Source organism: Chlamydotis macqueenii, chromosome 5 (genome assembly GCF_036417535.1).
Source record: "Chlamydotis macqueenii isolate bChlMac1 chromosome 5, bChlMac1.mat, whole genome shotgun sequence".
NCBI classification, from domain to species: domain Eukaryota; kingdom Metazoa; phylum Chordata; class Aves; order Otidiformes; family Otididae; genus Chlamydotis; species Chlamydotis macqueenii.
Window position 1 is genome coordinate 53,436,667 of NC_141560.1, and position 223,353 is coordinate 53,660,019.

General features: G+C 49.3%; 8 protein-coding genes and 1 non-coding gene across 22 annotated transcripts; 3 read left to right on the forward strand and 6 right to left on the reverse strand.

Moving 5' to 3' along the window:
• Positions 1-1,526: 1,526 nt before the first annotated feature.
• Positions 1,527-27,446, reverse strand: PNPLA2 (patatin like domain 2, triacylglycerol lipase). Its single transcript, XM_086748436.1, has 9 exons — positions 27,099-27,446; positions 11,211-11,443; positions 10,959-11,024; positions 6,928-7,137; positions 5,964-6,024; positions 4,865-5,032; positions 4,319-4,451; positions 3,465-3,587; positions 1,527-2,612 (listed from the first exon to the last, which is right to left on the reverse strand). The coding sequence occupies exons 1-9, from the start codon at positions 27,283-27,285 to the stop codon at positions 2,348-2,350; spliced, it is 1,446 nt and encodes a 481-aa protein (XP_086604562.1). The 5' UTR covers positions 27,286-27,446; the 3' UTR covers positions 1,527-2,347.
• Positions 27,447-32,608: 5,162 nt separating this feature from the next.
• RPLP2 (ribosomal protein lateral stalk subunit P2) lies at positions 32,609-38,168 on the reverse strand. Its single transcript, XM_086749175.1, has 5 exons — positions 38,039-38,168; positions 37,339-37,462; positions 35,259-35,307; positions 33,479-33,577; positions 32,609-33,065 (listed from the first exon to the last, which is right to left on the reverse strand). Exons 2-5 carry the CDS (start codon positions 37,459-37,461, stop codon positions 32,989-32,991), a joined length of 348 nt encoding a protein of 115 aa, XP_086605301.1. The 5' UTR covers position 37,462; positions 38,039-38,168; the 3' UTR covers positions 32,609-32,988.
• On the reverse strand, positions 34,978-35,110 carry LOC147600584 (small nucleolar RNA SNORA52). The gene has a single exon (XR_015258850.1). It is a non-coding gene; the product is annotated as a small nucleolar RNA SNORA52 (small nucleolar RNA).
• Positions 38,169-40,626: 2,458 nt separating the features above from the next.
• PIDD1 (p53-induced death domain protein 1) lies at positions 40,627-61,626 on the forward strand. Its single transcript, XM_086749171.1, has 16 exons — positions 40,627-40,723; positions 42,475-42,846; positions 44,537-44,950; positions 45,662-45,865; positions 46,731-46,785; positions 46,982-47,183; positions 47,851-47,979; positions 48,284-48,463; positions 49,086-49,233; positions 50,255-50,390; positions 50,622-50,772; positions 52,287-52,410; positions 53,630-53,748; positions 55,642-55,749; positions 56,676-56,881; positions 57,620-61,626. The coding sequence occupies exons 2-16, from the start codon at positions 42,582-42,584 to the stop codon at positions 57,855-57,857; spliced, it is 2,679 nt and encodes an 892-aa protein (XP_086605297.1). The 5' UTR covers positions 40,627-40,723; positions 42,475-42,581; the 3' UTR covers positions 57,858-61,626.
• An 8,081-nt stretch (positions 61,627-69,707) lies between these two features.
• On the forward strand, positions 69,708-124,231 carry SLC25A22 (solute carrier family 25 member 22). 2 transcript variants are annotated; one of them, XM_086749814.1, is made up of 10 exons: positions 69,708-69,789; positions 92,817-92,932; positions 97,075-97,200; positions 101,793-101,848; positions 107,499-107,589; positions 117,474-117,592; positions 119,174-119,345; positions 120,123-120,277; positions 121,158-121,233; positions 122,100-124,231. In XM_086749814.1, the coding sequence occupies exons 2-10, from the start codon at positions 92,913-92,915 to the stop codon at positions 122,251-122,253; spliced, it is 969 nt and encodes a 322-aa protein (XP_086605940.1). In that variant the 5' UTR covers positions 69,708-69,789; positions 92,817-92,912; the 3' UTR covers positions 122,254-124,231. The 2 variants fall into 2 exon arrangements, with proteins under 2 accessions (XP_086605940.1, XP_086605941.1); XM_086749815.1 differs by lacking the exon at positions 69,708-69,789 and adding an exon at positions 79,169-79,184.
• Positions 124,232-127,409: 3,178 nt separating this feature from the next.
• IRF7 (interferon regulatory factor 7) lies at positions 127,410-131,537 on the forward strand. Its single transcript, XM_086749191.1, has 11 exons — positions 127,410-127,447; positions 127,547-127,709; positions 128,253-128,415; positions 128,507-128,589; positions 128,760-128,805; positions 128,911-129,033; positions 129,122-129,280; positions 129,423-129,542; positions 129,705-130,085; positions 130,250-130,368; positions 131,120-131,537. Exons 1-11 carry the CDS (start codon positions 127,425-127,427, stop codon positions 131,264-131,266), a joined length of 1,527 nt encoding a protein of 508 aa, XP_086605317.1. The 5' UTR covers positions 127,410-127,424; the 3' UTR covers positions 131,267-131,537.
• A 110-nt stretch (positions 131,538-131,647) lies between these two features.
• On the reverse strand, positions 131,648-138,610 carry LOC104482355 (malignant fibrous histiocytoma-amplified sequence 1 homolog). 5 transcript variants are annotated; one of them, XM_086749189.1, is made up of 10 exons: positions 137,614-138,610; positions 136,706-136,997; positions 136,087-136,273; positions 134,901-135,091; positions 134,313-134,800; positions 133,541-133,698; positions 132,866-133,025; positions 132,337-132,407; positions 132,125-132,231; positions 131,648-131,905 (listed from the first exon to the last, which is right to left on the reverse strand). In XM_086749189.1, the coding sequence occupies exons 1-10, from the start codon at positions 138,501-138,503 to the stop codon at positions 131,888-131,890; spliced, it is 2,562 nt and encodes an 853-aa protein (XP_086605315.1). In that variant the 5' UTR covers positions 138,504-138,610; the 3' UTR covers positions 131,648-131,887. The 5 variants fall into 5 exon arrangements, 4 of the variants coding, with proteins under 4 accessions (XP_086605315.1, XP_010122122.2, XP_086605314.1 ...); XM_010123820.2 differs by lacking the exon at positions 131,648-131,905 and having other exon boundaries at positions 132,044-132,231; XR_015258706.1 differs by lacking the exon at positions 131,648-131,905 and having other exon boundaries at positions 132,126-132,231; positions 132,866-132,975.
• Positions 138,611-141,636: 3,026 nt separating this feature from the next.
• PHRF1 (PHD and ring finger domains 1) lies at positions 141,637-173,814 on the reverse strand. Of its 6 annotated transcripts, none has more exons than XM_086747906.1 (18): positions 173,656-173,814; positions 166,482-166,596; positions 166,031-166,150; positions 164,299-164,531; positions 163,222-163,305; positions 162,086-162,207; positions 158,092-158,189; positions 157,361-157,527; positions 154,847-154,976; positions 154,397-154,536; positions 153,379-153,566; positions 152,457-152,576; positions 150,335-150,489; positions 146,697-149,489; positions 145,922-145,998; positions 145,043-145,303; positions 143,828-143,956; positions 141,637-142,609 (listed from the first exon to the last, which is right to left on the reverse strand). In XM_086747906.1, the coding sequence occupies exons 2-18, from the start codon at positions 166,570-166,572 to the stop codon at positions 142,475-142,477; spliced, it is 5,043 nt and encodes a 1,680-aa protein (XP_086604032.1). In that variant the 5' UTR covers positions 166,573-166,596; positions 173,656-173,814; the 3' UTR covers positions 141,637-142,474. The 6 variants fall into 6 exon arrangements, with proteins under 6 accessions (XP_086604032.1, XP_086604033.1, XP_086604030.1 ...); XM_086747907.1 differs by having other exon boundaries at positions 154,409-154,536; positions 157,361-157,533; XM_086747904.1 differs by having other exon boundaries at positions 157,361-157,533.
• A 10,514-nt stretch (positions 173,815-184,328) lies between these two features.
• RASSF7 (Ras association domain family member 7) lies at positions 184,329-216,852 on the reverse strand. 4 transcript variants are annotated; one of them, XM_086749054.1, is made up of 6 exons: positions 216,737-216,852; positions 188,144-188,297; positions 187,019-187,923; positions 185,912-186,080; positions 185,127-185,237; positions 184,329-184,431 (listed from the first exon to the last, which is right to left on the reverse strand). In XM_086749054.1, the coding sequence occupies exons 2-6, from the start codon at positions 188,244-188,246 to the stop codon at positions 184,400-184,402; spliced, it is 1,320 nt and encodes a 439-aa protein (XP_086605180.1). In that variant the 5' UTR covers positions 188,247-188,297; positions 216,737-216,852; the 3' UTR covers positions 184,329-184,399. The 4 variants fall into 4 exon arrangements, with proteins under 4 accessions (XP_086605180.1, XP_086605183.1, XP_086605181.1 ...); XM_086749057.1 differs by lacking the exon at positions 216,737-216,852 and adding an exon at positions 200,175-200,306; XM_086749055.1 differs by lacking the exon at positions 216,737-216,852 and adding an exon at positions 189,963-190,025.
• Between the last annotated feature and the right edge of the window lie 6,501 nt (positions 216,853-223,353).

The following is a 223,353-nucleotide window of genomic DNA, read 5'->3' on the forward strand; positions in this document are numbered from 1 at the left end:
CCCAAAGCACTGGAAGAAAAGAAACCACACACCAAATCACAAACAGCTTTTCTCAATTCCAATTTTCATCAAATTCACCCTGCTCCCACTGACAGTAGCTTGTTGGTTCACTTTGGTAGGAGTGCTTAGAGTGCTTTTTCCACAGGCTTTAGACAATCACAAGATTGACCTGGTTTATATCCAACACTCCTATTCTGGTTTCAGAATCCTCCGATTTTTTCCTCTTCCTATAGCAGCTTCCCTGTTCCCTAATTGCTTTAACTATGTGAAGCTTAAGACTAAGTCTGACTGTGTAAGTGCAGGCCTGCTCTATTAGCTACGCAGGCCCTTGTGTTACATAGGTAGGTTACGTCCAGGAAGAGCAGTGGGGTGATACTCTAAGTCACAACTTCAAATTTGCACTGGTGTGTCTCAGACAGTTGGTTAGCACACCACAGCTGCCCAGTCTATTGCCTCCCAGCTTCCAATGGTCACTGCAGGAAAGTCCTGATGCTTATCACAGTCTCCACCACAAACACTCAGACCCACGCCCAGGGCACAATTGTGCTGGTAGGAAACAGCACCCACCACCTCACCCACGCTGCTCCTGCAGATACGATCAGGCAGATTCACTGCCTTCTCCAGCTATTAGTAGAACTTCTGGGGTTATTTTCCCTTTCTATATCAAAAGGTGCAAAAGAGTCTATTATAAATCACTATCTACGTATAGGCTATGTAATCAGCTTCACATACCCTGTCCTGCTCCCCAGCAAAGACAGCGTATGTTTGCTTTGGCCAGTTGCATACTGTTTGTGCTAGGAGAGGTAGAAGATGCCTCATGCAGCTAGACACGCTGCAGAAAAAGATACCAGGAGCTGGTTTTGTGACATAGTGCGAGGACTTAAGCTTAAGTACATGCAATCCCCACAGGAAGCCATGTCTCACCCTGTAACGAGCAGAGTTCATATTTCTGCACAGCAAGTCACAACCAGACCACCTCTGAGAAGGAAGTACTCTGAAAGGCAGAGTCCTGCCCTGCTACAGACCCACTAGCTGTGGTCTTTTAAGGGACGAGACAAAAGTAGCCAGTTCCAAGCAGGCTGCATGTGCATGAACGCTGCTGATGTCACTTCCACTTCTCATGCTTCCGCTATTGCCAGCCACAGGGCTGCACCTGTCAGCCACAATGACAGACAGGCAAGCTCTGAGGCTGGTATAGCTGCAAGCCTACATCCTTCTCACTCCAGAGCTTCAATGTCCAAACTCTTGGAACAAAAGGTAGAGCCAAGCCCCAGTTTGACAGGAGATCCCTTCTGAATCACTCACCTGGAATTTTCTTCAGTTGTACAGTCCCTTAAGGAGCAAAGCCTGACCCCTGTCAGAGGCAGCCCCTTCCTCAGTACTTGCTGTGACACTCCACCACAAGCCACTCAAAAATAACATACCCTGCACAATCTCACCTTCCTACAAGCACTTCTTCACATTGCTTCAGCTGCTAAGCTGATCCCAAGATAGTCAGTCTGAGCTTTTCCAGCGCAACAGGCCTCAAATTCAACATGTTTCCCTGGAAAAAAATCTGAATTCTTTAAGATAACCTCAATGACTGACTTAACCCTCAGAGTTCAAGACGCAACAGTTCCATAAGGACAAAAAAAAAAAAAAAAAAAAAAAAAAATCAAAAGAGAGACCATAACATGAATCTGGGTAAATACAAAACTTCCCTACATTTCTGCAGTCCCAGTGCAGTCTGCAGCAGGGCCAGCTGTGGCTTCCAGTGGGGATGCAGTCAAGGGACAGAAGAAAGGACGTGGCTTCAGCAAAGAAGAAAGTTAAGAGGAGATTTGGAAACTGTGAGAAAAATCAGTTTGGCAAGAGGCTACTTCATCTTTCAGTAGCACAAAGAGCTAAGGGACATCAGATGATTTAAGAAAAAAAAAAAAAAAAAACAACAAAAAAAAAAAACCAAGACTCATGCTCCGAAAAACAAGGGAAGCTAAAACCTCTATGAACTTGAGAGCATCATCTATGTCCTGATTATTTGGCGGTAAAAAGCCAACAGCAATTCAAAGTGCATTATTTGGGAGAGCCCAGCTGGGTCAGTATCAGCCTGGCCACAGGCAATGGCCAGGCCTCAACATAAGTCTAGAGCAAAGTATCAGCCCACGTGTCTCTTCAAACACAGAGCTCCCTTGCCTGGCCCAGCAAGCAACAAATGGCTACAGTGAATTCCACCAGTCTCCATCCCGGGGAAATCCCCTTTGCAGCATATTGAGGAGCACAGGGCAGCCTGCCGCTGAGGGATGAGACTGGTTCCACCCTACTGTCCGCTCCCCTTCCCACCCACCCTCATCCCCTCACGGCAGCAGGCTCAGAAGAGTGGCAGGCACTCTTTTGCACAGTCTAGAGATGGAAGCTTTATCTGGAACCCTTCCCGAGGGAAGAGGGAGGCCTGCATGTCCACGTTGATGCAGAGTAAGCCCAGCATGAGCTGGCGCTGGTACTCCTCCCACTTCATCATGACATCAGACAGGGAGCGGTTGCTTCTCATCCACATAGGCAGTGCTTCACCACAAGCTGATGCAGAAGAAATTTGCAAGCTCTGGGGCCCTCCAAGCTCGAGGTGATAGTAAAGTCTGAAAGGCAAACACACACAAAGAATCAGTATACGGGAAGACTTGAGCAAATCACCAGCCCAGAGCTCCAGAACCATAGAGCTATTTTGTTCTACCACTGACCGCAGGATCTGAGTCAGAAGTCTGTGCCTGTGACCGTTTTCCCCTTCACATCTCTTGATTATTCAGACCACGACCTCTTGTGGTTAAGAATCACCCCCCTGTACTAGGATCCAAATCACAGCTAGGACCCTCTGCCTACTCCTGTAATATAGTTTCCTATGCTCATCCAAGCAATAGTCTTGCCTCAGCCTCAAGCCATAGCCTGCTGCAGGGAGCTCACTTCAGAAGCACAGGCACACATGCAGACTAAGGCACTCAATCTCATTTGCAAACCCTCTGGTGTTTCCTGGCCGCCCTAGTGCCTCCTCACCCTAAACCAGGCCTAGATCTCAAGGCAAAGAAGGTCATTTAAAACACAGGTAACTATTAGACAGAACTTTTAGGGGACGCTGTGCCAGCAAAAGCCACACAGACAAGCACCTTTGTCTTCTACAGGGAGCATGGGATAAGCTAGCATATTGTTTTAATTAAACCTACATCTTCTGCCCTATTGCTATAGTAACAGCTTAATTACAGGATCTGCCCTGTAATGGGAAGAAGGAAGGAGACCATGTGCTGAGTCTATCCGACAGTTAAGGAATACGGGAGACCATGGACCAGATTTGCATTTTAGGTTAGGCAGTAAATCCTTCTGATCAATTTGTACCTTACTTGCTCTGCTCCAATGGAGTAGAGTCTGTAGAAGTCAAAGGTGAAAGGGAAAATGGAAGGCTCCTCCAGAACAGTGCTGTGGAGGAAAGCAACCCTTACCTGGCTGAAAGATGGCTGCCCAGTTTCTTCTTGGCTTTCTTCACAAGATAGCTGCAGATTTCAGTCATCTGCTCCCTCATCCATCTAATATCTTCAGGGATATCTGGGAGCCATTCCAGCAACCTGGGAAGAGACAGGAGCCAACCATTAGTTGGGCCACACAAAGGACAGGATGGAAAGAACGCCAGTTTTGCCTCCTATCAATGGTTACTCATTATTTTTAGTGACAAATGCATTTAAAAGCCATTTAACACTACCCTTCATAGAATTAAGGGGGAGAAGCTGTGAAGGATGACAATGACCCAGGAACTTATTCTTTACATTTTCTGTCTGCATTTTCCATATTTTTCATTCGTTTTCAGATTTGGAAAGTGTTTTTCCCCTGAGCCTTTCTATCACAAACTATCTCTTTCCAGAAACTTTTTGTAGGGTACTTCATACTAAAATCAAGTCTGACAGATCTGTCTTCCCAGCCACGGAAGTGTAGAACTGGAATTGGCTGGGACTACTCTACCCCTGACTCCAGAGGGGAACCACCTTTTGTGTGGTTCCTGCTTTCATCCCTGCACTCCCAGTTCAGAAGTCCCTTTCCCGGTTCTAAAATTTCTCACCATTTTCTAGAGCAAGTTACAGCACACAACCATCTTCCTTCAAGCTGGAAGTATTGGCTGTAGCTGAATGACATATGAAGGTAAGAAAAGTTTGGTTTATTTTTCCACGTCTGGTAAGTGACAAGAACTCTCTGGCTCTGCATAGTTAGAGAGGATTCTCTATCCATTCATGCTTCACCAGCTACATCAAACACTTTGCTGCAGTGGGAAGAAAACTACTGAGGGAACCAGCTGAAGGCCTACCTGACAGTGAAGGAAATCGCAGACTCCAGAGGCAGCATATAGGGGACCATCATTGCCGTGGCCACACGTATAGGCAGCATGTTGGTAATACCAGTCAATAAACTTCTTCTTTCAGCACAAGCCTCCAGAAGAGCTGAAGACAAGAGAATATGGCTGAATATACTTGAGAAGTCACCCAGCCTGAGGTCTCCCTTCTCCACCTTCCACTTCTTAAGGAAGTCTTGCTCAGGGTAGTAATTCTTTGAGCACAGCTGAAAACTGCAGCTTTTAGCTTTATCAGCATCCCAAAGGAGGGAGCAACAAGATCTCCTCCTCTCCGTGCCATGCAGAACACTGTCAAATGAGCCACCCTCTCCCAATTCAGCCTCCATAGGGCAAGCCACAACTTTATTTAAGAGGCCGCAACTCCATCTAACCATCAACAGCTGCCAGTTCAATCCCTGGGTATGGCCAAACCCAGCCACAAGCAACACCCACATCCCAGTCCTCTCAAGCGGACCAGGCAGCACAGGAAGATTTCCTGGGCTCTCTCCCTTTGGATCATACCTTGGTTCAGTCTGGGAGGCAAGTGTTCGAAGATGTGCTCTTCAACAACAGCAAGAGCAGTATTGTCCTCTGCTTGGTCCTCAGCTTCTGTTTCTTCCTCTTTCTTCTCTCCTGGAGGGGCTTCTATGGCAAGGAGAGAACGGGCAGGACTTGGACGATGAAGGAGACCTGAGAAGAGAAGCCATACCGTAAGGATGGTATAAAATAGCTGCCCTGCCTTGCCTTCAGAGTGTTAGCCCACATTCACCCTAACCCCTCCTCAGACAGACAGACATCATACCCAGTCTCTAGCTTACATCTATTGTAATGCTTACCACAATTAGTTAGAAACCTTGCTGCTTTAAGATCATCCTCTCTTTCCCTACCAGAAAGTCTAACTTTTCCACTTTAAGTACTGGAGGGTGCTGTTTGGCAGGGTTTTGTTGCTGTAATCTGCCAGTCACCAATCTTGCAAGATTTTCCTCCTGCAGCTTAATCCACAAACACAGCTGCATGACTGCTCTGATCCCAGTAAGGTATGCACCACAGAGAAAACAAATGTGCTTGATCTGCTGTAAATTGAGACTAGGTGGCATCAAACACACACTCAACCTGCTACAACAGTTGGAGGCAAGAAAGTCCAGCACTCGCAGGTAGAAGAGAGAGAAACAGTAGCGTCACACTGCCAGGTGCTGGGGGTTGCCAAGGCATGCTTGCAACCTGCACTGCTCTGCCACAGTAGACATACTCTAGCTGCACATAAAAAGGAGCAGGGAATCTGCAGAAGGTCCAAGCACCACTGGTGCCCAACAACTGTGTTGGTGTAGCACTGAGCACATACTAAGCAGCTTCAATACTCCATTGTGCCAGAAACACTGCTCTGGTATCAGAGTGGTTAGAGTCCTTCTGCATTGCACTGCAAAGGTGTCCACTCCAGCCCTGTGTCCTAAAGTGCTAGAATAGACTTATTAATGGAAATTCCACATTTCAATATCTGATGCACAGCTCAATCCTGCCCTTTCACCTTTCATATGCACCACTGACAATCCACAAAGCCAAGCCACCAAGCCTGGCACAGAAGAGGCAAGTCAATGCACCCTAGAAACACTCAAGGCCTTACCATTCTTCTTCAAAAAGTGCAGTGCATCCCGGTAGCCCTGCTTGCACATATCCCGCAGCACCTGTGGGGAGAGGATGGCAAGAACAAGTTATTTGGAGATTGTCTGGCTGAGCAGAGCCAACACCCACCTCAATGCTGGCTTCAGGGGAATTCTCCTGACTCCTGAGCTACCCCAAGGACAAGTCTCATCCTTGCCAGCTCTCTTCAGGCTTTGTGCAGGGATGGGAGGTATAACATGAATACATTTGATATGGGAATCACAGGATGATTCAGATTGGAAGAGATCAATTGCGGCCACCTCACTGCGCCATCTAGAGCTGCTGTGGGCGGCCTTCTGCAAGTCACTCTGACAAGCAGCCCAGAATACTCCTCAGCAGATGCCAGGAAGGACCACTGCGTTTGCAGATAAAGCCAGCTAAGACTAGAGAATGGGCAGGAAAATCCTGCCCAAGTATTCCAGGACACAAATGCATGCTTATTATGCCCAAATGCCAGGGCATCTGAGGCTGCATTTGCTGAGCAGCATGCAAAGCTGTTTGCAGTGCCACCTGCTCTGCTGGCACTTTCTATGAGACAGTCATTGACTTCAGGCTGGCAGCTCCATCCTGACCTTAAAACACTCAAAAGCATATTGGTTCTGATGGCCCATCCGTCCTTGTTTACAGGTGAGCCTGACTTCCTGGCAAACACTACCCTAGACAGAGTAATATGGGAATACTTTCCAAGCAACTGCTACCACTTAAATTCCAGATCTCCAAGCAGCAAAAGAAAACCAAGTCACCTATACAACCTTGTGCAGATGGTCAAGGTTTGCCAAGTCACTGGCTTGATAATGTCAAGGTTAAAAAACAGACAAACAAGAGATACAAAACTAACAGAGTCTGGAATCTTTTTCTGCTGAAGTGCACAGTGTGGCCAGTGCCTATCTACTGTCGTCACATTCTGGTGCTGCCAGGAAACTCACCTGTGGCTCCGGAGGAAACAGAGCCTTTGAGAGGCGGTAGAGGTTGCGAAGGTTGAACTGGATGCTTGTATTGGTGACTCTCAGCTCATGCATGTTTGTGGAACTGTCCCGTGGACAGATATCGCTCTCTCCTGAGAATGGAGACACCGTGATTGTGTTCTTCAGCTCATATCGTGGCAAGTTGTCAGAAATCCCTCCATCAACATATCTCTGAAATCAAGACAAATTAAGCACTCTTCATTCTTGTAACTGATAGAGCGTTTTTTTGTTGTTGTTGTTGGGTTTTTGGGGTTTTTTTTGTTTGTTTTTTTTTTTTTTTTTTTTTACTCTATGTTCTTGCTCATATTTGTGCCGACAACTTGGGAAGAAAATGGAGTACATTCACCAGCACTGGAGGAGTCAAAACCAGTGATAGCACACCTGTGTTGACTATAATCTCCTTTTGCTAGATGCCTTTCTTCCTATTGTTGAGCGTGTGAGTCACAAGTGTTCACTGAGAAAGGCATATTCACTTGTGTGACTGTTGACTTGCATCTCCTATGGGGTTTGACTGCTGTCCAATTAAATAATGACACACCAACAGCCACCTGCAGTGCAAATTAGCACTGATCTAAGCTGTCACACTGTGACATTGTGCCATTTTTCACTTGTGTTTAAAAAGAGTAAGCTCAGACACCAGTCCCCACTTGCAGAAGATTTGTTAACTAAGTGAAAAAACAGCCAATTTGTTGCTAGCAGGCTTATCAAACAGCAATCCCAACACATGCATACACATTTGGAATCTACTTGCTGTGGTGTGATAACAGAGTACAAGGGACTTGGGTTTTGTTCCTAACAGGCACCTTCTTATCAGAGGATGTTCTGTACCTATGTACCATAAACACATTTGCGTTACCCTTGCAGGAAGGGCAACCCCAGCAGCATGTACTCAAAGCATTCATACAAGGAGCTGAGCAAGACAATCTCTATCACAGGCCTTTGGCAGAGCAAGCAACATGCAGAAGATAAAAGGAAGGGGTGTTGGTCAAGCCGAAAAAGCAGGAAGTTTGAGATCTTTGCAAAGCAACAAGTCAAACTCTTGGTGAACCTTTGTTACAGAAGAGTCCTGCTGATTTTATATCAGGGTTGATCCTGCCATTTGCTGCCTGGAACCCTTCCCTTTGGATGGACTGAAAAGCAAGTCATCCTACAGGTGCTACACAGCCTCATAAGCAGCAGCTGAAACATCTTTCAGCTTTCTGCTGGGTGAGGAGCTGAGCTAGTAGAGGCTCAACCCAGGGAGAGCACGGAAATTCTGATCGCAAGAGAAGGTGCTCCATTCTACATCATACTTTGCCTCGTCTCACAGGAAGACCGACCACCAACATCGGTCTTTGCTACACAATGCCTACAAAAATGCCAGCTGCTTTGCCTAGAAGATGATTTGCACTTTGTTCTCTCTTGGTCTGGATAGCAGACAGGCAGAGATCTCTTCAAGCAGCTCCTCTGAGCGTGGGAAACAGTTCATAGGCTCTCAGGCTAAAAGCAATCAAATTCAGCTATAGGAATCCAGCTCCCACCAAGGCAACAGGGTCAGGGTGGACTGCACAGCAGGTTTCTTGGGGGCAAACTAAACCTCAGGGCTACCTCTGCATACAGCCTACAGGTTCACAGGAGATGGCTTGCAATTACAGTTGTGGACTACAGCAGCACTAACTCATAGCACAGGGCATTTTATCCTCATGTCGGGCCTTGTTCACCAAACGCAGTGTCAAGACAGACAGAGACTTCTGCACCACCTGGGTTTGGGCAGTGAAGAAAGTGGAAGGATGGAATAGATTAAACTCCAGGAAAAGAACACCCTGTTGGAAACAGGAACACTCAGGTTGCTTACAGGATGCCTTCTAGAAAGGAGGTGCCAAAAATCAATTGAAGCTTTGCCCCTTTTTAAAGCAAGCATGAATTCTCCCTAAGCCAAAAGCAACCATAGCAAACTGCCATTGTCATCATCTGCCCAAAGCTGCTCCACTGAAAGCCAGACTAGGCGCAGCTAGAGCTGCAGAGATCTGGCTGGCTCCTTCTGCAAGGATGAGATCATGACAGGCTGAGTGGGAAGAGGACAGAGCAAAGCAAGCAGCACCCACTTTACATAAAAAAGATGGAGGCAAAGTGTTTTGGCTACTTAACTGAGACAACACTAGTTTTGCGGTAAGGATGCAGAAACATACGTTTCCCTGAGGGTGGCAGCATGAGTGCACGGATGCCATTAAAAAGAAGGCTTAAATATGATAAGGCTAGCAGGCAGAGCCTGCTCACTGCATGGAAATCTAGGAATACACGTGCAGACCCCACTCTCTGGTCCACCATTCCCCAATCGGCAATGCCAATTACCATTCCTTACTCGAGATCAGCTGCCACTTCTTTGGATTTGCCTGAACCTCCAGCAACCCAAGGCTAACCACTCTCCAGCCTCCTGCAAAGCCCCTAACAGCACAGAGCCACAGGCTGGAGCCCCCAGCTGCTCTCACGAGCAGCAGCAGCTTTTGGGAATGGTTCATGGACTGGGGTAATTTCTGGGATGCCCAGTTCTATTCCCTTATCACGTCCTCCCGTACACTGGGCCCCTCACTTACATGAACTGACAATTAGCTTTTTGACCCTTGTCAGGGGTTCATCTCACCCACGTGCTAGAGTTCACAGCCAGAGTGTGTGTTGACAGGTCAGTTATTGACCCTTCCATTTCTTGGTATTTGAGAATTAACCTCTCCCCTCACCAGCCCACCCTTCAGAGACAAAGAGCCATGATTTTCTAGGGAAGAGGTAGGAATTAAATTTCCTCATCTCATATATTCCCTCTCCACCTTTCCCCATGAGGAATCTTGACATGAGAAGTCATCTCTCAGTGTGCCAGGGCAGCTGCACATTCCAGAAACCCTTATGTGGTATGCAGTTTTGGAATGTTGAGATTTTGCCTGATCCACACTGACCTCAACTAGCCCCAAAGAGGTGTCAGGCAAGAGCCACTGCTATGCTCCCACCAGCTGCAGGACAAAACCCCTGACTGCCATTGCTGAGCAAGTGCCAAACCATTACTGATTCTGTCACTTCTGTGAAGCGCTGGACACTGGACGTTTCTTCTAGGTCATTTCCCTGCCCAACATGCTTGCACAAGACAAAACTAGCCAAGTTATATATTATGCAGGAGCAAAAAGTGACCTCACTTTAGGACACAAGTAGCAGCAAGAGCAGATTTGATGCTGTGCTCTGACAGACTGAGACATCTTGATCAGGTCACATACGGGAAACCAGGGCATACATACATTAATACAGTTCTCCTTCTCTCTTTTGACTATTTACTTTGCAAACAAACTGCCTTTTAACTGCATTAACTTATGTAGCACAAGGGCAGTCCAAGCTAAACTGAGGCATGACTGCAATATTCAGAGATACTCCAGCTCTCCACAGCTTTCCAATGTTTTCATTTCTAACATGCAAACACAGAAGGGAGAAATTGCTCTGGACAGCCTTGGACAGGATGTTAAAGAAAGCTCTAGCAGGCAGCAGAAATTATTCTAAGAGGAATGACAGGAAGAACTCCATGGAAGAGAGGTCCGGTATCAGCACCCCTAGTTAAAACCCTGCAGAAAGTGTCAGGTACATGGGAGAGGCAGTACCTCAGAGACTCATTATTTCTATCCTGGACCCAAGTTCTCTCCACATACAGAAGACTGGATCCTCAGTGATGGAGGCCATTGTACCAAGCAGCCAGGAGAACCATCTGCTAAGTCAGCCAGCACCTACCCAGATTGCTGTATCTTACTGCCATGTTAAATCCTCTAGTCTCCGGGACATTTATAGCCAATTGCAGGCAGCAGTTGAAAGAAGGCACATCCACTGTTGGAAGTTGTTTATTTGGGGATTTCTCATACCTCTTCAGGCTAATTGCTGCCAGCAGACAGGCAGCACAACTGCCAAAATGGAGTACCAGCATTTCCACCTTCTGATTGATTAGTACATGATTTAATGAAGGAGTATCTTAGAGTCTAACTTACCACTCCACGCAAGGTTGGAGGTATCAGCCCACAGTAGACAGGGATAAAGGTGCTGCAGACACAGGCCTGAAGGAGAAAGAGATCCAGAATGTAAGAAGCAGATCAAAGCTTACTGAAACTATTACTTTTCTCAGAACAGCACACCAGCACGTGCTGACAACTATACTCCAGCACTAAGTACATTTTGAGACCAATGTGAAACAAAACTGCATGCAGTTCCTGCCTAGCCCTCTGCAGTAAGTTTCCAGTCACCTGGATCAGCTCCTCCTTGGAATTGAAGTCTGACAGTATCACATTTTCTCCATCAGAGACCCGCGTCAGGGAAATACCCAAACGTCCTGCTGCAACTTCATGCCCATTCTCTGGCACGGTCTTGGACAGGCAGATCCGAATGATCTTCACCAAGTTGAAAGATGGGTGGAGTGGGCCCAAGAACCTCTTCCGGGCTTCTTTTGACACTCGAATAATGCTGGCGCCAGCCTCACCTGCAACAAAAGAGAAAGAAAAATGCACCATGAAATCCTAGCAAAACCAGTCTTCTCCTTTACAAGATAAGGCACAGAGAGGCCTCATTCACAGCTTTACTCAGAGGTTTCTCCCCACTGGCTGATACATAACTAAAGACAAGAGGCTATTATGGGTAGTGTTAAGGAAGTCATGGAAGTTTGCTGTATTAGCCCTCACACTCCCCCATCACAAAGAGCTACCTTCATCTTACATATGTTTTATGAAGTCAAGGAAGATCACATACATCTGGCTAAGACCTCAAACTTTTTCTTAGATCCTGTTTCACTGGCCAATGCAGGGCTGGTGAAAACACAGACTAACAAAGAAAACAAGGGAGATGCTTTAACAGCTTTGAGCTTATGGCTAAATTCACTTCAAAAAAAAAAAAAATCTTCCACTAAAACTTCTCTGGTAAGTATCTTCTTTCTTCTGACACGAAGGAAAAAAAAAGTCATCTGCCTGTAAGCAAAAATGCCAGTAAAAGGGAATGGCAGTGCTTTCCAGCTAATGGAAACGCTGGAAATGAATTACGTTCTGCTGTGAACGTCAGCAAGATCTCAGGAGAGTAAGACAGACACTATGCTCCATTAGGGGGTCAGTGACTTAGTGCCACCTGCAGAGTTTTTGGTTTCCCATCCCTTCTGTATCCGATTCCCTAGCACTAAGTTAGGCCCTGATGGCAAGCAGGACTCATGAAGGCATGCTGCTTTAGCCTTTCACACAGTGACCCAGCTGGGTTTGGAGGAGAGGAGACGTGCCATCTGCACAAAAGGGTAGGCGTCTGCTAAGGCCATAACCTCACAGTCACAGGGAGCCCCATCTGGCAAAAACAGAGCTCTCCAGTGGGAAAGGAGGAATGGGAGAAAACAAAATAAAAACATCAATCCAAGCCAAACCCTCACCACCCAGCATGCTGCCCTTTGGACACACTGACTGCTGCTTCCACATGCATCTCCTAGCCACAGTGAGATACAAGACAACAGTTCCTCTAAGTACCATGCACTCCCAGGGGAATCGGGAATGTACACATGAGAAGAAAGTGAGGGGAAAAATTAAGAGAAGCCAGGAGAAGAGAGATAGAGATGTGCTTTCACAAATTAAAGACTTCTCTCCAATCAAACTGAAGTTCAGTTCCTGGAGCAAGCAAGATGAAAGGCTATCAGTTCAAGCCAATTGGAAATCCCTCTGTTTTGCACTCCCACCCAGTCCTGCAATTGCAGAAAGGACGCAGCAGAACCCAAGGTAGACCCAGGTTAATAAATACAATGGAGATAAGAGCAACACCACCTTCAATGTTATGTTGACACATCCCACTCTTTTGCAATACACGTGTGCCAGCAACATGTTTTCCACCAACAGAGCCTGGGAATGCAATTCTGTGTTTAGGAAACCCATTAACACCAGTAGCTTAAGCACACACAGAGATGGACCCTTGAACATGACCAGAAACTCTGGGGTCAGGATTTTAGGCACTGTGAGGTAGCAACTTAACAGAAAATCCAAGTTGCCCCCTCAGAAGCAATTTTTAGCACTATAATCCCAGTCTTTTGCTCTGTCCTAGAGCAATGTTTAGCAGCCTAATTCTGATCTTACTTACTCAATTAGCAGTAAGCCACTGAGCCCAGCCTGTTCCAGATAGCAGACACATGGTTCAAACATCCTTCCCAACGCGAAGGAAGCCAGCCTCACAGAATTTACATTTTATCAGCAGCACCATGACATTAGTACTTGTAACAGTCCCTAAGATGCCTTCACGTCTGACAAGGGGAGGAAAGACACACAAAGAAATGGCAATAGAGCCAAAAACCCAATGAATCCCAGCACAGTACCATGGTCACGCAACCCCAGGAAACTCCACTTGGTGCACTGCAGGGAGTTGCTGGCTTAGCTGAAAAACCCAGTGGAAGGGTCGGTGATGAGGGCACAGCTGGGGGGAGACACCCTGTGTGCAAAGGCCATGCTGAGGGCACTGGAGTGGGAGTCAGAGGGGGGTGTCACCCAAGAGATAGTGCTTTGGGAACAGTGCTTTCAAGACTTGGCACCTCAGTGTGCAGAAAGATTTGACAGGAATACTGAAAGTAACTGCAATTAAGTTGAGCTTATGACTGTTTGAGCTAAAACATGTGCTGGAAGCTGCTTAAGAAAAATAAAATAGCAAAGTCCCAACTACACCAGGAAACACACTGTCTCAGCATTTGAGGGGAAACTTCAGTTGCTGCTGCCTCTATCACCATTTCACAGCCAAGTGGGGTTGGGGGACAGAAGAGAACAGAGAATAAAATAAGAATTATTGCTATTATTTGTTATTTGAATACTTTCTGGGTGTTTGTTGGTTTGTTTTTCGGTTGGGTTTTTTTTTTGTGGGTTTTTTTTTTAATACATGTGTGCATACATACACACACACAGGAGCTTCTGAGGCATTTCAGTTTAAGGGCAGCCGTGATTCTGTTGGACTTGCTGGCTCACTTGCACCAAAGCTGAGTGCAGAACGGCTCTCTGGGAAGAGATGGGCACAGGGTGATCCGCAGCACCACCAGCTTTCCTGGAAACAAGGCTAGCTGAGGGTTCGGCCAAAGGAGGCAAGTTTACATAGCTAGATTCATGACAGGTGACAATCCCTCCTGGAAATACATTTGAGAAGAGAGAAGAGGCAAGAGTGTTTTAATCCTGTTGCTACCAGAAGTGCTGTTCTAGGAAAACCAGCTCAAATTCCACTCGAAGCCTGCCAGAGGGAGCAGCAGAATGAGAGGTGGAGTCCTGCAGGAGTCAGCCATAAGCTGTCAGTTATCACCAGGACTAGTCCAGTGCCAATTACAGTCCACAGAAAAGTTTCACATGGTTTTTGATGAAGCTGGCGATTCAGGACACAGGGTCACGTGAAAAAGCTAAGTTAAGTTACTCTTCTCTTATTGAGGGGCAGAGACAATCCTTAATACTTGGTATTGCTTGCTATGAAAACCTTTAATTCTTTCCCCACCAACCAATTCATTCAACACTTCTCCCTATATAGATTTACTAAGACAATATTCTTCTAAAAATTTTATTAATATGTGGAATAATCCATTTCCCTTAGAAAAGCTATACTCCTCTTCTTCTCTGCCCCTGCCACTGCCCGAGTGGGTGTTGTTATCTATGAGCCCAAGTAATGCAGGGTCATTGTCCTTAACTGAATTTCACTTGCGATGACACAAAGGAGCGTCAGACCATTGTGTCCTAAACACCCCAACGTGTTCCTCGCCACACAAGGGAGGCCACCTCCTGCGATCTTTCTGCAGCAGCTGCAAGTGGCAAGTTACTGTTGCCCATGGGAAGAGACCCCAAGGCAGTTGCTAGTTCGCTTTTCATTTTTAAGCAAGTCAAGTCAACTTCACATTAACTTACTGACACAGCAAGGTCGTTCCCTTAAAGAGCTGGCTTTGACCCCTACTAGTCACACTCAACTCCAAAATAGCCCAGTATCTACATCTCTACTGCCTTGTGTCTCCTAAACCACCCTCTCTCTAAGCCGAAAAGCATTCAAGCAGCACATGCTATTTATAACTGTATACAAACACCTCCAGCCACACCAGCTTGCTGCTACTTTGCCTCTGGAAAAGGACAAGATCAATCACCTAAAACTGGTGTTAGCCAGGCTGCTGGGAAGACCTTTAACCACAGCTAAGAGCTCCAAGATGAAAAAGAAAGGCTACTTCGAGCCTGTGCAATGTATAAGGATGAGGACCATCGCAAAGGTTGAACACCTCATGGCAGGAGGGGTGATGAGTGGGGAAGAAAGGCCTCTTCAGACCCACATCTTCAGCGGCAGGGCTTTTGCACCAAGGGTACTGTGATGCTCACCTGTCGATGTTAAAACCATATTGGTATCCATTTGCCAACCAGCAAAAGGACAGTTGACCCATAAAGTACTTCAACTGGAAAAAAAGAAGCCTAAGACACAAAAATAGGAGCAGAGCAGGCTGAAGAGGGACAGGAGCATTCTGGATATTCCACCCAGCAGCTCCTGTGACTGCAGCTCACCCATGACACCACAGCTCCCTCTGGAAGAGCTCCACATCAGCACAAAGATCAACCTCTGTGCCAGGGACATTCCTGCTCCCTGGCTAGTGCAGCAGTAAACAAGATGCAACCTTAAAGGAAAAGGCTCTCCAACAGGGATGGAGAACAGAGGATGATGGATGTAGTGACAGCTTCTCCTGCCCCTGCTAGTGGGAGGCACGGGCAGGGAGGTCACACTCTAGATTGTGGATGCCTTACCACACCTGGACTACGGGCAGGGAACTGCGCAGGTCCTCGCTAAACCTGCTTCTCATTCAACACCAACAAGAATTCAAATGGACTCCTTCCCACACACATCAGCAACACAGGAGGCACTGATCCTCTCTCCTCAGTCCCATAACCCAGCTGAGGCTCCAGACTGGCCAGACACACCAACACCAAAAGCTTTGAGAGGAAGCCAGCTAGCAGCACGAAGTTCATGTGCTTTTGACATTCCTCCAGCACCTTGAGAGCCCAACAACTTCTTAATCTGGGATGGCAAGATCAAGCTATTTGACTGCATGATTTTCAGGACAGGACCCAGCTCCCGTGTACTGTAACCAGGGACCTCATTCTGGAGCTGCTTAAGTTCTGCTTAGCTGTTTGAGTGATGTTTTTGTGATACTCAGCACAGATGCTCCCTGCAAGAGTCCCCAGCTAAATCTTCACACTGCTTTCAACTCAGATGGCTGCTGAGCATCGCTGGAGTTCTCCTGTTTCTCACTGGTAGATCCCAGTCCAGATCTCAGTTTAGGAACAGGATGAATCAGAAGGAATTTACTAGCATGATCTCCCTCAAGGTCAATTTAGCTTGGTTGCCTGTCCCTTGCTGCTTCAGCTGTGCCTGTACCTCATCCATAGAAGAGCTAAAAGCAAGTCTCTAATGAGGAGCACGGGTTTCAGAACACTTGTCCTGTGCTCTTTGGGGGCACAAATCCCCAAGCTGCTCCAGCTCAGCGTGCACAGCTCCTGCACCTGACTCTTCTCTGAGCACAGAGAGTAAGCAACGCACATGCTTTTCCTGCTTGGTCTCTTGCAGGAGTTCATACAGTCCTAATTATAACACAGTCCTGTCACCAGCCCAAAACCATAAAGCTGTAAACAAGAGGCACCAAAACAAGTTTGCAAGCTGACATCTTGGAAATAATTAACAGCGAACTGTATTGGATGTTTCCTCACAGGTAGTTCAGACCACCAGAAAGTGCCTGTTTGATCACCCCAAGGAGCAGTGCATAGCAATGTGACAGTGACCCAAGGACAACTCCAATTCTTGTGGGCAGCAACCTCAGTTTGTGAAAGATCCCACTGCTTAACTGAGCTTCTGTTCCTCTCCTCACACTCACACTGAAGCAACCTGGTTTCCACTCATTGTCCCAAGAGAGTAAGAACCAGACGAACCTTCAGCCAAGCTAAGCTGAACAAAGGCCAGCTTCTTCTGAACGGGAACCTGACCCAAGGTGTTCTCCAATGCTCTATCAGCGAGGCCAGATGGATGTCAAAGTGGGGCCCAAAGACAAATACATGCCAGCAGAAAATAAAGTGTGAGCAATGTCTTACAATCTGCTCTTATAAAGACACTTTCAGGTTACAGGTGTACCCCACAGCTGGTCACAGTTCTTTAATTTCAGTGCAAAATTCTGGACAGATGCCTAGAGACACTGGATGTGAAAAGGACATCTATCCCTCACTTGCCAGGAGTTGTATAACTCCCAGTATTTCACACAAAGAAAAAACACTCATTTGTAAACATTTGAGGCTGGGGATGGCAGTTAGCAGCTGAGACTTTAAAGGCAAGAATTCTTTTCACATCCATGCACATCTTCCTGTGAGACTGTAGTATTGAGAAACACCATGTACCAGAACAAGCTGTTTTTCTGGTACTTCCCTAATTGTTGTTGTTCTGAGGTATATTTATTTTATTTGTATTTATTTTAAGGTTTTCACTTAAACCTTCTCTCCGACTACTTTGCCATCAGATAAGAAACAGCTCAGTTGACTTGGCTCCAGATAAGAGATACAGGAAGGAGGCTTTTTTTTTTTTGGTGAAACATAGGTAGCAAATGTAACTTCCCCACAACACACATCCACTCAGTCTGCAGACAGCCCTACTGCTTGACCAGCTGTTCCCTGGGGCAGGGAACCCTTTCCATCAGAGGCTCTGTGCTAGGATTTAATCCCAGAGCTCAACAAGCAAATGATTTTGCAAAGGAAATTCCTTGGAAAGCCTGGCCACTGGCTGTAAATAATGGTCTTTCTCCTCCTTTGCCCAGGAGTGAGGGGCACTGACACACACCCTATCAGAGTAACTCCTAGGGATCCCCATCCGACCACGGTAAGCAATGCCTATTCTGACCTCACAGGTGGGGCAGGTGGAAACACCAACAGGAAGAGAGAGCTTTTCAAGTACGGCCAGCTCTGGCAGCCAGAGGCAGATGCTGAAGGAAGGACTCAGCCCACAACACTTTCTGGCTCAGACTCTCAGCGCTCTGCATTGCAAAGTCTAGACACAAACAGTGCCAAGACACAGCCTGCAGCAGGAGGGCTAAGTAAATCCAGATCACCTGCAACTGCTTCAGAGCCAGAAGCCTCCCTCTTATTAACATGTTTGTCCCCAAGATGTTTGCTTCTCTATTTCAAGTAAAATTTGGGAGAAATGCAAAAGCTGTTGGTCACTTTATCTCTTTAAATAAAGCCAAACCAAAAGAAGCCATTTTTCCCCTTTGAGGGGGGAGGGGAAAAAAAAAAAAAAAAAAAAAAAAAGGTTATTCTGTGTGCTCTGGACACCAGTTAATAGATGAACCAGAATTTGTCACGTCCTGGATGTGGGGAGCACAAAGAGATCTGCTTTTAATATGTGTAAGAGGGGAAAAAAAACTTGGACAGAGCAGCTCATCAGGCAGCCCACGGTGATTGTTGCCTGCCTGTCTACCCACTGGACCAAAGCAAGCCAAAGCACAGACACACAATTCATACCTCATCTCACCTTAAGGCAGGCTGCTCTGCTTTTGTTCAGAAGCAACAAGGCTTTGGGAGAACAGGCACAAGAGCTGCCAGGCTTGGTTACGTCTCTAAGCTAAACCTCTGCACCAGACTTCACATCGTGTTGGCACACCAAGCCTCACCACGCGGCTGACGTTCTGCAAGCTGAGGCCCGCGTTGTTTCTGTGGCCAGAATGTGAGCATTTATTTCTGCAACACAAATCAGAAAACAGCACAGCTTCTGCTGCAGAACAATCAATAAGATGACCAAGAGGCAGCTCAGTTCAGGCAGACAGCCAGGACCATTCTCTGTCACAACCACAACTGCAATCCCCTCTAGCCTAATCTTTCTCCACTGTAATTCCCTAATACCAGGCTTAATGCTGCATTTCTGTTCGTTGCGTTAGAGAGAAATTAAATGGTACAACAGCCCATGAAAAGGAAAGTTGCTCAGGATCCCAGACAAGCTGTACTGAAAGCCATGTCCTGTCCTCATCCATCCATCGATCCCTGTAAGTGCTATAGTGCAACTGAAATTGCATGGGGTGATGAGAAAAGGGGATTCACAATGTAAGAGGTGCAGCACAGATCCCTGCTGCTCACTCTGAGCCAGAGCAATGCTGGGTTTGGGGTAATTATCTTAAAAGCAAGTACTCTGCAGGAGAAAGCTCATGGAGGGGAGAAACAGACAAAAAGCATGTTGCAATAATGCAAAATTGCCTTTCTCCTCTGCCCTGCACAGAGGCAGAAGTGGAACCACAGCCAACTCTTGCTTTATTAATCCAAGTGAAAACCACTAACACAAAGCCTCCAGTGGCTGTTATTCTGAACAGGAACTGGTGCAGAAGGATCAAGTCTCACCCACGCACACAGTGTTACACACACACTTCATGCTCACTGTTTGCAGGACAGCACCACACACCTAGAGAAAAGGCGCACAGTTTCCACTTCACAGTGGAGGTATCACTAGAGATAAGAAAGGAAAAAGGAAAGATCAGTGCCACAGGACAGCAGATACCTTTGTCAGGCACCTGCACCACAGATCCATGAAGACAAGAAGTGGAGTAAGCAGTGACCATTTCTGTTTCCAGAATGTGAAGAAATAGCTGCCACTGCAGCATCGCTTCAGCTTTATTGCACACCAGCCATTACCCTCAGCTGGCTCATCAACACCAAAGCAGGGCCCACACACAGCTTTTGGTGGCTTTCAGTCTCACCCCTGCTGAATGCTCTCGTGCATTCACTTGCAGGTGGTGATTGTTTTGTGCTCAGAGAGACATGGCGGGCTCTGTCACACAGAAGAGAGCAGCCTGTCTCCTCTCTCCCCATCCTTTCCCACTGTACACTTGTGTGGCTGCCAGAGCCCTGGCACAGAATGAAAGGAATAGCCCTGAAGTCCTCTGCTGGCCCTCAGCCTGCATCGTGCCCAGCTCCCTCGTGCTTTCACCGCGAGCCAACTGCTCCAATCCATGCCAAGCACCTCCCCGTGCACCTGCAAGCACGCTGCCTTGTGCGCCCGCTTTGCCCTTCCATCTCACACAGGCACGTTGTGTGTCATCTTACGCCCCTGAACTCTACCCCACTAGCCACGGCATGAGCAGACCAGGCTTCAGCAAGGAAGTGAGAATGAAAAGCTTCATTCCAAAGTAGTCCTCAGAAGAGAGACACGGGTATTTTGTTCTAGAAGGAATCTCATTCTGATGAAACAGTTTATTTGTGAAGCACCTTCAAGCAGACCACGAGGCATTCCTTGGGAGCCATGACAAGAATATCCAGAGACTGATGTTACCTTTCTTCCTCAGACGTCAGCAGTGGTCTCCCAACCACAGCATCAAGATGACTCTGGTCCTTAAAACAACCACATGAGCAGGACAGGAGCTACTCCCAGAGGGTTGTACAGACCCTTGCAAGGGAAGGGCCTTTGCTCAACCCTTCCTGCATGGCTGAGCAGCAGAGAAGCAAGGAGAGTAGCAAGATGGATGTTGCTACATCAACCTGAAGCTTACACACACGGAATTAACTCTTCTGTGTGCAGAAGTATGGCTAGTACTTAAATAGTTAGTTTATTCCCATAAAATTTTTTTGCTGGTCCCACTAGATAAGAACACTGGCCTAGACAAATTGATATGACTCCCTCTGTGCTGACAGCCTACTCTGAAACACGGCTCCAACTTTCTCCATGCATGGCATAACTATGGCAGCCTGAATCCACACCCTGCTTCCTGATACACTAGAAGAACTTTCTCACCAGGCCCAGCCCTGAACCAGCAGTGTTCAATGAATCCGGCAAGAGCAGCTCTTGAAATTAACATAGGTAAAGGGCTTCCCAATTCATTTACACCCTCAGATGCCACCTCCTCTACTTCCAGATGCTAAACTAGATAATCCACAGGAGTGGCAGCACAGAGACACCACCAGAGCCTCCAATGCAAAACCAGTACTCAATCCTTTAAATCCTAGTCCAAAAGGCTTCCAAAACCAGTATCCATCTGAAGAGACTGCTGTGTATTAAGAGGAAGAGGAAGGTTTATTCTCAGAAGAAACACTCCAGGCACAGCATAGCCAAAAGCCTGGGAAACAGCTTCATGAAGCTTGCTGAATCCAGAGGACTTGTCAGACAGAAGCCACCAACATAGATTTGGCGCTTACCTGTACCAGAAAGCACCACAGTTTCAGGTCTGGGCAATCACCAAAAGACAGCACAAAGTTCTAGTAAAACTATCAGCTTCCACACTTGACGTATCCCAAGCACCAGGAACAAAGTACAGACCATGTACCTGGATCGGCCACTGCTGGGATTGCACAGAGTTTGGGTTGTTCTGAGCCTTTCATCTGGAGAGAGTATCATTCTCCAGGAAGACTGCGGGCAGCTCTCCCAGACACGCTGTATCATAGATCAGCCCAACCTCAGGACCAGGACCAGGCCCATCACAAGCAGCAAGCGCAGCAGAGTTGAAAATTCTCTCCACCCGAGCCAGTAAACATTTCATCCCTGCTTCATGGAGGGCACAGAGGCAAACGTAGAGAACCCCAGAGTGAGCAGGGGGTTAGCATCAGAGTACAGTCACTCCCAAGCCCACCAGGCTGGAAGGCAGCACAGCCCCTCTGACAGACAGGAAACAAACACCATCCGCGACTGGGCACGCAGGCAGAGCTGCTGTAAGCCACGACGGCAGCAGGAGTTGGGAACCGAAAGACAGAGTGAGGAATCTGAGGAATGTTTTTGATTTATCAGGATTAAAGTCAATTTCCAAATGTAATCATAACTGGATACAGGACCCAAAAGAATACTTGACAGCTTCTCATATTTTATAGAGAGGTCTTGCAGGTACCTTGAAAAGTCTGTCCTTTGGGAGATAAGAGGTAGAAAGAAGTGGAACAGGCTGGATATGCTATAAGTTCAAGAAAGGTACTGAAATTATGGGTCTGAAGAGTGACCACGCAAAGACCACTTGTGCTGCTGCCACTGACACTGCACAGCTGCTGCTGCTGACAGGGAACAAGACTGGGCATCGAGCCGCTCTCCACATCTACTCTCTGTGTGGGTGATAAAAGAATAAACACATAATTTGCGATGACTGTTTTTCACTAAAAGCAGCTGCTTGGCTTCCCTTGCACCTACCCAACAAGAACACCTTTCCTCATGGAAACTTCCTTATTAAAGCCAGGCAGACAGCAGGAACAACAGGAACAAGTTCCTTCCCTCCCAGCAAAAGGTGCTGCAGGGCTCTCTGTCTGCTTGGCTGCCAACTTACTCACCCAGACATCCAAGCCCGCAGCCCTGTGACTGCTGACGGCACTGATCCAGGCACAGCAGCTTCTCCACCGAGCCAGTGAACATTTGTCAGTATGTGAGCACAGAACATAGTCCCACTGCCTCTATTTTCCACCAGAGAAAGCAGCTTTACCACTTCTAGGGAGCACGAGAAGATTCCTCGTACATTAGAACCACATCCCTATGCGTGTACAGAAGGGTGCCCCTCCCTCCATTGACTGGGCTGGGGGATGCCCAGCTTGACAAATTTTTCCCCAAGTAGGGCATTTGCAGGAGGTACAAAAGACAATCTCCTGTGCAGAGAGGGACTCGAGTTTTGAGAGGCTCTGCACACTACGAAGCTTTCTTTCATGTACCTGAGGAGATCTATAGATCTCTTCACGCAGCCACACAAGCCAGCATCACATATACTTCCCCTAGGATAAGCTACACAATTCATGCCTTGGCCAGCATAAACTGGCATTGCTCTGAGGATCCCATAGAGATCCCAAGCTGATTTATTTCCCTCTCTCAGTCTGGGATTTGGTGTTAGACTCCACACACACACATAGAAAAACACAGAGAAAATAACCTCTGTGATCAGTCCTTAAGCCTTTGCATGCACATAATCAGATTTCAGGAGCACATCATTTAGGATGCTGCTATCGTTCATTATCTCAAAAGGTAAAAGAGGGTTGGGTTGGGTTTTTTTTTCCCCTTCCTGCTACTCATTGGAAAAAGTCTCTACAGTTCAGCAGCATACTTTCTGGTGGTCACGTGGTGACAGTTGACAAGCAAACCTGAACATCAGATAACCTTTACTTCATCTCAGGTTGAGCCTAGGACAAAGTCCCGGCTAAGATATTTCTTTTAGAAAAAAAAAAAAAAAAAAGTCCTGTAAACAACCCAGGAAAAGCTCTCTAAAGTACACCCAAAAAAACATTGCTTAATCTAACAGATACATGGCGTCCTTTCTCTATTCATAGTACTAGAAGCATCCCCTCAGCTTGCTTTATCGTTTTCTGCTGACATAGTCATGCTTTAGAACAGCTAACTCCCACAGACAGGGGCTTGACAGCCAGCAGAATCCACCTCTTCTCCCCCAAAAAAAGAAGCAATTCAGCAGTTCCAACCCACCCTCAGATGAGAGGTGTACAGGACAATACACACAGACAATAGAGATGCTGTTGGTTAACTATGAGTCACAAGCACAGTTCAGGGCCTTAGCTTCAGCTCAAAACCAGCTTTTCAGTGATTACAGATTCACATCGCATCATTCAACCAGGCTGCTATGCTTCCCAAGCAGGCACACCAAATCCCATACAGCTCACCACAGTGAAACGATTCAAGACTCTTAAAAAAGAAAAAAGGAAAAAAAAAAAGTATATATACACACACACATATATCTCCCCTACTCTGTATTAAAGTTCTAATAATCTGACACCGGCTGCATTTTAGCATTAGTTGTGACTGGAGGAGGACAGTCTCATCACATCACGTGAGCCAGTTTTACTCATCCAGACCCAATGACTTAAGGATTTATTCAGACAGGTAAGCAGCATCCTCAGAGCTCCAGGCTTAGAGTTTATGAAAACCCACAGGATTTGTGGTACACGTAAGGAGGAGACTGCAACGTCAGCACAAAAGGACTTTTCACTTGCTTGGTATATAAAGGTGCATTTCCTGCTGTGCTGGACTCTAACAGACCCAAGAGAAGAGACAGGCATGACAGAATGCCACTTCCCAGAAAACCCTCTGGACAAGAAGTGATTCATGCTACAACACTGCAGTATGCACAATTAAGTAACTTGTCAGCGTGCAAGACTTTGCCCGATGCACCTTGATAGCCACACAGATTACTCTAGGGGAAAACCAGCAATGCTTTTTCATGCCAGTGAACAGAAGAACCTCAAAACTGGAGAGCGCACTTCAAATGCAGGACAATACCACTGTTGTAGCTGTGCAGAATAAATCCAAGATCCCTACAACTTAATGGTAAAGTGCTTAACTAGAGCTAGGCGAGGTCATATCAGACCATAAATACCTCCTGGCCACTTATTTAGAAATAAGGTCCTCTGCCTAGCTAACACACACATCCAATGTTGTTTTATTTATGTTTTATTCTTAAATGCACCTTTGAAGTCCACAGTGCACTCTCAAGGCTGCAGATCATTTGGTCAGGGCTTTCAGCTCAGTGTTGCCCACAGTGAAGCCTTATTGCCATATACAAATGATGACAGTGTGGTTCTAATTCAGGGAGAAGGAAGAATCAGCTCAGAGGCAAGCTGAACAGATGCAAAGAACAGAAGGAAAAAGCTGAAAGAGAAACTACTAAGTGGGATCTTACACTCTGAAGACCAGGAAAATGTCTGTTCTCTCTGATCAGGGTCTCACAGGATCAAAATCAAAGAAAAACCCCAAAGGAAGAGGTTTTTCCACCCTCCCCAGGAAGTATGTGTCTTTGCACAGTAGAGTCTCATTGAGTTTAGAACCAAGTATGGGTGCATGAAGACACTGGCCTTATCTACACACAGCCAAGTAAGCAAACCTGCAAAATTCCCCTCTGCTTGCCATCCAACAAGACATGCTATTTAGCATTCCATTTTGATGGACAGGGCAAAAGACAGTGCAGAGTAGCAGCTGCCATAAGCTTCAAAGCCCATGGGCTATGACACCTACTCTCAGGCAGAAACCAGCTGCATGGCAAACGCAGATACTCAGGATCCTACAAGCACCTGTACCAGGATGATCTGCTCTCCTAGTACAGGCTGCAGCTGTACCTTCTGCTTCTAACTCCTGGACCTCAGCCTGGAATCTGCACTCTCAGGAGGGTTTATGACAGGGACAAAGTGCAGTGATATCATGCCGCAACCAGGCACCTCCTTTGCTTTTACTTTCAGAAGTCAGCTCTGTTGCCTTAGCCCTGCTCTCTACCCAAGATATACACCAGCCACACAGGCAGAGTCAAAAGAAAATTACCCCAGAGCAGTCAAACTTAAGACAGAATCTGATCCAAGCCTTGGCTGGCTTTAAACACATCTGTTTGCCTTCTTTCAGGAGGGAGGTGAACGCTGCCTAGAAGGCAGCCCCTAACTCAGTCCTCTTTACCCTTACACCTTGAGGTACAAGGTCCTCCCCTTGTACTTCAGAGGGAGTTGGACAATCTACTCTAATTTTGATTCACAGAAAGCTTCCTACTAGGCTGGGTAACTCCCTGACAGCAACACCTAGCACATCATGGATGCTTTGGACATAAGAAGAGCAAAAACAGTAACAGCATCTGAGCAAGGCAAAGGATTTGGGCACTACTGCCAGCCTGTCTCAGGTTCGTGCCACATCTGAATGGCACAAGGTCCTCCCAGTTAGGGAACTAACTGGGCAGCCACCTCTTCAGTAGAAGCAACAGCAAGCAAAATAAACAGATCTCTGGCAGCTATCAGCAAATGGATCCCTGCGGGAGAAGGGATGAGAGAAGGCCTATTCCCTTGCCCATGAGAAAAGCTTGCACCACAGCATGACTACACCTTTGAGATCCCAGACTGGGGTTTGAACAGCTGATAAGAGCTTCCCATCAAGCTCCAGAAGCAACAGTTACACTTCACTGGGCATTTCTGTAAACAGAATGCTAACGAGGGGGAAACTTCAAAACCTAACTACACAGAAAAAGCTAACTTTTGCTACACAAAGGCTACATCTCAAAGTTCTACCTGTCCCAAAAGAACAGTGTGTGCTGTGGAAAGGCACCTGTGATCAAGGTGAGAGGAGTTCAAGCAGTAAACAGCTCTGGTTTCACTTGGCTCTAGGAGACTGATACACCTGATTCTCTCATACCACATTCCCCATTTCATGTTTAAGATACTTTTCTGCATATGTTATTCTCAAAATAAAAGAAAAGCTTCCAAGTACAGACTAGAGCAAGCGTTTGTTGATTTCCTCCCCCATATACAAACAGCTGAACTACCCAGGCAGCAGCTTTTGAAAGCCCCAAGCAAACAAAAAGCCAGGAGGCAGCACACACCATTCTCTTCAGCTGTTCACCAGATGTGCCCTAAGCAGGGACAGACTACGCCGTGTGCCTGCCTCAGAGATAACTTTTTAAGGTTTCTTCTGTAACTTGAAAACAGAGAGAACAGCTAGCCAAACTGGAGATCTAGCTCTTACAGAGGGCAAGGAAATTCCCCAGTGCCCTACACCCCAGCAGTAACACTCCTGAAGAAGATGCTAAGAAAGAACAAAGAGATTTACAAGCTACTCAGAGATGCTGTTCAACTCTAATCCGTACACGCCCCGTGCTGCGCGATGTCTCCATCTCCAGCCGCTTCACCTCCTGTTCACAGCCACTAAGAGCGGGTGCCCAGGTGAGAGGCTGGCTCCTCTCCTCACCCACAGCCCCACCAGACCTACGTTCCAGCCAGCCAAACCCAAGAACCGAGCCCCCGCAAGCCCATATTACTATGGAGGGGGTCAAAACCAGGACCCTTGTGCTGATGTCGTACCATCAAGGGGCCTTCCCCTCCACAGGCAGCTGCTCCACGGGGTGCAGCGGCACCCCAGCCGCCCAGGTGCCCATTTTGGACGCGGGCTTCACCACCTTACAGGGCTGAGGTGCCTCTGAGAACCCCACCAAACCTCAATTTGAAGCCCTCGGCCACCTGCAAGGGACCAGGGGGCAAAAGCTGAGGTAAAGGCCTCACAAACAAAGCACCGCACGCACTGAGGAAGGACGAGGAGGAAAGTGGAGGGCTACTTCCACCACCCCCACCCCCCCCCCCCCGCACCTCGATGCTCTTGTAATTGAAAATAATAATAATAATAATAAGGAAAAGCAGGCTGGAAGGAGCGCCCGGCTGCCGGCCCGCGCTTACCCAGGCAGGCGCCGCTGACGAGGGCGGTGGCGGTGAGCGCCCCGGCTGAGGCGCCGTAGACCTTCCTGGCGTTGGCGACGAGGAAGGGGGCATGTTCCTGCAGGCAGCTGGCTACTCCGACGTGGTAGACCCCCAGGAAGCCGCAGCCGGCGAAGGAGATATTCCAAGGGGAGTCCAGGGGGAACATGGAGGCAGCGGAAGGGGTGGGGGGAGGAAGGAGAAGAAGCAGCAGCCGCGACGAAGAGGGGAAGCCGCGGGGCTCCGCTCACATCACACCGCCCCTGAGCGGGCGGGTGGGAAGAGGAGAGGCGGAAGGCGCCGCTGCTGCAGGAATAAACCCCTCAGGACAGCGGACTCGCTCCTGGATTAGCGGCGGCGGCCGCCGAGTTTATATCAGGCGGCCCGGCCCTCGGGCCCGCCCCCGGCCTGCGGAGGGGCGGTGGCATGGCCGCCGCCCCTCAGCCCGGCCCCTCCGCGGGCCCCGGCGTTGGGCGGGAAGACGCCGGCCCCTCCTTCCAACCCTTCCCCCGGTGAACCCCCTTCTCTCAGCCCAGGGAGGCCAGGCCTCGTGGGTATTGGGGTTATTCACCAGCGACTGAGCCGTGGCAGCCGTACCAGCGCCGGCCTGAAATGTCAGAGGACAAGCCCGTTGCTTTTTAGGGGAGAAAGGAGAGGATTTCGGCTTCTCGCAGCACCCCAAACCTTGTTGTGTACCCCAGGCAACAACCTGCCTTCCCCCTACAAAATGTGCCGGTTCTTAGAGGCCTCTGCTCCAAGTTCTTGGGAATTTCCTGCAAATACAGTCGTTTGTTTTACCGGACACCAACAAGAAACACAAAAAAAAAAGCTAAGGAGCCAGAGGGAGGTAAAGCTCAGCACAGCTACACCAGAGAAAAGCAACCCCTCTCTCTCTTTTACAGCTTTCTCTGGCTCTAAACTCAGCAAAACACACACAGTTGCTTACCTTTGCTAACCTTCTTTTAGCAGTTTTCTCTACATGCCTCTAAGCTCACCGAAACACTTTACCTTTGGTCAGGGCAACTGCGATTTTCAGCAGCACTTCTGCACGAGCAAGCCCACGGTGTTATCAGCTTCCCACAAAGCAGCACAAGATGGGAGGCCAGCGTCATTAGGAGATCAAAAGAGATTTCAGAAGCTGGAAAGATCCCCACAGACTGTAGTCATTCAGACAATTAGATATGTGTAAAAGTTTACAGGGACATCAAAAAGATCAGCACAAGAGAAACAGCTGCTCAACTCAAAGCAAAGAAGCAGAATCAGCAGGAGGGAGGTTGGGGGTACAAAACAAAAAGCATTACTAATTTTTTAATAGTCAACATGGTACAAAAGCACTTTCTACTTAAGTTTAAAAAGTAATTTAAAAAAAAGACTTAACTAATATTGGCATAAATCTATTTGCCTTAGTTTTCTTATAACTGGTCAGAAGTTTCTCATTTGAGACACTTACTCCTGTCCTTCACAGTGGTCAGACGAAGCAAAGCTAGACCTCCCCCCCTCAGGAATTGCACCAATTATGTTAGAGGAGCTCATCCAAGTAGCCCCTCTCCTGTTCCTTCTCCTCCAAATGTCCTTTCAAAGGCTACAAGGGAGGCTTGTACCCCTCCCCTTAGCAGGACCATCCGGGCTGTAAGAACAGCTGCCTACTGCCTCACAGTCAGCTGACTGAAGCAACCAAACTCAGCAGGTCACCCATGTAGAAATCCAGAACCTGAGCTGAAGTTAGGCCCCATACTCCAGCTTCTACAGACAGAGTGCTTTTTCATTAAACATTTGTGCTTTCCTTCCGTCAGGCAGGCAGGAGTCCAGCCTTACCTTTCTTCCAGGTCTTACCCTGCAGCCCACCACCTCCCCTAGCTGCCACGAAGTACCCTTGATACATATTAGCTCCATCCTGGAGCACCTGAAGAATTAACCCCACTAATCTCAAGTCCCCTGTTTATGCCCTATACCCACCCTTCTTTTTCTTCCTCTCGTACCTCTACTTGCTTTTGTCATTTCCTTGCTCCCTTGTGTCTGGCGTGGTTGCACAACCATTGCCAGCCCTCTTCTCCATCTGGAGAGGTGAGCATTGGCACACCTGAGCCTTAACCCTCTTTAAGACCAAACAACCTTAACACCCTTGGCCCTTAACGCCAAAACAATCATAGTGCTTTCACCCAGTGCTTCTGGTGACAAGGAAAGGTATTTCCATGTAGCCAAACCCAAAGAAAACATTGTCTTGCATTTTCCAGAGCAAGGACTGTGCTACAGAAGGACTAGTCAATGGGCTGTGAGTTTAGCAGAAGTCTGTCAAAGCAGAGTGCCGAACCTTGTTAGCACATACCTCCCTAAGACTTGTAACTACAAGAACAGCTTTGTTCTTGAGCCAGCGCCGCTTCCTCTTTTTTCTCAGTGTTTCACAGACCTTAACATTCCTTCTATGATTGGAAAACAGAAATAACAATGCTGTGACAAAGCTGGGGTTAGTTTCAATTGATTTCCCCACTGCAGTCTCATCCTGAGTTGTTTACATCGCTCTGCCTTGGCCCTCCAGGTTACCTATCTGCGGAGGTTAATGCTGCGCTGTTGAAACAAGGTAAGGAAATAAACCATGGGAACAGTAATCTCTTACGGACTGCTGCCTGGGTACTGGCACTAGCAGTCTGCCAAACAACTGTGTTTTTCTCCAACACAAATAATCCCTCTGAACTAATCTTTTTCTCCTCACTAAGAAAGTACTGCCGTAATCCTGCAATTGCTCATAATCCTGCAATAACCTGGGCAAGCAAGATTTACATGGCAGCTTTTCATGTGAATTAAACTCCTATCAGAATACTGCAGGTTCACTTGTGCCCTCACACGTTATGACGCCACCGAGAAAGCTGCTCCTGAAATCCCTTTTTGTTGCATTTGTTTTCCAGTCTGATGAATGGTGAGCAGTTAGTACATATGAGATAGTAACGTACAAGCCAACAATCCATTGTTTTTTCAGGTAAGACCTTGGTTGTTGGCAGCCAACATGAATTAATTTTAAAGGGAGGCTGAGAGGCGGTCTGTTACACTGTTGTCTTCGGCGTGTTACTTTCATAGTCGCCTGTACTCAGCAAGATTGGGCCACTGGTCATGGAGCGCAGCCTGAGTTCTGTTAGCATTGTTGGAAAGCCTGACTTTGATATATCAGACAATTCCATGGGAAGCCCTTGGACTTGCTTCAGAGGTGCATCTCCTGAGCCAACGGAGCAGTCCCCTTATCCTTCTCTCTTGGGACTGAATTATCCTTCTAGGAAAGCTACTGCAGATACCTATCTCTGCCCCACGTAAGTCAAACCCACGGAGTTCAGCAGGGCTACCTGCACGTAGCAGCTTGCAAAACTGGGCCTTAGTAGCAAGAGTGAAACCACTTAATTTGACAGTGGCCCCAGGGAGACATTGCTTATTACTTTCCAGTGGCGTCCAGGACATTCTCCCTGCTTTCCAAGTAGCGAAGATGTCACGTCACTCTCTCTGCCCCATGGTGTTTGTACAGAATTATTTTCAGTCAGAGCTGGTTTGAGATGGCGCAGCATTTGTATCCCAGTGAGGAAAGCTCACGTTTCAACACCAAGCCTATGACTAAATCACTCTCCCTCTACCATAAATTTAGGAACGATCGGTTCCCAGTGTAACCTCCAGGCAAAAGGCTATCCTTTCCCTTCCTTTTAGTGCCTTTGAGCCTTTTAAATGAAGTAATCAGGAAAAATCTTTTATAGCTAAAATTCATTCTGCAACGGTACAGACTGGGCCACCACTCCAAGTGTTTGCAGGCACTAGTTTTCTCTGAGAGCATCACGGAATATGATGCATCCACCCCAGTGCTACCCTTGCCTTTGGAAATTATTGCCAAGTCTGAAAAGGCATCAGTGACATTTGACAATTCAGAACAGTGTCCGTAGAGCAGGAATCTCAACTCCTTCATAGTTGAAGCTCACCAAGACCAGCAGAACAGAGTGATGAACTACATCCAGAGCACCAAACAAATCTGCAACAGACTTCCAGGCACACCACTGCTCAGGTACAAAGCCATCAGGTGGCTACGGCCTTGTAAATAGGTATGGGGGGAAAAAAGCTTAAAATGCTTTGATTTTGCATTCAGAAGAAATGTTAACTGTCCAGAGGCTTTAGCAAATTCTGCAAAATGTGTGTGAAATCTTGGATTAGACTTGTACCCTGGACTTCACAATACCTACAAGGTTGCTAATTAAAATACACTGCCTCTCTGTGGCAGTGTAACAGTGCTTTCTCCAAGAGCTGCCCCCAAAAGTTTATTCTCTAAACAGTTTACCAAATGGGCTCTCCTTCTCTTCCTCAAAGCAGATTAAGTGACAGTAGTTTTCATCAAAAAGATGCACTTTCAGGAAGCAATTTAAAGGAGATAAGCAGACACCTAGCACAAGATCAGGTCCATAACTCAAGGTTTAACAGGTCATAGGGAAAAGAAGTTAATCTAGATGTAGCTGTAGTCCTCTTGGGTGTGTTCTTCCCTTCATCACAGTAGCCAGGCAGCTGGCACCACAGGTTTGTCTCATCACACAGGCATGGGCACAGCCAAACTCATGGAATAGCTCAGCGCCACTAATACAAATTCCTTTGTGCGTGGAAAAAACCCTGCTGAGTGGTGTGACAGGGCAGTTCCCTCCTGTGAAAACACTGGCTTTACTCTTATAGCGGCCAAGCAATATTTCAGGGTGGAGGCGGCAGGTTACCTCTCAGAAAAACCACATCCAATAACCACCCTTTTTCAGTGATCTGAGACAGACAAATCAGCAAGGAAAGAAGCAAGACATACACCTGCACCCCTTCCAGTGCCAAACCAGAGCCATTACAAGTCTGAAAGAGAATGAGAGCAAGCACGAGCAGTTTTTGTTACTGCCACAAAGATCATCACACTAGGACTTAAGAAACAAAGTAGATGAAAGGTATTGGCATCGTTACCTCCATAACTCACTCTTGTGGCAGGCACAAAAAAGTAGCAAGGGTTAGTTGCTGAAATCACAACCATTTTGAGGTCTGAGAATCTGACTTTCAACTGCTGTTTTCCTTGGCTGCTATGAAGTAATGGGCGTTTTCTCTCAGTACACCACAGGGAGATAAAAAGTTTTTCCTACTTGGATTTCACCCATCTCTCCTCTCAGAGGTACTTGCCATGCTTTGTCCAATGACTCATAACCAACATAGCAGTATCAACTAGTGCTTTTTTTTTTCCCCAAAACAACTGTTAAAAAAGCTTCACAGTACAGACTGGTCCAGGACACCTCTTTTTGACACTACCTGTTGAGACTTGGCATGGGAAGATCATCACATGTGCTACTTGTACACACTTACTTACGGTGACAGCCAAAGACCGCTGTAGAAGTCAGTGGACATTGCCTGCCAGAACTGTCTCCTAAAACACACTTTATAAAAGCAAAATTTTGCTGTCAGACCTGCAATCCATTCAGTTTCATATATTTTGGAATTGATTAAACAGATCCTGAAAAATTAAGTCCTTTTATTGCTGAATAGGACTCTTTCTTGAGTGACTGCAATGGCAAAGTAGTACGGAGAAGGTGAGCTTAAGTTAACATCAGGCAGATTCAGCTTCCACACACTTTTTAAGAAAAAGGAGTCTCAAAACAAGCGTCCAGGTTTACACAAGCTTAGCCATTTCTTAAGTACTTTAAGAGAGCTGAGTCTCATGGCTTGTCATAAAATTGATATACATGTTTCAGACAGAGACAAAAATCAAAACTTTGTCACAGCTCTTTGAAGAACAGCTGTCTGAACCCAATAGCACTTGTATGGTTATAATAACATACTAAAAAAACCCCACATTTAAAACAAAGAATTTTAATAATTTCTCTATAACAAATAATTAATCAAATAGGCCGAATCCCATGTCATCATCAGATTCTTCAGATTCCTCCTTCTTCTCTTCTTTCTTCTCCTCAGCTGAAGGGAAAAAAAAAAAAAAAGACGAAGCCCATGGTCAATATTTACATTTTTTGCACCACAGGTTTGAAAGATACACATTTTGGTGTTCTCAGCTTCCATATTATTGGTATTTCACCCTCGATGGTTCATCTCATTCTCTTTCAATAGCCAAATACAAACACCGAGGGGGGACAAAGACACCACTACTGAAGGGATGTGCTTTGCACAGCGAGGTCTGTTTGATTCTCGGTTCTAAGCCAGACCAGTTTTAAGGTGGATAAATAGCAAACACTTCTGATTGCCCAAGAGAAAAGTAACTGTTCAGTTTGCACTTCAATCACACAGTGAAGTGCCAAAGTGGAAAAGCCTTGACATTTCGAGTCCATTTTTAAGGAGCTGCCCTGTAACAATGCCTCTCCACCCATACTCACCAGCAGCAGGCGCAGCAGCTGCAGCAGGAGCCGCAGAGCCCCCTCCAGCAGAGACTGCCACTGCTCCTCCGGCTGGCATGCTGGCAAGTTTTCCGTTACCTGAGTGGGACGGAAGAGAAAGTATTTAAATTCTTATCTCCAAGCACAGAGGTAGGGTGAAAAGGAAGAGAAATGAGAGTGCAGAAGAAACAGATACTGTGTCTCATGGACTGAAACTGTCACTATTAGCTGAAAGGAATAACAGGCTGCACCCATGATAGGAAAGTTTAAACTATTATGTGAAAAAAAACCTCAAGAGTTTAAGATTCACAAAGGCTTATCCTGAGAACACTGACAGCACATTATTAGTAAGTTTTCTTCTGTACACAAAGTCCCCTATTTTTTTTTATTCTACAACTGTCATACAACAATAATGGCAAACACACCCAATTTTACACATACAGAAAAACTGTGTGTTTTCTGAATACAGCATCATAGCCCAGAAATTGTTTGTTGATTTCAATATACCTCAAAAATAACGTATGAGCAGCACTGGCTTCCCCCCCCACCCGTTTTTGAAGGGTATACAGAACTGCGAGGGCATGACTGGATCACAGGAGTGGAGGAGGTGGGAGAAGAGATGTATTTACGGCAAAGAGTACGGCATTTTAAACAAATTCTCCAGCACCTTATGAACCCTACTGCATGTCCTTAGAGATCAGCAAACTGACTTCTGATTTATGCTCGTCTTTGGAAAGTTAGCTAGTTCTCTGGCATCTGCCTTTCACATACCAAGGCTCCCTTGACATTCAGAGGGCGCGTACACAGTATGTTTGCCTGTATTCCAAATTCTGGGAATCAGTTTCCAAATAATTGTTAGTTCAAGCTCCAATAAACTAGCCAAGTAAACAAACATGTTTCATATTCATGTCAATATGTTCTAGGAAACTATTTAAAGAAGAAGTATTACAGAAAAAGATAGCGTGTGTTCTAAGCTCATGCATAATGGCTCTCTTAGGTCTTCAGCACAGACAGAAATGTCCAGTTACTGCTCGTAACAGCAAGGCCAGGCAAAGTCCTGGCAACCTTTAAACAGATATATGCCTAAGAGTTCCCCTGTGCCTAAGTACTTGCAAAAACCCAGAAATTAATCAGAAATCTTTGCACTACTTCAGTTCTGCATTATTTCAGCCCTATGACCCAGTCAGTTAATGTTAAAAGTTACTGTTTTGGTAAAAGCCAGCAGGTAAGAGCAGAAACTTCTACAGAAGTCAGCACTCAAGAGTCCTATCTTAGAGAAAATGAAATGCCAGACTTCGGGAGCTCTAGAAGAGATGTGTACTGAAAAGGCGTGTAATAATCACAGAGCGTGTAACTGTACCCTTAATGTGAATTGACACTCACTTACATTTAACGGTCTGTTCTTCCTGGTTTACATAATTGATGCGTACAAGTGCATAAACGCAAAGAAAAAAAATCTCTCAGAGAACTTGAACAACAGCTAATTCCTCCTATGATCAACATGTCCAGAAAACTACGTCATGAGCAGACCACCAGGAAGCTCACGCATGCTTAAGTTTTCCAGTTTAATGTGGTCCACAAGCGAAACCCAGCAGGTACAGCCACCAGCCCGCAGGGAATTAGAATGGACCTGGATTTCAGTAATTTCAGCGCGGAGCTCCTCAACTGCAATGCTAAACTGATGAATAATACAGGGAGTTGTCAGCAGTTTTACACTCTCAAGTCTACGTTACCAAAATAGTAGAGGCAATTATCTCTGACACTCAGAGACTGCACTTACCCTGAGCAATTACATCCTCGATGTTTTTTCCATTCAGCTCACTAATAACCTGTGTAAATTAAGTTTAGAGTGTTAATAGTTTCAAAACAGCATGAGCATAAGCTACATTTAAAGAAGTGCTGATTAATCATCACGTGCAATGCCTCCATCCTGCTGCTCACACAGCCCAAATATTCCTTATTTCTCAGTGGAAGGAGTAGGACATTGAAATGAAAACTTCAGTTAAGTCTTTCATACTTTTCTGTGAAAGCTTCTGCATGAAATCTGTTGGAATAAATTCATAATGAATCCAAGGACCTTGCAAAAGAAGGATACACAGATGTTGTGGAGCCAATTAGAAAACCCCACAAACGGTCTGTTACTCACTGAGGGACTGTTAACACATCTTGCTTAATACCCACTGGGAGGTTCTGAAGAACTGGGCCCTAGACCAAAAAACACAGGGTCCTGTTCCTAGCGCTACCAAATGTTACAGCCAAGCTGGCCATTGTATCCTTGCACTAGAACAGAGTGTCCCAATTTCAATTCTACTACCATTGTTGTATAACCAACAATGAGGAAAGCAAAACATAAAGCAAAAAATTGCTAAAGCAAGCAAGTGCTTAAAAAAGAAAAAAAAGAGAGAGAGAGAGAGAGAGAGAATGTCACAGACCTCTCTCTGGCAAGGCCCTGCTAGTGCTGAACACTGCAGAGCAGACAAAGCCAAAAGACTTTAAACCAAGAGCTTTTCAACAGGCATCTCCTGCTTATACAGACTGCACCTCCTGCAATCTGTGAAATGCCATGCCTGCATGCTTGCTTCATCTGGGAGGAAGGTGTTTGACTTCACTAGATTTACACTGGTGTAAGATACAGCCAGTGTAAATAGAAAAAAATTAATTAGTCATGACCAAAACAAATTCCAGAGAAGCTTTCTGGATACTGGAGGATCAGAGAAATCAATTTATGAAAGTATATGCAAATAAACCCTCACTGAAATTTTTCACAATGAGGTTGGTGAAGCACTGGAACAGGTTGCCCAGAGAGGTGGTGGATGCCCCATCCCTGGAAACATTCAAGACCAGGTTGGACGGGGCTCTGAGCAACCTGATCTGGTTGGAGATGTCCCTGCTCCTTGCAGGGGGGTTGGACTAGGCAACCTTTAAAGGTCCCTTCCAACCCAAACCATTCTATGATTCTATGAAATGTAAAGAAGCGAAAGCCGAAAGACCTGGCATTTAAACAGGAGCACTGCGAGTTCAAACCAACATCCCAAACCATGACAAGGATGGTTGGCTCAGTGCACCTATTGTTTGATTGGGCCTAGTCTCTACTGTTTCCAAGTGAGGAAGTGACTTGTTTTTCCTCCACCTCTCTGGAAACACTGTGCATGCAAGTATGGGACAGGCAATAAGACCATTTTTTGTGGTTTTTTTTTTTCCCGTGGCCATTTATTTTTAAGCCCACAAGACTGAAAGTCTATTATATCACAAGAAACATTCTAATTAAGATACTCTCTTAAAAAGTCTGTTCTTCAACACAACCATTGCATCACTAATTTCAAAAATCTTCCTACATATTATTATTTAATACCTTTAATGTCTGTGTTATAATTTGCCTTTGTTTCTTAGTCAAAGAACAAATGCTTCTTTGTACTACACTAAGTAAGAATTTATTAGTGAATATCAGGCCTTAAAAAGTGTTAGCTTTGGCTCAGGATTGACCAAAAGACAAAATTAAACATTAAGTGCAAATTATACACTATGTCAGAACAGAACTTGTTTTCAATACATACTTGATCTGTAGCCACCATCCCCTTGGAAGTTATTAGATCGAACGTCATAAATTATCAACAACTGACCAAGCTCTTTGTGGAGGACAGGTGTTAAGAAAGGCAGATTTCTACAAAAACGTTGTAGAAATTGTTTTGATTGGTTAAGCAGTATTTTAGAAATCACACATGTAATGATCAGGGAACGTCTGAAGAAAACAAGACTAGATCGACAGCATGGCAACTAAAGAAACACTGAAGCCAAGGAAACAACTCCAACGTCTGATGCTGACTGGGACATGACCATCTGCAATTAAGAGGCAATGCCACCTTATTCATGCGTTCATCATCTGTCTCAATGCCGACGCTGTCGAGGATCTTTTTCAAGTCCTTTGATGTGGGAGACTCATTGCCACCGAGGACTGCTAGAAGATAAGCTGCAATGTAACGCATTCTGGAAAAGAAGAGAATTGGCTGTTCAGTGCTAGTGACAAAGCTATGCGTTCAGAAAAAGTTTATATCTTCACTGGGGGAAGCAAAATTCACTCTCCCGGCTACAACTGTTTTGCTCTGCTTCTAACAGAAAAACCACGACGGTGTACCGGTCTCCTGTTAGCACGGGACCCCGCACAAAGCTGTCTGTGAAACACTGCAAAGCCGCCGCGGCTCCCACCCTGCCCCAGGCTCCGGGCCCTGCTATCCGAAGGCCCGCGCAGCTGCCCCGGCCTAACTCTGCTGGAACCGCACACCTCTCCCGAAGAAAGGCCGCACAGCAGACTCCCCAACACCTCTTCGTCCTCTGGACGACATCCACGCCCCAGCTCCCCGTGGCGCTCGCCTAAGCCTGTCCCGTCCCTCCGCAGGCCCTGGCCCTGGCCCAGGCCTAGGCCGGGCGAGCACATGGCCGCCATTTCACCCCCCCGCCCGACGTGGTCTCGCCCAAGCCCTGCTGGCGGCCGCGGGCAGGAGAGAGCGCGCCGGGAGCGACCATTCCCGCGGGGGAGGGGGGAAAGGACCGCCGCGCGCTTACTTGGGCGGAGGCGGCGGCACCGGAGACAGGCCTGGGACGTGCGCTCCCGACGGCGGCCCAGCGGCGAAAGGGAAGGGGCGGTGCTTCGGCAACGCCTTCTTCCCGTTACCCCTCAACAACGCGCGCTGCCATTGGGCCAGGCTGACGGGGAGCGGGCAGGCCAATGGGGAGCTGCGGACTTTGCCGCTGCCGCACGGACGGCCGCCGCCCAGACGGTGGCGCATGCGCAGAGCGGGGCTGTCAGCCGCGTCGGGGCGGGGATGTCGGCCGGTGACGCCTCAGCACAAGGCCGCGGCAGCTGATTTTCTGGCTTCAGGGTTTTTTTTTTTCCCCAAACTGGGGTCGGTGTGCCCTGGCGGGACGCGCAGGCCCCTCCACTGAGGACAAGCTCTCACGGGAGGGAGGGAGCGGCCCGTCCTGCTGCGGGGAGGCCGGGAGTCAGAAACCCCGCGGCACGGTCTGGCCGTGGGCTACAGGAGTTACCGCCCGCGCTTGGTTTGCTTGATTTCCTCCTGGATTAAGGAAATGAATAAATGTGAAAAGTTAACATTGTGCCAAAATCTCCTGGACCCAAATAAACCGGGACCGCTGCGGCAGGAGCGCTGTGGGAGGCTTTGGCCATCCCTGCCTTGCTGCCCCAGAGGCTCCCCAGAAACCCCCCGTGCGGGTCAGAGCGCTCCCCGCTTCTCTGGTAACTCGGGTGCTACCAGGGAACAACCCAGTTCCCGGTTTTCTAACTGAGCAGGTGCTTCAGAGAGGCAGGCAGTGGTTAGCGCTTACTCCCCTTTTGTGGTTTTGTTAGTGAAGGGGGGCCTAAGATGGTAGCTTCTGTAGGAAACTGCTGGAAGTCGCTCCCCTTTGTTCAGTGGACTCGGCCGGGCCTAGGGCGGACCCGCTGCTGGCCAAGGCCGAGCTAATTGGTAGCAGAATGTCCCGTGATAACGCCTCTGCGATAATGTATTTAAGAAGGGGAAAACAAAAAAAAAGAGAGAAGAGAAGATGTGAAGCAGCTGAGCGGGGGGCAGAGAGGGGGAGTTGCGAGCCTTGTGGGCCTTGCAGGCCTCACCCTCTGGCCTCCCGCCGGGCAGCCGACTGGGCCCGACTCAGTCCGGCCTGGCTGCAAGAAGTGGAGAGGAGATGAGAAGTGAATAAGATGTAAAAAGGATCCTGAAAGACATCTACCAGCCTGTTGTGAGGAACGGCTGCAGATGCCAAGGTCAGTTCAGAAGGAGGGGGAGGAGTAATGCAGCTCCTGGCCAAGATTCCCCTGCAGCCTGTGGTGAAGACCATGGTGAAGCAGGTTGTCCCCCTGCAGCCCATGGAGGTCCACGGAGGAGCAGAGATCCACTTGGAGCCCGTGGAGGACCCCACACCGGGGGAGGTGGATGCCTGAAGGCAGCTGTGGCCCGTGGAGGGCCCGCTGGGACAGCTGTTCTAGAGGGACTGCACCCTGTGGAAGAGATGACCCACGCCGGAGCAGTTCCACAAAGGACTGTGGCCCGTGGGAGGGACCCCACGCTGGAGCAGGGGAGGAATGTGAGGAGTTCTTCCCCCGACTATGAAGCAGCGGCATAAAACAACATATGATGAACTGACTGCAACCCCCATTCCCTCTTCCCCCCCGTGCCGCTCGGGGCAGGGGGGGAAGGTAGTAGAGATAATGTTAAGCTTGGGAAGAGGGAGGGGTGGAGGGAGGTTATCTTGTTCTCTGTCTCATTATCCTGCTGTTTGTAGTAATAAATGAATAGTTTTCCCCAAGTCGAGTCTGTTTTGCCCGTGACGGTAACTTTAAGGATTTCTCCCTGTCCTTATCTCAAACCTCGAGCAGATTTTCTTATATCATCTCCCCCTATTCTCTCGGAGGGTGGGGGGAGTGAGAGAGAGACTGCGTAGTCTGGTCCTGATTGGGGCTGAACTACGACATCCCCATGGGAAGATAAATTTCCCCCAGGGCCCCGTGCAGCTGGCATTCAGCGCTGAGCGAGGGACGCTTCTCCCTGGGCATTAGCAGAGCGGCACTGCCACGCCACGCCATTGAGGCACCGGTCGGAAACTTGCTGTTACGGAGGAACCCGGCTTTGCCCCTCTGAGCGAAACGAAGAGCAGCCCAAACGCCGTGGGACCAGGCCAGCGCAGGGTGTTTGACCAGACGGCCTCCCTCGCTGCGAGACGGCCGGCTGCAGGCGCGCGCCCTCCCGGAGCCCACGGCGCGGCGAAGGCCCAGCCGTGGCTCGGGGAGGCGCGAGGGCTGGCTCTGCAGCACCCAGCCCTGCGCCCCTCCGGGCCCGCAGCCCCAGCTCCTGCCACGCTTCTCCCCCTGGAATCGCAGCGGAGGCACGCAGCAGCAGCAGCTGCCCCTGCCTCCCGTTCCGTGAAGGCTGAGCTCATGTTTGAGCCCAGGGGAGCCGCATGGGGACGGGCTGGGGTGCCGAGGCCGTGGCAGTGTAAGGAAAAAAAAAAAATCTCATTTGGTGACATTTTAGTGACAGCGGGACGCCTAGGCCCGGCTCCCGGAGCCGCCTGCCCCTTGTCCCGCTGCAGCTGGCACCTCCTCCGCCTCGTCCCGCCCCGGCAGCGCAGCCCGGCTGCAAACTTTGCAGGAAGTGCCTGAGCCGAGCCGAGCCGGGCCGGGCCCAGCGCTTTCGGGACCCCGGCTGTGTGTGCCAGGGACCGGGTGCGGAGGGGGTGAGACACGCGCGGCCGTGCGCAGCGGGTCCTGCCGGGGTGGGGGGGTCCCGGGGGCTAAGCCTCGGCTCAGGGGCCCTGTGCAGCGCGGGGTGACGGGGCCTGGGGCTGCCGGAGCTGGCGGCTGGGCAGGAGCGGGGGTGTGCGCGCTTGCGTGTGCACACGTGTGTGCGCGCACGCCTGTCCCTGTGCGCGGGGAGCCCGCCCGTGTCCAGCGCGCACACGTGGGGCTGCGGTTGTGGTGTCGGAGCCGCCCCGGCCTGGCCGGTTCAGAGCTGCCCTCTGGTTCCTTCACCGTCAACAGGTTTACCCCAGACTGTAGCGGGTGGGCTGTTCGCTTATGCGTATCTATGAGAGCTGCGTACGTGCTGTGTGCAGCCTTTTGGTAAGAAATGCTCACCTTGTACTACAGCAGTAGCTTCCATTTACCCGTTCTCCCTGTTCTTATGTGTCCGTTAGGTTTCTGCTCTTCCAGGGAGTGTGACACCCGCCCCCAGACTGTGCCTTGGGGACACCGGTGCTGCCGTGTCCCACAGGTTAACGGTGGAAAGCACTGCTCCTCGGGGCATCAGCTTGCTTCTGCTGGCCTTGGGCGTTAAAGCTGTTTTTTGTAGTTCTGCATCGCTCACTGAAAAGAAACTTCTATTCACGACCCATGGCAGGGTTTAAAAAGAACTCCTCATATTCACACCGTCAGCATAGCTTAACTGCCAAGCTCAGGAGGAGTTGCAAAAGAGAAAGGAAGTGGAAAGAGCAGGTGACGGGGGACTTAGGAGTATGTGACTACTGGTATGAAAACAAGCGTGGTGCCTCTGCTCATCTTTGCACTACCAGTGTGCCATAGTGATAGTGTCTGATTTTGAAAGTCCTAGGTGGATGAAGGCTTCTTCACTAAGAAGGCAGAGGAATAATTAATAATAATTAAATAATAAATAATAATTAAATAATTAATAATTAAATAATAACAATAAAATAATAATTAATTTGTTCAAATTTAATACCTCTACTCCTTTAGGTTTAAATCCTTCTTAGCATGCACTGTGTGATATCTACTTTCCCCCTTTCTCTTTATTTGTGGAGGATGCTGTGAGGGGAGGAAACAGGGACTAGCTGGTAACTAGCTGGCTATGGCTTTGTGCCTGGTTTGCTGAGTTAGAGCATCCCTGCGGAGGGAAATCTGCAAGAGCCCCAGTCCCACTGTGCTGTCCAGTGCTTCTGTGCCACGGACATGCTTTTTCTAACCCCCTCCCTGGCTCTGCCACATTTGCTCTGCTGCCATTTGCCCATTTTCGTCTATGCTCACTTTTATCCTGTTGGCACCAGGTTTCACAACCAGGTTCGATGAGGACCCATCATAGCCTGTAAGCATCCTCTGGGCTCTGCTCCTGGCTCTGCTCTTGCTGCCCTGGTTTCCCCCTCCACTTGTGAAGCTTCCCACTAAGGACTTTGAAATCTGCGTAAGGCATAGACATTTACATTTATGTCTTTTAAAGTTAATATTGCTGTTTATTCTGATGGTGGGTAGTTGCTCCATTCCCTGCCAAGGTGTCAGCTGGGAAAACTCAGAGGTTTTCCCTAGGAGGAGAAGCTTCCATGGCATCTGTCACCCTGCATTTCTATGCTCTCTGCCCACAGAGCTTTCAGTAACACACGAGTAATCCCTCCTGCCCGCTTGCTGTGATTATAAACTGTTTCCAGCCACCCTGGGCTGGGGCAGGTGGCTTTCATTGTGCACTTGTGTTCTCTTTCAGAGCCATCTTTCCTCCTCCTCCTTGTCCCTGCTGCCTCGTGGTGCTGCTGGTGCCTGCCTGCCTGGCAAGTCAGAGCATGTCCGGACCCCGTGGACGAGACACAGAAGATGGCAGAGCTGCTGGGGCTTGGGGACGAGTGCGAGGAGGGGGCTTCGGGGGCTCCTGCACTTGCTGGCTCCTGCCTTGCAGACAACAGGCTGAACCTGGATGTTTATCCTGACTGCTGCCGCCGGTTCCTCCAGCTGTTTGAGGGGCGACGGGGAGAGGTGGTCCAGGTGGAGTTCCTCCGGCTCAGCAGCAATGATCGCCTCCTTGGCGTCACACTGGACATCCTTCCTCATATGAAGCACCTGAAATCCCTGGTGCTCAAAGGTAAATTCCTGGGCCTATCGCCATCTAACTCTTCTAGGCTCAGCTTTTTTTTTTTTAATCATTCTCTCTACATCTGCAGAACAAACTGCCCTTGGATTTGTTTTTCTCTAGTACCCCTTACTACAGGTTTGGCTCTTAGCCTTGCTCAGAGCCGCATGCAGATTTCAACAAGATACAGCTTTTAGACTCTTATTTCGTTCCTATGTTTCCACAGCTGCCTGGGGACCAGTTTTTGGAGTCTGGTTGAGTTGATGCTGCAAATTGTCTTTAGCCGTTTTCTAGAAGAGCATTTTTTTGCACAGTTATGCAAGGAGAGAGGGATTGAAAGGTGCTGGATGTTTTGGTAAATGTTCGACCCATCTTTCCTTTTTGGGAGTATAATGAGCTGTCTTTGCTGTGTTTCCACCTGAATCTATCCTAGCTTAATCCTTGCTTAGTGTCTGTGAGTGTAGGTTTAGCAGAGTTCAAGACAGACCAGAAAAGGCTGGTCAGCATTTTATAAAAAGTACGGCTTAGGGCGTGCATGTAATTTGGTAAGCTGTGATAACTGTTAGACCTATATATATTAGATCATTCTTTGACTTTCTCATCTCTTTATTGTGGGAGGATCTCAGTTCAAATGGTATAATTTCTTTATTAGACTGAATCATTTGCTCTTTGGGAGGTGGAATTTTAAAAATAAATGAGAGAAAAAAGGGGAAATTGGTGACCAGAATTTAGGGATTCTAGTTGAAAATTGAAAAAGTTGAGGTTTGTTTCTGTATCTGCCACAGATTTCTCATGTGAATAATTTAATTTATCTTTTCTCTCTGTAGTAAGGTGAGATAACTACAAGACTTTTTATCAGGCTTGTTTTGTGAGTTGTACACACACCCTGAGCATCCTGAAGTGCGATAAAAAGGTTACTAAGATTTGCTTATGTACAAAGTGCAATGTGTCTGTTAGTTTCATTGTTCTAATTTTTTACCATTATACGGCGTAAAAAATGTTTAGTGCCCTCTGCTGTTTGTGTATACAAATAGACAACAGTGGAGGGAGACTAGGAAACAATGAAGAAATGGAGAGTTTTGGAAGTTTCCTTTTGTTTGCGTGACTTATTTTCCATGGGTGCAGCCCTTCTTGAGTTTGAGTGTCACAGGGTGGGGTGGGGGACTTGTATCCTTCCCTCTCTGCGCTGTCTGGCCTACACAAGACTGAATTACCTGATTTTTTTTCCCCACATTTCCAATGCTTTTCTCGCATCTACTCTCCAGTTCTTGCAAGGGCAGATCTCAGTCCTGAGGGCTGTTTGACGCTCAACAGGACAGGCAAAGCCTGGAGGGTGAGGAATGTCTCCTTAGTCCATAAAGTGTTGTGTGTTGTCTGCTGGTGCTGGTGGGAAAGGAGACTGGAAGGCTTGGAGGGGCACGGGCCACCCTGCTGAAGGGTGGTAGATGGGTGGAGTGGCCTGGCTCTTTTTGAGTTTTGACTCCCGATATGTTTAGCTGTGGCACCTCTTGATTTCATAACAGGTCTTCACCATTATACCCCTTTCACTGATCAGAAAACTGAGGCAAGGAGCAGAAAACCCACTTTGCTATGAGTACTTTCTAATGAGTGCTGCTCGTTGTGATCTTCTGAGTCTCTGCTAAGGAGTCTCACGTGAGGCTGTAGCGTATTGACCTCTTCCTCCACTTCCCTTCACACCCAGGTGGCCATGTCAGGGATGAGTTTGGTGCTTGTCAGCATGGCTCCCTGACAAGCTTGCCACCAGACATTGGGAACCTGAGGTGTCTCACCCACCTGGATCTCAGCTTCAACAGCCTCTCCACCTTGCCCAGTGGCATCCTCCACCTTCCCAGCCTCCGCGTGCTCCTGGTGAGCCACAACAGCCTGGTGGCACTCCCTAAGGACTTTGGGTCTCTGAGCAAGCTGACTTTCTTCTCTGCTATGAAAAATCAGCTGAAAGACTTACCTCAGAGCATTGGGGAGCTGGCACTGCTGCAGGACCTGGATTTCTCGGAAAATGCTTTGGAATGCCTCCCTGAAGAAATTGGGAATCTGCACAACTGCACAGAGCTGGATCTCTCTGGGAATCGCTTATCGAGCATCCCAGACTCTTTAGGTAAGTATTTTGTGGGGGAAAAGAGGGACATGGGCTTGCTGAGCCTTTGGTGCAGTCTAGGACCCCTGAGGCCCCTTGGTCTCTGTCCCTAGAGGTGTTAGCACAAACCATCTGTTACTTTACAGCCAAATGGAAGAGATATCCAGAAGAAATGTGCTTAGTCCAATGAGTCCCTTTGAGCATTAATGACTCTCTGGACCATGCTTTCTGCTTCTGTGGATCAGCAAGGCTGCTAAGATTTCAGTACAACTTACAGTAGCCGAGGATCTGACTTGTCTGGTTTTGGGTAGCACCCAGGATTGGAAACAGAAGAGCTGGGGTTTAATGTGTTGCAAATCTGGGCTTGAAATTGTACTGTCTGGTGTGGACCGGACCACGGAACTGGGCTCTGACTTCTGCTGTCCAGCTTCCTGGCTCTTGGGTCCTGTATTACTTTGTAACTGGGGTTGTCATTGATGCTGTTCTGGAAGCATCGTACATCCATACTCGTAGCTGGGTGCTGAAAAGCAGAGGACAGAGGAGGCTGTGTTGCCTCTCAGCTAATTCCCTGGAACCCTTTATTTTGTCAGCTAAACAGATACTGGGCTCTTGTGCTTTTCCTTTATTGTCTGTGCATGTACATGTGATGAGGAGGGCGGTGGGGGGGTTACAGCTGATATGCAATGCAATTAACAGCATGGATAGGGGGTCACTTCTTGTTCTAACCTGCAGCCAATTTGAAGTCTCTGCGGCGGCTACATCTCCACAGCAATCTCCTGGTGACGGTCCCTGCCTCGCTTGCCAGCCTGCCCAACTTGTCCAGACTTGATCTGCAGAACAATTGCCTCCGTGCTGTGCCCCCCGAGATCCAGACCTTGCCGTTCGTGTGCCTCCGAGGCAATCCCTTAGGAGAAACTGAGCCGTCCCCGCAGGCTGGTAATTGCAAGGCTTCTGCTGCTGTGGGTTCTGCCCAGCTGTTCCCTCACTCAGCCCTGCATGGCGTGGATGGGTTTGGATTAGACTAGCAGGGGGGAATCAGATCCGTATTTATTTGTTTGGAATAGTTATTGGGTTGTAAGGATAGAGACAGTACGAGTTCTGTTTTGACGAGCCCAAGCCTGGTCTGAAAGGCTCAGTGGTCCCTGGAATTGGGTTTGCTGGGAAAGGTTTTATAGTGGAAGTGAAAATGGGATTCACAGGAAATGGATCAGGAGAGGCCTCTAAAGAGGTCCAGCCTTTTTAGCAGAGGTAAGCACCAGTTCTTGGACTTGCTGCATCAGTCCTAAGGCTGTGGTGGCTCATGCTAGAAGCACAGAGAGCAATAGAAGTTCGTTCTGCTGTGCAGTTACCTCCTGCTTTCCTATGGTTCCCAGGCTGCAGAGGAGCAGCTTTTTGTCCAAGATGAGGGTGATGAATGAGCAGGAATCTGAGCAGGGTTTCCCAATGGTGCTCACATTCACAAGAGCAAGCGCTGATTCCCAGAGGTGGACCCAGGCAATCAGACATGGCCCTGAGAGCTGCAGGGGTGGTAGATTGAAATATTTTCTAATTCCCCCTGTTTCTGAGTTTTCCTGGAGGAGAGTCAGCATTTACAGTGTGTATTGGGACCCCTAGGCCTCTTCCCGTCCTCCTGCCACTACTTGACCTGAAGCCTGCTGCAGTGTGAGCAGGGTTCTCTTAGTGACTTCTGCCAGATTAGGATTAAGCCAAAACTGAAAAACAAATTCAGCCTTTCTTGTCTAACACTGATTTAAATAACCTCTGTCTTCTCCTCCTACCCAAACCCTTTTTATTGCTGCAGATGAATCCAGTGGGGGAGAGCTACAAAGACTCTTTCTTGCATCAGGAGAGGACAGGTAAGCCTCTGTTATTAAGAACTTATATTACAGTGGTATAACGAAGTCCTAGACAAGATTGGTGCCTGGTGGGTATTGCATGTGTGGATAGGAGTTTACGGCCTCAGCAGGCCAGTCGAGAGCAAGGTAGGAGATTCTTCTGTTGATCTTTGGAGTCACTGCATGGTGTCATACATTCATGCATTTCTTCTGGAAGCTTTACTGTCACCTCTGAAGGCTGCAAAGTGGTCCTGGCCTGTGGCATCCGTTTCTACTTTCCACCGGGGGCTGCCTCCGACCCTCTACGTATCTACTTCCGAAGCCTTGCACCGAACCCTCAGTGGGTAAAGCTAAGACACCACGATGTCCTGCTAAGTAGAGTCCTGGAGCTGCAGCCTCATGGAGTGAAATTTCAGCAGGTGAGGAAACATCCAGGCTACCACCTGATCAATCTGCCTCTGCAGTAGCTCGGCAGAGTCTTCGGAGAGAGTCTTCTGGGACTTTTGAGACAGCTCCTATCACTGCTGCTTTTAAGCAGCTGCAGGACTGTGTTTCAAAGAAGCCCCACTGCAAAGACTCAGGACACAGCCAGCTTCTCTGGCACTGTGCTGGTGTTGCTCCTTTGCCTTCCCCACTGCTCCTGCTTGAGCTGAGCTATAACCTACTTCACTCACAACCCTCCTCCTGTGCCAGAGGATAAGTGCTTTCCAGCATTTGGCCTTAGCCTGCAAGGAAAATGGTTTGCATCCTTCCCTAAAAGTCTGGTTGTGTGTTTTTCATTCAAGCTGGTGAGTACTTACACCACCAGCCCCGTCACGGCTGACAGCAACTCACTGCAGAAGTTGCTTTGCCCTTTCTGCCCACAAGCTGATCAACTTTTCCTGCTGTCACACTGCATGGTGGACCTGACATCTCCTGTCACCTCCCTGGAGGTTGCAGGACAGAGCAGGTTCCTGTCTCCTCCACTCCCTGCATACAGGCTGTGCCTCTCCCTCCCCCTTGTTGTCTGCACAGGAAGCCACAGAGCAGAGCTAGGCTTGGTTTTACCCTTTCTATTGGTGTCTCACGGGAATGTTTTTTTGCCAGGAGGTGCAGATCTGGATGCCATATGCCTCCCCTCAAACCCTTCACGAGCGTGAGGTGGTGGTTCGAACCTTCAGTGGGCAGAGCTGGAGTGATCTGAAAACAAGAGTGGAGCAGAAGAGAAAATCAAAGGTAAGCAGATTGGAATGACCAGTGACACACATAATTCCTGTTCCCTTCTTTGGTTTTGCCAAGAGCAAGCCAATTTGAAAGATCTTATGAGCTGTGTTTTGACCACCTGCTATAAATGTAGTGGATTTCAGCTCCAGGTTTCCTCCCTCTTGGAGACGCGTCTCCTGAAGGTGATGAGTTGCAGCCTGCTGTGCTTCACCTCTGCTCTAGTGCTTTCATCTGTTACTGGCACTTATTTTCCTGCCTTTTTTGTATTATGTTATATGCTTATACGTTTTCTCTTCTTCCCTGTCTTCTGTTGCAGAAGCATGTTGCTCAGTGTAGTGTCCTTCACTTCTCTTGGTTCCTCGTTGTGTCTCGACTTGTGCAAAATGAATGCAAAGTGCCAACAGAGGGGACATTGCTCTTTTCCAGTGTGGATCCAAACATCAAAGTGACCTTTCCGCCCGGAGTCACTGAAGAGACTCGGAGCGTCAAGCTGCAGGTATGCATGCTTTACAGAACAAGCTTTGGTAAGCCCTAGTGCAGCTGTTGTCCGCAGGGAGCCGCAGGTGAGATGTTCACCCTAGGGTAATTTGTGTCTGACATGGATGCTTCATGGGCTGACCCGTCTCAGATCACCTTCTGTCTTAGCTTCCCTGCCTGCAAAATGGGCTGTGCTCCAAGCTGCCCTGTGTGGGAAAGGGATCTCCTGCCAGCGCTCCCTCCAGCAGATCAGCAGGTAGCTGCTGTGAAGGGAACACAAGGAGATTTTGCCTCTTGTTCCCCTGCAAAACATACTGAGCCTGGTAGAACAGCTCAGTGAGTGAGATTGGGCAGGGATTACTTGTGTGGATCTAATTCTAAAGCCACCCCAACAAAACTAATTGTTCTGTAGAGTTGCTAGATAGTGCTAAATACTATTGTAGTACCTTGGTCTGTCCCAGTTTGCCAAGTTGACACCAGTATTAGAGCAGACTTCAGCCAAAGTTCACTGTGCTTCCATTTCTCACCAGACCCTGAACCAAGAGCAGCATTCGCCTGCTGGGTGCTGGGGGAACCGAGTGAGCAATGTGGGAATTTGGGTACCTGACTGCTCCACTCACCATGCTGTCTTCCACATCCAGGTGCTGCCCATCTCTGCAGAAGAGATAGAGGAAATCACGGCTGATGTGGGGTGCAGAGCTAGTCCCCTACTCTGCCTCTCCCAGGACTCCCTAGTGGATTTTCTCAGGCCAGTGAGAATTCAGCTGCCCCTCCCACCTGGGGTCACAGGTCAGTTTATTCCCAAAATTGGCAAAGAGAAATGTCATATGTGGAAAACCGTGAATGGCAAGCTGGGAATTTTGTTTGCCTATCCTATTAATAACAAAGCTTGCTGCTTTTCCTGCAGGAACAGCAAGGTGTATCTGCTGAGTGAGTGGTAGTGCAGGGTGGTGGGAACTGAAGGTATTTCAGGTCCAGCAGACCAGCACTGGCCTTCACAGACCAGCGGCACAAGCTGGGAGAATGGCCTTGGCAAATGGATTTCTCTGCTGAACTGCATGTGTATTTAGACTGCTAGGTTGGTGTGGTATGACGGGTTGGAGAGGCAGTCCTGCGAGATGAGGAGATGCTTTGTAAAAGGGCTTTGATTCATGGTTGGAATAGCTTGAAGCAGGTAATGAAGAAGCTGCCTCCAGGGATCTGCCTTCTCTCTTACTTCCTTGCTCATGAATCAGGCGCTGAGCCACCACAGTTAAAAGTGTGTGATCATACACTAAGCCATCTCCCGCTCTGAATACTGCTATAAACAGCCTCCACCTTGCCAGGGATTCCTCTGTTTGCGTGCTCAGTACCCTGTGTCTCCTATTTTCTTTGACCTTTCCTGGCTTTCTTGTGAAGACTTAAAATCTTTTTGGGTGGAGCTTGGCCTTCATAGTAACGCTACCTGGTATTTGTAAGTCTGAAGTGCATCAGGACTGAAAAATCTGTGCGATGTACATCTAGAAGAGATAGAACTTAATTAATAACCCTAGATATTGGTGATGGAAATTTTCTAATAAATCTGTTGGTGGAAATCAGCACATTATCAGTTTTAAGTCTGCATAATCTGCCACAATATCCTGGAAGCATGGTGGTAGCCTCATCCTTTTATTGCTGCTCTTCTTTGACCAAAGTTCAGTCCTGGATGCTGAAGAGAAGGCCATGAGTCTTAATTTGGTGCTTTTAAAAAGTGAGTTGTCAAAAACTGTGGCTGGGTTTGTAAAGCCTTGAATAAAGGCTGCTGCATATATCATCTCTTGATCATCTTCAGGGCTAAATTTGGATCGGTCAAGGCTGCATCTTCTCCATGGCGACCTGGAGGGCCAAACTTGGGATGACATTACCAGTCAGGTGGTGCTGGAATTCACCCATCTTTATGCAGTGTTTGAAGTCACCCACTTCTCCTGGTAAGTGCAGGATTAGTCCTGAGGAAAAGATAGGATATTCCTCTGCCTTGCTTTTCCCACACTCTGACCAGGGGTCATGCCATGAACCCTACTTGTTCCCCTTTCCCTTTGCAAGTCAGGCCCAGCTTAGCACTTTGTCTCTACCTGTCATTTTTTACAGTCTTGTGGGTGTGACACTGGCTTCTCTTCCTAGGCATGATCCTCCCTTTTTTTAAATCTCTTGTCTCCCAGGTACTGGCTGTGGTACACCACCAAGACCTACATTGGAGGCATTGCCAAGAAAGTCTATGAGCGGCTGCGTATGTACCAGGTGAACTTCATTGCTCTGCAGAGGAAGAAGGACCCTGAGCAAGTTCTGCTACAGTGTGTCCCCAAGCACAAGGTCTGATCTGGGTTGTGTTGCCTTGTTCCTGGGCTTCCTGGGCCTCCCTTTGTAGGATGTAAGGGCAGCAGTGCACCAAATGGTCCTGTTCGCTGCCTCAGGGTCATGACTGTCACCACACTGTTTTGGTAGTGTGATAGTGGCTCACTGAGGGCTGGGGGAAGAAGGAAAACTCATTCTGTGGCAGCAGTGGATGCCATGCAGTGATTTCTTCCCCTGTGAAACTTAAGGACTCGGCTGCTGAAATCAGTTGAGGTGCAGTAACTGGCCATGTGTGTGCTGTTAGCATCCAGCAAACAGGAGGCAAAACATGTTGGCTTAAACTTCAGTCAGAGATATTAAAGTTAACACGTCACTTGTCTGACCTGGGCTAGTAGTGTAGGCAGAAGCAGTGCCTTGGTTTCAGCTGGAGTGGTTAGAAATGGTACTCTTCCCGATGTTCCTTGCTGTTTACAGTTCAAGCAGTGGAACAGAACATATGAGCCCTCCTTAATCCGCTTAATCTGCAACATCAGGTTAGTTTATGCTGTTAGTTTGAGCTGATCTGGCTGACTGTGTACGTAAGGAGATGGGAAGTGCTCACACATTCTCTTCTGCTGCCTCTGCCCTATGGGTATCAGCCCTCAGCAGTGTTGCTTTGGTTATCAAAGTAAGCGCGCGTCTAGCTCTGTTTCTAGAGCGTGTACCTCGACAGACAGTGCAGCTCAATGAGGTGAGGGTTATTTTGTCAGACTGCCAGAGCTGGGCTGCACATCCAACTCTCTGCATAATCCTCTTGTCTGGTTGCTCCTTCTTTTCTTTATTTGTTCTCCTGTGGGCATAAACATCTGTAAGGATTCTTTATCTCTTGGGTTCTGGGCTAAAATTGTTTCCAGCAGAGGCAGCAATGCCACTCACAGTAAGACTGGGGTTCAGAGGTGTCTGTATTCCTGCCAGGGCTGGTTGTGGGATGAGAGAGAAGGTTTACCGTTACAAGTAGAAAGAAAAATAGACACCTTGGCTCTAAGCTGACTCTTGTGCTGCCTCTGAGACCCCAGGTCTGACAGTGTGATCACAGGCTGCAAAGCCAAAATGAGCTTCCTCGTGTCTTCAGCTGTGTGCTATTGTGACATGTGGCCTTTTGCAGAGAAAATGTCTTTTAATGGAATGCTGTGAGGGGGATAAGGTAGCAAGTAAATCCCTCCCTGTCTTTGAAGGTTACTGACCTGTTAAAAAGACATTGCTGAAAATGCCTTTTTAATGACAGCTCTGGGATGGCCTATCTTTGTTAGTCCACAGAGGCTTTTCTGCTTTTTACTTGAGAAGAGAAATAGGGAAGCCACAAAACTCAAGAGTGCCAGTTCCTTGTCTGTAGTGCATGTACCTGGGATAGGAGGGGGTGAGTGTTTGTTCATTTGTTTACATCTTTTCCATGTTGAAGGTGAGTAAGAGAGCATCATGGGTGTAGGGACATGGGTCAGGAGACAGACATGCTTCAGACTAAATACGGGGTCTTGTGTTGTCATTCTTGTCAGGTTGACCCAGTGCTGAAGAAGCTGCAGGACCGCTATAGAGGACCTGAGCCATCCGACATGGTGGAGATGTTTGAGGGAGAGCAATTTTTTGCAGCTTTTGAGCGAGGCATCAGCATCGATATGGGTATAGTAGTACTGGGCTTCTTTCTGCTCCTACCTCTTATGTTTCTCTGGCCCTAGGCATATTTCTGCTGGGGGCTGTACTCCTCCATGGCATTCCTTTCTGTCTCCAGCTCGCCCACTACTCGCAGCAGCCAGCCCATCGACAAGGAACTTGTCACATTCTCTGGTCACCCAACTTTTGTGTCTGCTTTTCCCTATGAAAGTGCTGTTTGCAGGCATTAATTTCCACTCATGCTGTTGTAGCCTGCAGAGGGCAATAGCCAAGCATGTTTATTTTATGACTGATCTACTTCTGCAGCCAGCTATGCCTTTTTCCTGGCATCTTGGACACCACACTGGAATGCCCATGGTGATCTAATTAATGTTGCCCATTTCTGAGAGAACACATACATTTTTTTTGGAGAAGGTATTTCTGAAATAATACAGAGCAAAGAATTGTTCCCAATGGAGCCATTAGAAGAAAAGGAGAGAGGGAGCAGAATCAAAATTCAACATGATGTTTTATGCCTCAGTGTGTGCCTCAGTGTATGCCTCAGTGTGTGCCTCAGTGTGTCTGGACCTGTAGACACATGGCTGTAGACAAATGGCTGCAGAATGAGCCATTTTCTGCAAAACCTGAACATACAGCTCAGTTTCATTGGTGTAAATTAAGTGCAACTCTGTAAAGAATAATAAAGTGCACTGGTTTTTCAGTAGAGTTCCTGAGGCCAGAGTCTATCTGTCCTGATTTAGGCTAGATTCTAGATAATTATATACCTGAATGTTAGAGCTGATCATATTTTTTCCATATAGCTCTATTCCTGTTGCTGCATCCACTGCAGAAATGGTGAAGAGATAGGTGACCTATTTTTGTGCATTACAGGTTGCTATTGCAGCTGATTCTGCTCTCCAAGGGGTAGAGTGGGCCAAGGATGGGAGGGAAGTGCCAAAGATGGACTCAACTCTATCTTAATGTCTTGCCCTGCCTTGCCTTCTGTTCTTGAGCTTGATCTCCACCTTGTGGCCATTCTTTTTCACCTGTACGACCTGCATTCTCCACAGCCAGTGTTTTCCGCTTTCCCGAGTCACCCAGCGACGAATGGGAGGTTACAATTCTTTCAGGCATGAGTCGAAGGTGTAGATAGTAGCATAGAGGCTTCTAGTGGATGATGGTTTGTTGGTCAGGCTTGAAAATGCATGCTTTTTTGCACAAGTTGAGTGTTTGCTGCTTCTCTGCACAGATCGCCCCGACTGTGTGGATGGACGTCTCTCGTTTATTTTTTACTCCCACTTAAAGAACATGAAGGAAATCTATGTGACCTCACCTGTAGACCGGAAAGGCCAAGCTGTAAAAGGCCAGGTGAGCAACCGGTTACACTGACTTGCTTCCTCCTTCATCATCATCATTGCTTTTACAATGCTCCTCATAATTTCTGAGTGCTAGGCATGACTCTTTTCCTCCCTTCTTTCCCTTGGCTTTGCATTTCACTGACTAAACCCTGAATAAACAGAGTAGTCTGGAAGGATCACTCATCACTTAGCTCTCTGATTTACATTCTTGCCATTAACTCTTGGGGTGTTGGCGGTGAGTCCAGCCTTTAAGGCTCCTCCCAGTTGCACCTAATTGGGATGCCATATTTATGGACTGAGGATAGGTGACAAATGCTGAATTCATTCTTTCCCAGACCGAAAAGACATGGTGCAAACAGACTGTTTGCCAAGCCACTGGCCATCATATTTGATAAATCATGGCGGTCTGGTGAGGTCCCCGATGACTGGAAGAGAGGGAACATAACCCCAATTTTTAAAAAGGGGAATAAGGAAGACCCGGGTAACTACAGGCCGGTCAGCCTCACCTCTGTGCCTGGCAAGGTCCTGGAGCAGATTCTCCTGGAAACCATGCTAAGGCACATGAGGAGCAAGGAGGTGGTTGGTGACAGCCAACATGGCTTCACCAAGGACAGATCGTGCTTGACCAATTTGGTGGCCTTCTATGATGGGGTGACAGCATCGGTGGACAAGGGATGAGCAACTGACATCATCTACCTGGACTTGTGCAAAGCTTTTGACACTGTCCTGCATGACATCCTTCTCTCTAAACTAGAGAGACATGGGTTTGATGGACAGACCACTCGGTGGATAAGGAGTTGGCTGGATGGCCGCACTCAGAGAGTGGTGGTTAACAGCTCAATGTCCATGTGGAGACCAGTGGTGTCCCTCAGGGGTCCGTGCTGGGCCCAGCCCTGTTCAACATCTTTGTCGGCAACATGGACAGTGGGATAGAGTGCACCCTCAGCAAGTTCGCCGATGACACCAAGTTGTGTGGTGCCGTTGACACGCTGGAAGGGAGGGATGCCATCCAGAGGGACCTTGACAGGCTGGAGAGGTGGGCTCGTGCCAACCTCATGAAGTTCAATCAGGCCAAGTGCAAGGTCCTGCACCTGGGTCATGGCAATTCCAGGCACAAATACAGGCTGGGCGGGGAATGGATTGAGAGCAGCCCTGAGGAGAAGGACTTGGGAGTGCTGGTGGACGAGAAGCTCAACATGAGCAGGCAATGCGCCCTTGCAGCCCAGAAGGCCAACCGCATCCTGGGCTGCATCAAGAGAAGCGTGGCCAGCAGGTTGAGGGAGGTGATTCTCCCCCTCTACTCTGCCCTGGTGAGACCCCACCTGGAGTACTGTGTCCAGTTCTGGAGCCCACAACACAAGAGGGACATGGACCAGTTGGAGAAGGTCCAGAGGAGGGCCACAAAGATGATAAAAGGGCTGGAGCACCTTTCCTATGAGGACAGGCTGAGAGAGTTGGGGCTGTTCAGCCTGGAGAAGAGGAGGCTCCGGGGAGACCTGACAGTGGTCTTCCAGTACCTCAAGGGGGCCTACAAGAAAGATGGGGAGAGGCTGTTCAGTAGGGCCTGTTGCGATAGGACAAGGAGTAATGGTTTTAAAATAGAGGGGGGTAGATTTAGATTGGATATTAGGAAAAAATTTTTTACAATGCGAGTTATAGAACACTGGAACAGGTTGCCCAGAGAGGTGGTGGATGCCCCATCCCTGGAAACGTTCAAGGCCAGGCTGGATGAGGCTCTGAGCAACCTGATCTGGTTGGGGATGTCCCTGCTCCTTGCAGGGGTGTTGGACTAGATGACCTTTGAAGGTCCCTTCCAACCCTAACCATTCTATGATTCTATGATTCTATGACTTGGCCACTGTGCTTGAATCTGACCCTCACTGCATGCTTTCTGTTTGCAAAGGTCTCTTTCTACCGAGGGGCAGTTCCTGAGAGCATCCCTGAAGATGCCAGCAGGAGGAGGAAAGGACCAGACTCCCTCTGGCTCGCTACTCTACCCATCAAACTGCCTGTGAGTTCTTTTTTCTTCTACAGAAAAATTAATCTAGTTGGGGTAAGAGCATGGCCTTCCCGCTCAGCTAATTTCGTTTTCCTCCATGAGAACGGATGCAATGAATGACAGCCAGAAATGGCTGCCCAACCATGTCATGGTGGAGATTTCCCACTCCCCATGAGCTCTTCTGAAAAGAGTAACATGAATAGCTGGGAGTGGTCTCCATCTCCTGCTCACCTTGCCCGTCAAGCACAGGATTGTTGGATGGGTGGTCAGAGAGGGCGGATCCTTTGAATGAATGAGGGAGAACAGGAGGAAGCTCACTGTAATCAAGGGAAGTGTCTGTCTTGTTTATATATTTCTTAGTCACACAGCTCACACAGCAGGAAAAAAATGAGGCAGTTAAGCTAGATTTGAATACAGATGTTGAGTATAAGTATTCTTGTGCGAGCCACTGGCCTTCAAAGGCTAGGGTGAGAAATGCAAGTTTTGCCTATGGAATTTAATTGATTTTTGAGAAGCTTGAAACAATAAATATGTTTGTAGGCTGAATGCTTCTGTTCAGATCATGTGCCATGATCTCACATCCTTTTCTGACGCATGCAACCTCAACTACAAATCTAGGCTAAGTGCTCTCTTACCGCTGAGGCAAATATGCTTTGGGGAGATGGCTCATTGAAAAATGCTCTGTAAAGACAAGAAAGGAAATTTCCAGTGTGAGCTATCACTGTGAACACTATGATTTAATATTTTTCAGAGGCAGTGGTCATTACCAGTGTGAGTGCTCCTTGCTTCTTACAGCCTGACTCTTCAGCCCCAAGATCTTCCTTCCTCCTCAGTAGGAGGAAGGATATTTCAGTGTGGAAACTGCATGGCCAGACGCTCCCCTCCACAAAACCAATTTGTTTAGCATGTTCTCTCTCTCTCTCTTCTCTGTGACACAGCGATTGAAGCCCCGCTGGGGTGAGAACCCCAGTCCCCTGAATAGCTTCTCCTTCCCTCCCCTGAACCTGGGCAACGCTGAGACTGGCTACCTGACGCAGGCAAACCTGCTGAGCATTGCCAGGCGCATGGGAGCTGACTGGCAGACCATCGGCCTGAACCTGGGTTTGACCTATCAGCAGATCGAGCGCATAGGATACAATAACCGGTAAGATAGGGCACAGTGGTCAACAGTGATGCATTATGTCTGTCCGTCTGTCTATCTATCTGTCTATCTGCAGTGTAACAGTATAAATTAATGCTTGGCTGGTTGAAAGTTTTCCCACTGGAATTGTTTCACTGGACAAAAGATGGGTTGGCTAATGGTTCTACTCAAAACATTACCTTTTTATGGAAAACTGATTATTTTCTCTTGCCGTTATAAAACAAAGCCTTATGTTTGAAAAACAAAATTGGGAAATAACAAACCTGATGAGCTTTGTAGTTCAGATGAGTCGCATTCCTGTTTTGTTCTGTGATCTGGATTCCTGGCCAGACTCCATCTCTGACGATGAGCAGTGGTCTATGGCATTAATTGTGAATATCATCTTTATTCAAAAAGAGCTTGTGGTATGTCATGGGACATGCAGTCTGACCACAAAGCTTGAGCAGGAGGAGAGAATGAGACTTGTTATGACCAAATGGCTGTTCCTGTGGGGAATTTACATTGAAAAGCAGAATGCTTTACTTTGATATTTCCATTAGGAAAAATAATTCTAGAGAGATTTTAGTGCAGGAACTGCAACTCCTGTACGATGGGTGGGGAAAAGGCAGGCCTACTGAGTGCTTTGTGTGTCTGGATGGCTTCTTTGGGGCTCCAGTCAGGAACTAGCACTCAAGTAACGCCTCTTTGGGTTGGCAGTCAGGAGAGTGTGTTGGTTACTTCTGTGCTTTCCCCTTTCCTCAGAGAGGACCTTGATAAGCAGATCCTGGACATGCTTTTCTCATGGGCTCAGCAAAACTCGGAGGATCCTGACTGTGTGAGCAAGTTGATTACAGCCGTGAAAGAGAGTGGCCGCCAGGACATCGCTGATGAGGTCGAAACCATCATTGAGCTGGGACGGCAGAAATACAGGGAGTCCATCCGCCGGGTTGGCTTGGAGCAGGAGAGCAGCACTGAGGACTCTGCAATAGCTATGACATAGCACCTAGCAGAAGAGCTGGGTTTCTTATGGAGTTCCTCTGTGTGCCTGGAGTGACAGTGTCTTGGGGCTGCTGCCGTCTCAGGGGCCAGTGTCTTTCCGAGGAGTTGAATGTTGATTTGTGAGCTCTCTTGGGTCTGTACTTCACATGCTACTTCTGCCAATCCCAGGCAGTTTAGACTGCATTTATGAGGCTTTTCTGTACTTCCACTTTTTAACCTTGAGCTTTAGATTTCAGAAACATGGAGAAATTCAGAGACTGAAGTGTCTGTCAGTTAAGTAGTGGCTAAAGTAGCCTTTAATGCATTAATACTCATGCTACGTATATTTATTTATAACTTATTCCTGAAAGTGTGTTCTGCTGGAAAACACTGGGTGTGAGCATTTGGGTCTGTTTGTGCTCCAGTGCTTTGTGGGAAAGTTGAGGTGCAGCCCTGTTATGAAGGCCTGTGGTGCGGTGGAGACAGTTCAGCTATTTCTGTTAATGATGTGTTTTGCTCACATGAAAATGTGAACTGTATTCCCCAGGAAAATGTTTTCTGTTTTGTACCAAATCTCTTCCAGTTCCCTCATGCCCCAAACAAAACCTAAGTATTTGGGGGGAAAAGAGAAGCAGCTAATTTCTAGCAAAATTGCTCTTGTTCTAAACGTTATTTTGGAACATTGTGCTTAGGCTGCTGCACCTGCCAGGCTTTTTAGGTGAGACCTAGGTGCTGCTGGTCTTTGACAGGGTTCCAGTTTTATTTTACAAATAAGTAAAAACCCATAACCCTGCTGTTCTGGGAGAGCCTCTAATTTAAATGAAAGTAAAATTTCCTTTGCGGTTTCAAAGGGATATTCCTTATATCCTCCCAGTGGAATATGCCCGTGTAGTCATGAAGGTGTGACCCCTCGTGAAGTTTGGTGAAAAGCATCACTTAAATTTGCATTTAAAAAACTGGTCTGACCAGCTATGACATAGGCACTGTTGTGGCACTGGCATGAATTGTGCTGAGCTAACCTCCCAGTTTAGCAGTCGGAACACCTATAAAAGTGGAAGGCTTTATTACTGAGGTGCCCTTCTCTTCCTGTTCTCCATCTCCTAATGGGCCTCAACTAATGACCCACTAATGACTGTGGGAAATTTCATGCAAGCTTTTTGAAAGACTACTGTCATCTCTGTAAATTCAAGTCTTTCAAGACACATTTGGATTCAGCATATCCCACTCTCTAAGCAATGCTTAAAGGGCTGTTCTCAGTCTGAAAAACAGAAATCTATAAAAATGCCAAGTTGCAACACCCAAGTCAACCTGCAGCTGCAGGTCTGAGAAATCCTGGTGCTTTCTTCCCCCTGTGAAGAATCATTGGTGGTTTTGCTGATGCTGTGTTTCAGACCTGCTTTCAGTACTCTTAAAAGAGAGGCACAAAATTGTTCTGTTGGGGTTTTGTTTTTTTTGTTTGTTTGTTTGTTTTTGGTGGGTTTTTTTTTTGTTTTTTTTTAAGGCCATTCTAACGTCTCAGGCCACAGAATGATTAGAGTCCAGTCCAGAGCACTGAACAAGCACTTGCAGACTTCAGTTGTCTCCTTGGGCCTGATTCCTGAGGCTGTACTGCCCTTCCAGTCTCATGCTGGGTTCAAGTCAGCAGTTCTTTTTTGAATGTATGTTTTCTCTGGTAGTCTGTGTTGTATGTTCTTGTCTGTAATTTTGATGTATACCAACAAGGTATTTGTTCTTTCCTCCAGTTTTGGAGAGATGCATTTGGGCATATTGCTCTCACTGGGAATAAAATAAGCACTTAACTGTTTCACAGCATGATCTGCTAGTCCATAAAGGCCTCGAGGTGTTAGGCAGAGCAAGGTCCCTTTAAACCTGCTGGCAGAAAGACACAGATGAGCTTGGCCATGCTGCAAAAAAATTGGAATGAGAGCTCTTGTTTGGGTACTGCTGGCTGCAAAGCGCAGGACAGACTGTGGCTGAGTTAATGATATCCCTGTGGCCTGGTGTGATGGCTTAGCCCTGGTCACCACACAGTTTCTTGCTCTCCCTCCCCCTCCCCAGCAGGATGGGGGAGAGAATTGGGAAGAAAGGAAAACTCATGGGTTGAGATGAAGACAGTTTACTAGAATAGCAAAGGAAAATGACAATAACAGAGTATAAGAATACCAAAATACACAAAATGAACAATGCATGATTTCTCACCACCTGATGTCCCAATGACCGATACAGCCCGTCCCGAGCAGCGATCACAGAAACAAAACCGAACAGCAAGCAAAGGAGCAAAAGGGAGCCAGCAAGGTAGAGGGAACGATGCCAGTGAGCAAGCAAAAGAGACAAGGTGGAAAAATGAATGCCCTCCCCATGGGCAACCCCCACTTATTTATGGCATGGAATATCCTCTTTGGCCAGTTTGGGTCAGTTATTCTGGCTGTCTTTCTCCCAGCTTCCTGCATCTGCACATTAGTGAGACTTGGAAAGCTTGGTCTCATTAGCAACAACTCATATCATCAGGGTGTTTATCAACATTCTTCATATATGAAATCCAAAACGCACCAGCTACTGAGAGGAAAATTAACTCCATCCCTACCAAAATCAGGACACTTGGCTTTGCTGCAGTGGGGCTAAGCTGGGAAACACAACATTGCAGGCATGGGTTGACTAGCTGACTGTATGACTAGGGCTTAGGTAGAGCCAGTCAGGAGAGCAACAAGATTCATCTAGAGGGCACGATGTGTAGGCTTAGCCAGCCTCCGGTGAAGGTGCAGGAGGCTTTTGGCTAGGCAAAGCTAGGCTAAGAAAGTCTACAGGTAGCATAAGGTAGCTTCTACAGCTACAATGGGATGAAGCTAGGCTGCACTTAGCTTTCCGTTTGTGATGGCCAGGCAACAGCTGAGTTAGGGAATGCTGAAATAAGGGTTGGGCAGGCTCAACTCTGTAGAGGGCTCATCCAGGCATTGGCAGCTCTTCCAGATAACAGACCGATGAGGCTAGGAGAGAGGAAGGTTAGTACTAGGCGTTTAGGTTACTCTAAGTATGGGCTACAACCAGGCCAGGTGACAGGAGATACCAAATCTTAGACAGTATCATCAGTAGAACAGCGCTTCAGGATTTGGGCCGATAACTTAAGGAAAGTTAAGTAACTACCCCAAACAAGTATTGTTATCCCCAGTCTTACACTGCCGAGTGGCAGCCACTGGGCTGGACGCCTCGCTGGCATCTGGTTTTCTCCTTGCAGTGACACTGAAGCAAGCACCCAGCTGAGGATATGGAGGTGCTGGTGGGAAATCAGAGCAACCGTCCAACTGCTCTTTCCTTCAGCTGACTTGGCAGCAAATATTTGACCTGGATGAGAGTCAACAGAAAGCATGTTATTTTCAGGTGTGTTATCTTTATTAATAATCTCTTTGAGGCACAGTAACTCCTTCGTAAGCCTGTAGTTGCTATGGCCAGGAAAGGCTTATTGCAGTTGCAGTAGATGGTTGAAGCAGCAAAAAAAAAAAACAAAACCAAAAAACCCAACGTGGCATTTATCTTCTGAATCAAAAGATTGCTTTCCTTTCTGGCTTCTTTCATGAATTCATCACATACTGGAGAAGTCTCCTTCCTTTTCCAGCTATCTGGCTTTTCCTGGTGCCTATTAGTGCCTCACAGTGTCCTACTGATGATCTGGCAGATTTTGTGGTTTTTACTGTGTGTGATCCTGATGCATCCCAAATTCCCCCAAATAAATTTCAACCCTGAAAAGCATTCCTACAAAATAAAAATTTAAAAATAAAGGGATCAACTGTTTGGGAGTGGGACTATTTTTTCTCCTCCTTTTTTGACTGTAACATTTGTACCTCTTTAACTCTCATAATTAAACCCTTTACTAGTTCGTAAACTTGCAGATCTCCAACAGAATGACCAAGTGGCCCTGGGAGGTAAACAGTGTGTTTCCTACATACCACCCTCCGCTTCCAAGTTCTGCTAACCACGACAGTCCTCTAGCTGCTAGGAGACAGATTCAGGTAAGGTACTTCCAGCCCCTGCAGAGATTAATAAAAGAAATTGTTGAGAAATGAAAGCCCAGACAAAGCTCACATCAGTTTATTAATTCTATTAAAAAAAACCCCACAAGGCAAAGCCTGACTATGTCCTGAAGGGGGTTAAACTGTTTACACAGTCCCAGCAGTAAAATGCTGTATAATTTCCAGTAAAAGACCTGAAGGAGATACGAAGGTGGGAGGGAGCCGACTGGGGCTGTGTTCAGTTTGTCTGTTTACTATGGCCAGACAACAGCACTGTAAAATTCAGCACATCCATAGGATTGCTGTGATAAGGGAAAGGAGATACCTGTGGTGCGTTGAGGACTGAATGGTTCAGCCATGAACCTACCAAGCTTGACACAAAACTGAGGGAGCATTAGAAGACACCCTGCCAATTGATGAGATTTCCTGCTGTTTGGTACCCTACAGTGTCCATGCTCGACAGTGCCATGCTGATGATGCTTTTAAAAGGGAAAGGAAATCTGATGGTCCTTAAATCCACTGTTTTCCCTCCAAAGGAGGATCATGGTGTCTTTTCAGCCTTTACAGCCAAGAGCAGCTTTCACTGGGAAAGGTGTGGGGCTGGTTTTCAGATACTGGTGCATCAGAGCCCCAGCCCAGGGCTGCCTCAAAGTGAGCCCACCATGCTTATCAGTTGTATGTTAAAATTAAGAAAACAGCCTTTGCTATAATTGTGTGTCCATTTCCTGAACTCTGCAGAAATAAACTGTATGTTCTTAAAGCACTATTTTTCTGTAAATCTGTGTGGCCTGAAAATCCACAGGAAGAGTTTGATGCTTGTTCTACTTCTCAGCTACCTTCAAGGAACTCAGTGACTGGGAAGTGTAGAAACCAGGCAGGCACCATGACAATGGAAAATTTAGCCTCTACTTTTCCTGGCTCACAGTAGGTTTGTAGGTTAAACTCACGTAGAAGGTTTTGGGAGGCTGGGGCTAAGATCCTTCTGCTTGATTTACTCATTGAACACCAGTGCAGTTCTTGTCTTTTCCAGATAGGAGATAGTGGAACTGGGAAGTGTGCAAGAGGCAGGAAGGATGCTCAGACACGAGTACTACAGGGTACTTTTAATTCGTTTTACAGCAGAGTATTACAGCTCCTGGGAAAGGATGAGGATTGTGAATAAATGGTTGTCATCCACTGTTTCTCAGCTAGGTGGCACCAAATGAAATAATCCAACATCACCTGCAAATAAGCAAAAGAAGGTAATTTTTTCCCTACTGTGCATAATTCTAACCCTGACTCATTGCTATGAGATGTTTGAGGCCAAAATATAAACTGTGCTCAGAAAGTAATTGATTAAATCGGTGGGAAAAAGATCCTCTAAAAAGGAAATGAATGGAAAGCTGAATGCATTCTGACACAAAAGGAGCGAGAGATTGGGGCTGCCTTTCTCAGGCAGGAGATGAGTAAAACAGCAGCAACACAGTATGTGGAGAAACAGAGCAGGCAGAGAAGGCAGATCAGACATCTCTACTTGCTCTCTCTAGAAAGGCAAGATGGTTGCAAGTCTTGCCTCTGCTGAAGCTGCCCTGTGGATAAGGGGAGACCTTGGCTTGCGTAGGTCAGAGGCAGCTGTTGCCTGGACCCCTCCTAGGAGTCATGTGGCTCCTAGATTGAGAATTTCAATGGTGACCCATAACAAACCGGGCAGCACTGCCCAAAGGGACAGACGGGATTTCTGCCCTGGACACGTTAAGCTTGAAAACCTCTGCTCTGCCTTGTTTTCACTACGCCTCAGCAGAGAGCTGCAGCTGGAGGTATCTCTGGGCACCTCCTGGCTGGGCACGCAAAGTCCCAGGCTCTGGGTCACTGCTCCCATGTCACCAGGTGGGGCCACATCTCTGGGCAGGCCCTGTGTGGCCATCAGATGCTGTGTTGCAGGAGGCCACCAGGGAACACAGGTCAGTCCAGTCACAGGGGATACGGGACAGCCCCAAATGTCACAGAGAAGTTGGGCAGGTCTGATTTAGCTAACGGGACATGAGAGCTTGAGGGATGCTGTCTGCAGATGTTAGTGAGTGACTTGGGAAAACAGCAAGCTAATATTCCTCATCTTTTAGTTGCTCAGGCTGCCGTAAGTTTCCAAGCTTTCACCACTCAGCTTTTCACCACTCAGCCCTCTGCTTGAACCAGCAAGGGTAAACTTTGGTATTTCTAATAAAAACACAAATAGCTTGAGAATTTTTTTGAGGTTTCTTCCTTCCTAATACAGAAAACCTTTTTTTCCTGATAAAAAAGGTACAAGGGAGCTTCAGGTCCACCCATGGGATGGCTCGAAGGCAGCACCAAGAACTCAAAGCTTTGTATATGAACGGGAGGTGGCAATATACAGTGATCTGAATAATCCCAGATGCGTCCCAGCTATGCCAGTTCTGCCAGTTCGCTGCCACGGGCCAGACCTGGTCTTCTGGAGGTGTTTAACATCACCAGGTTTAGAATCAGCAAATCTGTGTGTCCAGGAGAAAGTGGGGCTGCAGCCCCTATGGAGACATCCATCTCTCCCCACCGTGTGAAAAAGGGACCTGGCTGATGAACCTGGGTGGTTAGGCTTCAGCTTTGTTGGGCTGATGAAGAGAAGCTTTAGACAACAGTGAGAAGTAGGACAGGAGAGCTGGCTGAGGGAGGGGGTAACAGGATAGCTGGGGGAGGACATGAGCTTAGGTATGAATCTTCACCTTACTGCTTCAGCCCAGGTCTTGGAGGATTTCACTCCCTCTGAAAGCAGCAACGGCTTGGGACAAATGTTTTTAGAATCATAGAATGGTTAGGGTTGGAAGGACCTTCAAAGGTCATCTAGTCCAACCCCCCTGCAAGGAGCAGGGACATCCCCAACTAGATCAGGTTGCTCAGAGCCTCATCCAGCCTGGCCTTGAACGTTGCCAGGGATGGGGCTTCCACCACCTCTCTGGGCAACCTGTTCCAGTGTTCTATAACTCGCATTGTGAAAATTTTTTTCCTAATATCCAATCTAAATCTACCCCCTACTATTTTAAAACCATTACTCCTTGTCTTATTGCAACAGACCCTACTAAGCAGCCTCTCCCCATCTTTCTTGTAGGCCCCCTTGAGGTACTGGAAGACCACTGTCAGGTCTCCCCGGAGCCTCTTCTTCTCCAGGCTGAACAGCCCCAACTCTCTCAGCCTGTCCTCATAGGAAAGGTGCTCCAGCCCTTTTATCATCTTTGTGGCCCTCCTCTGGACCTTCTCCAACTGGTCCATGTCCTTCTTGTGTTGTGGGCTCCAGAACTGGACACAGTACTCCAGGTGGGGTCTCACCAGGGCAGAGTAGAGGGAGAATCACCTCCCTCGACCTGCTGGCCACGCTTCTCTTGATGCAGCCCAGGATGCGGTTGGCCTTCTGGGCCGCAAGGGCGCATTTGGTTTTCTTCCCTCCAGGTTGGAGAAAAAGGAAATCCTTGTGATTCTTAGCTTCTCCCCAAGGCCAGAGCTGAGAACAAGCACGGATTGTGACACTGGTTGTAGCTGCTCCCTCCCAAGGCTCTGGCTCCTGGGGCCTGGCACATCCTTCATGTGCTGCAGGAGCATCAGGCTGAGTGACAACTCCAGCCAGCCTTTCATCCTGGTGCATTGAAAGGAGCAGGAAAATAGTGTCTTCTCCTCAAAAATCCCTTTGCAACAGATAATTTGGTTGCAGCCTGTGCAGGGAAAAGAAGATCCTGCTGCTTAAACAGGCTATTTTGTGACAACTGCTGTGCATCAGCAATGGTTGGAGGGCAGAGGCAGTCACAAATGGATCCATCAACTTTGTGGGGTCCCAAAATAACATGGCCCTGAAGGAGCTGGTGGCAGCTTTTCGGGAGGCAGCAAGCCCAGGAAGCCGTGACTCTCTCCATGGGTCAGGTGGTTTCATTTTCACCCACGGCAGGATGGCAGTGTCCTCGGTGTCCACTTCACCCTCCAGTATGGCAGCATGGAGCCAAGCCACCTTTCTGCCCTCGAGAAACGGTAAAGAGGGTTAATGCAGTCGCGGATATCCCTCAGGCTGCAGATTTCCCTGGCGCTGGAAGGACAAATCAATGAACAAGCTGTGGAGAGTGGAGAACACTGTAAAATCCTAGAGCAAACGGTGCTATTTGGCATTGCTTGGCCACATACCCCAGAGAAAGAGAGTGATTCTCCCCATCCTGCAATGCCCTGTAAGTCCAATGCCACCTCTGCAAGGGAACAGATGTAGATGGTGGGACGTTGTGGGGCATTTTCTCCCTGGGATGAGGGGGTAAGCCCTGCCGAAAAGCTGCTGTGGCAATAGGTAGCTGCAGCTGCGGGCTCCCTGCCAGCAGCTGTGCCCGGAGTGGGATCTGGAGGTCGATCTCACAGCCAAGACAGTGCCATTTGTCGGCACTCAATAAACAAAAGTGCCTTGCTCTTTTATCCGGGAGATAAGCGCGCAGGGCATGAGCTTGCTTTCCCTTGCGCCCTCTGTGCTGAGCGTGGGAGCCTGCGTCAGCCACCAAAGGAGCCAGGGCACTGCTGCCGTGGGACACGCTGCAGACAGATGCATAGGAACGAGGGCTGCTGGGTGTCAGGCAGCCCTGAGGCCGGAGCCCCACGGGTGCTAGGCATGGCGAGATGCTGGTGCTTACTGGAGGTCGCCAGCCCTGCGGGGCATGTTGCAGGAGCTGGGCCATTTTGCAAGCCAGCTCATGATGCCTTACCCGTTAGCACTCAAGGGTCAGCCCTGTGGCTCTAAAAGCCACTTACAAAGGGAAGAAAATTCTACTTATATGCCTGTTTTGTCTTCTTAATGATCAATGATGGAAGCCTGAAAGTTTTTTCCTTGTTTTTTTTCCAGAGACTAACATTGCCAAGCCTTGATTTCTCTGCTTTTGCTGAAGAAAAGTGGCTGGAGAGTTTGCTGGTGGAAATTGAGGAACACTTGTGTGCCTGGAGCATCAGGGACTTTCCTCCCACTATTTGTTAGGCGTTTTAACCAAATAGCTACTAAGAAGATGTCTGCAGCTTCCTTCTGAGGAGTGATGGCCAGAGGGGACAGACAGACCATGTATGCTGGTTCACCTGTGTGGTCTGGCAGCCTTGAGGTCTCAGATACAACAGAGCCAGACTTGGGGTACAGCTGTCCCCTTCCCACACCCCCTTCACTCCCCTGCTGCATCCACATCCGCTCTCACTTCTGTAATGTCAAGGGTCTGCACAGAAAATAAAATCAGACTTGCTGGGTCAGTGGTTTTTGGGTGATTCCTGGTATCGAAGCTGATGGCTAGCTGTGAATCTGTTCTTTTTATTCATACTGTTTGGCTGTACTCTCAGCAGTCAGATGCTGGATGCCTCCCCTATCACTTCTGTGCTGTTACCTTTGGCAACCCGTCCTGCGGTCCCAGTGGTGGACGAGATTGATTTTTCCAGAAAACAATGTTGACTGGTGCTAATTACATGTTACTGCTTCTTCAACCTATATCAGTTAAATCATCTACCACCGCTCTGATAATCACATCCATGATGGCCACTGAGCCAAGGGAGCAGTGACCAAGCTCGTCCAATTTGGCTTTTTTAAGCATTGGTTTAATACCCACACTCATCAGGTGCCTGGGGATTTCACTGGCCCTCCACGATTTATTAAAACAGAAAGCAATGCCAATGGGGAAGGAAGTTGAAAAATGCGACCTCGTGAAAGCCCCTTTCTTTGCCAGCGGACTGAACTTGATCCATGTCCTTGGTAGGGCTAAACCAGCCCACGGCCTCTCTGGCAGCCGGGCTGGAAGCAGCACAGGATGTTGAGACTGATGCAGGGGGAGCTTTGTGACAAGCCGAACACAAACCTGGTATAATGCTCCCATGTGTGCCATGATGGTGACAGTGTTGCCTTGTACAGGAAGTCTTGAGCTCTGCTCTTCACCTTGTATGAGCCACAGACATTGCTGCTTTTGAAGCTCCACTTTGTACCAAATGGTTTTAAACCTCTCTTGTGTCTGTCAGAAGAAAAAAATTGTCTGTGAGCAGAGGAAACCTTGACAACCTGGCACTCGCTGAATGTGAGCCTTCTTCCTGTGTTTTTTTATCCCCTCTCTTAAAGGCTGCCAGAAGAAACAGGTCCTTTGCTCCATGCAGGTTACAAAGCGCAGTTGTTTTTATGCAGCAGAACCAAAAATAAAAATGGGTGACTGAAGTCCTCTTAAAACTCAGCGCAAAGCCGGACAGCATTAACCTCTTCTTTGCCAGGGGATGGTACTGTCCTACCAGTACATCTATAAGATGGCATGTGATGATAAATAGTAAAATCTATCCCCCTCAATCGATGCCAAATTCAGTTTGGCTTTTGTCAGAGTTGGTATGCCACAGTGAAACATACCAAATCCTCTGCAAAACAGGGCAGAGCGGAGACCTACAACCACCAAGGACGGGAGTGAGAAAGAGTTCCGCAGCTGGGGAGTGGGAAGGGGTGATCGCAGCTCCCCTGCACTCTGTTCCCCAAACTGAGGGAGCCTCATGTCAGTGCCTGCCAGCACTTTCCCAAGGACACAGTGGAGACAATGCTGAGGGGTTGAATAGACTGTGCCAGCGGGTCCCTGCCCACAGTATTTGCATTTTGCTCCTGTGATGGATGCCCATCTGATACACACCCAAAAAATGGTCATGGTGCACAACCCTCCTTCCTTGGTCTGGCACTGCCTTTCTGGAGTGAGCTTTGTCACCTCCTGTGCTGTATCTTCTCATGCTTTGTGCAGCCCAGGTTGAAAAGTGCACAAGCTGCTCCCTTTTTCACTTACATCCAACTCATCAGCATTGGCTTCTGCTGCTTCGCCAACCTCTGGTTTACATCCTCTTCTCCCCTTGGGTTACAGGTCCCTGACTGTGATAACAAGCTCCTCTCGTTTTCAGGTGCGTGCACAACTCTGATGTTTCTGGGCTGTTCATCACCACTCCATATAATTGTCGCTTCTCCCCTGTGCACAGCGTCCTCATTAGCCTGACACACTCCACCATCCTTGCGGCTGCTTTTCACCGATCATCTCCGATTCATTGCACAGGCTGCCTGCTCGTGCTTTGCTGGCTCCTTCGGTGCAGAGCTGGTAGCCCCATGCTGCATCTGTTAGGGCATTGTGCCCGGTGCACGTGAGGGGTGAGGGATGCTCTTACGGATGTATTCCCCCGGATCTTTCCCTCATACCTCGGTGGTGTCACACCTGCAGGCGCCATCCCAAGAGGCACAGAGATCTGGCTGGCTACTGCCGTCCTCCCCACCCTCTTGCTTAGTTTCCAAAGCTCACTGAAACGGTCCCGTTGATGTTTCTGTGCGAGGACTCAGGCCCTGTTAACACTCTTGAAACCACGATGGAGCCTATTAAACCCAAAAGCAATACCTGCCCGTAGCCTAGAGGCTCTCCAGCTGGGCAGCGGGTGGCACTGCGTGGTGACCCCACCGACCACAAGCGGCTTGGTCTTTATATTTTGAAGGGAATGACAGATTTATTATTTTCCCCGCCGTTTTCGCTAGTCCCGTTGTTCCACCCGTGTGCCGTCTCGCCGGGTGGCTGCAAGATGGCTGACGGGGGCAGACGGGGTGAAGGAGAGCGCGCCTGGCCCTGCGGCTGGGCGAGAGGGGTCTGCTGCCGGCGGGGAGAGCAGGGCTAGGGGCACGGCAGGACACCCTCACTCACGACGCCGTGGTTCCCGTCGCCCGGGGACGCTGCGCCCCCGGGAGAGCCCGGCCCGGGGGAGGCCGCGGCGAGCCCGGCCCGCCCGCCCGGGCCCGCGTTGCTATGGCGACGCGGCGGCCGCCCCGGCGGGGCGGGCCCGGCGGCGGCTTTTCCTGCGCCGAGCGCGGCCAGGAGGGGCACAGCTGAGCCGAGCCGGGCGGCGCCGCGCTGAGAGGTTCCGCACCCCGCGCCGCACCGGCCTCCGGCCCCGGCGGGAACCCGCCGCCTCGAACCGGTAAGTGCGGGCGCGGCCCCTCCCCAGCCCTCGGGAGGTGTCGGCGGGGGTCCCGGTGCCTTTCCTGCCGCCAGGCTGCGGCTCGCCTCCTCCGGCCTGGCCCCTGCTGCGCCGGCCCCTCCGTCTCTCGCCCCGGCCCCTCGCCTCAGCCGTGTGCCGGGCCCCCTTCCCGGGGGGCCGGCCCCTCGCCCCGGGGGCTGCGAGTTGCCCTGGTCTCCCACTCCCCCCCCCGCCACCCCGGGGCTTATAACCCCTCTGTCCTCCCCCGCTCCCCTCACCCTGGGCAGTGCCGGTCACCCCACACCGCTTCCCTCATCCCGGGGGGCGGGGGTCCCTCTGCCCCAATTTGGGGCCAGAGGCGCGGGTGCCCGTGTGTCGAGCCCGGGGGGAGATCGCCCCGTGGGTGCCGGGGTTGCACTTGCCGGGCGCTGGGGGCGGCGTGGCCCCCGCCCGCCCCGGGGACATCGCGGGTGACACGTGTGCGGTTCCAGCCGTGCCCGTTAGTGCCCCGGAGCTGCCGCTTTGTGTCCCGAGAGCCGTGTGCACGTTTCTCCGGGGCTTCTGGGGTGATTGGTAGGATGGTAGCCTCTGGCTGTCCCGGTGGCAGGGCAGGGTCCTGCACCTAAGCCCCCTTGAGCTCCTCCCAGGCTCTGCTAAGCCAGATCTGCGCCTCTCTGAGGTAGGTCAAGGTGACTGTACTCGTCCTCCCGTGGATGGGGAACGTGGAAATGTTCTGTGGGATGGGCTGTGGGATTTCCTCACGATCACCTTGGGAATTGGACCCCAAGCATCTTCTCCTCTCTCTCTGCGTCCTTCAGAGCTGCTGGGCTCCTGCTGGGCAAGGGCACAGTTGTGGAAATCGGATTTTCCAGTGCCCCGGGCCTCGCTCCTGCAAGGACTTCTCAACTTTTAGTTTCTACACCTCACCAGGCTGTCAGAGTAACAAATGTCAGAGCAGCATGCCAGATATATTTATTTGACCTAATTTCTTTTAGATCTTTTACATATTAGGTGTTTACAGTTAAAGACTGGGTGTTTTTACCATAGCACGTTCATCTTCAAGAGGATCTGACCTGTGGTGGTGTGGCTGCTGCCGTTGGGGTTGTATCTGCAGTGATTTTGATCACTGCAAGTCACTGTGGCTTTGCCTCTCAAGAACTCGCTTCTTGGCAATAGCAAACAAAAGACAATTGAACTAAGAGTCGTACTCGGCTGATAACCATGTGTCATGTGGGGCTCAGATGGCAGTTGTCTTCTTATCCTCAGCTTGTGTTTTGCTTTCCAGGCTGTTACAAATAAAGGTATAGATGAGATCTAATAGGAGTTACTCTAACCTCCTCACCAGAAAATAAACACCAATATTTAATGAGGATTTACCCTTTGAATGTCTTGCCTGTAGGATTTTTAACTGTGTGCTACTCCTTCTTATCATTCACACAAGTACAATTTTTCTCCTGGTGCTGCGCCCCTGGGCTCATTTTTTCAGTGAGTGCCCATCATAGTAAAGAGGGTTATGTTTTGAGGGCAATGGTGATCAGTGGCAGAGATGGATAGCCAAGTTGGAACAGGGAGTAAATCTGTGTCGTAAATTGGAGCCCAGCACTGCTCTGAAGGAAAGTCCACAGTCATCTTTGATGCCCAGCAATCTTGTTAATGTCTTACTAAGATGCCAGGGCCCTAGAAGATCCTTCTGCTGACATTTTAAGAAGGGGTAGTGTGCTGTATTAAGTTACTAGGAGGTAGAAATCACTGACAGCCTGTCAGGGCTACTTGCTCCCCTTTTCCTGCCAAGATGTAAATGAGTGGACAAGACGGGGAAATATCTACTTGGCTGGCCAAGGTGACAGCAGCACAGAGACGTGGAAGCAGCCCTCCTGCTTGCTTGTGCGTCATGTTTTGTGTTGTAGGTCTCTAGCAGGGCAAAGGTGTGGTGGAGAGAAGGGACTGAGATGTAGTGGCTGGGGTTTGGTGTGCCTCAAAGCCTGGGAGCTGTGAGGATTTGGAGCTGTGCTCTGGTGAGGGTGTTAAAAATGGGGAAAGTCTCGCTTAGGAGCTGTAAGCATTTCGTGTGCTTATACAGTTGTTCCTGTGTAACTGTTCTCATGCTGAGAAATGTAAAATAGTAGGAGGGAGAGATTTTCTGGAGTAGGGCAGCAGCATTTTTAGGTGGGAAAATGTTGTGCTGTGTTTAGCTAGGGTAAAACATATCAAAATCCAGCATCCCTGACCAGCGGCCCAGTTTTGCAGGTTTTCCTTAGAACAGCTGTTCTGTACAGGCTGAAGCCTGATCTGGGAACAGCCTTATTGCAGGGTATGTGGTGGCCATGCAGTGGTGTGAAAATAGTTTATTATCCCTGTCACTCTGGGTTTTATCTGAATAATCTGCAGCCAGGAGGCTGTAAGAGGAGTGACTGATGAGTTGCTCCTTCTGCCTTGGCAAGGAGCACCTAGGTGTGGTGTAGGGCTGCGTTGTCTCTGTCTCCGGTCCTCCAAAGGGCTAGGCTTTGGGTTTGCTGCTGGGCTGGGACTTACTTGTTTTACTGATGTTGGCAAACATCTGGATTCTCTTTCACCCCACGGTGGAAATAAAACGTTCTTGAAGGGCAATTGACAAATTCACAGTAGCACCTGGAAGGTGATATGTCCTTGTGAAATTTGGGAGGTGAAAGGCTTGTATAACAAGAAGAAAAGTTTTGCAGCACTGAACGTAGCTGCAGAGGGACTTGTGTCCCTTGGTGCCATCTTGCAGCACGTCTGGCTTGTTGCAGCGCGATGCTTTCTTATGTCACTTGATCTCTGGATGCACTTGGGAGCAGGGAACTGCAAATGTTTTGCACTGCCAGCTTTCCTGTGCCAGCAAGATGCCCTGCGCGGGATGTGTCTCTTAATGGGCTGCTTCTATCTGCCTGAAGTCATACTGTGCTGCCAGAATGACATAAAAGAGCTTTGAATGAAGCTTCAAGGGGGAAGGAAAAGGGGTGGGAAAATGGAGAATATTTTTGTTTGATTGGTAGGAGATCCTGTGCTGGGGAGATGAAGTGTAATCAAACTGGATTTGGAATGGCTGGGACAAAGGAATTTCCTTGTGATCCTGACTGCTGCAGTTCATGTGTATTATGGGAGGATGCTAATGTCCAGTGAAGGGAGTTTCTGCATTTTCTTTGCATTTCAGCCTTTTCTAGGCTGTTTCAGAACAGAGAGGCATTTCTCCTAAGCTTGCCGCCTTCTTGGCTTTTTCAGAGTGTTTTTTTTCTCTGTTTGTTTTTGTTTGTTTGTTTATTTAATTTTGTTTTTCTTCAGGATGAAGTTTCTACACAGCCGCTGGTAGGTCAGCGGCGTCCCAGAGCTGTGCACCTTGGCCCTTGACTGGAGTAAGTTGATGTAGCTCTGGCAGAGACAGTGGAGCAAATTTGGTTTGCATCAGCTGAGGTTGGGCCATCATGTGGGAGCCCTCAAGCTACAGGAAGAGCCTGGGCACACAGCCTCTTTCGCCTATCACTTACAAGTTTGTTAATGTCCTGTTAGGCTTCCAGTTGGACACACTTATCTCCCAGCTGCCGGTGCTCCTCTGTTTAAATCTGCAATATTGTGTAAGGACAAATGCCTGCGCTGCTCCTGCAGCAGTGCAGGACGGGGAAGGATCTGCCTGGTCACAGCGTCCTGCCTTCTGCTACTGCCTAAGGTCTGGATATTATTCTTTTACATCTGCGTATGCATTCACCTAAATCCTCAGCTGTGTTTTCAGGAAATGCGAAAGCCTGCTTTGATGCTCATGTTTGCACATTCAGGCTTTCCTAGAAGTACCCAAACGTCTGCAGTACCAGAAAGTTAGGAGAGTTGGAATTACCAATCACTTATCATGGCAAAAGAGCTGTGTATGTGAGCTATGAGCTATGTGAGCTAGTTTTCATTTTTCACTCGTGAACGTATTGTACACACTGCATATGTTTCATTGTGGATTTCTCATAAATGGCTGCATGAACTCTAGCCTTGCCGTGAAGGCTGGTTGCCTTGTCTGTCCGCAGCGAGACAGCAGGATGTGACTGCAAGCACCTTCTCTCCTCTCCTCTGCTGAAGAGGTGCCTGAGGTCTAACAAGACAGTGTGTTTCAGCTTTCCTGGTGCTGTGATTTGATGAAGCCTTCCTTCTGTAAGGCTGAGTCCTCTGGCCTGTACCTGATTGGAGCGGGGACCGTCATTTGGCCGTATCCAGCTAACAGCACGGTGGGTTGCTAGAGGTAATGCTGTGTTGCTCTGGTTAATCCTAACAGCAGATAGATAATTCTTTCCTATTCTCTTCTGTTTGCCTTCCAGCGCAAAGATAGCAGGAAGGAGGAGGTGGATTCAGCAAAACTGGGTGTTGCTTTAACCTTGTAGTATTGATTGCCGGGTAGTTCCAGTTGTTGTGAAGATAACGTAACAGGAGGTACAAAAGCTTTAGAAAACAAGGCAGAACCCCAGGCAAACCCAATGAAAAGACCTTGTCTCTCTGGGTGGTTTGGATTTCTGTCTGGCAGTTTCCTCTTGCCCATCTGCAAATATAAAAGCTTTGAATACTTGCTGTCTTAGGAGGGCTGCCCACATGGAGATTATTTGCTTAGGGAAGGGAAAGGCACTCAGGCAGCAATGGTTGTTCCGTGGCAGGAGAAATGTGATGGGATACTGTTTATTTAATTTGTGGAGTCTCTGTTGATCTTGATTTAATGCAGCCTGTGCTGAGCTGCTCACAGGAATGCAGTCTTATGTTTATTTTGTTAAGCCTTTCCATAACTGGTTCTTGTTCTCACTTTGGTGGTGCTGTTGTGGGTGGGTGGCTACACCTTGTCAAGCCTCCCTGTGCCCTGCTCCTTCCCTTGGTGCTGATGCTGGTGTGCTGCTTATCAGGAGAGCTGTCTGGATTTTTTTTTTTTTTATTTCCTGGGTCTGCAGCATTTATCCAGAGGCCAGGAGGAGAGAGGTTGATCTTGATCCATCTGGGTTTCCCAGAATGGCCTGAATTTGAGCAGCTGGAGGTGACTGAAGTCCCATCAAAGACTGTGCCTGCCCTGCCTGGAGTTTGGCTCCATAGTTGGGGCTCATGCTCTCGTTTTAAAGGCTGTCCCAGCTATGAGGACAGTGGGGAGAGGGAAGGAGAAGGAAAACTTCCCCTCTTACACAGGACAGCAGTGCTGCTGCACGGAGTGACTGTCTTGGAGGAGGCCTTTGGGGTGTGAGGAAGCATGTGTTTTTCTTTTTTAAGTAGAGCACAAAGATACGGGACTTTCAGCAAGACTTGTTTTAGTAGGAGAGATGCTGCGTGGGTGAGCTTTTGGTTTGGCTCAAGCCAGAAGCTAGTCCAGTAGCCGTAATCCTTCATTTCTGAAAATTCAGCCGCAGCTTCCAGTGAATCCTTTTTGCTTGGACAAGGAGGGCTGTGCTGTGTGATGCGAAAGCTTCTTGTCAGGGCGAGCTCTGGCTTTGCGCGGAAAAACACGTGGAGGTGGCAGCATGTGGTGTGCTTAGTCTGGACCAGCGCATCTGTCATTTCTTTTGCTGCCAAGTACTGTGTCCTTGTTACTGCAGTGTCTGACCCCTCTAATGGGTGTGCTGCCTGCGCACCTTGGTAGAGGGGACAAGGGCAGTTCCCTGTTGCCTGCCAGGCAGAGTGGGATGGAAACACCTTCTCCAAGGCCACGTGCAGACTGGGAGCTTGTTTGATGCCCTGTTTGGTGCTGTGCTCTTTAGTCTGTGACAGCTAGGGATTTATAAAAAAGAAGAAAGAAGGAAGCATGTTTTAGGGACAGAGTATGTCAGGGGCTAACTGTCAGTTTGGGTACTACTTTCTCCTTTGCCACAGATTCAGAGCACGACCTTAGATAAGCAGTAAAATGTCTGTCTCTGACCCTGTCCCCTACAATCAAATAGGAACAGCAGCACTTCCAGGGTTTTACCACTTGTATACAATAGCAATGGCAGCTGCTGCAGAAGGTACCATCTAATGTAGTAAATGGTCTCTCTTTCTAGGTGTTTCGTTTTCCTTTTTCATTTTCTGTTGGCTTTCTCAAGGATGGAGTCGCTTCCTTTTCCATGCCCTGGGTAAACTGAGCTCTTCTCTGTAAGGCAGCCAGAAGCACTTGTTGGTTCATCTCATCCCTTGGGAGCAGCTGCTGGTTTTTTTGGGGTTTGTTTTGGTTTTTTTTTTTCTTTTAAGAAACTTATGGTGAAGGTTTATTGGTGCCCCACTCTGGTTCTTCAAAGCTAATGGAGACCTTGAAGGAAATAGCTTGGATACTGAAGCGACAAGTGCTACAGAAATGCCAGACGCTGTATAAACAACTAAACTCAGCCCTCGGCCCTTCCTGAAGGAAGGATGATTTGCAGAAATACTTCAACAGATGGTCTGAGTTTGGCTTTGGAAAGAGGGGAAGAAATGCCAGGCTGCTGCTGAGCCGTGTGTGGGCGCGTGCCCCTGTGCGCTGTGCCATGTGCCACCTGCCAGCACGCTCCCGGGGAGGCTGAGCGAGCGGCTCCCGCAGCCTCTACGTGCTCAGGAGGCATCTGCGCGCTGCTGACTCAGCCCCTGTGGCTCTGCCAGGTCGCTGGTGCGGAGCAAGCTCCCGTTTTCCCTGCGGTGAGGTTCGGCTGTGCCCGCTGGCTGGGCTGTTCTGGTGGAGGTGAGCTGTGGCCAGTTTGCAGAGGCACAAGGTCAGCTCGTGGGAGAGAGGGCGTGGAGGTGCCGTGTTAGGAAATCACGTTCTCCTTCTCCTGCAAGAGCAGTAACCTCATCAGGGGAGAGGTGAGGCTGTCCACAGCAGCCAGCTCTAGCATAGTTCATCAGGGTCCCCAACCGTGACATGTAAACCCTCTCCCATCCCATGTCCTGCCAGGCTACCAGCAAGTTTGTCATCTCATGTGATCTTGTGTGGGCTCTGCCACAGGGCAGGTGGGTTCCCCCATCAGTAGCCACAGCCGGCTCCAATGGGGATTGGGAGTTGGAGCCCAGAAGTCCTTGTCAGAGGACCTCTGGAGCAGAGCAGTGCATCTGGTTCCCGTGCTGCCAAACCGTTGTTAAGTCTCCCAACGCAACGCTCGCTGGCGTGACAATGCTATTTGCTGTTCCTGCCACGCACTCTTTGGCAAGACAGTATTGGTTGGTAGAACAGGGCTGTGAGGTGTGTTTCAGAGGTGACTTTTTTTTGGGGGGGGGGGAACTTTCTGAAAACAAGTCTAATTCTTAGGCAATGCAAGATGAATTGCTTTAGTGGGGATGCTTAATGTGCTGGGTAAATTCCTGTGGATACATCTGGCAGGTAGCAGCATTGCATTGTGCATGCGTGGCAGCCAGGTAAGACATTTAATGTCCAGAGAATGCCTTTCCAAGTTCAACTTATTTCACTTTTTTCCCCTCACTCTTTCCTTTCTTGTGTTCATCTCCTTCTGCTCTGTTCAAGTGAGCAGGACTGCATGTGCTTTCATTTGCCTGTAGCCTCCTAAATCTATTATCTTCCTGTTGGGAATGCCTTGCCTGCCTTGCAGCCTGCTGATTCACAGCACGCTGGGTGAGCAGGGAGCTGGGGGATGGATCATGCCGCAGACTCCCGAGCCGTCAGGCGGTGGTTGCACTCCTGTTGACAATTCCTCTGCTTGTCACGGAGCACGTATGAGTTTCCCTGGAGGAGCTGCTAACCTCCTCAGGAGCAACATGACCCGTGTGGGGCCACTGATGCACGTTTAGCAAGGAACCATTTTGCTCTGATCTGAACAACTTTGGTGTAAGCGAACAGCTGAAGTGGGAGGAGAGAAACTCTGGTGCAGAAGCAGAGCAGGTACGTTCATGTGTCCCCACAAAGGGACTGGCAGCAGCAGTGTCCTGTATCACCGTTCCTGTGGCTGAGAGGCAGGGAATATTGATTAACATGACATTTAACTGGCTTTTCTTCTAGTATACTGGGAGCATTAGACAAAATCTGCCTTCAGCGATGGGTAAGCTCCCTTCCTCGGAAAGATCTCTACATGCTGTTGCAAAGTATTTTGGGAGGCTGGGAGACATCCTTTTGTTATCCTGTCAGCTCTCTGTGTCTGGTCTCTTCTACAAGAGGCTTCTGAAATAGTCTTGGCTCTAGTGAGGGGCTGAGCTTGCAGCCTGTACGCAGATGTTTGCTTGCTTACGTGGTGACTCATGCTCCATGCTTTTCTGTCACCTTGCCTTAGGTGGAGCCCAGCTCCTAATTCCAGAGAATGCCAAAGTAGGGTTCTTTCAGACCCTGGGATCCTGTTTTTAGTGTTGACGCCCACGTTAGCAGCTAGCTCTCTCGAAGCACTGTGGCTTTGCTATGGGGGCAGGGTGTAGGGTTTGCTGGATGTGTTGCTGCTCCAGCCTGGCTCGTGCAGTCCCTCTTCAGGACTCCAAGTAACAGCTATCAGTTGGTGTATAGCCCCACAGGGCTGTGGGGTTCTAGGTCTTTTAAATCATTTTGTTCAGGGCCCAGAAGCCCTTATCTCCCAGGCTTTGCTGGAGGGATTTTTGTTCTACTTTATTCTTCAGGGCTTTTTTTGTTTTGGTTTGGTTTTTTTGTTGTTTTGTTTTGTTTACCCCAGTCCCCCAACAGTCAGGCTGCTTCTCACTCCTGCTTCTCTCTTTTTGTGCCAGCACAAGTGTTTGTGTGTTCACAGGTACACATTGGCTTGGGAATAGGCCTGGTCTGAAATGAGTTCCTCTAGTTGCTGGGGGAAGGAAGAGCTCCTTCCTTTTTGGCAGTAGCCTGAAGTTAGGCTGATTTACTGGTTGAGTAGCCACAGCCTCTGCTGGGAAAGGGAATCACGTGGCTTAAGAGAGATGCACTTTGCAGGGGCTAAAAATCCCTAGTATGGTTTCCTTTGTGAAAATATTTGTATCTTCTCTGACAACTTGCTGTCAAGACCGTACCAAGCCTCTACCAGTGCCTCTCTGTGCAGGACAAACAGTGTTGTGATACCATTCTGCAGCCCTGGGTCTCGCCTGGTGCCTGACTGTAGATTCCCTCTTTGAGGGGAAGAGTCAGCATCACATCTTTAAAACGCCCTGCAGTTCGCTTGGCACAGTTCTTGCAGCCGGAGGAGGGCTGTTGCTTTTCAGGCCTCCTGGGGCCAGATGTACAGAATATAGAAAGAAGTGGGAACAGAGGAGGAAAAAAAAAATCTCTGCGCCTTTGCTGTGCTCTGGCACAGTCCCCTAGTGTTCACAGGAACCAGCGCTGCTGCAGAAAGCCCTCGCTGAGCACGTGTCCTTGGAGATGCAAAGAAATGCGACCGACTTCCTCTCCTCTTCCTCTTCCTCTCCCTCGCTTGCATGCCAGGAGGTGGTGGCAGCGCCTGGCAGACACCCTGAGTGTGAGCACAGCTGATGCTGAAGAAGGCTCCTTGACCGGGGTGGCAGAGGTGGGGGATCTGGTTACCCTTGGGCTGGACAGACCGGAGGCTCCTCTCTGAGCCTGTCTGAACCTTGCTGGGATTGTGCATCTCTTTCCTGCTGTCCTTTTGCTTCTCCCTGCTGCAGTCTGTGCCTTCCCTTTCCTGTTTCTGAGGGGTCTGTTCCTATTTTGATATGGGAGGTGCACGCAGTCCTGCCTGCCTGCCCCTGTTGCCAGATAGATTTAGGCAGCTGGTCAGGATTTGCCTAACTTGGTTGAGCTCACGCTGCAGCCTCCGTCCAGCTGAGCCATCCTTGGTTGACTTCAGGAACTGTGGAGGAGACAGGTCCACGCTCTTCGGGAACCATGGAGGTGACAGGTCCACATGACGAGTGGCACGTGGCAGGATGCTGGGTGACTTGCAGCCTCCCGGTGCTGCTCCGTGGCTGGAGGCTATCGGTGCAACGTGGTCCCTGCAGGAAGGGGGCTGCCTGCAGGGTGCCAGGCTCAGGATCCCAAAGCAGCAGGATGTCATTCCAAGGCTTGCGATGTGCTCAGGGCCACAGAGGTAGGAAGGGACAAGCTGGCTGGCCCTTTGGAGAGGGGATCCTGTGTCTATGGTTGCACCAAGGGCTGGGTGAACAAGCAAGGTTTGTGGCACGTGAACCAGCCAGCCGGGCTGAGCGAGCTGTAGGGTGCAAGCCGCAGCGCTCCTGTGCTTCTCCTCCGAAAGCCGTGTCAAGGCAAGTACTTTCTGCTCTTGCACAGCTATTATGAAAGAGCCTGGGTTTGCTGCGCCCTTCTCTCCCTTTGCCCTCAGGGCACGCTGGGCTTGTTTGAATTAATGTAATTAGCACATGCCTTATTAGCTCACTAAGGCACAAAGAACTCATGTATATTTGTAGCCAGGTTAAGCAGCCTCTATTAATTTAATAACCGTGTCCTCCTCAGTGCACAGCAACAGTTAATCGCTGGTGGTGACTCAGTATCAGCCAGTACGGAGGGAATTTGGGCAAGGTGCATATGTGTGCGGTTCTCTTTTATTGTCTTGTATTTTTATTCATGAGCAGAGCTGTGAAGGGAATTAGCAGCAGGCGCAGTAGATGGAAGAAAGCTTTCAGTGCAGGTTTGCTAAGCAGCCAGCCCTGGCTATTTCCTATGCTCTATGCTGTCTGTAGAAAAGAATCTGTAGAATGAATCAGCGTGATATGACACAGACTGGGGGGCGGAAATACGCAGAAATAAACTTTAGCAACCCGTGCTTGAACTCTGCTCAGGTTATGAACTAGGTACTGATAGTAATTTTGCTTCGTTGCCTACCCTGTTTCCCCTTGGTGAATCCCGGGGCAGAGAACATGGCTAGTGTATTCCGGTGCTGCTCGTAACTGAGACTGTGAAAGGGCAAGGTTCTTGTGAAAGGATAAAAAATAGTTGCAAGCAATTTCATTCTCTGCAGTGCTATGGTCCTCGGTCCCTTTTGCTGATCTGGGTCTTGCCATGCACAGAGCTTAGCTAGGTCCCGTGGGATGCTGTCAGGATGCTTGCCACCAGGTTTGTGGTTGTTTTTGTTTGGTTTGATTTTTTTCAGAAGATGCAGGTTATGGGGGTGAATGCCAGTTTGTGCTTTACTACCCTGGAATGATGCAGCCTGCGAGTCCAGGATGGTGGCATGTGTCTCTGTTCCTGTAGTCCTGCACATGGGATAGTAAGGCCCTGCACCGCTTCTAAAACTAGCGAGTTAAGCATTTTTGGTGCTCTTTTCAGCCAAGATCACTACATGTTCAAAAGAGACTTCCTGCATTTCTTCTGTTCTTCCCCTTCCTGCAATAATCACAGGTCATGCTCTTTGCAGTGAGCATGAGCTGGAAGGAGGATCAGGAAGAGTGGTGCTGGAAAGCAGCTGATGTGCTTGCACAGTTTTGGTGAAGTTTCCTGCAAGTAGCTGTTGGAGTGAGATGCAGGTATCCTGCCTGTGCCCCCTCCCTCTTTTCACTTTTCTCATTTGCTGTTTCTCCTCCTTGCCAAGTAAGCTTGGGCTGTCAAGGCCTGAACTGTTCCCAATCATCATGAGCTTGTGCAGGAGCATCATTGAGAAGATGAGGCTGTTACAGGCAGACGGGCAAGGAAACCCCATGAAATTGGACAGAAGTGTGTATGTGTTTGTAATAATGTGCCCTCTCATTGCAGCTGGCGGGGGACCAAGTCCCCAGGCTCCAGCAGAGATGATGAGTTCTTCTGGCTTGCGTCTCCTGTGAACCTGCCTCTCCTGGGAGGCATGGTAGGAAAATAAAAGTCTCTGTGAGATCTCCGTGGAGTAACAGGGGATGCACACAAGTCTATCTGCAGCAGGTTGGAGCAGATTAATTTGTTTCTCCTTCCTTAGAGCTTGTTCCTGGGGTGGCCCAATGCTTAGATACAGGTACTGCAAGTGGTTAGTGGGATGAGGAGCTGCGATGGTATATGTTGGACTGGTGGTACGGAGGTACCCATATGCAGCTCCTAATGGGTGCATATGGTTGCTGGAGTACCTCAGATGCGGGCCAGAAGTGATGGTTTGGTTTTTTTATATATATATTTTTTTTTGTTTTCTCTGTTTCAGAGGCAGGAAGGGACACTGCTTGGCTTGGTGGGTAGGAGGCTTTCTGTGCAGGATCAGAGCAGCCTGCTGGCTCAGAGCTGTGGGCTGCTTGGCACACACTGAGACAGTGGGTGTTTTCCAGGACAGCTCTTTTAGCCAGTAAGGATTCCACGCCCCCCTATTCTCTCTGTCTTTTCACTGGCTTGGATGAGTTTGGAGAAGGAAGGAGCAGCCTCAACATGGTGGAGTTTGACCCAGCGGCTTAGCTGGTCTTCCCTCACGCTGCACTGTAGGAGCAGCCGTGTGTCAGAGCAGGCTCAGGAGGCCCCTTGCTGGCTGCTGGGCTGGAAGGGATGGAGCTTATTTTATAGCCCTGGAGTAGCTGAAGTTGAGGCTATTTCTGGCATGGATCTTACTGAACATCTGCCTGAAGGAACACAGTGTAGGGGAAACAAATCTGGATTTGTGGATTGTTTTTCTTTCTTCTCAAGAGAAGAAGAGTTTGTATTTTCTCCCCCTCTCAAGGATAAAAAAGCCTCTTCTAGGGCTGCATGCAGTGTCCTGAGAAAAACCATCTTGTAACATGGCGGTTGGTCCTTGACACAGCTGCTGCCAAGCAGTCCGACTCCTGGGCCATCATCAGGGTCCTGGAGGCCTTGAATTGCATCACGTCCACTCTGCGTGCCCCATTCTGGCCCCAAGGTAGGACCGCCATCTCTCAGCAGAGGGTCCGCAGCCAGCACGGCGCTGACCTGCACTGTCAGTCCTTCCCTTCTACAACCTCGGGTTTAGCTGCAGCAAGCCGGCACTGTCCCAGGAGTTCACACTTCAAGGCTTCTAACAGGAACAGCTCTGCGGGTGTTCTGGTGTTGCTCTGATGAGGTACTGCCACAGTTTGGCCCCGAAATATGCTTATTCCTCCCAGCAGGACTACTGACACCCCTTTCTTTCAGAGGAAATCAGTCTGCTGAGAGCCAGGAGCCCTGATTTTGTTGCTGGTGGGCACTGAATGGTCCCTTTCATTCCCCAGGACCTCAGCTCAGTGCTCTGCTTCATTCCTACTAAGTGAGCTAGATCCAACTTTCGCTTTCCCTTGGGCTTCTTGGTTGGTTGTTTTTAATTACTGCTTTGTACTTGGTGATTATTTTAAATTGGGAGAGGGAACCTTTTTTCTACTCTGCTGGTCTCTTGGCAGAGCACCCGAGTGAGGGATTTGCACCATTTACTTTCTCAGTGGTAAGTCCTTCCAGATCAAAGGATTGGTCTGTCTGTCACCGACAGTTGTCTCTGCCTTTTCTTGACCACCACAGACCATTGAAGAGGAAATGCTGTGTATAAGTTCTTGTTTGTTTTCCCAGATCTGTCTCCCATCTGCCAGACTCTTAACTTCTCAGCAAATCTGTCCTCTTTCTCCAGCTAATGCTGCATGTCTCTGAAGCTGTAATTTCCTAAAAACTGGTATGGAAAACTGATCCAGAGGAAGGAGGCTTTAAAAATAGTTAGAATCACACCAGTTCAATGTGTGACTACATGATTTCTCAAGTGATGCTTGGAAAGGGGCATCACTGGCAATGAGCACCCACTTCTTATGTCATCCAAAGATGTCCAAGCTGCAAACTTGCTTGTACACCAGTGTGATCATGTACAAGCAATTTTACTATCTGTCGGTTAGCTTGGGCTTCCACTGTTGACTCTTCAGCTGTGAAGTAGTGTAGGCCGTTATAAACTTAATTTAAATAATCATTTTCTCTAGAAGTTGCCATGTATATTGTTCATTTGTGTTTGCATGTGGATTAGTTGTCCTGTAGCTGCTTTTTACAGGTCACTTTTAATTGGTGCAGGGACTTGCAGGTCTCAACAGACCAAAGGCTGGAGCCTACCACTATTTTCAAGCAAAATGCTGGGCATTAATTTCTGCTGTGGCAGTGCTCTGACCTTGTATCACCACATCACTCAATGTTTTATGATGAGAGATGCACGGAAAGGATTTTTGGCCCTCTTGCTCCTGTGCCTCCTGGTCCATGTTTCTGTAGCCATGGAGAGCCAAGACTGAGTTTATCTTTGAGCATAAGTAGTTGTCCATAATTTAGAGGCTTGTTACTTCTGTTTTAAGTGCTTAGAGGAATGAAAGGGGAGCAGGGCTGCAGCATGCTTGGTGTGGCATTTCTGTGGAGCAGAGGAGCCAGGTCCCTTGAGACTCCACCACTAGACTCAGTTGCCATTTTGAGAACTTGGAGAGGAGGCAGATTGAGATGGGAAGAGCGCCAAGAGTTCCCATGGGTTTCCTTTACTCCCCTCAGTCTTGGCAGGGGTGCTGTGAGCACCTTTAATCCTGCTGTCTCCCTCTCCTGTGAGGGAAGGCACTGGAGTTATTGGCTTATGAGAGTGTTTTAGCATGTTGCCCTCCTAGGGAGCAGGACTCTGCTACGTGTTCGCAGTGACACGACTGCATGCTCGTTTGTCCTGCGGAAACCTTCCCTCCGGTTCCTTCAGCTTGGCAGCCCTGATGTCTTGGACAGCAAGACTTGCCATGTGAGTCCTGAGTGAGTCACTTCTAACGGCTGTCCTCACTCATCCTGTCAGCTGCAAAAGCTGCTCTTGCTGTGCTGCAGTGCTGATACCCAAGCCCAACTTGAAGAGGAGTGTCAACTTTCCAGCTCTTGATCCAGAGCAGTTTCCCAAGACATGTGTTGTAGTTCAGCCCCGATCGGGACCAGACTACGCAGTCTCTCTCTCACTCCCCCCACCTTCTGAGAGAACAGGGAGAGAAAATATAAGGAAAAACGCCTCGAGGTTTGAGATAAGGACAGGGAGAAATCCTTAAAGTTACCGTCACGGGTAAAACAGACTCGACTTGGGGAAAACTATTCATTTATTACTACAAACAACAGGATAATGAGACAGAGAACAAGATAACCTCCCTCCACCCCTCCCTCTTCCCAAGCTTAACATTATCTCTACTACCTTCCCCCCCTGCCCCGAATGGCACAGGGGGGAAGAAGGAATGGGGGTTGCAGTCAGTTCATCATACGTTGTTTTACGCCGCTGCTTCATGGTTGGGGGAAAAACTCCTCACATTCCTCCCCTGCTCTGTTGTGGGGTCCCACCCATACGCCACAGTCCTTCGTGGAACTGCTCTGGCGTGGGTCATCTCTTCCACGGAGTTCAGTCCCTCCAGAACAGCTGTCCCAGCGGGCCCTCCACGAGCTACAGCCGCCTTCAGGCATCCACCTCCCCCGGTGTGGGGTCCTTCACGGGCTCCAAGTGGATCTCTGCTCCTCCGTGGACCTCCGTGGGCTGCAGGGGGACAACCTGCTCCACCATGGTCATAACCACAGGCTGCAGGGGAATCTTGGCCAGGAGCCGCATTACTCCTCCCCCTCCTTCTGAACTGACCTTGGCGTCTGCAGCCGTTCCTCACAACAGGCTGGTAGGTGTCTCTCAGGATCTTTTTTACATCTTATTCACTTCTCATCTCCTCTCCACTTCTTACAGCCGGGCTGGACCAAGTCGGGCCCAGTCGGCTGCCCGGTGGGAGGCCAAAGGGTGAGGCCTGCAAGGCCCATGAGGCCTGCGCCTCCCCCTCTGCGCCTCTGCCCCCGCTCAGCTTCTTCACATCTTCTCTCCTCTCTTTTTTTTTTCCTGTTTTCCCCTTCTTGAATACATTATCGCAGAGGCGTTATCACGGGACGTTCTGCTACGAATCGGCTCGGCCTTGGCCAGCAGCGGGTCTGCCCTAGGCCCGGCTGAGTCCACTGAACAAAGGGGAGCGACTTCTAGCAGTTTCCTACAGAAGCTACCACCTTAGGCCCCCCTTCACTAGCAAAACCACGACAACATGCAAGTCAAAAGGTGTATTTAGCGTTTGTTCCAGATTGGCACGTGCCTGCTCCAAGTCTTTCTGTCTGACTTGAATGCCAATGCCTTGGCATTGAGCAGTTGCCCTTTGCAAACCTTTCTGCCTGGCTGAAGTGGGATGTGCTCTCAACTGGAGTGTGATCTGGTGTGAGTACCTATGAACTGAACTTCATTTCCTGAGCTGTCATGGAGTAGAGCTGAGGGATAGGAGACTCGTCTGGGAGAGAGATCATGTTGTTGCAAGGAGAGCACTCCATGGGACTCCCCCCTGTTAAGCAATAGAGGAAACAGCTTCTGCGCTAATCTAAGCAAGTTGCTGGTTATTTGGCCTGGAGAAACTCTCTAGGTTGGGAAGGCACTTTTCTTGCTGCTCACAGTGCCTTTTGGAGGCCTTTCTCCAAGTCTTAGCTCTCACAGAGGTAACAGAAGATGCTTGTTGTCTTGACTTATTGCTTAAGGTTTCTCAGCAAAGCAGGCAAAGTTGTATGACTCTCTACTGGGAGTAGGGGGCCAGCATGTCACTTCCAGCAGGATGGAGAGCCCACGAGAGAGGTGAGCGTGGGAAAACTGGGTGTGTTCCTCCTGTTCCTTCTGCCTGGAGGCGAGAGGATTCCCACCTCCTTCCCTGCTCTTTTATCCCCTTCTTTTCCAGTAATACTTGCTGCTTTGCTCACACTGATCCTTGCTTTGCAGTCAGTGGTTAGGTTGGCTTTTCCCAGTGTGGCCAAGGCCAAGCAGACAGAGGGACTGTTGCTAGGTGCAGTAAAGTGTCTGATGTTTTTGGTAACTCTTTTGCTTTGCATTGAGGTGGCCTCCGTGACTGAGGCCAGCAGGCAAATATCAGGGGGGAGAGAGAGAGAGAGAGTATTCTGCAATATCAGACATACAGGACATTGCTGTAGTCCCAGGGACTTGCAGAATTGTCCCCTGTGACACCACCACCATGCCCTTGTTTTGGCTCCTCTCCTGTCACAACGTTACAGGTAACTACACTGGTCTGGATGGGTTAAGGATGTGGTGGGGAAATGCCTCTGCTAAGGTGTGGACTATTTTTGTTCATGGCTCATTTTTTCCTAAGCTGGAATGTTGTCATGGGAGCAGGGTGTTCCTCAGACAGCTAGTTGTGTTTGGAAATCCTGTCTGAAGGTAAAGAGCAAGTTGGTGATGGAGTTGGAATGAGAGCTCAGGAGCCTTGCTGCTATTCAGGAGTTTTGGTCCTCTTTTTCGCCTCTGTGGACATCCAGGTAAATCTATACTGCCACCACCTGTGCTGGCAAAGTTGAAGACCTCTATAGCATGCCCTCAGTCTGGGGACTGTCCTGCACCACCGCAGAAATTGCCTATTTCTTTGTGGCATGAAGGAGATGTTTTGAGGTGTTCTTCTATCATCACAAGGTCTCATAGCATGGAGAAGTTCTGGCTTCCCAGACTGAGCCCAGTTTGCAAGGAGTGTGGAGGCCAGATGTGGGGGCAAAGCTTGCCTGCTGTTTTGCAAGGGTGCCAGTGTGACTGTTCTCACTGGGAATGTGCTCTGGCATTTTTGGCATTTCGGTGCTGGGAGACACCCATCCCAAGCAGCCACTGGGAGGGAAGCAGCAGAAGGCAGAGGTATGTTGTGGAGGACAGAAGGGGCTGCAGGATCTGAGGGCTCTTGCGAGGGGCTGTTGGGGAGGAGGAACGAGCGCCCTGTGTGCTGGGGCTCAGCATCCCCGCCATCTTGCAAGCTGAGTGGGCACTGTGCCACTGAGCCTGTCCCCTCAGAGGTATGAGCAGCCAATGGTGCAGGCAAGTGGCCTGGCACCTCCCCGCTGGGACTTTGGCCCTTTTTCACCTGAGGCAAGGGAGGGACCTGCCCTGGGCTTGGTGCTTTTGAAGCCCAGTGTTGTATGGGGACAGTTGGCCACTGACTGTGAGGCAGGTGAGTTTGCGTCTGCAGCCCTGGGGCTTCTGTTCGGTGGCAGAATGGTACGAAGGGGCTGTGCTGTCCCCCGGTGCAGCTGGAGGGGTGACAGTCTGTGACAGCAGGGGAGCATTCACCAGCATGTTTGAGAGCTGCTTTGTTTTATTGAGGAGTAATGCCCTGCCTGGCTCTGTGAGGAAATTCATGGTAGTCCCTGCTTTTGACAGCCGAAGCGCAAATGAGCAGTAGAGGTGAAACTGCCACTGGTTCCTTCCATGCTCTCTATCCCAAAATGTCCTGAGCAGGTGAGAGCCAAGTTGACAGTTTCTTCCCAGGTGAGATTTCCTGGTGCCAGCTCCCTTATGCGCTTTATGCCCGGCACCCATCTAGAAAGCCGCTTCTCTCAGGAAATATTTGCAGTTCAGTTTGTTGTGATGGCCACTTTGCTTCAGTCGTTAGCAAAACTTGTCGGAGTGTCCTGTACCTTCAAATGCATTTGTGCTGTGCAGGAAGGTGGTGTGCTGATCCCAGAGGGCTTCTCCTCTCCCAGCAGGTGCCAGTTGCTGACTGCTTCCCCCGCACTTCTCTAACTGTGAGCAGTCGCGTGGCTGGGTCCTCTCGATACAGTGGATGCTGGCATGGCTTTCCTTCCTCCTCTCACTCTCTTAATGTTGGCTTCTCTGGCTGGGGCACTGACTTTGTCTGCTCTCAAGACAAATGGAAATACGTGGAAGAGAGTCCTGTGTTGCCCTTCTGCTGTTTATTTGCAAGTCAAGGTTGTAGTTTGAATGTTTGCTTTCAGTGACAGCTCCAGCATGTGCTGGCCTCCAGTTCTGTCTCATCCCTGCCTGACCGCTCTGCACAAATGTTTGTGCTGGCACGAAAGCGGGGATGGGAACGCATGTTTGGGTGTAGGGAGAGGGCAGGATCGCTTCCTTCAGCCACAGCGCCAGCTGACGTTGGCCGAAGGTCTTGTGTCAAAACGGCAGCCTGCGTGTGCTGGGATAAATCGGCATGTCTGACAGTCTGCACCTGAGAGGCTGCACTCAGCTGCAGAGTGGGGCTGCTGGGTAGGGGAGAGCCTGGAAGTGGGAGGGCTGGTGGAGGGCAGAAGTGAAGAGACAGCCTCTGTGGGTGGGCTGCTGGCAGGACTGGGGTAGCTGGTGGACTGGGAGCCCATGGCTAGCGTGGAGGATGCCGAGGAGAACAGGACAAGGAGGGTTCTCAGGTACGGGGGCTCACAGCCTGGCAGAGGGAGAGCAGGACAAGAGGGAGGGTTCTGCATTGTGGGGACCTCCAGGGTCAAACTGTGGGCAGAGCAGTGACATCTGGGGGTAGAAGTGGTAGCCCACAGCTATAGGGCAGTGTGGTGGCAATAAATGCAACGAGCGTGGTCGAAGAGGTGTGGGTAAGCTTAACCTGTTCTTTCTCCCACAATGTCTCGGCTTGTGGAGATGTTGGATGCCTGTATCTCCGTCCAGGCTTGCTGGCGGCACACTTGGCATGTGATGAGACACTGTGTTCGCTTCCATGACCAAGACTGGGCTGTGATTCTCTGGTAAGCACTTTTCCTTCAGATGATGAGGCAAGAACTGAAGGTTAAGAGTCCAGCCCTGTGCCCCAGGCTGATCGGCAGTGCGGCAGGTCTGCAGTACGCAAAGGGTGACTATCCTGGAGAAAACCTTATTGTCTGGGTAGCGTAGGTGGATGAGTGTGTGTGGTGTGTGGCAAGATAGGGGAGCAAAACAGCACCATTTTGCCAGTGGCTGAGGCTGTAAGGACCAGATACATCCAAAACTGCGTAGGTTTGCATTGTGATATCACCAATCTGGCTGCTCTGTTGCTCTCTGGAGCTGGATTTTGGGAGCTGGGAAAAGGGAGAGGCTGGATTGAGGAGGCTCCTGGGCTATCTATGCATGGCAGCTTGAGCTTCAGGCCGTTTGCACCGCTTCTCCACCTAGCATGGAGGTGATTCCCTGTGCTGCAGTGTGTGCATCACTCTGAAACTAATTTGCTTGATCATTTTAATAAATGTAGAAGGGATGTCCTGGTGTGCGAGTAATGGGGCATTAATCCATGCCTAGCTGTGTTAACAGCACTCTAGGAAGGAATTAACGCCATGTAATTCATCACCCGTGCAGCTCTCACTCTCTTAATTATGGGATGTTTGGTTTAGGACCCCCCTTCCGTGAGGCTGCTCAGCCTCTTCGGCTTTGAGGTGGCTCTTGTTTCCCCTACCCACCCTCCACCAGTTTCCTCCCAGCTCCTCTGCTCCTTATGCCATGCAGATTCCCAGTTCCAGCAGCACCATTGTCTGCCTGGCCATGAAGTTTAACCGTACAAAGACTTTCTGAGGCATCAGCACCTTTTTGGTGCTGCTGGTTTGTCTGTTGCCCTGGTGCAGGTGCTGATGGGAGGTTTCCAGGAAACATGCAAGCCCTGCTCCCTGACCCTGCTCCCATAGGATGCCCTGAAACTATACCTCTGTTTGGCTGCAGAAGCTTTGCTTACCTGCTTTTGTTTGCATTTTTTGGCTCCTTGGAAGGTATACTTAGGTCTTTATTTAATCTCTTTCCGTTCCAGGTTAAATGTATAATGTTGTTCTGGATTTGTTTTTTGAATATCCTATAAAATCACTGGCATTATCTTCTCAGCCTGTGTTTATCCTCCTCACAGACTGCAGGACTGCCGCAGCTATCTTCCTGCCCTGCTGGGGCTGGGGTCTGGCTCTCCCCAGGAACTCCCTGGCCAGGATGCTGGAGACTCCATCATTCACCATCTCTTAAGGGACTCGGGGAGTTCTGTAGATTACAGCAAAGTGCTCCGATAGTTTGCAGTGACTTTGGGTTTGTTTTGTGAATGGTCATTTGCTGGAGCTCTTTTTAAACAAACAGAGCTCAAATAAGCTTTCCACTTCAGTGCATTAAAATCCCTTAATGCATTAAAATCCCCTGGCCACGGACATTCAGGCCTCTGCTGTGCCAGGTGCTGTATAAACAGTTATCAAGTGCTGGTGTCTGCTGTAAAATGATCACATCATTCACTTTCCCTCGCTCGTCCGCGAGTTTAGTAGCTTTTGTTAGGGGAGATGATACTGGTCGTGGCGTTTGCTAGCCATGCAGCCAGCACCAATGAAACCTGTAACTTTGCCTGCTTTTAAACCCAGGAAGATTATTTTTACCCCTTCCTGCTGTGCAGCCGCAGCAGGAGCATCGATTGCCTGGTGGGAAGCAGCAGCAGTTTTCCAGCTGGGTCAGACATCTGGAGAGCTGAAGCCAAAAATCAGGATTAAAAAAAGGAGGAGAGAGCTAAACACAGCTCTCCCAAGTCCCTCTCAGTGCGGTAGTGTCTTCTCCCACCCCCATCACCCTACTTGTGTCAGCAGGTGAGAAGCAGCCCTGTCTACATTTGTGTGTCCTTCTCGGTCTCTCACTCTTTCCGGCTACCTGTCAGTTGTCAGTATTAGCAGCCTCGCTGTCGTCTCTTGCATTGCCCATCATGATGGGTGCCTGGCCTCCTGCATGTCCCTCCACAGGGAAGGGTGCACCAGAGGCAACAAGGGGGGAGTGTGCTGGAGCTTGGAGCGGGGTGTCAGGACCACTCGGTCCATGTATTTTGTCAGAGCTGCTCCCTCAATAAACACAAATACCCTATTGAGGGTATAGAGGTTATCAAGTGAGTTTTCATGGTTCAGGGGTTGTTTACGCCAGGGTTACAGACTTTCAGCAACTAGTCTTGCTATATTTTTACATTTTGGTCTTATTGTAGTTGATAGAAATTGATAGAAAATCAGATTAACCTGAAACAAATGACTCCTGTCGACGTGCATATGAAAGCCTACGCAGCAAAAGGTATAAGCGGTTCTTCATTCGGAAAGTGCAGAGGTTTGTAAGGTCTGTTTCCATGGATTAGCTGAGACTAGGTAAACCCTCTGAAGAGGGGTCACAGAAGGGATGGAAGGTGTAATGGAGTGTGGTGGGTGGGGTTTGTGTGCAGTGTTTTGGAGAGGGGACCCTTTCCTTAGCGGGCTCCATGTGCTGGTCTCTCATGGCTTTGGCTGAATGTGGGACTCCAGAAAAGGCAGTTTTAATCTTGTGTCACCCAAGTGTGGGACTGTGCAAATGCTTTCTTGCTGCTCTGTCCTTGGCGCTTGATATAACAGGGAGGGGAGCGGGTCAGTGCTCAGCTCTGTGTAACCTCACCTCTTCTTCCTGTACCTGGTTGCACCATCACCAGCTGTTCACACTTTCAGGGACCTTTTGTTCTCAGGAACACCTCTGGCCCTTCAGGCTGTATCTCCAGAGCAGAAGTGTCAGCCTGAAAGCCACCTTGTTGGATGTGAGATTCTGTGTGGCTTAGGAAATCTGCAATTAAGGGGCAAATTTCATTCCAGAGGCAAAGGGCAAAGATGCCTCCTCTGTTTCTGGCTTGCCATCCAGATGGCTGCTGGAAGGGGAGAGAGAGGAGAATGGCTGGGTGCTGCTGAGATGCCTGATGAGAGCATGGGGCACCTGATTCCTAGGTTGGAGGTGAGGGGGAGACAAAGACACCTCCAGAAAGCTGAAGGTTGTGGCCACTTCTGAAATTTTCTCCTGTGTCCAGATTTCTTTGTGTGGCAATTTTTGCCAGCTCTCGTTAAGCAGTAGCAATTAGGAGTCTTAGAGAGAACCGTTTCCTGCAGACTTGGAGCTTCAGTGCTGTGCTGGTAGGCACTGAGCTGAAAGGAGTGGTCCAAAGGGCAAAGTCCCATCAAGACTTGGGGAGGGAGAGGCACTGCTTAGAAGAGAATATTGGCACAAGACTGAGCATGCTGTCTGGGCTGGGAACTAGAGGAAGGATTGTAACTACTGCAGGAGCAGGTTTTTGAAGACTGTCCTTTAGAAACTGCATGTATGTGTTGGAGGGAAGTGCTGAACAGGTCGTGCGATGGGACGTGATTGTCTTGGGGTGGCTGGGTGGACCTGCAGAGAGATGCAGGTGCACGTGGTGCAGTGTGAAATGCAGTACCCAGTGATGGGTACTGCTGTCCTGGACGCTGGGCAGAGCGTACGCGCTGCCTGGCTGCTGCCCTTCCTCACGTGTTGCCAGAGCCTGATGACTCTGGCAGCTCTTCCCTCTGTATGTGCTTGTGTATTTATACACACACGCACATTTGTAAGGCTCTCTCTGGAGCTCAGTCTCCTCTCTGAGGAGACCAGGTGCTCTCTTAAGTCACTTGTTCCCCAGCTGGCCTCACCGTGCAGCCTGCCCAGTAGGATGTGAGCTTCAGGAAGAGTGTAAGTGTCTCAACTTTGTCTCTTTGGTGTCTTGCTCTCCTTTCCCAGGAAGAAACTGAAGTGAAAAAGAAGTGACTGGAAGAGAAATAAAGGAACGATTTGAAGGAACAGATTCATTTCTTAACAAGATCAAGTTTGAATTAAATGGCTGATAAACAGATCAGGTAACCTTTAAAAAAAGTCTGAGTTGTTGACTGTGCTTTAGAATTTTCTTTTAAAAGTCTGTCAAACTTATTCCCTTTTGCAATGCTGGAGTTTGGAGGAAATCACCTAGTCATCTCTTCTGGCCTTAAGCAGTTCTGATTCCTCCTCTGCTCCTTTCTTACCTGCTTTTTTCAACCATCCCTTATTTTCTGTCTTTGCCATGTCGTCACATCTCTGCTTTTTTCAGTTCTTTTTTCTCACTGCCTTTTTCTTTCCACCCTCTGCTTTTTACCCTGCACGTCTGTTCCTTTTTGCTTCCTCTTTCAAAGGTCAGCTTGACCTGCTGATTTCAGCTTGCTGACATCAAGGAAGCAAAGCCAGCTCCTTGACCAGCTGAAGATGCAATGCTTGTAATTACGAAGTCCATGTAGATGCAGCCTTATGGCCACCTTCTAAAGCCAGACAATGCTTGAGTGATTGCAGGAATGTGAAGTACCAACAATAATTAGTGACACTTAAGTGCACAGCAGGAACTTAGGAGCATTTGTCCTGGCATATGCAAATACTGGATTTGAGTCCTCCCTGGAAATGAATTGGGATGTGTTTTCTGGAAAGATATAGTTGTACCCATAGCTTTGTAAGAGCTGTGTCAGATGGATCTGCACAGTCCTACACGTGGAGATGCCCCAGATAAATGACTCCTATGTGCTGTGGGATTCCTGTAGTTTTTTTGTGGTCCTTTTCTAATACCTACTTTTCCAGTTTACCAGCTCAGGACAGGAGGGGTCAGTGGGTGAATGAAACCTGGTTGGTGACAGAGGGCCAGGACTTGTCAATGCCTGAATGCTATAGGCAAGAGGGCTGCCCCTTCTTAGCGTTTGCTGTGTCTGGGATATCTTCCTGCATGCCTGCCTTCTGGTAATGAAAACAGTTCTGAGCTACACTGATAACAAGGCAGCATTGTAGAGTGTTTATGTGCCTAGATTTGCCCATCATCAATTACCCAATTTGGAGAGCACTTGGCACCCTGCTCTTATGCCCGTGAAGGGCATGCTGAGATTCACCTCCATGGAGCCTGACAGCTGTATGTCCCTGATAGCCTCAGCGGAGTAAAAGGACCAGATATCCGTGGCCATTTGAAGCTTGGTATTTTGAAGGAAGGGGAAACGTGTCCTCCAAGATCTCCCCCAGCGCCTCTGATGTGCTTGTGGCAGTGTGAACAGGAGTTACTGGCTACAAGGACTAGCTAAAAGGGCTGAAGAGGACCACTAGGAGAACTGGGATGCCTTTCTATCCCTTCTCATGTTAAACTGAGAAAATGGCTTTATTTTTATGCTAGCTTGTGTTGTTCCCATTTCACTAAGCCCTGCACACCTAGGTAGTGAGAGGCAGAAGCTAAATAGGATGGAGAGACCACGCACAGTGGATTCTTATCCCATGAGAGTACAGAGAGCACTGAGGTGAAAAGTGGGATGATGTAGTCACAAGGCAAAAAGCTTTTGATTCAGGTGCAGTGCGCTCTGTCTCAAGTTCTTCTCTGTGCCCCAAATCCCTCACCTCTCCTGCTTAAGTCATCTCTGCCATCTATGTAACCGCAAGTCTGCAGCAGTCACAGGCAGGCAAGCCAAGGAGATCTGTTTAAGCTTGGAGGAGCTACTGAACTCCTCTTCCCTTGCAGCGTGCATCGGTCATACCTTAGCAAAATGAGAGTGATACCAAAAGACTAAAATCCAGGGCAGTAGTTTTCTGCAAAGTGAGATCAAGGGCATTGCATTTCTGCAGCAGTGCACGTGGAACTTGATCTCAGCATCTCACCAGATACTGCCTTGTAGTTGATCTGTACTGGCCTCCTTCTGCAGTGCGCATGAGGGAACCTGGATGGTTGGATTCAAGTGTGGTGGGGGTGTTGAGCAAGGGTTTCTCACCCACAAACAGAGTGAGAAGCTCTCTGCAGCCCACATTACCCAAATTTTTGGCTTGACCAGGCACATCAGGCTATTCCCTTTTATTGCTGGGGTCTGTGCTGAAATTGGGGAATCTTTTACGCTTACGGTGCCAGCAGGCAAGATGTTTGCCACATGTCTGTGTCTCACTCCCACCTGATATAAACCCTGTGATGATTTCAGTGTTGGAACAGGTTGAGAGAGGCAAGTGTTTGCCTGTCCTGGGCATTTCAGGGACAGCTAGAGAAATGATGACAGTGCTGAGGCTGGAAAGGGGCACTGGTTGTGCCTTGCAGTCTGTGACCTGCTGGCAGTGACTTTGGAGCTGAATTTGGGGAGGCTGATGTGATCCTGTCTTGAAATATCCTCCTTCCCAGTGGTGCCTCCATCTTGACACACTTTTATCTGGCCTCTAACCTCCTCTTTCACTGTGACTATGTGTTAAATAAGGAGAGAGCCATGATGTGAAGCTTACTGTTTGAAATTTTCCCATGTCCTGAGAACAAGTTGAGCATAGGACTTTGCAGGCAAATCTATTCCCTTCTCAGACTGTGATGCAAAGACCCCTGAGGCAACAGTCTCAAGCTGGTGAGATCTTGCAGTCTGGCCCTGTGCTCAGCTCATGCACTCATTTCGGCCTGCCTTCCTAATGTGCTGTGCTTGATTTAATCTCAGTCAGTGCAATCTTGTTTGGGGATGCGGGCAGAGCTCAAGTCTGTCTGCCTTGGTTCTTGGCACCTCTTCTTCCAGTTGTGCCAGCCCTGGGGCTTCATGTGTGTGTTGTATTGGTGCAAGTGTTTCAGCAGAGGCTGAAAGGAGTTTCCTAAAGTGTCAAGGTCATGCTTAGCACTTGTGGGCAAAGACCTTTTTTTTTCTTTTTTTCTTTTTCCCCCCGACTCCTCTTTTGTCTGCTTGACCCAAGGAGACCTCAAGTTGAAACCCTGAGTCTCCATATCCTGCCTTTCCCTCAAGCCAGGAGCTGAGAGGCAGCTCTTTTAGCATGGCCAATTATTGATCTATTCTGCAGTTGCCCCTCGACGCAGGGCGCTCTGCAGTGCCACTGAGAGGGAACGTGTTTGCAGAGCTTCGCCCCGCCATGCCATGGCCAGCCTCGCCGCTGCTGCTCCCAGTGGTAATGCAGTCTGTGCCCCGATCCAGAGCATCACCTCACCGCCGTGAAAGGCAGTGTGCCCGTTCCTCCTGTGGGAGAACTCAGCCTCTCCGACTCACTGAGTTGCAATCTAGGACTGCTGTCAGCCGTCAGTTTAATATCCAACACATCCTGTGTTCAGGGAGCCATATCCTGTACTTTATTGGAGGGAGCTGACTCAAACAGCCTTCCTTTTGTCTCTGTGTGTAGTGTTTTATCGAGCATATAAGTGTTGGACATTTTTTGTAATTGAATTCGCTGGGAACCCATGTTTAGCTGATCTGGCTTGCACTCAGCGCCACTTGCAAGAATCTCCTGTAGGAACACAAAGGCAAGCAGAAAAAGCCCCATGTTTTGGAAGCGCATGCAGGCCAGCCAGGTTTTCATTTCCCCAAGAGGTATGAGCTCATGTCTCTGCATCTGCGGCTGTGCAGGCTGTCATTCCGGTGGTTTCGCCAGGCTATTGGTTTGTGTGTATTCCCCTTGCCCTGGGGATGTGGGTCTGGAAACAGTTTCCTGGAGCTGCAGCCGTCTGCTCCTCGGCTGCCAGCTGGGCGCTTCTGCTGGGCTCGTTCCCGCATGGTAGTAGCAGCTGACGTGTCACGAACCTCTCGTTAGATGGCTATCTGATTGCGGTGCTGAAAAACATTTGCTAGTAAACCTGCTGGCCTGGATGCCGTCAGGCCCTAACTGAGGTCTGTCCACATAGGAGATGGTCCAGCACTCTGTCTTTTCTCCTCCAGGGACAACAGAAACCCATGGGTCCTGAGGAACAGTGTTTTTCTTTGCTCTTAGTGATGTGTGGCTTAGCTGTTTGTCTCCACTTCACTCATCAGTGCTTTGGTGTGATGCTGTGTGCTGCTTTCCCCTCCTCCCCTGTATGTACAGCAAGGGCCAAGCTTTGTCTTGAGGCAGAGCTCCCTTCGTGCTGGGGCAGGGGACAGCCTTGTCACACAGCTATGTGTTAACTCTGGTCAGGCAAAGAGCTTCATTTTTTTTTCCTCTTTCCCTCCCGTGACGTTATCCCAGTGCTAAAACATCTGTTTCTCTGCATGTCATCCCCTTACAGTTTACCTGCCAAACTGATCAATGGAGGGATAGCTGGGCTGATCGGGGTCACCTGTGTATTTCCCATTGACCTGGCAAAAACTCGCCTGCAGAACCAGCAGAATGGCCAGCGGATGTACACCAGCATGTGAGTACCGCCTGTGCAGGCAGCATCCCCCGGGGCTTCAGGACGGGAGTCCTTCTACTTTCATGTGAGTTCAGTATTTCTAGGAACTGGGCTGTCCCCACAAAAGCCAGGGGACAATCTTGAAGCAAGCTGTGCTAGAACAGATAAAGCAAATACAGCAGCTGTTCAGGCTGCTGAGCCCAGCAGGCGAGATCTCTGCAGAGGACACATCTGTTTGCATCCCTTGCTTGGGAGCAGTGTGTTCGCTGCTGTTGGGGCTCAGGACCAAAACACAAGGAGCCCATTTGGTTCTCTGCTGGGCTACAATCAGGTGCATGAGGAAATTTCTGCCTTTCTTCTGTTTTTGTGACTCTCATGTTGGAGGTTACTATCCCTTCCTTCGCTGTGTCAGTTTTAAAAAGAGGAAGCAGTCACCCATTCCCAGTGTAGAGCAGCGCATGCAGATCTTTTGAAGGATCACAGGCTGACACATGCTGTAAGTTACCCCAGCAGCCCTGTGTCCAAAAAAATCAAATGCTGCAGGCTGTAGGAAAAGAAGGTATTAATATATCCAGCCTACCAAATTCACCTGGGATTTGTGTGAGATGCTTAGGGCTGTGTATCCGCTGTGGGAATGCGCACCACACTCGGCACAAGATGCTTTCTCCTATGACCCAGAGTCAGGCCTTAGTTTCCCAAAAGTATTGGTGTCATTGAGGAGGGAGAAGGGACTGGGACTAATGATGTATGTCCTGCCACTTTGTTCAGAAGTAGTGTTACCTGCTCCCTGCTCCTCCATGCCAGTATTTTCCTCTTCCCTGCCCAAGGGAATTTGAGGCAGAATGGGAATAGGAAGGAAATGCTCTGTATGTTGACGGTTTTAGTCTCTGGGCCTCCTTGCTCTAGCTGACAACATATAACTATGCATGAGCTCTGGTGTGCCACAGCAGACTGGTGCTTCCCTTGACAGTTACAGCACTCTCTGCTCCCTGCATTGTTTGTGTGCCCAGGCGTGCTGGCAGGACACGGCCTCCTGTCTTGCCTCACCTCTCCTTTCTGTTGTATCCTGCCGCTGCTGCAGATTGCTTCTACTCCCTGAGGATTGCTTCTCCCCCCGACCTGATAGGCAACAGCAACGGGAGTTTGAGCAGGATGGGAGGATGTGTAAGCTCCCCTTGGGAGTGCCTGCCAGGATGCTTCATCTCTGGAGGGGGGCTCAGTAGAAGAGAGGCTTTTTACCTCCAGCAGTTGAGTGCAGATCTGCTCTGTAGCCAGGGGTTGTTGTGGGGTGAGGTGCCTGTCGTAGTTAGCCCTGATGAGGACCAGACTACGCAGTCTCTCTCTCACTCCCCCCGCCTTCCGAGAGAACAGGGAGAGAAAATATAAGGAAAAACGGCTCGAGGTTTGAGATAAGGACAGGGAGATATCCTTAAAGTTACCGTCACGGGCAAAACAGACTCGACTTGGGGAAAACTATTCATTTATTACTACAAACAGCAGGATAATGAGACAGAGAACAAGATAACCTCCCCCCACCCCTCCCTCTTCCCGGGCTTAACATTATCTCTACTACCTTCCCCTCCCGAGCGGCACAGGGGGGAAGAGGGAATGGGGGTTGCGGTCAGTTCATCACATGTTGTTTCACGCCGCTGCTTCATGGTTGGGGGAAGAACTCCTCACATTCCTCCCCTGCTCCGTTGTGGGGTCCCACCCTTACGCCGCAGTCCTTTGTGGAACTGCTCCGGCGTGGGTCATCTCTTCCACGGAGTTCAGTCCGTTCAGAACAACTGTCCCAGCGGGCCCTCCACTGGCCACAGCCGCCTTCAGGCATCCATCTCCCCCGGTGTGGGGTCCTTCACGGGCTCCAAGTGGATCTCTACTCCTCCGTGGACCTCCATGGGCTGCAGGGGGACAACCCGCTCCACCATGGTCGTCACCACAGGCTGCAGGGGAATCTTGGCCAGGAGCTGCATTACTCCTCCCCCTCCTTCTGAACTGACCTTGGCGTCTGCAGCCGTTCCTCTCACAAGAAAAGTTCTTCACAACAGGCTGGCAGACACCTCTCAGAATCTCTTCACATCATCCATCTCATCTCCTCTCCACTTCTTGCAGCCGGGCTGGACCGAGTCGGGCCCAGTTGACTGCCTGGCGAGAGGCCTGAGGGTGAGGCCTGCAAGGCCCATGAGGCCCAAGGCCCCTCTGCGCCTCTGCCCCTGCTCAGCTTCTTCACATCTTCTCTTCTCTCTCTTTTATTCTGTTTTCCCCTTCTTAAATACGTTATCGCAGAGGCGTTATCACGGAACATTCTGCTACAAATCGGCTCGGCCTTGGCCAGCAGCGGGTCCGCCCTAGGCCCGGCTGAGTCCACTGAACAAAGGGGAGCGACTTCTAGCAGTTTCCTACAGAAGCTGCCACCTTAGGCCCCCCCTCACTAACAAAACCACGACAGTGCCGTTAAGGAATACACAGGATATACCCTGTATATTTGAGCTGGCTCCTAAGAGTCTGCAACAAAGCCGGAGTGTGAATGAGTAATGCTGAAGGTGTTCCTCTGGCATTGGCAGAAGCTGTAGGGGAAGTGAGCTTGGGCTGGTGGAGAAAGGGTCTTTTTGGGGGCCAAGAGGCCAGCAGGGACAAGGAAGTAACGGGGATAACACGTCCTCTGGATAACGTCAGGCTATCCTGTGTCCTACCGAAGCAAGCAAAGGAAAGGCACTAAGAGGATACTGTTACCAAGCATGGAGCAGGTCTTCAGAGACACCCTTATGTTAGCTGGGGATTTGAGAAGGCTTGTCTGAGCTCCCCAGTAACAAGGGCTTAGTTTCTGGGAAATACCGTATGCTCATCAACATCAGTTTTCAAAGGTGTCTGCTGAACACCCAGGAAAGCGGCAAGTTCATTTAAAACTTTGACTATCTTGCTTTAAGATGGCATGCCTTACTTCTGCTCAGCTCAAGAGACCTTTGGCATCAGGGAAGCCTTTCCCGTGAAAGAGACAAAGACACTTTGCAGCAGCACTGAGGGCTGGAGAGAGCTGGGCTTCTGGGCTGCTCTGTCCTGGGTGTGTTATGTATAATTTTTAGCTGGCTGTTGGCTCCCTTTTCCAGGGAGAGAAAGGAGCTGAGCATGGCCTTGGCTCCATCTTGCTCTGCTGCAGCTCGAGGGGCTGGAAGTGGCGTGCAAGCCTTACGGTGAAGCAGCAGGGCTGTGTGAGCGCGGTGGGGAGCAGCTCTTCCCACTCCTCCCCTCTTTGCCATGGCATGTTCAAAGCAGCGCTGCTGGCTGGCTCAGGGAAAAAGCCTTGCCTCCAGCATTGTGGTGGAAGAGTTTGGGGGGTAGGAGAAAGGTGCCCTGAGATTTCTGGGGCTTGCAAATGTGTTGGGGGGGTGCTGCTTCCAAGAACGATATGTGCGTGTGCAAGCTGCAGGAGCTGGGGTGAGGTGTGTGAAAGACGGAGTCCGAAAGGATATGGGGAGTCGCAGCAGAGAGGGGAAACACATTGTCACAACTGGCAGCAATGCAGGATGGGCTCTTCACAAATAACAAGGGGTACCCTAGAACAGTCGGACCCAAGCAGGGCTATGAAGCCCTCAAGGGAACTCTGTATTTCCTTCTCTCCCATCTCAGCACTACAGCAGAGTGGAGATGAAGTTTACTCGTGTTGCCAAATCTCTTAGAAATGTATTCTTGTCTTCATCAGCTATACTTCCCATATTACTACTTAGAAGAGCCTTTTGTTCCTTCATTATGTACGCATGCATGCATGTGCACCTCTCCCTTCCCCTGTGGCCACAGCAAGTACCTGTCCCTTCCCAAAGACCCCAGGGCTTTGTGCCACCATGGTCCAGAGACGAGAAACTCTGCCAGGGGATCTGCGCTGCCTTCCGGAACTGCACCCCTGGATTTGTTAGATGTCTCTGTGCCTTCAAAAGGCTTTGAGCCGTTCCGGCACTCTGCACAGCTTTCCCATTTGCAGTAAATGTAGTTGAAACAAAGAAGGTGACAGTTTTTTTTCCCCTTGGAGTGGATCTCTGCAGCACCCTGCCACACTCTCCCCAAAGTGAGAGCCTGAGTGCACGCTGCCTGCTCTGAGACCCGATGTGTTAAGAGAAAGTGCTTTAATCTGTGTTGGAGGTCACAGATGACTGAGCGTTCAGATCATCTAGTGTTTGTGTGCCTTGTGTGGAATTTCACAGAGTAAGTTGAGCAAGTCAGCGCTGGGGGTTTTGCCCCCCCTTCTTTCACTTACAGAGCTGGATTTAAAAACCTGTGTACGGGGATCTGCTTGTTAGAGCATCTCATGTGCGTTTGTCACAGGCGACCCTGGATAAACAGCCCTTGCAGTGACACTTTTTCCTTTTGTGTGGGGTGAAAGAAAGCAGACAGCGCGTGCGGGCTGAGCCGGGGCTTTCAAAGCCCCTGTGAATTAAGGGCTGAAATTGGAGTCAGGCCTGAACAATGGTGCATTCAGCAGCTGATGTGGTTCCCTTCTCAGCTCAGGGTTTTGCTGACAGATTGTAAATGAAAACCACTCCAAGAGATTTGTATTGTTTTTCTCTGCTCTCATCCACCTTTGAGCTCCTGTGGTTTATCTCTCTCTGTTTTGTGCGCAGGTCTGACTGCCTCATTAAAACAATTCGGTCGGAAGGCTACTTTGGCATGTACAGAGGTAAGTAAAACTGACTCAGGCATGGTGCAGCTTTTACGTTGAAAGCACTGGTGCGTAAGTGGGAGAAAAAAACCATATTCTCTGGCTTATAAAGCAATAACCTAGCAATATTTTAAGATGTTGAAAAGTGCAGCTGTTTCTGAAAATAAACTCCATGCCAGGTGTCTGCTCAGCTCTCCACCATTGAGGGCTTGAGTCCTCCCTGTGGCTGTTTTGATTTACTGAAGTTAATCTTTACTAGCATTTTAAGTGAAGCTGCAGGACTTTGTTTCAGGACTGCATGTGTGTGTTTCCCAGCTTAGGCACAGTAATTTTTGTCAGAGGGGCAATAGCAAACCTCTTGAAGGGTCTTGCTTTGTGGTTGATGATCAAATTTATGTCAGAGCCCACCACCAATGTGGTCAGGCCTGCTGTCCCATCTAGTTAGTGGCTTGTCTCCAAAACTAGCTGTCTCTCAAGCATGCCTGAGTGCTTTGCTCAAGTGTTTAGACTAGCTGCAATTAAAAAAAAAAAAAGTTAAAAATAACCTGCCCCTAGAAAAAACTCCCTTGAGGTGGTAAAGAAAATCAGAGCTTGGCTCATGGCGGAGCTTCAGCTGTTTGATTGTTGTGTGCTAACCTGCTAGAAATCTCCTGGCTCCTTGGTTTAGGGTGGCTGCTGCAGCAGTGAGGTCCTCAATTGACATTATAACTTTTCTAGTTTAAAGACAAAATCCTTGAAAGTTTTTTTAAAGATTTTGAGGAGAGAGGAACAGCAGGCCAAGTTCTGGCTTTACTTGTAGCAGAGGAAAATGTGGAATACCTTCTTGGCTTTCAGCACAGTCCAGCTGGCTTTGTTGACACTGAACTCTGGTTCATTTTTATATACTGGTATTCAATTGCCTGAATATGCAGTTTTTATCTCTGAGGTGTTCAGATAGCATTCTGTGTGGCACTCATTCACTAATAAAGCCTGATTAAAGTACTGCTTTGATTAACTGAGTCCTTGCTCTTTGTTTTTTCAAGCGGGAGTCCAGAGACGCTGGCACCTTGCTGTTGGCAGCAGTAGCATTTCTTGCAGCTCCTTCCATAGCTCCTAAGGAAACACGGATGCTGCAGCCGGCCGTCCTGGGAGCAGGCACTGGCTGTTGAGGCAGCTTCTCTTGCCCAACTTACTGGTGGGCGTTTCAGGGGAGTGGGGTGGATGCCGGGGATGGATTGGCTGCTTCACATCAGCTTTCCTGGGAGCAGGCAACAAGACAAATAACCCCGAGGAACCCTGGCAAGCTCCATCTTCAGTGCTAGCAGTGACACGTTCCCCCTTGATTTTTTCCCACAAGCGGGCTGCTTCTGTGTTCCTAGCCAGGAACGGAGACTACATTAACTTTGGCTGTAAATACACAGTGGCAGGCTGCTTGCTGAGGAGCAGAATGAAGAAGCTGTTCCTGGAAACTTACAGGGGAGACTGTAGGACTCATCTGGGCTTTTGGGAGGAACAGCTCTGTCCTGTAAGGTGTAGAGTGGTGGAGGGGATGTGGATCTCCTGGCCACTTTTCACTCTGACACAGAAATCTCAAACAGTGCAGGGGATTTTGCATAGCTCTTGCTTTTCCCAGCCATATTGAGTCTGGTCAGCTTGGTCCATGTCCCACTCATCTGTTCAGGGAGCTGATAGTGACTTGAATTTACTCTGACTGTTAAATGGGAAGCTGGGTTTGGAGAGGGCTTTTGTGAACAGCTCCAACTCCTTCCAGAAATTCATAGGTATTCCAGCATAGCCAGGATGCAAAGGTGAGTCCTCCAAGTACAGCAGTCCTGGTCTCTGTGCCTCAGTTCTGTGAGCTGACATTAGCAGCCCTTCCCTTCCTCTTCAGGAGAGGATTGGTGAATAAAATACATCCAAAATTCGTGAAGAATGTGAGTATTTTTCTGGGAAGAAGGTAAAGAGGCGACTCAGCCTTGCAGACAGGGAGGATGGAAATCAGATGGTGGGATTTGTTCCTTCTCTCTCCATCTGTTCCAGTTCCTCAGCAGAAGTTGCTGTATGACTCACAAGCTCTTATTTTCAGCCTTTAAGCTGAAATTGGGAGGATTGTATGTTAATGTGCTGAAGTGGCAGCTGCTGTGCCCCATGGAGGAGTCATAGGACAGAAAGGGTCTGCTTGGGCACAGCCATTCCCACTGTGTGGCTGCAGGTCTCCTTCACGTGTGAATCAAAGCTCCCAGTGCAGACAGAAGAAAGGCTTGATCTTGTAGGATGCTTTTCCACAAATCATCCATCTCTTAAGTGGCACATGTGGACAGGTAGCCCTTGCTCTGTGCGAGTAGCTTATAGTGAACTGTGTGATCTATAAGGCAATCCCAACATTTCTGTCAAGTTCTCCCCCAAAAGTTACAGAGATTCTTGGGTTTGTTTGGGGAAGGAAGAAGAGGAGATTTTTTTTTTTTCCTCATGTTTTTCCATAACATCTAGGTGGAAACACCTCAAAGCTGGATGGTGCTGTCTAGCCCTGTCTGTGCTCAAGGGATGATGGTGTGCTGCCTTCAGACAAGTGAATGAATCCATGGTGCCTGTGGGCTCCTGGACCATGTGGACAGCAGTGGAAGGGAACCTTGGAGAGGCGCTCTCTCTGCTCCCTGCTACAGTCCATCCAGAAGCCAGCACGTGTCCTGCAAAGTCCCACTGCTGTTTGCAGAGCAGCCGTTTAGCCTAGCTGGTGGGAGCCAAAGGCCCAGATCTGGCTGGGGAAATGCCCTTTGTTGATGACGTTTGGAGGGTAGCTGCAGTTTAGCTACAGTAGTGTGGCAGCCTGCCCTGGTCTCTGGTAATGCTACCTCCCACATACACCAGTGCTGAACTGGGGATAACTCAATCCCCCTGTTACGTAGGTTGCTGGTGGTATATAAGGGCTTCTATGAGAAATGTGTCTTAGTAACAAGACTCGAGGCTCAGTGAGAAGGGAGCACTTAGAAGTTCAGTGGGCAAACAACTGGTTTTGCCTCTTCTTGATGTTGTTCTTTGTAGTGCTTCCATTCTTCTTTTCAAAATACTTTGTTTTTTAATGATTGCAATTTATTTTTGCATTCTGGTATGTGTAGCATTGCCTATAGGCCAAGGTTAGCATTAATTAGGGAAATAGAGTCATTGGCATAGCTAGAATAGAAGAGCTATGAGATTTTGTAAAAAAAAGGTAGAAAACACTGGAAAGCATACAGCCAGCAGCTGAAGCATCTCATTTCTGCTCCTCCAGTGAATTGAAGCTGTTATGGATTATTGAGAACAGGGATTACCCATTCTCTGCTAAGCAGCTTTACTGGAAATGTCAAAGATGTAGGAGAAAACACAGGTTCATTAACTTTTCTCTGTATATTGTGTGTTTTAACCCTCAACCTTATTTGCAGTTGAAGGAGAAAATACTGTGAAAGCCTCTTGGTTCCTAGAGGAGGTCAGCATATTGAAGCTTACTTCTCACGTACTTTTCTTGCTTGATGGTTTGCAGTTGTTTTCTTTCTTTCAGTGAACACTTTGCACTGGTGTTAGAGTAGCAGGTTTATTCTTTTTTCTTTCCTTGTTTTCCCGAGGAAATGGTTATTCATGTTACACGTCAGTAAAGTATAGATGTTTTACTTTCTAGCCATTAGGAGTGAGGTTGAAGTTGTCTTCAACTTGGCAGTCGTGGAAATGCTTCACGGGTAGCCACTTCTATTTAAAAATCATGCTATGTGGATTTGCTTTGTAGATCCTGATATGACTGACATTAAAAAGCAGAGGTAGAGCATGAGGGTCATGTCTGTGTGGCTTCTCACCACATGACAGGGGGACGTGGTGTGTAGGAAGCACATCAAACTGAAGCAGTGCAATCACTGGTACACTTAAAAGTTTGCAAAAACCCAGCAGTGTGAGAGGGCTGCCCTACTCCCTGGATAGTTAGTTTGGCTCCTGTAGAATATGATGGTGTTTGCTGGATGTCATGGCCAGTGTGGAATGAATGCATTGGCTTAGCTTGCTACAAGGCAACATTACTCCATTTTCTGCAAAATCTGAATGTGGCAGTCATAAGAGGGGAAAATGTGTTGGGCTGCTCAGCCATGCCTAGCAAAGACTGTCTATTTTCTTGCTGCAATTTCCCGCATGATGGAGATGTGTCCTCTGAGCAGAGGATATGGAGCCAGGGATTCCGGTGTCCTGGTCCCAGTTGCGTCTTTGCTTCCTAATCTGAGGAAAGTTCCCCTAAACCTGTGTCTTCCCATGTCTCATTTAGGAGTTATTTAATAACTTTTGGAGGGAGGAGAGTCCATCCTGAGGAACAGATGATTAAGTTGCCTTTCTTTAGGTGTGTTTGAGCCCTTACAGCTCCTGTCAACTTGTTTTCAAACCACCTGAAAATGAACCCCATCAGGTCTTTGGAGCCTAGCGGGAGTGCAGGCTGCTCTATGCCTCTCTTTGGAAGATGGGACTTTGGGACAAGTTGTTTAAATCTCTACAGCAAGCATAAATGCAAAAGACATAGCCTAGTATTTGTATTTGTCCTTGCAAAGGTGTTCAGAGGCCGTTAGCAAGTCTCAAGCAAAGCTGCTCTGGAGGGCTTGGAGCTCAGTATGCTTCAGTGCAGACAGGGAGAGCTTGCAGTCATCTACCGGCGGACTTTTTGAGCTCTAAGATTTAAAGGGAGGAGAATATTCTGGAGCATTAATCTAATGGTGCAAAATCCATTATGTTCAGAAGGGACTGGCCCTCCCCTCACCCCATTTCCCCCAGGGCAATGCCTCCCAGCTGCTCTGTTGCACTGGTGGCGGTGTCCATGGCCCGCAGCAGCTGGCTGGGCCACGCAGACCTTTCATTGTGGCAGGCACAATACAGGGATTTGCTGTTTGTTGCTCCTGACAAAAGGGCACTCCAGTGGGTGGTGGGGGAGCCAAGGCTTGTTTACACCCCAGGTCCCCGAGCAAGACTTGCCACGGTGCTCAGAGAGGAACTTCTGCAGGCTGCAGCTTGTGGTGGACAAAAAGTCACTTCAACAGTGGCTGCTCTGAGGGTGACACCCAGTGGTGACAAACAAGGGAAGCCACTTAACTCCAAGGGTTGGTCTAGAGCTGACTGACTGTGTGCAGGTGAGCCAGTTGACTTTAACCACCCTCCAGGTCTTTCAATGGCTCTGCCTTTTCTGGGCTGCCTGGTAAGCAAGCTGCTCTGCTTTTGGTGGTGGTGGGGCAGGGACATTAGCAGGAAGGTGAGGTGGGGGGCTTTTGCTTCTCAGCACCACAAAGTATTTGCAAAGGAGTTGGGACTAGTTGTTAATCCAACTTGTACTCCTTTCTTGAAGGTCTGATCTGCATCCTTCTGGATTCGTAGGAATGCATCCTTGGATGAGAGAAGAGGATGCATTTATGCATGGTGGGAGGTAGTAGTGAAGCTAAAGAAATTACAAAAACATATTGCAAATGAAGTAGAAACACATCAGGGGGTGTTTTCAAAAACCCAAGATATTGGGAAGTAGAAATTCTATTACTTTCCAGTGGTGTTTCAAGTTTCTAAACCCTGTTGGTGCATTGGTAGATCTCTTTCATCAGTCCTTGGTTTTGAGCGGGAGTTACAACACATTCCTGAAAGATCCAGTTAACGGTTCCTTTATTTTTGTTCTCCAATGGCCTCTTCCTCTTTTCCTTGCCAGGGGCTGCGGTGAACCTGACTCTAGTGACACCAGAAAAGGCTATCAAACTGGCAGCCAATGACTTCTTCCGGCATCACCTCTCCAAAGATGGGTGAGTAGGAGGTGCAGGCCTTTCAAGTTCAACTTAAAAGACACCAATTCTTGGGTCAGATCTGGTGAGACATCAGGGCAAAGGTGGAATGGGGTGATGTGAGGACTGAAATCAGAGTTGACCTTGAACAGCTCAGCCAGTGATGACATTCAGGCTGAGGATGTAATGTCTAAAATGGGAAGTGAAAAGCACTCCACTGGATGACTGCTTTTTATTCAAGCTTCTAAAAATAGTTCCAGATCTAAGCCAAGGTTAGCGGATCCAGAATTTGTAGGCAGAATGTTTGAGAGGAACCCAGTGGCACTGATCACTGCTCAAACAGCTGCTGGGAGGACCCTTGTTCTCAGCATCCTATTGGATGCTGTTATGCGCTTTGTAGCTTGGACAGATGACAAGTCAAGTTCTGTAGACCCCAAACTTAGCATCCCTCTTGTCCTTTTGTAGCTTGAAAATAGTTCCAGAGAGGTGGTAAATCTGAATTGACAAAGGGCACTTGCAGCATTGCCCCGCAGCTGACCTGCAAATAAATACTGAAGGAATAAAATTATCTGTTTAGCTTGCAAGTGGGAGTTGGTTCATGTGAATTAAATGTTGGTAAAAGATGCTAGCTGAGCAGTTGAGAGGAGCTGGACCCTGAATATTTAATACTGTTATCACCAACATGTTTCCCTTGCCATTTGGACAACACTTGAACCTTTATTTCTCCCTTCAGACCGAGACCTTTCTCCAGAGATAGCCAGGGAAGGGCACTGTCTGCAATCCTCAGTGACAGTAGTTAGAAAACAGCCTGCCTGGGATATGATTCTGACTCTTCATATCGGCAGTGATGAGGTGGAGCCTCACTGAAAATGCAAAGCTGTGCCATGGATACTTGGTTTAACAATTTCCCATAACGTACCGTGTCAGTGTCAGCTACTGCAAATCAGTGGCTCAGCCACTTCAGTGGAGACTGTGGACTGACACAGGTTGAGGATCTAGTTTTTTTTCATGTACCTGAATTTTTTTGTTGTTGTTTTTCTGGGGTCTTTTAAAGTAGCAGCTAACTTACATCCGTGTGACTCATCGGCTCGCAGCTGTTTGTGATTTTCTGTCTCTTCAAATAGTGTCTTTTCTGTGCTCTGCTCAGACAGTGGGAGATAACGATGTCCTCATTGCTCCTTGCTTCTACCAAGCAGTGAATCTGATCTCTGCAGCAGACAACACAGTGAGCCCTGGCATACTGCAGTAGATGGAGTGTAGCTAACTCTGCCACCACCTTCAAAAGTGAGGGCTTAGCAGGTTGTACAGGGAAGTTGAAAAGGTGCCAAGCTGCCATGCCCTGTACCACCAGAGAGAGAGGGGCCCGTGGAAGAAATCAGACCAGCATTGCAACATATTTGGCATTCTGTGAGAGCAATTGCTGCTGTGGTGTTTCAGCTGTTAAAATATGACATTTCTGTCAATAGATGTCCTGCACCATGAGAGGTAAAGACTTCCTGACAGGACAAATGTGTGTGTCTTCCTCTCAGTGTCGAGGCAGGCTTTGAGCAAATGTTTGGGTAAGTGGGATGCAGCTGTTTCCATGAGCAGCTGAGGTCTTCACCCAGACCTCTTCCAGTTTGACTTCTGGGTTCCTGGCTGATCCACACATAATATGAGTGATGTGCTGTGCTTGATTCAGAATAAAGGAGCTTGAGAGTTTTGCCAAGGGTAAGACACTGTTCTCCTAGAACATATACATTGATAGGACTGGCGCTACAGTGACCTGGAGCAGGAGCGTGATACAGCTCAGGTAGTGGGAAGCCTTTGTGTCTTGACATGAAGCATTTTTAACTCCTTTTGAGAAAAGATTGGGCCACACTTAGGTGACAAGAGCTAGGCAACATGTGGAGCTGGGGTCACTCATCTCGTTCAGCCACTATTGGGGGGCTTGGATGAATGAAATCTGGTCAGCTCTGCTTGTCAGGATAGCTGGCTTGAGCTGGACAGAGAGGCAGAGCCTTGATACTGCTGTGACAGATGGTTTAAGGTGTTACTGAGTAGAAATGTTGCTCCAAGATGTGATGGGAGAGAAAATGCTGTGCAGGTTGGCTGTGACTGCTATAAGCCATGGACCTGGGATCTAGCTGGAAGGTCTGGTGCATGCTGTGACCTTGCTTAGAGCATGGGGAGCAGGGCATGATGGAAAAGCCGTGATATTACCAGTGAGGATAAGGGTTCTTAGAAACTGCAAGGCAGTTTCTTATTGTGGGATCTTTTTCCTCTATGCCAGGGAAATCCCAGGCCTGGGGATGGAGGGGTTGTGCCTGGCCATGCTGCAGTCATTGCGTGCTATCGTGCCTTTAGGAATTCACAGGATCTTTTCCCATGTGTAGCACGTGTGGCAAATAGGAGTAATGGCAAGGGTTTCCCTTGCTCTTGCTCCCTCTTTCCAAGCTGTTTGCAGTCTGCAGGTTTCTCCATTGAGATACTTCTGTCCCTTCCTCCCCAGTTGTCTTTGTAAGATAGGCAGAGCAGGATTAGCAGTGCTGGAATCCAAACACCTCACTTAGCTGCTAGCACGTAGCAAGGCTGGGCCACCTATTTCACAACTCCAGTCAAAGCCTAGGTATGAACAACAAAATAGCCTGGGGTTAGAAAGGTGAAGATTCAAGCTGCCTGGCATGTCAATATGGTTTCATTTCTGGACATGTAATTGCAACAGTCAAGGTGTTAAATGGTGTAAAGCGCAGCTGAGGGAGTTAAGCTCAGTGTAAGGCTGGAGACTGTTTTGTTTTTTGTTTTTTTTTTTTTTTTCATGGTGAGCCACCAAGATCTTGGTTCAGCTCCACCAAAGTCATTTTTAGACAAGCCAGACGATCTGCCACACATACATAGCATGCTGTGCTCTTAGGCCGCCATCCCAAAGGATGCTCTGGTGCTTCTCTGACTCAGAGCTGCAAAAGTCTTCTAGACCTGTTTGACACAAAATGCCTTCGTCACTAAGCCTCTAGCACTTGTCTTGCTTGAAATGTGTTGCATGAATTGGAGATCCTTATCTAATAAAATGTGCATGTTCTATCAGTATTTGCTGATTAAAATATGCTGAGTGTGTCCTCCAAATGCCAGTGGAAGAAGCATGCTTGGACCAGAGGAAGTGTGGCAAGACCAGCATGACCCAAAATAGCCTCAAGTTACACAACAACTTTTAGTGTGCTTTTTTTTTTTTTTTTTTTTTTTTTTTTTTAATCCTTTGGAAAACTTAGTGTTGAAATGAACTTTCTTTAAAACTGCTAAAAAAAAAAAAACGTGGCATAAAGCCTGTTTTTGAAAGGCTAGACTGAAAACAACACCTGTGATGTAGGAAGCTCCTGGCTGCAAGTTGCTGGAAGAGTATTTTGGAGATGTGTCACTGCAAGTTTGTGCTAGACTCCCTTTTCCTTGGCTGTTCTCTTGGATGCTGCTGGAGGAAGAGTATTGGGGCAGCAGAACTTCAAGTGGGACCTTGTCCCCTTGTTAGTGCACTCAGCTCCCTGAGTCTGGAAATGTCTGTTGCTTTGCTTGGTCCTCCCAGGCTGTCCTCGTAATTTAAGAACAAGGGTGAGTTGTGTGAGTGCTGGAAACCCCCTCGCTATGCCATGGAGGACAGGAGGAGAACCAAGATACTGAAAAATCTGAAGGACACCTATGACCCTGATTGAGAAAGGGAATAAGGGTCAAATATTGGCCTGTGATGATTTTGGCCTGAGGGCCTCTGCAGTTCCCAGGAGAAGAAGTAGAAGAGGTGACCCACAGAAAAGTCTTCGGGCAGGTCCTCGTTCCTGTGCTGGCTTGACCATATGGATGGGAAAGGCAGAATGCCGAGAGAGGGGAAACTTCTAACCTTCAGGCTGCTGGAAACAGATGGGATTTTTACTTTCCTCTGGATTTCTGAAGCTGGATGTGTTGAAAGACCCATAATCTCACAGCTGCTGTTTAAAATAACAGCAGCTTCATTGTCCAGAGCAGAGGATGTGAGAAGAGGAGTCACTAGGGCTAAGTGAAGCACTTGGGTCTGAAAGCAATTTAAATCAGTAGTGCACCAGCATGCATTTAAAGTACATTGTTGATTTTTGGGTGCTCAGTGTGTGAGGCCCAGATGTAAGTATTGCCTACTTTTTCTGTCCTTTTTGAATTTGGGTGTTAAACACTTCGTAAAAACCAGTCCCATTAAAGAGTCGTACAAGGTTTCCAGTTTATCTCCAAAGTGTTGAGTGCCAGACAGCTGTTGTGTTTGGGATGTGTTTGCCAGGTTTTGTTGTTCATTTTTCAGGTTCTTGATTACTCTGCCTTGGCTGTGGTAAAAAGTGTCTCATGGCTTCTTAATGAAAGGGATTTCTTGCTCATAAAAACTCTCCAGTGTCCCTGGATAAATTTCCTGCTGCTCTTCTCTAAGGTGTGTTATTCCCTTACAACTCCTGTCCTCTTTAATCTTGACCTTCATTTTGTTTGCTGTTCTGGAGCAAAGGCTGGCAATCTGCTGACTTGACCGAGCAGCTCAGATTCCTAGGATAGCGAGCACGATTGCATTAGTTGTGCCTTTGCTGATGCCAGCAAATTTTCTTCCTTTCTTCTTCCCCCTGCCTTGTAGTTTTGCTAAGAGAAGAGAAATAGCCAACTGTAATCCTAAGACAAGCAAGGCACTTTTCCTTCTCTCCCATGCAGGTGTGGAGACTGGAGCTTGTTCTCCATTGCCTTCCCAGCTGATATGTCTCTTCCTTTGTCTGCTCCTCTTTCAAGCTCTCCTTTAATACTCAGCATAATACTCTCTTCTGTGGCATCTACTTAAGTAGCCATTGCATGGCCTGGTTGATCCTTGAGCAAAATGCTCACAGACCCGCTGTAAAGTGAGACTCTTAATTTAAGAAGGAGGGATGCTGCTAGTTCTGGTCACCTTGCACACACTGTGCTTTGGTCTTTCTCTGGGCAGGAACCCTTAAGGGCCAAGGTAGCTTCTCCTGTAGTTATCCACTGGATGTCCAGACACTTCTTTAGTGCCCGTAACTGTCATCCTACCCACCAGGACTTGTAGATGGGGGAATCCAGCCCTTCTCCTAGAGAAAGAGCCAGTTAAGAGCTGATAATCTTACTGTGCCTATTCAGGGATAGCTGTTTGTGGGGGGTGGGGGAGGCTCTTTTATTTAGGACACAGAGGCTCAGGGAATTTCAGTAGGTTGAAGCCATAGACATCAAAGGTCAACCAGAAAGTAAATGCACTTTCAACTGTTGATCTAGCAGGAGCTAGAGATGGGCTGTTTAATCACAGAATACACCCATGAGAGGAGCCCTTGTCTCCCTTCCAGGCGCATGTCTTGGGACAAAACATGGGTTGTGCCCGTGTTCAACATGCCCAGACGAGTTGCCCTGTCCATTCTTCACTTCCACAGACATTTGTATTGGAAGAAAACACTTGAGATCTCCTGCCAGGGCAAACTTGATGTCACGGGTGCAGGCTCAGAGTCACCTGCTTCTTGACTTAGTCCAAACAGGCAACACAGAGCTCCTGCAGCTGGAGGTGGGTTGTACCATACCTGGAGTAATGTCTGCCAGAGCAACGTTTAATCTGGTCATGTTACTTTGAGGTGGTTCTGTCCCACATCAGTGCTTTGTTTTGCTTGTCTGAGGCTTTTTTTGAGCTGGCACTAGAAATGAGAGGGAGCTTGTAGTGGGAACTTTCTTGCTTTTACGTTTCCCAGCATCATAGCTCCAGCTTTTCTGAAGTGCGGTTGCAATAACTGGTTGTTCCCTCTTGGAAGACCAGGGGTTGGGTTAAAGGGACTGAGTGGCAGTTTGTGTGCACATCCCCATGCGGCTGTGGCAGGCAGGTTGCCTGCCCTCCCTTTGAAGGACAACTTCTTTATGTTGGTCCCCTAATCCATATCAAAGACCCACTATTTAAATTGTTTGAAAGCAGCTGACTCTCTCTGGTTTGAAACTCTTGGGTAGCATTCTACAATCTATTGGGCTGCCAGACCAGAGGCAGAGGTTATTTTATGTGTGAGGAAGGTGATGCCCAAGCTGGGGACAGTAGCCTCTTGGGTAGCAAATAAAAACATACGGCTTTCTATGGATGTTTCCTTAGGTGAAAGATTTTCTGTCTTTGGAAATCTTGTCATCCTTATTCCAGAATGGCTGATTTTGGTCCCTGCCCCAGCATGTCAACTCCTACACCACAGTCAAGATTTTTCAGAAACTTGAAAAAAGTCCTACTCTGCTCCCATGTGACATCAATATACCAATGCTTTCAGGGATCCTAACTTTGGACTGACGTGTTGCTCTTGAAAAGCCCTCCATATACCTCTAGTTCCCGCTTCTTGACTTTCTTATTTTTCAGCTCTAGTTTGAATCTCTAATTTAGATCGAGCATGAATCTTCTCCCTTTCCCATTTGACATTGTTGATTTGTCATTAGTTAATTTCATGCCAGTTGAAAAAAGTGGAATGACTGATTTCTGCCAGCACAGAATTTAGGGCTATTGTGTATATGTTATATTTAACACTCTCTTGCTGTGATAAAAGATGGTTTCTGCGTTTGTAGGACCAGATCCTTGCTGGTGTTGCAGCTTTTGAAGTTAGTTGAGATGTGCTAGTTTTTAAACCACTGAGGATAAGTCTTGTCGTGCCCTAAATACTGCCTGAAACCCCTTTGTCGTCTAGAGATGAACTGTTCTCAAATTCCTTTTATGTCCAGACTTGTGAGGTTTTGCAAAGGGAGTTTGAGCCCTGTATGGTAAAGTTTGAACTTCCTGACAAAAGATTTGCTTATCTTAGGCTGTTGGTTTTGTTTTTTGTTTTTTGGTTTTTTTTTTTCTTGGACTGCCCCCAGTTCCCAGGATATGCAAACCAAAAGCTGAAAGCCCTTGTTGTAGAAGCTTTTGATGTACCTGTTTGACATCTCTAAAATACACCCACGCACATAAATCCTTCACTGGGTCACACTGGCATAGCTCCATGGAGTTCAATCAAGCCAGGCTGACTTTTGTTGGCTGGGATAGTGGTCCACAGATGAACATGGAGAGCAAATCTTCCTGGTCTTTTGAATTGGATATCAAAGCGGTTGCCCTGGGTGAAAGCCAGGAGACATGTACTCCAGGGATGCTCCAGAGCTCTTTCTAAAGTGGGAGAAGCTCTGCTGTGCCGCAGAGATGGACTGGCAGCCAGCCTCTTTATGTTGTTTTCTTCCTCCCACATCTGGGCTGGGGTTGTGCAGTCAGCAGACTGCATCATGCTGCCCAGAGGCTGGTGCTGTGCTTCTGACCACCCAAGAGGCACAAGTTGGCCACCTCCAGGTGCCAAGGGGGCCCTCTGGATTTGCACACCCTGATACCTGCATACCTTCAGGAAAGCTTGCTGCATGTGCTTCAGCACCCGTGTGGGTAACTCCACGGGAGGGATTGTTCTTTGCAGATTCTTATCTATGGGGGTATTTGGAAAGGGGAGACTGAGAATGTTCTTCCTTTCAGCCTCACAGGAGAGCTCTATATTTAGTTGCTGGTAATCTCCCTTGTGGCTCTGTGCCTCTAATCCCCTGCTCTGATATCCTCCCTGGAGAAGATGAGAGGTGGAGAAATCTGCCCAGCTGACATGATGCACCAGCAGGATTACGGCACATGTCCCTCCCTTTCCCATAGGGTTGGCATTGAAACTACTTTGCTGGCTCGCAGTGCCACAGCTGTGCTGTGTATGAGTGCACATGGAACCCCAAATAAGGGAGTATTGCTTAGTTTTGCGAGAGAATAGGGCATGTCATTGTGGCACTGCTGTTGTAGTTTAGACCAAACTACACAGTCTCTCTCTCACTCCCCCCACCCTCTGGGAGAATAGGGAGAGATAATATAAAAAAAAAAAGGCTCGAGGTTTGAGGTAAGGACAGGGAGAGATCCTTAAAGTTACTGTTATAGGCAAAACAGACTCGACTTGGGGAAAACTATTTATTTATTATTAAAACCAAATCAGGATAATGTGGAGGAGAACAAGATAACCTTCCCCCCACCCCTCCCTCTTCCCGGGCTTAAAGTTAATGTCAATTATCTCTACCTCCATCTCCGGCTGAGCGGCACAGGGGGGAAGAGGGAATGAGGGTTATGGTCAGTTCATCACTTGTCGCTTTATGCTGCTCCTGCCTCCCCTGCTCCAGTGTGGGGTCCCTCCCACGGCCTACAGTCCTTCATGAACTGCTCCAGTGCAGGTCCTTTTCCACAGGGTGCAGTCCCTTGGGAACAGCTGCTCCGGCGTGGGGTCCTCCATGGGCTGCAGGTGGATCTCTGCTCCTCTGTGGACCTCCATGGGCTGCAGGGGCACAACCGGCCTCACCACGGGCTGCAGGGGAATTCTGGCCAGGAGCCGCATTACTCCTGCCCCTCCTTCTTCACTGACCTTGGTGTCTGCAGCTGTTCCTCTCACAAGAAATTCTTCACAATAGGCAGGCAGACACCTCTCAGGTTCTCTTCACATCTCATCTCCTCTCCACTTCTTGCAGCAGGGCCGGGCCGAGTTGGGCCCAGTCGGCCGCCCGGCGGGAGGCCAGAGGGTGAGGGCTGCAAGGCCCACAAGGCTTGCGCCTCCCCCTCTTTGACCCTGCTCAACGTCTTCACATCTTCTCTTCTTTTTTTTTTTTTTTTTTTCTGTTTTTCCCCTTCTTAAATACGTTATCACAGAGGAGTTATCAGGGAACATTCTGCTACCAATTGGCTCGGCCTTGGCCAGCAGTGGGTCTGCTCTAGGCCCGACCGAGTCCACTGAACAAAGGGGAAACTTCCAGCAGTTTCCTACAGAAGCTGCCACCATAGCCCTCCCTTCACTAAACAAAACCAACACAGCTGCTTTTGCCATAGTGTGGGGACTTGCCTTGAGTTGATTAAGAGGAGGTGTTGCTGCAGGAGCAGGGCTGAGGGGGAATAAAAATAGTGCTGGTGTGTAAAACAGAATAAAGAGGAGGCTGATTCGGTACTTTTTTTTTTTTTTATCAAGTCAATGTTTTCTGGTGCGAAGGGGTGAGATTTTCTTTTTTTTTTTTACAGGGTGAGAACTCATCAGTTTCTGAAAATTGAGGCTTTCTGAGCATTTGCATCTTGAGTTCCTCTTTTCATCTTGGCTGGGCTGTTTCGTGGCTTTGGGATGGAGGGAGCTATGAAATGCTGCATTTTGTTAGGCAAGACTGTGTCGCTGATAATCCCTGCTCTCTAGTGCAGAGGGTGCACAAAGCTGCAGTGCTGGGGACCCATCCTATCCCATCCCTTATCCCTCAAGCAGGACTAGTTTAGTGCAAAGGCTGCTTTTTCGGATTTGGAAAGGCTGGTGAGGTGAAGAAGCTGCAAACCACAGGGGAACTGCCTCCCTGACTCTCGTGTTCACCATTTACTCCAAAGCAGCAACTCAAATATTACACCCCACCTTGCTCTTTGCCCTGTGGTCTCTGTTTGTTTGTGAGGATGTTGACAGTGTTTAAAGGACTAGGCTGGCAGAAGGAAAGCTACTTATTCCCCTTAATGCTCAGGTTCTCTGCTGCCTTGTGAGGTGATATTCTTTCAGAAGGCTGTGCCCTGACTGGGGACAACGCCGGGCTGGAAGAGAGCTGCAGCTGTCTGTTTGGGGATGGAGAGGGTTGTGTGCTCCCATCTGGGGCTGTCCTGGCTGGGCTTGTGGCTTTTTCTGGATGTTCTGTTTCTGGGGCCAAAACGGGTCTTTTCCTCTAGATCAGATGATACTGGCAGAGATGCCAAGCCTGGGCTATGCTGATCTGTCAAGCCTAGCAAGTTCCCCTTTTCCCTAGGCTGCTTCTTCTGTAACCCCCAGAGTCAGAGGTGTGCCCTGAGCCCCTGCACCCACCTGCCCCAGTGTTACTCCAGGCCTCCTCTGACTGACTCTTTCTGTCTTTTCTTCGAGCAGGAAAAAGCTGACGTTGCTGAGGGAGATGCTGGCGGGCTGTGGCGCAGGTACCTGCCAGGTGATTGTCACCACTCCCATGGAGATGCTCAAAATCCAGCTGCAGGATGCGGGGCGAATTGGTACGTGGGCCTCTCTTCCCTGTGCACTGAGCAGGCAGAGGGGAAAAGGTAGGGAGTGGGTTGTCAAGGCAGAGGGGGAGGGAATGAGCAGAGAAAACCCTTTTCCTTCTCTCTGCTCTCCCAAGTTGGAGGTATCTCAGGCTGTAGCAGACGTTTCTCTTCCTCTTCCTAGCTGATTTCCCCCCCACCCTTTGTTCACTTGGCTTTGCAGAGGCCCTTGCAGTTACAAAAGGTGATGACTTTTTTTTTTTTTTTTTCCGGGAGCAATAGGCTTGGCAAGTGAAACAGCAAATGCTGCTGGTGGGTGGAGAGAGACAGGAGAGATGACTGGGTGGTCTGCTTTTGAGTGATTAAAACTTGTTGCTTCCTGTGCACCCGAGAAGGGATTAGCGTCCTCCAGTACTCTTCCTATGGTGCTTCCTCCATTCCTTTTTTTCTGATGTTTATTCTCTCTCTTCTATTTCCCTAACAGCTTCCCAGGGGGATGTGTCCTTTCCAAATGACTTGTCTCCCCTCTTACTCTCTCTTTTTTTTGCCTCCTGACAAAAGCAGCAGTTGTTTTGGCTGAAACAGTAGATAAAATTCTCCTGGCGCACTGGATTTGGAAGACATTTGGGGTCAGGCTCTCAGGGCTGTGGGGGGAAAGACTCTGGGAGAAAGAGCTGTTTGCTGTCGCCTTAATCTCTTCCAGAGGTCAGCCCAGGGTATGGCCTCGTTCCCCAGGAGTCCTGTGTGACACCGTTGGATGCTGTGTTTGTGGTCCTTCTTGGAAAATGGGCCAATTTGTCTTTTAATCTCTCCTTTGATGCAGCATTCCTGAATAATCACGGATTTACTTTTTCTTTCCTCTCTTTGCTGTTTTTAATGCAGACCTTATCCTCTTTGTGCATATTATTTTAAAATGTTTGAAGGAACTAAGCCATGGTTTGAGGGTTCAGAAGAGGTTTTTGCTGCCGTGAGCAGCCTGTTCTCAGAGTGCCAGAACTGTGTTGTGTTGGTGGCAGCCGGAGGATTGCCTGCAGGTTGATGATCTCCATCTTCTGGCCAAAGAGCAGAAATGCATCAGTTTGAGAAGGTTGGGAGAAACCAGGTTGCATTTATAAATGTGGCTGAGGAACTCTGTGGGTAAATGATTGCTTTCAAGGGAAGGAAGCAAAGTACAGAACTGTCAAACCTCTCTCATTTATGAATATCGTTAGTTTTTCCTACCCAGGGCTTGGGGACGTAGCTGGAAGCAGATACTGTCATCTGCCTGCTCACAGCAGTTCCTTTTCTCCGCATCGCAGAGGTCATGTGTGCCAGGCTGTTCCTGCTTAGGTAAAAGCAGTCGGTAGGAGAGTGCAGCGGACAGCGTTGTGGTGCGGCAGCAGCTAGCTCCGAGGCTGGGACAAGCTGGGTTGTCTCAGGCTGAGGGAGATGAGCAGACTGGGAGCAAAAGCTTGCAGGGCACCTGCTTGGCCTTAGTCTGCATGTTTTGTTGCACCTGGAGATCTGCCTCTTCCTCCTTGTCCCATGGCACCAGGCAGCAAGAGACTGCTGTTGAGCATCTTGCAGACCAGTGCTCTCTCTGCTCCTCCCCAGCGGCACAGAAGAAGCTGATGGCGGCACAGGCCCAGCTCTCCTCTTCTTCTGCGGCGAGGGCGGCGGAGCCAGTGGTGGAAACGCGCCCCACAGCAACACAGATAACAAGGGAGCTGCTGCGAAGCAAAGGCATCGCGGGACTCTACAAGGGCCTGGGAGCCACGCTGCTAAGGTAGGGTGGCGTGAGCTGGAGCCCAGGACACCGGTAGTCCCAGTCTTGAACCTAAAGCACCAGCCATCCAGGGGATGAGCCTGCAAAGGGGGTGCCAGCTTCAGGGCACGTGGGTTTGATTTGCTTTGGTTTCCACACACAGTTTTTGTGCATTAAAGAAGGGAAGGTCAGGCAAGTGAGGGAGGCTGCCTTTTTGTTCCTGGAAAATTTAATTCTGGTGCTTTCTGTGGCAGGTTTTTGTCTCCATGTCCATATTTTAACACTGTAGAGAAGGCCTTGTGAGCTAACAAAGCAAAACTGTCAGCCTGAGTCTCCAGAGTGTAAGATGGGTTCTGGCCCATGGAGCGTGTTGGATACAAGGACTGGTGCCTACTTGGACACTCTTTACCTGGGCTTTCACAGTGTGACTCTCTTCTAGCTTTAACAAAGGCAGAGCTAAAGCAATGCCCAGTGGGATGAGGGGCAGGATGCAAATCTCTTTTAATTAAGAAAAATGGACCTCTGAATGTGCTGGGGTCTTCAGTTTCAGTGTTGAAAAGTCATGGGGAGGCCACTGACTATGCAGCGCTGCGTGCCTCCCACAGGCCTCTTGTCCTTTGTGCAGTCAGTTTTGCCCTTCCTAAATTTTGGCTTCTGTCTCTGTATTGGAATAGCAGAGCTGTGCTGCCAACACGTGATGCTTGCAGCCCTTCCTTTGATGCTCGGTGTGTTGGCTTCCCACTCTGACTTTGCTCATCCTTGTTCTTCTTTCTTCCCCTTCCTCCCTCCTCTCCCCAGGGATGTCCCGTTTTCCATTGTTTACTTCCCACTGTTTGCAAACCTGAACAAGCTGGGCCAGAAAGACCCCAATGTCAAGGCTCCGTTCTACGTGTCCTTCCTCTCTGGATGTGTGGCTGGCAGTACGGCTGCGGTGGCTGTCAATCCTTGCGATGGTGAGTCCCGCGTAGCCTCTGCTGGTGGTCTGGCACCAAGTGACAGGAGTCAGAGGCCCGCAAGTGGGCTAGGCGAGGAGGAGGGTGACTGTTCCAGCATCTTTGCAGCATGAGTACATGTGTACAGGAGGGGAGTTCTGCTGTCTGAGCTGCCTCCAGCTCAGATGATGTTTCCTTCAGCTGAGCTATACCTTTGGCCACAGCTTATGCAGAGGTTTGCAGTACTCACTAGGTAAATCAGGGAGAGAGTGTCATTCATTTCAGTCATTTTTTGCAGGAGTGGCTGTGAACATGCCCCTGAAAAGGCACATTTCCCTGTGAAGTGATAGCATGCAGACCATCTACATGAGTACAGTCATGGACAACCAAGGAGAGCCTCAAATCTGTGGCCTTTTCTCCTGCTCCTCAGCATCTGCCTTAAATAGCACCTCGGTTTTGGTGCTGTGAAAAACACCAGAAAGTAACTCCTCTCTCCCCGCCATTGCACATGCTCCAACGTGTGAAGAAGTGTAAGAGCAGCATCGTATATTTTAGGTACTTCTTCCAGAGGGAGCTGGGTATTTGAAAATCAGTTCCCACTTTGCAGAAAGATACCTGAATTTGGAAGCATTTAAAACTTAAGACAGCTGTGGAAACCTTGGTCACAGTGAGGTGAGGGGGCTGGTTTTTGAGTGGCTGTGTTTTATCTTTTATCCATTTGTAAAGGAATGGGTTTGTTTTCCCCTGTTTTATTGATAAATATATGAAAATGGTCTGTGTTCTTGGTAATCTCATTTTGACTGTGTTTCAACGATGTTACTCTTGGAGTGGCTCTTGCCTGCTGAAGGGCGTGCTACGTCCCCAGTGCTCACCACTGTCTCTCTTCTCTCTTCCTCCCCAGTGATCAAAACACGGCTGCAGTCCCTGCAGAGAGGAGTGAATGAGGACACCTACTCAGGAATCCTGGACTGCACCAAGTAAGACTCCTCGTGAAGCAGGTGTATGGCGTCTGCTGCTGCCAGGCAGTCAGTGCAGCTTCTAGACCCAGCCAGCAGCTTCTCTGTTTCGGGTTCCCTCTGACCCTGTGCTTTTGTCTGTCTGTCTATATGGAGAGATACATAGATATATGACCAGACATATACTGTTCATATATGGGTATACAAAAGAGAACTTTTTCCTATTTTGAGCAAGGTAAATGTAGCATTTATATTAAATGTTTCTGCCCAGACTCCAGCAGCCATAACACTGAGGTTTTGTTCCTGCAAAGGGAGGCAATGCAGTGATTGTCTCTCCCAAGGCCCTGTTGTCTGAAAACCCTGCAGCATGAAGCCTCGTATCCCTCCCGGGACTGCTTTGAGCAGTGGCTGCAGGAGTGCTGTCCGAGCGGGCTGTTCCCAGCCGCGCTGTCCTCTGACTCTTTGCTAAACTGAGGTCTGGCTGCTTCAAAACACGAAGGAAGTTTCAAAACACAAGCGCTCTGCTTCTGTATTGCTGTTGTAGCCGGCGTCTCTTGCCATCTGTACCACACTGAGGGTGGAGTTGGCCCCAGCTCTTGAACAGGGGGACCTCCTGATGCAGGCACAGGGTTATCTTAGCTGTAGATCCAGACCCAGGCAGATGCCTCTGCTCCTGGCCAGACGCAGGGATGGGGCATGTTCCTGCATGGCAATCAGCAGAGCACGTGGGAGATGGTGGATGATCTGCTGTGGAGGCAGGGCCAGGCGACAGCACTTGCCTGGGTTTAGCCTGGAGGGAGGCAGAAAGCCGGGGCCTGGCCAGAGGCTCTCCTGACGTGGTGGAGGGGTGGGATGGACACTTACCTGTCTGTGCCTTTTCTCCCCAGGAAGATCTGGCAGAAGGAAGGGCCCATGGCCTTCCTGAAAGGGGCCTACTGCCGAGCCCTGGTCATTGCTCCTCTCTTCGGCATCGCACAAGTCGTCTACTTCATCGGCATCGCGGAGTTCCTGCTGGACATGCTCCCCAAGCACCGGGCCTAGCCCCAGCGCGCCTGCGTGTGCCCTCCCTCCCCCTGCAGTGCTGAATTCATCCCCGTGTTCATCATCCGTGTCGATTGATGTCAGAGCAACAGCACAAAGGGTTCGCGCGGGGACGCTGAGGGGACGTGGTCTCCAGACGAGCAAACGCTGGGAGGGAGAAGAGTCCCTTTTCTGTCTCGATCTGGAACCTACCCCCTCCCGCTCCTTCCACGGACAATACCTAATTATGCATATCTCTCTCTTCCCCCCCACCCCTGTGTTTTTAAATTGTCATTCTTAAGAGCACTGGTAAGCACAGACTGGACTTGCAAACCTGGAAGTCTCCTCCCAGCCTTGGGGAGGAAGAGGGATGGGAAAGAAGTAACCTGAACCCTCCTTCACCCCAGTCCCCCTCTTTCTTCCTGGAGTTGCCAGCTATCTGAGGAGGAGCTGGAGGGGCAGCTGTGTCCCCTCAGCCCCTCCTCGGCTCTCCTGGCCCTGGGCTGAGAATGGGCACTGCGCAAAGGGGCCTCATCTCCTCACTGCCAGAGGGGCGGCGGGGGGATGCTGGATCTGGCAAGTTTCTTGGCCTGGAAGCCTTCACCCCTCCCTTCTCCCTTTCTCAAAAATGAGTTGGACTTAGATGAACTTCTTGGAGATCAGAGGAAGGGAAAAGGGGTCGTTACTATTGATTTTGTAATTATTTTTGTTTTAAAGCAAAGGGATGTCCCTCCTAACTAGGTGTCACAGGCACATCCAGGTGAGGTACAGAGATGAGATGTCTGCTCTGTAGGGAACGTGTCTGTGGGATCACACGAATGTCTGAAGGTGCTTCACTGCCTGGCCACAGGCAGGGGAGGGAGAGGAACTTGGGATCAAGTTATTTTTGTTCGGGGTTTTTGTTTGTTTGTTTGGGTTTTTTTTGTTTTTTTTTTAATGCAGGGGTTGTGGGGAGGGAAAACCAAACAACAAGAAACCACTTACATTCCTTCAGCCTGCCCATCCCAGGGGTGATAAAGCGGTGGCTGCAGGTGTAGATTAGTTGATTCTATTTTTTTTCCAGCCTGGCCCCAGGTGCATGAAAGCAGGCACCTGCTCCGCTTCTGCGGTGCCCAAGTTCGGGGAGCCACACAGGAAATGCCTCGCCTGTGTGCTCACCTTGCAAGGTGTAGTTGTGCTTTGGTGTTTGACTTGGGCGTGTTTGGAACCAGCTGGTGTTGAAGAGGCAGAAGGTTCCCGTGCCCTGAGCGAGGAGCTGTTTGTGTGTACGTGATTATGGGATCGAGTCCTCTGGATCACAAAAACTCGTCATCCCGCTCGCTTCTGGGGTGGTGGTGGTTGTTGGGTGGCAGGGGCCAAATCCACACCTAGCACTCACTCTGTCAAAGGGACACTGCCTCAGCTAACATCGCTTGTCAGAGGACTTCCTCGTTCAGTACTCTCTTGGGCTGTGTGATGCATTCTGGTTTGAATGATCTTAAGTGTGAGATCTACCAACCCACCGCGATCTTCTCCATTATTTATTCCATGTGGTGCAATCCACCTGACTTTGGTGTTTAAATTAAACTGGTCGAATTCACTTTTCATTCCTCCTTTTTGCTTTGTTCTCCAGGCGCTTGCTTGGTGTTTGTGTTTGAAATGTATACTTAATTTAAAAAAAAAAAAATCCTTGTTTTTAATGTTTAAAAGAAAAACACCTCTGTTTCAATGTTCTTCAGTTAGGTTTTTGCAAAACCTATATGCTGAGGGCCTTCTTCCTTGATGCGTCCTTTTTCTCTTTGAAAAAGTTGTTCTGTGGATAATTTGTTACTTGTCACTTTGCATATGTGAATAATTTTTTGTTTTTCTTTTTTTTTTTTCTTATTTTCTTAATGACTTCTCCATGTATCTGGGAAGGAATCTGTGCAAAGATGATGATAGATGTCTGTGCTGTGTGTAGTGCTGTGATGCTGCTCTTGCTCTGGATTTCCCTTGGGTGGATTAAAAGAGAAAGATTCTTTTTTTCTCTCTCTCTTTTTATTTTTTTTCTTTTAAGGTGCCCCATTCCTTGCTGCTTTGTGATTTACAAGGAGAAGCCTTGCCACTGAAAGTGGTGGGGTTTCTGCTTGCCCTTCTCCCTGCAACGTTTGCCCCCTGAAGCTGGGTGACTTGTAGCTGCAGGGGCGTGTGTGCGGTGCAGGAGGAAAATTTGGTGGAGTGAAGCGCCGAGGTTCAGGGAAAGCTCTCCTTGTCCTTTTGGATCCTTTTGAAAACTTATGTGTAAAACTGACTCCTCTTCCACCACATTGGAGCTGATGCCCTGAATGGGGCTGATTTTCAGCTGCTTGGACATGTCCCTGAGTCAGGAGGACGTGGGAGGGTGGCAGGGGGTAGTGACCATGGCCCCGCGGGAGCCCCCCCATGCAGGCAGGGTGCTGCCGGCCAAAAAAAAAAGTTTAAAATGGGAGAATTCCCATCAACTTAATTAATCACCGATTAACAGAAACCTCTAAGCATTGATTGCAGTATCGAGGAATAAAAGCAAATAAACACAGAGAAGCACACCTCTGCTCCCCTCCCTGCCGCTGCCCCTTGTCCCCCGGGGCAGGGGCCAACAGCCAGCGTGGGGTCAGCTCCTTGTGCGTCCTAACCTGCTCCCGCTGGCGCGGGGTCCTTGACCGAGCCCAGGCCTTTGCCGTCGCACCTTGTCCCGTGTCGGCCCTGTCCCTTGCTCCTGTCCTGACCGTGGCTCTTCTGGCTCCAGTTTGTTTGGGGTTTGTAGTGTTTACCGCCCTTAAATGTATTTTTGTGGGGGTGCTATATGCCTCTGTCATGGGTTCGGGCGGTTTTGGCTGGTGGAATTTCCTGGAATGCAATGAGGAAATTTCCTGAAGCCCTGGAGGAAAATTCCTACAATGCAAAAGGGAAATTTCCTGGAAACCTATAGGGGAATTCCTAGAATTCAAAGGGAAACCATCCTAGAAAGCCACAGTAAAATATCCTAGAAAATGAAAGGGAAACTTACTACAAGACAATAGCAATTTCCTTGAGAGCACTAGGGGAAATTCCTCAAAAGTAAAGGGGGAAATATTCTGGAAATTCATAGAAGGCATTGGGGGAACTTCCTAGAAGGCCATAGAGGGGATAGCCTAGAAATTGAAGGAGGAAAATTCCTCAAATACCAGGAAAATTCCTGAAAAGAAAAGGTGACATTTCTTAATAAAGTAACAGTGCTATTTCCTGGACAGGAAGAATAAGATTTCTTGGGAAATAATTCCTTGCTGCCCAGGGAGCAACAGTCATGGGGAAATTTCCTAGAAAGCAATAGAAGTCCTCTAAGCAGAGAGAGAATTCCTAGAAAGCCATAAGGAAATTTCCCAGCAGGCAAAGAGAGGAATTTCCTGGACAGCAATGGGAGAGAAATAGCCTGCAAAGCAACAGGGAAATTTCCTGGAAAGCGATAGGGGGATTTCTTAGGAAAGAAGGGGGAAATTTCCTGGAGAACAAAGGGCAATGTCCTAAAAAACCATGCAGGTGTTCCTAGTAAGCAGTAGAGAGAAGTTCCTGGAAAGAAGGGGAAATTTCCTCAAAAGCAGGAAGTGTAGGGGGGAAAAGAGGCCCAAATTCCATGCTTCAGTCCCGATGACCACCAGTCTCATCCTTGGGTAAGAAATTTGTCAAGCTCCTGCAAATTTCAGGGGTTTTTGGTCTGTTTGACCGCTCCTTGCAGAGCTCAAATGGGCTTGAGGAAGAGTAACGAGGGCGAGCGCTTGGGCTGCGGGTGGCCTGCCTCATACCATGTTTATTTGCTAATTTTCCTTTAATTTAATGCAAAAATCTACATAACCCCCACCCACCGCGGTGGTCCGAGGCGCAGGGTGACCATTTTCTATCACGGGTGGTGGTGCCCGGGACCCGTGTTACTGGAAACCATCTGTAGCCCCGTTTGGGCACCGCTTCCCCTTTCTGGGGTGGGGGATGTGCTGCTGCCATGCACTGGCCACCGGGACCCCTTCCCACCTCTGCCTGCTCCCCCCTTGCTTTTGGAGCCTGGTATGGCCAGCGGGGACCCCCTCGGGGTTCACCCCTTTGCAAGGGTGGTGCTGGCCCTGAAACACGCATGCGGGGCTGATGCACGACCCCGGCGTTGATTTTTCCTCCTTTTTTTCCCCCCCTTCTTTCTTTGCACAAAGCTGCGGTGCCGCCATGCCGGGCAGCAGCACAGAGGATGCTCGTGGTGCCGGTTTCGCGTCCCAGAGCCCTTGCCTAGATCCCGCGGCGATGGGACGCTGGGACACGGCCTCTGCTGTCGTTCAGCCGGAGAAGCCGGGAGCAGGTGCGGTGCTGGGAGCAGTGCCAGGCCCACACCTGCGGCCCGGCTTTATGGGAAAAGGGAGCGCCAAGAAAACCGGCTCCTGGATGTGGGCGGCGCGGCCGGCGCACGCAGCCTTCCCGGGTTTTGCTTTTATTTTTTAATTTTTACAGCGTGCCCTTAGCGTGGAAACTAAGGCAGCCTGAAAGAAGAAGCATTAAAATAAATATAATAAAGAAATTAAGAAAGGCGTGGGAGTTTCCAGCCCCGAAACCAAGCCCTGTGTGCTCGGCACCCCGGAAAGCCCCGCCTGCGGAGGGTGCAGCTGCTTTCGGGCCAAGCCCCGAGCGTTTCGGGGTGTCCCCGCCACCCCGCCTGCCGTTGGCTCTTTTCCACCCTGCGTTGTTAAAATTTTGGGATGCGGCCCTCCCGCACCAGCACTTCTGGGGCAGCAACAGCCTGTGGGGAGCAACCCCACGGCAGGGTCACGGGTGATCTGACCCCCGCTCCCCAACCCCAGCTCGGGGCCTGATCCCGCCCGTTGCCCACCGAGGTCTGCGGCGCAGGGCGAGGGTTACAGCTGGGTTATTTTTTTTTTAAACTATTATTAATTTGGGGAGGGGGGGCTCCGCATCCCCCGTGGGGGCTGGACCAGGCCAGGGCCCCAGGATCCCCCGGCCGCACCGTGGGGACCGGTGCGTGTGACACCCCCTCCCCACCCCACCCGTGGCGGAGCTGGCCGCCGGCGACACTTTCACTTTCGGAAGGATCACGTGGTTTCCAGGAAACCGGGCGCGGGTGACGTGGGGCGGATAAAAGGGCCGGGCGGGAGGTGGCCGCTCCCCGAGCCCAGGTCGCCCGCTCGCCCCAGGCCCGGCAGGAGCGGGGACCCCGCGGCACCATGGCAGCGCTGCAGAGCGAGGGGTAAGCGGCACCCCCGCCCCCCCGGGCCGCCCTCCCGGGTGGCCCCGGCACCCCCCGCACCCCTCTGACGGCTTCCCCCCCGCCCCTCCCCGCCCGCAGGGAGGCCCAGAAGCTGCGGTTCGGGCCCTGGCTGGTGAGCGCCATCAGCAGCGGCTGCTACCGCGGGCTGCGCTGGACCGACCCGGCCCGCAACGCCTTCCGCGTCCCCTGGAAGCACAACGCCAGGAAGGATGTCACCAGCAGCGACCTGGAGGTCTTCAAGGTGGGTGGGATAGGGGGCCACCAGCAGCGACCCGGAGGTCTTCAAGGTGGGTGGGGTTGACACCCAGTGAACTCAAAGTCTTCAAGATGGGTGGAATGGAGGGTCACCAGCAGCTTCAAGGTGGGTGGGGGCTGCCAGTGACGAGCTCGAGGCCTTCAAGGTGGATGGGATGGGGTTGACCAGCAGTGATCTCAAGGTCTTCAAGGTGGGTGGGACAGGGGCTCACCAGCAGTGACTTGGAGGTCTTCAAGGTGGGTGGGATGGGGTTGACCAGTAATGATCCCAAGGTCTTCGAGATGGGTGGGATGGGAGATGACCAGGGGCAAGCTTGAGGTCTTCAAGGCTGGTAGGATGGGGTTGACCAGCAGCAACCTCGGAGTCTTCAAGGTAGGTGGCATGGAGGGTGACCAGCAGCAACCTGGGGTCGTCAAGATGAGGGGTATGGAGGGTCACCAGCAGCAACCTTGAGGCATCCCTAAAACCTCCATGCTCATGGAGCCAGGGTTCCTATACTTACCCCCCTACCCCTCACCCACCCCCTAGGCCTGGGCAGAAGCAAGTGGGCGGTATGAGGGGAGCCCTGAGGACCCGGCCAAGTGGAAGACCAACTTCCGCTGTGCCCTGAGGAGCACCCGCATGTTCAGGCTGCTGGAGGACCGCTCTAAGTGTGGTGACGACCCACACAAGGTCTTTGCCATTGCCCCAGGTGAGCCTCACCCCATGGGGGGGCCTGTGTTGGGGTTGGGAGTTGGGGCAGGTGATCTCAGGGTGCCCCACTCGTGCTGCTCTCCTTCCAGCTGCCCTCCAGAACAGCGAGGAGAGAAATTTTGACAGCCCTGACCCCGCAGTGGACCAGCAGCCACTGAACCAGCAGCTACAGGTAATGGGGTGAGCTGGGGGGATCCCCAGTGCCGCTGCTCAGGTGTTGCACCCCCATGTTGTTGGGGCACTCTCGAGCTAGAGCCCAGCACCTATCTGAAATTCAGGGCACGGGGAGAATTGGTGCCCCTCATCCACAGCGGTAAGACCCCATCCTGCTTCCCTTCACAGCTGGTGCTCAACCCCCAAGATGTGGCCCCAGAAATCACAGCCCCCGGTAAGCACTGATCTCCCAGGTTTTTTTTGGGGGGTCACCCCAGTAGGCTCAGCCAAGGTTGGTTTTGGGGTTGTGAGGCCTCCTACCTGCTGTTCCCCTCCTCAGGGAGCACCGACCCCCCACAGCCCTCGACAGTGGAGGACCTGGAGATTCTACAGTGGGTGCTGCAGCAGTGTGACATCTCCTCCCACGACCTTGAGCCCCCAACCCCATCCTGGGTGCCCACAGGTGAGATTGGCTCCGCTTGCGGGGTGCAGGGTGCGTGACACTGTGGGTGGGTGACCCCAGCCCCTTCCCACTGGTGATTTCTCCGCAGGGGACGCCCCCCACCAGGACACCCTACTCCAGCCTCGCCCAGACTCCAGCCAAAACAACTGCCTCCCCCCACCGGCATCTCAGCCGTGGGTGCCCACGGTGGAGCAGCCCCCCTTGGGCGCCTACAGCCTCACAGACCCCATGCTGCTAGAGGAGCAAGGTCGGTGCCATGGGGAGGACGCTGACGGGGCAGGAGGATGCTGGGGGTGCTGCCCCAGGCACCCCATGCCAAAGCGACCCCCCCACCACCACCCCACTGCATCCCAAATCACCATAGCGATGCTGCCCATTTCCCACCACAGAGGCTGTGCCACTGCCGTGCCGCCCGCCGGAGGTCATGGTCCCTGTGCCATCCCCAGGAGAGGCGATGCTCTTCGCCCCTGTCACCAGCCCTGCGCTGCCGCCGGCGGAGGATAACACAGGTGAGGGTTATTAATTATTAATAGCTATAAATATTTATAATAATTATTAATAATAAGTATTCTATATAATTGTTAGTAGTTATTAATACTAATAGGGGGTGTTTTGGGGAGGGGGAGCATTTGGGTTTGGGGGATGTGGTTGCTGATCACTGCCCGGTGCAGATGGCATCGTCCCCATCCTGGACATCAGCATCTACTACCGGGGGAAGCTCTTCCACCAGGAGGAGGTGGTGGGCAGCCAGTGCCTGCTGGCGTACCAGCCCTCCGACCCCGCGCTGGCCCTGTGCCCCGGGCGCCTGGTGCGCTTCCCCAGCCCCGCCGAGCTGGCCGATGGCAAGCAGCGGCATTTCACCGAGGAGCTGCTGGGCAGCACGGGGCTGCAGCTGGAGCAACGCGCCCGCAAGCTCTTCGCCACCCGCCTGAAGAAGTGCAGAGTCTTCTGGGCCCTGTCCCAGCAGCTCGAGGGCGTCGAGGATCCCCCCGCCAAGCAGCTCTACCGGGACCAGGAAACCCCCATCTTTGACTTCAATGAGTTTTGCACAGGTGGGCAGGGGTGTTGTCTGCACCCCCCCAATTCCCTCCTCCCCATCGCCTCTGGTTTTGGGGCTCGTGGGAGCCAGCTCCAGGATGTCACAACCATCTGGACCCTCCCAGCCCTTTGCTATTTTCTTGCTCACCCCAAAACTGAGCCTTATCTGCCTTCGCAGAGCTGAGGGACTTCCGCAACGGCCAAAGGCAGCGGTCCCCTGACTTCACCATCTACCTCTGCTTCGGGCAGTCCTTCTCCAAGGCCAAGCCCAAGGAGTCCAAGCTCATCTTGGTCAAGGTACAGGGGCCAACATCCACCACTGCCCCACTGCTGCCCAGGGAGGGGGGAGACTCCTGGGGGTCAGGGTAGATGGGGCTCTGGGTGCCCAAGGAGGGGGACCCTCGGGGGCCAGGGCAGACAGGTGTCTGGGAAGGGGACCCTTGGAGTCCAGGGGAGATGGGGGTTCCTCAGGGTCTGGGGAGAGGGACCCTCAAAGACCAGGGGAGATGAGTGTCTGAGAGCCCAAGGAGGGGGATCCTCAGTGACCAGGGACCTGGGGGTCTGGGTACCCAAGGAGGGGCTCCCTTAGGGGCTGGAAGAGATGGGATAACTGGGTGACAGGGAAGGGGGACCCTTGGAGACTACGGGAGATGGGGGGCACTGGGTGCCCAAGGAGTGGGACCTTTGGGGGCTTGGGGACAGGGTGGGGCTGGGTGTCCACGGGTAACCCTTGGGGAGCAGGGGAAATATGGGGGAGCAAGTGCCTAGGGAGGGGCCCCTTGGGGGCCAGGAGTCCAAGGAGGGCCACCCTAGACAGGGGGCAGCTGCCTGGCTCAGGGGACCCTTGCAGGCTGGGCAGGATGGGGTGGGAGGCAGCTGCTCAGAGATGGGGACCCTCAGGGGCTGGGGGAGATGCAGGGTGCCCCGCACACCTCCTCCCTCCGCTCAGGGAGGCCAGGGCCGAGCAGGGTGGTGCAGCCTCATCAGGCAGCCCCCCCCAGCCCCTGCCCCAGCCCCTGCCCCTGACCCTGCCCGTTTGCTGCCGCAGCTGGTGCCCAAGTTCTGCGAGTACTGGTACGAGCAGGTGCTGCGGGAGGGAGCCTCCTCCCTGGACAGCGGCACCGTCAGCCTGCAGCTCTCCAACTCCTTCAGCCTCTTTGAGCTCATCGAGCAGTACAACATGCAGATCGACTGACCCCACCCCACCTCACTCCGCACGGCCCCCCAGGATGGGCACCAGCCCGCGGGGGACCACCAGGCATCGGGGCCGTGCAAACACGGGAACACCGTGGTGGGGATCTTTCCTCCTCCGCTCTCCCCAGCCCAAGGACAGCTTCACCAGCCGGCCTGAGAAGTTGCTTTTCCCCTCCGTCAACTGCTAACGTGTATTTTTGTGGAGTGTGGTCATTTACAGACTTATTTTCTTAATTTTTCTAAGTTTAAATATATATCTATATGTATAGAAAGCTGCTTCCCGCTTGCTGATGTTGCCCAGCCATCTTCCCCCACTTCCAGGCTGCGACCTTCACCCTGTCCCATCCCCCATGGAGGGGGTCCTTGGCCAGCCTCGTCCCAGCAAAGCCCCGGCCGGCAGCAGGCTCGTATCGGAGCGCTTGCCAGCACCTTCTCCCCCTTACATTTGTGTAAACAAGGTGACTTCCCACACCTGGAGGGATGCATTTTATTGGTGCCTTTATTTCCATGCCTTGAGGCTGCAAACGTGACTTGCAAGCAAAGCGTGTTGAGGACAGCTTGGTTTTGGTGAAACAAAACCAGTTCTTCTTTCTTCAGTGAGCGCCTTCCCGCTGGCCCAGAGTCACTCACTTGAGATGTTCTGGAAAAACAAGGCAGCAACTACAACACAAAGCACCCAGAGCTCAGCTCTGAGGCGCAGAGGTGGTGGGATCTCAGGGTGGAGCATGGTAGCCCCAAGACAGGGTGTCCCCTCCCTGGGCTGGGAGCAGCTGTAGCCCCTCTTTTCAGGAGCAAGGGGAGAAGACAAGCCTGCCCATCAGTGTTGGACCCCAGGCAAGGGGAGGTGGCAGCCTCTTACCTGCTGATTGATGTGGATGCTGCTGGGCCCGAAGGTGGTGGTCCCGTAGCTTGTCACGTAATAGTGAGCGGAGGGCTGTGCGGGGGGCTCCTCCAGCTGCCTGGGCACTGCGGGGATGGGGGGGATGCTATCAGCATCTTGGCTCCATGAAACCCTGAGCCCTCCTCCCCCCTGAGTGCTGCTGCAGCCCAGACCCAGGACCCTTGGCTCACCTTTGGGCAGGAGCAGCTCTGCGCCAAAGCGGTGCCCGCAGGTCCCACAGGTTTTAACGTCTTCCTTTGTCCTGCGGAGGAAAAAGCCCTGAGAAGAAGGTGGCACAGGAGCTCCCCTCAGCACCTCCCATGGAAGACAATGCCAAGGTGATGGAAGTGGCGCCCTCTTTCCACCCCGACCTGAGGTCACGCTGTCAGTGAGACAGCTGCTGCCTTCCCAGGTGCCTGAACACCTTTAGCTCTTCATGAAACGGAGGACATGCGGGCACCTGGCCAGAGTGGACATTATGCGCCTAAGCCTGAGTCAACTTTTTCACCTTTCTTTCCATGCTTGAATTTCCTACACAAGTAAATGCTAACGACACATGGGACACAGGCTGCTACGGTCAGGAGAAGGGCAACATAGGGCCCGACCAGTTTCGCAACTGATTTCACATGGCTTTTGGAAGCTGACACCTGCCCCACCAGCACTGCAGTAGCAACCACCCGGCTCCAGCCCTCAGCTTGGAGAGGTGCAGCACGTACGTACATGGCGTTTGTGCCATCCATGTCTGGCCAGATGAGCTCCGCAGGGCAGCCGGCCGTTCGGCAGGGGGTCTTCACGCACATGTGCAGCCCCGGCCACTCCTCGGCAAGCTTCTGGATGATGAACACAACTGCCATGAGGAAGTCCCAGGCAAACTGAAAACCTTCCAGGCAAAAGAACATCTCGCTTAGTCAAGCCATCCCAACCACAGCAGGCCAGGAGCTGCTGTGGTGATGCACGCATTGTTTCCAGCTCGCCAGACCACAGCTAGAACAGTTAGACCAGCTCTGTTTCGCAAGTTAACCAAGGCCCATCACCCTTCAAAGGGAATTTAAAGATGTGTTGGAAAAGCTCCCAAAGTCTGATGACCCTCTTGCTTATCACTTGGACACCCAGCCTGAGACTGTACTCTGCTGGGACCTTATGGGGAAGGATGATGCTCCATGAAAAGACTGAAAAGTTGACTTTCCACTTTCATGTGATACCTTGAGGGGCATCCTGACCAGGTTGCATGGAGAAAGGGGAAATCTTTACTTGAACTGCTGGTGGACCCTGGCCAGACTAGTACATGTGGCAGAGGCTTCTGGGACGCTCTGCCCAGAGGGGTAGAGGTGGCAAGGGGGAACTGAGGAGAGACATGTGGTTAGCCGTCATGAAATAAAGGTCAGGGATCCTTACCTGTCCTTCCTGCCGGCTTTCTGCACCGGAGCTCCAGGTAGCTGTAGGCCCTCTGGTTGTTCTCTTTGATCAGCAGAGGTTTGCCATTGCATACAAGCAGACAGGTTGCCTTCGCCACCCAGTGCGTGGAGTAGAAGGAGCAAGCCTTCACCAGGAACCTGCAAGGAGATTGCCCATGGCTTTCACCACCCTCCTCCTCACTTATCTCTAACACTGGGAGAAAGCATGGCACCAGGTGGACTTGAAAAATATGAACCAAATTTCAGTAGAAAGAGAGGCAGACACCAAATGAGGACCTTGCCCTACTGAAAGCTCAAGCAGCAGGAGCAGCCTCTTAATCCAAGAGCTGCTTCCAGAATTGGCCATCAGACAAAACTCTGGACACAAGTCAAGAGCCCTACAAGGACAGGAAACCTTCCAGAAACTGGAACCGTCCCAGTGCCCATAGAAACCAGACCATCCTCAGGTGGGACTGGGAGACCTCTGACTGCCTGGATGGGCATAGACTATCCAAAAATGACCCCAGATGAAAGGTGAACCAGAAGAAGTATGGTCCTTTCTCACATCTAGGCAGTCAACATCAAAATGGTTCATCCAGAGCTCCACACGTCTGTGGCAGAGCTCAGCAGCCACACTGGTCTTCCGAGTCCCAGCCTCATGCCTCAGCTGATATGGTCTCAACAGCCAAGGGCTTGCTGATGGCCATACTGGTTTTGCATTGAGCAAACCTCAAATCACGCAACCTCATGGTGGGCTGGAAACCACTGCTTACCTCTGGAAGAAACCCTCAGGTATTTCGGGTGAGAAGTACGCACGGATGTGGAGGTCCTCAGGGTGGTCTCCGCCCCACACCTCAGAGACCTCTTCAGTTTGGTTCAGATAGGTTGGGAACAAGTACCAGGACTCGCCTTGGCCCCGCGTTGTCTCCCACAGCTTCCCAGGCACAAACTCACTGGCCTGTGGGTTGAGTGCTTCAGCACGCCTCACCTCCAGGCAGAGCTCAAAGTGCTCCAGGAGGCTGAAGAGCTTCCCTCTCCCTCTGTGGGGCCTGTGTCCCATGATTTCCTCAAAGATGTCCCGCATCCCTTCCAAACAGAGCTGGTGCTTCACCAAGGCACGCACAGCCCGGTGGCACAGCATTGCCTTTGACTTGAAGGTCCACACCCAGTTGGACCTATCTCTGATGGTAGCATGTTCCCCAATCAATGTGTCCACAGAGATGCTCTCGAGCTGCTGGACTAGGCGGTACCTCACAAGGAGCTGGATGGGAAGAGGAGAGAAGAGGCAGCAGTGAGAGGAGCCCAGCAAAGCTGCAGAGCTTGGGCCCTGCAGAGAAGATGGTCCTGATCCCCACACTCACCTTGAACATAGTTATTAGGAAGGTAGGCTGGAGAAAAACAGTGCTTTCCAGGTGCTTGATTTCCTCATACCACACGACAAGCCCGATGCGGTGAAGATATCGCAAGATGTCCTGGAGAAGCTCTCTGCCCAGGTTGGCCAGGTGCTCCCACTGGGAGAGTTTGCTGAGCAGGTACTGGAGGTCCATCATGCCTAGAGGGAGATGTGGGAGCTCAGCGCGCTTTAGAGAGCCAACAAACACCAGCAGTATACAATGTCACCCATGCCGTCCCCGGGGAGGCAGCTGGGACCAGCGCGATGCTTGGTGGCTGTGGCCCAAAATGGTCTGCCCATCCTCAGCTGTCCCACTGCCACCCTGCAGCTCCTGTGGTCTTGCCTTGCCTCAGCAGTGCCAACAGCCTGTCAGGACCCCAACGGAACATCTGAAAAATGAAGCTAATACTGGCTTTTTTCATTGTTTGAAAGAGCAGCTTTGTTTCCAGCCAGAAAACCTCAGATTGCCAGTTAAACCTCAGATTGTCCTTTAGTCCTGCAGTGAGACAGGCAACAAAAACCTGGCTTAGCTGCACAAAAGAAAAGCATTTGCTCCTCATTCTCTAATCCTACAGTGGCCAGGGATGACACTGGGCGCTGGTGGCGTTCACACCTGCAGGAGCTGGGGCTGCCTGCTAGTCCTGCTAGGTCACAGGAGACACGGAGAAGGGGCTAGCGAGGGGTAGGGGCCATTAAATAAAGTTAGCAGGACATAGGTTTGGAAATCACACAGAAGTGTGAAAGCTGGGGAGCTCCTTCCTGCAAGATTTTTCAATTGCTTATGCAGGGCAAAGGGGAGAAAGAACAACGTTACTGGAAAACATAAACATAACGTTTCCAACGTTACTGGAAAGAAATAAACCAGACAACACGGCCGGCTCAGGGCACCTCCAGCCAGAGGTCAGTAGATGTTGGCAGAGCCTCCTGGTGAAGACACGCTTGGCCTTTTCCTATGCTCTTCCCTAGGCACCTGCCTTGGGGGCAGATGCTCGTTACAACAGAGCCGGGTAGTAGCAATTAACGCTCCAGCCATAACAGTGCAAGGTGACCCCCACCACCACATGAGTGGGGCCAGAAGGTGCAGCAAGCACTGGAGAGCCTGTTCCAGCCAGAGTTCTCCCAGGAAGGTGTGGCAGGGGTGATGGACCACTCACCATGGCCTGCCATCTCCTCGCTCTGTGCAATATCCACGATGGCAGCTTCCACCTGCCTGTAGACGGGTGGCAGCACTCGGGTGACCTCAGGGAAGAGCTCCTCATTCTTCACATGCTCCAGAATAGTGGCCTCAAGCTTTTTGATATCGTGGTAATCCGTGCAGTTGACCGTAACTAAGTTTAAGATCTGGAAGAGAGAAAGCACACACCTGCCAAAAGCAGATCCAGAGGAGTCATTTAGCCTGAGAGGTAAAGGAGGGACTTAATACAAAGGAGGTCACCAAGGATGGGACACACTGCTACCTCAGCTTCAGAGGGCACTTCCTTCACACCTTTGCTCTGTAGCAGTTCCCAGAAAATCACCTGGGGATGGTAAATTCCCCCTTACACTCCTCCCCAGGCACCTGCTACAAGCCACAGGAGGAGATGTTCAGCACTGAGCAGGGACAAGGACCCAGCAGGGCACAGGAGGTTACCACGTCCACCCCAGCCCCAGGGAGCGGCTGCAGGAGCAGCCTGATGCATTAGCACCAGGTCATCATCACCAGTGGCACGCCGGGCTGCCAGAGACAACAGGGTGACAACAGAGAGCAAGGAACCACGATAATCTCAGCCCTACGGTCAATGTGCGGCTCTCCATCTCTTTCAGCCTCTCCCACTGGTCCACATAAAACTCGGGCTCCTCGCTGCCCTCCAGGTTGTCAATGAAGTGAGCGAGGTTGCTTTTTCTCTCTGCCAGCATGGCCATGATCTTGGCCATGATGTCACGCCTCTTCACCTCCACCTCCTCCTTCTGGCAGCAGTCCACATGTGTTCCCACAGGAAGCACCACCGAGTTTGGGACTCGCATGGACAGGTTGTTGATCCAGAAACCGACAAGCTCCTTGAAAGTCTTGTTGTTAGTTTGGTACCTGGGGAGGGAGAGAAAGAAAGTCCCAAATTCATGTCTAACCCTCCTGATCTCTAGCCAACTTCCAGCAGCACAGGCCTGATCATGCACCCTGTGCTGTCCCAGGGGCTTCCTGGAGAAGAGCTCAGATCTCCTAAGCTGTCATGGGTCGTATCCAAGCTCATCCTTAAGGGTCCCATCCTGAAGCTAAGCCAGTTGAAGCTATGGGGTGCAGCAGTCCATCCCTGCTGTGGATGGGAGCATCCCTCTGTACCACAATGGCCAAGCCTAATGCTCCCCCCATGTTCAGGGAGCACCACATGACACCGGGAGGGCTCCTGGAGGTGTTCCCAACAGAGAAAGCAAAGCCATTTAGACAGCGATCAATTGTCACAGAACGAGTTAATGCTCATCTAACCCCTCAAAACAGAGGACACCTGGAAGGTGATAACAGATGTAGTGGATTAATTAAAAAAGTGATCTGCAAAAAGGGAGAAAGGGAGAGCTACTGCTCCAGCCATGAGAAGACAGGCATTGAAGTCCAACAGAAATGGTGTGAACTCGTGCAAAGGAAAGCTTCCCCAGTCCCTTTTTTCTTTTCTCACTCCTCTTTGAATCCAAACCAGCTCAGCACTTACATGTGGAGATTGATGACAAGGATGACAAGTGCCTGTGGGGTGATGAACACATGGTGAGTCATGTAGTACTCCAGCTGGCCGGCAAAGTCCCAGAAGAGAAACGTGAAGTCCCCGATTCGGAACTCGCTGATCTCTATCCCAACTGTTCGCTCTTCCTTGGGCACCAGTTTGGTTTGTCCTTGCTTGAGGCTTTTACAGATGGTGGACTTCCCCGCCAGCGAGGCCCCCAGGAACATGGTCTTGACCCTCTTGTCCTCCTGCCCCAAACTGCATTGAAGCTGGTTGAAGTAATTCCGGATCTGCTGGATGCCACCAGCGCACACTTCACTGGGTGGTTCCCGGAGGGGGTTCCCATTGGCCTTGAACATTTTCAGGGATTGTCCCTGGAAGAGCTCCTTGGGAAGCTGGCGAAGGGCATTATTCTGCACATGGAGTTCCTGTAAGCATGCCAGCTGCAGGACAGGCTGGGGGAAGGTCCGGAACAGGTTGTTGGAGATGTTGAGGTACTGGAGGCTGCCTCGACAAGCTGCCAGGTCCCTGGGAAGGGCACTGAGACGGTTGTTGTTCAGCCGCAAGTGTTTAAGCCTGGGGAGATGGGAGAAAACCCCCTCTCGGATGACCCGGATTTGGTTCTGATTCAACTCAAGCTTCTCTAAACAGACCAGGCTCTGGATTTCGTTGGGAAAGTCCACAATCTCATTCTTGGACAGTATCAGCTTCTTCAGATTGCGAAGCTTAGAAATGCCGGTGATGCTCCTGAGCTTGTTCCTGTCAAGGTCAAGGCTCTCCAGCGCGAGGTTGCTCAGGACCGCTGCAGGCAGCACACGTAGCCTCTGGGTAGAGAGGGTCACTTCACGCAAACCATCCTCCTGCCCCTGACCTGGATGCATGGGACAGAGAAGGTGGTTAAGAGAGACTTGCACCCTTTGTGTTGCAGACTATTTTTTTCCCTTGAGCTCTGCATGACTTTGGGATGATTTTTGGCCAGCAAGGGAAAGCAGAGGCAAAAACACAACAGCATGATCACAAGTGCTGCTTAAGCAGCTCCTTTGTCCTCTCAAAGAGGAACCAAAGCCAAGGCACAAGGATCTGGGCTGGGCCTGAAGACACAGTGCCCACCAGACGTTGACCTGTAGCCCAAACGTCACGTTAACAGCTTTGCTCTCATTAAAGCACTGCGAGAGCTCTGGCTGCAGATGCATCCACCTTGAAACTGGCAGGTTTCTAATCCCAGCAGCAGGCTGGCAGGGCAGAGTCGACGTCAGAAGGAGAGCTGCTCTCCAAATAACTCACCCAGCCCGCCCTCAGCTCTCGACCACAGCTAGGGAGACGTGTTGAGGCCAGGGCCAGCGAGTTCAGACACTTCCTCTCTCACATCCTCCCCCTGCTCCAGATGCATGCTGCAATTCCCTGCCGAGACGCTCCCAGCCCTGGGAGACAGGGGGAATAACGCAGGGACAGCGGGGTCCCCTGCAGGACAGGGTGCACAAGAAGGGACTCGGTGATGGCTGAGAACCTCCCCAAAAGGAAAGTGTTCAGAGCAGAGAGGTTTGCAGGCAAGAGCGTCAGGGGGATGTGGGATGAGGATCACACAATACAAAAACAAAACACGGTCAGAGCTGCTTTCTCTCCCTCGTTTCACTTCCTCACCAGATGATGCCAAGCACAGCATTCCCTTGCGCAATGCACCCTGCTCAGGATCGACTCACGATGGGTTCTCAGAATCACCACTTAAACCTGGGATGTGCAACAAGCCCAGCAGGAAAGCAAGCTTTCACCCTCTCCCAAACGCCCGGTCTCTCCTCCAGCGCCGTCGGAGAGACAGGCCAAAGGGCTCCCACCACCGTTCTGAACAGAGCAGCAAAGAGCCGCGGCAGCTACTCACAGACGCTGGGCTGGGTCATGGCCCTGCAGTGTGGCACCAGCTGGGTCCTCCGGATCACTCGCTCTGCCCCTTTCGTTTCCTCCTCTCGTTTTGCTCCCCGCCTCCCTGAGCTCTGCCCGAAAACCCCACCCTCTCGTTCTCCATCCATCCTCAGAGCAGCTCCCAACAACGCAAGCACCTCCAGCCAGATATTGGGGCCATGGGTATGTCCTAAAAGCAGCGCTGGAGGTCACCTATGAGACAGGATGGTGGCAGAGTAGCGCTTGAATCTACTTCTTACAGCAGCATCCCTGCCTTTGCTAAAGAAGCTTTTGGTGTCACCACTGATGCCAGAGTAGGGAAAGAGGTGATGCTGCTACCAAAATACCACACGTTGAAAAAATAAGATTTCTTCCATTAAACAGGTGGCAGCATCTGATCCAAGAAGGTCAATCAGATAGGAAAAAAAAAAAAAAGAGAACACAAGCACAAATAGTATACGGAGTATACTAGAAAAATTGTTTTCTAGAACATCCCAGAAGAGGCATTTTTAGGTACATTTCTCATTGCCTCTCCCAAGAGGCAGCTTACGATTTCATGGATTTATTTTCGACAGCAGACAGAATGGAAGAACCAGTATTCTTGTTCTTGTAACTTCAGCAGGAAGCACGTGGAGAAGGTACAGCTTTCAGCTTCATTGCTCCTCCAGCAATGGCAGGTGCCAAATTTAAGTCCCCACAGGACTTTCTTGCAACAGGCTGTTACCTTAGCTGCTAATTCAAGGCTAACACCAAGAGTTTAAAGCAGTTAATCAGTCTGATGAACAAAACAGATTGACACTGCCTTCCTAGTCAACAGTGTAGTTGCTTCTTTTATTTGGTGAAGCTTTGTTTTTCACACTACCTACCCTTTTTCACTCATGCAGGCAGGTAATTCCAGAATAGTTCCGCTGATGCATCCAAAGGTGTCCAATATGCAGCCTAACTGTACTCACAACTACATCACATTCTCACATTCTTGTGCCAACAGCGCTATACAAGTTTCTGAACTTTATTTTGTCAAGGCATCTATCAGCAGTATTTACACCACCACCCATCTGTTTAGGTATATATTCTAGCTACAAGTTCAGATTTAAAACTAAAGCTTCTCTTCTAGCTCTGCTTTTGCAGTTTTAGTGAGCCGTTGTTCCAAAACTCTTCAAAGAAAAGCCCAAAGTTATCCATCGCCTATGCTCCATTCAGGCTGCGCTTTCATAGAGGAAGCAAACAGAGCCAAGGAAGATCAACTCCAAAATGCTCAGGGCTCATCCTAAACACTGCTGATGTTGGTGAACGATGGGAGTGAAGTGTTTTGCCAGTCCAGCCAGTCCAGCTATAGAGGCTTTTTTTTTTTTTTTTTCGTTTAAATAAATAATTAATAAAAAAGTCTCCAAATCACCTACTTGGAACCACAGCCAAAATTACAGTATGCAGACAAAAATCCCATGATCGAAATCAGAGTTCACTGAAAAGTTAGGAATGCCAGCAACGGATCAAAAGTCTTGCTATTTGTGAGTTTTCCTATGCTCACCGGGAAGAAAAACAAAGAGCTGCAGTTACTTGCTTTATAAAAGTCATCCCAGAGAGCCCAACTGTTTTCTCTTTGAAGACAAGCAGCAAGACTGCCTTGAAGAAATCAGTTTCCAAGTGCTCTCTGCGAGGTTTGGAAAGCCCTCACACAGGGTATGTTGCTGTCATCTGGTCCAACAGGCCACATACATTGAAGGGAAAGCCAGTTTCTAAGTTGTAACTTACTGGTTTTCTCTTCAGCTTCCCTGTTAAACCTCTTCTCCCTACCACAGTTAGATGGGAAATGATGCTTCTTGTCAGGTTGAAGGGTGCTGAATATATCTCTTAAAAGATTGGTTGCTCTGTAGTACATGTGGACAATGAGTGCTTTTAAAAAAAAGCAAGATGAAGTCAGTATGTGTGCTGGACTCCTTCGCTTCTCGATAGGAAAACCAGTCCTTCTACAGAGGAGGAGGAACAATCACTTATTCAACTCCAATCCTCTTCTGGAAACATGGTATTCCTTACGCAAGAGCCAAGTGTGCAGGTTCATACAGAACAGCCAGGGCAAGAGGCAGCTGCAAGACAAACAAATGACACCCACCATAGGACTAAAACCATTCAAAATAATTTTATAAATTCTGTCACATTTCTGCTTTGTACATCAGTTCAACTTTATCCTTCCAACCTGTTACTGAAAATTCACAATGCTTTTTTTTTTTTTGTTTCAGTTTTTTTTTCCTGAAAGGCAGACACAAAACCAGCCATCAGTGCATTATTTACAGAAGTGCAACACAGTCTCCCACCCTGAAATTAAACTTTTCACTAACAGGATACTTCCAACAGACTGTAAATAAACACCACGGCTTGAGCAGTGTTTCTGAAGTCAGTTTATAAAGGTTAGCTCATTTCTGCAACCCCTAGATGACAGAGCCAGTAAAGCTTTGCTCACCATCCAATGGGCTAAAAATACAACATTTCAAGTATTAAATCAGAAGTTTCTAAAGACAACCCATATTTTGATAAATAAACACAAGGGAAACAGTATACAGCTCTCAATATACTGTATATGAAAAGTGTTGTCCAGTTTTAAACTTTTAGCAAGACAAGTGCACAGCCCAAAAATGTGACCTAAGTAACCCTGAAAACTGTAGCAATCCGGGAGTCCCAAACATTAATCTCTTCTGTGTTTCCCCTCGAATTACTCTGCTGGTCTGAGGCATTTGTTTGTTATTTAGTTCTACATCTGTAGGTAATAAAAAAAACAACCCCAAGTTCATTCCCATATGGAAACAATTCAAAAGAAGGTTCTGCAGGTAAGTCCGATTATAATCTTGCTTCTCCGCACTTTCTTTTCAATGAGATGCAACTGCAGATCTACTGCTCCCTCTGGCACAGCATTCGCAGCCAGAATAAGTTCAGTCCAAGTCATGCTGGCTGTGCCTTGCTCTCAGTTTTCCACTTCGCGTGTATCTTCACCATCAGATTTCTTGTGTTTCCTCATATGTTTGTACTTTTCCACGTACGCCTTCACCAGATTAGCGACCTTCATCGGGTTGATCTCTCCACTTTTGCTGTGGCAGATCTACAAGGGATTAGAAAAGGCATTTGGTCAGTTAACAGTAATTACAGCAGTTCAGGCACGCAAAAAACAAATGACCGAGAAGCTCTAAGCTTCCAAAGGGAAGCGATTCCTGCATACGCCCTCAAGTCTCATAGCGGGACACAAAGCAGAAAACTCCACAAGGATATGAGTAATATTTTACTTCAAGCATTCCAGAAGTGACCCAGGGCTTATCTACTGAGCACAACCTGAATGCAGAAGTATCTCTGAAAGCAGGATTATTCACTTTTACTACAGGCTTTTCTGTCCAGCCAGTTTTTACACAATACATGCTAGACAAGGAAGTGTTGATCTCCCATTTTTCTGATGATTTTGAGGAAGTGATACTCAGATTAAAAGAATGTGGCAGTTTTGAGGGCCCATTTTGAGATATGGGAGAAAGAACAGACCCTGAAAGAACTTTATCAGTGTTCAGAGAAGAGTTCACAGTGACTTCAGCAGCAACTGGTGTTGCTCAGCTCTCCTACAAACCACACCTAAGGTTCATATGGGTCACAGAGATGTGAAATTGCAGCCATTATCTCAGGAGTTTTTGTTTATGATGGAATTTCTCAGTGGTAGCAAGAATGCAGAGCAGGGAGAGAATACAGCTCTCTCGGGTATCATTTAACTGCCTTGACCACAAGAGCATTACTTGCTCTCGCAAGACAACATTTACCTCCTGATCAGTTCTTTTTTAGCCATGACCTGATCTGCACTAAGATTTGGGACAAAAGTCAACATCAGCCAAATTGCAAGGCCATCTTCCAAAGTTCAGGGACAGCTCAGATGCTCAAGGAATTAACGCACCAAGTATTTTCTCACTTTATAAGAAACAGCTTGACGATTCTGGCCAAAGCCCTTAATGAGAGAGATTTAACCATTCTCGCCCAAGGCACGTAGCAGGTAACATTTCAGCTCAGGCACCTTAAGCTTAGCAATGTTCCAGACCACTGGAACATTTGTGAAAACACAAATCTTCTAAAAGGAACAGTCCGACAGCTTTCATCAATGGCACTGCTCATTTCTGCTTAAAGCAACTATTGCTTCACCAGAAGGCTGCAGAGTACGAGTCAGAGTCCAAAGAGCCGCCACTCAGTTACAGCACTTAACTGCTGAAGCTGGCAAGCGCAAGCCGAGGTACTGCCACTTACTGAACGATCTGCACAGCCGCTCCGCTACATTTCACTGTCACCTTACCTTCTGCACTGCTTTTCGAAGAATGCTCTTGTACTCCTCCTTTGTGATCTCCCTCTTCTGGTAAAAAGGTTTAATAGCAAGTTTCACTTCTTCCACAGCCCTCTCCTGCATGTGGAGCTTCTTCATGTACTGCACAACAGAGAAGTTCATTACCTTGTGCTGTCTCGGAAACTGCTTCTGAATCTACTTTTCTTAGAAATACTCCAACAATGAAAATACTAATTTCACAATTTCAACGACCTAAGTAAGAGCTAGCCTCAAAGGGATTTCCTTTACTGTAAATTGCAGTCTTGAAACAAATACTTGTTTCAACCCTTGTTTTATGTAACATTTATCTATGTCTTAGAGAATGCATTTTAACAGAGTGACTACAATGTCCACTTATTAATTTTGGTCTCCTCCTTCCCCATCCAACAGCTCTGAAGTAAACACACATACATGAAAAGGCAGCATATTCTAGAAGCATCAAGTCATAGCTGCAAATATAAAGCTTCAGGTAGCTCTAACGGCATTCTGAAAATTGCGGAGTTGCCTATAAATTAAGGATTTCAGATGACATCAGAATATATTATATCAAAACAAGTTAATAAAAACTGCTGCTTATAAATGGAGGTTTGGTGAGAAAAGTACTTTACTGTTTTGGTTTTTGGTGGAAAGTAAAATAATTGGCTGAGAAGTTTTTGTTGTTGTGTTAATATCCACTACGCTCTGTACAGCAAACCCAAAACACAGCAGCAAGGGACTAGCACTGCAAAATCTCCAAAGTATTTTACTATCCCTGCATTTTCAGTGCTGATAAGCAGCAAGATACAGTCCTACATCTCTATAGCACTGTTCTGAGAATTGACATTGACTTCAAAGTTGGACGAGAAAGGAGAAAACCAGGTGTTTAGAGAAATTTTGACATTCTGGTTTCTGGAAAGTCTTTTCCAGACATTAATGCAAGAAAGTTTCAGAACTCTCTATCGCTCTCTATCTTACTGCAATGAAACAGTAGAAAGTGGAACCATCAAATTGAGTAATATAAAAAAAAATTCAAAGAAAGGATTGCCTGCTGCTCCTGGGTTAGCATAGTCAGTCACCAAAACCAACAGTGACAACAGGGGCTGGGAAAATACAGTACAGAGAAGGTTAAAAAAAAAACCCCAAATTTTAAAAGTTCAAATAAACAGCTCATTAGTGTTATGCACTTGCTACTTGATATCATTCACTCACTTCCTCATTTTTCATTTTGTCCACTGGAGGTTTGGGTGCTTTGATCTTTTCTTCTGCGTTTCCAACAGAAGCAGCTTGGATTCCTGGTTCAGAGGCAGTAGCCAGGCTGCCCGGCTCCGGAGTCAGGCTCTGTCCTGCCACGCAGCTGAGCGCTGGAAGACTACCCTGCATGATAAACTGAACCGTGGGCTGGCTGACGGGGGCACATGGGGGAAGGCTTGAGGGCAGAGGTGGCGTCAAAGGTATATTTTGACAGTACACCTGTGAAACAAATACCATTTTGTAAATGCTTTGTACTTACAAGAGAGAGCACCAGATCAGGATTTTCAGAGCACCTTTTATCTACTCAAACAGGCAAGTTATTACTAGTTTAAATCAGGGAGGCTAACGTCCCAGCCCTCAACTAGGTCTCTGTGCACCAGGAGCCAGTACCAGCCCCACTCACCTTTAACTGGTGAACAGCACAGACTGATGGCACGGATCAATGCCACCAGGCCAATTTTTACAGCCTGATCACAATCAGGGAGAAGCTCACAGCTTCTCAAACAGCACCATCTTTCTGCACGTTACTGCTGAAAAGAGAAGCTGCCTGTACAGAGCAGAATGAAAAGAAAATGTGCTTCAACTGCAAGGATCACCTGAGAGATTAAATGATTAGAGGATTGCTGAGGTGTATGGGCCATATGAAATGTACCACACGCAGAGGAAGGCGAACTCTGCCATGAGAGGAGGGTGTTGCACAACAAGGGCACAGATGAGGTGGGATGCCTTCCATGACACTTGGGTGCTGGAAGAGAAACCAACCTGAGAGGAATCTAGATCAGGAAACATAGGCTCAGGAATCATATAATTGGTTGGAGGAGGCTCATTTAACTGCACCTGATTTAACGTTTGGTTCAAGTCCTCTGCTTTCCAGGGCCTTTCTTTTGCTCGCTGAAGTTTGTAAAACGGCATCCCTATGTTCCCCAAGAGAAGGAAAAGAAAACATTTAAGAACAAAGTAAACCTAATGGGTCAAAGATTCAAAGCCAATTACATTTTAAAAAATTAAAATAAAAAAAAGGATCTAACAACAAAGCTAGCAATAAGAGGATTTTGTTTAGCAGTCATCAGCATTTTAAACCTTCTGGTAACAGAGGACTTATCCCCTTGAGCAACTGCTTTTTACCGGGTTTCCAAGAGAGGAACCGATGAGAACCACAAAAGCAATTCTGTCAACACACACAGCACAGGGTCCCAAGCCAAACTGTTTCAAGCTGCTTTGGCTTAGCAGATCTCACAGAAGCGAGCCACAGAGATTTGTCACGCTCCTCAGTTCTGATAAATATTTATAAATTCTGAAGGCAAAACAACCGTTCTAGTTAACTGCAGAAAAGAGGGAACGTGGGTTACCAGTTCAGAGATTGGGTTGCAATACACGCTTCATGGCCAAACAAGCTGCTGCTGGCTAGCTGAGCTGTGCTGACAGCGTGTCCCCTCTGATCCATTAACACAACTCACCTCACGATTTCAACAAGTACAAAACGCCAGCTCTCAGGATTGGAAGCCACAGGATCACCCCAGCTCAGATGACAGAGCTGTTACACTACAACCAGGGTTAGCCAGGCACGGAAACCAGCCTGCTTCAACTGCTGTTTGTTTTCCAAGAGACTTACTTGGAGCTTTTCCAGCAGACAATGTGCCGCTTTCTTCCTCTTGAAGATTCCAGGTAACTCTTTTCACCGGTGCTTTTGATTTCAACGCAGGACCCTGAGGTACCACCTCCAGTTCAGGCTTACTGAAATAACTGGTTTTCTCATTTGACACAAGGCACTCATCTTTAACCTCTCTCACACAATCTGTTATTTTGCTTTTGGATGAGCTTTGAATCGGTGCAGCCTCAGCCGGAGTGTGCACGATAACTTCCTGCTTTGGGTGTGGTTCCATCAGAGATGGACATAATGCAGTATTTTCTATTTTAACTGTAATCTCAAGGTTTGTATTGCTACAGCTACTGAGCACTGCTGGATCACTACTCCTCATTAATTCTGTTTCAGCAAAAGAATCCACATTGCCAACTGGAACACAAATGTTTGTGATCTCTGGCACAGTGAATGCAGTTTCACTGGTCACTTCCTGACAGATGGGCTCTGCCTTTATAGTTTCTTGGGCCCCTCTCAGTTCAACCGGGGTCTCACCCTGTATTTCCTCAAGTTTGACATTTGGTTGGATGGTTATGGAAAGCTCTTCTAGTACTAACTCCTCCTTTGGTTCTTGTTTGAAAGAACGGGGTTGCTCCAGACACCTGGACATACTTTCATCTGGAGGCTTTTGATCCTTTTCTGGTGGAGGAGGAAGTGAGGTCTCTTTTGAACTGCGTTTCCTTTCTTTGGAACGTGATCTCGATCGTGGTCTTTTTTCCTTTGATTTGCTGCTTTTGTGCTCCCGAGATCGAGACGCAGACCGAGACCGAGACCTCCACTTTCTCTTCTCCCGAGACCTGGATCTTGATCTCTTTCTGTCCCTTGATCTCATGCTGCTATCTTTATCATACCTCTCATAGCTTTTGTCTCTTCTGTGTTTCCGCCTTTTAGTCCTCTCAATGCTATTGGATCGGGAACGTTCTCTTCGTCTTGATCTTGATCGAGACCGTCTTTTCTTTTTCCTATTTTCATAAAACTCAGAAGTACTTCCAGGACTACCTGAACGTGACCTAGATTTTCTTGTCTCCCTAGACCAAGAAGTTTTTGCCTTTTTATCCTTGGTTTTATCCTTCATTTTCTTTTTTTTAGATCGTTCGTGACTGCTAGAACGGTCAGTAGAAGACTTCCTCCTCTTGGGTTTCAATGTGTGTGTTTTGCTATGCTCTTCTCCACCCGACCAGGAGGCAGATCTGGAGCTTCGGTCCCTTGAGCGTGCTCTATCCCTAGACCCTGATCGGGATCTCTTACGCTCTTTGACAAGTGCTTTTTTCCTTTTCATCTTCTTCTTGCTTCGGGAACTGGAGTTTGAACAGGATCTGGAACGCGATCGCCTTTCTGTTTGTTCTACCATTTGGACTTTCTGTTGCCCATCATTCTTTGAGGGGCTATCTGGTTCTAGTTTCACATTAATATTAGGTCTAATCAATTCTTCAGCACTAAAGAACACGTTAGGGCCCTCTCTGCTTTCCTCCTTTAAACACTTTGCATTAGAAATTTGCTTAACAGCAGACGAAGTGCAAGGACTGCTTAGAAAGTCTTCCTCATCCATATTGTCTCGCTCCTCTGTATCAGAGATCTGTTCTACAATCCTGCTTTCTACCGTCACATCACTATGAGACTTTGTGTTACTAGATGGTACATCAGAGTCAGTCCCAGATCCAAATACATCTTCTACAATGTAAGGAGTGAAACGACGGACAGTTTGAAACATTTGAACTTTTGGATTTTCAATGGAAATAGTCCTGGTAATATTAGTTAGCGGGATCCCTGAGCCAAGCCTTTCAGGACTGCTGCTTGCTGAACTCGAGTCCGATCCCGTTGGCTCAAAGGGATCATATATTTCACTTTTGACCTGTTTTTTCTTAACAGAGAAAAGAGGTGAAGGACTCTCTTTCTGTTGCACTTTGTCGTCTACAGGGCGGAAGGTGTTACAAAATCCTGGGTTAGACAGTCTGCTGGGATGCCCTGCGTTTCCAGGAATATTGATTTTAAAGCTCTCAAAAGAGCTTGGGCCTTTGTTCCTCGAAGTGCTCAGTAGCGATGAACTGCTATACATGCCTGTACTGGTAGAAAAAGACATCCCACTTGTACGCGTTTGTTGCTGAGATTCCTTGGCGTTTGACTTCTGACTTTCCACCCTGCTACCCTTTCCCGGCTGATTAGTGCCCTCTTTGCCAGTCAGCTGGGTTATACAGGAGCTGGGGATGTCACAGCTTTGGCTTCCTGTGGGTTCTGGCTCCACCTGCTTGCTGCTGGTTTCCTTTTTAATCTTTGGTATCCTGGGAAGCTCAGAGATGTCAACTCTCTTGAGAGGTGGTTTTAATGGCTGCCTCACAGTTACAGCTTTTGAGCCAGAATTCAAGTTAGAGCACAGGGGCTTTGAAGATGAGTCAGTGGCTACAAGGTTTTTGGAGTTTCCATTAAATCTGGGCATGTCATCCAGCTTGGAGCCATGCCTGCTCACAGCAGCTATATTCTGAGTCTGAGCAGACCTGGGTGTCATTGAATATTCTGATTTTACAGTTGCCTTTTCTGATGTAGTCTGCACAGGGTTTGCTACAGGCTCAATCCTGCTCAGTGAAGGAGAAGGTGATGAAAACAAGCTTGAGGAGGAAGGTCTGGTGCAAGTACTCAGCCCCAAGGAAACTGAAGGTCCAGCAATGGAGCTGCTCACTGTGGTCCCTGAGCGCACTGTACTCGGTTGGGTGTTACGTCCCGAACCATCATCCACTTTTGAGTCATTCGCTGATTTTCTGTGAAGTGGAGCTATGGCATACAAGCAAACAATTAAGCTTTTCAGTATCTATGTAGACATTTACCCCCAACATTAAAAGAAGTATTAATCTAACTATTTTAAGTTCCACTTTGGTTTGCAGACATACCACACAGTAATAATGCAGTTCAATAGTTCTTTTGGTCAGATGCTCAAGGTTTAATACCAGACAACTGCATCTGAGGTAAACACTGATGTTTAGGAAATAAAATATTCTGTTCCGTAGATATCACCAGATTTATGTTTATTATCCTGTAGTCACTGATTGACTAAAATGACTATATAACAGAGGATGTTATAGGTACTTATTTTAAGAATAAAGTTCTAAGTTTCAACTCGAAAAGATTCTTTCCAAATAATACGATGCCAATTATTATTTCCAAATAATACCATGCCAACAGCTGAAGATGCTAGCACGTACTCTAGTGCTCCACTTTGGCAAAGAAACTTCTTGCCAAGGTCCTTGGCAGCAATACATGACAAATGCCAGAAGAACTGGGTACTAAGATATCTCTGCTCTATCCAGTCCTCCATTTTTTATAAACAAAGCATGAAACTACAGTGCAGTACTTCTAAAAGAAGAAAACTACCTATTAAAACCAAAATCCTCCAGTAACATCTCAGCACTGCAGTTAAACCAGACACAAGGAACATTATATCAGAGCATACACGAGAATCTTATTAGGCAGATTACTGCTGGCAACTGCTGAATCTATCCTACGTATTCAAATGGTCAATAGGAGTATTCCCCAATGTTTGAAGCTATGCAGCCTGTAGGACCAGGGCAGACATGGATGAAACAAAGAGGTTAATTGACTATGAAGTGCCAAACCCTTACCTGCCTTCTTTGCAGTCAGCGAACCATCTCTGTTGATGACCACATCTGAACTACTCATCATAAGAAAGCTCTGTCCAGACAGGATGCTTCCCAACAGATCAGGCACAGGGGCAGCTTCTGCTTCTTGATCAGGACTCAAGGCAGGTACACTGCTTCTGCATGTTTCAGAGGGGTTATATTTCCTTTACTCTTACAGCACTTGTTCTATACACACACACACACGTTACATTAAAAAGAAACCAAAATCAAGGGCATAAACAGAGGTCAACCAGGGAAGTTCACTTGTAGTTTTGGCCTCACTAGAGCCATTTAGCCCCCGCTTCCTTCTGCCAAACAAAAGGTGAAGCTTTTTATTCTTATTTGAGTGGTGCTCACTGTGTTGTGTATAAAGATTAACTTTGCAGTGCATTTAGGATGCATTTTTGAAACGTAAACCATTGTTCTGCACTTCAGAGACATTTCCATCCTAGCTGCCTCTCTTCCCCCCACCAAATCACCATCACAAATGTATTCCTCAGGCCTACACTACTATCTAAAAAAGTGATGTATCTGAACCAGTCATACACATAGGTGCAGTCATACACATAGGTGCATACACATGGCAGGGTAGCTAAGAGTATGGCATAGGAGGAACTACACTGAAAAAAACAGCAATGCTTCCACAGGGGACAACACAAACACTCCCCTTCATGCATTACTCAATCTTACAAAAATGGTTTAACTCTAAGTTCTCTGTTCCTGAAACACAGACTGAAAAGGTCTGACTGTTTGGAGGCTTTGGGTGGGCTTCTGTTTTTCTTCCTTTGCTTTTGTGGTGGTGAGATTTTGGGGTTTATTTTGTTTGGGTTTGTTTTTTGGTTTTTTTAAACAAAAAAAAAAACAAAAAAACCCCACTGACTTCAAAAGGAACCAACAGACCCAGTTCTTCGAGGGAGCTACATTTCATTTTTGTATGACAACAAAGCAAGGTTTCCAAGCATAATGTTACAGATTTTTTTGTTTACATACAGTAGAAACACAAAGTGGGAAGGCTAAAAGAATTCACCACTCAGGCCAGACCAGGAAACTCATTGTAGCTCAACCAAATCAAGCCTTTAGAAAAGCTGAATTTCAGCTAAACAGTTCTACCTTCTAAGCAATGTGCTACTCAAATAACTTGGAGGATGTGGAAAACTTCCTGAAAGGCTTCCTTCAGGATGGAGATGGGAAAGGTAGAGAAATATTCCAAGTTACCTCAGAAATATACTATCTTAATCCTGAGAAACCAACCTTCGCTGTCAGTTGCATTAGAGGACAGCTATGTAAATCTCTCACACTTTTAATCATCTAAGCTGAGCTCCCTCCCTTTCTCCTAGTATTTAGCTCCCTCAGCCCTGCAGTTTTCTGTGACTTGGTTGGTACCCACCTCAGCCATTTTCCCCATCTCTTTTCTTCTCGTCATGCTCCTGCTCCCTGTGTCCTACACCCTAGTCCTGAAAACCCACTGTGGCTGCCAGTGGGAGGCACCCAACAACACTCCCTGGCCTTGGCAGGCAGAGGAGCACACAATTTGCACACACAAAGACATCGGTCAGATAGCAAAGCAACTGTCAAATTGCAGGATCAAACAAAGAGTTCTCTCTATTTTCTGAACTCCAATAAGTGGCAGAGGAATTGGGTCAGGCGGGTACATCCCTCCTCTCTTCCTCTGGATGTGCAGTTAGATTCCCCAGCCCTCTCAAGTATTTGATCTTTTAAAAAGTGTTTTTTTAAAGGTTAATGACACTGTGATTTAAAACGTACTAATGGGGCTACTAAAGAATCTCAAAACAGAAAGTAAGAAGAGCCAGATTAGGGTGGCAATACCAATTTGAAATTTCAATGCAATAATTAAAGCTATTATGAAAGAATAAGTGTGTGTCCTTCAACATAAAAAAAAGACTTCTTGCATAAAATGCTGTGGTTATTTTGCTACACAGGTGCAGGCATGCAGGCACACCCACACACTCTTTCACAATACTCAGGGTAAGGAAAGAGTTAAAGAAGGATGATCACCCAGTTTGCTCTTTTGTTAGGGTAATTAGACAATTAGAAAAAGAAAATAAATAAAATTTAAAAATAAAGTAGCTTGATGGATTTTTACCTGGGAAGTCCCACAGAAACAGGTCGAGCTACAGGACGGTGAGACCTCAGTGCTGACTGGGAGAGAACTCTCCTTTTGGCACTCACTGGTGAATCTGGATTTGCTGGAACCTCTTCGTTACTACGATTAAAACACACACATGACCCCTGAAATTGTCTGAATGTTTTTCATGTCAAATAGATGAAGTAGATAATACTACTAGGACAGATATGGGTAAAGAGCACAGCTTGTTTTTTTATGATACATTAAAAAATTTGTGCAATATACTTATTTTCTGTGGTTACATAAATAGAACAGCATAATTCAGCCAGCAGAGATTCAAATGTGGATTTTTATTTTAAAAATATTAAATGCATAATTTCCTTTTATGAAAGGATCAAAAAGACTTATTCAGTGGAAAATTAAATTTCACCAACAATAATTTCAGATGCCCTCTCCCCAGAATCCAAAGCTTAAGAGTGACACAAACTATGGCACAGTAAGATTCCTCCTGAATGTAAAGTGTCTGGAAAAGTGAAGATGGGAAAAAAGAGAAACACTGACAATTCCACAGGTTAATTTAATTCTATGTTAAGTCATTGTTTATCGTATACCAAATATGCCAGCTATCTTCATGTAAAATAAACAAACAGGAAATGGTAGGATCGAACTCTTTCAGATCCTAACCTTTGAATAACCCCCGAGATCCTATTAAGAGGTTTTCACAGGCTTATTATTTCAGCAAACCTCTTTAAAGAAGGCTGATTCTTTAAGAGCTCAGAAACTCAGCCAAGAAGGAAAGAAAGAACAAGTCAATGTGTTCTTACGAGCCTGTACATCCAAAGCTGTCTTCAGATGCAAGATGTATGCTCTGCAAAAAGTCACACGCACAAACAACTCTACACTTTCAAAATTATCAGGTCATAATCCAGAGGTATCCTACCTTTCATAAGGATCCAACTCATATGGATCTCCAAACACAGACAGAGAAGCTGCGCCGATATCTGCTCTCATCAGACCAAGTGAGGGCTCCGTTGGTTTGTACACAGAAGGAATAGAAGCCCCACGCAAAGGTTTGCTAAGACCAAGAGTTCTTGCAATACGGGAGCGAGTAGTAACCTCATTTTTCACCTGCACAATTAAAGAAATTGTGTTATTTGTATGTTAGGGCAGGTACGTAACTCTGGGTTTAAAGTCCCAAATTCTTCACTTAGGTTAAGTAGAGTCATCAGGTTACTACCATCGTAGCAGAATTGGTGTGGATTTGTTTTCTATATCTGTCTTAAAGCACTTGTTAAACTTCCGTGACCTATATGTCACTTCATACAGAGACTGTATGTATCAGACTTAAGTGACCAGGTAAGTTTCTAAAAATCTTTAATAATGTTATTCAAAATTGCCAATTCCTTATGAAAGACTGGAGGGACAGTTCTGCCTGTAGAATGTAAATTCTATTTAACGTAGCTGAGGACAAAAGTCAAGCTGGTGCAGAGTATTCAACATAGCTCATGCAAGAACATTATCCACAACTGAAAGGGATTTTGAGAGCAGTTACGGCTGATTAATTGGGTTTGCAACAACACAGACAAACATCCATAGCCTATGAAAAAGAATATGTGGTGACAATTTTAACTGAGCTTGCATCAGTAGCAAGTAAACACTACAGCTGCATGGCAAGGTGTAAGACAAAGCCTGCAGGACATGCTTTACAGTGTGATCCCTGCAGTTCAGGTAACAGGATTTGTCAGCAAACCAGCAGGCCTGCCTGAAAGCTGCAATTCGCTTCCACATACAGCATCTTTCTGGTACGCTGGACACATCCTGCACATACTCCCACCAGGAAAGGAAAAAAGTTATCTGCTATCATTATAGGACAGTATTTTTTTCCATCGAATCCCATGTTATAGTGCTTTTACAGATGGCTGAAAAAATGTCAGATACTGACACCAGCAGGAACTCACATGTGATCTTACTCTCATCTTTTTCCCCCTTCTCTTCTTTATCAGATGCTTGTGTCTCTTCTGTTGTATCCCTGAACTTTTCTTCCCAGTAGAAGATTTTCTCTGAGTTCTTTTTTTGCCTCCTACCTTCTTCCTCCTACCTGATGGGACAAAAGACAATCAAGTATCTGGCTAAGTGCTGGCACAGCATTTTACCCTGTACTCAGCTTTTCATTCCCCCATGGCGCACAAAGCAGCTCAGAGAGACCTACAGTGTGCTGCAAGAGTATAAAACAGCAGAGCAGAAAGTGAAATCATTAGGATTTATTTAAAAGTAACCTTCAAGACACTTCTGGGCACAGGCAGTACGGAGAAAGAAGAAAATGCATGTGGTATACTTCTTCTGTAGGTTTATCTTCCCAAAGCTTTTACTCTTGCAGAGGGGAACCCACAGGTGTCCGATGCCCTTACCTGTTTTTCTTTTCTGCCTAGTAGGAGCCCGCGGTGTAAGAGGACGCTGGTAGACGGCTGTGTTTAGGCCTGCAACGACTGCCTCAATTGTTTCATCCAGGAGAGAGGACATGAGGTACCTCGGCACGTGCTGCGTGGGGGATTAGAAGTTACGTGACACAGCTATCTAAAGGTCAGCAACAAGTTAGTTATAAAAACAGTTCATGAAAAATGGATTTGAGATTTGAATGAGAAACACTCATGTCAACAAGCTGGCAGTTAAGCAACTATGTCAGCTTTCTCACGTATTGACTGTCATATTAAGGGGAACATGACGTTGCTCTTCAGCCTTCCTCAGTATTACAAGTCATGGCTAGCCTAACTTGGACTCTTTAAACTAGAAGAATTCCAAAGATTGATATTTCCTCAATGAAAAAGTTCACTTAAGAACTTTAGCAAGTCCACCTAACTGACCTCTGCCTCATCATGCAGTGAAGTGCAATGAGCAAAGACTGAAAAGCCAACACTGTACGGGGTCCCCCATCTTAATCTCCTCATTCTTTAAGTCAGATTTACCTAATGCTGTGAAACATGTCCAGAGGCAGCATTTCAAACACACACCTCAGGAAACTCAATGAAGTGGCAGGTGTGAGTCCCTCTCCAGAGCATCACTTCATTGCTATTAGCAACAGCTGCTCCTACAATGTTCAAATTCCTCTTCCTCTCTACTCAAGAGTCAATCACATTTAAACAAATACATTTGAAGAGTATGGGGTCTGAACCACCAGCCTCAGCATGTGAACTCAAAGCCTCCTTGCCGGGCAAATGTAGCACAGGTTGGTTCCTTCCTTTGCTTGGAAAGAAATTAACAGCAAGTTTCTCTCAACAGCTATGTTAAATTGGCCATGCTCACACCAACCATATTCCTAAAGTGTCACAGAATCATAGGATGGTTTGGGTTGGAAGGGACCTTTAAAGGTCATCTAGTCCAAACGCCCTACCATGTGCATGGACATCTTTCCTACCTCCTCTCCCTTCTTCAAACAACCACAAGGCATCAAGAATTGATAAAGTTTCATATGAGTGTAGCAGATGCATAGATGCCTCTATGTCACAGCTTATTCACTGCGCTTACTTTATGCCAGAGAATATGTATCAGATCCTTGTACATCTACAAAACGTGTACGTGGCACAAACACTAGAGGAGAGTGGCTTTAGATCCTCTTGCAGTGGTAAAGCAGCTTCAAACTGCAAAATGTATGAAGATAGAATACGCCAACAGAAATATATACTTCAAATCACCTTACTATGGAAGCAATTTCGCCAGGCTTCTCTGTTAGTGTCATTAATGCATGCTAACTATTTTACTGAGCTATTTTTATTAGAACGTCATTATTTTAAATGTCACAGGTGCCAATAAATACTACATGAGGTTCTCTGATTTGGAGGAGAACAGGACGGAATAAGAAAAGCCCTGAACATAAGCCTAAACCTATTTATTTTTCCAGAAGGACCTAAAATAGCGCATCTAGTTAAGCACTACTAGTTTAGGCACCTACAGTCAAGTCAGATCCTTCTCTTTCTTTCAAAAGTTGTAGAATTTCAAACGTTTCTATCAAATTCAACAGAAACATTAAAGAAGAACCAACTAACATATCACCAGTGCCATGAAGGTTATTCACAGGCCCTGCTTCCACACTAAGTCACCATAAGCTCCTGTGCAATTTAAGGCTTTTTATATTTATGCGAGTGACAGGCAAAGTGCTTTGGCTAAAGTCAGAGGGCAAAGCAGGCAGGACATCCTCATGTTTGAAAGTTTTCAGTTTGCAGCATACTAATTGTTACCTAAAGGACTGTAATTATCCCAGCTAATAGAAACATAAAGAAACATCTCGTCTGCAGTCACCTTTAGCAAACAGTTCAGTGAGTAAAGGAATTGAGGGACCTTAGGTACCTGGGATACTTTCTTGCACAGATTCTCTGGTGCCTGTTAATATGACTGAACTCACACTGCCACATCACTGAAGACACTAGCACCTGGGTTTTTTCTCTTCAACAAGAAGCTGATTTTTACAAACATACAAACCTTAAAAATACTAGATTTTTCTCTTCAGTTTGGTGAAGAGTGCCAACAGGTTCTACTGCTATGGGAAAGGGGGCAGGTGGGCAAACAAGCAAATACACAAATTCAAAATAAACATGCCCTGTCTCCGCAAAAAAGCATGCTATAAAACCAGAAGTGGTGCACAAACTGTGGGTTAAGAGCCACTGGGAATAAAAATACAATTTTGCTCACAGCTGAGGTGATAAAAATGCAGATTAAGAGAGGAAGCTACCTCAAGTTTCAAAATAAGAGTGTCTTGGTTATGTGCTGCGCTCAATTTGCATATGTTCTACATCTTAGTTTAAAGTAACTCCACAACTACTAACCATTGCACTACGGAGACACAAACAGCTGAGCTACTTAAGGGGACACTTATTTCAGCTCTTCCACAAGGTTCTTCCAAAGGCTTGTTAGCAAGTGCTCCTAAATACCTGAATTTGTTGCGCTGTTGTTATTCGGTTCCTGTTCACTGTTGCCCTAACTCGTTCGCTCTGCCGAGTTCTGGCTATAGCTCGGGTTCGGACATGAGGGCGTAGCCTACTGGTGGTAGGAACAACATCAGCCACGAGGGCAGCAACCTCTTCTTCACTGACATGATCTGTATCTTGCAAGAAAAGATGACCAGGTCAGTTTTCCTTCTACAGGTGAAAGCATTTGAACAATTTTGGACTAAAAAACAAACAAACAAACACAAAACCCTCAATATTCCCTTTCTTAAACCAATTACCTTCAAAGGTGACATTATCCTCTCAAAAGGCAGTGAGCCCAGACACCACTGGTTCAGATGTTACATAGACAATTTTCTAGGTAACAGGAATTGCTGCTACCTTGGCAATCTGAGGTCAGGATACTAATAAGTTCTTTCCAATGTAATACAATGCAGTTGCACTAAGGTGCTGGGTTTGCCTCAGGAAAGTTAAAGAAAGCTTGTAAGAAGTGGCTCCACAGGCTGTAACTGCAGATTAAAACCTTAATAAACAAGATCCTCTTATCAGTCAAGAGTTCAAGTCAACTGTTTAGGTTCAAGAGAGAATGTCTAACAAAACAATTATTTAAAACAGATAAAACCAGAGGTTAAACATTTCTTCAAAACAGCACATGCTTCACATAACCTAAATCAGGAGAAAAATATTTGCTTTGACTGGATACCACAAACCCTTACCTGCAGTAGCACTCATATCCATGGGGGCACAGGCTGGACAGAACCATTCATCTACAGGGACTTCACTCAGAGGTGGATTAAGGCATTCCATGTGATACCTTGAGAAAAGGGGAAAAAAACCAAACAAACAAAAAAAAACCACAAAAAAACCATAAACCAAAAAATCAAACAGTGGGCTCCTTACCAAGGACAGAGAGCCTTTACCTCTATCCACACACTACATAAGGTGGATACATTTTCTTAAGCTTCAAACTATTGTCCACACATCCGCTTCTACCAATCTCCAGAGAAACTATGCTACCTGACAGTTACCTAAGGGTTTTCAATTCTAGATAATATTTTGATCACTTCAGGCTCAAAAAAAGCTCAGAAAAGCGAGCGTTTTTCCCCTCACTGTGTGGTGTATCGCTTGCCATTTGAACCCAAGCTGTAAGAAATGCGCAGAGCCAAAACTCATGGTGGCAAAGAGAAAGGAAGGAAGCACTTAGGTGCTGGGCAGATAGGCAATCGGGAAACAACAGCAGTTTCCTGCAAACCAACATAGTATTAACGTTACTGGTACTTACAAACATTGACTAGACACAGGTCAACTGCAATGCCTTGCTACATTGAATAAATGCGTTGCATCCCACATATAACTCGCATGATAAAGACAACTGGTGATAAGGACCTCTGCTTAACTGCACAAGCTAGGTTCCAGGGCATTGGTCAGTCACCAGCTTCATACAGCTGCTTGCAGGACTGGAGACTAAGAACACTGACTTCCAAACACCAACCAGCTGCGAGCCGTGCTCATCCTTTTCAAGACTCAAGGGAAAGAAGAGAGCATGATGCTCTGTTCTCTACCCAGCAGGCTGAGCAGCTAGACTGAACAGTCTCACCAACCAGGGGCAGAGAAGCTATGCACGGAAGTCTTTCAACATCACCCAAACTGGGTTCTATAATTTGTTCAATTCCATTTTCAGCAATTAAAACCCAGCCAAAACAACATGTGTTTGAGCACAGAATTTTTGAAGCAACTCATGTTCACATTACACTACTAAAAAGAATTAAAACAGATTTCCCAAGTAAACAAGATGCTTCCCAGAAAAAACAAGTGCTCAGATCAAGTTCCCTAGGCAAGGAACATGGGGAGACCACAGCCTTCATGCAAGAGTTTCAGCTTCAAATTAGCAACATTACTATGATCAACTTTGTTCTTTTACTAAAAGGGGAAACCCTATCGTTATTTCTGATGTAGTAGTGTTTAACTCTCAAATAGGTAACAGAAAGAGTGAAGCTCTCTGTTTCATCTTCTCATGCCAAAATTCACTGCCTGATAACGTATCTCAGTGCCTGGCCAGAGTAATGAAAGGCAAGGAACGTCCATCTGATGCTCTAATCTCATTTTATAGCAACACAAAAAAAAAAAAAAAACCAAAAAAAAAACCACAGAGAAAAAACAGCTGTTAATCTACCTTTTACCCATCACCTCAACTTCAGATTGTGTCTTTCAAACCTATTTCCAACCATGTGGTAATAAACTCAATTTTCAGCTAAACTGTCAAAACAGCCAATATTATGTTTATATAAAAGATATTAATTGCTAGTACAAAACGGACTATAATGTCCTTCTTGCATGAAAGGGTACACCTTAGTAGATGAAATTTTACACTCTTTCAGAGACTTAAGAAGATGAAGTTGAAAAATGATGTCTGCAATAAATCATTACTTTAAAATTCAAGTAACAAACTATTTTCCTTCTCTGGGAAAGGAGAGTTTGTTCTCCAACTCCCAGCTACCAGGAATGAGATCATTTCCCCATTTCATTAGGCTCAGGCCAAAGTCATAACAAATGTACCTGTAGCAAGAACTTTATTTACATACTTTTGAAATTATCTCTGGGACTTCTGAAATCACGTTTTGACCTGCTTGACAAGCAAAGACTTTCAGCCCTAAAACTCTGGACACTGGAGAACCTACAGGAACAGCTGCCTAGAGTCTCCTGCATAGGGAAAGAACCTCATCATACAGAAAATCATCATAACAAAACCCAATCCCAGATCTTGTAGAAGGATAAGGTGATACCTGTTTTGCCAAAAAAAACCTCAAAGTAAATTCATTTTACTTACACTCATTCTCTGAGGTTAATTTACTTGCGCTCTTGTACCCACCCACTCACAAGCACAAAGACTCTGTGGGCCCAAGTAGTCTGGCCAGGATCATTTGTGTGCAACGCAGAGGGCAAGAGACACTGGCCATCAAGTCCTCAACATATCTCCTGGGCTCTGTGACTGGCAGCGAAGAAGTGATTTCAGACTTCTTTTCTTGCACCTTTAAGGAATGAATGGATGCTTTTGGGGACCTTCTGCCTCATTATTTTGTCTCAGTCCTCACAAACAGTAAGAAAAATGAGATCTATGAAATTAAGGAATTTTGGTCACAGATGCAGCCCTGTTTTTATATCAGCGTTACTCTCTTCTGGCTATGTGGTAACCTGAATGAAGTCACACATTAGTGTGTCACACCAGTAATGCAATTAACCCTTTTTCTACTGTTTGCGCAACTGTCTAAACGTGCACTTTTGTATTCATACCGATCTTAATGCTATTGTTACACAGTTCAGCAAGCTAGGTTGTCACATTCCAACAAGTCTTACCTGAAAATTGTTTCAAAGGAAAAAGACTTGATTACTTAAACCATAACTTAAATTCCTAAGATACTAGCATTATACCACACAGTTTAAACATTGCGGAAAGCCACGTCTAGCTAAAGGCAATGGAAAGACAGGATGACTCCACCGGCTTTAGAATAGTTGGCAAAAATAACTGGTGAAATTTTCACTCCAGTGTCAGGTCAGACAGAGAACGTAGACAAATAAAACTAGGATTTGAAGCAAGCTATTCTACATTTTTCTAGAGTTAATCTCAGTCACGGAGAGCTACTAAAGACTGCAAGTTCTTCTTTCAGGAAGTGCTTCCACAAGTGCCAACCCTTGTGAGGGGGAATCAGAGGAACTGTTGAGAGACCACAAAGGAAGGTCTGAAGCAATACCTTGAGTTCAGATAAGGCTTATGAATGTTCAGAAAGAACTGAAAGACGTGACTGCAGATAAGACCTATGAAACATTGGTTTTGGTTAAGTATTTTAAACTCAGTGTTCTGATGACATGCTTAACAATATTTAGTGTTCCTAATTTTGGCTCTTCTCCAGAACGTGAATGGGTATATATGAACACTACAGAACACAAAGACAAAACTAGACTTATCAGATGTCTAGTTAGCTTGCTAGAAGTCATTTCTGAAATATTTTACATATTCATTGCAAGCAAGCATCTCTTTGTTCAATGGGTAACTTCTGACATCAAACTGACAACGCTGCAAGACTGATTAAACAGTGTAAGAGCTTTAAATTCTAGCAGAAGACTGTAGGCCAAAGTTGTGTCCAAGCACCTTGATGTCTCTACTTAAAACACTTATTTTATTTATCAAGGAGTGGAAAAAAAAAAAATACGTTAGGCAGAGGCAGAAGTAAGCAAGAGTAAGGGAACCATTTAATAGCTGTGGCTATAAAGAAAAGACCTCAAAATCTCAGGAAACTGTGAGTATTAAGCACTTCTCCTGCACAGCACTAATGCCCAGTCAGTTGAGACAAGTCATGCACTCTCTCAAGGAGACATAAAGGATATCTGGTTTTTTTTTACCCTCCATGCACCCAGATGTCGCATGGATGAGCAGAAACATCTTCATCACTTGAAGGTAAGATCCTATGTTTTGGTGGTGTGCAGCACTGATGCGCGCAGGACTCTCCACACATACACTGCTACATGACCAGAAAAGGATCTATCACATCACAGGGATGTCTGCACTATAAACACATGGACACAAGTCTGAGCCTGAAGAGAGCAGCAAGGGGCAGCCTACAGACTAGATAATGCCTGTGGACCAAACACCGGCCAGCCTTGCAGTGCCATCTGCAATCACGCAGGTGCCACATTCATTTCAACCTTTCTTACCCTGCATCACAGCCATCACACAGCAGCAGGCGATCCTCACGGTCACTTCTGCCACACACCTCACAGAAGGTTGGATCATCCTCTCCATCATTACCCTGAGTTTTTGTGTTCTCAACGGGAATCTAAATAAAAGAAGGAGATTTGTATTTTATGCAGAATGTGGCACTCTAAAAAAATCCATTGTTATATTAATAGTACCTGCAGCAAAACCTAAAAGTGAATGGACCAAAATGGCTGTTAAGACACCAGAACCTTCATTTAGCTCATTCAACATATCCAGGAAATGATCAAATGCTTGAAAACATCTACTGAACTCGTCTACTGTCAGACACCAACAACTGTAGAAAACTGCATTTTAAGAACAAGCAAAACCAAAATTCCTGAGTAAGATCAAAAGTATTCAAACAAACAAAAAAACCCCACCAAAACCAGAAGAGCACAAGCTTAGCTTTTCCCCCCACAAAAGTATGATTTAAATGTTAATTTGCACTTCTGTTAAAATGCAAACACTTAATAATAAACCATCAGTTTATAAAGTAGATGGTTATAAAGCAGAGCATCAAAATCCTAAATGTTCCCTGAAAACCAACATGCATCTGATAATAATAAAAAACAATGACAGTCCTTCAATATTTTTTTTGTGAGATACTACTGGCACACTCAACCTGTGTCTTTAAGAGCTCTACTATTGCTCTGTGTCTCTCTCCCTTTACAAACCAAACTGCTACACAGTATAGCTGGCAGCAAGACCCAAGGAAGAGATCGTGTACAACCTACATCATTCCCATTCATATTACAACAGCACTTGCAGTATGCAGGGCATTTTCCCCACGCGAACAGGCTTATCAGTGCAGAACAGCTTAGAGTCAAGTGTCCATTAAGCAAAAGAGGCAGTTAGAAAAAGCATTCTTTTTGCCATCAGAAATGATGCCACACTTCATTCCACACACAATACTGCAGGAAATACAGTTAAGGAGGAAGAAAAATTTTAACAGTTCCTTAAAAGGCAATCTCAAAATAGGAAAGAAATCATTCATCCATATACCAAATATCAGATAAACATGCTAGAAACTTAAACCTCTGAATAGCTATTTTGTGGCAATTGGCCTTGTTGTTTGCTACAGTCAAAAGCTTACCTTTTCTAATATTTTACCACCAAAACGTGCCCGAATGCTAATGTGCTTAAAGAGGATTCGATCCACTGGACAGGAGTTTGCATTCTAGAAAGAAAATTTTAAAAAAATCCCCATACAGTTAATACGCATGTCTCTTGATCCAATTTTTAAAAAGGAAATAATCAATTATTAATGTAATAAGCATTAAACTAATCTAGTAATCATTTTAGCAGCTATTGGTCTTGACATTGTAAATACTTAAATCTGACTTATCTGGTTTACAAACAATCTATTGTATCAGAGAAAACACGCATTTTTAGAAAAGCATTTATTATACTAAAGTCATTTAACTATTATTCAATTGGCAAAGCCACAAAAAAGTTCTTCCAAACGCTGCCTTGAAATAGCGCTCATGTTTTAGGGCTTTTTTTTTTTTTTCTTTTGGACAAATGAGTAACTGGAAATGGCTTACAAACATATTCAGAAAGAGTGATTTATTTGTAATTTTTAAATTTAATTAGCCCTAGTAGTGCTGCATGCACAGTAAGTTTTGCTGCAGTTCTCACCCTGGATTCTGATTATGGGAACTACAGTTAGATGGCAAGGTACTCTGACTGAAAACTGAATTCAGAGCAAACTGCTGATCTAGTCAGTATTCTTCTATATCTTTTCTGTGTTTAAATGTTCACTGTTGCAACAGACCCCCATCCAATGGCCACAACACAGAATTTAACAAGAGATAAAGACGGATATACAGAGAAATATAGACACAGAGAGAAAAGTCAGTATTACTGGTGTCTTCACTTGAAAAAAAAAGAATTTCAGATGCCTAGAAACACATTTGCTTATGACATTACAGCTTTCAGAGAACAGAACAGATCAGGATGAGTGAAAAAAAAAAAAACCAAAACAAACACTTCACAAACATGAATCGTGCTAAACAGAGCAGTAACCCATGTCTGTGTAAAAAAGCTTAAGAAAGCGAACATAAATATTACAGTGTTTTGTTCTCATTACTGCAGGACAGCACGATCAGAGGAGAGAGAGCAGAGCAGAGCACACCAGAAGGCCACAGGACACGAGGGACAAATAGCTCACCTTAGACCACTCCACGATGCAGTCCAAACAGAAGTAATGGGAACAATTCTCAGGAGTCCCAACAGCCTGATCCCTAAACGTGTTGAGGCAAATGGGGCAGTTTTCACCCTCCTCATCAGAGGAAATGCTCACTCCGTTAATGTGTGACTCTAATTTCAGAGAATTGGTCATTCCTCCCGCAGTGGCCTCGGTTTCTTCCTCCTCTTCGTCTTCATCATCATCGTCTTCACAATCTTAAGAAGTGAGAGATGAAAATCGACTCTCATGCTGCAGGGCTTCAGCAGTGAGGGCAGAGGGGGTGGGCAGGATGGGCCACCAGTTCACAGAAAATTCCAAGTAAACTTATTTTATGGGGCTGCAAGGGCAAAGCACAGCCTCCCCAGTTTGAGGCAGTAATTTTTACTCTTTTCTTTTTTCCTAAATCCCTTTACTAAAAAGCAAGGATTACTCTGGTGAAATATAAAGCCTGATAACGTGACTAGTCTTGCAAGAGATTAAAAGGACAGATAGCAGAACAACAACAGATTATCAAAACAACAAGAAAGTAGGATATGTCAGACTACTCCCGAAAACTGAAGCTAAAAAATAAAGTTATAGAAGTTAGATACATGATAACTTTTTTTTTTCTTTTAATACACACTCCAGAGGACAAGAAGCAGCAATACGCTCACCCACAGAAGAACAGGCTAAAGATTTCACCAGTAAATCACAGTTTTGAGAGCCAAGGGATCTGGTTGCCTAGCTGAAGACTGCTTAAAGAAGCTTGGTTTTGAGGAAAAATAATTTTAAACACTCAGTACACATTGCGGAAAGGTGGTTTTATTTTTAACACCAAATACAGTGCTAGCCCTTCCCTAAAACCTGTGAATTAAGTTAACATTTTGAAGAAGCAGCAAAAAGTTACCCAAAAACCACTCTTGCTTATTTTGGTTTTTGGGGGGGGGGGGGGGGGGGGGGGGGCAGGGGGAAGAAGAAGTGCAGTTTTTTTGGTGGATTGGGTTTTTTTCCAACCAAATAATTCTTTTCTACTGAATTCTCCTGTCTGGACTTAGCAGAGAATATACTCTAAACGATGGATCAACAAAGCTTTTTGGCACCTTTTCAGTTTATGTTCAAATCAGTCTATTAACCCGGAAAACTGCTCCTGCCTTCTCAACAAGCTTTACGATGTGATAAAAAGCTCTGGTTTTTTCTATCCAAATAATAACTTGAGTGCAGGAGAAGTACATGCACTACAGTGTGCATTTTCAGTAAAATTAACAAATCCAAGTAACATCCACAAACCTTCTTCAAAGAAAAGTTAGTCGTCTTCCCTCCTCCCCAGGCTTAACATCAATAGTTATTTATTTCCAAAACTCCCCACTACCACATTCACTTCAGAGCCCTACGCCAAAGCAAACAAACAAACATGTTTTTCATAAGTGAAAAAATAATATGAGCCACTGCTGCAATTTACACCTTTTTTCTATTCATGCTGGGGCAGAATTCACTCCTATTGACTATAACTACACCATTCTGACTAGCGGATGGTCTCCAAACATACAAATGCTTTAAAAACTTAGAAATTGGGGAACAGTACTTGTTTATTAACTGTAGGATTTGGGCATTGGCCTGACACAGCAGCACCTGTGGATTCATATTTCATGCTTAACTTCTGGAGGAAAAGCTTTCATCCCATTCTTCCTCCAATTATAAAAAAAAAATGCCTATTAACACACATTAACAAACCTACCTTCTAATTCTTCATTTTCACTTTCTTCCTTGTCCTCCTCACCTCCCTCTTCCTCAGTGTCATCTTCCTCCTCACTTCTGGTATCATCTTCTGAATCACAACTATTTCCACCATTGCTTTCTTAAAAAGAAAAAGAGAAGAAGAGCAGAAGTATCTTTTTGGTGCATACAGACAGGCAGAACAGTGAAGGACACACCAGAACTCCTGCTCAGAATGTTATATATGAAGGGAAAACACAGATTTCCCCAGTGGTATCAAAGCTGCCTGTTCTGAGGAACTCAAGGGAAGCATGCCAGCAGTTTGAGATATAGAATTTAGGAAGCAAACAAAAAAAATATTCTCAGGGAAAAAGAAATAAATGGTCGCAGATACATCGTCTCTTTGGAGGTTAAGTCAATAGGTTCTCCAACGTACAACTAGAAATGCACACCTGCAGAAAGGCTGCATTTACCTGTTTCACTGAGGAGCGTGAGGCACTGTCTTTTGCCCTTGCTTAGCACAGCATTCTTGTTTATCAGTTCATCCTGGCTGTCATCATCCATGGCAGGACATTGGGAATCCGTTCTCTGTGAAAAGGCAGACTTCAGTGAGGCAGTGCACCACCTACACAAGCAGAGCAGGCATCAGCCTGGCAAAGAGCACCCAACACATCTGTGGAGATGTGAACAATAGAAGGGACATTGCTTTACAGAAGAGACTCCTTGCACCATTGGTTACTTTTCCCAGTTTCACGTTAGAGGTGATAAGCAGTTACCATTACGTGAAGTTTCACAGTCCTACTGAGCTAGATGAAACCAGCTGCTTGTGAAACTCAGTTTAGGTGAAAGATTCAGCTTTATCTTGGGTGCCTGGATGACAGAAAAAGGTATAACCAGAACTCTCCATTGAAAATAGGAATAGAAAACTTGCAAACACCTAAACCATCCCGTGGACTAGTAATAAAATAAAAAATTGAAAGGCCTAATAGGATAAGAATATGTGTTTCAAATCAAAATACTCTGTCTTGCTCAATTGAAAAGAAACAAGAAGAAAGATTATGTATTTTAGGTCTTTTTGAAAAAAGGCCTTTTTACAGCTCTGTCGCAAAATAGAGAAGCCCCAGACCGCACAACTATTATTCCACAGAAAGGAGGAGAATTGATTTGGTGCATATTAATACAATCACATTAATTGCAGTGCATTAGCACAGACCAGCAATAAGACTGACAGATACTGAGAGATGTTTCATGATCCAAATTAATAATGACAATCAAACCAGAGCTTTTAATATATAATGCTACAAAGCATTAACACAGACAGATCCCTGAAAGCTTCTATAAGCAAGTAATGGAAAAATATAATTACTTGACACTTATAAAGCTAGATGTCTTATCTCAATATGAAAAAAAACTTGAATTCTTCTACAAATGGGGCAAAAAGTTTCAGTTGGGTGCTCTTCTACTCTCCCTGCTCTGCATTATGTATCTTGCATATTAAAAAAATTTTTGGAACAAAACATTATGTTTTATTCAAGTGCTCTTGATGTGTATCTTTACTTGCACACTCCCTTTTTGAGCCACGTAGCACAGCTCTGCACTTAAGAGCCTTAAAAATGTAGGCTTTGCTAAATCAGACTAAACTGCAAACGGAGTCTTCAATGTTCATGGGGGAAAAAAAAATTAAAAAGATAAAAGATTGGGCTTCAACACAACCAAGTTCTTGGTAAAGATTTCTCCTAACTTCAGTAAGCATCTGGCCTAAATAGTTTAAACTTCTAGCTAAATTCGTGGCTGTTAACAATAGCGTGTTTAAAACAATTTATGTTGGCTGAAAACATGCAGACTCATCGAAAGGCAGTCATTCCATCACGTACCTGAAAAAAAAAAAAAACAACGAAGAAACACGAGGAATTTTTCATGTTTCAGCAGTGAGCATATATGAATTATTCAAACTGAAACTCAATTATATAACATCCTCCCAAAAGCTAAGTTAGCTACAGCAACGCAAAGTTCATTGTGACGGTTCAGCCGGGATAAGGGCAGACTGGCAGCACCAGTCCCATAGCAGGGCAGCAGCAGGCATATTTGTTATGTATGTAGCAGGAATTTATGTAGTTCATTTAGATTTTCTGCAGAACCTCTGTCTGTACCAGTTCTCCATCGGCAGGTTATGGGAACAGAGCGGGTTCCTGCTGACCTGTCACTGCCACGTCCAGCCAGCCACAACACTGCTGAGCCACTGCGGGCGATGGAGGCCAATCACTGCGACAGAGGCCAACCACGGCCACTGTGGGGGTAAAACCACGGATAAGCCTCCACTTTGCTACCACAATGACCTTCATTCCCTGCTCCCTAGTTCTCCTTAAAGCAAAGCAATAAGCACAGCAAGAAAAGGATCTTTTCATTTTTAGAAGCAACTCCCACAACCACAGTTCTGACTAACACATACTTAACTACATTTCCAAACAGCATGAATTTCTTCAGTTGTGTGGAGTAAAGTAACTACCCCTGCTATTTTCACCTTGCTACCCCATGGAAAGATATCCTTTAAGCACAGAGGCAAACAAATCAGCACTTGTGACCTGACAATCTAAACTGATGTATTTATGCTGCAAATACAAGCTTGTACTTTGCTCAAAGGCAAAACTCGGAGTTAAGGAAAATCTGGTATTGCAGCAAACAACCAAGTCTTCAAATCTTGTCAGTAAAAAAAAAGTGGTTTATGGATAGTTGGGAATAGACAAGGAGAAACCAAGCAAGATGAAGGGAATTTGGGATTTTAAGCTGTTCTGGTTTTGTTTAATGATGGGGGGGCCTAAGGTGGCAGCTTCTGTACGAAGCTGCTAGAAGTCGCTCCCCTTTGTTCAGTGGACTCGGCCGGGCCTAGGGCGGACCCGCTGCTGGCCAAGGCCGAGCCAATTGGTAGCAGAATGTCCCGTGATAACGCCTCTGCGATAACGTATTTAAGAAGAGGAAAATAGGAAAAAAAAGGGGAGAAGACATGAAGCAGCTGAGCAGGGGCAGAGAGGGGGAGGCGCGAGCCTCGTGGGCCTTGCAGCCCTCACCCTCTGGCCTCTCGCCAGGCAGCCAACTGGGCCCAACTCGGTCCGGCCCGGCTGCAAGAAGTGGAGAGGAGATGAGATGTGAGTGAGATGTAAAAAGTATCCTGAGAGGCGTCTGCCAGCCTGTTGTGAGGAATGGCTGCAGACGCCAAGGTCAGTGAAGAAGGAGGGGGAGGAGTAATGCAGCTCCTGGCCAAGATTCCCCTGCAGCCTGTGGTGCAGCCCATGGTGGAGCAGGTTGTCCCCCTGCAGCCCACGGAGGTCCATGGAGGAGCAGAGATTCACCTGCAGCCCGTGGAGGACCCCACGCCGGAGCAGGTGGAGGCCTGAAGGAGGCTGTGGCCTGTGGAGGGCCCGCTGGGACAGCTGTTCTGGAGGGACTGCACCCCGTGGAAGAGATGACCCACGCTGGAGCAGTTTCAGGAAGGACTGTGGCCCGTGGGAGGGACCCCACGAAGGAGCAGAGGAGGAATGTGAGGAGTTCTTCCCCTGACGACGAAGTAGCGGTGTAAAACAACGCGTGATGAACTGACCGTGACCCCCATTCCCTCTTCCCCGCTGTGCTGCTCAGATAATGTTAAGCCTGGGAAGAGGGAGGGGTGGGGGGAGGTTATCTTGTTCCCTGTCTCATTATCCTGCTAGTTTTAGAAATAAATAAGTATTTTTCCCCAAGTCAAGTCTGTTTTGCCTGTAACGGTAACTTTAAGGATTTCTCCCTGTCCTTATCGCAAACCTCGAGCCGATTTTCTTATATCACCTCCCCCTATTCTCTCGGAGGGTGGGGGGAGCGAGAGAGAGACTGCGTAGTCTGGTCCCCATTGGGGCTGAACTACGACATAAGCACATCACAAATCTTACTTTACAAATAACTTCTTCAAACTAGGCAGCTGCTCTTAAGAAAAAAAAACGGAAATAAAAGTTGACTATACACCTAATATGAGAGCTTCTTCTATTTTTTAAGGACAATAAGCAGCATTTCCAAATTTTTTTTTCTTATGGGAGACATTTCAAACAAATTACCACTGTGAAGCTCAAACACATTCACGATACCCTTCAGAGAGCTCACCCACCTGTACAAAGGCCCAGCTTTTGTTCCAGCACTTACCACATCAGAATTTTTCTAACCCTCCCAAGCTGGAACTGGCAGATTCAAAACAGATAGGAAGCATTTTTATTATTATTATGTTTGGTTAAGGAGGAGATTGTATTCACACTTCTGAGATAAACTTCAGCTATGCACTTCTGTAACGTAAAAGCCCAGACTACTAAAAAGGCAGCCGTTTATCCCTGAAGGCCATTTGACTGAGGCAACAAAAGCTGCTTTCAGTTCTCGGGGTGCTAAGGACTTGCCCTTACTGCTGTACTCAAACTCTCGCTGCTTGCTCACATGGAAAATCCCATGCAGTACTCTGCACAGAGGCTCTCACATCTGCCGCTCCTCGCTTCTGCGTCCCACTGTGAAGACTCTATTCAGAGCAATTTAGGATGCACCCCCAGCAGACAGCTGTCAAACACAGATGCAGGGTAACCTGGCCAGAGGTCTCTTGCTTTTGGACTCAATACCACTAACGTAAGGCATCACTGCTTACAGCAAAACCCATTTCAATTCCCTGGGCAGGTGCATCCTTCGCACATTTGCATATCCAGTATTTGAACTACAGCTCGCACACTAGATCTGCTAAAGACAGAACCGTACCCCTCCTTAACATCCCACTGTTTCATAATTCTCATTTAGAAGAACTTCACAATACTTTAATAAAACATAAAACCGCAAAACCAATGAGCGTGTGACGTGTTCGATCACTTCACACGCAAAAGCGCTCTCCCCCAGCCTTAGGCTCCCTTCACAAAGGCAGAACCTCACTGGGGTCAAGACAGGTTTGCACTGAGCGCTGCGCGTCTGCTGCAGCACAGGCTCTGCTGCAGTATCAGTCGTAAGCCCGGGCTTTGCTATTAAGACAGATTCAGTTTTTCCATCGAGCTGCCTTAAGTCATTTTAATTGTTCGATCAAATAGCAATTACAAACACTTACTTCAAGCTGTATTAGCAACACTGTTTTCTGTTGGCTTTAAGAACACAGAAGATGAAGTGCTTCCTCCAGAATAAGTGTTTGTCAAACAAGTACTTCAGTAAACATTCAGTTTTTTGAACTAAAATCCTTACACATTACCACAATTCAGTATTTTAATGTACTTTGAGAATGTTCCAGCTAGAAAGCAAGTGCAGGTTTCTAAGCATCAGAGGAGCCACAGTCTGCAAAACACCCTCAAGCTCCATCTCATTCTGACACAAAGTTGACGGAGCTGCCTACAACAGCAAGCGACCCTTCCAGTCGCACCTTCCTTTCTAGCACCAACCCATTTCCTCCAAAACCTATTTCTTACAGTAGTTTCCAGTTTTTAGAAACAGAAGAGCTTCTAGACAAGGCACTTATTTTAATCTGTTGGATAACATTTGGGATTACACACAGGCAAAGAAAACAAGTCCGTTGGACTTTCTCACAGGGTGAGTTTGAATGCTGATCTACTTTCATGGGCAATTATTGAGCAGTTATGCTCCAAAGAGCACTTATAACTAAATTTAAGTCTACTAAATATTGCAACACATGAGCTTTCCACTCTTGTTGGCACACCTGCTTTATTTGTTGTTTTGCTTTTCTCCAAATTGATCAAACCATTCAGTTCCTTCTGGAAAAATCAATGTCACACATCAGAGAACATTTTGCTTTGTTTCTGATTTCATATGCTATATTGAAGGAACAGAAAATACGGAGTTGTAAAAATCTTGGTTGCATCCAATTGGAAAACACCTGGATGTGGTGTGACTAGTATCTGCCACCACCACATTCCAAAGGTAAAAGAAGAACCAGGCAGAGAAAGTATTCAGATTAACAAGAGACTCCTACAGCCTAAAGCTGCACAGTGCCAATCTAGCATGCACAGGGAGCTTTAAAAAAGCCTTCTAAATCTAAATTTAGATCCAACTTTCTCCTGTTTAAGTTACAAAAAGATTAACTCTTGAATACCACTATCAGTATTGCCCACGCAACAATTTAAATAATGGAAGCGCCTAAGAACCTAAAAGATAAGGCACAGAAAATTAATCCCAGCGTAGGTACAGAAGCGCTTATCTTCCCCCCATCCTAGTCCTGCCCTAAATTTAGCCACCCTAAATTCCAAGACCAAAACTGTCCACCAAAGCCTCCCCAGGAGCTGACAATGCACTCTTTGGGGAGCTTGTAACGCAAACAAAGTCAGGCACAGGCTTTGCAAAGGCACTTTTGAAGTGCAGCATCTTACCCAGAGGAGCAGCTGGGCGTTTTGTACCTCTGTGTTCAAAGCAGCTGCCAAGCTCTATGCAATTTCCAGCCTGCAACTCCCTGAAGCCACTGGCTCTGTTTCCAGATGTGAATTAAACATTTTCCAATGCTGCACAATCTCCTCTTTCTCAAGAGGTTTCTTTTTTAAGGAAGAGTCACCCTTACAGGCGAGTTCCCTTTCAGCACCAGTCTTTCACACCATTCCCATCTTTAACTACAACTTTCCCTGTTGCTCGTGGGCATGGTTGAAAGAAGAAGAAAAAAAAAAAAACCACAAAAACCACACAACAAAAACCCAAACAAGAACGTCCTGCACTTTCATGATTTTTTTTTTTTGTGCATAACCATAACAAAAGGTACCAAGACCTACTGACCTTCAAAAAAAGAAATAACACAGTTAACGCCTCTGCAACACATCAGCGATGCACCCATGCAACAACCAGCAGGAAAATCAGTCACTAAAACTACAAAAAGCACACCCAGCTCCCTGTTACTGGACATGAAGTGCCCAACGAAAGGCACCAGTTACACAGCTTAAAAACCTGTCAGTAAGCACAGGTCCCTCAGGGCAACGTTGTGGGCCTGAACACGCTTTTGCAACAAGCTAATGTGCGTTAAAAAAATGCTCGCACAAAAACCTCACTTCTACTTGTCAGTCGAGAGGCCAGCTGACTTCACTGCAGAGAGCTGAAGCAGCTTCTAACTTCTTCAAATGCACTCACGCGTGCACCACAAACAACGGGGCGGCGGCGGGGGCCGGACGAGGCCAGAAACATTTGGTTTTATCCAGCAAATCTTCTTGTTCTTCTTCGCAGCAGCGGCGGCGGCAGCTGTCTGCCCCACCGCCCCGGATCGCGCCCCGGGACGGGGCCGCCGCCGCGCAGGCTCTCCCCGCGCAAAGAGAAGCTGCCGCCGCCCGCTCGGCCGCTTTACACCCCGCGGGGCCGCTTCCACGGGAACCCCGGCCCCGGGCACACGGGAAAACCCCGCCGGACGGAGGCCGGGCCGGGGCAGCCCTCCCGCAGCGGCGCCGCTCAGCCGCATCTGCCGCCAACGACCGCTCAGAGAATAAACCAATGCGTAAGCACGTTCACAGGAACAAAATTAAACAAAGATAAACAACCCCGAGCGCGGCGGGGCAGCTTCCCTCCGCAGCTGGCAGCCCGCCGCGGCGGGGAACGGCCGCTCCGCGCAGCTGCGGCCCGGCGCCACCGCCCCCTTCTGCCCGCGCAGGCCCCGCCAGCCCCCCGCCCCCGGGCACTCACGCGAGGAGAAGGTCCCGACGCTCACATAACCGGGCCGGGCCGGGCCGGGCCGGCGGAACGGGGTTGCACGGCCGGAAGCCCCCTCGCCCAGGAAACGATTTAGAACACTTCCGGGTCACGGCACTGCCGGCGCCACCAACAACGGCCGCGGGGCTGAACCACTGCGTGTGCGGGGGAGCGCGGGAAGCAGCAAGGCGGCGGGGCGAACCATTCGAGGGAGGGGGGAGTGTGGCAGCGGGACTGAACCATTGGAGGAGGGGCGCGCCGGGCTGAACCACCGAGGGATGACGGGGGGGCGGGGCGTTTTTTTTTTCCCCTCTAAGCACGCGTGGCTGATCCCAACCCAAATGTTCCCGTTCCTGTGGGTGATGGCCCGCACGTAAAGGAGGAAGGGTTGTGTCTCCCCCCTCCCGCACTGTTTCATCAGCCGCGGTTTTTCTGCCCGAGCTTCGGCCGTCGGGCAGGGAAGGGGCTCGCAGAGGGACGTGACCCGCGGTGAACGCGCGTGTCCTCGCAGACACTCGGGTCATTGTCAGAGCGCAGACGGGGGCCGGGGGTGGGGACAAAAACAGCGCCTTTTTCCTGAAGACACGGAGCGGGGCGAAACCCGCGCCAGCCCCGCTGCTGCCGGCCCGCTCCGGGCCTTGGGAGAGGGGCGAAGCGGGAAGGGTGGGAGCCGCAACCCTGCTGAAGCCGCAGCCAGGGAACGCAAAGCCTCGCGTTTGAAAAGATGTACGCCGGCAAGGGGCAACTTGTTAATCGCACGTTAATTGATACGGCACTTGCTGGCCCTCAGGGGGAGGATGGGGGGCATTTTCCCCCCTTTCGGCTTCCTCCTCGAGTCCATGGGCGCAGTCCCTGCTGCACTGCCCGCTCTCCCGCCATGGGCGGACGCGGTGCCTTGCCACCGCACACGTGGTGGCTCTGGCAGCGCCGCTCCTCCGCGGGGACTGAGAGCCAGCTGGGAACAAAGGGAAGAGCTGCAGGGCTGGGACGAGCGGGGGCTCTCCCCTGGACCGCGCTGGCTGTGTCAGCAGGAAATTTCATCCCGGAGATTAAGGGCTGAGCCACGCGCTCGTTCGGAGCTGGAGCGGGAGCAAGGGGCTGGGGGCAAATGGCACCCGCCAGCGTTGCTGGAAAGCCCCCAGGCCTGGAGCCTCGCCAGGGCAGGGACAGACCATCCTCTGGGCCTGGGAGGTTCTGGCCGTTCATTTAAAAGACACAGAAGATGGCATCCCCTAGAGCGAGCGCCCATTGCACCCTTTCCTTGGCTTTGCCTGCCGCAGCACCGCTGCCCGCCCGTCGCGCGGCTCGGCTGGCGCCCCTCCAGCCCCGCGCTGCGCTGGACGGTTTCACATGGCGCCCAGGGAGGTCCGAGCAACGTGCAGGGCTTGACTGCACAGGCAGCCAGCTGTGCAAGCAGCGCTTCGAAACACACTCCTTCCCTGTGTGTATACAGTCAGGCAGGGGAAGAAGTATTTTTTTTTTTTTTAATAAAACTTGAAATGTAAGGCACCACCTGGAAGAAAAGACGAGGGACGCAAGCTGACGGCACAGCAGAAGCAGCAGTGCCAGCAGGGAGGTGTCGGGGCAGTACCCAGCCACGTTACTCTGCACAAAATACCAATTTTTAAACAAAGCAAGTATTTTCTACGGCCTTGCCTCGCTTTTTGTGTTGGCTTACCCCGGAGGGTGCAGGGGCTGGCGTGCTCCGCGGCCAATTTCACTCCAGTCCAGGCATGAGCTCTGTGCTGGAGAAGATGTAAAATACGTGACTTTTTCCCTACAGCTGCTGGGTGAAAACAAAAAACCCCCACATAGCATGCTCACAAAATGACAACAGAGGCTGTCATTGTGTGGCCTGTCATGCAGAAGAGGGGCTGTCCCCTCGTCCCCCCCTCCCCACCGGCAACGTGAGAGCAAAGCCACAGATGACTGGTAAGCGCTCAGCAAAACACGTAGGGAAATCCTTTTGGTGGGGAATCACCACCAGCTATCAGGGAGCCCGTGCTGGGTTTTGCTTCCAAATCTTGCATCACACCTTGCAGGAGGAGCACCAAATTGCAAAATGCCCGTCAGCACTGCGACGGCTGATGCCGGGGAAGTTTTCACAAGGGATGCAGAGCTCGTGGCTTTTGCTAGACAGCGTGCATTGTCGCTTCAGCAGGGATGTGGTGCCCGGCCGCTGTTTGGTCAGTGGCCATGTTCACAGCCAGAGTGCTTTTTCCTGACCATCTGCATTACGGATGAAGCGGGGGCCCCAGCAAACGTGCCTGCTCCCCGAGACGTGCACTGGTTTCTGGTCTGTTTGAGGAGGGTGCGTGGCTTTGGGCAGAGGGGAGCCAGCCAGATTGATCCAAGCAAGGCTCTCCACCTCCGCGGGACAGTCCTAAGCCCATCCATAAAGCACTGTCTTTGGAGCTTAGCAAATCCCCGCTGAGGCGCCCTAAAATTTTCAACATTTCAACCGATTGCTTGGCTGCCGGCTTGTAGGCTGATGGGCAAGAGCGAGCTCTCCCAGTATGAAGGTGTGCACCGTCACGCTTGAGAACATCCAGATGGCCTTCAACTGCCCATCCTTTTTGGGAGGAAAAGGAGTTACTGGGAGCAGCCTCCCGGGGCGTCTGGGCCCTTACCCCTCAGGTGGGGCCTGCCAGGCCGCGGGACCCCCTGTAGCGCTGCCGGGGGCACATGGGTTTTCCCCACGCCCAACCCGGTGGGGAACAACGCGGGGGGGGAAATGTTAGAAGGATTAATACAAGGCAAAATTTAATACCACGATGCGAAAGGCGGCAGCGGGGCGGGGGGGGCACGGCTGGCGACACCCCGGCGCTCCCGCCCGCGGCGCGCGCGGTGGCGGTTGGGCGACGCGCGCGGCCAGAGGCCGCCCCCCCCCCCCCCCGACGCGCACCGCCTACGTGCGCCCCGACACTGCCCTGATGGCACGGCCCCGGCGGACCGTACCATGGGCCGGGCTGCGGCGGGGGCGGGAAGGGGGCGGCGGGGAAGTGGGGAGAGAAGCGGGGTTGGGGTGGGGAGCAACGGGACTCCGGGGGGCGGGAAGGAGCTCCCCGCGGGAGGCGGGGAGGAACGGGGGTGCCGGTCGCGGCCGCCGGCGTGAGGCGAAGCGGCGAGGGCGGGCGGCGAGGGGGTCGGCGGGGCGGGGTGAGCGGGAGGCGGGCGGCGGTTCCACAGGTACAAATGGTTCCTCCCCGCAGCAGCGACGTGCAGAAGCGAACGCGCCGCGCCCGCCGCTGTCACTGACGGGGGGGGGCGGGGGGGGTCCGCACGGCCCGCCCTGCCCCGCCCTGCCCCGCCCCGCCGCAGCTGCCGGCGGGCGGTGACAGGGCCGCGATTGGGCGCTGCGGCGCGGGGGCGGGGCCGGCGGGCGGGCGGGCGGCGTCGCTATTGGCGGGCGCGGCGGGGTGGGCGGAGCGGGGGGCCGCGGCGCGCGGCGTGGGCCGGGCTGGGGCAGAGCGAGAAGTTGGCGGCGGCGGCGGCGGCGGGGAACGCGGAGCGGCGGGAGCGCAGGTGAGCGGCGGCCGTGGTAGGAAGAGACCCCCCCCACCCCGGGGACGGCGGGGTGCCACGGGGGAGCCTGTCCGGCGGGTGTGCGCACCGCGGAGCCCGGGCGCGGCGCGACCTCTCCCCCGCCGCTCCCTTCGCGCTGCCCGGTGTCTCCTGTGCTGCAGGTGGGCCCTGCCGCCCCCCCGTCACCCTCCAGGAGCAGGTGAGCCACTGACTAACGCACATTGTGCTCTCGGCGACTCCACTGTGCGTGTGACAGCGGCTAACCTGCTCCTCGGACATCGCTGTGCAGCCGCCTCGCCTCGTCTCGCCTCCACGCCGCCGGGGTGGGGGGCTCCGGCGTGCAAAGGAGTCGTGTGTCCCCCCCCCGCCACCGACTCCTTCATCCAACGCCGCTGCCCTGCCTCCCGCTGTCCTTGGCCCGGCGGACCCCGACCTGCGGTGGGCGGCGCCCTGCGTGGAGAAGATTGACCGCACGCTTCTCGCGGCGGGGCTCGGCGCGTCCGGCGGGAGCGGGGCTGAGGGGAGCGGGCCGTGGCAGGGCGCGGAGAGTCGGTGGTAAAGTTGTACAGGAGGGATGGCGTGCGCCCCTCCTTCCTCCCCTGCTCGTCTCCAAAGTCAGTAACTGGTAGTGGACTCCGTACCAAGTTAGAGAGGCTCCATCCCAGCCGGTGACGTCTTGATACCCAGTCCATGACTAACTGAACTGCTATTGCCAAGGGTGTGTTAATTGAAGAAACCATGCCTGGTATTGCCCTGGATGAGTCACCTTTAAAGAGAGACCGTCTAGGCTGTTAAACCAAAAGCAGAAACAAGCCTCGCTTTCCTTTTTTGTTGCCCATTTATTGCCCATCCTGCCCCATTTATTGCCCACCTTTGCTCGCTGCTTTCCACTTCTTGCGCCAGGGCTCTGTTGGCCCCCCCAGCCCTGGCTGGGCGCTGGCAGAGCTGCCTTGCGTGATCGTGCTGTGATGTCACGCAGGGGACTCTGACTTCATGGCCTCGAGGAGCAGGAAGGCAAGCCAGGCAGGGACTCCTCTGGCCGCCTAGGGTGGCTGTCACTAGAAAGAGAGGAAGTGACGAAGCAGATTGCTTCTCCTACAAACTTCTCTCTTGTGATTTTTGGGCTGGTGAAGATGCTGGGTAGTTGAAAAGTGTCTTTTTTTGAAGTGCAGTGCAGCTTTATCAGCAGCTTAAGCTCATAATAACCAGCTAGGTTAATAATAACCGCAGCCTGCCGAAGTTCCCTGAAAGGGCTCAAGTGTTCTCCCTCTTGCTGGGGCTGCTCACAGTTAACCCTGGAGCATTGTAAAGGCTTGATCCGAAGGAATCGGCAGTGCTCTGGTCAGTAGGTAGTTAATTGCACGGAAGGCAGAGCAACTTCCTGATATAACGTCTCTCATGGAGAAATCTTGCATGTTCCCATCTCTCCTGCTGGCACTTATTTGTCGTTTCTCCCTTTGGGTTCCGGAGAAGCATCTGCTCTTCCACAAGAAAAATCAGCTCCCTCTGTGTCCTGTGCAGACCAGGTGAGTCCAGGGTGCTCAAACACACTGGAAAGAGAGAGGGGAAAAAAAAAAAAAAAAAAAAGAGAAAAAAAGCCTGAATTTACCAAAGCTGCTTTCACACTTCTTCAGAAACCAAACAGGCCTTTTTTTTTTTTTTTTTTTTTTTTGACCGGGGGACAGAACAAGTTCACAGCTTTCAGCCTGAGAAGACTTTCCTCTTCCCTAGCTGCACGTACAGCATCTTCCCACTGCTGGTCCCCAGCAGCCAGGAGCACGGTGTAGCCACGTGGAGAGCAGGGAGAGGGGGAAACCTGGTGCAGGATTCACCTGTGTATGACTGTGTCTGCGATCTGGAACTGAAGTCCCGCAGTCCATTGCGCATTTAACAAAAGCGTATCTGAAAATGAAGGTGCTCTGTTTCTCTTTGAAGAAACAGTCTGTGTTTGGGACTGTGCTGCCCGATGACTAACCCTGGAGATGCTGCTGGCAGAAGCAGCTCTGCGGGGCACCTGGCAAGACTTGTCCCAGTTCTCATGAGCAGCACTGTGGTATGAATGCTTACGACTTCCCACAACCTACGGAACCTTCCTGTTCAGCTCCTGTAAGCAAAGGCAAGGGGTTAAAGTGAAGTTTGTTTGGTTTGTGCTTTTTTTTTGGTGTCTTTCTCCAGTAAGTGGGGGTGGGCATACAGCTCAATTCCTGTTTTTAACATTCTTGTGGCATGATTCAAAACTAACCTGCTGTGCTGTCACCTGAAGTCTTCAATAAATAGTGCAACACCAGTGTTTGGGTGCTCATTACTGTAATCCAGGGCGCCAGACCAGCTGAAGAGGAAGTCTGTGCCGTGGTGACGTGTCTGATGTGCATTGCATGGCCCGTGCCTTCCAGCTCTTATTTTGCCTCTGTAGCCAGTGAAGGTGGCTTGAAAAGGAGAGCGGAAGGGTGCGACCTGGTTGTCCCTCAAGCGGAAACCCCAGCATCAGTCCCTTCACCCCTGCCCTAGCCCAAGGGCCAGAGAGCACTCCCAAGCGATGAGAAAATACACCAGGGCTAAGAGGCCCCTTAATTTGATGTTTTTCAGTAGCTAATAAACAGATTTGTAGGTGATACTTAGCCTGGTAAAAAGAGTAGTTAGGTGCTAAAAGCTCTTGCTCAGAACTGATGCTGTAAGATTTTTGGGGAGAGGCAGGGGTGTGCCCTACAGGAGGGGAAGATGTGAGTGTCAGGCCCGTTAAGCTGAAGGGACTCTGTGCTCCTCAAAGACTTTGTTCTCTTGTTTCAGCGCTTCGCAGAGGGAAGTGAGCAGGCCTAATGCTTCAAGCACCATGCTAGGAAGTGCCTGTTGTGTTCTGTCTGTAACGTGTGCCAGCCGCAGGTCCTACGTGGTGAGCCTCGCCGAAGGAGCAAGCTGGCCTGTGAGGAATAGAAGGAGTACATAAATTGTTTAGGAAGAAGTCCGTTAGTTAAATGCAAGCAGGGACTTACATAATACATTCTAAAAAAAAAAAAAAAATTTCTGCTGGCAGGAGGTTCCATTGGGAGAGAAACTTGCTCATCCATAAACAAGAAAATTTCCCAGCCTCCTCTAGTGCTTTATGATATTTTTTTTTTTTTTCCAGGGCAAGGTAGCATGTGCTCAGCCTTAACCCTGAGAGAGAAAGGGAAATCATCACAGGGAGAGCAGACAAGGCTCCCTGCACGGACATGTATGCCAGTTCAAATCGTTTCTCTTCTCCATCTGCAGTGAACTAACCTTGTAGGAGCTGCGTGCCCAGGAGCAAGCAGCAGAGCATCTGTACACCACTTGGGGAGCAAAACCAACAGGCATTTTCTCCTCCAGTCATTCACACCTTTTCTTATGTAACTGGTGCTGAAGTGTGTGCTTTAAAAGCTGCTTGCCAAATCCAGAGGCTGGGAGGCAGCACAAATGCTTCTAGCACTCTAGATTAAATTTACAGAGGGGAAAAAAAAAACAAACCCAAACACTGAGGAACTCATATAAATCCACAACTGCAAATTGGGGGCGTTTCACATGCGCTGCCCTTGAGAAGCCGCACTGGCCTTGGTGCCCTGACCGCTATCTGTGGAGGATGCCTGGCTTAACAAGCCGACACAGTCTAGGGTAGATGGGTGAGGAGCTAGGAGCCGTTTTTCTTATGCAATATAAAAAAAAAAAAAAAAAACAGGGGTAGTGCAGAGAGAAGAGGCCCAGGGAGGCTGGAGATAGCTGAATTACTCAAGAATGGTGCCTTGTGCTGACAAAGCCTGCAGGTAGCTTGCAGGTTTATTTTATCTATTAAAAAAAAAATATATATATATATATGCTGGGACTGTTTGCTAGTGAAAAACAGGTATCTTCTCTTCTTCGTGATTTTTGGGTGGCACTGGATTTGGGGTGAGAAGCATCTGAGGAGGGAGAAGCCCTGAAGCCTGCTCCCACCTGCCGCAGGGAAGGGAGAAACTGCCCCGCAGCACCTGAGGGACACAGGGAAGGGACACGATTCCCCGCTCACCCAGCCACAGCATCCTCCAGCCACCCAGTGTGCTCGCTTGGGTCCCTGCCTCGCCCGCAAGCCAGTTATTTCCTCTCCAGTACGCACCGCGCACTGGGCTTTTGCTCGGTTTGTTTTTTAAGGGAAAAACCAGTAATTTATTTGCTTTGTTTTAATCTCATAACAATGAGTAATTCCTTCCTACTGGTCTGTAGTGGCCTAGAAAAGGACAGCATCATCTCCACTGTAGCAAGAAGGCTTCTCCCAGGGCATAAAATTTTAATTAGGAACAATCACGCAGCCTTGAAATGGGAATTGCGAGCAGCAAAAAAGTCAAACCATCAATAAAATATTCAATGGCAGAAATGTATTATTGACACAGCCTTTAGAGCAGATAAAAGCGGAAAGGCAGGGGAGCCAGAGCGAGTATTAAGCCTCGCTCGGTTAAATAACGTGTGGGGACCTGCAGGCTCGCCGTGCCATCGCACACCCCCCATGCTGGCAGGAATATAGGTCACCCGCGAGTGGGGAGTTTCCTGAGGTAATAAATGAGTTTGATTAACGCCTCTGCCCCCACCACGGTGCACGCCATGGCAGGGGGAGAGGCATTAATCAAACTCATTTATTGCCTTATGAAACGCTGCTTCTACCTTTGTGGCAGCTGGGTGATGGTTTATAGGACACAAAATTAGGGGGGGAAAAAAAAATCTGCAAAATGCCACAGCCTTGCACTGAAAAAACTGAGTTAGCCCCCAGCCACAGTGCTCTCCCTAACCCAATGCCGGATTCTCAGACCTCAGCAGGGGACAGGGCCGAGTTACACTGTCCCCCATCCCATGCAGCAGTTCCAAATCCTGCAGCCCAGCCAAGGGGCATCAGCTACATGATATGTATTTTTTTAAGCCCTTTTTGCCACACCCCCCCCCCAAGAAAGACTAATGCTGGCTTGGCCTTCCAGATCAAATAATATATAAGCAGAAGCAGAGGGCAAAAATCCCATGCAAAATCAGAGATCCAAATTAATTTTCTGCCCCATTTTTCCTGGTGAGAAGTACTGTAAGCAATGCCCCTTTTCTCTTTATTTCTTCTGCATTAGGGAAAGCTACAAACGCAGCGTCAAAAACAAACCCGCAGAGGTCAGTTTTTCAGGGCACATGGAGAACTTCAGATAACATCCCAAAATCTGACCATGTCCAGGGCAAGCAGGTTTTCTAAACCTGCTTTTTGGGTGGTTTTCCCCCAAGCAGCACTGAAATGCTCTCTACTACCTTTGTTACCCTCCGCTTCTCTTCTCAGCAAGGTGAAGTCTCATTTTAAAAGCAAGAGAGCCCAAAAAACAAGCACAAGAAGCCCAAAAAGCAAGTAAGCAGGGGAGAAACTCCTTGATGCAGCTGCATGGAGCAAACCTATTTTTTACTAGTTTTTCCCAAGATACATGATTTAAGGAGGGGAAAAAAAAAAGAAAGAAACCCCCTCAAAACCAAAACAACCTCCCCCAATTCAAAAAGAGACAGCTCTGAAGTGGCATCTTCCCGCTGCGGCAGCTCTCCAGTCATAAGCGGAGAAGCAGCTGCACCAGTGCTCTCCAGTGAAGCAAACTTTAATCCTTCAATATCACTGGACCAACCTGCTGAGCCGTGGTGGCACCTCGAAAATCTGTTTGGAGAGGGGCGCACCCCTGGGGATCAGCGCCCAGCAAAGCCTCAGGGGAGGTGGAGATGCAAGAGCTGGCTGACGTTCTCGCTTGTGGTTATCCAGGTGCAGATGGAGAGGCTTGAAGGCAAATGGGAGGTTTCCCCCTTACCTGCTCCTATGTGCAGCCAAGCACCATCCCCTTTGCTTCCTGTCCTAAAATGCTCCGAGCTGCTGCTCTGCATTATTAAAATGCTGCCATGTTTCATCCCAGAGACGGCCGCCCTCTTACCGGAGACAAGCTTTGTCCGCTGGTTGTAAAGCACTTTGTGATTTAAAAAAAAAAAAGAAAAAAATAAAAATAAAAATAGAGCAGCGTCTGTGTAAGATATATTCAGTCATAAAATACTTACAGCTTTAATTCGGCAAATGGAAAGAGATGGCTTGGAAATGAAAGAGGTGGCCACAGGGTGTGCAAACCGCTCGGACGTGCCCGTTGGGCACTGGACCAGGAGCCAGTGGGGATGGCTCGCCCTGGGCCACAACAGCACACTCACACTCTGCTCAACTCCTTTCCCAAAGATTTATTGAAAATTGAAACCGCGGCACACAGGATTACATTCGTACGGGGAAGTGGGGTTTTATGGCGACCACTGTGCCCGAGTCACATTTTTTGCATACAATGTGTTGAAAACAGGCTCGGGGACCTCCTGGACACACTCATCCCCTCCCCAAACCACTTTGCTTTTGCAATTAAAATACCAGGCGACCCACTGGGACAGATGAACAAAAACAGACAGTAACTACTGGCCATCAAGTGAAAAGAAAAAACAAAAACAAAACCAAAAACCCCCCTAAAAAAACCAATCAGTGAAATGTCACTAAGAGCGTTTCGGTCCTGCTCCCCACCTGTGCCACCACCAGGGGAGGGCTCATTCTGTGATTTTTTATTTTTAAAAACAAGTTGAAAAAATTAAGTAGATTTAACAAAAACAAGCCCCCGCTATGTGCTCCCTGCTCCCTTGAAGCCCGGTCTGTGGCACCGTGGAAAGAGGGTTTCTACTACAGGTTTCTTATAATAATAAAAAGAGAGGGGGGCAGAAATTTGTCTTTAAGCTGCTCTCATGCCTCCCCAGCAGCCAGTGAAGCAGCTGTTTTCCACGGCCCCGCTTGCTGCGGCGAGATGCTGTAAAACCCGTTAACTGGCTTCATCCAGGCGAGCCTCCAGGCAGGTCTCCACCGCCGCTTCGCTCCCCTACTGAAAGGAGCCAGGACTTGTCAAATGCACGATGGGTCTTTTGAGGAGGATATGCAGAGGCCGTGCAGAACAGGAGCGCCGCTGTTTTCTGATGAATATAGAAAGCACTTTAAAAAAATAGAAGGGGGTCGCTTCCATCCGCAGGGGAAGAGAGTTGCTTTGTGTGCATCGGTCTCTGGTTTTATTTTACAGTCTGTAAAAATACTCTGGTTGGCTGTCCACATCCGTCCACGATATAAAGCAGTAAAAAATATATATATATATGATATGGTTTATTTATACAGTTACACTTGCAAGGCAATTGCTCCTCCGCTGGCCAGGCCCTTCTACCTCCAGATGCTCTGCCTTGTTGATACGACTGCAAGACAAGACAAAAACAACCTCAGCAACCCCATCATGGTGGGTGAGCACCAGCAAAAAGAAAAGGGGAACGGAAAAAGAGGACGCACGCGAGCACAAAGCCTGGACTGGGACATGAACGTGCAGAGGTAGTGAGATGAGGACGGACGTTTCGGGCCGTGAAGAGGATGGCAGTAGGGTTCTACTGAGGGGATGGTGGCGTGGGTGGAAATGGGAAGCAGGCAGCGTTGCCATGGTGGGCACGGTGGCTTGCTTTTGCTAGACTCAAAAACGGGGTGCATGGTGTAAAAATAATCACGGGAAGTGGTAAGGGTTTTGGGGTGAACTCATCCCCAAGATGGAGCAAAAGTGACTCCTGTAAAAGATGGGAGCCAATTCCTCCCTGTCTTAACCCTAGCGGGGTTTTAGCGCCGGGGGAAGCAGGGTGGCAGGAGAGGGGGTGAGGAGCATCCTCTGCAGCTCCCGGCAGGGCAGAGAGCCGGACTGCCAGCATGTGAGCCCCTGGCAGCAGAGCGGAGGCTGCTGGGGTGTAAGCTTTGCTCTTCCTAATGGCATCTAAAAATAGCTCTGGCCTCCCGCTCCCAGCACACGCTCGCTCTCTGCAGCCCATTTTGGGCAGCAAAAGCCTCTCCCCCCATCCCACGCATCCTTCCCAGTCCACGCTCCCGAGGGGGACCGCTGGGATGTACGCACCCTCGGGGTTCAGGCTGGACACCAGGGGCTCCGGCAGGGTCCTGGGATGGCCGAGGAGCTGCTTGCTGCTGGCCCAGGGAGGAGAGTCAGCACCGGCGGTGGGAGGAAAACCTACGGGATGGGGAAAAACGCCTGGCTTAGGCAGGGCTTGTGCCTCTCACGCTCACCGGGCACGGCTGCTGCAGTGCCGCAGGGCAGCCACATCACCCTCTCCGGGTGCTCTAGAGGAGAAACGACCAGGTCTCTCTTTTCCCATCTCCTTCCACGAGAGCCCCTCACTGCCTCCTCTCCTCTCTGTGAAGGATGCAGACATGGCCTCGGGCACCACACTCACCCTTCTGTTGCCAAACACAAAGAGGTCATCGGCCGCCGAAGTCCGTCCCCAGCAGCCAACGGCCCCCGGGAGTTGCTGCTGGCCCTTGGCCACTGGCTTTTGGCTGCCGCCACCATGGTGGCACACAGCAATGCTGCGAAGGAAAGCTCCCTGTGGCCACCCTGGCCCCAAAAGCAGCAACACAGGATCTGACCTGGAGCACGGCTATGAGCAGCCCCAAGGCTTCAGCGGGGAGGAGGAAGAAGACCTGGGGCCGGCAAACCTCAGAGACCCCCTCCAGGTGGTGAGCAACTGCTGTGCCAGCATCGAAACCCCATCCCTGCTGCCTAACCTCAGCGCCCAGGGCAAAACTGGCCAGCTTTGGGGCCAACCCCATTGGAGGGGGAAGCAGGGAGCGGGCAGGGGTCCCGCGGAGCAGCCCCCACGGCCGAGCCAGCGGCAGCGTGCTGACCTCCGTTTCTCCGGCAGGCTGGCAGCTCGCGCGGGCTCGGCTCCGGCTGGGCGTCCTCCTCGGACCTGGCCTGCAGGACGGTCACCGTGGCCCCCGTCTGCTGGATAAACTGCTGCAAATTACACTGCCTCAGCTCCTTATTTAACTCCTCCAGCTCTTGGGTCTGGGCCTGCAAAAACACACCGGGGTGGGGGACAGGGTGAGCTGCATGTCCCCTCCATGCCCCAAAACCAGCTGGCAGACCCTCCCTGGGGCCGGCAGAGGGGACCTCGGGGGTACCGTGGCTCGGCTGCCCCTCTCTGAGGACCTGCGGGAAGCGGGGTGCCCAGGCGGCGGGGATAAGGAAGGCCTTGTTTTGGCAACAGCCCTGCTATGCTGCGTCCCCACAAGAGGGTGCAAGCAGTTGTTAAATGGCGGCCGCCGCTAGCGAGATGCTCAAGCCGAGATGCTGGAACCATGGCTGCTCCAGGGAAGGGGGGCTGCCACCACCTGGCTGGGCAAAAGCTTCTCCCTCTGCTCCACTAAAGGGGACCCAGTAGACGAAGGACAGGCATCGTGCAGTGCCTGGACCCCCCGATGCTGGGGCCGGGGCGGGGACAGCCAGGACAGGCAAGCTGTGGGGCATCACGGCTCAGCCCCACAGCTGCCATCTCCACGTCACGCAGCCCCCTGTGATGAGCCCAAGCCCCTGCACACCCTGCATGGTCAAAAGGCTTTGTGCACAGGCACCACGGGCACCTATGCTATCCCCCTCCACAACTCCTTTATCCGAGGTGACGTTAACCCTTGCATCAACACCACTGACCCCGCACATGGACCATTTGCTCCAGCACCATTGCCTGTGCCATCGATTTTGTGCTCCCCCATGCACCAGCCCCAGCCTAGATGCAGCTTGCATGGAGAGCAACGGGTGTGGGACCCTGCGCCAGCTGGGTAAGAGCGGTGGTGTCCCCCCAACAGCAGTCACTGACACAGAGCCACCTCTGTGCACCCAGCCCCACACTCACTGGCCAGGTGGGGCAGAACTAACCCCACTCAACCCATTGGTCCCGTCCCCTCCCGAAGGTCCCACCGCCCCACGGGGCTGCTCAACCTGCTTCCATCTACCTGCAGGTTCCTTTCAGCTTCCTCCAGGGCCTTCTCCACGCTGGCCAGGTTGCTCTCCAGCTGGGTGCCTTGCTTGACCTTGGCCTCCAGGTCCCTTTTCATCTTGGCGGCCATGTCCTCCAGCTCTGTGGGGCTGGGCGCAGGGCTCTCCTTCCCCCTCTTGGCCCTCTCTGCCATCTCCCACTGGATCTCCTCCTGCAGGGCTTCGGTCCGGGCGCTCAGCTCGTAGATCCTCTGGGTGTACTCCTCCAGGCTGGCCCGCAAGCTTCTAACCCGCTCCTGCCGCTCCCGCTCACACTCCTTCTCCAGCCGGAGCTCACTCTGCCAAAACTCCTCCTCGCCCAGCTCTGTCTCATTCCTCCGCACCAGGTGCTCCAAGTAAAGGATCTCGTCCTCCTGGCCAGCGAGCCGGCTGCGCTCCCAGAGCCGTAAGTCCGTCTCCAGGGTGTCCCCATGGGCCTCCAAGGAATGCAGCTGCTCCTGCTGCCGCAGCACCCTCCTAAACAGCTCCTCCTTAGAGGGCTGGACAACCCCACCACCCTCCAAGTCCATCCCTTCCCGCCCTTGGTGCCTCCAGTGGCTCACGGCAAACAGGTCGCGAGAGCCTGCAGGACCCAAGTTGAAGGTCATGGATTTTTTCGGCTCCCGAGAACGAGGTGCATCCATGCCGGCGGGCCTGGGCTTGATGGGCAAGCTGGCCCGGATGAACGTCCTCTCAGGGGCTTGGGGAACACCCTCCGAGGAGGGCCGCTCTGCCACGCTGGGGCCCGTCCGCCGCAGGACGAACTGCACATCGTTGGCGTACTGCCCGCACTTGGCCAGCGACTCCAAGGGGCACTCCAGCGGCAGCAGCTGCCGCTCCTTCTCCCGCAGCTTCTGCACCAGCACGTACCGACCCGTCTGACCTGCCGGGAGGAGGCGAGCGCGTCAGATAGGGAAAACTATGGCCAGCAGTGGTGTGACAAGGCTGGTAACAACCCCACCACCCCAGAGCAGGACCCTCACCCTCAAGGTGTGAGACCTCAAGGTCTCCTCTTCCCAGAAAGCACCTGCAGATGGGGTATCCCCTCAGCAGATGCCTCCACCCGCAAAGGGGTGTCCCCCCAGCAGACATGAATGGCTCACCAATGGCCCGCGCCAAGGCGATGACCACTTCTTGGCAGGTGGTTTGCTCCGAGACGCCACAGACGACCCTCTGGATCCCGTCCACCCAGACCTTCAACTCCATTCCCACGGCTGCCAGGCCTCAAGTGCGCTGGGTCATTGCAAGTCGGGTTGCCTGCGGGGAGAAAAGAAACCAGGTTTCCATCCCAAGCCACTAAAACAAGGAACACGAGATGCTTTAAGAACGACATCATTAAATCATCTTTAATGCTAGCATCCTGTAAAGCAGATCCTAAACCAAGCAGTTGCTCGCTGCCGCCCTCCATCCACGTCTGTGGCTCTCCCTGTGCATGGATTGCATTTTTGTGGATATTATTAAAACACTGATGTTCATCCATCTCATGTCTGTGCAGTGGGTTGAAACCTTCCTGTGGTGGGAAATGATGGCTTTTGTGTGCCTGCATGGTGCCCAGAAGATGCCCAGGTTATTTCTGCTGTAAGCGCAGACTTTTGATAGGTTTGCTGGACTTTCACTGCAATTTCTCCGACAATTTGGCAGCACAGCACCAGGGGATTTTCCAAACAATATTGGAAAAGGCAGAGGAACCACTGGCTGCTCACCCTCGCAACAGGATATTGCGAGAAGGTGCAAATAACGCACACTTTAATCCATTTACCTCCATCTCAATTTGTCAGAGAGGAATTAAGAAATGAAAATAAAGCCTCTTTCTGCACAAAAATGTGACCAAAGGTGGAGTTTGGGAGAGGGAGCCAGGCATGAATGCCTGCTGTTGCTTCTCCTGCATTTAAATAACACCCATTGGCCCGGGCGCACACAGCTCCTGCCTCTTCCAGCAGCTGAACAACTGCAACAGTCTTTTTAAAAAAAAAAAAAAGAAATTAAGCACAAGCTGTCAAGAACTCAAATTTTGACCTCATGGTGTTTTCAAACACTGCATAAACAAAGACGTATCTTCCCCCTCACCCATAACATTGTTTTTTTCTATTATCAGGCTTGTCTGAAAGCGCCAGAGCGGACGAACATATATAGGAAATTTCCAGGCCCTCTGTCCAGAGGTTCCCAAACTTCTTTCCCAGTCTAACTCAGCTGGTCACACCCTCCCTATCCCTTAGCTCCAGCTCCCCCACGTTTGCAGCTGGGCTGTGAGAAAGCTCACCCTCAGGTTAAACACTGCTTCTTGCTTATTTTTTGTTGCCCGCTTGAGCAACCAAAGGGAGGGCTCGAAGGGTCTCGCCTCTGGCAATGAGGGATTTTAGCCACGGTGTGAGAAAGGTGAAGTGAAACTAGGGAAGATGTGGCTTAGTGAGGCCATTCCCCCTGGGTGCCAGCTCCCGTCGGTGCCACCCCTCTGCCCACCTCTGAAACGTGGGCACGCAGAGGCCGCCGCAAATACCACGGTGCTGAGCTCATGTTTGCCTTGGCTGGGCAGCCGGGGAAAACCGGTAGGGGTGAAGGGCACCTTGGGCTCGGCCGACCTTGCTGTGAGCCCAAAAGCATGAAAATTTGCAAGGTTTAGCCCAATTTCATTTCAAAGCTGGGTTTTGGTGCCGCTCCCCCCACCCTCTGCATTCAAGGCTGCAAGCGGCCCGCGGCGCAGAGCAAAGTCCAGGCACCGCTGCGGCACCACCCAGCTCCCCCTGAAGCCACCATTTCCCCTGCCGCTGTGGCACCCCAACACCAAAATTGGGGTGGCAACATATCCTGGGGAGCATTGCCCCCACCCCAGCCAGGGACCCGGCTAGCATCGAACCCGGCTTCCCCTGCCCCAACCTCGCGGGGAGACCAGGACCTTAAAAATAAATAATAAAAAACCCCCACCTGGTTGAGTCGCGTCAGAGCCTCACCTGGCCCCAAAAAAATCCAGCGGTTGCTGAACGCTGCCGTGCGCGGGAGGATGGCCGCTGGCACACCAGTCCCAGGCACCTGTTTGGGTTCAAACCTGGCACCAACCTCCGGCCCTGCCTCGGCCGGCCACCCTGGCAATCATTTACCAGCTGCCAGCGCGCAGGCACACCACTGCCAAAAAAACGGGAGTGGCAGTGGCCAGGCTCTTCTCCCAGTATGGGAAAATGCCCCCCAAAAAGCAGCCAGTGCATCCCTCCCTGGCTGCATCCCTCAGCACCCCAAAATCCAGTCATTTTTGTTATTATTTCCTTAAATCCTTGCAAGGGGTCCCTTTTAACAAGTTCCTTGCTGTAACCCCTGGGGTTTTTGGGAGTCGCCATGCCCAGCTTGCTGCCACATACGGGATGTTATCTGCCTCCTTGCAAGGGGGTGGTAAAGAGGGCTGGGGGCTGCTCCCTCCTCTGCCTGCCCCCCCTGCCCCTTCCCAGGGCAGGATCAGCTCCCCCAGCCCACCCAAAACCAGTCCAGCTGCCCCTCTTCCCCCAAAGCCCTGGGCTTATGGAGGAGCTGATAGGATGAAGGCAGCTCATCCTCACCCTGGGGGAAGCTGTGATGCTCCTTGCACCCCTTAGTCCCTGCTCAGGGGGGACATCACAACCCGCATGCAGCATCTCATCCCCAATATTCCACCGTGCCAGTATCACCCTGCTTAAAAAAAACCAAACAAACAAAACAAAAAACCACACCACCAAAAACACTGTAAGAGCCACCAGGCAATAAACCCCAAACCCTCCACCTGCCCCAAAAGCAGCCCAGGAAGGGAGCAGGTGGCTGCAGGCACCAGGATGTGTGATGGCTGCTCCCATTTTATTCTTGTTTCCCCTCACCTGGGATTTCTAAATCATTTTTGTTGGAAGCAGATTAACAAAGTGACTAATTTTCTGCTCCCTTCCCCATGCGATGGGTCCTAAAATTGAGGGTAGGGATGATTCATACCACGACTTGAACAAATTTCCTAACTGGGAGTTGGAACTTCAAATGCTGACACTAAAAAAAAAAAAATTTTTTTTTTTTTTTTTACAAAATTAACAATCTCAGATCTTGCAGCTTTATTTTGTTGCCTGACGCTGCCGTCTCTCAGGCTCCCCGAAGCTGCTGGGCTAAAGGAAGAGGAGATGAAGGAACATTTCTGCACATGCGGGAGGATGCACATTTTGCGCAGCTCCTGCAAAACTGTCATTGTGATGGCTGACGGGACTCTCAAGGGTTCGGTGATCTCCCTGGACTAGAAATAACACACGGCCAGCCAAGAAAACTGGCCAGCCGCCCTCATTACAGAAGCGAGGACTGCCATCGATCTGCATGGATCACTGCTAGTTGGGAAAAACCCACCAGTTTTGCACCCTACAGCAAGGCCAGCCACAACCCAAATCCTGTCGCATCCCAGAGCTCCTAACAAGCACCGTCTGGGACCAGCATGAAGGTTCTGAGCTGAGCATCCCACCAAGGCCAAGGTTTCACACATTTTGGGGGATCTGCTCATACCTCCCTCGCTGTATCCACCCCCTGGCAGAGCGCTAGGTGCGGGGCCGGGCAGGCAGGAGAGCAGCAGCACAGGGAGAGCTTCCCAGCAAGACTAATTAAAACTGCAACAAGTGAGACAACTAGCCCTTTGGGGCTGGGGTTCGGGCTGGGGGTGGGTTGTAAAGACTCATAATTAGTAAGTAAAGACGTATTTGTACTTGAGAGCAGGCTGCCATGAGCCCCCCATCCAAGGAGGACCAAGGTGTCCATGGGGACCAGCGGCTCTGCACCCCTTTGGATGCGCTCGGGGCAGATGCTGGGTTACTCTTGTTATTTTATTCCTGCTTCAAACCCGACCCCTCGCTCCTCTCCTGCCGGATGCTGGGGGCGGGGATGCTCACCCCAGCTGTGTGCAGACACATGAGTGAAAAAAAAAAACAACAACCTCAACACACAAGGAAACAGCAAGTGGTGAGGGCAGGGGAGGAGTGGCTTGGTGCCACCATCCTGCGTGTCGGAGCGCTGGCAGGCTGGCCGTGACTCACCGCCCCGGATCGGCTGCTGTGGTGACGCATCCAGCAGCTATTTAATGCTTCCTGAGGTCCCTCCCTGCCGGAAGCACGAGGCCCAGCTCCTGGGCAAAGGGAAGAGGAGGTACTTGCCCGTGTGCGGAAACCCTCTGGTGGGACAGAAGCCTCCTCTTTACTCAGGTGTGGAGAGGTGACCCAACATGGAGAAGATCCATGAAGCCTCCTGACGGCACTCATCCTGCAGCAGGTTGGAGGGGATGGGCCATGGTCCAGACTACCCTCTGGCCCACCAACAGTGTCCTCCTGCCTCGGGTCCCTCTTTTGGAGCAGTATCACCAACCCTTGTTTGGGGTGTTGCAGGGATAGACAACTCTGCTGGGCTTCCCATGCCATGTCCATCCCAGGCCAGAAGGTGACACCGTGGTCAATGGTTGAGGCCACGGCCAAGAGTTGATGCTGCTGGCAGGTCCAATGCTGGGCAAAGATCAGCCATAGCAAGGCTTGATGCTGTGGCTTTTCCTGGGCTGGCAAGGTTCCACTGGCTGGGTGGAGATGATCATCCGCAGTGCTGAACGAGCTGTCCATGCAGCAGACTCTCGTAACCGCCGATGGTCACTGCCATTGCAGCAAGGAGCACCAGGCAAAGCCCGGCCCGCAGCCACGTGGTGCGGGACATTTCATGGTGCCATGCTCTTCCTGAGGATGCTGGACCCAGGATCCTGACAGGACACCATCTTGTGGCCTGGTGCAAGGCAGCCATGAGGGCCACCTACCAAAGAGGTCATCGTCCTCTCCTGCAGCATGGGGGCCATCAAGGTGCAGGCAGGACACAAGCACAGGGCTCCAGCCTGTGGCATCAGATGTGTTACTTCATCCCAGTGCAAGGAGCTGACCAGGGTTAAACGAGCTCAAGAGGTGACAAACAAGTCCTACCAGAGCGATCACAGCCCAGAGAGGCAGCTCTTCATCCTTCTGCCGTCACAGGGAGGGCGTGCGTGTGTTACTCACCCCTCTAGGTCTACTGAAGCCACCAGCTCTTACACAAGGCGGCCACAAACATCCAGGAGCAAAGGAGCAGCAGGCATGGGGCTCTAATTCACACCCAAGTGGCTTATTTAGGGGTGGCCATAATAGTCTCTGCATCCTTGGTCCACCCATCATGCCCCATCCAGCTTTACTGTGTCATGCCCAACAGCAAGCCCTAAAAACCAGCAAATTGCTGAAATCAGTAATTTTGAAATCACACGAGGGCTTTGCAGACTCTGCTTTTCTCTCCTTCTTCAGCTGGAGAAACCCCAGCTGGGGACAGAGGTAACCACTGCAAATGTACCCCGAAGGTGTAGCTTCACCAGAGATGTGTGGATCGATCCCAGCCCAGGCTCCATCACGCTTTGACAGCAAGTGGCTTCCGCGGGGGGAATCTTATGATGCACAACACACACTCTGCCAAAGTTACATCCATGTTTCAAGGGCGTTTCGCGCCCAAAGGAGACCAAAGGGCTAAGGTGAGGAAAACTGAGTCCTGTGCCACTTGCATTGCTCAAGAGCTGAAGCATCACAGTTCACCACCAAAGTCCCCTGGCACCCCAAGGGGGATGTGTCCCACACATTAGGATCTTGCAGGAGCTGCCCAGAGAGAGAGATTTCCAGAGAGCCATAAGCACCACACCAGCAACCCCCCATTAAGGGCAAAATAGAGGCTTGGAGATTTTCTGTTCCACTTCCTCCCCAAAATTACAGGCCCATGCTAACATGCCTGGGGTGCACCAGCCAGGCTGGCTGATGCCAAGCAGGGTGGGAAGAGCCAGAGACAAATCTTGCCCAGGGCTGTGATGCAAGATGGGGATGGGCCTCGGGGCCATGGCCTTCCGCAGGAATTTAGGGGAAGGAGGCTCACACCCTGGCCGATGCGGAAGAAGCTCATCCCATTCCAGTTCCACCTGCAGAGATTTCTCTCACCGTTTCTTTCACCCAAGAAAGAAACAGCATTGGACCCACACGAAGGCTTCAGAAACAGCACTGGAAGGAGCCGGGGAACTTTCCCCCCACTCTTAAACAAGCCAAGATTTGTAGCCATGGTGGGCCAATGTCGAGAGCCACGTTGAAACACCAAGGATTGCGGGCAGCGATGACATTTCAGGGATGTTTACTAGCCAGTCCACCCTGCAGATGAGCAACCAACTGAAAGCTCATTATGAATTAAAAGAGGCAAACCCCCCCCTCCACCTACTGCAGACGCTCACGTTACAGCGTCTCAGCCTGGCAGGGGAAGGATCAGCTTCCTTGCCTTCATGCATCGTATTTCTCCCTCACAGCACTACTGGTTGCCGTCCACAGCGGGAGAAGAGCTGTCTAGTAAAGTCTGCTGTAAAGATGAAAGTTTTGCAGCACCTGCTATTGCTGCAACCATCAACCCCAGACGTGTGAGTGAAGAGCGACCTCTTGAAAGCTGCTGAGAGTAAATTCATAGTTTCTTCTCAAGGGGGCAAAGCAAAATTAGCAACAACGCTTAGATTAGAGGAGAAAGAGGAAAGGCTCTTGCACTTCCACACTCCTTTTTTCTCTTGTGCAATTGAACCCGCCCGGATGCCGAGCTCAGGAGGGGCTGGGGAAGTATTTAGGCCTCCAGCTCCCAGCACAGGGGCAAGGCTGGGTCTAGGTGCCTTTGGGCTCTAGGCTGACCTGCATCAGCCTTGAGAATCAGGGGCTGGACTTGAAAACCTTTCAGGATTGAGTCCACCCCCTGATCATTCCCTAAAATTATTGTCTTCATTTTAATACAAACAAAAAAAAAATTGGTACTTCCTCTTCAGCTGTCAAGACACCGCTGTACCTGCAGCTGCCGCCCAGCTGCGAGCCCCAGTGCACCAGCTCTGCGATGCCCAAATGCCCGTCGTCTTCAGGGGATGACTCACAACCCAGCTCTTAAAAGCCAAGCTCTGAGGAGACCATCCGCATGCAAACACAACCCCAGCACGCACCTGCCAGCGGGTCCAGCATCTCTGCCACGTTCATCTTCCGCAGTGGTCATTGGCAAAAGCACAACGCCATTTGTGAATATTCCCCCGTTATTACACACGGCCCATTCCCCAAGTCAGAAAATAGTTTATATTTCTCATCATGCGGGATGCAGGAGGAATGCTGCAAATCTGGAGAAGCCTTGGAAATACTCTGAAGTACCCAAAGTACCTGCTTTCTCCTCCCCAGCCAAAGAGAAGCATTTCAATTTCTTACAAATTTCTTTTTTTTTCCCTCTTCAAGGGCAAGACCAAAATGGGGAAAGCCCAACCAATCAGCTATTTCTCCCAGTGCCTCCAGAAAAAGCCAGAAATGACCATCAAAGTACAGCTTCCTCATGACGCTCGCCTGGTCCAGCCCCAAGGATGAGATGCACCTTGGTCACCTACAAGGCAAGCAGAGACGGGCTGTGACCTGCTGCTCTCCCTGTGTCATCTCAACACAATCAAAGGTTTCATTTCCATAGGATTACGGGAATATTCAGGCTCTGCACCTCTCCTCCTAGTAGGACCAGAGACATGAAAAAGCCAAATGACCTACAAATATTCTCCCTCCAGCCTCCTTCAGAAGAGCTGGCGTCAGCCACCAGCAATCCTCTTTCCACTCCAATTCTCATCCTAGGGGAGAGGTAATTAACAAATTAGAAAATGCAAAACCAGGGATAAACCTCCCAGATTTTATTTTCCATTTCCAGAATAACTCGCCATTTCCTACCCTGCTTCAGAAAGTGGCCACACGCCAAGGATGCGCTGCTGGGTCTCCAGAGGAGAGGATGCACTGATGAATATGCAGGTGCGTGCTGCCACAGATATTTATTTATAACTTTGTAGGATAAAAAAAGGCCTTTAATGATCATTTGCCAAGAGTGGAAATCGCTCCTTTCTTTCTCTGTCACACACACACAGACACAGAGTCAAGTAAACTAGAGACTCTGAATTAATCCCGGCTGAAACCTTTGATAAGACACTTGGGTATTTTAGAAGTCTCTGCTTTCACACTACCTGGCACATGATTAATTAGGCAGAGGTGCCATCGTTCCCCACCTGAACCCACCCAGAGAAGATAAGCTCTTTAAAGCACTAAAATGGAGGCACATCTCTGGAGAGGCAACTCAATCTCCTGCCTGGCACTAAAATGCAAGGGGCCATCCATCAGGGGGTACAAGTCACTGTCCTGCAACAAGCGACGGAGATCATAGCTGCACAACCAACTTTAATCCCTGAAACCGCCTCGCTAGGAGGCAGAGAACCTCTGGCTGAAGGGGTTTCGATGCCAGCAAAGGGCTCCATCTCCTGCTCCATATGTAGGTGTCCTCCTTCCAAACGCTGGAGGTCAAGGGCTCTGCCGGCACTGGGTGATACCCACAGGACCATGATGGGATGGGAACTGGTGCTGAGGACCGCACTGGCCCTCCAGCCTGCACGGAGAGGGAGATGCAATAAAAATATCTTGTTTTTTTCAGAAGCATTTAGGAGCTTAAGTTGTCCCTCAGAGAAGCAGGGGAGGTTTTTGTTGAACGAACCAGGCAGCACTGTCATGACATGCAAAGGGGTAAAAGCTCATTGCCTGGTCCACCCAACCTTTCCACTGCAGATATGTTTGGCTCTTCACTGAAAGGAGCCCTGCCACCTCCAAACATTGCCAGAACTTGGCTAAGAAAATAAATAAAAATCAGCAAGTGAAAACAGCAGCCACAAAGCCTCCAAAAAACCCAACCCAACCCGTCTTTATTCTTATCTAGAGGTGTCTGTGGTGTTCATCCAACCCCCTGCACACCACCAGCTGCCTCAGGCAAGCATCCAGAGGCAGGGAGCAGATCCCTGCTGCACACTCACGCCTCCCAGGGAAAGCAATATTCCCAGCAGGAATTGTTACACCAACACGAACCCTAAAAATGCTCTCCCCGTGATCCTTCAGACAGGCAGCTTCACGACACCAGTTGGATGCCAATGACTTCCCTGGGCTGAACAGGAAAAGAAGGGAACAAAGGGGAGGCTGCCGCTCGCCAGGCTTCTCCGCTGACCCAGCTTCTCTCTCACAAGATGCTATAGGTGCCTCCAAAGTCCCCATGCTCAGGAGCACAGTGCTAGGTCTAACATCACAGGGGACCTCTGTGAGGGACCTCGGACCCCAAAACGTTGTTGGAGAGTGCTGTGACATCCCATTGCCAGTCCTCCCAGTTATGCAGGAGGCACTTGGCGGGGGACATGGGGAGGTCTGAGCATGCAGCTCCTAAGACCAAGAGCTCCAGCAGGTCCTGAGCTGCAGCAGAGGAAGCATTCCCAAATTCAGCACTGCTCAGCTGCCCCAAAGTTTCCAGCTCAGGGCTGATCCACCCATATCTTTAGGTAAGAAGTGTTGCGGCTCGGTTTTTTTTTTCCTTCTTTTTTTTTTGAAGCAACGAGTTATTCTAGATGACTAGCCTGGGGCAGCTGGAAGCACCTCAGCCCTCAAGAAAGTGCTGACTCCAGTCCACAAAAAGCCAGATAATCAGCTGCTTTTAGAAGCTCATGAACTTGGCATCTGAAAAGTGGAAGGACATAAAATTGTTAGCAATCATTTACAATAATAGGATTTTGTTAAAAACCTTCCGTGGAGACACGCTTATGCCTTAATTTGACTACAGAGGTTTACAAGGGCATAGACAAGTTGGGACAGATCAAGGAACATCCCTTAATAAGATGCTTTTAAAACCAGTGCATACACACAGAGCTAATACTTAAAACGTCCCTCACGCATTTATTTAAACTCGGGCACAGAGCAACCCAGCAACAAGCAGCACCCAGACTTCTTCCTCGCTCACCACAGTGCCCGACATCGCACAGCTCAAAGAAATACTCTGCTCTGAAGCCTTGGCACGCACGTCATGGCCTCCCAGCCAGGGAGGATCAACCCCTTGTCTGGATTTGGTCCCAAAGCATCACTCCCTCCCTTCCCTGGCACACGGGGGGCAGCAGAACGTGGGCTCGGGCCCCTTGCAAGCCACCACTGGAGGTTTTTCCTTCCTTGAAGACACAAACGGGACCGGGCAGAGAGATGCCGAAAAACATGGATGAGATGAAACAGTGAGGACCCTAGCAGATGCACTTGGGCAATATTTCTCTGCAGCGCGTGGCGACGGTGCAGGCAACCATGATATGCGTCTCCACCATGGAGGTGTACAACATACACGTTGCTGGAGCAGACCAGCTCCCACCCAACCCCATTTTACATCCAGTCTCCAAAATACAAAATACAGAAGCTCCTCTATTTGACGGGATGCACCAAATCACTGTATCTTCAGCAATTACACCTCTTTTGGTCACGTCATATTTCAAAGAGCAGGGAAGGGAGCACTCTGGGATGATTCAGACCAGCCGTTGCCGCACTGATTTGGTCAGCCGCCACCCGCTACCAAAAGGTTTGGTCAAGCCCGGCAAGCTCCCCAGAACACTTGCCGGGGCCCGCGGATATCCAAACCTACCAAGTGCCTGAGCGCAGCCTTAACTCGTTATTCGTGAGCATAAGGAAAGTAAAAAAGAATTTAAAATAAATCAGGCTTAATTCCTAAGTTGTTTTATCATCTCAGGGTCAGACTGCTGCTCGGGTCCCCCCATTCAAGGCCTGGGTAGAGCTAACTCTCACGTCTCTCTCGCACTCATTTCCAAAGAGTTTTATGATTTAGAGCAACCGCCATCCGCTTGCTAGGAAATTTCAGAGCGTAGGACCCTCAGACCAGCAGTGCTCAATGCTGCAGGGTGCAGGTGCCACAAGCCGTGCTCCCCAGCTTCTCAGCCTTCTAGGAAAAGGTGGAAGAAAGGCTTTAGGAAGATGGATGCACTTGGTGGGGGGGGCCTTCTCGATTTCCATGCTTTTTCTTTCAAGAGGGTGTGGGGTGGCCAGCAGAGCTATGCTGAGAGGGAGGCCAGGCGCCGTGCTCAGGCTCTCCTGGCAGATAACCGGGATGCGGGAGGATTCCTGGCATTCCAGCGGCACCAGCAGAAGGGAAGAGCGTCCCCCCTTCCCAAGCAGACACTGCCGGCACTGCCCGGTAAGGAAGACGAGCAGCATTCAGATACGCTTCTCGCTCATAACCGCTGTGGACACAGCACGCGCGCGTGCACGTTCTCTCTCTTCTCCCTACAAGAGCTGCAATTCCTGCTGCGCGGGGAGCACGACCCCACACAGCTACCCCGCCAGGCGCGGGGATGGGCGGGCGTAGCACGGTCGCCCCATCCCAGTTGGATCCAGCGCTTCGCCATTTGACAGCTGAGCTCCGGCGTTCGTGCCGCCACACGTTCCCGGGGCTCGACGCCTGCCTGCCTGGCAAGTTTCGGCAGAGAAGCGAGCCAAGGCCCGCCAGCGCGCCGTTAGCACCGGCACCCCCGGGAGCCGGCCCTGGCGTTACCGCGAGGAGCGGCCACAGCTCCCGTCTGGCCTCTTTGCATCCTTCCTCACCTGTTTCCACCTGCCTCTTCCCAATTTCTCCTGAAGTCAGCCATCCCGAGGGGAATGCCACGGGGCTGCTCTGTCTGAGATGCGTGACCCGCTCCTCCGCGCGACACCACCCTCGGACCCACGCTGGGGTTTTCAGCCCGCGGTTGGGTTTTTAAGGCGCGATTAGGAAGCGCTGTCACGGGGCAGAGAAAACCCAGGGACAGGAGCGTGCTCTCCCACCCGCGGCGGGCCGCGAGTGGAGTTACGAAACGACCGGCCGGCGGAGTTGGCAGGCGGCACCGGAGGCGCGCAGCGAGGAGCCGGGTGCTGCCGGGGAACGGAACCCCGCTCGGAGGGGAGAGGAGGGGAGGGGGGCGGCAGCTCTGCCCCGGGGCCGCGGGGGGAGGCTCCGCCACGGGCAGCGCGGACCCAGCGCCGCCTCGGCCGCTCCTCGGCCGCGGGCCCCGGGCACGGCGCTGGGCTGAGCTCCCGCGGGGCCCGGGCGGGGGCCAGTGCCAGCCCGGGGGCGGCTCCCTCCGGGGACACGCGGGGACAGCGGCCCCGCCGCCCTCCCAGGGGCCGCTCCCGCGGCTGTCGGCCCAGCTCCGGGCAGGGCAGGGCCGTGCCCCGGTGCGCAAAGCAGCGGCCCCTCCGCCGGGAGGCCCGGCCCGGCTCCACCGTACCGGCGTGCGCTCACCTGCCGCCGGCGCGGCCCCAGCTCCCGCTCCGGCTCTGGCTCTGGCTCTGGCTCCTCTCCCCGGCGGCAGCCGCACTCGGCCCGATCCGGTCCCGCAGCTCCGCTCCGCAGCGCGGAGCCGCGCCGACCTGCAGCCTGGCCCCGCCCCCGCGCGCGGCCCCGCCCGCGGCCCCGCCCCGGCCAGGTGAGCGCCGCCCCGCCCCCCGCCCCGGGCGCCCCGCCGCCTCGGGTTTTTTTGTAAAAAAACAAGACTCAGAGCCTCCTTTTTTTAAAAAAAAGTCTTCAATTCTTCTTGTTTTTAAAACATTTCTTAAATTATTTTTTTAAAAAGTCTTAAATTCTCCTTTTTTTTTTTTTTTTTAAAAAAAGCTTAACATGCTCCTTCAAAAAACCTTAAATTCTTCTGTTTGTTTTACCTTTTTAAAAAAGAACTATTAAATTCTCCTTTTTTTCCCCCCAAAAGTCTTAAATTCTCCTTTTAAAAAACTCCCACTCTTAAAAAAAACACTTTTACGGAAAAAGTGTTAAATTATCCTTTTATTTTAAAAAAGGTCTTAAATTGTCTTTTTAAAAGTCTTAAATAATTCTAATGTTTTTTAAAATAAGTCTCCTTTTTTTTTAAAAAAAAAAAAAAACCAACAAACAAAGCTGCACCGTACCTTTCCGTCCCCAGCTCACAGTGCAGCTGTACCTAAAAGCCCGTGCCTGCCCGACGGCAGGGCTGAGACCTCCACCTGCCCCAGCAGATCCCCAAAGAGGAAGAGCTTGGCCTGGCCCCAGCCCCTGTCCCCCATGTCCGTCAGATGGCCAGAGGCTTCAAACGCCCTGAAACCCCAGAGAGGAGATGGGAGGGAGACAGGTTCAGCCAGTTTGGGAAGAAGCAGGTGCCTGCTGCCGCTCCGGAGGCTTTGGAAACTCCTCACCTCCTCTCTCCGCCTGCTTTTCCCATCTTAGCTCCCAAAAAACCCACCTGAAAGCTCCCCACACCTTGCACGCCAATGCCCTTCCTCTGTGGCCCCCCAGGCAACGAGGACGCTGCAGTGGCATCAGCCTCAGCATCCCATCCTGACGGCCTCCAGCCATGCCTGTGCTGGTGCAACCCCAGTGCCAAGCATCTCCAGAGCGGGGCGGACACACTGGTACCAAAGCGTAACCCACCCACCAGACCACGGCCCCCAAGGTGGCTGCTCTAAGACAGATCTGCCGCTCCCTCATGAAACCTGCTTCGATTTTTATAGTCAGAAAAATTCCCGTCTCATGTGGACCTTGTCAGATTTACAACATCCTTAACTACTCGCTTCTCCGCATCCGAGCGGCTGGGATTAGGAGGTGATGCAACACACGAGTATGTAGCTGTCACTCGGCAGCTTTAATTGGGCTTTTAAATGAAGTTTTCTGTTGTTCTGACATATTCCTCATAATTACGATCTTCTAAAATCAGATAGTACATCTGGAGCTCCGTAACACGGGCCATGCCCTGGAGACCTTGCAGTGCAGGAGGAACAAAGATCTGTATGAGAAAACAACAAAAGCTGTTCTCAGGAGATACATATCTTATTTATTAGCTTGGATATGCTTCTGAGATCCTAATCGGACATAAAGTGAGCAGAGGTTCGTTTGCCACTGGTGAGGATGGTTGCTTTGCTTTTAAGAAAAAGATTTTGAGTTTTAAATCTTTCTACCTTTAGCAGCTGTAAAGAGATTGGAAATATCTTTTCACTTGTCAAGGAAAAGCTGTTACAGTGAAAATAAGTAAACTTCTAACTCTGCACCCACAGGTCTGTATGATCCCTTGGTCCCCGACCCTACAAAGAGTTCTCCACGCCTTCCATCAGCGGAGACGGACGAAAGCGTCCGGGGGATAGTTTCATACTGGTGAGCTCTTCCGGACTGGCTACTCATGGGCCACCTCCTCCAACCCTTGCAGTGTCTCAGCCCACCTCCAGATCCGTTCCCCAAGCTCTGTTGTTCCCCAAGGTCCTGTTGGTGCCGAGGCCGTCTTCAGGGACAGACCCAGGAAGAGCAACTCAGCTGATTCTGGGTTTGTGCCTGTCGGTTGCTTGCTGCATTTTGTAAAGATGTGTGTGAAAGTTTGGAAAAGTTGCACGCGTGTTGTACACTGAGCAGCCAAGCTGCTTTTGGGAGGAGAGCGGAGCTATCTCAGCATCTTGAGCAGCTGAACTACAACCAAGCAGATCCTTTGGTCTCTCCAGCAACCTCCCTGTTAGAGATGAGATAGTAACCCTATCTGAGTTTCCCTACAGAAGATGACGCTGTCTTGCTGATGTGCTCAGAAATGCAACAAGACTCCTTGCTCTGAGGCTTCATAAGAAACAAAATATATTTGCACAAAAAATCCCCTCAGAAGTACAAGTGTACTCTTAGTAGAGCAGATGAGCATGGGAATGAGGGGAAAATAGGTGTTGGAGGCACCAGAATCTGCAGAGCTGCAGAATCTGCTTTCAGCACAAAGCCAAAACCCTCTGAGCTGGTGTTGGGAGGAGAGAGTAGAAGAAAGTTTCTTTTTCAGGCCCATCTCCAAAAGAAAAGAGGGAGAAGTCAGATTTTCAGAGATGCCCCACATCCACTGGTCTCCGCAGGAGCTGGATGCGGTCAGCACACCGGCTATCAAACCTTCTTGCCAGTCTGAAGGTCGTCTGCTATGTCACCATCTCCACCAGGCACTGCTGGAGGTAGGAGCTGTGGCCCCTGGGGCACAAGGGCTGCATGGTCCCCATGGTGCGTTCCTCTCCTTCTCCCCTCGCTGTGGACTCCTTGAGACTTTGGGAATGTGTATCTGGACCCTGCAAACCTCAGGAAATTTGTCAGTCACCATCCTCTCCCATGTGCTGCAGGGAAATTACCCAGCGCATTCCTTGCCTGGCTTAGCACAAAGAAAGGCACGTTTCCTCCAGAAGATGAGCTTCTCTCTCAAATAAAGACAACTGCCCCCAAAAACCTGGCATTCCTGGGGACCCCTTGTACCATGAGAGAAAATTGGCCAGTACTGTGTAGCATGTTGACTTTCTCTTTCAGCAGACCCCCCTACCTCAAGAGCTGTAATTCAAAGCCAAAAGTAAGAACCTATATCTATATATAAAAATATATATAATTACAAATATATATATATAATATATATAGCATATATACAGGAGTACTGCCTCCTGTTGCTCAGCATATACTTGTAGCAGGGTTGGGAAGTGCCTATTGACCCTTTCAGCACTCTTAGGACTTTGGGAAAGTTTGGAGGGTGTGACGTTTTTTCCAGGTTTATTTGGAAGGTTTTGAACCCACTGTTGTTTTCCTGGCAAGGGTTTTATTATGCAACCATACACTGTTTTGCTGAGAGACAGAAGATGCTGCCTTGAGTGTAACAAAAGGGCTTGTCTGGAAGAATTTTTTGCTCTGTTTCTAGGACAACAAGAGACATGAGAAAGAAGAGATGCTGCAGCATCGCTGGAAAGCCGAATCGGGGCTCAGCACCGCAGAGCCACTGCAGCTGACTGCCTGCGTACCATGGACCACACCCCGCCGTTCCCACCTGCAGCCCTGCTTGGGTCAGGGCTTGTAGGAAGGAGACACCTTGGTCTGCGGGCAGACCTTGGAGACTAGCCGTTCTCCTTCAAGGGCAGGCCTCCTGGCCCCTGAAACTTGATATATTTCCTGTCTTCCTGCTTTATTCAGCGATGTATCCATCCTGCTTCTGCAGCAAGCCTGCAAAAGTTGCTGAGCACTTGTCTCCCGTGGCTGCAACAGGAATGGAGATGCTCAACAGCAGCCTGCAGGATTGCAGCCCTAGACAGTAAGCTTTTTGGCTACGCCGGTCTTCTTACGTATTTGGATTGCACCTCATAGGTGCAATACAGCACTTTTCCGAAAACACTAACAGCAGCTGCCATGCCCACCTGTGCCGATCCGCTTTCCACACCTACGGTGGTGGGAGCTGTGAAGGGAGATGGCCTGCAAAGGGTCTCATGAAAAGCAGTGCCCAGGAAACTCACGGTGCAGATGAAAGGGAGCCAAGAGGAAATGCAGCATTGTAAAAACCCATGATGGGGTCAGAGCCAGAAATCCCAGGTCCCTACATCCTCCAGAAACCTGCATTGCTTGCTCTTTGCTAGAACGCCTCTTACACAACGTCCAAACCAGCAAAATCTACCTTCAAACTGGAAGTGAGCAGCTCAAAATGCAGAGCAAGGCTCTTGCTTACCCCTTTTGCAATAAAAAGTAGAAAAAAGGGGATGTAATCAGGTTGGAGCTGCAGCGTTACCATCCAGCGTCCCCAGGGGAGAGCGTGGCTGGGTCATTACAGCTTCATTGCCATTCCCCACTTCAACAGCGAGTTGAAACATGTGACATCACGAACAGGGGAGGAGGAAACGGCCAAACCAGGAGTGGATGGAAGTGAGGGGAGAGAAAATAGGTGGGCAAAATAGAAAGGGGAAACGGCAACAGTGTTGGGAGGAGAAAAGATGCCCAGGACACATCCTGCAAGCTTTATGTCCTGTTCAGGTGCTGGGTGGGATTCTCAATATCTGCCCTTCACCTAGAAAACAGCCCCATTAATGACGGCTGTTGAGTATGAGAATGCAGCAGGTCTTTGCCACTCTGCTGCTTAGCAAGCCTGTGACCCGAGCTGTCCGGGTTTCCCAAGCATTTAGCAGTGTGGTCATGCTAATTTAGTTTGGGTTTTTCAAAGGCTTGCCGGGAAAAGTCCTCTCCTTCCCAGAGGCATTGAAAGTTTTGACCTCCTGACCCTCCCTTTTACTAGGATGTTCAAAAGCAGCACTGCAGCTGTTAAAGTTTTTCTTCATGCCTCAGTGATTCTCTGATGAGGGACCAAGCTGGTGTTTATCTAGGCTTGACCTCTCTTCTTTGAGCCCAGAGATGTCTCTTTCTTGCAGTGCCACAGGCAGGGCAATGCTGGAAACCTCCCTGCCTGGCCATTCATCCCTTCTCTGCATGCAAGCGCACCAGCGCCCGTTACTAATTCATCCCCCGCCAAGAGCTGGGGTTCCCGGCACTGATCCCATTTGTCCATCAAGCTGCGGATTCATTTACATTTAATCCACCGTGACTCATCTATGAAACACAACCTTTCTCCTGCTCTAATGCTGGCATCCATTTGGCTTCCAAAAGTCAACAGTTGGTTTTTGAAAAAAAAAACAAAACAAAACAAAAAAACCCCTCCCAATAGGCTGCCACTGGCCTTGCATGGACCTTCAGTGTCTCGTCCTTCCCTCTGCTGCCGAGGCTTGTTATTTTCAGGAGACATCCTCCCCTTAATTTCCATCTTTGTCACACACCACATCCGTGGTGCCCGACTCCCTCTTCCTCAAGGACCGAGATCCATCAAAGCACTTGGGCACAGGTTTAGCTTCAAGCATCTTGTTTCGGGATGGCACCACGCGTGTCACATCCCCAAGCTAAGAGGTTGGAGATGGATGGCGGGATTCGTTACTGCTCTTCCCAGCAGCCTGATTTCCAAGTCAGGACAGGGGTTGGTGCTTCTGCTTTGCACAAGTCCCACCAGCTCCAGTGCTGGAGCGTTAGGTTAGGATGCAAAGCGAGGTGTGAAGAGGCGGGAGAGGCAAAGTTTCTGAACTGCCAGTCCCTAGAGCTGTGGGATTGACCACATTCACACCATCAGATTAGGGTCATTAACGTGGTCATTAAAAAAGGGAGAGTCCTACTGTGAATAATGACAGGTGCTTCACACTGGCAGGTGCTTGGCCCCTGTGGTGGAGGCTTAAAGGTGATGAGATAGCAATGAGCGATGAGCACTGGTGTTGCAGGTATATCCAAGGCAGGAGCAGCTCTCACCCTTTTTACACCTTTTCCTGCTGCCTGAAGGTGGTAAGCACAGAAACACGTCTGGTTTATGTCCCAACACCCATGCTGCAGATCCCTCCGCAGAAAGGTGCTCGTGGTAGAAGCTGGGGTAGGGACCTGTTTGCTGGGCTTCTGCATCCCTGCTCAATTATTATCTCCTCAGGTGAGCTCAGCTTCCCCAGCTGCAAAATAGGGATAATGTTTACTTTGCTTGCAGGGGTGTGGAGGAATAACTAATTAGTGTTTATGAAGCGCTTGGAGATCCCCGAACGGGAGAGGTGAGATAAGCAGTGAGGCTTCATGAGGTAGGCGCAGAGCATTATGATGAATTTTGCGATTCAAAGGTGAACTATTGTTATTGTTGCCTCATAAGAACATACAGCCATTAGCCTTGAACAACCTTGTTTCTAACTCTGTTAGCTTCTTTCTTCCTCCTTCTTCCCAACAAAATCATGGTTTCACCCCCATTACTTGCACCCAGTTGAGTATAATAACCCAATAAATCATACGAGGCTGACCCATCTGGCCCAGCTTCTGGTGGGAAGGAGAAGCGTGGTGCAGCCAGCACCTCTGCTAGTGTGGATGAGACACACAGTGGGGCAACCTCAACGTGCACCACTGCCATGAGCTTCTCACCCACGATGGCAACTGGGGAGGCAGAAGACTCTTCCTTTGCAACGGGGAGCGTCCCCAGAAACCAACGTCTGTCCAGCAAACTCGCTGGGTGAGCTTCTTCAAAGCTTGTTGCAGGTCAGGAGGTGCAAATGCCTGAATGCGATCCCACTGCTCGTGGCTACCAACTGCCAGATGGGCTGGGGAACATGCCCGTGTGTCCAGCCTTTGCTTAGAAAGATTTAAACCCCCGGTAGCACCTTACACTGGCCGTGGGTTAGGAGAGCACAGGAGCAGTGACACAGCAAACAGGCACGCAGGAGCTCGGACCCGCTCTAAGTTGGGCTGAAAGCAGTCCTTAGGCAGTTTGGCCATTTCTGTCTTAAAACCAAAGCAAACATGACCTGTTTTAAACCAGCGTGAGTAATGTGAATCCTGGGCCGGTGTAAACAGGTTTTTCCGGTTCTCACTGCAGCCTTTCCACCTCTTTCCCTGCCTGGGCTCCCAGTTTCGCACTGAGAGGGCACCCGAGCCTGCAGAGGAGCACAGCTTCCACCCTTCGGGACACCTTTTCCCGCTCTCTACCTGTGCCATTCTGGTTGGTCCCGAATTGCTTTTCCACAACATCCCTCAGAAGCCACCTGCCAGCCTGTGCTCTCAGAAACCCCCACATCTCCAGCCTCACTGCCCTCTCATGCCACCAAAACCAGAGGTCCTTTCCCATGGCCTTGCTCTGCTGTGGTTGCCAGTGCCAGACATCAGAGCAGAGCACAGACCTGCTCCACGGGGACCTCGGGCAGAAATGAGGAGGGTCCCGAGCCTGACTTGCTTTGGGTACTTGGACATCCAAGACAACCTCTAGACACAAGCCTGCAAAGGACAGGCAAGTTTTCTAGTTTCTAACTGTCCTGTAATATTTTTATATTAATTTTTTTTTTTCTGGCTAGGAAGACCAGGTTTATGCATGAAGACACCAGTTCAGCAAGATAGTTACACCCGGGTTGAAACTCATCACTAAAGACTTAAACTCCTGCAGGACAGCAATAGTTACCCTTAATTATTTCAAGTCCTAAGCAGGTCCTATATGTACCTGAAACACAGAAAGAATAACGCCTAAATAAAGAGGTGCAGAGATTTTTTCCTCTTTGACAAAATTCTGCAGTTTTTCTTTTAATTTTAAAGATAAATTGTTATTATTCTCAAGGCACTGATTTTTTATTAGCTATTGATTTTATCTGAAGATATTATTTGTCAGGATACTTTATTTGCTCTCAATGTCCAGAGTACTCGGTAGGCTAGGTAATGTATCACAGTCAACTGGAATTCACTCGGAAAGCCAGAGACAATACGGATTTTATTACCTACTATGGTAAGCATAAAATAGTACTTGATGCCTACAAAGTATTGCTGTATTCTTAATCCAAGGTTTTCTAGTAACCACATAAATCATGCAAACAAAGTTGCTTTCCAATTTGTATGTTAGCAGCACGCCTGTAATAGAAATATCATCCAATAGATGCACATTCAGCACGTATCATCCTTTCTTTTAGAAAGTCAGTAAATTGGCTTTCACTTCTCTAATGCTGAGCTCTTGGCAATTTTTGAGCACAGCCGTACTCAGCACACGGCAGGCAGCTCTAATAACAGGTGATGTAAGCGAAAAGGAGGATTTAGGCTGCCCTTGCTCATGGAGATTTTCCTTGAGACTTTGAGTTAAAGAAGTCAGGGGCAACCTGGCATTGATGAGGCTCTGCAAAGTGCCACTCATCATTCAGTGCATGAACCAGCAAGGTGCAGGAGCCCCAAGACGCACACAGCAGCCCCGAGAAGGACACACCATGGCGGATGCTGGCACGTCCAAAAGGCTGCCTGGCGGGTCCTGCGTTTCCTACCAAGCATCCCCCTCCCCTTTTCCCACCAGGCATGGGAAATATGCGGCTGGCATTCAGAGAAAGTGCAAAACAACCGAACAGCCAGAAACTTCAGACCGGAGCACATGGCCCTAAACAAAGCGGAGTTCAGAAAACACCACCTTTGTGAAACCGGAGAGAGAAGACAATGCAGAGCCTGGCATGGGCAATGAAATATGTATGTACCTAGGACCTCATCCAGCTCTCTCCAGCCCCTCTACCTCTTGTCTTTGCATTCAAGGGGAGCTGGATCCCATCCAGAAAAGATGCAGGGGAACAAATGTAGCCCTGGCAACCCCTCTGAGGGCAGGGAGGAACAATGAGGACCTCCCCGGGCTGAATTTGTTTCCATTTTTAATCCTTATCTATACCCATCACCCCCCCGTGCATGGAAAGAGGCTTCTCAGCTGTATAGATTTGCATTGCTATGGGAGCCTGAAGTGATAAAACATTTGGCCTGCCTATTCAGAAGCAATTAGCGATTCAAAGCAGCCCGAGACATTTAAAGGGGCCTGGATTTCCAAGAGACAGGTGTTCTGAGCTGACTTCAGGGGAAAATTGAGATTTTTAGAAAAAAGAAGTCACTGGCTGCTTGAAAATACAGTTCCTTCTTAGTAGGGAAAAAAATATTGCACAGAAAATTCCAGTTTAGGCTGGTAAAATCTGGGAGGAGCTGGGGAGAAATGGCTTAATTTGCAGTACTGGTAGAAGCAATGCATTATCTATCTGTTGAAGAGATAAAATGTATACATTCCTTTTCCGGCCTAAGGATTTCCCCTCCGGCACCAGGCCTGATGCAGGCACAGCCACCTCCCACTCACACTGCCGTCCCAGCGTCCCTGTCCCAAAACAATGTCAACTCCGAGCCAGAATTTCTCACCCAGATCTCACCTCCTATCGAGGGAGGAGGGGTTTGGTTTTTTTTTAAGCTGCTCTCAGACTTTTTAACCTTCCCTGGTGAAAGGGCGGCCTGCCAGCCTTTAGTTTGACCGCAGGGACCAGCCCACCCTTGCTGTGGCCATGCAGCCCGGCATGGCCTGCGATGAGGCCTGCAACACAGCCCCCGCTGTCACACCCTCTGGCAGGAGGAAAGGCAGAAGGAAAAGCTCTGGAAAGGCAGCCCAGAGATGGCCAGCTCTCAGAGTCCCCGGGGAAAGGCAGGAAAATCCACGCCAAGGGAGAACTTGCCCATGCAGAGAGACTGGGGCAGGATAAGCTGGTACACAAGTGTCCAACGCAGAGGAGAAAGCGCCACCCTCTCCTTGAAGGAGTTGTCCCGTGGTGTCCTCCCCAAGCAGCTCCTTTTCTCCCTCTGTAACCCAGAGATGTGAACAAGTGCCTGCAACAGGCAACTGAGAGCAAAGTCAAGCTTTTGCTCGACACTACGGAGGCTCCCGCTCCTCCCTATCCCCACGCTGCTGAGTTATGCTGACACAACCGCTGCATCGCTGGGCCCAGGAGAAAACGGAGGAGGAGGAGATCTCTAACTTCCATTCGGAGGTGTCTTCTCCTCCCCACTGCACTGGGTACAGCACCTGGGCTCCCGGTGAAAGCATCCCAGTTAGCCAAAGTAATTTCCGCTATATGTGCCATGTTGCTCAGGGGCTGCTGCTAGGGCTTGGCCAGGCAGAAAACAGCAGGAGAAGACCATAGAAAAGGGCAGGGCTGAGCTAAAAAAGGAGGATTTCTTCAAGAGAGCACTTGAAAGCTAACAGGGTAGAGGGCCACAGCTGGCTGGGGATGCATTTTAAACAGCTTTTTAATCCGAGAGCAGATACATCATCCATCACTGTCTCTAACATCTGTCTCGCAAGCGGGATGGGCGGGGGCAATAATCTCCCAGGCATTTACATGCAGACTGGGAAAAAATACCCTCCACTGCATGCAGCTCCGCAAGGCTTAAAGAGCATCTCAGGCTGTTCAGCTCCAGAGCTGGCTTTGTGTGATTCAGGACAAGTCTCCAGCTGAGATCAGGGACTGCAACATGCACTCACACACATACGGGGACATCTCCTGCTCCAGAAGCTTTCAGCTGGAGAAGACTAATAAAATCAGAGAGAAAATATACTTCTTCCTGTTTCCCAAATGGAGAACAAAACTCTCAGAGCCAGCTTAAAAGCAAAATAGACAGCAGACAGACATCAACCTGCACTTTTAGGTATTGATGTGCCTTCACTCAACTGGTCTCAGCTGTTTTTTTTTGCCCAGGCATCAAAGGCAGAGGCATAAATCTCAACCATTTTCCCTGGTCCCAGGCTGCTAAACCTGCACTTCCCTGCCTGTGCAGAAAACTGCTGCCATACTCAACCAAAACAAGAGGCCAGACCTGCAAACCTATCCCAGGTGCTCTTCAGAGGGTTCTATGCCTGCAACAGTAATTTAGATTTAGGGCAAGGTCATAAGTGCATGTGAAGTGCAAGAAGCGGCAGTGAGGAGAGAGCCACAGGCGTTGTGGAAGAGGACCAAGGCACCTGGCTGAGGCTGATCTGAGAAGATCTGTCAGCCCTTACAGCACCTGCCGTGTTTCTTGTCACCCCAACAGTAGCTGATTATGTGGATATATCACTTTTCTTATCACATATATACACATGCACTGTCAGGTTTTAACTCCCACTGTTGCAAAGACATGTTAGAAGTGTGACCCAGAAACGCTGCAAAGGTTCATGAAGTAAAGCACACCCACAATTTACCTCTTCAATCTTACATTCCAGAGTTGTGCTGCTTTCTGAGTTGACAAACTGGTGTGGGACCAACAGAGCACTAAAGAGCCAGAGGTTCCTCCCCAAAATCAGGTGTCAGAGAGGATAAATTGAGTCTAACGGCAGCTACAGGAAGGACTTTCCTAGATCCTATGGGACTCACAAGACCATATAGCGATCACTTGCAAAAACTCACCAGACAAGAAGCAAAAAGAAATACGGTAGAACCAGTAGGTCTGGTGGTGGTCCAGGAGACCATCTCCAACCCACTTCCAGCACTCACCGCTCACCCTCTTCCTCCCAAAGGAAATTTCCGGCCTCTCAAGTTCACTTGTGTGACAAGTTTTTCCTCCCCTACCTCTGCTCACGTGTGACCCTGTCAGCCGTTTTCCAGCCAGGACGATGCTTTGTACTGAAGGGAATCTGGAGACAAGCCTTGTAATTAGGAGCTGGGTGCCACCTACCAGTTAACCCCTCCTCCATCCTCATTTAGCCTGGGAGATGTATCACCGGGTTTGTTTATATTGCCTGTACAGTTTATCATTTGTGCATACTGTTTTCCATCTTCAAAGCACTTCAGCACGTGTTTTGCAAGCTTCTCCCCAACCCTCATGTGACAAAGGTTTTGGAAAGGGGATAGAAAGGGAGCAGGGCAAAGGAAAGCTAAATAATTTGCCCAGGGACAAAAAGAGTCATCAGTAGAGCCAGAATCAGCAGCCTTTAAACACTCCTGCCTTTAAATCTCATGCTCTGATCTTTGCCTGCACCTCACTCCCTTCAGGTTCAAAAATGGTATCATGAAGCCTGGTGCTCATCTTGGTACCAGAGAGCAGATTTCAAGGGATTTGCTTCAGCTCAGCACTCCTGTGGTTACAGCCACTGGACCAACGTCCAGTCCTGGACCAACGATTAAACAAAATAATTTCAAACATCAGGCAGTGATTAGTGAAACCATGATCAGCACGTGTTTGCCTTAACACGGCCACAGGAAAGAGAAGGGAAAGGATCCATCCATGATGTCTCATCCCAGCTGATAATTTTGGATGGGTTAAAGCAGGCAGTGGTGGCCTGGCAGCCTGTGCTGCCCCCTCTGTCACACCGGCACTACTCTTGGTGCAGAGAACCAGATCAAGGACTGGTCCAGCCGTAGAAAAACCCCAGGGGAGAGAATGGTTATTTTTTTTTCTGCCAAACTGGCACCTCTGCATCAGGCAGTCAGGGAAATGTTTGTGCCCATAAAGGAGAAGGTGGAGGAGCAAGTGCCTGGATGAGGCTGGGTTATGAGAACAGCTTAAACCACTTTTCCCAGTGCTAACCATTGCAGTGGAGCAGCTCCAGGCACACGTGGACCTGGAGCTGCTTTGTATCAGCCTGTACCTGGAAATATCTGGTCCAGTTGCCCCGTATTCATAACATATTGATAACCCTGCCACAACTTTACTGTCAGCTCTCCTGACCTGCTAAACCCTTTAAATCACTGTTGGGCCAAAAGCAGCCCCTCTCCTGAGTGGTCCTGGGCCCACAAACTACTTATCTTCTCCTCATTGCTGGAACAATCTTGTACTGAAGATTGTTTTGCTGCAAATTTTCTGTCTTACTACACAGGGAGGGGAAAGCTCATTAAAACGGAGAGAAGACACATGCTCCCCGTCTTTGTCTCTTAATGGTGAGGCGAAATGAAAAGGCTCTAGCAGACAACGAGCTGCTTAACCAGAGTATTCTGGTATCAGACCCACCTGATGAGCTGCTCCCTTGGATGCGGTGAGAGCAACGCTATCAGCCCCTTGGCTCTGCTGGTATAGCCCCTCCCTAAACCTGCCGTCTGCTCTCCTCCTCGCAGTGTGCATCAGGGCTCTGCCCCCTGCTTTACTTCCACGCTTCCAGCTGTAAAATAGACATCATGCATACAGCATCTTTCCTAAAGCCCTCCAGGACCTGCTGAAGACTCCAGAAGCATTAGAGGACTCCAGCGTCACCATTGCTCTGGGGATTACTCCTTTCCGGGGTAGGGTAGGAGAGGGTGGCAATTATAGGAATCGCGTCTCCAGCCCTCTCCTCCACAAGCAGGGAGGGCAAAGCAATTTTGGCTTCTCCACTGACAGCTATGCGTGGCGAACAAACACAAAGTGCCAAGGCTGGAGACTGTGGGTGCTGGGGTGGCACAGAGCTGGAGACAGCCCCAGACGCGAGGGCCAGGTGAGGACTACCAGCTCCATGTCCGCTTGGGCTGAGTAATATCCTGAGGAGCTCAAGTGCGCGCAGAGATGGCTGGGACTTGGGAAATCTTGCCCAGGGGCCAACAGGGCTCTAGCAAGTGACCGTGCAAACTCCTGCGGATCCCACATCCATTAAAAGTAAAATTAATGTCTCCCTTTAATAACCGCGTTAATGATGTCTGCGCTCCTAGGAACCAGGATTGCTTGGGGCGTATGTCTATGGAGAAGCTCAGAGCTTATGCTGAAGCCTTCTGGTGAGCGAGCTTTGCCAGAGCCCTTCTGCTATGAGGACTCCCTGGTGTCTAACAGAGGTTGGGTCTATGCTGGGCCTTCGTAGGGGCAGTGACTGAGTCTGTTTTTCTCTTTCCTCCACTCAAGATCCATTTTCAGGACATATGTAGGTGTCCTGAAGCAGAGCATCTCTATATCTCAACAGTGTCTAAAGAGTGTGAAGAGAAGGAAGGGGCGTAAACTGACAGGTGCACAAGTCTAACCATGAGTGTCTCTTCTTTAAGAAATCAAGAGGAAGGAAAACAGATCAAGTGTTCTTTTTCTTGGTAAGGAGAAGGGATAATTTCCTGGTCATGATTCAGTGCTGTCGCATGAAGTCAGTGACTGTCCTTTATGCATCTCACAGCTTTGCCTTCAAAGCACCACTCATGACAACACCCCTCTCCAGGTAAGGTGCAATTACCTGGGAGTACACTGGCTCATCGCTAGCAATTACCCAACTGCCTTGTGCCCCATCAACCCACCCTAATCACTACAGCCCTCAAACTGGTAGCTCCTACTCTCAACAGTAAATACCATCATTAAATATCTGGAAGTGAATTTACTGCCAGCCGTGGAGTGATTGCTTGCTGCGGTCATTGCAAACATGCAAACTGATCGGAAGGATTGTTATAAAATATGATCCCACTCAAATAAAAGCAGGTGCTATTAGTGAGCAGCAGGCAGTGTTTAGTCCATAAAACACCAGGAAAGATGAGTTATTTAATATTCACCAAGTCCTGCTTCGCTGAGGCTAGTGGTCCCAGTTCATAAACTGCCTCCACAGAACTGCTTGGGAGACACACAGAGAGCTGAATTTATTCCTGTTTATGGCCTGCAAGGTGTGGGTATGTTTTCCTCTCTCTTGGGTTTCAGACTGACATTCCTGTTCATGGGTTTAATAAAGCCTGAAGAATGCACTTAGCTTAACCCTTCAGTGAAACAAGGCTCCTTTGAACTACCGGGAGCAGGGAGAGCTGTTGGTCCACGTAGGAGCAGCATCACCCAGTCCCAAGTTGTTGAGCTTTAAAAATCAGCTCTAAAAACATGATTGTTGAGAAAAATAATTAAAATACCCAATTTATTTCATTCACCTTTATGATTCTGAATTTCCAGGTTAATCTAGGTCAAACCTCCACTAACTACATGGGACAGATTTTTTTCCTTAACTTTTACTTAGACACAAAAAGCATAATTGATTCTCACAGATCCAGTAACTGGGTCTTCTAGGCAAAGCCTATATTGCTGTAAGGCTCCCTCTAAAATGGTAAACTTTGGCAATGCTGCACGATGTGGGATTTTTTTTTTTTTTTTAAACTTGTGCTACATATTCCCACTTAAACAGTGAAAAATGATCTATGTAACAGGCGTGACCCTTTCCCCCTCTCTAATCCCCCCTCCAGCCCTGGGACAGGCTGGCTGTGCTAATCTTACACCTCCAGGTCATCCCTGCAAATCCAGGTCAGTGATAACCAGCAGTTTGCTTCCCATCATGAGGCTGCTCGGTGATTGCACCATTGGTTTGGGGATTCCTTTGGCAGAGGAGCCCTTGCTGCGACCTGCTTCCAAAGTCTCTGTGCCTCTGTATGGAAAGTGGTCCAGGATGGCTCCTATGCTTCATCACCCCACTCCAGGGACAGATCCAGCTGTGATCTGGATGGGGGATGGAGGGAAACAGCTGGATGGCTGCAGTCACTTTGCCAAAGCATGTGCCCTGTGCCAGGTGTGCTCCCAAGGGATCTCTGGACAAAGCCTTTGAATGCTGTTTCGGGGATAGGGCAAATCAAAAATGCCCCCTCATCCTGAGGAGCCCCTGCTCCTGCTCCAGCTTTGCTTGACACTCTGTCAGCAAAACCTTCTCTGCTCATTTTGTGATCTCCCTCTGCCTTTGCATGCTACTAGGATGCCGAGGAACTGCTCTTCTGCAACAAGCATGAGGCTAGGAGGGATCTCCAAGTCTCCTCGTGCCTCCAGGTCTACAGGAAAGAATTCTTCAAACAGCCCCTAGCCCTGTGCCTTGGTGAATCACACAAGCTGTGAGCCAAAAGGTCTTGGCATTGTGAGCCCCCTCTGTTCCCCACTTGTGGCAACGAGGTTTTTCCCAGTTGTGGTGCGGCTTTCCAACACGTGCCGCTGAATCCATGCAGGACGCCAGCCCTTCGGCAAGCTCGCGACCTGCCACTGAGCTGGGAAGCTCTTCGGGGACGGATGTTACCCTGTGGAGGGGGTTTCTTATCTTGGACAGCTCGGACCTGCCCCATCATTAACGGCTGGCACACGGTTTCACACCTGTGGCCCTGGCAGTTTCAACAGGTGCAAAATGCACTGTGCTTGCCTGTGCAGGCAAGCGCTGTCCCCCTGCCAGCTCCTTGCATCCCTGCTCCCATCTCCCAAGTGGAGGAAAAAAGCCCTTTCTTTACAAAACACCCTCCCAAATGCCCCTCGCTTCCCTGCACAGGGCTGAGCCCTGGGGGCCCCTCCCTCCTCACCCCCTGGCCCTACAGAGATGGGCAGGCAGCTCCCGACGAGGTGAAAGCAGAGCAGCTCTCTATCCACAGGATTCATTTCAATTCAAAGCCACCTTCTTCTAGCACACCTAGCTCCTAGCCTTGGGTACTCTGCAGGGCTTTTGTGAGTTTGATTAATCAGGTGAACCCAAACATACCCCAAATCACCTGCTCTGTCCTCCTGGGACAAGGGAGCTGACCACACGACCATCTGAAGGCCCCTCGACTCCCCTATCCCCTATCCCCGCACAGCTTCTCCCTGAGCATCCCTTCCACAAGCCCCACTGAATGGTCACTTTCAAGACCCTTCCCAAAAAACAGTGATTTTCCCCCACCCCTCCACTTAAAAAAAGCTCCTCCGCTGCCATGTCTGTGCAGGAGCACAGGTGCCGGCTGAGCGACATGCAAAGTCAACGCCGACGGTGGCCACCTGACACCTGCCGTGCAAAATGGGTGAAACTCATCCCAACTCCGGAGCTGGGAGTAGGGTACAGGCTGGGACCACGCAGAGCGTACCTGGAGGAGGAAGGCTGATGACCCCGTGCTCCGCTCCTTGCTTTGCAGTGCTTGCCTTTCCCCAGCACCCACCGTGCTCCCAGAGCGGGGACGGGAAAGTCTGGCTCCTCTGCTTCGCGTTGCCAGGACACCTCGGCGTTCAAACCCGAGCTGGGACCAATCAGCCCTGAGGCTGGGGAGCACCAGCCCCACGTCATCCACTGCCGGCGTTTATTTGAGCGAAAAAGCGTGACAGCGGTCACACAGCCTGTGGAGAGCTGCCTTTGTGCGGGTGGGCTCTGCCCCCACCCCAGCCGCTTACTGGAAACCTCTTTTGTCGGGCTGCGGAAAACAAAAGAGCTGCAGAGAAGGGCAGGGAGAAGACCTCTTCCCTCTGACTGCCAAGATCGAGTTAAAAAGCTTGGGCTCTTCTGCATGTCCTCTCCACCTCCCGACTCCAGCCCAGACACCAGCAGTCACCTCACCGGGGAGAGCCAGCGCCGGGGCTGCACCTGCCCAGGAGCAATGGAGTTCCCTAGCACTGGCAGAGTGCTCCTCATGCCCCCAGTGCAGCCATTTCCACCTGCTTAGCTCTGCCCCAGACCACGCAGCGTGGCCATGGACCCACAGACTCACAGCTTCAGGGGTACTTGCAGGCTCGGATGTGGTCACGAGGTGTTTTTTTTCTCCCTGCAAGATGTTTTCTACAGAGCCCAGAACTGGAGCCCTAAGCCCCTCGCAAGTACAGGGGACTCTGGTCCTTGGCGCTGGCTTCCTTGCTCAAACACATGCAAAACATGGCTGGGGAGGCTTAGACACAGCAAGCTCCTTCCCAAGGTGAGGCAGGTCGAGGTGCCTGGGTGGACACTTAGGAGACCTCCACATCACCTTGCTGCTGGTGGTAGGGGGATAGACAACAAGGATGACAACAGGGACCCAAGTGTCCTGGCAGAGTTCCTCCCCTTGAGCCCCTTAGACCTTCCAACCCAGACATCCGTGCACATCTTCCTGCTCACGGTACAAAGTTGCAGGATAACACCCTCCACACCCAGAATGGATGTGGAGCCTCTGGGATAAGCATACCTGGTTTCTGCTGATCCTACTGCCTGTTGTTTATTCTCCCCAGCAGAAGACAACCGAGGTTTTGCCAGCTCCCAAGAGAAGAAGACCTGAAGTGTGGTCTGAGCATGCTGGAGGGAGGAACTGTAGGATTAGCTACGTGTGGTGCTGTGCTTGACTCACCTCTCCATTATATCGCCTTGCAAACACTCATTTCACTCCATTAATTAGCTACGCCACCGAGGTGCAATCCACTCCCGTGGCCAGCACGCAGGCTGGTTTGCTTGCCATCCGGTGCTGGCAACAATGAGCAAACCCAGGCTGGCTCCTTACCCTGCTCCGCTCCGCAGGCGGGTGCAGATGAGCTGCAGCAGCCTTTTCCCCGCAGACCCATATGCTGCCCGTAGCACCTGTCTGGTCCCCCCCTGGCACCCAGACCACCTTCCTCACCATTGGGCTCAATACAGCACCTCATGAATGAGGTGTGATCGAATTAAGGACACTGTTTCTGCAGAAGATGGCTCAAGTGAGGCTGTAAAGACTTTAACTCGTTTGTTTTCAGGACATATCTATGGTTAATTTCCGGTGACTTTATGGAGTAAACAAATGCACAAGGAGGTGTCCGCGTGGCTCTGAGGTTGCTCTGCTCATCCTTGGCATCAGTCTCCAGTGGTGCTGGTAGGACCATGGCTACAGATGTCCCTTGTGTGGCTGAGGTACCAGATTTGTCCATTGACTCAATGCAGGAGGAGAAGGGGAACAACCATCACAGAAAGCAACAGGATGGATTTCACCCCTTCATTCGCTCCATCATCCCAATGACAAAGTTTGGGGAGGGTGGTAGCTGTCAGGCAGCGCTGCAGCCCTGCCGGTGGACGCAGCGCAGGAGGGTGAAAACAATGGCATCTCTGGGAGTCTTCCCAAAGGGAACAGGCAGCGTGGCAATAGAGCAGGTGCGTATCAGCATGGAGCCAGGTAGATAGGAAAGGACATCCCCACCAGTGCTGTCAGTGCTTTTAATAGCAGGTTACGAGGGCTGAACAAAATTGCAAGGCAGTTAAGACCTGGCGGGCTGGGCATCGCCATAGTGTAGCCACACATCTTAGCTGTTAGAACCACTGAGTTGAGGCTTTACCAGAATTTCTCTAGTGGAGAAAGAGCCATTTCTGCACTTCTTGCACCTGATTTAGAAGTGTTCCCCTTTATCCTCTACCTGTCTTTCCCCACTCGAGACAGGAGTGAACTTTCAGCCCCCCAGCTCACCATCTCTTATCTCAGGTTTTAACGTAGGCAGCTAATCTTGGGTCCCAGTCTGCTGGGGAGATTTTCAGTCAATGGAAAAAAACACACTTGAGAGCGACTTCTCTCTTCGGCAGCTGACTCAGCCCCTGGAGGTGCCATCTCCCGCCTCCATGTAGGCAGGAGCCAGGTACAACCAGGCACAGTCAAGTGCCTCATGTTAGATTGGAGACGAGTCCTGCCTCCAGGCAAAATCAAAAGACATGAGATACCAAAATACTCCAGAGGGTCTGAGCCTCACTCCTTAGCTAGGAGCCACCACTGACCAGCCCCACACATTTTGTCCAGGCACGGGCAGCACCGGTGGATTGGGTGAGTGAGATCAGCTCCCTCCTCCAGGACTCATCAGCTCCTTCTAGAGCTGAAGATGCTGCTTCTGGCAGCAGAGGAGGGAGCCCAAAATCCCCTTTTGCACAGCTCTCCTGCAGCTGAGCTGTCAGTAAAGCTATTGTGTCACTGGACAACAGACATCTGTCCAGACAGATGGGACATCTCACCATGGATCCTTTGAAAGGGTTATAATGAAGGAAGGTCCCAGCAGAAACCTCCTCCACGATGTCGCTACAAATGTCATCACGAGACAAGGCTAAAAGATAGCAATGACGTGCTAAACTAACTCAGTGGTGGGGCAGGGTGGACTCAATCAGTCCAGGGCAGCGAGTGGGTAGTCATTTCCAAGGTCCAGTGGCTCAGTTTTGCCCCTTCTTGCTTCTCCAAGCAAGATCTGCTCTGACTGTTGTTGGTGCAGATGTCCCACCCACAGCCACATAGCGTCACGTGTGCTGATGCAGTGGCACGATGGGATGAGACGTACCTGGATGCAGCAGCACAGCGTGATTTCCCTTCAGAGCTGGTGGAAGGAGAGAAATAAATCAGGTTTTTCTTGAGGGCTGGAAGAGGGCCCAGCAGTTATTGATTCGATTCTTCATTCAATGCATGTTTGAGTGAAGCCATTCAGAACTGTCCCATCAATTCAAACTTGTGTAATAACATTAGCCGCAAAACTCAGGAACTTGGTCCATCTTTCCTAGCAGATCTGCGATTCTGAATGAGTCTCTAAGTAACAACAATAACATGATCTTGGCTGATACATCAAAGCCAAAAACTGTATAAGTCCAAAAGTCAAAGTTTTTGCTATCACTTTTCTCTGGACAGGAATAGCCTATGGGAACGTGCCAAAGACCTAATTCCCCATGTCCTCCTTTCCTTGAATTAATATTATTTTATAAAATAAGAATAAGAATAAAGTAAAATTAAGAAAAAAATATATATATGATAAGCACATCTAAAAAAAAAAGAAAAAAGAAATCTTGCAAACCCCTTTAGCACGCAGAGCAACCAGAGCCTAGGAAAATGCCAGGGGTGAGGAGGAAGGTTGTGCTGGCACTGCCAATGCAGGAGCAATGTACAGGGAGGGAACCATGACCCCTCCTTTTCCACATGGACACTGCACCCTTAGAATAGACTCAGCTTGAAGTCGTGTGTTTTCTCAGGCCAATAGCACTTCCAACACACCTATGCCCATCTCTGCCCTTCCCACATCCCCTGCTCTTAGGTGATCTTCTCTTCTTTCCCATACTTTTGGCTTAGCCTATGACTTCCTCAAACTCCTCTGAGGTAGTGCTCTCCCTCTCTCCCTGTTCCCACTGAAGGGTTTTGCTTCCCCATCAGATGTTTTCCCACGTGCCCAGTGGGGACTGGAATGAGAGTAAACATGTGTGTTCCTGCACATCTCCATCTCCACAGCTATCCGTCTCGCAGGTAAGATGCAAACTCTGCTGTGAATAACGGCTTTAACCATGGCAACGTGCTCCAGCATTACAAACACAAAGGCACCAAGGCTGTAAAAAGGCTGCAAAAAAGCATGAAAGGAGGAGAGGGACCAGCTCCATCAAGGCCTGTCAAGAGCCAGGCACCTGGACCTGGGTTGAGCAGTCGGGTGGCAGGGATTTTGGTAGCCGTTCTCCCCCTTTTTCCTCCCTTTGTACTTACATCTCAGCATCCTGCTAAAAAGAGGTCTTATTCCACCACCTCTGTCACCACTGGGCTTAATTGACCTTGAGTAGAGCTTGCTTCACTGTGCCCCAAGTTGTAAGAAAGATCTATTACAAGCAAAGATCCCAGCTGCTTGAAAATCACAGCTCTGGATCACCATGCAGCCTGACTGAAAAACCAGGCCAGTGGTGTGATGCCATCGTCTCCGCTCCACCCTCCTCCTGTGATATGAGCTGCGCAGCTCAGGCTATGAAACCAAACAGCCCCTTCTTTGGACATGGGGTACCCAAGTCCCCTCTGTGCCCGACCCCATTCACCATCTCATCTGTGCTCATAGGACAGCTTCGAGCCTGCCTGCGGGCTGGGTAAAGCACGATTTTCCTGGGTTTGCACTGGTTTACTCATGGAGAGGACGGAGATCATTGCAGCTGTACAGAAAGCACCTGCAACACAATCAGATCATTCTCGGCATGCTCGAAGCCTACAGAGATGATTCTGACTGATCGGTGTGAGGAGAGGACACCTCCAAGAGTAACCGGGTAGTGAGGCCGAGGTGTGCCGAAGGGTTAAAGGGTTTTACTGAATGCACAGAAGTGACTAAACGGATCGGAGAGTAAAAATCCAATTAGGAGATCTAACAGGAAGAAGCCAAGCCCTGAAACAATAAAGATAATAGTTTTAGCTGCCAAAGAAAAGATTAGAGCTGAGCGGTGAGAGCAGATTTGCAGTAGGGCCACGAGGAAGGAAAAACTGTAGAAAAAAAAAAGTTAAAAAAAATAATAAAGTTATTGTTCCTCAAGCTAGATTCACATTACAGCCTCACCTACAGTAAAGTTCATCTCAGGACCTGAACTGTGCAGCTAGTTGTTGCTTTTCCAATAGGCTGAATGCCTTCAAAGAAGTTTGAAGTTCCAGTTTGAGTCGGTCGCTGACTTACCAGCATGAAATAAGCAGGGAGAGAACTGACCACAATGAAGTTGTTTTGCTTGCTTTGCCTTTCTATGTTGTCTTGTAAATACATTTTACTCAGGATAAAAAAGAAGGGAAGAAGCTGGTGCAGCACTAAATGTGTTCCCTTCAGCTCTCAGGCGACACCAGGCTCTCGCCTTACACACCATGGGGTATCTGCAGGAAAACTGAGCAGTTTTAACACTGGGAGAATGCCTTTGCGGTCAGGAGACAGCCCAACGCTCATAAAAACACCCAGACATCACCTCTACCCTTCAGAGGAGAAGGAGCTCTGGATTAACAAAAAACAAACCCAGGCTGGTTATGCCTGGTATGTGGTGCCAATTGCTTAAGCAAATGGGATCACAGGAGCTGGCACAGCCTGCGGGCAAGAAGCAGCAGCATCTGGAGGGAGCGGGAGACGCAGAGCAGGCATGCTTGCCAAGCCGCTGTGCTGACCTGCGCCCCGAAAGGCACCTCTTTGGAGTCTCAACCCCAAAATATAATATGGGCAGCATGGAGAAGGGGATGAAAGAGGATCAAAGGTCTGGACGAGCTTCCCTGCAAGCAAGGACTTGTGCATGCCAGGACTCCTCAGTCTGCAAAAGACACGACTGAAGAGGTTGTGGTAAAGGGCTACACAACCATACGCGGCCCAGAGAAGAGTGATAGGGATTGGCCTTGCTGCCTCTTCCCAGTGCAAAAACTGGGGCCAATTTCAAAGCACGCAGGTCCTCCTGCAGTGGGGGACAGACCTGGGGAAACCCTTGCCCAAGGTTGCTGTCAGCTGTGAGCATTTACACGTGTTCAAGATGAGACTGGACAAGTTGGTGGGGGAAAAATCATCTGGATTAATAAATACAGACACATGCTGTTCAGGAAGCATGTGGGGCCGTGCTTTTGACCTGTGTTAGTAGAGAATGGTGAGGGGCCACACTCTGCCTAGGTGGACCCCACTTCTGGAGGAGATGACAAGGGGTGGGAATCGAGGGGGAGTTAAGCAACACACCCTTGGGAGCTCCTACTGCTTCCTGAAGGCTCCCCAGGATGCTCAGTGATTCAGACCTTTGATCTGACCTAGTACACGAGTTTCTCCTCATTCACGGCTAAGCAGCCACGTGGATCCCAGTCTTGTTCCATTACATGTCTCAGGATAAGAGCTGTCCTACAGCTCTGTCAGGAAAGCCTGACAGTGGGTGATTTCTCCCTGTAGTGCGTGTCCTCTACTGCTAGCCTACATCAAAGAATCATAGAATCAGTGAATCATAGAATGGTTTGGGTTGGAAGGGACCTTCAAAGGTCATCTAGTCCAATCCCCCTGCAAGAAGCAGAGATAT

Excerpts from the sequence above, each read along its gene's own strand:
- PNPLA2 (XM_086748436.1), bottom strand. The coding sequence starts at position 27,285 with ATGTTCCCCCTGGACTCCCCTTGGAATATCTCCTTCGCCGGCTGCGGC. Across the intron at positions 11,025-11,210 it reads CCAAGGAGGAGCTGATCCAG|GCCTGTGTCTGCAGCACCTT; the intron begins GTGACTGGAAAC and ends TTTCTCCTTCAG. Across the intron at positions 5,033-5,963 it reads GCACTTTTTGAAGAAGAATG|GTCTCCTTCATCGTCCAAGT; the intron begins GTAAGGCCTTGA and ends TTCTCTTCTCAG.
- RPLP2 (XM_086749175.1), bottom strand. The coding sequence starts at position 37,461 with ATGCGTTACATTGCAGCTTATCTTCTAGCAGTCCTCGGTGGCAATGAG. Across the intron at positions 35,308-37,338 it reads ATGATGAACGCATGAATAAG|GTTATTAGTGAGCTGAATGG; the intron begins GTGGCATTGCCT and ends TAATTTACACAG. Across the intron at positions 33,578-35,258 it reads CGAGGATGTAATTGCTCAGG|GTAACGGAAAACTTGCCAGC; the intron begins GTAAGTGCAGTC and ends CGTCCCACTCAG.
- PIDD1 (XM_086749171.1), top strand. The coding sequence starts at position 42,582 with ATGGCAGAGCTGCTGGGGCTTGGGGACGAGTGCGAGGAGGGGGCTTCG. Across the intron at positions 45,866-46,730 it reads TGAGCCGTCCCCGCAGGCTG|ATGAATCCAGTGGGGGAGAG; the intron begins GTAATTGCAAGG and ends TTATTGCTGCAG. Across the intron at positions 47,980-48,283 it reads AGCAGAAGAGAAAATCAAAG|AAGCATGTTGCTCAGTGTAG; the intron begins GTAAGCAGATTG and ends CTTCTGTTGCAG.
- SLC25A22 (XM_086749814.1), top strand. The coding sequence starts at position 92,913 with ATGGCTGATAAACAGATCAG. Across the intron at positions 117,593-119,173 it reads GCAGGATGCGGGGCGAATTG|CGGCACAGAAGAAGCTGATG; the intron begins GTACGTGGGCCT and ends GCTCCTCCCCAG. Across the intron at positions 121,234-122,099 it reads GGAATCCTGGACTGCACCAA|GAAGATCTGGCAGAAGGAAG; the intron begins GTAAGACTCCTC and ends TTTTCTCCCCAG.
- IRF7 (XM_086749191.1), top strand. The coding sequence starts at position 127,425 with ATGGCAGCGCTGCAGAGCGAGGG. Across the intron at positions 127,448-127,546 it reads GCAGCGCTGCAGAGCGAGGG|GGAGGCCCAGAAGCTGCGGT; the intron begins GTAAGCGGCACC and ends CCCCGCCCGCAG. Across the intron at positions 128,416-128,506 it reads GGTCTTTGCCATTGCCCCAG|CTGCCCTCCAGAACAGCGAG; the intron begins GTGAGCCTCACC and ends CTCTCCTTCCAG.
- LOC104482355 (XM_086749188.1), bottom strand. The coding sequence starts at position 138,503 with ATGCATCCAGGTCAGGGGCAGGAGGATGGTTTGCGTGAAGTGACCCTC. Across the intron at positions 135,092-136,086 it reads CGAGGAGATGGCAGGCCATG|GCATGATGGACCTCCAGTAC; the intron begins GTGAGTGGTCCA and ends ATCTCCCTCTAG. Across the intron at positions 134,801-134,900 it reads TCCTAATAACTATGTTCAAG|CTCCTTGTGAGGTACCGCCT; the intron begins GTGAGTGTGGGG and ends CTTCCCATCCAG.
- PHRF1 (XM_086747904.1), bottom strand. The coding sequence starts at position 166,572 with ATGGATGATGACAGCCAGGATGAACTGATAAACAAGAATGCTGTGCTA. Across the intron at positions 163,306-164,298 it reads GCATCGTGGAGTGGTCTAAG|AATGCAAACTCCTGTCCAGT; the intron begins GTGAGCTATTTG and ends TTTTCTTTCTAG. Across the intron at positions 154,977-157,360 it reads CAACAGCGCAACAAATTCAG|CACGTGCCGAGGTACCTCAT; the intron begins GTATTTAGGAGC and ends TCCCCCACGCAG.
- RASSF7 (XM_086749054.1), bottom strand. The coding sequence starts at position 188,246 with ATGGAGTTGAAGGTCTGGGTGGACGGGATCCAGAGGGTCGTCTGTGGC. Across the intron at positions 187,924-188,143 it reads CGCCTTGGCGCGGGCCATTG|GTCAGACGGGTCGGTACGTG; the intron begins GTGAGCCATTCA and ends TCCTCCCGGCAG. Across the intron at positions 186,081-187,018 it reads AAGCTGAAAGGAACCTGCAG|GCCCAGACCCAAGAGCTGGA; the intron begins GTAGATGGAAGC and ends GTGTTTTTGCAG.